Genomic DNA, 276,968 nt, shown 5'->3' on the forward strand with positions numbered 1-276,968 from the left:
GACTGACTGTCGAGCAGGGCAGTGCGCGCGACGGTAGGAGAGATGTGATTCTGTACAGCCTCTCCAAAAATGCTTGTGCAGTAACAAGCAAAATCTCTGAATCATGTCACAGCAACTTGGTACCGGCTCTCAGTATTAAGGGGGACTCTCTTAATTTACAGTATCTGATCTGCCAATATCCCCCAGTGTTTAACCTGCGACTGTTAGTCATTGGATAGAGCTGTGCTGACCAGCACAGGTGTGGACAGTATAAAGACAACACCATCATCTGGCACTGCAGGCTGTAAGACCCCCTGTACCCACAGGGGAGGTGGCACTGATTAGAAGTCATGTGGCTCCTGCCAGCTGTACCACAACTTCACAGGTGTCCCACGGGTCACAGGAGTCACTGCTGTGGAGAGAGCGAGGGCAGCCTGGCCATGCACGAGCTCAGCTACCCCAGTGGAGCTCAACCACATTTGCCCCGCTTGTCGTGCTCACGAGCCCAGACTTGAGCTGACCGTGGGCAAACTACAAGAGCAGGGCTGCCCCACCCCCAGTGCTAGGGGGACCCCTGTGTCTGCTGCTCCCGCTGAGCTCTGTGTCAAAACCTAAATCAATGAGCCTCTCTGCCCATGGGCCTGGTTTAGACTCCTAAAATAATGAATGGGATATGTAACTGGCATCTCCCTGTATCAGGTTTAAGGACTGCCTTCATTCAGGTGTGTCTGCAGAAATTACCAGCATAATGTAACCTGCAGAAGGAATAAAACACTTTGACTGTGATTCAGTTATTCCTCCTGCTTTCTGTTCACCTACAGAGAGAGTGTTCAAATTTATTTAACACACGAGTTTTTGTACAGTTCTTCTGGACTTTTACGCATGTCCCTGTTCGTGGCCCTTTCCATGATCGATTCTCCCAGGAATGGATCATACCTGCCTGCTGTTTCGTCCAGTTTAGTTTTCATATTTGCCGACTCTTCCGATCCCGGAAGCAGGCTTACCTGAGCCCACAGCTGCTCGCAGTCCAAAGCCTGCTCTCCAGCTCGGCCTGCAGGTCTGCCTGCTGCACGCTGGCACACTGCTGTGGGCTGCCAGCCCTGCACCCTGAGCATGAATCACCGATTTGACAGGGCAGACTGAGGGCAATGCCATGTGAGGTGGTTAGCATTGCTGCCTCGCAGAGCTGGGGGCCTGGGTTCAATTACAGACCTGGGGTGCTGTCTGTGTGGAGTTTGTATGTTCTCCTTGTGCTTGAATGGGTTTCCTCCAGGTGCTCCAGTTTCCTCCAATAAACCAATAATCCCATTACATACTGGTGGATTACTTGGCGTCTGGGAAAATGGGCGCTGGTGTGTGTGTGCATGTGTGCAGGACTGATGTCCTGTCCAGGGTGTAGCCTGCCTTCCATCCATTGCTTACTAGGATAGGCTCCAGCTCCCCCGAGACCCTGACTAGGATGGAGAGGTTAGAGAATGGATGGATGGATGGATGGATATTTAGAGTTCATGGTGTTCTTTTCAGGTTTGGGAAACAAGTCCCATCTATATCTGTCTCAAATTTCTGCCAGAATGGGACCTTTACAATGTAACACACTTCTCCAGCCTCCTCACCCCAAGGGAGTGGGTGTCCTGACCGGACTGGCCCAGAGCATGACAGGACGACGCGAGGAGGAGATCGTTTGAGTCGAGCCAGAGGGTCTAGCAGTACCCCAGCTCACCCATTCCTTTACGATAAGAGAGAGGGCCAGGAGTTTAACCGCATGAAACACAAAACGGTGTGACAAGTCTGAGAGAGAGACACAGGAGGCCTTCCCGACAACGCAGAAAGAGTAGTGGTAATCCCGTGAGGAACACCGCCGCGAGGCTGATGGGAACAAGCCGGTCTGTTACAGGCCTGAGAAGAGATCTGAGAAGAGAGAGGGAGGAGGAGAAAAAGGGCAGAGAACAGCCCCCTGACACACGAGCCCTCCTCCTCCTCCCCCTCTCCCTGCCGCAAAGATGAAATCATCAATTATTGATCCCGCTTCACATCCCTCTGCAGCTGCATGTCTGAGGAACAAGCCTGGCAGGAAACACGCTGGAAAGGGGACAACAGAAGCCGTGTCTTAAAGGCAAAGGCGCTCCTTTTGAAAGCAGAGATGCGCGCACAATCACTGCTCCCTCCACAGCGGAGCCCACGATCGGCGCTCACAGGAACACTCTGACAAACACGTTCAGCTCAAGCTGAAGACAGTGTCTCAGGAACCTGGCTGGCAGTGTGGGAGACGGCAGAGAGCTCCCCTGAACGCAGCACTTAAAACAGGCCACCGGCTCCACAGCTCGACGCCAAATTAGCCTGCTGGATCCAGGCAGCTTTTAGCTCATTATAGACACTTGATAACCATCATCACTGATTTACTACCATTAGAAAAAGCCTGCCGACAAATTCTAATTATTTAAAAAGTGGTGGTGGGTTCCCAATTTTGGGAAGGGTAGCACTACTGCACTACGAACCTTTGAAATCTTCTGCTACAAAGCTCCTTGACATCTTGATGCACTTTGCTTTCCTGGTGATAAAACACAAGTCCTGGTGAGGCCCTACTTTTAAACTGAAATATGATGCTAAACAAGTTAAACTGTCTAACAGACAGTTATTCTAATACACTTGCTGTAATTCAGTTGTACTTACACCACTAACATTGGTAGTCTGTCTCCCTCACCAGACTTTCTAAATATTCTCTCCTCTTTAGCTTGTTGATGCAGTTCTTCATGAAACAGAGTCCATCCAGCCCAGGCCAGGGGTATCCCTGAGGTGGGGCGTACACATATAAAATGTAATTAAAACGCATTTACCCAACTGATTTCATTAATGAGACTTAAATGCGAGGCAGTGCAAACGAGTGTGGGAAATACATTTCTTGTGGTACATTAATATGCAAACTACAGAACGATTTATGGGAAAAGGGGGAAATGAATTAGGAAGTTTGTGATCATTTTTAAAATTATCCGCAGGTCATCGCCATAGTGACAGTCAGGCTATGTCACCTCTGCCACAAAGGCCTAAGAGTGGTCATTTCAGAAATAAAAAAATCAAAAGAGAGTTGGTTGATGGGGGAGCCAAACTGACTAAAATTGAGACGTTTTTCTTGGCTGCAGCCAGGATCAAGGTTGAGCATGAAGCCAACATGAACTCAAGCTCCCTGGAGCCAACAGTAGCTTGAGTTTTGTGCCACCAGCTGCAAAGAACGTCCTCAAGATGACTGAATCACCTACCTACAGTATACAGGGCGGCTTTGATTTCATCTTCTGTCGACTGCTTGCCAAGTGGCTGCAGCTCACACGGTAGAGTTATTTTTCCCTCTTCTTCACCAGTGAAAGTGTGAGCTTTATTTGGCACAGATAAGATCAGCTTCTCTGCCCTGAGAAAGGCATTCATTTTTAACAGTTTCTTTTTGCCTCCTCATTGGAACAGAGTCGGACTCTAACAGAGGGGCTCGTGAAAGTAAAATCGTGATGTCCCCCCCAGAGCCCCCACCCATCCCTTTTCTCCCTTTTATTGAGAAAATACCCCGCCCTGCTCAGGGGGAAAAGAACAGAAGCAGACTTAATCACAGGCTTTATCTGCTCTGCCTTGGCACAGCTGAGGGGCCGACAGCAATCAGGGGCTACAGCTGCAAGAAGCTTATCTCTAAGGACGACTCACTCCATGACATACCCCATCGCCAGGAACATGTGTTAAGGACATCCCGGAAATCTAATATCGCACAGCAAATCCAGTGCAGGTTTTGAACGCGGTGGGCATTGATGTTTTTAAAACAGTATTACATATCAAGAGTAAACAGAGACCAGAATGAATGTCAACAAACAGGTGTCCTAACACATGTTTAGAACCCACATTGACAAGAATTCCCAGGAGATTTGGGTGCCTGCAGGACAGAAGCAGGGAGAGAATAGTGCCGGTGTACACTATACTGTACACTGCAGTGACATGGTAGCGCCATATTTAGAATGGGTGCCTTGCAGCACTGGTGCCCTGGCCTCAATTCCTGGGCTGCTGTCTGTGTGGAGCTTGCACATTCGCCCCATGTTCACATTGGTTTCCTTCGGGTGCTCCAGTTTACAGGTAGGTCAACTGGCATCTGGAAAATTGGCCCTGGTGTGTTGTGTGCGTGTGCGTGTCTATGTGTTCCCTATGATGGATTGGTGTCTCATCCAGTGTGTTCCCAGGATAGGCTCTGGGCCGCCGTGACCCTGAATTGGATCAACGGTCATCTCTCCCTGCTGCAGTCCAGAGACGTCCAGAGATTAATTTATTATTAAATACCATCCCGTTAGGAATCGCTAAATGTCTATGACTGCACTTATGCCTATGACCGCTCCTGTACAGTACAGCGAGAATACAGAACACAGGGGTACAGAGTACAGCGAGAGATACACCCTCCATCCCTCCAATAAGTAACAGAAATCGCTGATTTATTTAAAAATAAATTCTGTATCTGCTGTATATCTGAGCCTCTGGGAATCGGATTTTGAAATGTTCCCCAAACATAAAGGTATGAGTGGGAAACAATCAAGACTGTTGATCAAAGCTCTTGAAATTAAATAAGATTCAATAATGCTTGGTGACAACTTTTGACCCAACCGACTCAGTTTTGGGATATACTGTAACTACCGCCCGGTGCACCGCACCACGCAGGATCCAGAGTTTCTGAAAAAAAAAATTCAGATAGGACTACAAAACCACCCATCCTAAACCTGTCTTGGGCCCCAACCTCTATTGCTGAGCTTAAAAAATCGTCTAAATAGCGTGTGAATGCTAACCCTAACCCTACCTGGGGTGTCAAGTGAGCATCTCCGTGATCTATAGCTGAGCCTCTCTGGGCATCGGATTTTGACATGTATAAAAAAACCTAAAGGTATGAGTGGGAAACAATCAAGACCCTTGATCATAGGTCTTGCAATTAAATGAGATTCAATAATGCTTGGTGACAGTATTTGAATCAACCGACTCAGTTTCGGGATATAACTACCGCGCGGTGCACCGCCAGACTCAGGACCCAGAGAATTTCTGAAAAAAACAATTTCAGATAGGACTACAATTCCACCCATTCTAAACATGACTTGGACCCCAAAATCCAGCGCTGAGCTTACAAAAAAGTCTAAGTAGTGTGTGAATGCTAACCCTAACCCTACCTGGGGTTTCAAGTGAGCATTTCCAAGATCTACAGTACATTGACTGCATAATTGCAGCTATTTTTGTGTTTTTTTTCCAAAAATATTGCAGAAAGTATGTCTATGCACTTTTCTGAATTTGCCAGGGTGATCACTGCAAGTTGAACAACCTGCTCAGTAATTGCAGTAATTAATTTCTCCTAATTACACTCATTTCCCCTGCTTCTTACACAGTACACTGGGGCGCTGTATAATTGCATAATAAGCACATCTTTTTGATTGTAGCACAACCTCCTCCAAGTTACACAAACAATCGAAACAGCTTTTTTTTTCTTGCTTACTTTTAGGCATAATGATGACTGCGCATTTTACCACACTACACAAGAAAGGCCCTGTGAAGGGCTGGCATCCAGTACAGGTGTATCCTGCCTCGTACCCATCGTCTGCTCTGGCTCATTATTGAAAATGACAGAGACATAAAAAAAAACAACAAATGGCACAATCCTATCTCTCTCTGTTCAAAAGCTGTTCTCGTTCTACGTGGTCTGATGAATGATGAAGAGCGTTCTCTTCTTCTCTTATTTTATTGTAATACATTTTATTTAGACATTCTAAGGGCTTGACTTGACCAATGTTTCTGGGCGGGCTCCTGTTGCACGAGGTTTCCAAACTAAGACAGCAGCCAATCATGAGAAGAACTATAACGTTTAATAAAGTGCTGTGTTCCGAGTCCTGTTATGTCATCACCTGCTTTGGTGCAACAGAAAACACTGATATTCTGTTGCAAGAATTGGCATTAAAAATGTAAAAATCCCAAAGCCTCATATGTGACTCATGATCATTCCCACTCCCAGGGGGCTGCTATGTTGTGTCTTGGGCCCCTATGAAAGACGAGCTCCAGAAGAGGAGAAGGATGGGATGATCTGTTCTGATCAGAGCTGAGCAGGACCCTTGCTGTCAGATGATTATTTTTCACCCCACTGCTCCAATTCATCATCAAACTTTCCTCCCGGGGGTGATTACATCTGTAGCTCAGCGTGACCATATGAAAACAGGGTACATCTGCTGTTGTCACAGTGCACCGACACATACCTCCTACCAGAGGAGGTTCAGGACAAGTGCCCGGCCTTGCCAATCGCTCGTGTTGCAAGACGGAGAATTGCAAGCTGAAGCCAGCGAGAGAAAAACTGCTTTCGAATTCACGCCGGGCCGCTCCAGTCTCTGCAGTGGCTACAGTTAAAATGCAGACATCCCTCTCCCTCCCATTTCCAGCAGCTCATGAAATTCACATGAGCTGCACAGCACTTCAACTCCAGCTGTGCTGATCGGGGGGGGGAGAAGGGGGGGGATTCCTGCCAGCCCGTGTGCAGAGGAGCTAGGCGATCACTCTTTCAGCTGCAGCTTGCACTTACAGTTCACACTCCTGTAAAAACACACGCAGAACGCCAACATTACCTATGTGTTTTGTTTTACTTTCATAAACTTATGAGAAATTGTTAAAAACTGTCTTTTCTACATGTATTTCTGCATACAAGCTCAAATTAAACCCCAGACAGAATGCCTAATAAACATGTAAACACAAAGACAGAAAAGGCGCCCATACACATGTAACAGAAAGCCTAAAAGCTTCTGAATGCTGAAATTCTGCCAATTCTCTTATTTAATTGACTTCAGTGTCAAGAACACTGCTTGTTATCAATTTTGGTTCCTTAAAGGACATTTTCAAGACGGGCTGTCAGGAAACAAATGAGCTCTGCGCAATTCTGCAGAGGTGAAACGATACGAACCGTTCTGTGATTCTTTCACAGATCGCCCTGCTCTTTCTGAGCCACCGAAACCCCACAGAATATTAGCCCACTAAAAGCGTCCACTCCCACTCACACACAAGCAACAGGGCACTTACAAGCCATCCGGCTTCAACAAGACACGCACCGAAGCGCACAGTGGAGTCAGGCTCCTGAACAAGAGCACGGCTCCAGCCTGACCTTCCGAGCAAGCCGAGAAATTTAAGAGCAAAAGAGAGGAGGTCACTTAGCTCACTGAAATTCAGACTGCCATTCGGTAGCCAGCAGATAACAGATCCCAGGATCTCATCCCGCTGTTTCCTGAAAGAAACCAGGGTACGGGAATCAGCCAAGGCTTGTATTTAGGTTCGCCCAACAGAAACCTTTTTGTGCCTAAAAGTCACTGAAAACAACACCATGAGACTATTTTTCAAAACCAACAAAGTACAAAAGGAAATGACAACTCACGATCACTACATGAGTCACTACACATTGAGTAGGGATGAACTTTACTTTTCAAGGGAAAAAAAAAAGTCAGAACATGCTGTGCATCAAACACACAGCAGAGATCCAAAAAAGATGATTACTAGCAATACTATGGCCAATCAGGGAATAGGGATAACGATTCCTAATAGGTTCATCACACACCTGCTTCCCCCGTCCAGTCACCTCTAACTACATGTGGAGAAGTGCAATTAGGACCGAAATGCTTTCTCTCAACCCACCCCACATGCCACTCCCCTGCCCCATAAGCCACTCCCACCCACCCCATTGGTCACTCCCTGTCCCACAAGGCACTCCCACACCCCATAAGCCACTCCCAAACTCCATAGGCCACTCCCCTGCCCCATAAGCCACTCCCCAAACTCCATAGGCCACTCCCCACACCCCACAGGCCACTTTACCTGTGACACTGCCAGTACCTCAGCTCCTCATGGGACAGCACATCTCCCCCTGATGTTGCACTGCTCAATGAGGTGTTCAGGAGCCAAGAGCCTTTTTAAGTCCTGCCCTGTGGAGTATGGCTGGCTCGTTTTGGGCCAGGGGTAAAAAGAAGACCCCAGTAGTAACTAGAGAGAAGACGGAAAAACACACTTGGGTGTACACACTTTTTCTCTGTACTGTCTTGTAAAGACATGTTTTGAAACCTGGTCTTCTTCTACACAGTGGGACCTCCCCTTCCCACATTCATCTCTCCCCACAATCACCTCAACCCCCCCAGGCTTCTGGGATGAGTCAGCTTCGTTATTGGTATATATATTAAAATACAGGGTCATGATGACAATCCCACACAGCAGGCTAAGTTTGGGAAAACCTTCAAATTCCAATCAGACCTCAGAGCCTGAGAGGAGAGGGAGTCTTGTGTCAAGATCCCTCACTTGAGAGGGGGATGGAGGGGGTAACAGCACCCTTTTCCACGACAGACGTTCTCCAAAATCCAATTAAACCCCTCCTTAGAACGAGAGTTAGATTGTATCAGGTGCCCCCTGGGAGCAGCCCAGGTGGACCCAGGTGATCGATAGCAGGGGTAATTACAGTCTGAGTGGGCCTCAGCCTCTAGATTGACAGCAGCAATAAATAAAACGAGCGACTACATTTCCTCTTGCTCCTGTCTGAGTCACCCCTCGCTGCCCCCCCCCCACCCCCCACCTTCTCTACCCGGGCGAGGAGCGCTGCATCAGCTGTCTCCATGGCAACCAATAGCAGGAGGAAAAGCTCCCCCACCAAACCCACTCCAGAGCTCTCCCATTTTCTTCTCTGACCAGCTCCCCGCTTTCTCCTGGATGTCAAGGGCAGTTTAACTACAGTTCATTTTACAATTTGGCAACTTCCAGATGGAGGGTGAGACCCCACCGTGTGCTGTCACACTGCTGCTGGTGTCTCGTCATCCACAGCTCTGAGCACAGAACATCACAGACCGCCGGGGTCACCGAGCTACCGGCTGTCAGGCCACCTTCTCTCCTCTGTCGCCTTTCGTACGCTCCCAGGGAAGTCTAGAATGAACCGTTACGCTTTAAAGACAACAATCACAGGCTTTCAGCGTGTTGCGTCTTAAGCAAGAGAATGGTGCTGTAAACTCTCTTCACAGTAAAGCAGGGCTTATTTTTTTAATTTAGAAACACGGCCCTCTTCCGCAGCTTTCACTGACACTACCTGTGAATATCCAGCCAGGTGGGGTCACCTTTCCACAGAAACCTGCCTTCGTCTTTCTGTTTGTTTGGTCAAAAGGGGACTAAATGTAGTACACTCCAGACTTGGCCAGAACACAAACAGCATCAGATCAGTCCCCTCAAACCCCTGGTCCCCCAGTGAAAGAGCTACTGCACAGTATCCTCAGAGGTCAGTAAACTGGACAGCCCCAGGAAGGAGAGGGCAGGACACCTGATCTCCAAAAAAAACAAGTCCTCTGAGAAGAACTCTCAAGCTTCTGTGTTCCTGTAGATACCCATGCTTTACAAGGTCCTGTATAGAAGATAAAAACTCATACCATGGCTTCGTTTATGGCTGGTGGGGAAAAAAATGAAGGCTGGGAAACGGTCACGAGGAGCCTGGGTTGAGAGAGAGCAGGTCACAGGAGGCTGCGATATACAACACGAAATCAAAGTCAGCCCAGCTGACTTCTTCAGACTCAACAGCACACCACGACCCAGGGGGCACAAATGGAAACTAAAGGGAAGAGCATTTAAAACCGAGAACTGGAAGCCCTTTACACTAAGGGTGGTGGGGGTGTGCAACGAGCTGCTAACCAATGTTGTTAAAAATGATACCCTGGCTTCTTCCCAGAAGCAGCTGGATGAGATCCTGGGATCAATTAACTACTACTGACCAAACTAGCCTCCTCTCATTTGGAACTGTTCTGGTGTTCCAGGAACCAGTAGAATCAGGGCAAACACACCTGCGTCTGCGAGCCTGGCCTTTGCATGTCAAGTGAGGCCTGGTGAGACACAGACCTATCCCCATAGGGATAACCCAACACTTCTTGCTGATTTTAAATTGTCCCACGTGCATTTATCACAGGCCTGGGACTCCTCAGAGGGCTTCCTGATGATTCGTCTGGCTCACAGTAAGCCTCTCTGAAGAGGAAAAGGGGGACTGAAGGCAGGAGCAAAGCACTCGCATGGAAAAGGGAAAACATTCCCACACTCCTCCCCTCCCATGGCCTCCAGCAGAAGCCTGATGATGTGGATTTTAGCAGCAGCACACCTGGAAGAAACTAGAAGGTTACAGAGCAACCAGAAGCTTTGTATTTTGACAAACGAAGGACAGAGGGTGGCTGAAGGATTTCCGACCCTCAAACCTGTAACATGAAACAGTCTGCTTGGGTCCAGAGAACTGCACCACCCTGCAAGGGGTCCAGTTCTGTGTGTTATTTTCACCTTGTGTTAAACATTAGCGATGTTTTCCATTCAACTAATGTGGACTAGAAGCAGTTTTGGATCAGTTTTAATGCCTCTTTAATTCAGAGTTACACTCCACTCTTCGCAGGTAGAGGGGACTCCCCTCCACCACCAATGTGTAAACCCTACCTGGATGATGTCGCTGTACTGTATTCGTCTTGGTCTTTTACAAATCACGCAGCCAACAGGTCGTCACCCTACCGCACGGCTGCAGACACTCCCCATACGGATCTATCCCTCTTCCCGTCAGGTCTCCCACTCGCTGAGCACTGCCAGGTGTCGGCGCTGGACTTGCAGCAGAGAGAACCCCCGCCCGCCTGATCGGCAGGTTGTTTTTGAGTTTTTCCAATATTTCGTTTTAGAAAGAAAGTGAGACAATGCAGGTGTTTCCCCCCCCCCCACCAGCATACAATAATATTGCCTGTAACTGGAAGAAATCTGCACGTACAGGCAAAAGTGGCTTTTATTTTTCTTTAAAATAAGTTAATACCTCCATTTAGATTCTTTGTATGTTTTAGTGTTCTAGCAAGAGGTCTTATCATTAGCTGGGAATGCGTTCGATAGAGAGAGAAAAGGACACCGTCAATGCAAGCTAAGCATCGAGCTGTAAGAAAGGTCACAGGAGAAGGGTTACAGAAGACTGGAAAAATCTACCCCGCCATGTTGTCAAAGCCGATATCCTGGCTTCTTTCAAGAAGCGGATGGATGAAGTCCTCGGATCAGTTAGCTCCTAGCAACCAAACAAGCCTGATGATGGTAATGTCCAACCCTTTTGTGCTACTCTTCCTGTTTTCTGGTTGTAACAGGCGGGTCAGTTCCCTTTTGTACTCACTGCGATAATTCATCAATTTATTTCTCGCACCGACGCCTGCCAATCCAGGCGTGCCCACCCCGGGAAAGTCGCGGGTCGGCCAGCACCCGGAATCACCAAGAGTCCCAGGCACTGCGATGGTGTCTGTCCGCTTTTTTTTTAATATTGTAGAACGTGTTGAAGAGGCGAGCTCATTAAATGACTCTATCAATTGAAATAAATTGAAATGACATACGGTAGGTTTATTGCCTCTAGAAGAGGGCCAGAGATATTGTGTGCGCGGCTCAGTTTCTCCGCGGACTCCCAGGAGCCCGGAGTCTCTATTAATTGTGCCCTCTTTATCCCTGCGTTCACCTCCTCCCACTCCGCATCACTAACCCATAACGCTGCGAGAGCTACAATTACTCCTACAATAACTACTTCGCTTCCCACCGGGAGCAGCGGACAAGTGAAATCATGACAGCTTAATCCATTAGCCAGTTGTGGAAAGAGTTTTTTTTAACTGCGAGTCTCATTCACAAGACGATTGGCTTCATTATCTAAATCGTTTTTAAATAAAAAACAACAACAAATCAATACTGTAGCTGTTAATTAGGCAAAACCAAAACCACACGTGAAATTCGGGGATTACGAATTCCCTTTTAAGGGCAAAATGGAGACTTGGTGAAACAGTATATTTTAAAAACTCCAATATGTACAGTAGCCCTAAATGTGGTTTGTGTGTTTTAGATTTGGTTTTGGAAGGATCTTACTGAATAACGTTTTCACTAATTGGTCATTAAAGATCCCCTGGCACTGTTTTCAAGACTAGGGAAACGAACCACATTGTCCTCACTACACACTCTGAAATTGTGCCGTCTGGCCTTCAATGACTTCCCAATTAATCCGCCTGGAGCAGCTGTTCCTCTCTCCTCCCTCTGATCTGCTGTGCCTAGACAGGCCAGGCTAAATGTCCGTAGTTAATTAAGTGGGTTCTCTCTTTTATAAGTGCTTTTGGATCCTTAAGGATGCGATGTACTGTGTAAATGCACAACCTGCAAATCCATCAATTATGAATAAAGGGGGCTTTGGACAGGGAAGAGTACAGTAGGATCCTTAAGGATGAGATGAACTGTGTAAATGCACACTAATGTACACCTACTAAACACGTCTCTTTAAAAATGTGAGACTGTGAATGTGCCATAGTGAGATGGGTATGAGTGCTAAATTGGAAAACCACACATTTACTAGAGTGTATTTACATTGCAGAGATGTGGGCAACACAATTCTGTTTTTAAAGCTTTTTATTGGAGAATCCTGGGGTGGAGGTGAGAGTGGGGACTGAAATGTGAGAAGTCCATTGCACATTATGTTACCCCTTACAGTCTCTCTGGATGCCTCCCTCCTCCCGTGGCAGTCCAATCAGGTAACAGGGGGAGGGGCTATCAGGTGCAGTCAAAGGAGGCTAATTGGTTACAGCGAGTGTTGGAGGAGGAGTAGGGGGGTGGGGCCAGGAGAAGATAGGCGGGAGTGGGGGCGGGGTCTCTTCCCGGGGTCCTGCTGACTGACTGCTGTACCGTCACTTCTTCTTGCCGAATCTCTGCGGCACCGCCATGCTCCAGAACTGCGGCGGCATGGTCTCCCAGTCCCTGGACTGTATCCTGCCCTCGAAGCCGAGGCCTCCTCTGGTCTCCCGGCCAAACCTGGACCCAGAGAGAGGGGCGCAATCAGAACCTGCTTTTCTCCACAGAGCCAAGGCTGTACAGAACCTATAGATATTTAGTTCAGGTGGGTAGCTGCGTCAGCATGCGTAGGCTGCAAAGGAACAAGTAATAGGTTTATTCCATGCTGAAAAAAAGAAGAAAGAGAACACAACGTTTCGGCCGTGGAGCCTTCTTCAGGTGTGAGCCTTCTTCAGGTGTGAGCTCACACCTGAAGAAGGCTCCACGGCCGAAACGTTGTGTTCTCTTTCTTCTTTTTTTCAGGATGGAATAAACCTATTACTTGTTCCTATAGATATTTAGGTGACGTGGCACATTAAAACGTCTGTAGCCAGGAACTGTGCCTTGTGGAGCAATAGCATTTGATTTCTAATTATACAATTAAGAACTAATTTGGTTGACTAAATTTTTTTTAGTTCCACACAACTTTACAGTTCCATTTTTTGTTCCTGGAAAAATCCAGGTGAGGTTCCTTGCTCAGGGACAAAACAGCAGTGTCTGCCCCGGGATTTGAACTCGCAACCCCCCTGCACTCTGCACAGACCGAGAACCTGAGACCAGCTGATACTGGAGGTCTCAAGGGCAGGGGTTCCTACTCCTGGCCCTGGTGACCCCACACACCTGACGGCCTTTGTTCCAGCCAAGTTGTCAGTCACACCACGGAATTTCTAATCAACGAAATAACAGGATCAACCTGAACTGTGTGACCGTTTTAAAACTTTAAACCTATCGGAGGCGGCCTCTTGAGCAGTGCGTTTCCGAATGAAAAGCAAATCCCACGCTCTTGAGTCTGAGACGTACTTGCAAATGTTCTGATCAAGCAGCGTATTCATTCAGTTAAGGCTTCAATGAAGTAGAGAGGCTCAGCTGGAAAGGAGAAGCAAGCAGGAGTGTGGGCGTCCAGGACCACTACTGGCAACCCTAGGGGACTCCCTTGATGTTGGGGTTCACTGTGCATGGCTGCCGTCCATGAAAATGAGGAGTGAAGAACAAAAACCCAGCTTCAGAATAGGATAACAGAATTTAAATTTCCCCGGAAACATGTCCCTACCAACACAACCCTGCCAGAATTCCTCCTTTATGCAGTGGAGACCCGTGGGGGGAAGGGGGGCGGGGACTCACCTCTGGGGCTGGAAGAGGAAGGAGGGGCTCCGGCCGTACCTCTGGGAGGCGTGAAGGAGGGGGCGCAGCAGGGCGCTGAGCAGGCGCTCGTCTGTCCGGCCCCCCGCGTCCTCGCCGTCCTGGGGCGCGAGAGCAGAGCACAGCGTCAGAGAGCACGAGGCCGTAGCTCCCTGGGGAGGAGCGTCTTCTTCTCCTTCCAAATCCTCGCAACCGACCAGCTTACTGGTTCTCTTTCCCTCCTTCACTACGGCAGCCTGCTGTCTTACAGCGGATGGCGTCAAACACACACACGATGCAGGCTCCCGGAGACGAAAACCGCTCTCAAACGTTAAATCACGAGATGTGTTCGGTAAGCGAGTGAGGGGCTTGTGTTCACTGCTTAGCCCAGGACGGGACGGCGACCCTGCAGGCTTTCATTCCGAACCAGCTCAATATTGGCTCAGCTGTAGAGGTTTCCCAGCCGCTCCAAGCGTCTGGCTCGGAGCGTCCCGCAAACCCTCTGGACCGGGGTCGGACCACGCAGCCAGCAGCCGTTCGGGACACTCCTGCCCCGGTCCAGTCTGCATCCTCCCTTCTCACACGAAGCCCCGGCAGCAGGTGCCCCCTGCTTGCAGAACCCCGAGCTGCACCTGGGGGAGTCACACATGCTGCCTGCTGAGTACAGCGCAGGGCTGGGGGGGGGGGGCATTTATCGGCTCCCCTTCCATTTTGATGTGGGTGGAAGAGAGCCTGAAACACTCTTCCAGATAGAATCATGATTTCAATCACAGAGCAACTCTATTTATTAACTCAACAGCTCAACAGCGCTGGATCTCTTGCTGGCTACTGAGAGGTGTGTGAGATGCTGGGCTTGAACCTGAACTCCAGCTGTTACTATCATTGCTACTAATCAAATTGCGCAATCAAAGACTTAGGGCCAAGAGGACGCTGGATGAGATCCTCACATAAATTACCAATTAGCAAAAGGGCCAGATGAGCCACAGAGCCTGCCAACATTTGTAACCATTCTTATGTCCTCATGAGCACTGGGTTAAGTAATATATATATAGTATTTACCGGCTACGCAGGACCAGAGCTGAGAAAAGCTCAGCTAGATTTGAAAGCGATTTTCAGACACTCTCAAGAGTGAATGAATGGATCAAGAGCATCCTGTACTTCACTCAATATCCTCTTGTCCTTGATTGCTCTCACTGTAATTTACTTGAGACTCAAATAAAAGACTTTCTCATGAATGTAGTTCTCAAGCTCCCTTTAAAGTCTGTTCTCTTTTCCTGCCACCTCCTGGCTTCAAGACCACGTCACAGATGGGACCCAGAAGGAAAAGGGAGAGATGCTAACGTTCTCAAAGACAGGAGGAGAACTGGTGTCCCAGACAGGGATCCTTCAGACAAGCTGCACTGAAGGGTGAGAATCACACAGAGGAGAACAGCCAGTTTAGTGTAAAACTCATATGATTGATTCATTACACACTGGGCTTTGAGCTACAAAAAGTACAGTGGTTGTTCTAAAATGTATTCCTGTCACTTTCAGAGAAGAACAGCCTTATGAAACTGTTTAAAACCTGTGCAAGCTAAGTGCACGTTTTGCCTTTTAATGTGCCGGACGGCTGAGATGAGCCAAGAAAAAATTCAACACAGAAAAAGCACATGGATATTGGTCTGCTTAAGGACCAGGCAGTGAAGGACGGCGTTTCTCCTAAACCTGCCTTTCTAGTGTGTCGAAAGAAATTCTTTATTAAACCATAAGTTTACGTCATTCAAAGCATATTGACTCTCGTGCAATAGTAACTGCACACCTGCTGATTTGCCAAGTTCACAGTATGTCAACACTTACATCAGCCGCTCGAACTTCGTAGTTCACGTGTGATTTCATAACGAACAGCGTCTCTGGGAGGTCCAGACATCTGTAGCAATGGAACCTTGCAATGTATTCACTACAGCATGTCTACCACTTGTGATCGGACAAGTGAGCAGGCTAAATGCTTAGGCATGGTGCATTTTATAAGGCAAACTTTATCACACTTCTTAAACTTGTCAACAGTCTTGCTTAGGATTCAGGGTGGAATACCTGCATGTGCACAACCTCAGCAGTCGGAGTAAGTAGCTGTCGAAGTAAAGTTGTCACTGATCAGTCAAGTCGGTCAGTCAAGTAACTGAGGACTAAGAAATCTGTTTAAAGCAGATGACCCTTGTGTCGCTTTGGAGTCACACTGTAAGACAGGAACCTGCAGCCCTGATCCTAGAGAGCCACTGTCCAGCAGGGCTTTGAGGAAATTGTTCATTGCAATAATCAGAGACTTGGAAAACAGGCATGACTCATACAGTACGCAAGCAAATCACGGCTTCAGGTAAGTCGCTCCAAGCTCCTCTGGAAAGGCAGAGCAAGAGCCAGCCCTGGCTCTCCAGGAGCCTGATCGCAACCCAGTCACCCAGCCCCAGCACCCACCCCCCGCCCCGCCAGCGCCGATCCTTACCAAGAGCCCTGCCAGCCTCGCGGTCAGGCTCTGCCCCTCCTCGCGCTGCAGGTTTTCCGCCGACTCCAGGCCTTCCTCCTTCAGCGCGCCGCCCACGCCGGCCGCGGCCAGCACCAGCCCCAGAAGAGTCACCCAGGCTGCCGTGTCCATCCCGGAAGAACGAGCCCTGCGGATCGGTGCTGCGCGAGTGCGACGCTCTTGCCTCGTGCCGGCTGGGCTGCTCCAGTGCTCCGGCCGAGCCCACGCGCTCCTTATATACACACGCCTCTCTCGTGGGACCCCCGCGCAGGATTAGAGTGATGTTCGCCGAACAAAAAATACATTGTGAGCTCCTCTCCCCCCCCACTCCTTCCCCCATCGCACACCTCAGCTTAAGCCCTTTCAGTGGCCATTTGCTGGGGCCCGGGGGGCCGGCGTGGCCGGGGGGCAGCGTCCATCAGCCCTGACTGGGAGTCCCCAGAGCTCCCGGGAAGCGGCACTTTTAGGATTATTAAACAGATAAATCCTGCGAAATGGACTGAAAATCTTCCAGCACGCAGGCAGAAAGCCCGTCCCGGTAATTAAGTGCTGTTCGTCACTCACTTCCGACACAGGACGGCCCCCCCTCCCAGCGCGGGCACGCTCACATTCGTCACCCTCTCACCCCCCCCCAGCCACCATCCCTCACTCCGCGGAGATCAGCCTCCTCTCAGCCGAAGCTTCATCGCGCTCCGGCTCTGGCAGGTGGGAGCCAGCGCTTCTTCTGGACCTTTCCCCCTGGCTGAGAAACTCCAGACTAACCCCCCTTCTCTTTCGGGGGAGCTTTGTAGGAGTCGCGGCACCTTGGCGCCTCGGGGTGCCAGAGTGCCGACAGGCCCCGTGCTGAGCTGGACACTTAGAAACGGTCCTCCTCCGTGTCTGCGTGGAGGACGAGGCCCGGCCCTGCTCATCGGGCGCAGGATGTGGGTGCCCAGGTGGCCCCGACAGACGGAAGACTGAGCAGACTGGACCCCCTGTACCCCAGCATGACAGGAGACCCCCCCAACACGGGGCACAGTGGCTCACATGGCAGGACCTGTTGTGGGATACGGTTGGCTGGGATGTGCCAAACCCCTGTCCACCGTCACCCACCAGGCATGTGGGCGGGATTTCCAACAGAGCGAGGATGCGGGTGGGGTGCCTACGCCCAATTCAATATTGAGGCACTTTGCCACGCCAGCCTGTACAAATGAGCTCAAGCCCTTGACCTGGGTGAGCCCCCTGGAAGAGACTCCAGCTGCCGCACAGCCACATCTGAAACTGGGGAGTCTGAGCTGCTGAGAGCCATTAACCCATTAGCCTCTCCATCACAGACAGGTTCGGCCCAGGGCTCTGCAGGGGTACTGGCCCAAAGGGAGCCCTTGTGCTCATGTAGTATCAGACTCGAGTCCAGTGGATCCAGTGCTTTCATCGACAAAAAAACAACAATTCCATAAGGACAGCTACACCTGTCCCTTTAAAGATGGCACCCGGATTCCTTCAAGCTCTCCCTGTCGTGGTCACGGGCATGGCCAGCAGGCTCTGCCAGGTGACAAGTGGTGCGCATCGGGTAGAGTCAAGCGCCAGCCCTGCCGGGGTTTCTCCCAGGCGGCTGTAAAGTGCTTCGACTCCAGTCAAGGCTGCTAATGTGCTCCAGTCGTCTTAGTGGCTCTCCTCGCTCAGTCCATTACTTGCCATGGCAACTCCACACAGTGCCCTGTGACAGGGGAGGGAGACAGAAGAGACAGAGGAAGATGCTCTGCTTTGCTCCCACCCCCATTGACAGTCCAGTAGCCTTTTTTTTCCTATCAAAATAAACTTTATTTCACACAAAAAAAAACATTTCACCATAAGTCCACACTTTAACAAATGATCAAACTCGCATCAAGTAAGAGCTTTCTCAATCAGGTGACTGTCTTTTATCAATCAGTGCAAGTGGATGATGGAGCCGGATTTGCACAATGAAAGAATCATCATCCAAGCCCTACCGCTTGCTTTTGGCCATTTCCATGGCCCGGCTCTGAAGCTGTGGAGCAGGAGCTCAGGGAACAGGGAATTTCCACTTTAGTCCCTGTACAGGGCCCACAGTCCCTTCCAGCACTCCCTCACCGTTGAGAAGCCCCAACTGGCGACGTCGCACTTCATCCTCCCTCTGAGGTCCATAAGGATCCTCTCCTCCAGCTCCCTCGCTCCCCACTCTGTGCTGTGCCGGATGAGAGTGTCCCTCGTCTTCCACAGTCCTTGGTTTGTGAGGGACACCAGTAGCCGAAGCAAGTGTCCCCTTGTCCAATCCGGTTGGTGCCAGCCCCAGCAGGAGGCACCAGTATACTTTACTCCACTTGCTGGTGCATTTGGTTCTGTAGCGATGGCGATGCACCTGAGCTACCTAGCAGGCACGCAATCTGGACCGCACAGCCCGCCGCAGCCGAGCGTCCTGAACACGGCAGCGCGACGGGTTCAGGAACAGCTTCCGGACTGGTACAAGCCAGCGTGGCGCGGCGCGGCGCGGAATTGGCCACAGGTGTATTGCGGAAGCGTCGCTTTGAATGCGATCCTTCTCACTTCTTTATAAAGGCTGCGGCTTCGGAGTCCGTTTTTTTTTCTGCGGTGATTTCTTTTAAAATAAGGTCGGGGTGAATTTCACACACACACACCACATTCAGGTGAGCTTGATTACGAGCTGTGTCCCTCTAGGGCTGTCACGCCATTCAGCAGTGCCGCTGGCTTACTAGTCTTTCTGGCAGCTGAGTAACGGTGGAAAGTTAGAAGTGTTCAAGAACAGAAGAAAAGTTACGAACGAGAGGAGGCCGGTCGGTCCGTATGACCTGTGTGCTAGTTAGCAGTTAATTGATCCTGAATCTCATCCCGCCGTTTCCTGACGGAAGCCAGGGTGTCGGCTTCAACGGCAAGACAGGGTGGCATGTTGTTCCACACTCCTCAAAATTCACCTCTCAACTGTAACTAAACAGGAGAACAGTTGAGAATGTAAAACTGGTGTCGAGTATTGTGTGGGAATGTGCTATTCAACTCATTTCATAATACGTTATTCATCCCCAGGGGGGATAATTTAACGCAACTGCCCCCACCGCACTCCCAGATGGAAAAATAACAATAATTTCAACTTTCAAATTGAATGCTGCAGCTAATATTTCCGCCCGCGCCCCTCCTCAGAGCCAGACCGTTGAAGACAAGCCGATACCTCTTCAAGAGGTACGCAAGACTTAAGCCCGGCCGTTTTTCCGATAACACGTGGAAGTTTACTGTTAAATTGTATTCTTAAGGTTTATCTTACTATAATCCAAACGTTGTTTTTTTTTTTAATCGAAAGCATCGTACAATAAAAAAACGACGACACTTGAACACCCAGACGTGTTTCCGTCAGCTCATCTCCATCGATTTCTCGTGCGGAGACCAGCTCTGCGCAGCGTTACGGCTCCACCTAGCGGTGGAGGAACAGTAGGATAAGACACGGACGCATTATTCTCCGACAGCTGAAGTCTCGCCAACCACCGCTTACCGGGGCGCACACGGTAATAACACCACAAAATAAACAAACAATCCAAACACTTACATAGCGCTTCCCTGTCGCTTCTCAAAGCGCTTACAGGTAATGAAGACAGCAGCCAAAGTGCACCAATATGCTCACCAGGCCCTACGAGAGGAGGGGGAGGCAGCAGGCCCGGGCCTCACCTCAGCCCAGGGTGCATGGTCCTTCACTTACCATATACTGTGTGATTCTCGTCTAAAGCCCACAGCTGTGAAAAAACTGAATCTACCATTCTTTAGGAGTTTCAAAATGCCCGCCTTATTCTTCCCATCAGGCCATTCTTAACGTTAAAATATCTTTTACCCCTCTTCCCAAACAATGTGTTGGCCACAAAATGTGAAATGGCCCGGGCCTCATCTGAGCTCTCGGAGGGCCTGATGCTCACCACGCATAATGGACGACTAGTGCTCACGTTATAGTTTATAATGAACTGCCCTCAGGCTTCAACACGATTAATATGCAGGTCCGAACTCAAGAGGTATCCAAGTCAAACGGGGTGTAACGGCGCTTTCAAAGCGGGATAGTGCGGGACGCGTTAAACGTGGCATCATTGTGCCGCCTTGTGGCGACTTGTGAAAATGCAGCCAAACTTCAACGATACGGTGTGAGTCTGTGCGAAAGCGGTCAGCGCCGTCACCAGAGAAGCAAAGCGCGCCGACTTTTATATTTCGTCTTTAATAGTTTTTTTTTTGCTCATTCTGGATCAATTGCAGTGACCTAAAAACAGCGTAATAACCCGCGGTTAGCACGCAGCTCCGTGCTAAACTTGTGCGCTAACTTCAGAGAAATTGCAACGCACTTTTACGCTGAAATTAATCCATAGCTCCGTACTAAACCTGTTCTCAAATGCAAAAGGAGAACAGAATGATAAAGCCACACGGTTATTAGGAGGCCGTGATTAGTAAAGGCCAGGGAGGGATATTTGGCTAGGACGCCGGGGTTACACCCCTACTCTTTTCGGGAAAAGCCTTGGGGGTTTTTAATGACCACAGAGTGTCAAGACCTCGGTTTTATGTCTCATCCGAAGGACGGCGCCTTTTTACACGAAAGTGTCCCCGTCACTATCCTGGGGCATTAGGACCCACACAGACCGCAGGGTGAGCGCCCCCTGCTGGCCCCACTAACACCTCTTCCAGCAGCAACCTTAGTTTTTCCCAGGTGGTCTCCCATCCAGGTACTGACCAGGCTCACACCTGGTAAGCTTCAGTGGGCTGCCAGTCATGAGTTGCAATATGATAGAATGGCTTCTTTTACCTGTTCTTTTGTCATTTTTGAATGGATGGGGTGGATACAGTAAGAAACCTAGACGGAGTCTTTTCTGTACCTAAAGATTTGCACATTCTTGGCGTTAAAAGGCACTGTCAATGGATAAGATCTACACAGATACTCATGATTGTTCTTACATTCACACAGGCCGACACCAAGCCACGCAACCCCCTTCACACAAAAACAGCTGTGCATGCCCAGATGTGCAGACAGACATTCGCATCCTGATTCAGCAGACAAACACAAACGTTACACAGCACAGGCAAACCCACACACCAGACCCCTACCCCCCATTTGATGCAGGTCAAAAAATAAATTAGATATATTAACAGAAATATGGGATTTCTAGATTGTTTTTAATCATTAATTCGGTATAATTAAATACATTTATAAATATAAAGCACAAAATGATGTACAGTTTTAACAGTACCAGCATGACCAGTTTAAAAACAAACAATAAAATAACAAAAAAAAACAATTGAGAATTTAATTTGAAGAACATGAATGGATCTGGACACACACCTCATGTGCATCAGGCTAGTCCTGTTCCAAGTTGCTGGGCGAGCTGGAGTTGATTATGAAGGTCAACAGCATGAGTGAAAACTCTGTTGGGCCAACTTGCCCGATTAAATGAAGAAGAGGCCAGGTAGGAGGAAATGTGATACTGGGGGATCGAGACTTTTGAAGTCTGAAACAAGCTACAGTATTGACTGCAGTTAATTTGCCTCACACCTGAAGAAGGCTTCACAGCCGAAACGTTGTGTTTTCTCTCTTCTCTTTTCAGCATGGAATAAACCTATTACTTGTTCCTCTGCAGACTACGCATGCTGACGCAGCTACCCACCTGAGTTAATTTGCACTGTTTGGCTGTCAACTAGGTTTCAACCCTCATGATCATTTAATCACCCAATCAATTGAGTTAGTTACTGTATTGATCACAATTTCAGATGTATAGGTCTTTAGCCCATTGAAGATTTCAAGAACCACTTAAAAACTGGAGGATTACAAATCTCCTGGACTAGCATAAGCTCTCAATAGTCTATTAAGTGCTTTTTTGACTCACCTCCTTCAAGGGGCACAGAGTAACATGGGCAGTGGATACAATAAATCTAATTATAAGGATAACAGCATCTAAAACACACTGATTGCATTTTTAATGGATGTAATTAGTGCCTACCGTAATATCTGACCTTTTCCATTAGTAGTAGGCCCCTTCCCTGCCATTACTGAAAAGTTGAGCCCTGTACTTTCTGCCGTACGGTGCTGTCTGTGGTTGAGCACTGATCTGGCACAAGAACATGCACAACAGTCAGGGTGCACCAACACACTCACTCTCAGGCCCTTGCACTTGTTGCCTGAAGACTTTATTTTTCTCATTGTGTTTTTACAAGGGGACAGTCAGAATAAATAAAATGGTTTCAACATTACAAGCAGGTGTATAAAACCTTCATGCAACAAAGATTGTCCAGCAATACCAATGAGGATTAGACTGTGAACATGCATGTGAGTGTGTGTGTGTCCACCCACCTTCTCCCTGGTTTATTCACACATAAAAGAACACATACCCCTCCCCGCAACTCTGGACTGGCCAGGTTCAACCCTGCAAGGTCCTTACAAGTTCCTTTACACCTCAGGTCACTCGCTCACTACGGATGATGCACAAGTGCTTTTAAAGCATCTGTTTTTGCTTCCTGTGGATCCTAGTCCTGTCACGCCCAGTTCACCTAGAGGGCGCTCTGCTTCTCTCCTGTTCCTAGTTCCCTGTGATTATTCATGTCTTTCTGGTGTGTCTTGTTGTGTAGCCTATTTACTTCCTGTGTCTGCTCTGCTCCTGGCTCAATATTGAGGTTCGGATGTCCTGAGACCCGCCCAGCACCAGGTCACTCCTGTCCATGGCCTGAGGGCGCAGGTTTCTATACGGCATTTCCTGAACAGCTGAGCCCGGGCTAACGCCAGTCTCACCGCTACGCATAGGGTCTATTTTTGCTCTCCTGCCATTCCACGGTTCGTCCTTTCCGACATCCGTGACGAGTCCGGGCATTAACTGTTATTCTGTGTTACAGCTCAGGTTGTGCACTTTGTTAATTATTCTTGCAAAAACAAATGAACCTCCCCCCCCCAAAAAAAAAAACAGGTTCTCAACAAGAGCTCACAATCTGACTGTTAGAAAGTAGGGTAGACACTTCCGTTCCTTTGAAGCCAACTTCACTTCTGATTGTTCACGTGTTGTGGCCTTTTCCCTGCCTAAAACATCTTCTAGTGTAAATGACCAAACCCAGAAGAACAGAGCTGTGACTGGAGGTCAAGCGCCCCCTGTAATTTTACACAGTTTAGTGATGTGATGATGAGTCTAATCTATAGAACTCCCTGATATTGGGAAGCAGAGTGGGACCTGTTCAGCATTTTTAAAGTGGCTATAAAATAAGTAACCCTCAAGAATGTGGTCATTTTTCAAAGCTTTTAACTTCTCTCTGTCCTCATTTCAGAACCTACAAGTTGTTTATTGGGACACTTACAGTTGCAAATACTGGCACTATTAAAATTGCCTGAATGGACTTATTTTGTCAGCTATAGCTCTTAAAAAGGTTTTTAAATGCGACTAAGAGTGAATCAGTGTCCTCGAGCTTGTATACATAAGTCCGGTTCATCACAATACAAACAAAAACATGAAAAAGAAGATGTAAGAGAATGCACAATGAGCAAGGCAGAATATCAAAAGGAAATGCAAACCCTATGAACATCTTTCAGATTTAAGACAAGTAAGGAACTTGAAAGGAAGCAATTTTCAGGTGTTAAATTGGCCAGTCCAACAATAAGGCACTTATAAGTAAAAAGGAAAAAAAGAATGATGTCTTTTAAACTATGTTCCCACAATCCTGACCTCTTCTGTACTGTGAAATTACTTTCTAAATGATCAAGTATTTACAAAACCGTCACAGTGTTTCCTTCCGCCTTACCTAAAAGCTATGTGAGGAACTTGCTGATGCTATTTTAATTATCTGCTATAATACAACAGAGCCTTAGTTTTTCTTTCAAAGTAACCAGTCTGTACACCAGCATCACCCACTGCAAAACATCTAAAGATGCACTCAGACACAGATGTTTCTGAGCTCCCAAGAGTCCAGTGTAACCCATGCACAGTGTTGTACATTACTGTATAGTCTTATACTCTTGACAGCTCTCAGAGGACAGACAGAGGTTGCCACAGCAAGGCCCTAATAATGACTAAGTTCTAAAGGTAGTGAACAATTTCATTTTGACAGGTAAAGAGCTCAACAAACTGAGTAACTATATTGTACAAGTTGAAAAAGGTAGTTTTAAGAGATGGATTCCCAAACCCAGTCCTGTCTTTTCAATGAAGTATAATGTTTAACAATCTAACCAAACGAATTTTTGACTCAACTGGAACAATGCAACAGTTTTTCCACAGGGGCAATTAAAGAAGATCTAGAAAACCTGCAGGAATGCAGCCCTTCGGGACTGGAGCTGAGAGCTTTAAGATATACAGTACACAAGCTATCACATAAAAATGAATTGTTGATGGTTCCCTTAAAGCTGTCTTTCAGAACCTGTCTCTAAGCTTAATAATAGCAATCTGCTTTTAGGAGGTCAAATAAGATACACATCCAAGTTTAAACACTGGACAGGTGTTTATCCTGCTCTACATGTCTCAGAAATAACTATCCATGTCCCTCATTGAAATCTGGCAGAGTTGCTCTGGTTCACCGGAGAATTTGCACATCATGCTGAAGGTTAATATTTTCAGAGCACACGTTGTTCAGATCGAAGGTGACCAGGAGTGTTATAATAACAGGCTGAATTAAGTTTTGCACGAGCTGATTTGACTTGCTCTGTTGTGCAGAGTTTGCTAACATGCACAGGGATTCTGCTGGCATTCATGTTCTGCAGGATTCTACGTCTTAGCCACTGCCTTACAGCAGTGATCTGTGACAAGGAAGGTCTTTACTTGTATAGGTATAGGTCTAGGAGGCTGACTTAACTTGTCCTGCTATGCCTGCGTGCCGGTCCTGTGATATGGATAGACACATTCAACACCAATACAACTGATCAGTCTATCGCAAACTAAGGGCTCTGCCCCTTCAGTTCCAGCAGGGCTGACTGTAGACCTGTGTCATTCTGAAAATCAGCTATGTTGCCAGTGCAGTGAGGTTAAAAAGGAATTTCTTCATGTACAGTTCAAGCAGCTTTGCACCTCTAACTCCAGCGTGTAAGGTGTGTGTAGGTCCGAGATTGTCATGGTTTTGCCGATCACCCCAGAGCGCTGCTTGTATGGGCACTCTGATCGGACCCAGGCACCCTGGCAGGGTTTGGCTGTTCGAGACTCGGCCTCTGCAGCGCATCGGAGCTGCTTGTGTGTGTAAGCATCCTTATCGCAGGGGTTGCAGAGGGATTTTAGAAGAGTTTGCATTTCAGTCTGTTTTCTCTGTCATCGGCTCTGCGGGCGCCAGCGTTTGCAGTCTGGGTGGGCAAGGGCGAATCGGAGCGCGTGAGCGTGGCGCGTTGTAGAGGTGGCAGAGCTCTCTGTCGTCTTCTCTCCCACTCTCCGCACTGCGATAAACCCCGTGTGGCCAGTCCGTCTGAGTGTATAGTGGAGGGTGCGTGTTTGCAGGGGGTGCACGGGGGATGGGGCGGGGGGTAGTGTTGCAGTCGGGGGGGGGTTCAGGAGGTCCCGTCGCTCCAGTGTGTGGTCCACTCTTTCTTTTGCAAGGTGCCGGTCTTCTCGTCTTTGAACTGCGGCCGGTCCTCTCTCGGGATCTTCACTGCGTGGTACTGTGGCACCGTGTCTTTGTACTGAGCCCGCCTGAAGAACCCACACTGCGGAACAGAGCAGAGCACAGGGGTCACACACACATCCACAGACACATCCAAGGCCCAGACAGAGACCAGAAGCACCGAGACAGACGGTACTGGATCAGGGACACTGGGAGACCGGGAGCGGTGAGATAATAATAATTGCTTACACTTCTATAGCGCTTTTCTGGACACTCCACTCAAAGCGCTTTACAGGTAATGGGGACTCCCCTCCACCACCACCAGTGTGCAGCCCCACCTGGATGATGCGACAGCAGCCACAGTGCATCAGTGCGCTCCCCACACACCAGCTATCAGCAGGGAGGAGAACAGAGGGATGAAGCCAGTATAATGATGGGGATTATTAGGAAGCCGTGATTGGTAAAGGCCAGAGGGGAATATGGCCAGGACACAGGGAAACTCCCTTATTGTTTGAAACAGATGAAACTGGACTACCGAAACACCTCTCAATAACATTTGCACTCATCTGCTGCTTAATTTGAAACCGCTGAAGGGTGACCAGAATCATTGACACAGTTGTCATTTTCACACCTTCATCTCACAGCATATCCTTCTTTTTTTACACAAAAAGCAAATGTGTTTGAAGGACTCTGGACAAGAAGCTTCTCACTCTGCCTCTTCTCATTTTTGCACCGTAGACAGATTTCATGGAAGAAAAAGGAAAACAACCATGTTAAAAACAACTGAGAATCATGCAGTTTCCACCATCTGCTGACAGTATATAACTACAGTCTCTCTAGATGTGGTGCAGCACTGCAAACAAACACAAAAGCTTTATAAACAGCAGCTAACCAAAGCAAGACATCGCTAATCAAGCAAAAACCACCTCCCACATCATACACAACATGCAGGCTGGGAATGTCTCATATACAAAAACTCCTTTGAGCTGACCCTGAAAGACTGAGAATGAGTGGATGCCAGTCTGATCTTCTGAACCACTCTGGCCCATGTGTTTTAGCCTCACGTACTGAGGGTATCAAACCCAGAACTACAGGGAGCAGCCAGCATATTCATATGACGTGGGTCAGGACTCAATCTGCGAGTCTGCGATCTCATGGTCATGCTTTAGTGTTTGTGCTCCAGTGTCATATACTGTATGAAGGACTAAGCTACTGATGCAGCGACATGATACGGCAGTAAAAAACCTTTTACACTGATAAAAGACAGCTAAAATAAAGACAAAAGACTTAAAGTCCTTTCTTTTTCATTCAGTAGAGTTTGACAGTATAAATACATCCTCCTATTGCTTGGTATCTGCCTGTGTCTCACACAACAGGACCAAAAGCTAACTAGGCCATGACAGCATGTCTGATAAAATGTGCCGTTGGACTGTCTTGGGATGTACTTGGACCAGCATGTTTCTTATGGGGAATGAACGAGTTTTGTTCAATGGCACAGTTTTAAAAAAGTGACACACACACACAAGCCCAGCAGTGATTTCATGAAACACACACAATGTCTTCTAGAAAAGTTCACTCTGGCCAGGCTTTGTGCAGCATTTCACCCGGTATGTTCTGAAGTTGGTCAAACCTAGCCTGACGTTGCTACTCTGTTCCTGTTTGGTGCATGTGCTCAGAGACTCAGAGTGCAACTCTTCTCTCCGTCCACTCACTTGTGCAAATGGAAACTGAAGATCGGGCCGCCTCTCTGGACTTCCACTTACAGTAACTGTTTACCTCTTTGGCTGCCGATGTGACCCTGCACTCAGTATCTGACTACCAGTAACCTCTTTCAGGAAGCCTTCCTAAAGTCCAAACACTGAACCTTAGTTGATTTATTCAAACAAATACTGTACAGTACGTGGTGCAATGAAATACAGTACACAATGGTACTGCAACACAGGATTACAACAGGCACTGTGAACTGATAGATGCTAATGTTTTTAATGGTGCATTAGATCCGTGGGAATATGTCCCCCATGGTTCCATTTGTATCTTTACCAAATGTCGCTACTCCTTGGAACTCAATGTCCCCAATGAAGTGGTTTGACTAACTTAAGAGAATTGCACTGAAACCTTCTTTAACTTTCAGCAGTGTAGAGAGGACCAGCATGGCATTGGGAGATGTTCTGTATAAGGACACCTTGGTGCACTTGTGTCCAGGCCTTAAGAAAGTTATACTGGACATTGAAAGGACTTTACAGCATTGATAATTCATTTTTGATAAAATTGATAAAATCATTTTTGAGGCAAAAAAAATGTTTGAATTGCTGAAGTACTTCTCACAAGAATTTCTGAAGGCCTGTAATACTGTATATGATTGCCTGCTGAAAATTTTATGAAGGTCAGTGCACCACCATAGTGATTTCTAATGGGTTTTGGGGTTCCAGCTGTCAGTGAACAGCCTGGACTGTGTCTAATCAATTACAGCTCTTGTTCTACATGAAAAGTGGATGATTGTGCTGCAGGTCTGCGGTAACTGCACTGTACCAGGGTGAACTGTTCTAACAGAGCACGTAGCCCAGCAGATCACAGCACAACAAGCTGCCCCAGGGCATAGGCTGGATTACCGCAACGGGGAAGAGCTTGGGGGGGGTCTAGTGCAGGTCTGCCGCCTGTTTCTCTGCCTCGGAGGGCTGCACCTGCAGGTGGGCGCGGTAATACTCTGTCTCATACTGAGGGCGCCGCTCTGAGCGCTGGAAGAACCCACACTGTGGAGAGGGGGGATGGGGGGGGGGGGGGGTTAAGGAGGGGAGGTTCAGCATCAGAGATTCATCAGCAACAGGAGGAACAGCAACACAGCCACCCCAGAATGGCACAGGTCTGTCTCCTACTGGAGGGGGAAAGGATCTTGTCTTCTCTTTCCTCTGATTTCAGTCCTTACTTTTTTTCCTGCTGTGCACAGACATACACTGAGAAGTTGAAGGAACTACAGTCAATATCTTCAGTCTTGAATAAAAGAGATCGAGAGGATCCGACTATATGAAATTCCTAAGGGTACAGACAGGGTCAACTGGGAGCCAGGGTTGCAACAGGATTTAGGATGAAGGATAGAAAGTGCTTCCTTACAGAAAGAGTAGAGGTCTTCCCAACCAGGTTGTCAGGGTTGCCCAAGTTCTGGGTTCAGTTTTAGGCTTTCTAAACAACCAGAGGTGCAGGATGAACTGAAAGGCACCCTCTTGTTCGTAACCATTCTTACAGCTCACCCAAAATACTTTATAATGATTACAACCTGAAACTCTCCTCCCTAAAAAAAAACAATGGAAACATTTTGGTTTCCCATTTATACAATACATAGCTAAAAAGCATCCTTCTCCATTTGTGTTACTGTAGGTCCTGCAAAGATTCACAAGGCCCAAGCCATCAGATGCAGGGTGTGCTGGGTATTTTGATGCAGAATCAAAGTTATTTAAAAAAAAACTTCCTCAGGTAGAAGATGCATCTTGATATGGTTATCTGAAAGTGAAAGAGACTTAATTGGCTAATGATGGAATGGATGTCTTCACCATACCTGAATGCGCTCTACAGAAGATTATGTTCAAGCAGACACGCACACCTGAGCTGTGCCTTAACACTGGGGTATTCTTGATAAGATCACATGTGTGCTCCAGAGATCGCCAAGAGAAATCCGCCTCTCTCAGCTTTGTTGTTCTGCATTATTCACGTATGCCAAATTTTTCCAACTCGTTCTGCTTTAGCATGCCTACCTTCCACAGCAGACACACCAGCAGAGCCAAGACCAGGATCCCGGCCAGAACCGCTATCAGAATGATCCACCAAGGGATCCCGTACTGATCCGAAATCCCGTGCTCTGGGTAGATCCTCAATGGAATCTGTTCACAAAGGTTTTCAAAGTGAAAATGCAGAATAAAACGAAGTGATAATGTTCTGCAAACCAAGGCAATAAACAACCTGTGGAGTGACCAAATGACTTTGTTATTCAGTATACATGTAATAATTCACTATAAAATATCTCAGAGAAGGTGTAATGCTAAATTTACACATCTCCATCTTTCAATTTAAGGTCAGTTTGATTATCCTGTCTAATCTCAAAGTGCCCCAAATTAGTCAAAAGACCACCCTTCTGATCACTCAGGATTGGTTAACAGTTTAACAAGTTCCCAAAACCTAGTCAGAGAGTAAAATTCCATCCATGCATTTTCTAATCACTTCATCTAATTCAGGGTCGCGGGGAGCTGGAGCCTATCCCAGCAGGAAATGGAAATAAGGCAGGGTACGATCTGGATGGGGTGTCAGTCCATTGCAGGGCACACACACACACACACATCAGGGCCAGTTTCCCAAGAAGCCAATTAACCTACCAGCATGCCTTTAATCTGTGGGAGGAAACTGGAGCACCTGGAAGAAACCCCACTTGAACATGGGAAGAACATACAAATGTCATGGGGACAGCACCCCAGGGTCCCAGCTGTATGAGGCAGCAATGCTAATCACTGCACCACTGCGCCACCCAAGAGAAAACTTTAACTGAATTAATAAATTATTTGCACATTTTTCTGTGAGAAAAACAGCACATCAGGCTCTGAGAGGGGCACCACAGGCCTGTCCAGCAGCAGCACTGTCCTTTGCCAGGCCCGGCAGGGAGAAGGAGTGACACAGAGGGGTGAGGCCTACCTCGGAGGCAGCGTCCCTCAGCATCAGATGCTTGATGGTGGACTTGACCGTGATATTCGCTCTGACCAGCAACTCCAGATCACTGACTGAAGGGAACTCCTGACAAACAGAGGAGAAGGACAGAGAACTAGCTGGGTGACACAGGTGGCAAGTCAAAATCGGGCATAGAGACATTAAACAGGGAATATGGGAATTGTGACGACAGGAGCTTGAAAGAGGGAAGAGAAGAGAGGATTGAAAAAGATACTTTCAGTTTTCTCACTGCTGTTTCATTAAAATGCTGTTTGATTTGGAACACATACACAATACAGCCACATGACCCTCAGAAAACATTTCTGCTTAAATTAGTCTTCCAGAATTGAACAGACATAGCAATTCCTGTCAGTTAATTGCTCAGTTTGCAAATAACATCCTACGCCTTCTTCATGAGGCCTACCATGAACACAGTGTACAGAGTTGCATGGCTGTAGCAAAGTTTGCGATACAAAAGCTTATTGATTCTGTTTGTTCAATGGTTGGAGATACCACTTGCAGTTACTAGAGAAACACCTGTGTTTCTGACACACCTAAATGTATCAAATAATTTTGAATGCACAGTAAGAAATTCACTCCAAGGAAATGGTAAATCTCCAAATCGATAACTACTGTCAGTGTTTGATTTGTACTCAGATGAGATCTCTGTCAGTCTATGGCCTGGTTAATAGACAGGATGGGCACTCAATCAGGATAGGAGGGACAGTGTAAAACCCGGTACCTCTAGGAAGGTGCTGTTCCAAAGACGGGCCTGGACCTTCAATGTGGCTGAGCCAGCAAAGCTGTGCAGGGGACACTGGATGAGCATGCAGCGGGCTGAGCCTAGCAGGCAGTCCTAATGTCAGAGTAGAAGACATTGCCAGAATGTCAGAGCATTAACATTGACCGCATTGGCAAATACTGCTCCTTGACCCTTATGTGCAAGTCACTGCATTGGCCTTGATATTTTACCACAAGTGTTGTGTGTTGTCTAAAGACAATGATCAACCAGTGATCACCAGGCTGGTTGCGGGCTGTGCTATTAGCATCTTGGGCTCCTCAAGTGGCAGAGAACTAGTGGTTTGGAGGCCAAGAGTGGCCCATGGATTCGTAGTGCCATCAGTGGGAAGTGCATCCATTCTCCAGTCGGTGTTAATTCCAGGGTAAGACACAACAGAGCTCTGTGTCACACAGCTCTGATGGGCAAAGTCAGAGAGATTGAGAGGATTGGAATGGGGAGCCAAGTCCATTGCTCAATTTAAACTGGAAAAGTTTAAAAAAGATATCTGGCAATTCTGAAATAAAAAATGTTATTTTTGGATGACTAGCAACCCATGCAGGGTGTAACTTTCACGATCGTCATCCCTCCTCTAGAGGGCGCTCCTACCCTTTTGTATTTTAGTTTCGTTATTACGTGCACCTGCATGGTTTAGTTCTGGAGCATCAATGACATCATTTAACAATCAGCTATATTATTCAAACACACTATACATACTGTATGTACTCTCTATTTGAGCATAATTAACTTTGGCATTGTGGGTATGATCAATGCAGGTCAACACAGCCACTAAGACGTAGGCCCTACTGATGTGAATCGCTCACCAGCGTCAGTGACTTCTTCCTCTCTGAAGCAGCTACGGCTGGCGTTGTCCTACCCAAGATGCTCTGAGTGAGTATCCTGTCTTGCTCCTCTGGATGGGACCTCCCCTTCCTGCTGTGAGAGCTCTGTTGGGTGGGAGACATCTTCCATTTAAGAGCTACACAGCACAGAATACAAAGGTGTGTTCAACAGAGACCTGCGTATTAGCATCCAAATGTTTAAGCCTGTAATCAATGGTTATACACATTCAAGCATTTGAATTATAGTTTGTAACAATTGAGCTGCAATGTAGGCAAACACTGGCTGAAATGAAAGCCAATAAACAAATTGAGCATGAAATGAAAGTCTCATCGAAATGCACATACTGTAACTACACAAAAACATTCTTCCAAAACCACACAGCATCCAAAACAGCAACTGGCTGAATGAGAAAGAACGGTTTGCTCTCACCTCTTATTCCATGTTACTGATTTAAGGAACGAAGGAAACTGGGTGATTTAACTGTGCTAAAAGTAATTTAATACAGCATTGGTGTCCTGTGTGCAGTAACAGAGCTACAAAAATGTGGCCAATAACTGTACTACACAGATACCCTCGTCCACCCCTGCTCCAGTCTGTTCCCTGAGTGCAGGCCCTCACCGAGTGTTGTGCAGCCTGGGAGTGGGAGTTACGGTTCAGCCCCAGGACGTCAAGGGGTTCAGAGGCAGTGCAGCGAGTGTTGGGGTGTCCCTTGAACTGCATGCTAGTGGGATAGAGCAGCCACTTCCCATTGGCCAGCTCGTGAGGCCACATGACATTCAGGAAAGCAGAGCCGAGTGTCTGTAAGGACTGCCCTGGGTTGGTCACCTGAGATACAGACACGGGTCACAGACACAAGGTTCAGATAACACCATCAGGAAAAACCCAACTTTTCACCTGCAAATGAAGGTTCAATAGGCAAATCAAAACACTGAAGACAGGAATCAATATTCCATTGGTGGGACATAAAGAGTAAACATTCAGACATTTAAATTCATTAAGTATCTGGATTCATGACTGAGACATAGAAGAGAGTCTCAGAAATTAGAGATGGAAATTAGAGATGAGAAAAATTGGAAATCAGAGATGGAGGATGTTCGTACTTACTCATAAATGTTACTCTGACAACAATCCTGTGTCTAAAAACATTCCTACAGTACTGATTTATTTACTGTATATACAGTATTATACAGAAAAGTAATGATTACTTTTCAATAATCTTACTACTAGTCAGAGCTGTAATTTACATTATTTTATCTCAAAAAAGATACAGGAATCCAAATATTAACTAAAAGGAATCATATATTCAAAACACTCAGGTAATCAAATCCATGCTTCTTCCTATAAGGATCTAGGCGCGGGAGAGTTCGGAATTCAGGAGCCAGCGTGTCTGTAACTGTCTAAGAGACTCTTGACTAGCCTTTGCGATGTTTTGTGTGACAGTACGCGCTGAAGGAGTGCCGAGAAGGGAAAGACCGAGAGATAAAGACAGAGGTGTGGCTTGCTGGATGTGCATCCCTTACTCACTGTGAACTCGTACTCCACCGGACTGCCCACGTCCTCGAGTGACGTCATCGCGCTCTCACCCCTCACCGCCCCGCTGAAGAAGAGCTGGTGGGGTCGGGCCACTCTGCAGAAACACCCCCCCACTGTCAGCGCCACACAGCAACGGCATTTGGGCTTTAATCTGTGGTGCTGACGTGACTCACAAAAACTGATTTTCCTTCGTCTGTCACCAAGAATAATTCATATTAAGGGAGACACAAGTACACCATTTCTGGTGGGACTGACGGGCAACATTAATGTGAAACTCTGCTTAAACTAGTAACATAACACTAAGTTTTTTCATGCCTGGAGGGCATAAACCTAAGGAACAATTCTGTTCACTTTGCAGCAGAATAATTAAACTACTTTTGACAAAAAGACATTTATTTTGTCAATGTAAATACGAAGGCAATGCTCTGCCCTTCATTTAAAACACCCATGATAAGTAAAACCCAGGAGTCTATGGTCACAGCTGAATCATGCTCTACGTGAGAACTGCGCGCTCTATTTCTAAGGCCACAGTGCAGTGGATTAGCAAGCGAGCCCTGTGTTGCTGGGGCAGAGGGTTTATGCCTTGACAACCTGAAGAACTGCTGTGACGTCTACTGTACATTAGCCAGGGGCTTGTAGAAACAACTCACTTACCCAGTGACTGACAGGGGGAGCTCTATCACTACTTTTGCTCGGGCCTTAATGGGTTTCAAGTCAGGCTGCTCGCTTATACTGGAGGAGGAAACACAGAGTGACACACTACACAGGAGGGCACAGTCAGCACATCCCCAAAAAACACAGACTGAAGAAGACAGTAATATAATGACAATTGTACTACAATGCACACGGTAATATCCACAAGTCCTTTTGACATAGTAATTGCCACTGAGCAAACCTCTATTGGTGCAAAGTGGAAATCACACACTGAGCTACAACTACAACTAGAATTACAATACACCAAGTAACAACCAGACCATTACAGCAATATCTGTGGGCAGAAGTGATGAGTCCACTTCCAGCAAAATCAAATCCCAGTGGAATTTAAAAGCAACACGTTGACCCACACAGAGAGGACTACACGCTGAAAGAGCCTAATTTCTTTTCAGCGGCTCCCAAAACTCCAAACACAGGAGGGTTTAAAAGAGAGCTTTTGCCTCTTGTGTCATGCAGCTGAAAAGCAGCTACACTGGTCCACCCTGTGACGTAGGCGCTGCTTCTTCGGCTGTATTAAACAGCTGTTAGCAGATGGCAATGATAAACACACACATAATGGCCAACCCTGAACCCAGCTCTCTTCACTGTGCACCAGTGCAGCGGACGCACTTTGACCCAGGACTGCAGTGACACGGGCAGCAGCACTCACGTGGCCAGCTGTAGCGTGACGGACAGGTCGGTGGTTTCTATGGTGATGCCTGACGTGCTCAGGATTAGGTAGAAGGTCAGCTGGGAGGCGCAGAGAGAGATATATCAATTCTGTGTTAGGGTGTGGGAAGAGATACAGGCTTACGAAAAGGGAGAGGAAAAAAACATCAGAAGAGTCACGGTGGACAGGAGCTCGTTTTTTCTATTTCTCTCTAGTCACACACCCAAGACCAAACCTCCCACGTAATCATTCTTGTTGTCTTCATGTTGCACTACAATTAACACACAATGTGTATTGTCAGTCGGAGCTTGTCTGCACTAGAGGAATAGGTGTATATGCCAGCAGCCATATCACCCCGCAACTCACAACTGGCAGCCACACTGAAGCTCAGCAGGTGTGAGCCTGGTCAGTACCTGGATGGGAGACCTCCTGGGAAAAACTAAGGTTGCTGCTGGAAAAGGTGTTAGTGGGGCCAGCAGGGGCCGCTCACCCTGTGGTCTGTGTGGTCCTAATGCCCCAGTATAGCGACGGGGACACTATACTATAAACAGGCGCCGTCCTTCGGATGAGACATAAAACTGAGGTCCTGACTCTCTGTGGTCATTAAAACTCCCTGGGCGTTTCTCGAAAAGAGTAGGGGTGTAACCCCGGCGTCCTGGCCAAATTTCCCATTGGCCCTTACCAATCACGGCCTCCTAATAATCCCCATCTCTGAGCTGGCTTCATTACTCTGCTCTCCTCCCCACTGATAGCTGGTGTGTGGTGAGCGTTCTGGCGCACTATGGCTGCCGTCACATCATCCAGGTGGGGCTGCACACTGGGGGTGATGGTGGAGGGGAGTTACCTGTAAAGCGCTTTGAGTGGAGTGGCCAGAAAAGAGCTACATAAGTGTAAGCAATTATTAATTATTATTATTATATGTAGACTGCTAAGGCATCTTGGGAGAGCACCTGGAAAATAATGGCTAAAATCCCACAACTGTGTTTCGGTGGGGGAAAAAACCTTCTGTACACCCACAACATCTCCTCTTGCTGCATATGTTGATTGAAATTCTTTCAACCACTTTTCTGATAATCCTCCCTATTAATAAACAGACTCATAAAGCCTGGACATGATGCAGCTCTGTTCCAGAAAGCTCCTCTGGTGAGATGGTTTGGCAGTGCTGTGTCTTTCACACCGCGGGTGGCGCTGTTAGGGTGACTGGGTTACCTCCGCCCCTCTCTTCAGTGGGTTCCCCAGCTCGCACTCTGCCCGGGAGCCGTTCTGATTGGCTTGGCACACCAGCTGCTTGTCCTACACAGAGGGAAAACACAGCCGATCAAAACTACTGTGAACCGGATTTGTGTCTAACTGACGCTGTTGTCGGCAGCCGGGGAACGCATGCGTGTGACAGCGGGCACCTGGGGGCCGCGGAACCCAGAATAGGACAGGGTGTCAGGCAGCGCCACCAGCAGCTGGGCTGCGTGGGCGTCATCTCCGTCGTCCTGGGGGCGGCGGGGGTCAGAGGGCAGGTTGGTGACTTTGACTTCCAAAGCCACGGCCTTCTGGTTTGACAGTGAGAAGACTTGCATGTCGTCGTCATCCCTGCTCATATAGAAGGAGAAGCAAAGGTGAGCACCCGCCCACAAACGGCACCGAAATGCCTTGAAAATGAAAAATAATTTTTATTGAACTTGAAATTTACAATTTCAACCCCCCCCCCCCATTCAATTCCCCGCACTTAATTACCAATTATTAATCAATTCTGCTTCCCTCTGAAATTCTTTTAGGGATCAGGCCTGTGCACACTGCCTGAAAGCTGTGCACACTGCCCCACATGTATCAGATGCATGGCAAACAGAGGTTATTCCAGCTGCCCCAGGTTCACCCAGCCCTGGTGTTTTAAGCCAGGTGTGGCATCCTGGAATGACGGAGCCCAGCTGGCGATGTCTATCCTGCACGTGAATGAGCAAGCTGCAAGCCTGCAGCTGACCAGGATTTCAGCAGGGGCTTTGGCTAACTTATTTCGTCCCAGCCCTATGGGGAACCCCTGTCTAAGACACGACCCTATCACGCCCCACACTCTCCCTCACAAAGGGCGTTGCATTCCCAAAACCACAGTTTCACAATCTCATTCCTAATTGAACCCATCACATTCCCACATGCACTAGATTCCACAAATTCTCCTTTCAGTATTTAAACTTCACTCACACACCTACCCATGCTCACTATTGAGAAGCCTCCAGTAGTATTCTCTTGCGCGCGTTTCTAAGCCTTTTGACTGATCTCCTGGTACCTAATCTTTGCTCCTGCCTTTTGACCACGCCTTTTGGATTTCATTTTTGGATTGTCTTTTGGATTTCTCTCGTTGCCTCCCTAATCGACCTAGCCCCTGGATTTCGTCTTTTGGATTGTCCCTGTGCTACTCCGCATTCTGTGGGATTCACGGTTACGCATTAGGATCCTCCTGTTCTACCGGTTGGTTTCCTGACAGACCCAGGCTTAAGCGCGCCAGTGTGGTCCTGCAATCCGGGGGCGTGTCTTGACTGCAGCGATACGGCACTCACCGAGGCAGAGGGGCGAAGGCGTCCGCTGGTGCCGGCCGAGTCCCGAACCGATACGAGAGCTGCAGGTTGCTTTGGCAGATCTTGTCCTCCCCACAGCCCTCTCGCAGGAAATTCACCTGCAGCCGGAAGGAAAGAGACGCGTGGGCAGAAAGGCTGTGTTACAGACGAGGGGGAAATCTCCGGAATCTAAAGGACAGAAATTCCCTTTGGTGCTTGTTTTGCTACAAATCCTGTAACAAGGATTAGGGTTAGGGTCGGGCAAACAAGGATTTTTAATGAAACCCAAATGAAAACACAACAAAAACTGGGCAGAAACATCTACCCATCCAAGGATGAGATTGTCATCTTTTCTTGCTTCATATCTTGCAGTGTGCTCTTTATGATTTTCCATTTGTACGGTCTTCGGCTAAGGCTGTGATCCCCCGTTTTATTTAATAGTGACTAAAAAAGCACCTTAGTGCATGCTGTTCATTGTTCAATGTGAGAAAAGGAAATGGGGTCAGTATTTGGGTACGCTACAGTGAGATAAGTCTGGCACTGATGACAGAGGGAAAAGGGAAGCCCTCCTGGTGAGGCATGGAGAGAGCACTGACCTCTGTCTGCAGAGTGTTGGACGTGGCGGTACTCAGCACTGGCAGCAGTGGCCCCAGCTGGCCAGAGGGCACGTTGGAGAGCCTCGCCCGCTTGATGGAGTGAGTGACGGAAATGGAGATGGGCCGCAGCTTGTCTCGCAAGGTGTCCTGCCGGATGGGAAAAGACACAGGGTAAGAAGGGGTGGAGGGGGGCAGCGATGGCCAGTGATGGAGATTGAGAGATGTCATTTCTTTAAGGAGCTCAGGAAAAGAACATTACAGTGTATTTTAGCTAGCAGCCATATCACCTGCAACTCACAACGGGTGTGAGCCTGGTTAGTACCTGGATTAGAGACCTCCTGGGAAAAACTAAGGTTGCTGCTGGAAGAGGTGTCAGTGGGGCCAGCAGGGGGCGCTCACCCTGCAGTCTGTGTGGGTCTTAATGCCCCAGTATAGTTAAGGGGAGGCCCTATACTGTAAAAAGGCGCCGTCCTTCGGATGAGACATTAAACCAAGGAACTGACTCTCTGTGGTCATTAAAAATCCCAGGGCATTTTTCGAAAATTTCCCCCTGGCCTTTACCAATCATGGCCCCCTAATATACCCCCTTTAATGAATTGGCTTCATCACTCTGTTCTCCTTCCCACTGATAGCTGGTGTGTGGTGAGCGTACTGGTGCACTATGGCTGCCGTCACATAATCCAGGTGGGGCTGCACACTGGTGGTGGTGGAGGGGATCCCCATTACCTGTAAAGCGCTTTGAGTGGAGTGTCCAGAAAAGCACTATATAAGTGTAAGGATCATTATTATTTGTCTAAATGATATCCAGAACAGTGGACCCTGTGGCGCAGGAGTTGATTTCAGATCTTACTGGAATGCTGAGCGAGTGACACCGGTGAGTGGCAGGTGGCACAGGTGTGCCCTCCTACCTGCAGCTGGAAGGTGGCCATCTGGCAGGAGGTGCGAAGCTGCCCCCGGAGATCCACCTCCACCGAGTGCTGGTACTCGGGTTCTGCCCCCGTGCGCCCCAGGAAGTTGACGCGGTGAGGGAGTCCCAGCTTCCTGCGTTCCGTGTCTGCCTCAAACAGCACTCCCAGAGCTGAGCAGGAAGAGAGAGAGAGGGAGCATCCGAGAGTCAGGACAGGAGAGGTAGAGAGAGAGCATCCAAGAGTCAGGACAGGGAAGGAGAGAGAGCATCCGAGAGCCAGGACAGGAGAGGGACAGAGAGAGCATCCGAGAGTCAGGACAGGGAAGGGGAAAGAAAATCCGAGAGACAGGACAGGAAATGAGAGAGAGCATCTGACAATCAAGACAGGGGAGAGAGAGCATCTAACAATCAGGACAGGGAAGAGAGAGAGAGTTTCTGAGAGTCCGGACAGGGGAGAAGAGAGAGATGATGATGAAGCAAAAGGGAGAGGAGGAGAGAAAAGGAAGAAGGACAGAAACCAAGAGATAGCGTGACAGAGGAATTTAACAGAGCAGAATTGACACCTTACTCCAATAAGAACAGCACAGAACAGCTTTCTTTCCATCACACTAAAGATGTTGCAGAAAGCCCACAATCCACAGATACTTGATAATACCCAGGGGACAAACTGGAGAGGATGAGGAGGGTACTCACTGATGTGTGGACTGTATGTTTGAGGATGTGCCATATACTCAAAGCAAGCCTCTACCTCCACGCTGTGGAAACACAAGCACAACCGAAAAACAGCTCAATACAAATTCAGCAATGATACCAGTTACTCAAAGCGCTGAAGTTCTGTTAACAGACAAACGTGTTACAGAGGTGTTCCCAGCCACAAAACATTCATTTAGAATATGGCAATTCCTTCTGTGTAAGGGGATTACTGCTGTTACTTGTCATAGAGGAACATCCTTCCTTTGTTCTTAGTCCTCAATACTGCTTGAAAACCATGCACCACTACAATAAGACACTGGGAAGTTATTTATGACACTAAGAGCAGAACAGGGCTTGAAGAAACCAAGCATTCCTGCAAATACACACCTATGAGACTGTCAGCACTGAACTAGCATTGCACCTTCTCTTGCTAGAGCAAAAACGACCAGATGGTTTTAAGACATGCAAACAAACCGGAAGCTTGTTTGAATTGCTACAGTATGGGAGTCTCTCTTCTGAAACAGGCTGCAAGACAACCACTTTGCCATCAACTGGTCTGTGTGGCAAGGGCCTGCACTCACTCACCACACCCCATCTCTGCCCTTGCAGTTGCTCTGCTCCAGGTCGATGTTCTGGGGCTTGATGGTAACCTGCCGGGCCACATGGATCACGGGGCGAGACCTGGGGGTGGTAGGGATGGGTTAAAGGCTTAAAGAATGGAAATGGAAACTTGGTGGCTTCTTAGGGAGTGAGTGGGGGGCGGGGGATGAGCTCCCAATGAGACAGACCACTGAAGGGGTCTCACCTGTAGAGGACAACCTGATCCCCAAGGGAGCCCACTGCTAGGTCAGGGTAAGAGTTCCCATCAATGTCCAGACCCCCCGAAATTGAGTATCCGAAACGCCTGACCCCTACGCCCACACCGTCCAGCACCTGGGCCCAGACAGAGAGAGAGGTGTGTGAGAGAGACCGCGAATGAGGACACACAACAACCTAATTAGCAAAAACATCCATCTTTTGTGGTAGAACTGACAACTGCATCATTTAAAGCAATTAAGCAATATTTTCCTGCGGGAAAAAAGATATTCTTATATCTAAAGAAACAGCTCTCCTTTTCTGGTTGTGAATGCTGCAGGCTGAAAGTTGCTATTGCTGATCAAGGTTCTGAAAGGCGCCGCAACCGTTCTAAGTAGATCATGAGGTCACACAGTTTCAGCTCCCACTGACCTGGGCAGGTGAGGTGATGATGCCAGAGGAGCTCCCACGGTAGATGAACACTTTGCCATCGCCATCAAATGGGGCTCCAACTGCAATATCTGGATAGAGATAAAACTTTCTTTAAATGAGTTGTGCCAACAGTGATCCCTACCAGCCACATACAGCGTACCATATTGCACCTTTTAGGGGGATTCTTACTTAGAGATGTTCAGTCATGATCCCACAGATGGCAGAGTCGCTCACAGATACCACATGTCTGAAGCTGTGGCTCCTCTCTTACTGAGCAGGATCACTACTATAGGGTAAAACTAACCTGTCTCGTGGCTGTCTAAACCCAGCTCACGTTCCCTATGAAGCACCGGTGAACCATCCAACACTTCGTAGATTCGGCTGCGCAGTGAGAGGAAGATCCGACATCAAAAGATCGGAAAGCGGCGGCACTATGAACGCTTGGCCGCCACAAACTAGTTATTCCTACGGTAGTGTTTCTGACGCTGCTTACATCCCCAAAAGAAGGATCAGTGTAACCCACTGTCAAGCATAAACTGACAGCTCTTTTATAGCAGAGGGCCTCTGTCTCCACTGCAGACACAAGGAATAGTAAGACTCCCATGGCGGTCTGACCTCCATAGCCATCTTGGTCCAGATCGCCCACGCTGCTGACGGTCAGACCGAACATGGAGTTGTAGGTCCCGTTGAGCCGCGTTGGCCTGGCCCATTCCCAGCGCCCAGCAGGGTTGAGGTACACGTACACTGCACCCCCGATTTCTGCCTTCCGGTCAAAGTAGTTGGGGGCCCCCACTATCAGGTCCACCCATCTGGGGAGGAGAGAGGGAGAGGGGAAAGGGAAGGTGGCTAAGTGTGGCCAGCTGTTACCCCTGTACATAGGGGAACATCAAACTGTCACACCGATCAAAGTTTTTCAGTTATTCGAGGCGCCATCTTAGGTGGACATCCTCCATGATCAAGCTGCAGATGCCTATGACAGAATAAGGCTTTTTGTTCATGGTTGACATCTCAGCGCTACAGTCCTCTTTCCTGAAATTGTCATTACGGTTGTTTCTGATCCCAGCTTTGGATACACAAACCCTCCTTAGTTTTATTACAAGAAATGGGAAAACACCACGGAAAAGACTGATGAAGCCCAGGAGGCTTCTCTCTTACTGAGCACAATCACTACTCTTATGACCCTTACACAAGCCTCCATTATGAACTGAAGATTGTCCTTGCAGACTACCAGTGACTGAACTCGAGGCTGACAGTGCTGTGTGTGCAGGATCTTGAACAGCTGTGCTCCAAATTCCAGATATGCCAATACGGATGAAGATCAGTCTCTCAAAATGAGCTCACAATTGCAGTTAAATCACCAAAGCTCATTTCCAGTTACCGATTTTTCCTGCACTATAACATCTTCAGGAATTGTTTGTGTCTCAACCGAGAGGGATAAAACATATGTAAAGGACACTCAGCTCTTTTTACATGGCCGATCATACAAAATCATATTTTGTTCCCTGTACATCCTCTACAAACTGTCTTTGCTTTCACAATGCACTTACATGACGTTCTCATGACTGAACAAACCTCCCCAAGCCTGGACTGTGATCCTAGTGCAATGCAGAGGCACTGGTAATGATAGTTTTTGTACAAATTGAAACTCTTGGCAGCCCTGAGGGGTAGAGAGCCTCACCCGTCACTGTTCAGGTCGGCCACGGCAACAGAGTACCCGAAGGAGGACGCCAGCTCCTCGCCCCACAGGATGTGCATGGGCACGAGCCGGTAGACATTGTCCTTGAGCAGCAGCACCACGGCGCCTGTGTGGTTGGCACGGGGTGCCCCTGCCACAAAGGTCAGCTCTGACTTGCTGGTGATGCCCTTGGAGGAGTCTACTGAGAACCCTGTGGGGTGAAGGGGTGAGGTGACATCGTCAGGACCAGGAGAGGCATGTGTGCTTCACACCAGGTAACCTGGCACTGACAGGCTATTCCTACCGCTTGCTCTTCACACCTACCTTGTTCCACGGTGCCAGCTGTCTTGTGTTGCTCATGCACGTTTGTATGAGTTTATTATATAAGTATACAGACGCAGAAATAGAGAATGTGTTGCACTTATTCGTATCTCAACCAGCAGCCAGCACCATACAATGTTCTCTCTGAGCAAATCATCTGAATGACTTGTGCCACCCACAGAAAGCTTAGGGCCATCAACCTAGAGCACAGCATTGGTGACCTCAGGGTGGGAATCAGATGCTCAAAATCAAATCTGAAAATCTGAGCTAGTGTAGGTGGACTTTGAGTGCAAAATTACCTTCAGACCATATCCAGGTTTCAATTGATTCTTCACTTTGGAATACGTTATAGAATTTAGAAACTGAGGAGGATTTTCGGTATTGGTTGCCAGGGAGTTAGCCAGTGTGTGAACGAAGCGTGGAAAGGCAGTCTTTCAATGCTGTGTGCGAATTTCAGTGTGTTTTGGTACATGCACATACACTTGCAGCTATACCGCCTTGAAGCCTGACCTCGTCAAATCTCGGAGGCTTGAACAAAGCTGGGTCTCAGCAAAGGAAAGCCGGGTGTGTGTTTGAATTCGGTGGCACTAGTGACAGGGCATGGGTTAGGGCACCTTGCTGAGGATGTTTCCATTTATCAGAGGAAAGATTAAACCGAGGTCCTAGTGAGACTGAGGAATGAAAGATCCCACAGAACTGCAGAGAAAGGGGAGGGTCTTAACCTCTTTGTTACAGCCAAATATAAAGTTCACACATGGCAGACTGCAGTCACTTCCACCGAAGGAATTTTAGTCCCATTAATACCCGTCGGCCATGTGCTAATGGTACTGTATCACCACGAAAAGGGAATTCAGGCCACTTCTTATCAGCATTTGTAAGCATTTGTAAGCATTTGTAAGATTCATCCTGCTCTTTGGACAGAGTGTTATTGTAAACACAGAAGCCCTATTGTTTGCATTTCTGTTTTATCTGAGATAAAAGACTACTTCTATGCTTAGACCTCTGTGTGAAAATGCTTGCTCTCTTAAGCAAAAGGCTAAGGCTCAACAATCAGAGCTAACAATCTGAGGGATACATGATTATTTCCCTGTTTTAGCCACCAGGGGACTCCGGCTGCATGTGTCCATATGTGTGATCCTCTGAAAAGTACTGTATGTGGTTGAGGTCAGGCAAATAGCTGCTGTAAAGTTCGAGTCTGGTGACTGGATTCAGGCAGCTGTGAAAACAATGATTTATTAGTTTATTTGTTCATAATGAGCAAACCAATCATGCAAATTAAATATCCACCAAAGAACAACCAGCATGCAGGTAGATGCCAGGGCAACGGGAGAGGGAGGGCAGGCTACAGCAGCTTGAGCTGTCATGCATAAGCGACACAGGAACAGATGGACACATGGAAGAATGCATATTGGGCTGATCCAGGGTGGCAGGTGTGGGACTCAAGGCTGGATAACAGCTGTCCGCAGCAGACCTATAGAACAGTAGAAATGTCAGCCTTCGGCTTGACCTTCTGTGTCAGTCCATACTGGAATCAAGCTAGATCAAGCTAACAGCCATGGATATGTTAGGGTGTACTCTGATTTGTGCTCAGTTTTATACTGACATGATGTCAAACCTCTTCCTTTGAATTTGGAAAAGCCCTGTAATACAGTAGAATGTATAACAATAACTCCCTTTCTGAACTTAACTGATTTTGAATTGGTTTAGCGTATTTAAACATTAATTATACACGCCTTGCTGAGTTTCCGGTCATGTCACACTACACAGTCAATTAATCTCACAGCCTTCCGTAACACAGCCATTGTAAAGCACTCCTCAGGATGTTTCATCTTTAATACTGAAGTGCCCCAACCTTGACTAAAGAAACATTTTCCACCCCTGGTCCTAAATATTTGTTCTAACTGTTCTGCACAAGCTTACACCCACCTTTTCCACATTTTGAATTTTCATGTGTACACACTAACCTATTCGTCAAAGGGCAAGCTTTTATTGTGCAGAACATGTATTCGCTGTTCAAGTGTGATCTTGGTGTGTTTTGTGAGCTACTTAGTTTTCTACAACAGTTCAGCACTGCACCCTCTATTTGGTGACAATAGGACGGGGTGAACAACCACTGACTTTTAAATCAGAAGAATAAAGCGTCTTCGGTATTAAACACCCAGGACAGGGGCGGACAGTGAATTCAATGGAAATGGATCGATGCCATCACGTGAACGCATACCATATAAACTGTGCATTGGTGTCACCATCAATGGAAACATGCGAGTTAAAGAGCACTGGAGGTGAAGGCCGAGTGGCCGAATTTGGGCTAGGAAGAGCATTCCGAGAGCACATCCAAATGCAACATCTTCAGGGCTGTTAAGCTACTGCAGTGAATGATGAGGACTCGGTTATCTTATTAACAAGCCTGTTACAGCACAGGGGAGTCTACACACAACTGGGTAACTTCACTGATGCAAAGAACCTAAGACAATTTCAAGCCAGCTTTCTAAGTGTGACATGGTATATATCACTATGAGCAGCGGCAGCAAGCCTAGTGTGACTCTGGGAAAATCAGGAAGATAGGGTCACATCTGAATACACCGTCTCAAACAGAGGAAGCCGCAGCCACCCACGTAATGCAAGACGCACGTTTTTTCTTTTCATCTTTTCATCTTTCGCAAATCGAAACGGAAAGAGTAGCTTCCGCTGCCGACGGACAAGCGGAGTCGCATCCTGGCACATCCTGGCACAGACGACGGGGGAAGTTTAAGAGGATGGAGTCTGTCCCTTTCCTGCCTTTGAGGGCAGTTAGACTTGTCCCGGTAGCAAAGCCGTTCTCAGTCTTGATCCTGCCACCGAGGAACCTCCTGGCGACGCGGACACCCCGACACACACATGCAAGCCACCGACCGACAAGACGGAGACCCAGACAGACCGCCACTCTACCGCCGACTACAGCACGGATGCCCAGCTCTAACTCTCTGGCAGAGATCTCACCACCATTGCATCTCCCTGCCGGCACCGCCTTAATGCCTTGTGCTGCTCCAGGGCAGCACAACAATCACAGTACTGTTGCCTGCGAAGGTGTTAGAAACCTTGACGTTCCACTTGGAAGGCATGGCAACTCACCAGAAAGGATGGTGTTGCTGGGATACATAAGTTATCTGATAATAAATCTATTTATAGTCTTTCTAGAATCTGTTGTATCGTCCTAGATCCCTTTTCCCACCTTCTTGAATTGTGTTTAGCTTTATTTTAAGATTCTACAGTTTTATTCATGTTGGAAGACTTTCACTGGTTGTTTCAAATGTCCTTCCCCTGCTGAGAACTATAATGGAATTAAGAGTGAAATAATCTTCAACTGTTGTTAGGCAACATGCATTTCATCAAAGATAACCTGTCTCAAGTTTTAACAAAAGATTAAAATTTCGGTATACTGTGACAAATCCATGTGTCATGCAATAGAACTCTTATTGTGGGTGTTGACAAACACTGTCTCATCTTGTTTGGTTAGTTTTTGGCAAAGATGCTGTCCAGCAAAACACACTGTTCTCCCAATAAATACAATCCAGAATTACATATTCGTTTTTGCCACAGTGGGCAACAGCTCTAAGATCAGGAACTATTCTGATGGTTGTAGAAACTCCCACTGACAGTGAGTGGATTCTTTTAGTTCCCTAAGGAGACATGTGCTGCAATGGTGGTGGGCTCCTGAGAATGAGTTAGAAAGAGCTTCTGTTCTAAACAGACACTGGTAGAGCACAGGGGAGGGAGGGTGGATGGGTAGGGTAGGGGAATAGTCTAGTATAGGGGACCTGTTCTGACAAGGCCTCCTCCTCCTACAGACCTAAGTAGCTATTCTGAGCTACGTCCTCAAAGGTGGTGGCGCGCCCTGACGGCTCCAGGGTTTTGTAAACCAGCGTTTCCTCGACTGGGCTGGTCATAAACAGGAGCCCTGGGCCCCGGCGAGAGACAGCAACAGAGAGAGAGAAAGACAGAGAGAGAAAGGGAGAGGGAGAGGGGGTGCATGTGAGAAAAACTCCTCTAGGATTGTGACTTCAAGCGGGCATCAGGGTGGGTACTTACGCCAACCTCTGGGGCATCCAAGGGGGCTGAGAGCTGTCACCCGGGGTCCTGATAAGCTACTTGAACCCAAGGCCACAACATATAACTACAATACAACCTTCTGACTATATAAGGAGACAGGCCCTTGATGGCGTTTGAGTCTCCTGACTCTTTTAGGTTTTTGTTTCTGATGGATAGCCATGTTTTCTGGAACTAAGAAGGGATCCCATCCTGGAGAATATTAGGGAGTCCCGGTCACAGGTGTGAGTCCCAGAACAGCTCTCAGTCCCCTGGCTGGCCTCTCAACCGTCTGGTGCCCGGTGCCAATGGCAGGCAAGCCCGTACCCAAGTAGCTGTTATAGGGCACTGGGATCAGACTTTCGTCTTGTTTTTTCTCATCTGCCACCTCGTAAGGCCCATCGTCAAAGAAATCCAGATAGAGCATGGACTGGTTGAGGAGCTGAACCCGCAGCTCACCTGAAACACAGAGGAATGAGAAAACAGCACACAGACACCCACACTCTACACACAGCACGCACACACATTCTCTACACACAGCACGCTAACACACACTATCCTCTACACACAGCACACAGACACCCACACTCTACACACAGCACGCACACACGTTCTCTACACACAGCACGCTAACACACACTATCCTCTACACACAGCACACAGACACCCACACTCTACACACAGCACGCACACACGTTCTCTACACACAGCACGCTAACACACACTATCCTCTACACACAGCACACAGACACCCACACTCTACACACAGCACGCACACACGTTCTCTACACACAACACGCTAACACACACTATCCTCTACACACAGCACACAGACACCCACACTCTACACACAGCACGCACACACATTCTCTACACACAGCACGCTAACACACACTATCCTCTACACACAGCACGCACACACATTCTATATACACAGCACGCTAACACACAGCACTCTAACACACAGTCCTCTACATACAGCATGTTAACACACAGTCCTCTACACACAGCACACTAACACACACATTCTCTACACACAGCATGCTAACACACAGCACACTAACACACACATTCTCTACACACAGCACGCTAACACTCACATTCTCTACACACAGCATGCTAACACACAGCACACTAACACACACATTTTCTACACACAGCACGCGAACACACAGTCCTCTACACACAGCACACAGACACCCACACTCTACACACAGCACACACACACATTCTCTACACACAGCACGCTAACACACACTATCCTGCACACACACACATTCTCTACACACAGCACGCTAACACACACTATCCTCTACACACAGCACACAGACACCCACACTCTACACACAGCACGCACACACATTCTCTACACACAGCACGCTAACACACTATCCTCTACACACAGCACACAGACACCCACACTCTACACACAGCACGCACACACATTCTCTACACACAACACGCTAACACACACTATCCTCTACACACAGCACACAGACACCCACACTCTACACACAGCACGCACACACATTCTCTACACACAGCACGCTAACACACACTATCCTCTACACACAGCACACAGATACCCACACTCTACACACAGCACGCACACACGTTCTCTACACACAGCACGCCAACACACACAGTCCTCTACACACAGCACGGTAACACACAGTCCTCTACACACAGCAGGAACACACATTCTCTACACACAGCACGCACACACATTCTCTACACAGCACGCCAACACACACAGTCCTCTACAACCAGCACGCTAACATACACAGTCCTCTACACACAGCACACTAACACACACATTCTCTACACACAGCACGCTAACACACACAGTCCTCCACACACAGCAGGAACACACACAGTCCTCTACACAGAGCAGGAACACACACTCATTCAACTACACACATGGCACAGTGTTACACGTGACTCAGCCATCAAGCAGTTGAAATCACTGCAGATGGGAGAGGCTGGAGTGGCTAGTATTTTTCATTATGGGTATTTCCACACTATCCAGTGATTAACGTCTTTGTTTTGCAGCCCCTTCAGTCTCTCTCAACTGCACTTCCAATGTCCTATATGCAAACACACTAACCCACTGAAAGGAAATGGTAAAAAAAAGCCTTTTGGTTGTTCTAGTTAAGCTCTTAATTTGGACAATATTACTGCCTCAAGACAACAGAGCATTCGTGCTTGGCAGTGCCTGATGTGAAATTAAACTGTGAGGCTGATGATACAGTGAATTATGAGACCATAAATGCTTTTACTATAATGCTTTTGCCTCAGTCACGAAAGCATGCGGAGATGTGACTGGATGGCTAGGCTTGTCAAGCCCTCTAGCCTGCCACTGTCCAGCAGGTGTCCCTGTAACCCCAGAAGATCCATCTGGAAAACAGCAGATGGAACGGCTGCAGCTGCACACAACCTCAGGATGCTGCTGCTCAGGTTTGGTGCCTTAGTTTAGGATTCTGGAACCTCACCTGAAAACCTCATTAAGACAAAAAAAATCCATATTTCTCTACAGTGGCAGGTGAATGAAAAACACTACAAAGTGGGGAACAACACCTCGCATATCGGGGCCTTTCATGACTTAACGTGACCTTACAAACCTGTGCGAGTTTAAAAGTGTTTCTCTGCGATTTCTCCTTACAAGGATCAGTAAATAGACGTCTCACCCGAGCATGAAGAATTCAGAAGAGAAGCAAGTAGGACACCAGCTAGTCTGATGGTTGTGGAATTGTGCAAGCAAGCCTAAGCACGTTTATGCAAGAGCTCTGCACTTCCCAGGTCGCAGAACGGCAGTCGTGCGCCCTGCTCGCGGGCTTTACCTTTCCAGTTGTAGGTGCCCGGCGCCCCGAACAGGATGTAGTTCGTATCGGGGGTGAAGCTGGCGGACATGCCCTGCTGGCAGAAGCCGAACTGCTCGTGGCCCTGGGGCCGCCCCTCGCAGAACTTCCACTCCCCGCCGTCCAGGTCGTCCTGCTCCGTGAGGTCCTCGCTCAGCATGTAGCAGCGGCCGATGGGGTCCCGCGTCTCCTGCTGCCGCCGCACCCACTGCCGCAGCTCGTACAGGTGGGCGCAGGTCTGGCCGGGAGGAGACACCCTTTTAAATCCCGAGAATACGGTGTCGTGTGGCAACAGGGTCCTGGCTGCCCTGGGGCAAAAGGGTTCATCTCTGGAGCTGCAGGAAGGCCTCACACAAACAGGGTAAAGGAAGTGGATCTCCGCAGTGCTGCAGAGATCTGGTTCCTTTCAATAAAGGAGGCAACGAAGGTGACTGTTCAAAATCCTGGCGTTTATAAAGGCAACCCAGGGCTACTTTAGGACCAACTGCAGAATAGGACCCCAATGGCAAAGGTGGAAGCTAAGCAGAAGAACATTGAACACGGGCATCAGGAAACATGTCTTTACACAAAGGGAGGCGGATGTTGGGAGCAAGCAAGCTTGCCAAATTTTTTAAATTCCCTGGGATCCTTCACAAATTGGCTGGACAAGATCCTAGGATGGAGAAGCCACAAACAATCATAGGGACAAGGTGAGCCGAACGGCCTCTTCCCATTTGCAATCCAGGTTTTACTTTGCGATAGATGGGAATGTACGGAAGGACTGATTGAGCTCACCACCACTTTCCCGCCTATCCCCTGGCTCTTCACGGTGACGCCCAGCCACTGGTTCGCCTTGCTCTCGTGATCTGGACTCACTGGGGGCGACAGGAGCGGGTACACACGGCTCCGATTAACAAAAACAAGTATTCATCTCGCCAACTAAACAGGCCGACAAAACGTGAGGATAGTTGTGTAGATTAAAGTTGTTAACACTCGCTCCTCTCGATTCTAACTGTTCAAAAAGAGATACAGTAAAAAAGCCAGACGAGCCGCCCGACTCGTTTCATTCTAACTCGGCCTCACCTCCTTTATCGATGTCCACTCGCACGCAGTCCCACTCCTCGGCTGTGATCGGGCACTGGTAAAGTGCCCCTGTTCGAACATCATGCTGGGGCTGGAACCCACGGGCCTGTGGTGCCCCCACCAGGATCCTGGAGAAACAGCATCCACACTGGGGTTAAAGGTCAGACTCTAGGGGGGGGGGAGGTTAACTTCCTCTCTGCACACATAAACCCAGGCTCTGATTAACTGCTTGTGTATTGTTAACATTTCTTCTTATGTTGCCTGTGAGCCTTTATAAATCATCCTCTACTCAATTTCCTGCTCGACATGCTATTCCGACAAACAGCCTTTTGGCCTGGACTTCTCAGTCAGTGCCATGCTGAAACACTTCTTCCCATTTCCTCCGATTCTGCCAGATTCGCCAGCGCAGTAGGGCACGTTCTGGCTTCTGTCGAGAAGTGGCTGGATGAGATCCTTGTCAATCAATTCGTGAATAAAAATAAAACGAGCTTGGACAGTCCAAAAGGGCCTCCACTTGTTTGTGAGTGTTCTTATGTTTTTGAAACTTATAATCGGAGGAAAAGGGTTGCTCGAAATGGTTATTGGATACTTGCATCCCCATTTCCGTTTGACAAGAAACGTCTGTACAAAACTGCAGAGTCAGTCTATGTATGTCAGTAATTCATTTAGTACCCATCAGATACTCCATCAGTCAGCTGCAAGTGAACGGAACTGAGATTACATAGGCTTGAGACAAAGTGGGATAAATGGTACTCCCGGTACTGCTGATAAACAGCTTTCCATCGCTGAGACCTTTTTGGGGCAGTGTTTTGCAGAGCCCTGCAGGGGTTAAGAGCAGAGGTGCTGGGGGTTAGAGTGGATTCCACTCTGACACACACACAGCAGTCTATTGTCACCCAGAGCTGGTATTTCAGCTAGCAGCCCTGCGATCTGCCTTATTTGGACTGGCTGGCTCTTCATGGGGGCTATTTAAAACAGCAAGGAGAGCCACATTCCAGCCAGCCTTCTCAGCCATGACAGAGCCCAGGAAAAAAAAAGAGTGAGGAGGGAGGGCTGCATCTTAAAGAGGAATCCAGAGCTACCAGCTTTATCACCGTCAGCCACTTTCCTGCCCCACCCATACTGTACCTGGAGATGCTGAACTGTTTGCTTTTGTTGGAATTGATAAAGGGTGGATTTCAATAGAACTGGAAGTGTGCTGTCATTATTTTTACTCCTTGTAATGACACTTGTATTGTAGGTATTGTCAATAACTGTTAACACACAATCATTTGAACAACTTAAACACTTGAGGCCTTTTGACCTAACCAGCCCATTTGGCAGCTGGCTGTTAACTAATAAAAGGACCAACTGTAGGAGGCTAGATGGGTCAAATGGTTCCCTCTTTAACAATTCTTGTGATCATCAGCCGACTTGCCAAGAGAATGTATATTTATCACTGATGTCTTCCTTTATAAAGCTTTTTTTTGTAAAGCAGTAACTTGAAATATTTATTAAGAAAAGCTAGATTTTCCTTACTGTGTGACCCTATGAATCCTCTCCCTGGATGTCGGTCACCCTGTGTAACACTGCGTTATGTCCACCACGTCTGAGTTCTGACTGCATCATCATTATTTCTTAGTGTCTTGACGGTACAGCAGAAGTAGTGCAGCTTCATGTGCACTGATGAGCAAACCAGCAGCCCAGCAAGAAGCAAAACAATATCCCTGCCTGTTTCCTTTCCTGAATATGATCAGCAGTTTTGACAGCATAAAAAGCGAACAAAATTCTTATAGACAAGTTGTGGGATTTGTCTTTGTTCTCACAGTGGGTTTTGGTACACAAGAGGACAAGAGGAAGAGACGAGTCATTTCAAAGTCTGAAGGACCTTTCAGGCTTCACTGAGGTTATGACCCTAAATCAGTGAACAGTGTATTAATACAGAGGTCCACAATACTGAACTGAACATCACCCTCTATTTAAGTCTCACTAACAAGCTGCAAAGAGGGTGATCTGTTTGTTAAGAATATAAATAGAGGAGAAGCAAGAATGTAAAACACAAGTTCTAATGTACTGACAGAGAATGAATAACTTGGAACTATGGGCTCAGTATCAGACTATTTTTGTGATGTGTCACCAAAATTAAAATATAGCCTTATCAAGTTGGAACTTTATTGTGCAGGGATGGTTGCTACATTAAAAGCCTTAAATCTTCATTTTTTTGTTGAATTCATAATTCATTTATTGCTTTAAAACACAGCATTGGCATTAAACGTTAACACTGCATTTGACACAGCCCGTCGCTAAGTTTGAAGAGAAAAAACGAACGACAACTGCAAACCACGAGCGTTTTTCTGTGAGCCTTTGCATTTCCTAACCCCATTTCTGCGGCCTCTCTCTGCCGAAGGCTTGAAGGCCTTAAGGGACATTCGGAGATGTCGTGCAGGGAAAAGGGACGGAGAGCGTGGAGGGGAGAGCAGGCCAAAGCCCAGCTGGAAGATGGAAGGGGTTCCCAGGCGCTCGAGAAGGGCCGTGCCAGACGGCGTGTCCGGTAGGTAATCGGTGGTCTTCACCCCGACGCCCCGTTCGGACAACCTGCCCGCAGCTGCCGGCTCCTATTGTTGTAGCTGTGCGGTTTGCCAGGTTATGAGTCAGTGAAGTGGGGAACTGGTGTGGGGCTGTGGTGGGGGAGAGACAGCTGTCGACTTGCCCCCCTTTCCCCTCGCCCCATCAAAGATGAACGCCAGATCTTAACAGCTGTTCCTTTAAGAGCCTCTCTTTCCCTCTCGATCGCTGTCCTTTCCCACCTCCTCTCTCAGTGGCGTCATGCATAACCAATGTATTATTCACATGGGAACTAGCTACCGAAGCCCTGTACAATACCTCAGACTTGCTGCTCACTGTACTTTACAGAACTACAACTGACCGCGATCCATCTTGACCTGAACGGTCCTGCAACCTTTTCCAATTAAAAATGTCTCTAATGTGTTTGTGCATCATGAGTGGTGATGATAGAGAAAGCTTTGCAAAAGAGCTGTTCAGCTGGATGGACATCACAGGAGATGACAAGTGCACGCATTTAACATCAAAAGACTTCTAGGGACTGAAGTAGAAGCTCCCGTTTACCTATCCTGACATGTTAGCCAGGAGAATCAATCACTGTGGGTTTCGAGAAGATGGTGTACACAGGCTTTTAGGTGTGCAGTATTGGTGGAGAAAAATGAAAGCTCGAAGGATCTTGAGTAATCCAGTACAGGGTTTACTGACAGCTTGAGGGGGGGGTCTGGGTGGGCTCCAAGTGTGACATTAACTCACCCTGTTCTCTGCTTGATACCCCCCTCCTCCCCACACACACTAGAGGGCAGGTGGTGTGCAGCATGCGCTGGGCTGCTGAGCTGGTATGTATCAGGACTATGTGGGCATGCTGGTAGCAGGCCCACTAACCCAAATGAGTTATTCAAAACACTCATCCAGGCGTGCCTCAAAACAATTAAACAGTCTGCCCACATTCCCAAGCAATCACCTGGCCCTACAGCCCCAGGGAACCAGGGAACTTAAGTATAGCTAAACTTTACTGATACTATAGGAAGACCTGAATAAAAAGACACGATTAGTACTACTTGCTTGCTGACCATTTTTGAGCTTGGAATTTTCTGTGCTTTGATGTTGACATCACTGATTCTAATTTTCTGTTTTAAAGTGCAGTAAAGCATTCAAATGCAGTGGTTTCTTCCTAATCCCAGCCAGTAAAAGCCTCGATTAGTTATTTATTAGTTCTGATTGCAAAGAGCACAGTGAGAGAAATTGACTACTGAATCATACTTATTTCAAGGAATAATACATAAAACAGTACCTGAAGTATTAAATAAGGACCATTTCCCCTTATCTTGGCTACTGATCCCAGTGCAGTTTTAAACTTAATATCCATTAAAATATGAAAACTATGGGGAAACTGAACCTATTTAGCGTCTCAAAGCACATGCACTCTCCTTTAATGGTGAATTTTTCAGAACTGTGTCTAAGTAAGAACTCCAGCCAAGCTTCCCCCACAGTTCCAGACTGGTCAGAAAAGCCCCCCCTACTTCCACCACCACCACCCACTATGTGAGAGGCCGGAATAGTGAGACAGCCGTGCGCTGAGTGTGAGGGTGACAGGCCCCAGAGGAATGCCCAGCCCATGCCAACTGGTGGCACTCCTGCCAGCTCAGGGCAGTGCGAAGGAGTTCACACTGCAGGACAGCGAACACAGCCAGAGGACCGGCTTGCATGTCATCAGCGGAGATCACTCCCCTCCACAGGAAGTTAAGGCTGCTAAGGTTTCCTCTTTGGTTTGCTCTCAAGTTTTTCACAACTCGCGTCCTGGCCACCCAGCTAATAATTTATTTTCAACTCTCCGCTGCTCTACACTACCTCTGAAACACGCGGGACCTAAAACGACTGCGGAAATTATTTGTTGCCCACTCTCCTGCATGCCAAGAGGGTTTTATCACCTGGAATGGACTCTCACACAAGCCATGGGTATCTAAATGACACTTGGACCAAGCTAACACAAGCAGGATTGTAAAAGGTGGAATAACCTTTGGGAGAACCTAAAATATATTCATTTTCATTTCTCAGATAAAAAAAAAGAAGTAAATGAAAGATGCTATTCTAAGAATCTAATATAAGAAGCACATTGTCTTTTATTCATGAGAATGCAATCATGGCAATAGCTCAACAGATTGCCATTCCTGGTGTATACATTATATGTTCTATATCCATCCAGTGTCCCCAAAAACTTAAAAAATAAACTGGGGCTACAGAAAATAAACTGGCCTTCTGTCTCATTTACTTTGCACAGAGTCCACGTATTCCACTAATTGGGGAATCAGGGGACACAAGTCCAATCTATGTGGATGTGCATTTAAAACTAAGAAAAGGAGACACTTTACCCAAAGGTTTGTGGGAGTATGGAACAAGCTATGCAGTTGTGATATCCAAGCCAATACCCTGGCTTACATGTACTGTACATTTATTCATTTGGCAGACGACTTTACCCATTTACCCATGAAAGTGACTTACAAAACCTGACCAAGATGCAAAGGGTGCATATAACAGCAGCTGCTTTCAAGAAAGGGCTGGATGAGACAGATGGATCAATTAGCTACTGACTGCCAAAACAAGGTGTTAAAGGGGCTCCTCTCGCCAGTAACCTTTTTTAATTCTTACAACCAGATTCAACAAGGCTGTATGTAAGCATACAAATAAGACTGAGCATTTCTTTAATTTTTTCAGAATGAAAATGACAGTACTCAGCAACCCTTTATTGTATGAAGAGGTTAGAAAATGGAGGAATAGAAATCAATAGTAAAGGAAAATAGAATGTTTAGTTATTCAGTCACTCCCTCCTGCTTTGAGATACATGCTGGATTCTTAACAATACTCCGGCTTCAGGTCACCAGATAACAACCCTGAACAACCCGGCTCAGTGGAATGGTAGCAATCTGTCACCTGGGGAGAGTTAGGTCCTTCTGTCACACTTTCGCTCACCTGGTAAGACCCACATCACATGGAGACAAGGGCCTTGGGCCTCTTCGGGCAAGGTCTGGCTCAACTGGACTTGCACGCTGATCACCAAAGGTCACCCGCCCTGCCTCCGTCAAAGTGACATGTGTCTCTCCCCTAGTGCCATCCAGGCACATTTACTTTTACAGTCTCATTTACTACCATTTAGCATGTCTCTTCAAAGGACAGTGCTGTACCCATCCCCCCCCCCTCCAAGTGAGAGGGGTAGTATAAAGTAAGCGCTTTACAGGTAATGGGGACTCCCCTCCACCACCACCTATGTGCAGCCCCACCTGGATGACGTGACAGCAGCCAGAGTGCTCCAGTACTCTCACCACACACCAGCTCTCAGTGGGGAGGTGAACAAAGTGATGAAGCCAGTTCAGAGATGGGGATTCATGATGGGAGGTCATGATTGGTAAAGGTCAGGGGGAAATTTGGCCAGGACACCAGGCTAACACCCCTATCTTTTGGAGAATTCTGGGATTTTTAATGACAGTGGAGAGTCAGGACTTCAGTTGTACATCTCATCTGTAGAACAGCACCTTTTCTTTTACAGTATTTTTTCTGTCCCCATCACTATACTGGGGCATTAAGACCCACACAGACTGCAGGGTGAGTGCCCGCTACTGGTCCCACTAATTTCTTCCAGCAAAAACCTTAGCTTTTCCAGGAGGACTTCCAGCCAGATACTGACCAGGCTCACCCCTGCTGAGCTCAGTGGGCTTCCAGCTGCGAGCTGCAGGGTGACATCTGGCAGGGGTCCATTGAGAGGCTTCCACCATTATTTCCATCAACCCAAATTCTCCTTCTCATCATTCTCTTCAAGTGCCAGCTGGAGAGTTTGTTGCTGTCTCAGCATCTGTCTCAGGAGATCCTGCCCTTATCTCGCCTCTCAACCCGACGCCATTCGTGTCTTACAGAAGACATGCTTCTGGCTTAAGTTACTTCTGTTATGGCTACCGTTGGACCAATGAAATCGGATGTTTGCACTAATAGCTTTCCCCTTCATGCTATCTGTAGCTCCCCGAAACAGAAACTCCAGTAAAGCCCATAGTGACAGTTGTTTTTTTCTTTTTGTTTTCAATAGAAAGTCATGCTGCGATTGCTGCTGAAACCCTACACTGCCCACCTCCAGGGGTGGGATTTTTAATTTTAAGTGGTGACAATGGGAGAAGGAAAGTAGATATTTGAGAATATTAAAAGTATTTTTACACTGCAGTTCTAGTTAATGTGCAGTTAATTTGCAGTTCACTAACTCTACCTAAATGGGGAGCAAGCCTGAATAGGTGATACAGTATATCACATTATATTTCACCTTCAATGTTCCACAACCCTAGTTTTGCTTCCAAAAAACAGAAACCAGTTACATCAAGTAAGGAATGTATTTTTTAATCAGTCATGGATAGGGCATCTACTCCTGAAGCAATATTTCTATCTCAGTAATCTCATTTTACAAAGTTCTGCAGTGGAATGCTAATAGATGATGATAAAAATGCTTTCTCTTATCTCAATTAAGCAATTGAGTCCATTAAGCGAATGGCCTGGACTCACTTTGTGTTTCATCAAGATTAATCAGTCTGTGGCTTTACCATGAAGACAAGCAAACAAAGCCCATGTTGTACAGTCCAATGTCATTGGCAATTAGAGCATCCCCATTCAAAATTTATATTCCATTTTAAAACAACCCACCACCCCCAAAAGATATCATTCTAGCTACAGAAAATCAGACAAATAAATTGATCCGGAAAATGGGACCTTCAAACTCTACCCAGGAGGCTGTGCATGTAAAGCACAGCTAAGGCACAAAGGCAAAATGTCAGTGCTTTATTATCACTGCTGTTGGCCTTTTTCTGATCAGCAAGCATTCGTCAGATGGATTATTAATATCAAGATGCCTAAGGTAGATTAGGCGGGACTGTTTGAGGAGAACAGGCCGAAGATGTCTGGGTCAAGGGTCACAAAGGTTTGTAACTGTCCGTACGGATTCCTGAAAGCAGCTGCTACCAGATTTGTCACAACGCTTCAAATAAAAATGCGGTGAAGCGTTTCTATCTCAACCTCTAAGAAGACATACATCATGAGATGTCAAACCCTCTCTGATTCACATTAATCACAAAGAACATCACTTTCTATTTATGTAGCCATACAGGACCTTCTTCACAGACTAACCAGCCAGGCATACAAGGTGGAAATTATCTACTCCTCTTGTCTTTTGGGGGATAGAGGACCCTAGGAAAAACAGTGAAAAGGTTGTGGTGGTTTTGAGATACTCCTGTAGTAACTATTACATACAAGGAAAATAATCACAGGTGTTCTACAACAAGTAAAGGAATACTACAGAATGTCTTGTAGAAAACGTCTACAACAGCATATTATAGGAATACTGCTTCTCTTTTAAATTACTGTAGGTACAAAGTATCATAAAAACATTCTAAAATGTCCTGTGGAAACCTACTGAACTTGATATGAAAGGAACTGCTGTTCCCAAGCTAAACCCAAGTAATCACTGACTACAAGTTCCATGGCAGAAACTTATAAGTTATAAACCTGACCTACAGTAACTATAGCCTATCCTATTGTTCAATGTAATAGTAGGTATACCAGTGCCAATACGACTGTACACCTGTGGTTTTTAGGGAAAAAAACTTCCTTTCTTCTCTTTTCAGCATGGAATAAACCTTTACTTGTTTAACCCAGTGTGCCTGAATTATTACTCTTTTCAACAAAACTGTGCCAAAGAGCAAAGAACTCACAAACCATACCTACCACACTGTCATATTCTACATTAAATCTTGGGGTTATGATTATCTAATTTACATGTTTATTAATCTGCTTGGTCATTGCCTGATATTTCTCTGTTTTTGTAATCCCCTGTTTTTAATAATAGGGGATATCTGTGGCAGTACAATCCCAGGAATGATCCCCTGTTTTAATGGGGGATATTCAAGTCTGAAAATGACCTCAAAATTAATTGGGCATCATCAAGTTCTATAGTCAGGAAGCATCAGGCCTCAACAAAAAGCCTGATTTTACTTTAACATGAAATTGGAGCTGCATATTTCCTAATAAAATGGTCCCTGTAATTAAGCATATCTAGGTGGACATCAGCACGTAAGAGTGCAAGAATGAACAGCCGTGTTAAACCACCGCAGTGTTTTAAAAAGTACTAGATTATAACAAAACAGACAGTCCTATTTTGTGTGCTAAACAGGGAACACAGTGAGACCTTGATCGGAAATGCTGCTGTGGCAGCATCTGGCATGAAAATCCTCACAACAGTTTGGCAACTATCTGACAACATGTGGGATGAACTGGGCGCCTGGCCATAAATTATTCATTGTTGGATCTTTGCTTTTTATTTTAAAAAAATGTACAGTTTGGTGAAGAGGTGGTTGAATTTCCAAGCTTGTGGAAGTCAATTCGTTTTCATGTTGTGTTGCAGTCATGCTAAGAGCTATGTGTCGACACAGCCCGTTTTCGTAATGTGCGCAGAGTAGGTGCATGGTGACACCTAAACAGCATGTCTCCAGCAGACACTGTTAAAGATCCCATCACAGCTCTGCTTTGGGGTTAACGAATTTTTATTTTGACCGAGGGGCAGAGCCGGAAGGTGGAGAAAATCAGTAGCATCAGACCAAAAAAACATTAGCAGTTGCTTCCAATCTAATCTAAATTCATGAGCCGGCAGCTGTTGGAGATCAATTCTATCTGCCCCCCTGACTCCCAGCTCTTTCTCTGTCTAGCATCTCGCCCCCTCCCTTATCTCTTTCCTCCCTTGTCTGCCCTGGAGTAATGAATCTCTTCTCTTCTCTCTCACAGGGTTAACTTGTTGGTGTTGCTCCTCCATGATCCCAGGAGGGTTTGCTGTGGGCAGACTGGCTCTTATGGGAGATGTGAAGGAGTCCTGAATATTGCAGTCTGGAGGAAAACACTCATCACAGCACCCTGGGTCTGTACTGTAGCCTTCTGAAGAAAGAGCACGCAACATTGGCATCACAGAGTGAAAGTGCAGCCAAAGGCATTGACATATTTCTGCAGAAAAGGTAATATATAAAAATGGGAATTTTAAAGGTGGCCATTGAGAACGAATGAGAACTTTCAACCTATGTTAGGAGGTCTAGCTTTGTAAAAGTAATCTGTCAACATTTAAACTTCTTTGATTTGATTTAGATTTATTTATAAATAACATGAAAGTTCAGAGAGCGGAAAATGCATTCTGTTCCTTGCTACTTTATGACTTGTCATCTGATGCAGAAAGACGCTTCGCACAGTCCTGTTAGTCAGCTGGAGCACATTAAAGCCTGGGCTGGCCAGCACCAGCAGCCTCACTTGGCACCTCATCTCCAAGCCTTGCCTGAAATTCGAGTGTCACAGAAAAGCACTCGAGGTCAACAGCCAGGTCTCACAGCCAGCTTTCCTTTTAGATGATGTCCCTTTCCAAAGGCTCACTTCCCTTCTTTCCAGCACACACAGAGGAAATGTGCAGGTCTGAAACTTGTCCAAGCAATTCCGTAGCCTTTCCAAAGGCACCTCCGTCCTCTTGGGCGAGAGACACTCAAAGCAGCCTTTTTCGGTACTGTGGCCACTTGGAACAGGTCTGCAGGCAAGCGACCTCCCCAGGCTTCCTGCCTCTGTCCACGCTGAGGAGTGATAATGGAATCAGTTCTCCAGCTGACGTGCATCTTGCCTACTCCCCCTGACACTCTCTGCGCTGTGTCACAGGCCACTGATAAATACATTCGCACCAGCTAATAACTAGCACTCCCACAGCTGCTCAAATTAGCTCCGACAGAACCCCCCAAGCACACAGGCATTTTCAGTCTCTTTTTTTCAATTAGAACTACAATATGGGAATGTGACCCACTGAGAGTTACAACACAGGGCTGTGTACTGCAGATCTTCATCGTTCTCCCCAGGCAAAGTAGTCATTTAAAAAACAAAGACAGAAGAGAGTGAACTTCAAAATACCGTCAATAATAAGGAAAGGAATTAGTCTCACCTCACAGCCCATTTGAAGTTGTAGACACATTGGTAGAGACAACCACAGACTCTCTAAGCATGGTGTTACTGGAGTTTTTGAAGCAGGTGAAGGGTTTATTAAGAGTAGGCACAGCACACACTGTTCCCACCAGAAATGACCAGATAACTGAGGCCAAATGTTTAACAGTACAGACAAGGCAAAGATACGCAAGACAATCTGAAAGAAACAAGAGGAGGCATTTCGGCTCATCTGATTACCAAAAATAAGTCTGCTTAAGCTGCTCTTTTGCATCATAAGAGAAAGCCTTCTACATGTTGTTTCCAGAATTATCCTCTGTAAAGTACTGTGCAGATCTTGTACACCAGAGGTCTGAATCCCAGAGGGCCCGGTTCATTCGAGCTTTTGTTCTGGGCTCTCTGTTACAAAGTTGGTGTAATTATTTAAGAAAAATCCTATATGTGTCTCACTAAGAATATAATTAGGTTAACTGGCTAATGAGATAAAGGACACACAGTGCTCCAGTATCTGAGTTTGAGGCCCTTTAGTATACTCTTGGTAAAGGTTGTGCGGGTTTCTTTGACATGCCATTTTTGTTATGTGTTCTTCAATTAAACACAAAAGAGCAAGACAGCACAAACACGTTTTGATCCTCTGCCAGTTATTCTCTGCCTGTCTCTTCCCGTTTTCTGGTGGCTGTGAGAAGGACAGTGGATGAAACTCCTCCAAAGGAAAGAAAAATCCTCAGGCTTCGCTGCTCCATCTGTTTCAGCAGCAACTCTGTCCTGATCTGGACAGGCATGGCCATGGATGAAGAGACAGCTGCTTCCAATTTCCATGTAAAAGCTCCGTAACAGGGCTTAAGTTCATAATTGGAGCTGCTATCACATGAATGTGCAGTACAGAAAATATTTGCTTTGTCCAAGCAGTGCACTATCCATTGTGCAAGACCCTTCTTACTGGTAAGAATGACCCTGTGTATCTCCCTGGTGGTGCCTAGTCCCTAGGAGTATAGACGTCCTCTGATGCAGAGCAGAGAAGTCCTGCAGTTTTTTTTATTTCTCCTCATGTCTTTGCATTTAATTCTCAGTGTACAGAAAAATATAATTCTCGACGCCTTTAAATAAAAAGGCATGGGATCTACTAATTCCTACTCTGACCTCTGAATAAAAGACAGGCAAATACATCCGATAGCCTGTGCTGACAGCCGTGCTGCCCATGCTGTACTCATCCTCTGGATTTCCAAATGCTTGAGTTGTAGAATTGGCCTGTGGATCGGCACAGATCAGGTGTGTCAGCACCGCTTACAGCTCTCCTGCCCCGCCCCGACCATGACACAGAGCCCAGACAGGAACACCAGCAAACCTCAAATGAGTCTGGAGAAGCTCTGGGCTTTGTCTGCTCAATCTCTCCCCGATGAATTGAAAAAGCAGCACGGCTGGTATTATAACAGCTCTAGTTTGCTCAGTAAAATTGGATCCTCTCTAATTAGGCGTCAGCACACACTGGAGGCTATATGATTGTGCTTTCACATTTGGGTCATTGCTGAATACATTGATGTACAAGATGAATCCATCTGTGGCCAGTTTTCTTCCTTAACTGGCTTGTTACAGCAACGCAGGGGAAAAGGACAGTGTTGAGCAGGTTCTGATGACCAGCACTATGCTTTTAATAGTCAGCTGGGGGAAAGACTGTCCTTCCTTTCCAATAGGAATAAGATCACTGAGTCTCCTTTCGTGGTTAGCCGGCTTAAGGACATTTATGTTTGTTTAAAATGGCAGCGTTCCTCAATCATGGTCAATTTTAGACACCAAGACAGCATTTTCCCAAGATCAATACTTGCAGGCTCTTGGGACCAGGATATTAAAAGAGCAGACCCTAGTGTTTTTAATAGACATTGCCTATTAAGGAAAGATAAAATATTTATTTGCCTGTATAATTAATTCCTTACAGTTGATGTATATATATAATATACATAATGGTACAATTTGGTACCAAGGATTATATCAATTTATACACAGAGAATTAACAGAATAAATAATGGAAATGGGGGATACATCAGAAAGGCCTTTTAGTACAAATTATTCATATGCAAGCTTCATTGTTTAGTCTTCTTCAATAAGCCATAGTGTCTATATCCCCACTTTGATCACCCATTAGTGACATAATGATCTCCACGTCCGCATTTCTATATCAGATATTCTCAGTGCACAGAAACTCGGTGCCTTTAAAGAACAAAACACAGGAGCCACAAATTCCTATACCCGACCTCCAAATAAAGGACAGGAAAGTTAAGGAACAGATTTTAGTCCGGCCCAAAGTAATCAAGATAGGGAAAAGCACAGGCACTACTGCATTATGGAAACATCATAAACGCAGAGTCTGCCCACATTAGAACAAAGAGCCTAGGCACAGATGGCAAGCAACCAACTCAACAGAATGTACAAAATGGAAGATTGGTCATTCAGGCTCTGATCTTTAGACCATTTACTGTATACGGTCAGCATTTCAAAACCTACTCCTCATCAGTCACAGAAAAAGTCTGCACTTAAGCAATTTCAATCATGCCATGAATCAGAATATAACTGCAGCAAAAGAATGAAAAGACCAAAAGTGACTTGATGGATAATAAAAGTCTAGATCTTGATCGGATTTAACACAGATCTGAGAACACTGGAAAGGCATTTTCATAATGTAGACACTGAGGTGTATTCAGCTGCTTATGTACGATCTGCAGTGACTTCATCGCCCAGCTGTTAAAGTGCTGTTATGTCCAAGGCATTCCACAGGTTCCCTTAAACTGCGTGACAACTTAAAGGTTACTCAAGGCACAGAAGAGGAGCCCCAGTTTATATGTCTGACCTTAACTCTAGTCTATTCATACTCACGAACTGTATTTCGTGTATTTTTGTGTATTTTTAAACATACTGATGCACATATCCACATTTCTATTTGCTGTGTTTTCAGGCCTTCCTTAAGCCATGCAGTGTCTGAAACCACTCATTGTCTCAGTAGCAGTAAAATAATAATAGCTGCACACAAAAGCCGAACTGGGTGCCGGTGTCGTCTTCTCACCTCCCTTTTTTAAAACAAAAGGAAAGGGACACATGGGAACAGATGGTGTTGTTACCCCCCCCCACCCCCCTCCAATTAAACACATATGCCCAAACTTACACACACACACATTGACCAAAACCCTTTAGAGATAAACAGGTTTTCAAACCTATCAGCCTGCTGAGCAACCGAAAAATATATTTTCCGCGTCTTCGTTCATATTATGTGCCTGACACTGTACGGCCCCATGACGGACACACTCTCTGAGTTGCGTTTACTGATCACACTCTGCACAAGAGGCTCACCTCACACAGCTTCCAGACTATCCCACACTCACACACGTGCAGAGGTCTCTGAGGAGCAGCACATGGCTTCCTGAAATAATTGCTTTATCTGTAGCCAGCACACACACAGAGCAGTTCACCTTTCATCCCAATTACAGCAAAACTCGCCTCTCTTTTTAAAATCAGTTTAAAAATCTGATACAAAGAACACTAGGTGTTCACGTCATTTTTGCTTTGCTTTCTCCATTTTAAATTCAGCTTAGACAAAAAGAGTCCTACACTTCGATGACATTGTGAAATCAAAAGCCAAGATCAAGAGCACACAATCACATACTGTAGATTGTGTCAAGAAGGACAAGGAAAGTAATTTCACACATGACATTACACACATGACATTAGAATACACACATTTCAGTGCATGTTTGGGCCATGGAAACACTGCTCACCCTATTTAACACAGGACAGAAAGACGCCACTGTTTAGAGCTTAGTCAGAGTTAAGAGAAATTTAGAAGAGTAATGTAAGTAGTTAGAAAAGTGGTAATCAACCACACTGATATGAAGCTTTGTTGATCTGAACACCCTGAAAACCAGTATGCATTAAAAGAAGCTGAGATGGAGCAGTTCTGCAGAGACAGGGCATGTTGCACAGTGGCACAGGTGACTAATGCAGAATTTCAGAGCACCATTAAAGGACACTGCAGCAATCTCAGCAGGCGACTGAGCTGCATTTCGACAATCAGCATACTGAATACTTGAGGGTGCAAGGAGCAAGTCCACGTTTTTTATAATTTATAAGATGCGTGCGCAAAGAACCTGCCTGTGGCAAACAGCCCAATAATCCCCAAATAATTGCCTGCTCTGGCAGGTTTTCGCTCATTCCGAGAGAGAGTGATTAAATTGTCTCTTCATCAAGGCAGGGGGCCCTGCTATGTTTTATTTATTTAACAGGAGGCTGGGTGAGATATGCAGTGATTTGCACAGCGGGGTGTTAAAAGTCAGTGCAAATAGATCTGGACTCATTTCTCACATTACGTCGTACCTGAGACTTTGACTGGTGAAAGACAGCGCGCCAGATCTCATTTTGATTTCCGTGTAAATGGTCAGAATGGGCAGGCTTAGCAAAAGAGCCAAAGCAGACGTGACATCGGGCAACTAAGGGAAAGCCACAATCACAGAAGAGCCTGAGCAGACTGACACACAAACCCATGTTTGTGTGTCTACGGGTGTGTCCATGCGTGATGTTGCGCAGCTTTCTCCGCGGTTCAACGTGTCCTGCAGTTGTGGGGTGCACATGCCGGCATCAGTGTCCGTGATCTTGTGTGCAGCTCTCTCACAATCATGTGTGCATATGCCTTCTGTGTGTAGGCTATTGGCTAAATGCACATACTGTATTCTGTATGACACACATGATCTATAAAGAGGGTGACATCATTGAAACATCAGTTCAGTGCTAATCAATGCCTGCCAGCTCTCTCAACAAGACACTACTCATGTTCCAGTCAGAGGGCCGCCACCCTCCACTCTCGGCCGCGGCTTCCAGCTATGTCACATGTTTTCCTTCCTCTACATGGCAAAGGCCCAGATAATATTTCCTAGTGACTAATACCCTGTGCACACCTCCATAAATAACAGTAAGCAGACAGTTTCAGCATAGTTACACTGGCTTGGCCCTGCCACCAAAGAAGCTTTCCGAGAGATCTGCTTGTTTTCTTCTTCCAAAATGGAATGCCCCTCTTTGAGCTTTCTTTCTACTCCGCGACGCATCTTTGGACACAGGACTGACCTTCACCACACACCATGAAGGTTCCACTGTGGCTTGTCTGTGACCTTCACAGAGCCTTGCCATATTAAAATAAAAGAATCAGTTTTCCCCTCGACACTTTCACATGTCCAGTACAATACAATGTTGGTTTTCTGCTTTAGCATCTGTATAAGGCACATAGCCAATCTGTCAGACACTGTGGTGTTAGTGTTGACTCCACGTTGTGCCTGATATTGCATATTTTGTATGCAGATATTTGTCTGTGTCGAGGGGGCTCTGTAATAAACATCTTCACCAAAGGGTTGGACTCTCATTCCAAAGGCTCTTGTCTAATGCTGATATTTGGAAGAGAGAAAACAAATATGTGACACATCAAAGATGCACTTTTGGTCATCTAATGGTTAAGTGTCACAATCAAGATCAGATCCTGCATTCATTGTGTGTCTTTTAGCCCATAGTGGAGTCAATGCTGTATTAAGATGCAGTTCTTCAGCGTTTTCCTGACTTGGCATATTGTCTCTGCATTGTGGTGCAATATTAATGAGTCTCCGGGGTTCCTGCAGGGCTTTTATCAGAGAAACTGGAGAATTAAAAAAAGGCAGCTGCAGTGTGACAGTCTGCGCTGTGTGCAATTCCCTTCCGAAACGCAGCCATTAAAACGCTAAGTGGCGGACATGTACAGAGAATGAGGTTGAAAGGTGCAGCTTCCCCCCCGCCACACACATTCTCTCCACCCGTGTGATTAATGGCGAAGTTAAAAACAGCAGAAATGAGAGAAACAGCCAGTTTCACGTCTTTCATGGTGAATGTCGAGCAGGCTTCAGTGGAGACTCTGCCATTTAAATGCAAATAAGCCAAAAGAATTGCTTAACGCAACTGAAACAAGAAAAGGGCTTGTTATTCTTCTTCAGGGCAAATCCCAAACATGCATGGATATGCAGTGAGAATGACCAAACCTGAGAATATCTTATACCTGTCTGGTACAGGTATCTACAGCAAATGCCCATGCAAAGCCCATTTATATATATGATGGGTACGGTGCCTTTGAAATTCACTTTCACCGCAGAGAGGGAGTAAAAGCAACAGGCAAATGAGTGTACATGCAAACAGGCTAAGCTCGGTTTCCAAGGAGCTGAAGAATCACAGCCTGATGAGCTGCAGGCAAGCAGCCTGCGTGACAGGCACTGTTTATAAGAAAAATAAGAGGACAAATCACACCAGCATCAGGAGAATGGTCAAATATGGGCTTAATTCAGAGCAAGATGAAGTCAGCAATATAATTCTGCAGAAGCTAACACAGACTGCAAGGAAAACTGCGTGTCCTCATTCTAAGCCTCCAGAGGACAGGAAAAGCTAATCCCCCCCAGCACTTCTCTTTCCCTCTTGATTGCGTCCACTTGTCCTCACATTTTCCCTTCTGGTTGTGATTTTGTCACTAAGGAAGTGAGTAAAGGGCCTTTCAGGTGAGCTTGTAATCACAAAAGCTACCCGTTCTTGGTACGTAATGTTAACGAAAACATACATTTAAAGTGAAAATAAAACTGGGAAGAGTGGCATGTGACAGGGCAGTTAGTGCTGCTGCTTCCTGGGATTCAATTCTGGACAGGAACACCTTTGGTGTGAAGTCTGCATGTTCTGCACAGAGTCCAAGTATGTTGTCCTGCCTTGCACCCCATGCTCTCAGGAGGGGCTCCAGTTTGCCATGAGCCTCACTGGAATGAGCAGCTCCTTGACACTGGGTGGATGAACAAAAATAGAAAAATGTGTAACAAAAGGGAAATTCTGATCTCTTGATTGTTACTGTTGCAAAGCAATCCAGAATGTACACTTTGCAGTACATAAACTGGAATGAGTAAAATATTGTGAAGAAAGAGCATTGGGCCCTGATTTACAACGCTTAATTTTCCAGGACCCCTTGTCTTACAGTTCAAAGCCCCTGTAAGCTCAGTGTGTCCTTTTTCGCCAGCAATACATTAAACCAATAAAGGCATTCTGCTATCAAAACGTTGATGCTGCACTTACACTTTTAACTCAATTTACTGTCAGTCAATAACCGTCATGATACAGACACAGCAGCCCCCACACCCCTCCCCCAGACCTCTCTACCACAATCACTTAATCAGATGCCTTTATTAACATCCTAGCTCTCTGTGGGACATGCCAGCGGCGCTTGAGGAAGTTTTGCTGGACAAATTAGACAGCAAAGGAGCAGACCCTCCACCAGAGACCGTCAGGGACCTCCTCTGGATGCTCACTTCCATCGCGGGCTAAGAAGCCACTTCCAGCTCAGCTTCTTCCTGAAATTCAATTTAGCTTTTGATTGAAGTCCAGAGGACCTCATCCAACCAATATCAGGCTTTATCCATCCGCATCGCTCTTGAAATGTAGCCATCAAGATGACACAGCTCTTGTGCTCTTGAGCAGATAAAAATGCAAACAGTATATTTGGGAGAAACAACATGGGCCTGTGAGCGCCTTCAGTTGTTTGTCCTAAATATTAGGGTGCTGTGGATTTTGAAGTTTTGAATTGCATCTGCATGTCTGAACCAGATCCTAGATCCCTCTCAGAGAAACATCTCCTGTTGCTGTGAGCTGGAGCACACACGAATGCGATAAATAAATCATGTTTTGCTCAGAGGACCACAGGGACAGTTATCTTCTTGTAGCTGAACTTCCAGACACCAAGCGAGGAGACAGACTGAAATAGCCAGGCCAGTTTAAGAAAGGAAAACGAGCTCGGGGTCTAAAACTGAACCTCAGGCAACCCTATCTGCACCCCTGTGTCCTTGGAAGGGGGAGGGGATCCTTTCCGGGCTACAGAAATCGATGGAGAGTACCGCCCAAGACAGCTGCCCGACTGCGGGAAGCCAGGCCAGGGTATGTTGATAAAAAGGGTGCTATAAAGACATGGTTACCATGTAATTGATTTTTGAATAATACACACTTGAGACAAGGCTATTCTTGTGAAAAAATAACAGAACCTTCCCAAAGAGTGTTTTATTAGGCATGAGGATCATGATTATGTCCTTTGCTGGAGTTCAAAGGGACTTCAGGCAATTTGGGACTCTGCTCCAAGCTTGTGCAGGACCTGCACCGTGTACAGCGTCATGCCGAGGTGCTGTGAGAATAGCATTAAGGCACTGGTCCTCCTGAGTCTCACCTCACTGACTCATTAGGTAATCACACAGCATGGATTTCCCATTAAAGACTATGGGCTTCACTTACAAAGTATGCAATCATGAGCTGCATTAAGACACTTGCTTCATAGCCTGTCATTATTATTACCACGGGAAGTATGATATTCATCTGGGCTGCTTTTACAGAAGCCCAGAATACCATAAAATGATTGGAAAACCTAAGCTTATTAATGAGCAAGGTCCATGAAAAACATTTAGAAAATGTATTAGTCAACAGAGTTTGAATAAGGTCAGTGCTTTGTCATTCTTTATTTTACTGGTCATTTGTCTTAAACGTACATTAAACACTGGCAGCTCTTCACTACTTTATTTATTACTTCTTCACTACTTCACTACTCTATTTGGTTGTGTTGCTAGTCTGCACACAATCTGTCACAGAATTTATTGTTGGTGTTCCTTTTGACTTAGTTCCCCAAAACAGAAGCACAAAAGACAGCATGAAGTCATTTTCACTCTTAACCTCCTCTCCACAAGTCAAGACAGCTGAATTTAAGAAGTCTCTGACAGGGACACCCTGTGATTTTAGAAGACAAGACACAGGGATTAGAACGCAAGACTGATTTACAAAAGACAAGTACGCTACAGATTACAACAAGCTACATCCATTGTGTTCTTTATACAAGAAAACCCATAGAAATGTGTGTAATCCATAGACGTGTGGTAGTGAATCAGACTGATATAGTAACCAAGGTGGACCCAATTCCCACTAAAATAAATGTCTCATCTTATGCCTGAGCAGGTGATTCATGCCCCTGAGATCTTCATGAAGAGCTGTGTCTGATCCTTCAGAAGGAATTCATATGGGTCTGATTCCCTACAGGCCCATAGTGTAACTTTTTTACTTGGTCTCAGAGAACTAATGGGATTCTCATCACATACCCTGGATCAAATCATGTATTGAAATAGCAAGATGGGGACAAACCTAACAGCTCACTGGAAGTCTTACAAAAGTCCTTCACACTTAGAGGAATGCAGTCTGCTTACAGGAATACGGAAGTCAGGAATACCTGTTTTTCCATTTCACCAAGTTCTTCTGGGTCACGAACCGTATTGGCAACAAGCTATTAGGAGCTGTTGAGATTCATTCCTGTGCAAGCAGAAAAATGCATAACCTTCCACCAAACCAGAACAATCCCACTTCACAGCACTCAGAAACATCGCACTGGGTCACTGCTTTTTTCCAACAACATAATCAATACAAGCCAGTCCCCAATGTGTCTCGGAGGCCTTGTGATAATGCAGTCTCTGGGAGTGAAGCAAGGATTATATTCAGTTCAATAGTCAATGTACCTGAAAGGATCATTTTACTGCCTATTAGTCAGAGGAGAGCAATATGCCACATGAGACACTGGGCAGGGTTCACATTAAACTCTATTATAGAAGGAATAGTTGTAACCAGTGTGAGGCGCCATCAGATATATCAGTACTTGCTTAATCAGGTCTTCCCCATCTGACTGAGAGTCAAGTTTAAAAGTCTATTTATTTGAACCTTAAATTTAATAGATATTTTTAAATCAGGCCTTTTTGAATTGCTTTCAATTCTGGGGTAGTAATAGGTTTAATTCAATCTGCTCCTAAAATTACTTTTGTATAGAACAATTTCTGAGGTTTAATTAATCCAATTATCTCTCCATTGGCAGCTGAAGACCTGCCAATGGAGATGGATTCAAAACCAGTAAATATCGTGCTCATCAGCGATGCTCTCGCCAAAGTGTCTTTATCCCAGCAGGAGATGCTTTGGGATCAGAGGCACTAGAGCTGGCGTTATTCAACAGAGGCGGCAACCCCTGCTGACCTGAATGGAAGCTGACATTTGGAAAGTGATCGCACCAGGTTTATAACCTATACCACCGAGAAAACCCTACAGGCTGTGAGCTAAAGATAAATTTAAGGCATTGTAATCATCCTACGGTTGCATCACACAGAGACCTGAAACAAGGCATTTTAAGGTAACCTGCTACTAGCATGTACCTACACTAAGACACCAGTGGCGTTATTAAAATATTTTCTCATCCCACAAGGTGAAACATTCTCTCCCATACAGTATATGCAGTGCGAGTTGCACAAAGTTGCATTGGATAAAAGCTTTAGCAAAATAAATATAGCATGGTTTAGCAAAATCTAGGAAACTGTGCTAGCTGAGTAAACACTCCTATAGACAAAATACGTCAAGCTGAGCCAGATGCCACCATCAGAGATCTGCTGTTTGTGGTTACTCCACTTTGTGCTAAGTGTTTTACACATAGCACAGAACAGATGCGTTCCCTCCAAATATAAGTTGCTCAATGTAATATGGCAGAGTCTGTTGTTTAAAACTCAGAACATAAAGCTACTATATTCTTTTTGCTCATATTAGCATGTAAACATATTGTATGTATTTTCTGCATGTTATGAAATGTTCCAATCATGGTTTTTGAAGCATTACGTTGATGCTACATTAATGACATTCCAATGAACATCCTACTAGCTAGTAACCCAAACCCTGTATTTAAATATGAAAAGCACCTGCTGTTTTCACATCATTAGGGTGTAATGGTTTCAGGTTGCTCAAGGGCTCTTCTGGGCTAAAGTGCGGAGGCGTCTTGGCAGCAGTTCTGTGATAAACCTCTTTCAAGATCAAAACCACACTGTATACAATGTAGCCACACCTGCTCTTTAGTTTGCTCACCCTGCTTTCTTCACTTGATTTTCTTTTGAGGTGCAATTTTATACTGAGACTTTTGTTGGTGGTGTCTGGTCTACTGATTAGCTTCAAAACTATCAGGTGTTTCCATGAATGGGGATAATAAAAGTGAGTTATAAATGTATATATGCAGATATTTAGTTTAGAATGTTTAAGGCAGTTTGAAGGCGCAGTGGTTTGCACTGCTGCCTCGCAGCACTGGGGCCCCGGGTTCAGTTCCAGACCTGGGGTGCTGTCTGTGAGGAGTTTGTATGTTCTCCCCATGTTCATGTGGGTTTCCTCCAGGTGCACCAGTTTTCTCCCATAGTACAAAGACATACTGGTAGGTTAATTGGCTTCCAGGAACATTTGGCCCTGGCATGAGTGTGTGTGTGTCTGTGTGTGCCCTGGAATGGACTGGCATCCCATCCTGGATGTACCCTGGTTTGCCCCCGTTGCTTGCTGGGATAGGCTCCAGCTCCCCTGCCACCTTCTATCTGAAGCAATGGTTAGAAAATGGATGGATTATAAACCAGAAACAATCACTTGTAATAGGAACACCCATCTGGTCCCCTGCTGTGTGAGAGGCCACTCCCTGAGGTGCAAGGTTGAGGTGACACAGATTATGGGGAGAAGAAACAGTCAAGCCAGGGGTCTGCTGGAGGAGGGTCTGAGGGTCCACTTCAAGCAACTCCAAACCACGGGCTGATTCAGTAGCTCTCCCAGCCACACAGCAAGAACGGCTCAGCCAAGGCAGGTTTAATTTGGACAGTTACTGTGCGGCTCACTCACACTGCAGCGAAGAGACGAGCAGGCTGCAGAGCTGTAAGACGAGCTTGGACAAAGGCAACGGACTGATAAATATGGAACTCTTTAACAGGACGTACAGTAAATCATCAGCCTTTATAAAGCAATGTGCAGAGCAATGCTATACTGGAATAGACTTGCTTTCCACGGCATTAGGGCCACAAGCCCTGTGACCACTGAAAGATGTTTTCACAACAGTCTAAAATTGTGTATACTTCGCACACATTAACCAAGTGCAGTTATTAATGATTATGGTTAATTTCACAGCACAAGATAAGCGAGACAAGAACGTGCATCTTGGACTCACCTACTGTAACTGCAGAGTCACAGATCATTTAAAAAAGAAACCTCAAAACCTGCTGCTTTAAAACACTGTTTACAGGGCTAGTTTCCTATCTCCTGGACATATCTTCACAGTTAATTGGTTACTCTGAATAAGAAAAAAAACATTGCACGTGCTGTATGCACACTGTACTCCCTGGACAATATACAGCTTCACAGATGACAGAACAGAACAAGAAATAATAAATTACAAAATAAAAAAATGATCAAGTAAAGCCCCTATGATCATCGTTCATATGCATGGCTTTGAAAGTTCGAAACAGCATATGTGAAGATATGACTGCATTCCTGTGCACATAGCAAGGCTTAGCAAAGTCTCGTGGTGCAAGTATTGACAGTACCAACAGCACTCAGTCCGATTCTCTCATACAACAAATCTTACTCAACCAAAACAATTTGCATTCCAAAAAGATAACTTTTGAGCACCCTGGAAAGTAAAATAAATGATGGAGGATAAAGCATAAGGCTTGTATTGCTAGGAGATTAGGTCATTCTGTCCTAACCCAAACGTAAACAGAGTGCAGTACACTCCTAGTCTGTGAAACAGTGCCCTCACACCCACCCTGGCAGTGCCTAGGTGACTCACCAGCTCCGTGGTTCAGGTCTGAGCTGCTGATGGAGTGCCACAGAGAGCCCAAAAAAGCTGCCTGCTTCGCCCTCCTTTGTCAAGGTCTCCGTGGTGTCCAGGTTGAAAACGGAGCCCTGGCGCGGGCATGTCAGTAGCACCCCAAAGAAGAGAAGCAGACTGGCATGGGGCAAGGGCACGGCGGCACCCCCGAGGGTCCTGTAATGTGTCATGGCAAGTCCAAGATACCCCTCCAGAAGGCTTGAACTGGAGCAGACCGCAGTACACTTGGATTTGTATTCCCTCCTGTTTTCGCCGCTGTGATCCAGTCTCCAGGGGCCTGTGTGTGTTCCAGCCTGCTCTCACAATAATTCTTTTTTTCACACTTCGGCCCTCTCCCGCTCTCTTGTCCGCCCTCTCCCCCCTCTCTCCGTCTGCTGCCGCCTGTCTGAGCAGCCTGAGAAAAGCTCGCTGCTCGCAGAGCCGGCTCCTGTCTCTCGCTCTCTTTCTCACTGTGTGACTGAAAGGCATAGGACAAGTGCCTCGAATAGCCCACTCACTCCCTCCTCCCCCCTCCCCTCCCCGCTCCTCTCTCTCAGCTGACATCAACACTCAGGGGACCTCTGCCAAAATACCAGGCAACGCTGTCAAGATATTTGGAATCATCTGAAAGGAAAGAAGCAAAGGAGGAGGAGGCAGGCTACATTATCTGCTAAAGACACAGTAATTGTCTTGCCCCTCTTGGAAACAACAAGGATGTGAGTGCTAAGAGGACAGAGGGTAGGGCTTTGATTTGGTAGACCCTGCAAAGTTTTTTAGCTCTGGAAAGAACTGAGCCGGAATTCCACTGAAAAGACATTGGTGTCCTGCAATTAACCTTCGTAACAATCATAGCTCCAGCTTTTCTGGACAGAGAGAAATGGTTTGGACTGGTGCTTTAGATCCCCAAGGTACACCAGCAAAGAATTAGTGTGGAGGGGAAAAAAGAAAGATGGGGAGCAAGGGACATTTGGGAGAGGAAATGACAGTGTGCATGATCCCATTTTTAATTTCTGGCAACAGTTTAATAAAACTTCAGTTCAGCACAAAACAGCCATACCCTGTACAACAGTGAATCAAGTTTAGGGGTGTGCTGAATACAACAAACATATTAAATATATATAAATGATATACATATGAATGTTTGTGTAGATGTATTGTATGCTGGTGACCAAAAGCTGGTGACCAAAAGTGTTTTAATTGTGGAAAATAATATTGTGAGTCACACAACATACTGATCACAATACATGTCTAAAGAAGTGTTCTCTCAGAACACAGGAGAAATGAGAAGGCCTCTCTGAAAAACAGGCAGTTTTCAAAGTGTTTTATATACTGTAAAGAGATGACATCATACAATTTACAATGAAAAGCAAAAATCCCTTATATGGCACACATCTATACCCAATTTTAAATCGCCTTGTCACTTACTAAGCTACCACTCCAATGTGCTCTCAAAGAGGTCCAATGCGATCTCAAGAGCTGTGCCTCTCCATTTATAGACATTCTGGATCTCTTCATTCTGCCCAAGAGCTAAAAACAATTGGCCACTACAAACCAGAGATGATGCCTTTGTGTGTGGCTGCAGTTCTCTTTGACAAATGATTTTCCTTGTTTTCAAAAAGCACTTCCTCTCAAACTCACTTATAGATGGGCCAACAAGAGAAACTGTCTGATGCCTAATCTTAATTTAGCCTACATACAAAGACATGAAGACAAACGTCTGCAGAAACAATCCATGTTTACTTCTGCAACAGTATATATGATTTTATAAAAGCAATCTCACACCACTTTACTAACGCATCAACACATTTCCAGTCCCTCAGGTCTGTACGAGTACAAGCAGAAAGGTGCAGCTGAGCCCATAGCCTGCCCACTGCTGTTCCTCCAGCCCCTTTCTCCCCTGCTGTACTGACGGACGTCCAATGTCCTCACAGCTTTCTGGTTTCCAGCTGAGCTCTTGATGACCAAACTGAATGGATTATTTGCCTAAATGAACAAATAGAACAGATGTTCTAGGTTTGAAATCGGGTGACGATCTAAAGAGCTCTAGATTTCAAAAATAGTCACAACAGCTTCGCCCCACCGCTGTGCTCAATAAACATGACCAACCTCCGGCCAAGCACAGACTGCCCTGGTGTCACCTTCAGCTGTTGTTCCTGATCTGAGCCATGGGCACAGCTCTCTGTGAGGTCACAGAAGTCTGTCGGTCACACTGCTGTAAAGGAGGGTATTGTTATCACAAGATACTTGAATATTCCAACAGCAGACCATCAAGTTATTTCTATAGCTACATCAAATCCCACCTCTTCTCCTGAATACAAACCGCACAGTTCTATATTAGCATTACTGTTCATGGTGACAGGACACCAGGATAAGCATTCAGGGCTTCAGGTTCAATAGTTCTGTATTTCATCAAGCTGTTACAGTTTCTTAATTACACCTCAACGAACATTAACCAACAGATTTTTTAAAAGAAAGCTCAATGAAACAGAGGCATGTTTATTCTTTAGAGTTGGCAGAGTGCTGAATATATGGTAAAGTGTTTAAAAACAAGCCCACTCAGGCTCTCCCAATCTGGGCGTGCGATACTAGGATGTTGTCTTAAGGATGCCACACCTGGTCCTTGACTTTCAGCTCAGGCATCTCTGAGGAGGTGGACCCCACACAGCCCGCTGTCCAAAATCACGCAAACGTCCCAGACAAGGCGTGTCAGACACTCCTGTGTTTCTGAGTCTGTAACTCATTAACTCTGCAGTACTGACTAAAATTAGCACTGCATTTCTCTGTCCAAATCCAAACTAATAAACTGCACTGGTCTCACATGATGCAGAAACCCCCTTTTTTTACTATTGACATTAGGAAGTCCAGGTAACTAAAACTAGAGCAAAATTTTACAACTAAAAAATCCACAACTATGTATCCAAAATGAAGTCCTAAACAAAAATAAAGCCCTGACCATACACTAATTTTGGGATGTAGGAACCAAGCCTGGGGCAGATCAGATTTTTATACCTCGCTCAGGAACTTTCTGTGGCACACCAGTTAACATGCACTGCTCTTGAGATGTAAAAATAGCTGCACCTGTTTTAAAGCAGGGCTAGAGGGAAGAAGGCCACCTGCTGGTCCGCCACAATCACTTCAAGCAGCAGCCCAGTTTCCCTGCTGTCGGCACTTGGTTACGAGACTTGCAGCTGCCAGCCCAGACTTGACAATACAAACCCGGCGATTCCAAACGGGGATCGTCATTGTGCACGAAAATCATTGGAAAAACTTACGAGCCCCTTTCCTCCTCCTGTGCATCTCATTCATGCAGGCAGAAGCACTTCCCCACATTCGCAGAATGTCACACAGAGTGCCATACTTATTAGGCCTATTTTTCCGTGTTTCAGCAGGGATCAAAATGAAATCTCTGGCCTGTATTCACAGCCTCAGTGCGACTGGATTATGAACTATGAAATCGTTTGGCGTTATTGTACCGCACACACCACTGACATTAGCTTTATAGTAGGTCAGTCACCCCTGCACTGAGCCAGGGCGGTGCCTCTCCCTCTATAGATATTCCAGCTCTGTTCATTCTGCCCGAGAGCTAAAAGTTATTGGCCCTTGCTACGCAGACAGGTTGCCTTTGTGTGTGGCTTCAGGTCTTTACGGCCAGCGAGAAGATGCGGTTTTTACAGCAGCTTCACACTGGCCAAAGAACAACAAATTTGTGATTTTGCATAGTGGCAGAAAAAGGATAAACAATTTGACTCCAACCTAAAAAAAGAAGAAATGAAGGTCTTGTGATTCTCACACGGTGTGATTCTTTGTGCAGGGAGTAGAAGATATTTACTACTATGAAAAAACATACAATCATTTAAGTCCTTATATTTTATCTCTGGTTCTGGTCTTTAGATTTTCTCCCTCCTTCCTTGCTTTACAAACCTTTCCCCACCCATCTCTCATCACACAGACAGGGGAAGGAAAGACTCTGTGACTCTGATAACACAAGTGTTTCCCAGCTCCCCGGCTTCCCACTCCTCGCTGAGCCTGCCAAGACTGCAAATGCCTTCCGATCCCCGCCCCACAGCCGGCAATCTCTGCTGTTTCAGTTCTGAGTCGGCTCTTTCTTCTTCAGCGTCTTGACTTTGAGAAGAACCGCTAGCTGGAGAGCAGTTTTGTGCTTATCACTAGGGGACAATGCTTGAACTTCTGACATGGTTTCACAGCTTAGTTCATCATGTAAAGGACTTGTGACAACATGGTGCTTTCCAGGCACAAGGGTCCAGGCTCCGTGATGACCCAGTTCAAAAAAAGTTGTACAGAGTGACTAGAAAGATCCCTCCCTGTTGTTATTTTTTCCCCAGCAGTGTAATATAGCAGCTTAAGCACAGCTGATTGCTGATTGCTCCTAATCAGCAATCACAGTGATCACAGTGCCCAGAAGGTTAGACGTTTGGAGTTAGTTAGTACAGCCCTTATCGCAGGAGAAGAACAATCCCAGTGCCATGTCTTCATGAGCACGACTTCTGAACGCGCAGACAGAGTCCAGTTCCTCTATAGTCAGGTGCTTAACTGCTTGTTCCTTCACAAATTAACACACAAGGGAGATGTCAGAACTCTGGGACATGCCACAGAGCTTAGCATGGCGTGGAACTACACTGTACCCATCCTGTTTCGAGACATCAACGCGCTCAACAGATGGACCAGGGCAAGAGTAAGACACTGGCAGGATACCAGGATGAGATCTCTGTATATATTTGAACTATGAGCTGCCGTTAACCTGAAGAACAACCAAAGTGGTGCTTCTTCTTTAAAAACAGCAGCTCCATTTCACACCACTGCGCTAAATGTTGCGGGTTAACATGACAATAAAAATTGCTTTCCGATGAAAAGGAACACACACAGAACTACCCCACAATATTTTGCAGCTGGCACTCAGTGTGAGCTGAAAACCAAATCTTAAAAAATCTTTCACGACTTCCTCATTTCATGAATCTCGTCGCGGGTTTCCAGCGCTCCAACGCTGCGTGCAGCGCAGAGGCACAATAAGAAAATAACAAAGCCCATCCTTCCCCAAGAATGGAATCTGATCCTCCCAGGCACTAAAGTAAAGAAAAAACAAGGAAAGTGATGGCCCTGAAATATCTTAATGGCAGCCTGGGCACCCTGCCCAGAATCCTGAAACAAAGCCAAACGGGAGGAAACAGACAAAGGAACAGCCGAAGCTTCATCATGTTCTGCAAAGTGGTGGGGACACCACTTGCGCCAAAACACACAGCTCATTAGCAGGCAGGAAGGGTCTTCAAGGAGGAAGCGTATTTTTAGGACGCTGGCTTTTAAGACAAGGTTATCTCCTGCTCCCCCTTTTCTGTCCGCTCGAATATTGATTAGTTGATCTGATGAGCGTGAGCCTGTCTGAACAACGGTCAATCTGCACAACGTCAGCTGCCGAGGGGAGCATGTTTTTGTCGCTTTGCCTGAGAGGGAGGGGAGACTACGCTGTAGGGTTTGGCATTCCTCTAACACCTCAGGCACCGCGCTGTTAAAGTTCTCTGGTGCGGTGCGGGACGGGAAGTGGCACCGATTGGCATACTTTGCCATGGCTCTGCAAAGCACAGAGCTGTGCCCGTCCATACTCCATGAAAGGGAACCTGTCCTCGGAACAGGTTTATCTTGGTGCAAGCTTTGCATCGTTAATTGGGAAAAAGAATCGGGGATTTGCATTTAGTTGCTCAAAATGGGACTGGGCAGACAGCAGACAAGTGTTTCCACAGGGCTCTGCTGTTACAATTACAACACTGGGGTAACATTTTCGGATCCAAACCAGAGCAACAAATAACAATTGCTTTTCAAGAGTCCAGACTCCTCTTGCTCAATTTTCCATTCATGGTTAAGAAGCCTGCACGCAACGGACTAAAGGGGTCTCCAGGTGTAAATGGCCAATACAGATCAAAAGCAAAGAAAGATATGAATTTATTCTCTAAAAGCAGACACTTCAACAACCTCTCAATGTGCTGTACAACTTCTACACATTGTTTAGGATCCGTAGTTCCCCACTGGAAACAATGTTCCTTTTCTTGAGAAAGCAGATTTTGAAGTGCTTGTTTCACGCTGCACACCAATGTGTAATTTTCATTTCTGCCAGGAAAATGAGGAAGAGAGTGCTCATTTAAAATTCAACAGGGCGTTTGTCATCTAGGATGATTTCTGTCAATAGAGCAACAGGACATTTCTATTAAAAAAAGCTAAAAAGCAACTGTTTAATAAAGTCTCTCACATAATGTGCCACAGAAAGCCACTTTCTTTTTGTGTAACTGAAAACTGTAGACTTGGCCACTTCTACACTGCACAGGTCTCCTAAAAGGCGAGGAGTCAAAAAGGTCACAAACACATTTAAATTCAGCTCACCCATTTTGTTTAATGCAGTTATTTCCAGGCACTGTGCCCTCTCCAGAATGCATCATACAGCAAGCCTGATTAATGAGCATGCCAGCATCCACTTTTAATAGTCTTAGGATCAGGTCCTGGTAATTGCCAGTTTCCTTTGTGCTTCTTAAAATCAAAACCGATGGATGGATACTGATAGCTTCATAATGGTCATATTAGTGTGTACCCCCCCTCTTCCCCTAGCCAATAATATTAAAATGACATTATTTACATCTTCTTCCACATTGGCTTGTACAACCAGGCAAGACTGCTTTAACAAAATATTGTCATCTGGGCTATACTTGTGAAGGATATATGAAGAGAAGCACTGACCAGACAAACAGCAGTTTCACAGAACAGAGAAACTGATGTACAACCGTGGGGAAAGGGGGTTATTAAATCAACACAAAAGTGCTACAATTTCACTTTAGTTTAGAACAGGAAAATTGTTCATGAGGGTGGAATGGTAAATGTAAATGTCTCACAACGCCACAATGCCGCCCCATGTGATAAATCAGACAGGAGACAGGGTACAGCTAGCCATGGTCCAGTACAGCCCAGCGAGGTGGGGGTGACAGAAAGGCACTAGAATGTTAATCTCCAGACCCAAGAGGAGAGGACGAGAGCGCTCCAGGGAGAGTGATGTCATTGGCTGTGAGTAAGAGGGGATCAGAGCAAAACTGCGCTGCACAGTGAATCATGGGGTTGGGAAGGGGTGAATCACAAAAATGGGGGGTTGAGGGGGGGGGGGGGATCAGCGCTCCTGGTACAACACATTCCTCTTGTCCCAACATTCCAGCTGCCTCTGTGTGCACAGCTCACACCTGTTCCCATCCCTCCTGCAACACAATCCAGGCTAGCACCGGCTGGGTGCAGGCGGAGCACAGAGCTTCTAAACAAATGTCCCATTTAAAATCGCTCGCAAAATTTGAACAGTAGTTTTTTTTTTTTAAAGATTAAAATGATTATGTACAGTGAAACAAGCCTTCCTATTCTCATCAACCTGGCAAGCCGGGGCCTATGGACCTACTCATTACCCTGCACTTCTTCCAGGGGCTGAAGCGATGACACACCAGTTCAATACCGAGTTTGGTTGACAGTGAACAAGAATCCCAGGAAATATATGTTGACTCCAAGTCATTCCCAGCAAAAAGAATCCGTTACGGAAAAATCTGACCATTCTGTGAAATTCCAAGAGCCTAAAAAACAATGGGCCAGAATCAAAAGAATTCAATTAAAAGGCAGGTTAGTCGTCACAGATGCACAAAGCTCCCCATTGTATAAGGAACGTAGTCATGGTTGCTCCTCAGTTCTGTTCAGAGGAAATTTCAAATTGGTGTATGTTTCAATACCAGATAAATATAATGATACTACGCTTGTAAAGCCATAAACCAATCACTGGGTGAGGGCTAGCTGCACAGGTATCCTGGGACAGCAGGGTACAGGGCTCACTAGCCGCTGGGCTAGGGACATGGGTTTCACGAGGTTCTGTGGTGGAGTGCAATAATGTATTTTTAACCCCCTCACATATTAATCCTGTAACACTCCTTCATCACAAACAGCATGCTTAGTCATCTCTCTTAATATATATCGTATGCTTGAAAGAAAAAGTGCAAAAATGGGAGTGCGAATCAAAGCTGGACAAGTCTAGGATTTCGGTAAACTTGTGAACACCTGGGGGCCGCCCTGGGAAATCGGAGGTGATCAGCCGGTCTGGGTCAACACCACACATACAACGATAGGAAAGACATGAAATACAAAGACGGGTTCAGGAAAGTGTGTGTGCAGTTCCGAATGCTCAGTAGCCTTTAATTCCCTCTAGGAAAAAGAAAAGAAAAAAACGTTTTTCACCAGAGTAGAAACTTAGTGAATCTGACCTCAGGGCAACATTTTCCACTGCAGGCAAAGTGCCCATCTAATTTAATTCATTTTCTACAGAGTGAGGCTGCTCGGCCACTATTTGGCAAGGGTGCAAGGGTGGAAATACAGAGGGTTTCAATTGCATATTTTAGTCATTTTTATTTGTTTTGCTAGTAGCTCTGGTAGACAAAGACAGTTTCACACAAGAACTGCAAACCAATGTACAACTATTGTCCACATTGTTGTTCCTTTCACACGCAGCAAACAAAATGCAGAACGTACAACTTGGTAAAGATCCAAAAACTAAAAAAAAAGAAGTCATAATATGTACAACCATGTAAAACGTACAGGCATAAAAATCAATTGTTAGAAATCAGTCCACAAACATCACATCATGTCCAAGGTCAAACACCATTACACAGTGTTGGAAATGGTTAAACAGTGAGTCATTTTTTATTTAAAATGTACTTTCCAACCGTTAAATAACTCCAGAGTCCAGAGTCGGTTCAGGGGTTTATTATTTACAGACAGGCTCATTCCTGAGGGGAAAATAAATGTGGCTGTAGCCAAGCTGAAGGGTGCGACTCACCAAGGCGTCCGCCCCACACTGTGTGAAGGGAGCAAGTGTCTGTTACCGTGACAGCCGCAGTAAAACACGGCCGCAGTGGTTACTGCTAGAAACACAAAGGCCCCAACACTCAGCAATCTAAATTTCCTTTCGCAGATAGGTCACACGTCGCACCACGATGTAATACTGGACAGCAACGCTGACCTGTGAGGTAAATCAAGGTCTTTCCTAGTGTGCTCCCACCACCGCTGGGATAGAACTCAAGATAGAGATGCCAGAGGATTTATAATCTGACCAGAAGCATGCAAGGATAAAATGAAACTCTATTACTCAATTTAGAACATGTTGCATGGTCTGTCTCCTTATAAAAATGCAAGAAAGCTTAATGATAGCGTTATACTGACAATAATAACATTATTAATCTTATATATCGCCTTTAAACAGAGCAGAAGGATAGCAAATTAAAAAATAAGTACATACTGCAGAAGAAAGACAAGTGGTTAGAAGTGCAGCAGAAGAAATTTGAGCAGACACAGATGCTAATTAAGTGAAAACCTTTCCGAAAAGGAAGGTTTTGACACTAGATATCAATGCACTCAAGGCAGGCGACTGATATTTCTGATACATGTGGAGATTGATCATTGATCAAAATCAGAGCAGAAACGAACTGGGTCACGTTTGTTCTCTTCTTTTCCCACATTCCTGGGCTCCAAAAAGCTAAGGTCAAGAGCTAGCTGGTTTAAGGGAGTCACACTCAGATGACATAACTCGTAACATAACAAGACTCCCTCCACATTTTTTTATTTCTCTTCATAAATACTTCAGATATGAAGTGGAAATTTTCTAAACACAGTGTGCTCTATTTCGCCTTTCCATTGCACAGGGTAAAATGACAACCAGCGGAAGTGCCCTCCAGCTCACCCTTCTGTGCTCTTTTGAAATGCTACCATCTCCGCGGCGCTTGACAGGAGAGTCAGCACCTCCCACTGATGTCACCACAAATCGCAGGTGCTGGACATGGCACTGGAGTTGCTGTCATGCTAGAAATAGAGAAAACACGATGCTAGAGGTTCCCAGTCCTGGTCTTGGGAACCCCAACACTGCTGGTTTAGACCACAGCTGAGCTCTTTACCTAAGTCAGTCCTTAACTGAAAGAACACTTTGTTTGGTTGGAGCCTTTGCTTGTATTTTCTGCTCAAAAGTCAGAAATCTTCAGTTACTTATGAAAAATGATAGATAAAAAGCACCCTCCACCATGTTTAGGGACTGAAAACAAAGTGCAAGTTCAAGTTAATCCTAAACTCACTCAGTGCCTGACTAGCTCAGTCGGTAGAGTGTGAGATTCTTAATCTCAGGGTTGTGGGTTCAAGCCCCATGTTGGGCAATATGGGGTTTTCTTACGGGAGGTGCAGTGGCTCTGTGGATAAGGATCTATGGCTGGAAGGTTGCTGGTTCATATCCAGCAGCTGGCAGAGGAATCCTACTCCATTGGGCCCCTGAGCGAGGCCCTTAATCCCAGCCGCTCCAGGGGTGCTGTATAAATGGCTGACCCTGTGCTCTGACCCCAAGCTTCTCTCCCTGTCTGTGTCTCATGGAGAGCAAGCTGGGGTATGCAAAAAGACAAATTCCTAATACAAGAAATTGTATATGGCCAATAAAGTGATCTTATCTTATTAGGTCTATCAAGCACCTAAGTGTTCAAGTGGAGGAGCATGTGTGGGGGTCTACAGGACCAGGATTGGGGACCCCTCCACAAGGCAACTAAACCCCACCGAACAGGACTGGGGACCCTCCATGCACCAGGCCTGTATGCTAAAATTGCAGCCCTTTGGCACAACTCATAGTGTTGATTGAAGTATTGCTTTCATGCCTCCTTTCATGCCTCTACCTCCACCCTGTGATTGCTCCTCTGACACATCATTTCTCAGAACCCTCCATATGCCAGAATAGTTCCCCACCAATGTTCATATGAAAAAAAGCTGAAACACTTTATAGATCGCGAATAGCTAGGCTTCTCTGCAGCCCTACAAAGAGCCTATTTTCATGCAACAGTGGAAAAGAAGAAGTCACCTTCCAACTCAGAGTTCAAGACCGCACATCTCAATTGCTAAAGGGTTTAAATGGCATCGGAGCTTTACTTTGTTGGTTTTTAATATATATATTCATATAATATCCGCCTGTGCACACCAATACCTTCAGTGGCAGGACCAGGGCAATTGATCCCTGTTTCTACTATTTCTCCTGTGACACATTATCAAGCTAGTTAGTATCTGGCTGTGAGCCACAGGCAGTGATAATGTCTCAGGCACCAAGGCAGAAAAGTGGACTTATTTGATAACCCCTCCCCCCAGGGCCTTATTCTGAGAGGATCTGAATCACTGCCAGGCTCGCACAGTGCTCCAAGTTTAGCATTTAATGGCTAACATTCTTTTTATATATACTTCATGTGTGTATATAAAAATAAGATGGATGCGCAGCTTTGGTTTATGTTGAAGAGTCTATTGCAGAGAGGATTCAAGCCTGCTGCCTTTTTGAAAGACAAGCGGAGGACTTTTCCTTGCAAACACGTGGCCGAGACTTCAATAAACAATTTAGAGAGCAACACCACTTGGATTATATTGCCCATGGAATCCAGCTTGAGTGCTGAGGCTCCTGCGCATCCTTCATCGGCGCGTTTCAATATTAATCTTGTGAGAAAGGAAGCTCAGCTGGCTTGCCGCTCGCCTGGCTGAACCTGTGCTGGGTCAGACGTTTTCTGCGCATCTACAGTATGAAGGCAAAACACAAGAAAAGGAAACAGGTGGGAAAACTACACAAGACACACTGAAGAAGGCTGATGTTGTTCTGCTTTAAAAAAAGTGAACCGCATTCTTGTTAAGGCAGGGCGTGCAATCATGGTTTGTGTAGTTGATGCACCAGTACGCTCCCCACACACCAGCTCTCAGTGGGGAGGAGAGCAGAGTGATGAAGCCAGTTCATACATAGGGATTATTAGGAGGCCATGATTGGAAAAGGCCAGGGGGAAATTTGGCCAGGACACTGGGATAACACCCCTACTCTTTTCGAAAACCACCCTGGGATTTTTAATGACCACAGAGTCAGGTTTTACATCTCAACCAAACGACAGCACCCCCTTTTTTTTTTTTACAGCATAGTGTCCAAATCACTATACTGGGGCATTAGGACCCACACAGACCGCAGGGTGAGCGCCCCCTACTGGCCCCACTAACACCTCTTCCAGCAGCAACCTTAGTTTTTCCCAGATGGTCTCCCATCCTAATACTGACCAGGCTCACACCTGCTGAGCTTCAGTGGGCTGCCAGTTGTGAGTTGCAGGGTGATAAAACTACTGGTTTAATGGACCCACCTGCCTACAATCAGTTATTAAAATTTAGCATGATCTCTGACATTTGCAGAGAAGAACAAAAGTAGCCTATTCCTGAAACAGGACTGCCTTGCCTAGTCTTTTCTATAGCACATTTCCTTACAAACATGGTGCAACTAAAGCCCCTGAAGACACTGATGAAAACCCCACCGCAGACTACTCTGGTTTTATTAACATCCAAAGACATGCTGGCAGCTGAATTGGCTTCTGGGGAAACTGGCCCTGGTGTGAGTGTCTGTGTCCGTCGGCTCTGCCAGGCCGAATTAAAAGATGCACTTAAAACATGGACGAATGGATGGATGGACTTCCACATCCCAGTTACATATATCGGGCTTTTCAAGGTACACCACCGCACACAGATGTGTCTGTGTCTGCTCTGTTCTGTGCTGGGTGTCTTGCTGTAGTTGCACAGCTACAGGCTCCGTTTCTTTCACACAGCCCTGGGAAGGCCGGTCTGCAGCAGCTGTGTCTTCAGTGGGCTGCGTGGGAAACGCCGCCGGAGAATCACGTGGAGCGCTCCCAAAATGATTATACGGCAAATGACACACAGTAGAGGACGGGGAAGCACAGATGATCTGAGCCAGTGCCTTAAAAATCAACACCATTGGGGGAACTTGTATGTTAACAGCAGTCTAACTTCCTAGCTGCAGAAAAAGCCTAGGTCTGGAAGAGGGTGGAAAAGATGTGCCAAAAAGAAACACACATTCACACAAAAATAAAACAGAATGCTATTGAATCAGTACTCCAATTAGACATGAGAACAAGACATAGACCATTTACAACTCCCCAAAGAGGGGTTCTGGGAGGTGCAGAGAAAAATAGACGCCATGGTTCTATTCTCAAGAACTCCTTCAGGGTGTTTTGCACTGTGGCCAATCTGGAAACAGCAGGGATGTAAACGCACCAGCTGAATAATAATGATGATAAAAAAAAGAGGACTGTGGGAAAATAAACAGAAAAAAACTTTTTAACACAGCATACTGTACCTCCTCTAACTGTCCCAGATCCGTGAACTGAAGGAATTAAACAAACACCACATGTTGTATATCTAGGAAACAAAAACATAAATAAATAAATGAGTCTTGAACTTGACACTTGAATTGAATCATGGTGAATATTTGACATGCCTTCTTGAATCCGTGGAAGTCCATTCTTTGGCTGATAGCTTTATCTTTTACGTCAATATTTAAATCGGATTTTTAAAATACATGCAAAATAGAATTCGGGCTTTCATCGTCTGCGCTGTTAAAACGCGATTCCTTACTTGCATAACACATAATAAAAATACACAGTAAAAATCAGAAAACCGACATTCACACCGATACATACAATCCCGACTAATCGCGTCTCAGTTGCAGCCTTAGCGCTGTTTGGCTGGAGAATCGCTCCAGCCGCTGTGACGCGCAGGAAGCCGACTGCCAACATCTGATGCGGTTTCAGCGCACGGGAAAAATATACAAACGTGAAACCGTCAAAGAAGATATTTTGAAAAAACCTTAGACATGCTTTCTCGACTCCTAAAAGAACATCAAGCAAAGCAGAATGAGAGGAAGGAGCTACAAGGTAATTTTTTTTATGAAATAAAAACCGATTTTTAAAATTTATTTTCGACCCAGAGGCCTGCAGTTCACGGAAGAACCGGCCGCTCAAGTAGTTGAGGCCGCTGAGGAAAGGGTCTCGGACCGCCGAGGCTCACATCGAGAAGGTGCCGCGTATTGCACCACAGGGACTTCCTAATCTTCCTCCCGCCTACCTCAGTCGCGATTGGTTTCTGATTATCTAACTCGAAATGCAACTGGAAGATTGGTAGTCTATCTTGTTTTAACATTGTTGCAGGAAGTATTTTATGGCAAACAGAATCGCTTTTTAAATATTGGGCAGTTCCTGCCACGTCAGACGTTTTAAGTGTAGCAGATCTTTGCATTTTTGACCGTCCCGGTTTCCATCAAATAAACTGATTTACGTTACCGATATATTCTGCCACGATAGTTTTAATTTCGTTTGTATATATTTTATTTTTACCTGTTACGTCAACTGAGAACAAATTCTCATTTACTATTTACTGCTGTAAACACTGATACGATTTCAAGACAAATTAGTGGGTAAAGGATGCATCAGAGCTATTCATTACTAATTGTGGCTATCTGTATGTGGAGTGTAAAATGTTTGGAATCGTTCGTCGTCGTGGGCACCCGTTTGATTATTCAGTGACAGAGCCACAATGTATTATAGGTGTGTAGAACTACCTGTGAATAGCAAAATATATATATATATAGACAACTATAGTGAAAGTTAATGTTTAGGGAGAAGAAAATCGCCAAAATGGAGTTTGGAACAATACGTATTTTGAAGAAACCGTGTGTAATCCTGGGCTGGGGTCTTTATGTCTTGGTCCCTGCAAGTCCAACATACAGACACTATAGGGTCAAAGTAACGTGCCTTAGTTCAGATCATATTGGGGGGGGCTTTTTATATAGAGTGGAGTGTAACTGGATTGTCATGTCAGAGTGCAGTGTCCGAGCTGAGAGTGCTTTCCGTTGCAGAGAGGCGCAGGCGTGAAGCGATCGCAGCAGCCACCTGTTTGACCGAAGCCCTGGTAGACCACCTCAATGTGGGGTAAGCTGTGGCTGTGTGTGAGCTCCACGGGGAACCTGTCGCTGGGATTGAGTCCTAGCGACTCCTGGCCAGCACTTGATACGGTTTCCTGGGGAGAACTGTTCTGTACAAATGTTCAGCGAATAGGTATTGCCTGGCATCATTGATGATGCCACCGAAATGCAACATATCTTCTCATTCACAGCTGAATACGCACGGTTCATGTATTTTGCTTATCTACAACATCTAATTTTTTTTCTTGGAACGTTTCGAAATTGTTACATCACAAAGGCACTTCTTAGGGAAGATCTTTACACTGTGCAGAATATAAATAGTGAAGAAAGTACTCGGGGACAAGTGGTTTGTCTGCTGCCTGTCCCTGAAGCATCTCTTTACTAAGGCAGGGCATTGCAATGTGGAGGACATTAGGGACAGTAAGGAAAATAGGAACTGCTTTTCAGCTTGGATGTACATCTAGACCAGAAAAGTGGAAATCCAGTGAGAGGCCCTCCCCTTCCTCAGGCAACACTAGCAACCCACTAACCCCCTAGCCTCCAGAGGGCCCTGCCCAGCTCTGCCTGTCCAGTACAGGTCCCTGCGGGCTGGAGGCATGAGAAACAGGGGTGGGCTGTCCAGCTGTGAAGGTAGAACATTTCCTCAGCTGTTGTCCTTGCTTGATGCCCCCCCACACCCACTAACCCCTCCCCCCCAGACCCCTCCCACCTCAGAGCTCCACAACAAATTTAGCAACATGCCCGAATTAGCAGCAGCTGAGCTCTTCTGTCAACAAAGCGAGAGATGAAGGAAGCTCACATGGCGCGGAGCAGCATGAACAAGGCTTGAACTCATTTCGGATCAGTCATGAGAACATAGCAAGTTGAACAAACGAGACCTGGCCCAGTTAGCTGTTTCTTGAAAAAGCCAGGGTTTGACAGCTTGGCTGCATATCTTGCTCCCCTTTACCCTTTAATTAATCTTTGCAGACTTGCAAGAGTTTTGGACAACATTAATTTCTTATTTTTAACATCTGTTTAGCCGGTAGCACTGCTAAGTTTCAGAGCCCAGACAGCAGTGAGCTTTTTAAAGCTTTTAAGCCTTCATGTAGTTATTTGCTACATCTTCTGTAATACATAACAGTAGATGTCCAAAACAAGCTAAAGTTAAAATAAATAGGATGTATTTTTTATTTTAACAGAATCAAAAGATCTTGATATATGGACTGTATTCCTTAATGAGGATACATTCATGGCTGCAGCTAGAAGCAAGAGTTTTTCTTTATTATTGTTGGATGCGGCACTTGCAGTGGTCCCTGGGAGGAAATGCGTTTCCCACACAGCCAGCATGTCTCATGCTAAGAGATCATTCAAAGGCAGGGGGAGAAGCTGATGTACTGCATAATACATAATACAAATGCAGTACAATGGGAAACAGATGACAGGGATCTGGTAAAGACACCTCTGCCGGTGTTATTTTTACTAGTGAATGACTACAGGACATCCACATAATCCAATGATCTCGTTCTGATTGCATATATTGTGAAATGACACTCTTCTTTATTCTGGTAATTTTCCATATAGTATAGATTAGGTAGTTGATTTATATACAAGCCTTTTATCCAGCTGCATCTGGAAAGAGGCCTCAAAACATAATGCCCCCCCCCCCCTTCACAAGTCCCAGAATTCCTCATGCACAACCAGCATCCAGTTTTTCAAGATGTGCACTTCTCCATGCAGAAAGCTGTCAACTTCGAGTGTCACTGGGCAGAATTTGCAAAAACAATTGTTTTGAATCAGTATCAAATTGTTCTAAATGTCACGTAGAGCACAAACAAGCATGCTAAATTTAGAACTGATATTTTAATGGATACATTCAGCTACCAGCACTGTCAGTTGGGTAGAGGTCTCACCAGTTGTTGGTTGTAGTAGTTCAGGTGGGGAGCTGCGTCAGCATGCGTAGGCTGCAAAGGAACAAGTGATAGGTTTATTCCATGCTGAAAAAGACAGAAAACACAACGTTTCGGCCGTGGAGCCTCTCTTTCTTCTTTTCTTCAGCGTGGAATAAACCTATTACTTGTTCAGTTGTTGCTTGTGTACCTGAGGGATTCTGGGACTTCTTTAGGGGGGTGAAAATGGTGGATAAAATGCGCTTTTAAGAATGATTATGAAGCTGATCATAAAATAGCTTATGTCAAAATATGAACAGGGGTCACACTGACAAGTCCTCTGGGACTCATTTTGCTAATATGGGAGACTTAATAGGAATGTAACTGTATACCCTGGACCCACGAATTGTGATATATCATAGCCCAGAAGGACTTTATGTTGAGAGCACTAATCTCAATACATCAGTAGAAAAAAGTGTCTAGTATTTCTTCTAGACTAATAGTATTTGTTCAGGGTGGGGGGGGGGTATTGTTCCTCAATAACTCATCAGTGACGAATAGCATTTTCTCCCTGCCTCCCATAATATATTCACAATCTGACACTCATCTATTGTTAGTAGTTTTGAAAATCACACTAATTGCTTGTTATTTGAAATTAAATTGTCATGTTTTGTTGTTCCTTATGGTTCCATTCTAAATACAAAAAAACCTTACGACAATATTTATTACATCTAAGATGCAGGGAAATGCAGAACCTGAAGGGAGCACTCTATTCCTGCCCCTTTGTTTTTATCTTTCCCATTTGCCACTTATCACAGAAATACAAATGTGGGGGTGGTGTGTGTATGCAGAGGAGCAGATACGGGATTGAATTAATTAGGCCGTCCTTAACATTGCCATCAGTTCTTGGGAAACTAAATAGAAACTTTGTGTCTGGAAATCTTTGAATCTTGGACACTTGTTTTTATAGTAGATATTTTATGTCTGATAGAAAAGAAGAGGAATGTGATGCTGTACAGCTTGATCATTATGGATTCCAATAAACCAAGCTTATGCCTGTATTACTGGAAATCTTCCCGGCCCTCTGTTTAGCACAGTGATTAAATCATTAGTTTACTGTACAGCCTTAGACTGTATTGATTGTCTAATTGATTGCCGTCTCTGGAGGGAGGCTGACTTCACGCTGCAAAGTGCTGTGATTAGTACTCATCTTGTGTGAGTGATCATCAGGCACCTCCTTCCCTGTACTGCTGGACCAATCTATGTTTCTGTCACACTAATCACACAGCTGGAATTTACTAGTGATAAGAGAGAGAACCTTATCTACAGTACTGATACCAATTGCTGTAAAATTGTTTACTTTAATGATGTGTGGTTTATATACCTCCTGCACTGATGTAATAGATTTTTTAGGAAGGAATATGTACTTAGAAATATGATTATGTATTTTAAAACGTCCTAGAACTGCAGCTGAAAAGAGCATAAGTCCATCCCAGATCCACTGCAGTGTTCTTGAGCTATCTAAAATATAACTATGAATCAGTAACTTTATTATTAATTTGTCTGACATTGTTATCCAAAGAGCTTACGTTTATAACTGTTTATATAGCTGGGTATTTTATCCAGCAATCTGACTGAAGTACAGTACCTTGCTCAAGGGTATACCCCTTGGGTGCTCCACCCAAGACTCAACCATGCAACCTTCCAATTCCAAGTTCAGGACTACTACTCCAATCTGCTGCTGTTTTATTTAGTGTGTTCATATGGGATGGTCCACTAAAAGTATAGGTTAAAGGGACACCCTGAGTTAACTCGATGCATAGTTAGAAGAGTAAGAGCATCTTCTCTGATTGCTCATTTTCTTTGTATGCTTGCAGGGTGGCCCAGGCGTATGTCAACCAGCGCAAACTGGACCATGAGGTGAAGACGCTTCAAATCCAGGCCAGTCAGTTTGCCAAGCAGACAGCCCAGTGGATTAGTATGGTGGAGGGCTTCAACCAGGCCCTGAAGGTGAGAGCTTTGTGGACCTGGAGTGGGCAGAAGACAAGGGACTGAGAGAAACAGAATCTCATTGATGAATTGAGATGACAATTAGAACAATCCTCAAGATATATTGTATATCTTACCCATGTTAGACTAAATAAAAGTCACAATTTATAACAGTAGGTGAGTTCTGATGGGCTAGGCACGATGGGCTAGTCCGATGGGATAAACACACCTATTAGTTCACCTATATTAGCTGCAAACCACCTTTCCAGGCTAACACAGCCTGCTGGACTTTCTGTTCTTTTCTGTTGATTTGTGTATAGCACAGTGACTGAGAATTATACTCCTCTAAACTTTAGATGGTGAAACACAGCTTACTATCCAGATGTACTAGAAATTTGCAGTTCCAGATAATATGCATATACAAAGTGTTTTTGTTTTGACAGTATACTTTCAGTTTGGCCTCAATGAAAATTATGTGCATCTTAGGAATTTTCATTCCCAGAAGCCTGAGAACAAATTGCTTCTTTTTTAAAAAGCCCCTGGCAAACTGAGTACTGGGGAGAAATGTTACACTATATCTGAGGCTAATTCTAGATTTCCAAGTTGAAATGAATGTGTTTTTTTTTATTTCCCTTGTGTCCGTGGTTTACATTTTGAGGTGTTGGTTAACTTTTTCTTAGAAAGCTAAAAGAAACTTCCACATTTACTTTCCATATTATTCTGGGAAAATTCAGGTTTGATTTGTTGACTTTGGGTCAGAATGCTTTATATTAAGTCATATTAGACTTGTGTATACAGTGACATAACATTTTATATTATAGTTCCTTTGATGGCACATTATCTAAAAAAAAAAGCAAAAATCTGAAGGAAATGCACAATTTAATACAATAAAATACAAGTATATGCTAGCAGTCCTAGACTAATGTAGGGAGAACAACTGAGCAGAAATTGTTTCAGATAATTAAACTGCATTACTGTACATTAGTAGGCGTGGAACTAATTTGAGAACATTTTAAAATTAAGATTGAAAGTTGAGTCTACAGATTAAGATGAATTCCAAACATTTGTACGACTTATTGTACGTCATTGTAAATATGGAACAGTCTTATTTAATGCAGCCTTATAAACACATGACCGCAGTGTGTTGTAGGAACCCAATTATAGCAGAGCTGACAAGGCCCGTTGTTAACACTCTTATTAGAAGGAATGTTAGATGATTCCATTGTATAGGCTGATAATGCACAAAGAAATTAGGCTTCTTTGAAGCTGTATTGCAATGCATGCCTGTGGGTTATGTGCTACCCAAATGCATCTTGAAGGATCTTGCTTTGTAACCCAATCTCTCAATGCACTATTGTCACGCTCCACGCTGAGCCATGCAGCTACGAAATTAGATCACCTGTCCCGGACACTTCAAATGCCACCCTCTTTACTTTGTAGCCACTCTTTTCTGAATGGCAAATCCCAGTGGCATGTTTCTGGATACCAGTAAGCAGAATGCCTTACAAGCAAGATGAGGGCTGCTTCCGCAAAGTGTCAGCCACTCTTCTGGGGTGGCCAGACCCAAAAAGAAGCTGTTTTTATATTTTGATGCCTTTTCACGATAGCACCATATGAAAACATTTTGTTTTGTTGCCACTGGGAAATAGCAAAGTTGCTATTGTCAAGCTGTCTGCAAGTATGAAAAGGGCAGAGCGGTGGCACTGTGGCTAAGGATCTGCGCCTGTGTCTGGATGGTTGCTGATTCAAATCCCGCGGCCGGCAGGGGAATCCTACTCCATTAGGCCCCTGAGCAAGGCTCTTAACCCCAGCTGCTCCAGGGGCGCTGTATAAATGGCTGACCCTGCGCTCTGACCCCATGCTTCTCTCTCCCCGTCTGTGTGTCTGTGTGTCTCATGGAGAGCAAGCTAGGGTCTGCGAAAAGACACATTCCTAATGCAAGAAATTGTATATGGCCAATAAAGTGATCTTATAAAAGGAACTGAAATCACATGTGGAGCTGTCATTCCTCTCAAAATATTTAAGACCTATCACTTGCAAATTACAAAATTAAAGGCTCTCATGCTTCATACTGCTTTATTTAAGCACATTAATCTGCGCTTTGACAATTTTCAAAACCAAAACTGAATTGTTGGCAAAGAGGCAAGTAAGTGTAAAAATTAAAATTTTGACCTTTTCACATTATAATAATGAAGTGGTTTAGCATTTTCATTGTTTTTTTCTTTTTAGAACATTTATATTGAAAGGCAATAAATCTAATTCACAAGGACCAGTATGTAGCTTTTTAAAGAGGTCCTAGCAAGCTGTTCAACTTTGAATTGAACCAGACCCCTGGAGTTCATTGGTCTGCATTAGAAATCCATGACAATGCTGCCTTCTACTGTGCAAGCAAGGTAACTGCAGTGAAACATTCATAATGAGCTCTTTCCACAGTGTTAGTAGTGATGCTCCCTTAACAAATAATGCTTTTCATGTCGGTAACCCCCCTGTATTAATTTAAAATATCAAAACTGACACAACAGCAGGATGGAGTACATCAAAGTTACCCAATACCTGAAATCTGCTTCTGTGTGACAGTTACCTAATACTGTGTGTATCAGTACAGCTAAACTGATAAAGAGTATCCAGTTGTATTTTACAAACATGGTGAGGAAGTTCAGGAAGGTCTACTATCAATTATTTTAGCATGTAGAACTCCAAATATTCCTGCAGTTCTCAATGCAAAGGAGCAAGTGTAAGCTCTACTGGTAGGAGAAATTGCAGGGCATTTGTTTTGTCTTGTTGATTTTCTGGGTCTCCAGCATGTGTGATTCACACGTGTCATCTTCTGCAGGAGATTGGGGATGTGGAGAACTGGGCCCGCAGTATCGAGATGGACATGCGGACAATCGCCACGGCGCTGGAGTACGTGCACAAAGGCCACCTGCAGCCTACCTCTTAAAGACACGCGTCCACCTGGCTTTAAGGACAGAGCCAGTCCAGAGCATCAGGCCTGGTCTGCCCAGCTGCCACCAGCACTGAGGACAGCAGTGACTCAGCCATGAGTGGACAGGCTGATCTACTGAACTGCCATAAAAAACAGCCTGTTCCATAAGAGTCTACAAAGTTGGTAAATACCAGACTCCAGCTGTCGCAGCCTGGGGGCACAGAAGCCTTAAGACTCTGATGAAGTCTGAGTTTTACTTCAGTTGTTATGCAAAGTACTCACTGTACTCTGTCTTGAATTGAGGATTGATTCTGTACTAGACCATTATTATTTCAATGTTATTTAATCTTTAAAAGATGGTTGTAATGTTTAGTACACTTCTATTTGGTGAAACTATTTCTTGAGACAAGTTCACTGTAACCTGGGAGGCGACCACACAAAAAAAAAAACTCAAATCACTGGAAGGGAAAAATTGTCTTAAAACGTCAATCCAACCGCTCATCCTGACTTAAAAATTACGGCACTCCAGAAAGGGAAAGACAACAGATGCAGCGTATTTTACATCGCATCACTGAGCTGTCTCCACTCGAGCTGTACTCCAGCTGTACACTCAACTGGTGGCAAGGAGATCAGGCCAAAGGCATGACAAAGGGCCGTGGCAATAAGGCTGACAGACTAAGTTACAGTGAGGCTGCCCACTTGCAAACTACATCCTTTGGACATTGTGCCAGATGAGGTTGCATAAGAAGTGATCTTGTATTTAGTTACATAACAAAAACGCTCAAGTTCACTTAAGGCTGGTTTTGCCATCTAAATCTTGTTACAAGAGATTTACTTCATACAGTGCCTGAGAAATGAACAAGTCCAAATTATGCACATTAAAAAAACTTTTGAGACAGCACAAGTAACACATGTAGGACACATCTCTTATCCTGGGTCGCTGTGCTAGTGTATTACATGTAATCAAACTGCTGATTCAGATCGTGGTCACATGTGTTTCTTAATCTGTTCCACCTATAGCATCCAAGTCTTAGCATCATACCTCTAAGTTAGGATCTGCATCGTTGTAGTTCAGGAATTAGGTGTTAACCTAACTTAGTGGCAACAAAATATTTTTGGATTTGTTTGGATAAAACCATTTTTGCTTATGGATTACTCAACACAAATGCTGACATTTTTTCTGTTCCTGTCTTCCACCACTGAAATGATTTACAACGGCTCCTTCAGGACTCGCTCGTTAACACCGTTCAAGGCTAATGTGCCTGCCCTTTCCAAGAGGTGAGGGGTATAGCTGGTGGGAATTGCCCAAAGCTCCAGCCATGTGATGATGTTTGTAATACAAAAATCCTCTCTTTCCCAGGCATAAAAACAAAAATCAGAATGAAACTGTAGGGACGAAATTCTTCTGAGGATAAAAAAAGATTTTTAAATTGGGATTAGCACTGCTCCCTGTACAGCTTCACTGTTAGCCCCTGCCCCGGGAACAGAAGAGGCTTTGAGGAATCTGCCACTGCAGAGAAAGAGGATTTCTTGGCTAGTTATCGGTTTCTTGTTAGCCTGACTCCCTACTCCCCTAACAAAACCAGCCAGTTCCCTTTTCCTGATGCTTCAGGTTTAGGATAATCCATTTTCTGAGGATTACTGAAGCTCGCACCATCAACAGGAAAAATGCAGCTCTTCCTAATATATGATGTTTTTGTTGTCAATGACTAGTTTTTGGTCAAAGGGACAAAAATACAATGAGGTACGATGCTGTGCTACAAAAAAAAACTTTCTGCAATAGTCATGTTTCATGTAAACAGAATATAGCACAAAACAGCCTGATGGTTCTGTTTTGTTCTATAGCCTAGCTTTAAGTTTTTGTTCAATCTTTTTTCTTTATTTCAGAAATTAGAAATCATAAATGGCATTTGGGCTCAGCAGATATCAGGTACAGATTCCGATTGTATTACTCTTGTTTCTGAGGTACAGATAAGGTTTTTCAGGGTTTAAGAGTGGTGTTTTCTAAATGTGGTGCATGTGCAGTGGTCTGTTACATAACTGATTAAAGGTGGCTATTTAATTATACAGCATACCTGGTTATCATTTAGTGTGCAAGTTTTTGCTTTCTTTTTGCAAAAATCAAACTATACTTTCATCTTTAAAACATGCATGAAGAATTTGCATTTGGCGTGCTGGGCAGCTTTCTTAGATGGAGGATTTTAAGACCCTTCCCTGGCACAAGTCCATAAACACCTGGATTAGCCCCTTTCCTACACAGGATAAGGATCTGGAACCACTTAGTTGCCTCCAACTCTATTTTAGTCAAACCTGAAAAAACATGAGATGCAGAAGCAAGGAACAAAAACTTCACATGCTTTAGAAACACTCACCGTCCCATCTCTGCATTTTGAATGATTTGATGTAATTCATCTCAAAAGTAGAGGACAGTTTTGTTTGTGACCAGCTGTCTGAAATTTGAATTTGTAAAATTGACTGACAAATACAGATTTCAAAGCACGCACTTATCATACATACTGTACTATATATTACATATACCTCCGTGAGTGACACATTGGTACTTATGTTTGGACCTCCAGTGCAGCAAAGCTATATAGTTTTGGAGTATTCTCTACTCTAGACTGTAGTTGGTGGTTGCCGTCGAATCTCTCAGAGTAACAGGATTCAGTGGATTTAAGATCATTGCATAAGGTATCACAGTTGCAGAATGTTTTAGCACCCCTACACTCTTCCTTCCTCTGGCCAGTTTGCACATAGAAATCAGTGGCAAAACAATACTCCCTGAAGACATTCAGTGGTACTGATTTGAACAAGGAAGCAACTCTGACACAAGTATGAATTCGGGACTTTTAGCACCGTGCTTAAATTCTGAAGAGGCCCTTCAGAGCCCGAAATCCACTACACTACAAGTTCAGTCGGTTCAGACATGAGTATTAATACAGTACCTCTGAAAAGAGGCTTACAGTTCAGAATCATTTAATTTAAAACATAATATCAGAGAAAAATAACTAACTAATGAGACAAACAGCAAAAGATTGTCCATTTTATTGATCTAATCACAGGATAACTAAAAAGGAGGGCACAGAGGAGATTGCCATGAGAAAATAAAATGCAAATCATCATGGGACATTTTTTTTTTAAATACAGATGTTGCCTTGTGAAACAATTTTTGATTTATGTAATGTCACTGTGTGTTGCAGTGAGGATGATACAGACCATTTCACACTGAAAATGTTACACTTCTGGCAGTGCTAATGGATTATACGCAGCAGAACAGGCCTCTGGGGGATTGTTGTGATGTGACATTTGGTTAGCTGTACTCCTTCCTCCCCTCCACCAGACTGTCACATCTAAAACATGTTAAATGGTTTTGTGTTTGTGAGGTTGGATTTTCCAGCTCTGTAAATTCCAGATCTTGAGTCATCTACTAATTCTGTGCCTAACCTTCAAAGGGCTAGCTATAGATTTGCCATAGAGATGGATTAGATCAAGTTGTACAAAAGAAAACAAACACCAATACTGAATGGATTTGTATTGCACTGTAGCATGTGACCATCTACAGAGCTCATTACATTACAATAGTAAAGTGGGCCCTGGCACAGCATTCCTATTTGCAGCTTTCTTCTCTTTCCATAGGCTTGGAAACATAACATTTAAAGTAGCACTTCCATCAGCATTCTCTAATCACCTGGGCCCAAGTATAACTGCAACAGGCATGGATGCTATTATTTCCAGGACTGCAATAGAATTGGGTTTTTATCATTCAATTAAGCAATGACAGGCAGACAAACACTGGCCTTACGAGGCAGAGATAGACTGGGTTTTCAGGGACTTAACCCAGTCCTCACCCCAGCATCTTCTGGTTTTTGTTACAACTCGATGGAATCAAGGCCTTAACTGACCTTAACTGATTAAGAATTCACTTGTAAAATCCTCCATTTTACAAAAGGCTTAACCGAACAAACTGTTAATTGTCTTCTGTTAAACTCAGAAGTATCCGACACTGCTCCCATAGGGGCAAGAATGGGAAACCCTGACCGAGGCACTGATCCATAAAGCACATGCTAAACAAGCACTGGATTTACAACAGTGGGTTTCCATGCGAATTGTACCCTACACATCACAGCAGCCCGTCCATCTCAAGCCTGAACATCAATTCACAGAACAGATGTTCACAGGCACTCTTCCAGGGACTGATGTTGCACTCGTTCAAGGACAGGTGGTGTTGCACTTACGCCGTCCACCAAGAGTGATTTAAGTCCCCAGAGGCAAACCTGGGACAAATAGAGCAGAGCCAGAAAATGCAAATCTGAGTCACATCTTTCTAAAGATCCTAAAGATTAGGTGACAGAGGAGGTTTAACACTGTCCTAAGGTGGGAAGAAATAGATGTAACCCAGAGGGCTCAAGTGGAAACTACTGGGAGGTGTGCTGAAAGATGAGGACACACTTCTTTACACAAAGGGCTGTGGGAGTGTGGAATGAGCTACTGAGCCAATTTCTTAAAGCAGACAAGGAGCAGATGGATGAGATTCTTGGATCAATAAGATACTAGACACCTAAAGACAAAAATGGGCTAAATTACCCCCTCTTACATGTACCCTAACTGTCTTCTGCCTTTATATGCACTCACAGAAGCAATGCAGCATAGCGTTAAGTAAATATTAAACAAAGGTCAAAAGCTCTTAGCTATCATTTAGATTTCATCAGACTAGGCCAATAATTATTTTATATGACTTTGATCCAATCCTTCAATAAGTTACCTGACTGCTGGAAATCAATTTAATAATTCAGGAATAACTTTAACCAAGCCACACGGTTTAGAGCAGTGGAAGACTTGGAGTCACCTGCCTCACCAGCCCCCGGTACTACCTCCAGGTCAAAGGGTGTCAGTAAATGCAAGTGAACAGACTCCTGGATTAGCAACAGTGAGTCTAGAGAGACTGGTGATCACTTACTTCCTCCATTAAAAGGCATTTAAACAGATGTAGATGAACATTTGTACACCCCAAATACTCAAAACCTTTTTTTACAATCGTACGGTTACCACTTAATAGAGGAGTAGGGCTTTTGCTCAGTTCCCAAGATTTGGGAACATACAGTACATGTTTATGAGCTAAGAGCTGATGAGTAAATATTTGAATTGAATGTTATAACATTAAGCGTGAATTAGAAAGGAAAACCTAATATCCTGAAAATAGAAAATGTAGAAAGTAGCAAAAATATTTCATGCAATTCACATCACTCTTCACAGTGTCAAAAGTTCACATGACCGCTCTCAAACCAGCTGAAAAACTGAAGTATGGGTTCTGAAAGTTTATTTTTTCCATCAATAGTTCTTTTCCCACCACGTTTTGGCAAAAATATGTTATCCGTGGAAAGTAAAGCATTTTGCATAGAAAGAGCAGGAGACCATGCCTGCAAAACACCTGATCTGCTCTGATCTCTTGATGATGATATCCCTCAATTGACAGTGAATATAAGAATTCCCCCAGATCTGCAGATACACTTGCAGTTATTTTCCAGCGAGCAGAAAGGATTGTTTATTCTTCTCCCCACCCCACCCCCCTCCACAGGAACTGTCTTAAAGGATAAAGCACTTTTCCCCAAGACTCACACTGCACACTGTGGAGTGACAGAGACTGAGAGACGGAAACAGTAAGACGGGGACAGGAGGGCAAAACGAGTTGTGCCACCAGGACTTCTCTTGTACACCTCCAGGAAAAGAACAGGTAGGATCCCTCTCTTTTCTCACTTACTTGCTCATTCCCAGCCATGCATGCTCGCTTTCATAACACTAACCAAATAACACATCTGAAAAACGTTCCTGGTCACTGTATTCTTTCCTTTGGAAAATGGAGTAATTATGGAGCTGCCTGCTGTGTTGCTTTGTTACTATGTGCAATTAAAATGACACCTTCGCAGTAATCTAATTAAATACATCAAACTTCTATTCTCTGAATATTAAAAGCAAAAACAGTAATAATTTAAGTAATCCTAAATATGCCATTTAAAGTGTGACTCGGCTGTGGTAAACACCTCTTTCAAAATAAATGAAAAATTACACACCATTCCTATTATCTGCTACTAGCTTTGTTTACTTCAGGTCCAAGGGCTGGACTGACAATGTGGAAACTTTAATATTGCAGTATTGTCTCAGCAGACATGACACATTAAACTTGTTTGTGTATGCAAAAGGAAAAGTGCTTTAAATTGACACTTAATTCTTTCAGGATAACACAGCACATGAAAGAACTTTAACCTTGAAAAGAAAACCTTTTTACCTTTCTGTCTGAAAAGCTATGGTCCAAAGCGCTTTGGCAGTGTGGTGCTACGTGTGGACAGGGAGAAACACCGATACAGAAAAAGTCATGCATGCAAATTGCGTACCACAGCAGTGCCGCTGCAGGTGTTTTTGTATGTTGAAGCCCTGTGTACTTGAACAGGTGAAATGACGTTGATTACCTGGTTTGATGCCCACCTATGTGTGCTCTCAGCCCCTGTCCCTCGTTATCCCACTTGTCTTCTGCTGACTGTCTAGCTGTTCCTGCTCTTCCCTCTCCTGTCGCTTGTCTGCTTGTTCTCCTCCCTCCAGCCCCTGTGGAAGAACTACACTCCCTTCACTGAACTGCACAGTCTGACCATCACCCAGCACCTCCTCGGGACCTGTCTGTTCAGGTTGCACCACGATTTCCTGCCTTAATCGCTGCACCTCGCGTTGTCGAATTCTGTTTATACCTACCTACGCTCTGCGTCTGGCAAAATATGCAACAACGCTGTTTTGATTCTCCGGTTTCTCTTCTTGAACTCAAATGATGGCATCAGTTAAACAAATTAACAACAGGGAAACAGAGCGTGTAGGCAGAACAGCTGAAGGAGACAGGCTCATTAGGATGGATGAGAAGGCAGATTGTGAGGACAGGACACAAAACCCACGGGTAGGAGCGTCAGTACCGGTGTGATATGAGAAGGGAAGACAAAAACAGGACAGCCACTCGTGGAGAGTTTTTACCACTGTCTTGTGTAGCTCCTGTGACTCAGCACCTGTCTCAGATCTACATCTCTAATGCAGGTCACAGAAAAGTACCAACTGCCCTTATACAAAATAACATGAGTAGCAGAAAACTCAGGAGACCTGCATCATAGGCAAATTTAATTACATACATTCCAGATAATTGGCTGAGCAATGTTGTATTCATCACAGGTTGTGATATTCTGGTTTCTTAACCTGTAGGGCACTAAGCATCATGCTTTATGACAAAGTTTATCGGAGAGGAGACTGAGGATTTTTAAAACAAGTTCCCACTGATCAAAGAGAGAGGAGGCACTCCCCTTGCAGACTGCACATATGTCAGGGAGGTCACAGTTGTCACACTGTTGTCGAGAGAGCCCTAGATGACTTATGTCCATCTTAACCTCTACAGTCCTCAGTCAATCATGCTCTAGCACCTGAAGAATCAGAGTTACAGTCAGCCAGTGGCATGGCAGAGGTTCGAACCTGTGACACCTCACTCAGGCGAGCACCTTTACCGGTTAGACCACTCCTGAGGCCAACATAAAAACACAGTTAACGTTATTATTCCTAGGAACAAGTAACAGGTTTATTCCATGCTGAAAAGAGAAGAAAGAAAAAAACACAACGTTCAGCAGTGGAGCCTTCTTCATGTGTTATTATTCCTATATTTCCTCACCTAATTCAAACCAATTGTTTGAACCAGCCATAAGCCTGGTAGATGGGAAACTAAATTTTAAAGGAACGAGTATTTTTTTTATCAATTTTGACTCTTGTTGTGTATAGAGGTGTATTTTAAAACTGGCTTTTTCAAACAAGTGGCATCTATGCGCCAGACACATTCTTTTGGACAGCAACCACAGGACACCGATCTTATTCACAAATGTTATACCTGGGGGATACACTGCCCAAGAGCTTTTGAACACCAGGAGTCCAGCTGTGTGACCGCTGCTGTTTTCCATGTTCTCATCCTTGCCATTTTATCTTTTGCCCCTTAATTTGCAGTGCTGAACAACATAAAAAATTTAGAAAGTTAGTAGATTTCCTTTAGTTATGTGCAATCTAGTCTCAAAAGTCAGAGCATCCATTAATGCACCCAAATGGCACAATAATTTAAACGGAACACAGAAACAAGGCTCTAGCGCTGCCTTGGCACAACTTTTGTGTTTGTGTGGGTCCTTCTGTAAATTCATGCCTGTCCATGCGCGTTTGGGAGTGCGCGTGCGTGCACCTGTTTCTCGAGTTGTAGTCCGGGCAGAGTGTGATCTAATCTACACAGCAGTGACCAACTTTCAGACATGAGGAAATTACGGCACCTGAACAGCAGCGTGTGACTTTCACTTGCACAGCCCCCCACCACCACGTTATCTGAGAACACGTCTTTGTGCTGTAAGAGTATTAACCCAGGGATTCTCTCCTGATCTCACAGCGGAACCTAAGCCTGCTTCGTAAAGCCTTAACTCACCTCCCGATATCCCCGAAGACTGGTGCAGGCAGCAGAGACAAAAAGCTTTTGTTTGCAGGAATTAGGAAAATCGGCTCAATTTATACACTTTACGTTGCTTACAAAACTGCCCAGTCCCAAGTTCTGGGTTTAAGCAATCCGGTGATTCATGCTTTAATAAAACACAGATCTCCTGTTTTTATTCTACATAGAGATCTGAAGCTCACTCGTTAGTTCTCCACCTGATCTACTTCGGAGTTGATGAAGTGGGCCACTTTTCTAGATGTGAAGTGCTTTAGGATCCTTTGAGAGGAGTACTGTTGGATCAAAGATATATCTGCAAAAGCACAAGTAAAGTCTCTTTTGCCTATACAGTACCCAGCCGTCATTGTAGATTCACCCTCACTTTTCCCCAAGACAGCGGGCACACAGTTTGAAAATTAAACGTTTTCACAGCTAAAAAAAACACAAAAAGAACAACCTTATATTAACAAAATACCATAAAAATGCCATAACTTAATTTCCTTGGACACCAAGCATAACTTTGAATAAAACGCCAGACATTCATGACTCCTGCTACACAATTCTGGGCTCCAGGACATTTGAGGTTAGGTGACAAATCTGATATTAAACGGATTAAGCATCACTGCAGTAAAGGCTCTGTCTCCCTCCTATGGACACAAGTGGTAGTGCAGTCTGCAACTTCTGCTCAGTTCGACCACCTGTGCTCGTTTCAGGCTGTGCTGGAGCCATGATATGGCTGTACGGGCTAGCTGCGGTGATAGCGCTGTGGGTGCTGGTGTGGCTGTGGCGGGACAGCCTGGTCATCAGCGGGATACCAGAGAAGTACGTCTTCGTGACTGGCTGTGACTCGGGCTTCGGGAACCTGCTGTGCAAGAGGCTGGACCGGCGGGGCTTCCATGTGCTGGCGGGCTGCCTGACGCAGAAGGGGGCGGATGACCTGCAGCGCTGCACAGGGCCCAAACTCAAAACCATCCTCCTGGATGTCACCGACAGCGCCAGCGTACAGAGGGCCGTGGAGTGGGTGAAGGGAGAGGTCGGGGACAGAGGTGAGGTGCCTTGGGCGAAGAAGAACTTTCTTTGTCCAGGAGTGCTTTCTTATTGGTTCACACTGCTGCCCCGCGGGGGGCCCTGGGTTAAATTCCTGGGGTGTCATCCACATGGAGTTTGCATGTTCTGCCCATGTTCCCGTGGGTTTCCTCCCACTGCCCATAGACATGCTGGCAGTTTAATTGACTTCTGTAAAAATGAGCCCTGCTGTGAGTGTGTGCCCTGCAGTGGACTGGTGTCCTGTCCAGGGTGTACAGCACCCAAGTACCCTGGCTTGACCGCATTGCTTGCTGGGATGGGCTCCAGCTCCTCCGCCATCCTGAATTGGAAGAAGCAGTTAGAAAATCGATGGATGGATGAACCACACACTAGGTTAGTTCAAAGACTGCATGGGGAAGAGAAGGACAGAAAGAATGGAGAAGGACCTAAGCCAAAAGGAAAAGATAGAAAAGAAACAGGAAAGGAGCTGAAAAGAGAGGTGCAGCAAGAGAACCACAGGGCTGGAGAGGGAGAAGAGTCAGAGGGAATCCGGCAGGAGTGCTGTTTCTCTTCAGGTAGAAGGACAGAACAGGGAGAGAGGCCTGGAAACAAGGAAGATAATGGAGTGCTGTGGCTGTGGGGCCCTCTTTCCCACTAGCTTTGTTCGCTGTTTTACCTTAGCTCTTTGTCTTAGTTACAGAACTGTTTTCAGTCACTGTGGCTACTCATGGTGAATTGTATGACTCACTGTCCAGGAGCGTTGGCTAGATAGCTGATTTAGTGTCATTTCACTTCTGGTGTTACCAATGACAGAGTAGATCATAGACTATTAATGCACACACAGACACAAGGGCTAACAAGCCTGTGTCCATCTGTCTCTGACAGGATTATGGGGTCTGGTCAACAATGCAGGACGCTCAGTGCCCATGGGACCTACAGAGTGGATGAAGATGGAGGACTTCCACAGCACCCTGCGAGTCAACATGATGGGCGTCATCGAGACCACGCTGGCCTTCCTGACCCTGCTGAAGCGTGGCCGCGGGCGGGTGGTCAATGTGGCTTCGGTGCTGGGGAGAGTGGCCGCCAACGGGGGCGGCTACTGCATCTCCAAATTCGGCGTGGAATCCTTCTCTGACTGCCTCAGGTACTGGTGTCCTCCAGGACGCTGCCATCCAGCTGCACCTGCAGCAGGTGCTGTGCTTTCACAAGACATGCTGCCAGGGCACAGAAACCTCAAGGCTAACACCGAGGCCCTGTAGGAAAAGTAGACATGGTGTTCTGCCTAATTACAGCTTATAACCAGAGCTCAGATCAGATGTTGCCAACTGAGAAAACTCTCAATGACGATTCAGCTGTGACACCAAGGTATTTACCCAGGAGTGGTAACACCAAAAGGTTTCCAAGAAGAAAAGAAAATATAATTCTCTTCACTTTTCTGCAGCATGACCCATGTTCTGAACAGGTCAATGCCAGCTTACCTTGCAAAGAGAGAAAAGGCTGACACAGCTGTATCCCTCAACTCACAATACCCCTGACTGATGAAGACGAATGCTGAAAACGTTCTTATTTGAATCACACTCATTCGGTTCAATGACCGCATGGGGCTGCAGATGTTCATTGATGCTTCTAGGGCTGGGCATTTCTCACTTGCTCAAAACTTAAGCCGATCACCAGACCCTAGATACATGGAAAATATTGTTAACTGTGGTGCAAGCTGCAGATAGCATGGTGTGAAAACTTGGTACATGAAAGACCAACAGGAATACAACTTCCCCTTAGGCCTGCACCTCAATAGTGCTGGTTTACCAGAATAGTTCTGGTAATTGTAGGTTTGCACCCTGTAGAGTGCTGATGGCTTCTTAAACAAAGAGGGGACACAATTCTATACCTCCGCTTTAGGGAAAGGAGGAACAGATTTCACCCCCACAGGAAACACAGAAGTCCTGTTTTGAAATGTTTGAACTCCAGACAAATTTCTCTACATAAGTTTCCACATTCCTATAATGGTGCTGCTGCCGTATTCTAAAAAGATAGTGAGTTTCACACCCACACTACCAAATGCTCCTTGCTGTAGATGATCAGCTGTTTTAACGGGAGTCATCCAGTCCCCTTCCACAGCTTTGCCACACTGATGAAAATACCTTTTACCCAGTCAAACTCTCATGGCAATTTGGTCACGGTTAAAAACACATTCCCACAATGCCCTCTAGCTGCCGCTCCAAGCATTTGCATCCAGCTAGGCTGGCTTTTTCCCTCCTGGTCGTGGGGCCTTCCCAGCTGAAAGGGTGATGGCGGTGTGTTTGTGTGTCTGTGTCAGGAGGGATATCCATTACTTCGGGATCAAGGTGAGCATCATCGAGCCAGGCTTCTTCAAGACGCAGGTGACCAGTTTGGAGCCGATTGAGAGGGAACTGCACAGGCTGTGGAACCAGCTCAGCCCGGAGGTGCGCGACAGCTACGGAGAGAAGTACTTCGAGAAGTGTGAGTCTCAGACCTCCCCAAGACGCGGCCACAATTCCCACCCCTTAATCAATTCGACCTAAAGCCAAAATCTCAAATGATTCAAAGGGGTGTGTTGCATCGTAGACCTGCAAAGCATTAATGCACATACTGTTATCTACTGTCTGAGATGGCTTAAGAGAAACTTAGCAGAGTTCCTCAGCCACAAACTGTTCACATTCAGAGCACAACTAGTCTGCTGACATGACCATGGGCTCCATCATTAGCTACTGTAACTAGGAATGCTCCCAGACACTGCTCAAGACTGATCGAGTGGTGCAGGCAGTTGGTGAGTTTGTATCTGCTATGGAATTGTGAGTTTGCCAAAGCAGACAAGATCCCTGCAAGTTCATGTAACTGATCTGACAAAACTGCTTTAAGCGCCTTAGGTTCAAATAATGTTTACAGCATTTTACTCTGTACTGTCCCACCACAACTTGCCCTTATTAAGTGCTTTAACACAGTCGTCGCCATGATGATCTCTTCTCACCTGTCAGATATCAAGATCCAGCGTTTCATCATGAACACGTTCTGCGATCCGGACCTCAGCAAAGTAACCAAGTGCATGGAGCATGCGCTGACTGCCCGGTACCCCCGCACCCGCTACAGTGCCGGCTGGGATGCCAAGGTGGCCTGGATCCCCTTCTCCTATGCCCCCGCCTGCGTCATTGACAGCATGCTCAACATGGTGCTGCCCCGTCCCATGCACAGCGTCTCCTAGGGACTCACTGGACTAACGACACTCCACCCACGCAAGTGGAGCCTTCTTGCAAAAGACTGTTCAAGAAATAAGCCCTGAAAATTGATTCTGCCTTGACGGGACACAGGCAAGCCCCAATCATTTAAGGATATCGTTCTCTCTGCCCACACACTCAGTGCCATGCTACACAAAGGTCAGGTCCTTCTGGTGTACCAAAGAAGAAGCAACCATCTTCTTTGCTTCATATAGCACATTTTTCCTGATTTTGTTTTATTAACTAACAATCCATTCAGGGTCGGGTGCTATTTTAATTGATTGTAGTATGTGGTGAATAGCTGATTTTCCCCTTCTACTAACAAACTTGCTCTCCAGACTCTAAGCCTTATATTGAAAAAATGACCAGCATGGGAATGTCCCTCTTGGCTGGGCAGAGTGGGACGATTGCATGACTTTATATTGACGCACAATGGCCATGACAGATACAAAGAATGCATCTGACATTCCAGTGTGATGCAAGACTGTCACCTGCAAGGCTCATTATTTAAAACACTAATATTACTGTAGATGCCAAAGTAGTTAGGTGTGTTATGATGGAGATGAATCTTGGGCTGGCAATGTCATTATGCAAAAATCATCAAGTGGATGGAAGAATCCTTTTTTTGTGTCAGTTTGAAATTCTGTTTCAGGGCCACGTTCTTTGAGTCCTATCATGGCAGAACCAGAGGCCTTTCTGAGGATGTTTTTCAGGGTTAGGTGGTGCTCTTTAGGGTAAACATCACCCTAATGCAGAGAGAAGAGCATAAGAGAGGTTACAGGCCAGAGGATTCGGCCCATCTAGTCCATGTGTGAGCTAGTGGCCACAGTAATTGATCTGTGGATCTCATCCACCCATGTCTTGAAAGAAGCCAGGGAATTGGCTTTCAACATCATGGCTGGGTAACTTGTTCCAGACTCCCACAAACTTTTCCATAAATAAGAGCCTCTTGATTTCAGTAAATGCACTTCCCTGTAGTTTCCACTTGTGTCCTCTGGCTCTTGTTTCCCTGTTCATTCTGAAGAGGTCCAGTGTGCTGATTTTGTGAGTGCCTTTCAGGATATTGGATTCTGGAGTTTTTCAAGTCTACTTGTATCGTCAGTTTCCTTGTCAAACTAATTAGACCTTTAGCTAGACCAAAATTTTTACATTTGGGAAAGGGGGGGTTGAACTATGGACTCCATCCCCCCCCCCAAGACCCTACTAGCATCCCCAATTAAAAAACAGGAACAGAGAGTTAGGAGTCAAGAGGACCTTATATATTGAAGTTCACCGGGTGACCACACATGGTGAAATGATGCCCCAGCTCTGTAACTTGAATAAAATGTGCCTTACATAAGGAAGTAAGGAGATCAGGACATAGTTCAGGCAGCACGTGTCTCCCCTGGAAGCTAGCTGGCCACAATTCATGAAACCAGTGCAGGTTATTAAACTACCTGCCTCATACACTGACAGCAGCAGCACATGTTTGAACTGACAATTTTATGCATTTCGTCTGAGGTTCAGGAATGAGCTCAGAAATGCTATTTTGAGGGCCTGCTGAAACCCACTGTGACCTGTTACTCAACCAAACACATTGCGTCTTCATGTTCAATGTTTCTCATGTAGGTTCATTAGTATTGAGGAAATGTATAATAAAGTGAATGTAATTCACAAAGTCTTGTTTCATTCAATTCCCATTCCTACGTTTTCAAAACATAACTATGCTGAAAACGTGCAAGTCCCACAACATTCAAAGTCAAAGCACTTTCATTGTATTTTCTTCTGAAATAATTGTTCAAAATGTACTCAAAGGTGTAGCAACAAACTTGCCAGTTTATGCCATGACATCTGTGCTGAAAACAGTAATAAATCAATTCTGTATATGTGTATAAATAAGTACTCTCTTTGCATAAAAGCTCCAGCCAGTTAATATTGTACATTAATAATTTAATCAATGCAAATAATAACAAAGCACACAGAGCCACCGCGATACAGTACATAAGAGCATTAAAGACCGGAGAAACTAGTTCCAGACGATCACCAAAAAGAGCATTGTACTGTTGGAGAACAACTAGAATTGTCATGCCGTTATTCAAAGCGATTTGCAAGTATCAAATAATTTGGCAGCATTTTCCTGCAACAAAATGAAAAATAAAATATAAATAACTAATTATAAGACATCCTTATGATAACAACAGTTTTAAAATTTTACAATCTTAGACCTGTATCACTATTTATACGCATATACAGAACTGTTTCTGTTCATCGGTACTTTACAGAATTCTTATCAAACCACAAAGTCATTCTTGCAACATAAAATCAAACATTTAATTATGGCTCAATGAATACGCAAATAAAGAAAATAGAACCGTTCTGAAATATTAATGATTTAACAAATACACAGACTGGGATGCTTGATCTCCTTGATTCATTAACAAGAAAGGCATTTAAGATCAGTAAATTTATATACATGCTGTATGCGAATATGCAACGTGAATTCGCGTTTAGTAGGACACTGAGTTTTTACATTTTTTAACTTTTACAGCCATTAAAAAGTCTCCTTTATTAGAATTTTAATATCAAAATCACCTCCAAGTAAAAGATAACAATTTAAAAAAAGTTTTTACGTACCTGTAGTAATAGCTGCTGTTTTTCACATAACGGCACTCGTACTCGACCCGAAAACCTGTGCCCAAATTTTGGATGACGTTTACCTGCTCTTTTCCCTTTAGCGTTACGAACAATTTTGCTGATCTGGAGTGGTGTTTTTTTGTCCGAATAAGACTTGAAATACGCGAATTTATTTTATGCTTCCAACAGACCACGTATGCCACCTCACCAGCTTTTTAGGTGCGAAATACAACAAGGAATGGAAAATTGTTTTTTTTTTAATTAGGAATGGAAAACTGTTGTCTTTACAGCAGAACCGGTGAGTGTTGCTATGGCAACTGGCAGGACGACAACGTGCTGCACAGTTAAAACATTTGAGGAGTTGAAAACAAAAATGCTGCGTAACGTTTGGTGACTTGGTTGGACAAATTCACCTGTTGGCGGAACCGAGGTCTGACAGGTCCCTTGGGTTCAGTGCTGGCCCTGGGCTGCTATCTGTGTGGAGTTTGCACAGTTTCCTCCCAAACATCCGAAGCTATGCTGATAGCCATGAGCCATGCTGACTTCTGGGAAAATTGGCCCCGGTGTGAGTGTGTGCATGTCTGTGTGTGTGTTCCCCTTGTTGTCGTCCTGTCCAGGGTGTACCTTGCCTTGTGCCCGTTGCTTGGTAGGATAGGTTGCCTCACCTTTGTGACCCTGAACTGGATGAAGCAGTTAAAAAATGGTTTAGACAATACAGTGTTTAGAAAATTGGTTGGTCTACTTTAATGAGCGTTTCATAAGAGCTGTGTGCATTGTAAAGAAAGCAAAATGCGGTATAAACAAAAACAATAGGAATCATATTCCAATTACTGCTGCAATCTGGCCTTAAATCTACCAGACACTTGAAGAAAGGACAAGACTAACATAAGCTCTAAACTGAAACAAATAAACATGTAAAATAAGCAGAATCACATTGTTGTTTAATTTCCTTATTGTAAACAAAAGATTCCACTGCTGAACATTTAAATACTGTCATTGAGGAGCTGATTGTAGCAACAGTCCATAATGAAGTGGCTCAGAGGGTCCAGAAACTGAATAACAGGTTATACAGTGCTGGGCTGCATGGTAGCACAGTGGTCAGCATTGCTGCCTCTGCCTCATAATGAGTTCATCCTCATTATTGACTTCTTGCAAAGAGTCCATATAAACTAGGAAGATGTGTGAATTAAGAGGGCAACTAGCAAATTTGCAATCTGGGTAATTGCAGAATAAGAAAAATTAAATTAAGAAATAGTAATATATAAACATGCTGCAGAAGTGAGCAGGAGGCTGTTAGTTGTTCCTAAATCTCACTACTATCTAATTTACCCAGCAATAATTAAGCAGCATCTTCCATTCGGCCGACAATTACTGTTCAACTTATGTGCTTTCAGTTAGAGGCAAGGTGAAACTCCTGCCCTGCCTGAGGGGACCCAGTTGGCCACCCCGATTTTAACAGACCAGGGGTTCCCATCCTGGTCCTGGAGGCCCACACACCTGTCGGGTTTCATTTTAGCGCAGCTTAATGATCTGATTGAAGCCTTAACTGAGCTAACACGTTGCTTTATTAGAACATTTGCAAGCTTCTTTCCTACTCAAAAGTAGAACGGGCAAAGAGTTTGGATTAACTCAATTATCAGGTCAGCCAAGGGCTCAATTTTATAACTCGGCTGAAACAAAGATCCTCGGGCTTCATATCAGTAGGGCAATAGTAATGTCATCTGACCAGTCCACTGTGACTAAGGAGCACAAGTAATTCTTGATTACAACATCTAAAACAAATGCCGCTGAATAGCCATCCATTTTGTAACCAATTCTTCCAATTCAAGCTCACAGTCACAGGGCACAGTACACCCTGGACAGGACACCAGTCCCTCACAGGACAGACAGACACACTGGGGCCAATTTTCACAGGAGCCAGTTAACTTACCAAAATGGACCACACAAGCAGTACCCCAGGTCCAGAACTGGACCCAGGGTCCCAGCACTGTGAGGTACTTATGCTAACCACTAGGCCAGCATGTCACCCAACTGCTGAACAATTATCATTAGAAATTAAATTATTCTAGTTCTCAGTCCTGTTTGTGAATTTTAAACAGGCCCCAAATAGAATTTAGGGGGGTTTTAACCGCTTAACTAGCCTATGCCACCCTAAGGTAACATTTGTGGCACAGCTGCGAATAAGTTTAAATGTAGCTTTTCACCGTTGGTAGAGAAAACGCAACGAGGGCGTCTGTCGCCCGACTCGGCTTCCATGATTCCACCACAAGAGGGCGCCAGCCACTCATCATACATGATCATGACTCAAAATACATGATGCAGTGCCGGAAAACCAGACGGAATACTGCCGTTTCATCAAGTCCAGCCGGAGGCTGAGCGAACCGGCCGAGTCACGACCAATCGAAATGTCCAAAGATAATCTGCGAAACTATTTTAGGCGAAATTGTGGTTGGGAAAAAGTGTTTTTGTTTGCTTTTTAAACAAATCGTTTAACAAGACAGGCGTTCTAATTAGTCTGGCGATGGGCTCCAGGCTGCTGAGTCTCATAAGGAAAAAAACGGTTTCTGATCACGGATGGGTGGGCATCGCTAAACAGTCAACAGGCTGGTCAGCTCAGATGAATGAATTGCATGATTTAACTATTGCCTTGACAAAAGCACACACAGACATTAAATCATTGAAGTCTGTACCATGGTAATTTTATTTTAGAACTAGGAAATACCACGTTTCACCATACTAGATCTACCCACAGCAGTGTCATTGCGTACCTTACAGTAAAGCTCAATATTTTGGTATTTTTATGTTGCAAGCTATATTTAACATTTTCCCCATGATTCATTGCAGTTTTTACAACAACTACCACGTCCTTCATTTTACAGTATGTAGCTCCACTATCTCAAGATGCCTGAGCATATCCACCATATTTATTATAGGGCTTTCTCATCTGGTCGTTAATACTGATCATATTAAACAGCTCCAGTGTCAGTCTTCAATTGCAAGGGACTGGCACCGTGCTACTGCAAACCTGATTCATTGACTGCGTGCACCCGAAATGAGCACGCCCATCGCCAAGCAAAACCGGTTCCAGAACTGCGATGCGCTGTGCTGTCTGTCACCGGACACATTTTTGTCAGAACATCGGTGTTGTACACGGTATATTTATTTTAACATTTCAGACCCGAATGAGCAAGAGCTCTACATCTAGACGCTAAATCGAATCTGTTGCTAGGAGTTTAAAACGCCTGCATGTCACGGGTCTTAAAATCTTAAGCAACAACCTTCATTGTTTGCGAATACATTACCAAGCTTTTAACCGGCTACATTTAAGCCTCGCCTGGGCTCTTTCCGTTTTCGCTGGCTGCGCTTTATAAGTGCTTTTACTGGGCGTCAGTAGGGCCCTCGACAAGCCATTAACTCCCGTTAGGAAGTCGCGCAGTTCAACAAGGACATCTGTAGCCTGTTCAAGGAGAAGGCAGAGCTGAATTATCTACACCCGACGGGTCTCAACAGCCGTTTTCGACGAGACTCGTCTAACAGCCGACTTTAACTCCCCCGTAGCCTGTAAGACGTCAGCTGACACCCTCCTTCGGTCCAGGAAACCAAGAATAATTGGTTTACGCTTTAGGTAGTTCTAAATTTACGTTAAGTAATAACACCCACTGCCAACTTTTTTTAGAATTGCTCTTCAGACCTATTGTATTCCAGTATCTCGGAGCAGCTACGTACAGCGCATGTTAAGGGTTAAGAGTGTACAAATTCATACTTTATAAATAAAGACAACTTTGACATAAGTGTTGAAAAATTGAAAAACAGGCTGTCGCGCGTCGAAATCCCTGTTGTACCCTTAGACGAGGGGCAAAAGGTACTGGTTATCACATGAGGTACCAGGTTAGATCAAGGATCCGAGAAACAGGACAAACCGTGCTTTTTTCTAACCCTCTTGGCTCGGTGGATGAGTCAGTGGGTGCTGTGGCACCTTCCAGCACTCTTTCAAGCGTAAGCCGCAGGTGCCAATAAGATGTGCGTTTTTAGTTTTAAACACAGGGCATTAGTACACAGCGAAGAGTAGGGTCGAGGTCATCTGAGGTTCGTCTCCTGATCTCAGTTTGCGCCTCCGCGGTGTTGTTATGTCTGGGGATAGATAATATGTTTTTCTTATAGCTTACCCTAAAATAATTAACAATAATTAACAGTATTGCTGCTGATCGTTGTTGTTCTTGCTGACCACACACATCGAATTACCACTGCGTCGGGAAGGGCGCTTGCTGAAGCTCACAGAACATTCCTCTCGGAAAAACGTCATCCGAAACTATTACCAGTGCGCTGAATTGGAAGATGAACCTGACGGAGTAGGTGGTACATATGAGTTAGAGTGTATTAGAACCTTTCTTTTCTCTCCGTTTTAGAGATTTTGTGCTGTGACGTAGCTACAGTCGCTGTTTTTCGCGAGCCTGAGACTTTGCTCCGCTCTCGTGATCACTATCACTCCTTCTCTGGTGGGGTAAAAAAAAAAATAAAAGGCAAAATACGAATTATTATCGTAAATGATCGCTAGTCTATGTGCGCTAGGAAGTGCACAACACGCAAGACCATTGGCTAACCTGTAATTAATAAAGCCACCGCCTCCCTTCTAAGGTTTTTAACCTGTTGTTGGTGGCCGCGCCTCAGGGACAGTGGTTGCGTTAGCCCACCTCGCTCCTGGGCTCGGCTGGGCGTTTCTGAGCGACAGTTCTCGAGAGGCGCCGGGCAGCCACCTGTCGTGCGCTCGCAGCAGCTGCGCGCTCTGCTGGGCTAGATAAGCGCTCGGACACGGGCACTCCGCCGCAGTTGTTTTTATTTTTGTGTGTGTGTGTAACCCCTGGGCTCTGCCGAGCGAGAGCGAGAGCGGCGAGTCTGGAGATGCACTGTTTCAGGCTCCTCAGGGCGACCCACGCCGGAGTCAGGGACGTGCTGGTCAGGGATGTTTTTCCAAAAGGGGCCGGGGCGCCGGGGATCTGCCGCGGCCCCTCGCCCCGGCGGCGCAGACCGGGGAGGCAGTTCTGCACGGGCTCGGCGTCACACCTGCAGCAGAACGCCGTGGACCGGGACCACGCGCTCTGGCAGCGGTAAGTTCAGGCGTGGGGCTCCGGACAGCACGACGGGGAGAGGCGACTGAGCGCTGTTCCGACAAGGCTTAGGATTTTTTCATCTCTTACATTTCGTGTTCAGTACAACACATCGCTCGTGTATATCCTGTACACACATACTGTTATATGACGCAGTTCATATTGAGTAATAGGAAATGTGGATGATTACGTCTCACAATAATGCAGGTGTGCTATACGGTAAGTACCCGGCTCGGTGCCTCGTCGCGTGGGATTTTGTATATTTCCATTCCCAAAAAATAGGCGAATACGTGACGTATTAACTGTAGATACATAGTAACATGTAGACGTCTGTTCACGTTACCGGTACCTGTTCGAGTTCGGGCCAGCAGGCAGAATGTGTGCGCGCGGCTGTGCCAGAAAGTTCTGTCTGCTCAGCCGGAGGCGCGCGGGGACAGGGGATTCGTTCACTATCCCTGTACCTATATTAAACGCCTATACTGTATGTACATATATATATGTTTTATGACATATATATATGTCATAAAACTGACATATATATATGTCAGTTTTTCAGTTTAACTTTTTAGATGGAAAATATTTTTGCCCTGAACCAAGCAGAACATGACGTGCGTTGATTTTTATACCGAATAAAACTTCCGAGATCTCGATGTTCTTTATTTCGTACCACGATGTTACATTATATATGACTCTAATATATACAAATATTCAGTATTTAATTAAAGGTAACGTCGGGTGTGTTAGTGAAGATCCCGAAATAGATAGCGGAATAGTTTATATCAGACTCGACACCGGCAGGGCACGGGTGCTGTAACACGGCTGTCCAGCGTCTCCGATCTGTTTAACGTGGGGATAGATGAACGCAATTTTCACAATGCAAGCTTTGAAAATCGCAAAGGCCTCGGGACCTCGTCGGTGCTCAGAAAGTATTTTATTTCTAAAAGGTTATGAAGTAGGTTTCCCTGTCTCTCTGTAGGTCTCTAATAAGATCTAATAAGATTTCTCTCTTCCCTTCTAAATAAGCTGCGTTAATAAAGTCAGTGAACTCTCCACTGACGATCTCCGTCTTGAATCAGCTTTTGAATTTGAATTTGCGACGACGAATTATATCTTCTTTGCACTTGTATTCAAATACCTGCATTGCTGCCTGGTGATATAATCCTACCAACATATCAAAAGTGTGATTATTTGGTGATAGGCGAGTACTTTACCATTGTACCAGAGTCTGCATTATTTTGATAACTATTTTATCCTTTCATTGTATTGATTCTGTGAAAGGGTTAGTCTCCCTTGTCTGCCTGTCCATCACAGGGCAGGAACACTGACACGCACACACTCACACCAGGGTCAGTTTTCGCAGGAGCCAATTAAACTACCGGCGTGTCTCTGGACTGCGGGAGGAAGCCGGAGCACCCTGAGGAAACCCGTCCAAACACTGGAAGCACATACAAACTCCACACAGACAGCACCCCAGAACATGAACCCAGGGCCCAGCACTGCGCTACCTGGCTGCCCACATAAGTAACTTAACATCTCCAAATTACGAGTCGAAAAAAAAACACACAGAGGCTCCAATCTAGCTGTTATTTCAACTCCTAGTTCAGTTATGGATTCAATTAAGTAAAGACCTCAGCCAGCATGTCCACCAGCAGGTGTGGGGTCCCGAGTCCCAGGGTTTGGAACTGCAGTGCCATCTACATAAATAATAATAATAAGAAGAAGAATTCTAGCAGTTCAGGGTCAACATTAAGATGTGTCTGCTTCATGCTGTAAAGTAAAGTGACCTGGTTTCTTTTCACAGTGGGTCTGTGGGTTGTTTGCTGTTGCTGTCTTCAGCAATACTGACTATCCCTCCACCCATTTCCTAACCAGCCAGCTACAGGCTCAGTGGTATACACCAGTCCATCACAGAAATACCATGTATTCAGTAAATAGCAAATATACAGACAGCAACAGGTCAAAGCATTAATTTTCAACGTGTAAATGAGCAGATGCCCTACTGGTAAAAGACAAACACCTCCGGTATTTGTCTTGACGCAGGATTGCAGGATTGCAGGACTGCTGAACTGGCTGCAGCTAAGACAACAATTGCCTTATCTGGAGAACAAACAGGAGAGTGGCAGATTCTGCCTGTTCACGGCCTGTTCAGGGAAACAAGCAGCATTCTCGTAACTCAACAGACAGAAGAACCTAAGAGAGGTTGCAAACAGATACCGGTCTCAGCAGATCATATCTCCACCTGAAAGGCACAGAGAATGAATGATTGATGTCTTTAACCAAATAGATTTCCATCTGCGTACAGCTGGATTTTTTACTTGACAATTGGCATGAAGGCATTTCACATCAAATGTACAGCCATGGCAGTATCTGGGGATCTGAACTCACAGCCTTCCAGTTTCAAGCCCAGAACCTTGACCACTGCTCCACACTTGCTGCCCTGTACAGCTGCAGTCATGTGACACCAAGAGCACTAGGGAAGAACGCTGAAGTGACATCATGATACTGTGAGTATCATTCCCCGAGTGGCACGGGGAGTTTATACAAAGACCGTAGAGGAGCACCAGCTCTGTGATATCTGCAGAGCTGTACACATGAAATCCAACCACCAGCCAGAATGATCTGTGTCTGTTTGAACCCTCCAACTCTCAAAGGGAAGGCTTTGGCTGGGCTGTAGGGCAGGCAGAGCATGCAATATCTGGGGCACAGGAGTGGTTTCTATTGTTAGATACACAAGTGAAGTGGAAAGACACCAGCCAGGTGGCTTTGATATAAACCAAATGCATTCCAGTATCTCATTGTCTGTGGTCATTGATGCTGATAAGGGGCCAAGAATGCCAGTTATCTGGTTAATCCAAAATTGGCTTAGTAATTGGCTCTTACACTGACATAACCCCCTCCTTCCATTAATAATCCATCCCTCCTCTTTGTAACTGCTTCTTCCACTTCAGGGTCACAAGAGAGCTGGAGCCTATCCCATCAAGCAACGGGCAGTTTTCCCAGAAGCCAATTAACCTAACAGTATGTCTTTGGACTACAGGAGGAAACCCACACAAACATGGGGAGAGCATACAAACTCCACACAGACAGTACTCCAGGTCTGGAACCGAACCCAGACCTGCAGTGCTGAAAGGCAGCAATGCTAACCACGGCACCACCATGGCATCTCCTTCAATAATCATTCTTCGTTTTCTTATAACCCTGCTGAAAGGCAGAGTCTCTGCCTGCTCGCTGCTCTGAGCCCTGTTCCCAAACCATTCATCCTGGCTTATATGATACCAAGTGCTGCACAAATCCACATCAGCAGGATACACAGTGGCTCTTTGTTCCGGATAGGTGATCGGGAGGAAAGAGTCATTCTTGAAGTTGTATCAGTGGTCCTTTCATGGCTGTTTTCCCAGAGTTTTGTCTGTCTCATGTTTGTCTACTGAGGTCCCGTACTGAAATTGTGATACCTTACAAAAGGCACCAGGTCCGTCATCCCTTCCAGTGCTGGTACCTGAGCCAGGATGCTCTGCACCTGTGAGCACTATTAGATCCTTCTATTCTATAGAACAGAGTACAGCCATTCTGTGCAATATATGCACAATGTTAAGACTGGCACTCACAAACACATGTAATACTTTTCGACAGCAGGACACATCAGCAAGGCTCTGAGGTCTTTTAGGACATAGTGAAACCGTGACCAGAAAACAACATGGGTTTGTAAAGGAGGAGGCAGAATTGTTTAAGGTTTCTAATAACACCTTATTGTTCAAACCCGGATGTCTGTTCTTTAAAAAAGGCACTTACGATCCCTCGGTATGGTAGATGCATGACTTGAACTCACGAGTTTGCATTTTTGTTTCACTCCCAATGTGTCCGTGTGCTTAAAATAATAAAGAAACCGTAAACTGCCGGTATGTAAAATCGAGGCTGACTCAGCCACGTGTGCAGGAGTCGTGTCACGGGAAGTTCCAGTTGGTTTACTTTCCTGTGATTTTCCTAGATAGTAACTCGTTTTTCACATTGTTGTGCCCTACAGGGGTGCTTCAAAGAAGGGCCAGTTCCTGGGGCTGGAGGATCTGCTGTTCTACACCATCACGGAGGGGGAGGAGCAGATCCCGGTGGCACGCTTCATCGCCGTGAGTTCTCACGCACGGGCCCAGATCTGATTCTCTCTGCCGCGCGCACTTGCACATTCCCAGGTTCAGCAGTCGGCTTGGAAAAACACTTCCGCAAAGGGGTGGGGGGGTTGATCAGCTGGCGTCCGTCCATAAAAATCAGCAAGGCAGCAGCAGAGCAGAAAATAGGAAACGTGAACGTTTTTTTTTAAACTCCCTAGGTGTGCTGGACTGAAAACAAAAAAGCAATCAACAGGTTGTTCTGAGATGCCTGCCTGTTTAACTACGTGTGAAGCCTCTGCCAACAGGAAGTGGTGCAGCTGAGAAAGAAAGGAAATGAGAATGAGAAAAAATTGCCCTCTCCCCCATCTCAGCCCTCCTGGGGCCAGGGTTAGAGACCCCATTTTGTGAACGTTAGTCCCCCCAGCAACTTTGTAGGTGGACAGATGTCCAGCCAGCATCTCATTTGTACACAGGCCGATACTGGTGCACAAACACACTAATGCAGGAAGCACTGGTGCAGGCCCACCATGATAGAAAGACTGTCACGCGCTTGCAGACTTATCATTTTGATGTTCCCCACTGGTCCCCCATCTTTCAAATGAAAAGAGATGTGGTTACCACGTGCCAGCATCTCAGTCAGGTCTCCACGCAGCGGGGCAGGCTGAGTACCTGAAAGTGCCAGTACTCTGTCATATGAGTGAAAGACACCCCAGGTCATATCACTGGACTGTCAGGAGGTTGTACAAATACTGGTAGTATACAACAGCTCAGTGTCCCAGACCAGGCCCTAGACTTAAGTTCTCTCGGACAGAGAAGGGGTTAATCCATGCGGATCCATGGAGTTCATCCATGACACAGGCTGTGTGACAAGTTGCATCACTTAGATTTCATTGATGATGATGTAAGAACGACATTAACAACAAACAGACTGCCCCCCCCCCCCCCCCCACAGCAAGACAAGAACTTCCTCCTAGGGGTGTCACAGCCAGTCAGGGGAAGGGAGCCTCTCTGATTGGCTGGCTGAGCCGATGACTAAGCAAGCCACATGAAACACACACACACATACCCTGCACTCTATTAAAAGCAAGATCTGACATTTGCTGGGCAGTCAGCCGTCTCACTTGTGTCTAGAACCGTGTAGAACGAGTAGATTGCTTCTGCCCTTCTCAGCAGTATTGAGTTTTTATAGGCAGACAAAGTTCACAGAGGCTCATGACAAATTCCAAAGAAGGACTTGAGTTTTCTGGGAATTGTTTGGCTATCAGGGCAGTCCTTGACACGAGCTGCCAACCTTATGGCAATGCCCAGGCATGAAGGAGGACAGGTGGACCATGCTTAATGTCTGACAGTCTACAGCCACCCACCTTCTGGGTTGACACTGTCACAGGACTAGAATTATTGGATAATGTACAATTCCATCATAGTTTTTTGGAATCCAAGCAAATCGGTTCCTGTTAGTTTAAATAATGCCAGGTCAAGGTTTTAAAACCCTCTCATATTAAAATCCTTAATATCATTAGTTGCAATGGGTTTTGTCATATCTCATGTCTGTAAATTTCAGATTTAGAAATGATTCATGATCACTCTAACATATCTTAGTGGAGAATGACATTCTGAGCAGGCCAGCTCTGAAACAGCAGACTGAATGGAAAAGCTGACTAAAGGTCACTTTGATGTGAAATTCTACAAGGCAGCTGTGCCAGTGTCTGCCTGTTCTGAGTTTATGAAACCTTGGGCACTTTGCAGTTTGAGCTCCAGCTGTGTTTGATGTTTGGACAGGCGCTGAAGAGCAGGGGTCTGTGGACCTCTGACCCCCGGCTGCGGGACTGCATGGATCTCCTGCGGCAGTCTGTCCAGGACACAGTGGGGGGGGTCATGATGGACAGGGAGCTCTTCCGCAAGTGAGTCCGGGATCCACAACTCCACTGTCTGTCAGCCCAGCCCTCTCCCTCTTTCCTTTCATCCCCGCTTGTCTCCATCTCCCACGCTCTCCAACCTTTGCCGAGTTCCTGTGTTTCTCTCATTCCCCCCTCCCCAGCTCTGGCCACTTTCCTCTGGTTACCTTATTCTCCATCTTCTCATCCTCCCTCTTCCTCTCTCTCACAGTCCTGACCGACACCATTCATTCTCTCTCTTCCTCCCTGCTTTCCCCACGTCCAGTAAAGACACAGAGAGCGATGTTCTCCACTCCTCTCTGCATGACTTCAACAACACTGGACATGTACAGCTTCTCCCCGGCTCTGATCATTACGAGACGGCTGAAAACAGAACTCTCTTTGCAAGTCTTTCTAATTCGGCTTCATTTTATAATTTAGATGCCGGACCGGAGCGTTTCGGTCCATGGAAGACACCAGAAATCCGAGCTGGAATGACGCGATCCGTCCAGGAGGGGAAATGTGTTGTGGGTTATGCAACTTTAGACAGTGATGATATGTGAGATTCCTCAATGGAAGAACTATATTTAGTTTCTTGTAGTGAGGGAGGGGCGCGTGGTGGGAGGAGGAGGGCATGTTGGGTGACAGTTTCGGAGAGAGCAGTTTGACAGATAACAGCTGCAGCTTCCAGAAAGAGGCGGCTTCTTTTCTGTTTATCCACTCGTGACTCGAGGCTGTTGTGTCTTGATTTCAAGATGTGTCCTTGCTTCTGCGGTGAGTCTTAATCTTAGGAGGGCGACTTGTTGTCATATCTGTTCACAACACAAGTAGAAGGGAAGGGAACATGCTCTCCAGGCTTGATCCTGGGCATCTGCGTGGCAGTAGCTCTTAACAGTGCCCACACACTGAAGGCTAAATAAGGAGCTCTGCTCTGGGAGAGCAGTGCGAGTTATTATCCCACGTGGGTTATCATGGCATCTGGGAGTGTGTTTTGGAACATTTGCCCAGTAGTGAGAGAATGTGCATTCCTCCTGCCTGTCCACCCACTAATTATACCAGCATACATCTCCTGCACTCACTGAGTGAACATTTTCCATGTGTTTCTGAGCGTGTGTAGCATTATATCAGGAGTGTGTGTGTGTGTGTGCCAGTGAGTGCCAGCTGTGTGCTTGTGTGTCTGATGTCAAAAATCTTAAGTCTGAATGCAAGGGACCGGATTTCGCAAGTAGTAGCTCAACATGTATTATAAATGATCAAAAAAAACTACTTCATCATAAAACAGTCTCAACAGATTTCTGGTGTATCAGTGTAAAATACCCAGAGGCTTTTTTCCAAGACTTTTTCAAATTAAGAGTGTAGCACAAACGTGTGTGGAAGCTATGTAGAAGTGTATTTAATACCAATATTAGGAAACACTTCTTTACACAAAGGGTTGTGGGAGTGTGGAACAAGCTGCACAGCCATGTTGTGGAAGCCAGCATCTTGGTTTCCTTCAAGAAATGGCTGGATGAGACCCTTGGATTAACTGAATAACCTTCTCCCATTTCAAACGTTTCTAATGTCCTAATGTTCTTAAGATGAGCCATTGGAAGAATGCTGTTGTGGAAGACACCCTACATCCCTTTCACTGCATTTGCACAGTTTAGAAAGTGTTTTCAGTCACTGTATATTCTGTTGCATTTTGTTTTTTAGAGATTTAAAACTTCAGGCGGGTATATCCATCCCCACAGTGAAACTCAACACACATCATGGCTCTGTCTTACAGGTGTGTGGGCAGTAACATCGTTCTGCTGACCCAGGCCTTCAGGAATAAGTTTGTCATTCCTGACTTCGAATCCTTCACCGCCCACATCAACCAGCTCTACCGCAACGCCCAGGCACAGACCACGGGGAAGGTGTGATTCCTGTGTGTTTCCACCTCACTCTGCTTCCCAGACTGCCAAACACAAAACCCCCTCAGGCAGGCACAGACTGTCATGCCTTACAGACCCCCACAGGACCAAAGTCCATCCAGACCTGCCAGTCATCATCCACAACTTATACATGGCATCTTCTCACACCTCCACACAGAGCCCTGTCCCTTCCTCTGACCTCTGGCTCCTGGCCATAATCAGGCAGATGGGGAAGTCTGCCACACACATGCTCTCACACCAGCGCACACACGCCTGCCACTCACGTACACATAGGCCAGCACACACACTCACACGCCTGCCACACACATGCACACACAACAGTCGCACTCTCACACGTGCACATATGCCAGCCACACGCACTCACATGCCTGCCACACACATGAACACACAACAGCCGCACAAGCTCACGTACACACAAGCCAGCCCATGTGTACGCACACACTGGCCACACGCTCACACACGTGCACGCACGCCAGCCAAACAATGTCCATCACACATGCCCGCTGTCCAGCCCACGGCCCCTAGCTGCACTGCCGGCCTGTGTCCTGCCGCAGCCTCACTTCCGGCCCCCTGTACGTCTGTCCCTGCAGGTTGCCGACTACATTCCACAGCTGGCCAAGTTCAGCCCTGACCTGTGGGGGGTCTCTCTGTGCACAGTGGACGGACAGAGGTGAGAACCGGCTGTGTGTTGCGTTTGCCTGCTGCGGTTTCAAAGCGCCACCTCTTCCCTGGCTGCCCTGATTCTGGGTGCACTGTCCGTGCTGCTCTGTCCCCTAGAGCACAGCCCAGGTCAGAGCGTTTTTACTGCATTGCAGGACTGCATCTTTCACTGAAACCAGCTTCCTGGAATCCCTCAAGAAAATGCTGGATGGGAGAACAAAAGTGTAGGATGTTTCTTGCGCTTCTGAGCTTTTGTTCATTTGGAAATTGTTTCTTTACGATCTTTGGAGGATGGATGCATCTTGCTCTTATTGTACCGTTTTCTGCTCTTGCCACTTCCTGAATTTGATCTCCCCCTTCTGAGTGTTCCTCTCTCTTGTGGTCTCTCGCAGGCACTCTGTGGGCGACACCAAGGTGCCGTTCTGCCTGCAGTCCTGCGTGAAGCCCCTGGAGTACGCCATTGCGCTGCACGAGGCAGGCACGGAGCGCGTGCACAGATACGTGGGCAAGGAGCCTAGCGGGCTAAAGTTCAACAAGCTGTTCCTCAATGAGGAAGGTCAGTCTTCTCAGCCTTTTTGCTGTGGATGTTTCTAAAATCTGTGGTCCTAGAGTGGCAGTCAGGGGAACAGAACAGTGTAGCATGCTGGGTAAGTCTCTGGACCCATAATTGATAGGCTGAGGGCTTGAGCCCTTGTAGCAGACACTGCTGTTGTACCCTGAGTGAGAAACTTCACCCCAGTTGTTCCAGACCCAGTCTGTCTGGATGGGGCCCAGCGTTTGCTTGGGGTGGGCTCTGCGATGGATGTGTCCCATCCAGGGAAGAGTCATGTGCTCTTTGTCTGCACTGGATTGGTGGGCTGTCGTACTGTGAATATGAAGCTGCCTACAAAGATGGTCACATGGACACATGTTCCCACTGAAAGGTGAATGGCCACCACCTGGACATCCTATCCATCCCTCAGGATATCTTCAAGAGCTCTTAAAACAGAAGCACTATTTGCAATAATACAAATATGATGATTGCGTAAATTAATATTTTTCATGCCTCATATGGTTTTACAAGGCTTACCCAGTCAAACAGGCTTATTCATTACCACTCCCTTATTTCCTTCATACCCTGACTTGTTTGCTTCATCATTAAAGCAGAGACTTCATTTAAGTAAATTTAAAAAAAAATTAATAATTGCAAATACTAGAAACATCACAGAGGGGTCACCTAGACCTTCTCAAACGAGACCCTGAAGCAGAGAAGGCCTGGCATGTGGTCATCCACAGTATGAGCAACGCAGATGAGCAGGGTTCCTCACAACTTCTTCAACAGTCCACCCAGTTTCTCTGACATTGCGTCATTACTGAAAAAAGTACAAACATCAAACAGCAGTCATTAATTTCGTAGAGTCAGACACCCATGAAAAAATCCAGCTCATGCACCTTGCACCCCTCATTCCAGGAACTGCTTCTGTGCCCCATCACTGGCACAGCTTGGTGTGTGGGCATTCAGCATCCCTGGTGCCTATCTGCACACTGAAGGGAATGAACAAGCAGCACATCACCGCAGAGTGCTGTAACTGGGATGTGTTGGTGCACTCAAGTCAGAAGAACTGGTTCAACAAGGTGACAAGGTCTCACAACCTGTGATGAACAAAACTTGTCCTCTTCTGGGATTGCGGTCTAAGAGGCATCTCCCAACAATGGGTCGTACACCGTCCCCTCCGCACAGTTGCTAACTCCACAAGCAAACCAAGGCTGTGGAGGTTCATAGGTGATAATGTCACTGAGTGAATATATCAGGGTCAGGCTTTTCCACACAGTGTTAAGGCAGCTGTATCTAACTGTCATTTGGCCATGCTCTCCATTTTTTTCTTTCAGATAAGCCCCACAACCCAATGGTGAACGCAGGCGCCATTGTCATCAGCTCTCTTATCAAGGTAAAGATGACCCAGTGAGCGAGACAGCTTGAACTGTAGAATTGTGTGCTTACGCATGACACCTCCGTCGCATGTCAGCTGGCACTGAGCAAACAGCCGTCCCACGCTGCTGTGTGGGAGTGACAGATCCAGCCAGGTCCACAACCCTGTGGAGATAAGTGCTGCGTCACAAGCATGACGCTGCCCAGAGCAGCAGTGTTCAGCACCTCAGCCTCTCCGATCAGCAGCAAGAACTCTTCGATCAGCCAGTGCAAGCACACAGAGGAATATTTCTCTTTTGCACAAAAGTGCTAGAGGTCTGCACTCTTCCCCATTGTCAATATGTAATTGACAATGCACAAGCCCTCTGCAGCAAAAGAGCAGCCTCCTGCTGCAGGAGACTTGGACATTCTCTGGGGTCCTGGGGAGTCTCACCCCCGTGTCAGAGGGAGGGCAAGGCCTACAGCCCATAGGCCTCGGCTCTAGCTGGGGACTGTGCCACCTGGGAATCCTGCGTCAAAGCCGCCCCCTTTCATGTAAGCCAACACTGACACTGCTTGTTGTGTGGGCATTCAGCATTCATGGTGCCCATCTGCACACTGAAGGGAATAAATGAGCAGCACATTACCGTGGAGTGCTGTAACATACTGTAGCTGTCAGTGGCACAGCTCCTGGAGGTATTTCTTGGTGGGTTTTAGTTACAGGGTTAAGGGGTAGGGCTGCAATATGTACTGTGTTCAGAACACTGCAGGACTTCTATTCTGAATGACTGCAGGGGTTTATTGATACGTGCAGGCACAACTTGCATCTTCAAAGGTCTACAATTTGCAACAACTATGTCCGCCATGAGCAGGATGGTGTTGTGGCAGGAGCTGCACATGCTGGTGTCCCACTGGCTGATCAGGACCTGATCGCCCAGCCCTTGGACAGGGCCTCCCAATGAGCTGTTTTTCTGTTACAGTAACCTCTGCCACACTTCTCTTTCTGTTTTTCCCATCGACTTTTTTATTTGTTGCGCACTGACCTTGGCCTCAGCAAGGGGCAGGCATGGGGGGGGGGTGCTGGAGAGAGGGGCAGAGGCAGGGATGAAGAAAGAGTGAGAGAGGGCATGGGAGGGGTAAAACACAAGGATGAGAGAAAGAGAGCAGGAGTGGTGCAGAAATGCAGGGAGAGAGAGAAGAAGCAGCTCAGAAAAGGAGGAGGGAGAAGGCAGGAAGAGGGGGAAAGAGAGGAGAGGACAGAGCTGGCACACACATCTTTTCCTCAGACCTGTCCCATGAGTCTTAGCGGTTACAAAGCCCACGCTTGTCCGGAGCCACTAGATGCAGGAAAGCGAATCCTCCTCCCAAATCCCAGCAAGAAGCACCCATGACAAAAAGCTGTCACATCGCATAAATACCCCTACACCCCCAGGACACAGGCCTGTGCTGCTGCCGCCAGACTGCCGAGACACTCGGCCATGCTCTCCAAGGGGGGCAGGAGTGCCAGTTGGATGAGCGGAAGGACTGGTGGGCAGTGCCTGACACGATGGCAGTCTGTGCCCAGGCTTGCTGTTTGCTGATGGGCTTCATCTTTCCACACCGTTTCAGTCAGCACCTTGACCAGCTCAGGGGATAAGAGGGCGAACAGCAGAAGGGTTCCTTCTGCGCAGAACCGAAAGAGCGAAATCGCAGTGTGCTGGCTGCAAAGCCTGCTTCAGTCATGTGGCTGCTGTGTTCTTCTGACATTACACATGATCACCAGAAAGGGAAAACCCCAAAACGGCAGCGTCAAAATCTGAAATGTAATAACCCTCTTAAATCTTTTGGTTTAAAGCTGACTCGCATTTCCTAACTTCAGCTACACCATGGGCAGGGGCTTGTCCTTTAGAAAGACTTCATAGCTGGCAGAGAACTTAAGCAAGACTGATACCTTATCCATGGAATCTCCGTGCACTGAGCTCAGTGTCCCTAGTTTATTCCGGTTACTCCTTCAGCTTCCATCCAGAATTTAAGAACTGGGTTCTAATGCTTTAGCAGTTAACTCACCGATTACCCTGCTGGTGACTCTGTAATGGGGGCCATAATGCCCCCTTGTGGGCCCCCTTCACATTGCACTATTTTGAACAGTTGTATAAAAATGAAATGCTTTCTCTAGCTCAATTATAATAATAATAATTGCTTACACTTATATAGTGCTTTTCTGGACACTAGTGACTAGTGAGCAGGAAGGGCCACGTCACAATTGGTGGGAATTCTCGCTCTTGCCCGTGATGAGACTACAAGTGTATGTGACAACATGGTGACCTGCAGTACTTTCACAAAGTTCACGATGTTGTGCTTAATTAGACATTTGTAAACTTTTTTCTATACTGTCAGTGAATTTATTTTGTTACCGAGATTTAATAATCAGTTTGAGAAACTGGGATTGCGGTTTCCCTTTAAATAGTTATAAATGTGAATAGTAAGATACAAATGAGTGATTCTGTCTCTGTTCTACTTTTCCCCGCAGCCTGGCTCGAACAAGGCTGAGAAGTTTGATTGCGTGAGTAATTCCCATGCTCGTTTCAGCATTAGTATCGCAGCAGCTCAGGCTAGCTTGCTCTTGCAACTAAAGGCCTGACTGTTGTCCTCTCCCAGGTGATGGAGTTCCTCATGAAGATGGCGGGCAGAGAGTTTGTGGGCTTCAGCAATGCCACGTAAGTGCCACTTCCTGGCTGATCTAGGGGAATGGCTTTAAAATACAGCCTCCAGCAATGCCTTGTGAGGCCAGAGACAGTCCGCTATGGAGATCCCAGTGCGCAGTCCCAGTAGAACTGAGCACAATGATCGCAGGGTAGCGCAGCGGTATGGCCCTGGGTTCAGTTCCTGGAGAACTATCTGTGGGGAGTTTGCATGTTCTCCCAGTGTTCACGAGGGTTTGCTCCATGTGCTCTGCTTTCCCCTCCACAGTCAAAAGACATACTGGTAGGTTTACTGGCTTCTGGGAAAATTGGCCTGGGTACAAATGCATGCATCTGCCTTGCCGTGGACTGGCATCCTGTCCAGGGTGTCCTGTCCAGGGTGTACCCCGTCTTGCACGTGGTGCTTGCTGGGACAAGCTCCAGCTCCCATGCAACACTGTATTGCAGGTAGAAAAGGGATGGATGGTCAATGATAACTAGGATTACTGACTTATATAAATGAACTAAAATGGTTTATTGTAATTAGCCGGGGTGTTCAATTAGCTCTACCTTGTCTAAGCTGTAAAGATACAGATCGAGAGCGCACTATTTGAAAGGGAGTTTTGCATTTAGATCTGGAATGACAAGATACAGTAAAGACCTGAGGTAAAGTTAAAAAAAATTCCCCTTTGTACTATTAGTATTAAACAGTGTGTTTTCTCAGCAAAGGATTCATTGATGACTTTACCTTCTAGTTTTTCTTAACCTAAATCCTCCGTGGGAGTAGCACTCAGTTCAGACGGTTTAAAACAGTGAATAATCTTATTTCAAGGATTTTATTGACTGAAAAGCCACCAATGCATTTGGCATCCACTGGAACTAATCCAGTATCAATGAATGTGGTTTGCAGGTTCCAGTCGGAAAAGGAGACAGGCGACAGGAATTTTGCGATAGGATATTACCTCAAGGAAAAAAAAGTAAGTGTTCTGGGAAAGGACTGAGGCTTCACAGCCTTCCTGACTCACTGCTGCCATCTGCTGTTCGGGCTTAGGAGAAAGAAAGGCAAAATGTGTTCTGACCGTTAATGAGCAACCCCAGGCACACGCTGGCTCGATCTTATTGCCTTAGCATGGGATTTTGAAACAGTGGCTGCCAGGCTCTCGGGCTAACCTAATCCCATTTTTTCTGATGAAATTCCCCTCGGACCAACAAACATCCATTAATACCCGTGCTGCCACAGATTTTAGTCCAAAATATTTCACAAAAAAATCGCCAGCCTCCCTATGCCGCACTCTAACTCCTATCTCCCCCCACTCTTTGTGTAGTGCTTCCCGAGTGGAGTGGAAATGATTGCTGCGCTGGACTTCTACTTCCAGGTCAGTTTCCTGCTGCTTGTCCCTACACTCCTGTCCCTTCACATACCACACTTATGGCCCCCTGATCAGTGCATGTGAAACATGCTTTTAAAAGACTTTGCTGTCAGTGAATTATCATGCTCTTTTCAAACTTTACCCTGTTCTGCGATAGCTTAGTCTCTGTATTTGCAATTAGTTTTATCCACCATGCAATCAAGTTTCCCTGTTGCATTGCTCAAGTTAAACTGTTTGCACCTTACACAGAACTCATGGATGAATCCACTCCTCTAGTTGTCACCCGAGTGCCATTGTGCTGAATGATTCATCTTTGAGTCTAATTCATTATGTCTCCCTTCCAGCCTGGCAGTGAAATATAACAAGATCTAACATGTTGCCTCCTGCCTACAAGCCTGCAGTTTGCAAGGCTTCTACTTCTCAAACTAGTAAGACAAAAGCAACTGTAGGAGTCTGGGATCTCTCAAACAGACAGTGTTTGTCCTGTTCCTGTCTACAATTAAATATTTAAATTCTATGGGGATGTTGGTTTACTTCAAACATCAATAGGGAAGCCCTGGGATTAACTCATCTTTAAATTGCTGCACACTTGGGCTGGTAGTGTTGTGCTGGAGTGTGCATTACTAGACTGTGCAGTGCTAACTGTATGTGTAACTGTATTGGACTGTGCTGTGCTGGATTGTGCTGTACTAGACTGTACAGTGCTGTTTTGGACCGTGTAGCTCTGTGCTGGACTGTGCTGTACCAGACTGTACAGTGCTGTGCTGGACTGTGCTGTACTAGACTGTGCAGTGCTGTGCTGGACTTTGTAGCACTGTGTAGCTGGACTGTGCTGTACCAGACTGTGCAGTGCTGTGCTGGACTGCACTGTACCAGACTGTACAGTGTGGTGTTGGACTGTGTAGCTCTGTGCTGTACTATACTGTGCTGTGCTGTGCTGTACTAGACTGTAGTGTGCTGGGCTAGACTGTGTAGCTCTGTGCTGTACTAGACTGTACAGTGCTGTACCATACTGTGTAGCTCTGTGCTGGACTGTGCTGTACTAGACTGTACAGTGCTGTGCTGGACTGTGCTGTACCAGACTGTGCAGTCTAGTGAAACATGCAGCTCTTTCCCCAGCTCTGCTCCATCGAGGTGACGTGTGAGTCTGGCAGCGTGATGGCAGCCACACTGGCCAACGGAGGCATCTGTCCAATCACAGGCGAGCGGGTCCTCAGCGCAGAGGCGGTGCGCAACACTCTGAGCCTCATGCATTCCTGTGGCATGTACGACTTCTCAGGGCAGTTTGCCTTTCACGTGAGTGACCCCCATAACTACCCCCCGACCTTAACCCCCATCATCCCAATAACCAGCTCCCTGACCTTAGCCCTCATCATATCCTCTAAACTAACCCCCTGACCCTAACCCCCACCGGACCCCCAAAACTAACCGCCTGACCTTAACACCCATCAGACATTGCCCCATTAGGCACTGTAAGCACACTTGCATGTATTTGACTTTGGGTACATAGTAGTGGTTCCTGTACCAAAAAAAAACCCAGTGACGTGGTCCTGTCGTCTCTCAGGTGGGCCTTCCTGCGAAGTCGGGGGTCTCCGGGGCTGTTCTGCTGGTGGTGCCCAACGTTATGGGCCTGATGTGCTGGTCACCACCACTGGACAAGGTGGGCAACAGTGTCCGGGGAATCCACTTCTGCCAGGTAAGAACATCCCTGCTATGAGCACAGGGAATACAACCACCTGAGCGCTCCCGTCTACTGAGGTAGAAGATTCGGCACCTATCTAGAAACAAAATACTAGCCATCTCTTTTTGCATCTTAGTTTCCCTATTTGACTTCTGCAGTGGTATTTTTTTCAAAATTAAAATTATGCACACCCGCTTGTCCAGAGAATGACTTTCTGAACTGTACCTCTGCCAAGACAGAAACTGGTGTGTGATGGTATTTCTTTGGATGCCTTCATAAAATGGGTGCAACATCTGGCAACATCTGTAGAGCCTACACACATCCCTCCAGCTCAGCTGTCCACACACTACTCAGGACCTTTCAGAAACACTCCTAGTAAAAGTCAAAGTTCTGAGTGATCTCTGCCACAATGCATACTAAAGGTTGCCTCACTTATGCTGCAACACGTACTAAAGGCTGTCTAGTACATATTTCATGTACTGTACTTAAGGTTGTGTGACTTTTGCTGCAATGCAAACTAATGGTCACATGAGCTTTAGTATGTGTAATATGCACCAGACAACCAGACAGCGGTCATGTGATCTTTGCTCTCACGCGTTAAAGGTCATGTGACCTTTGCTGCAGGGTGTACTAAGGGTCATGTGATCACTGCTCTGTTCTTAAGGTCACGTGACCCTTGCAGGGCGCTGTGACGCTTGCTAAAGGTCGCATGATCTCTGCCATGTCCCGGAGGTCTCTGAAAAGGAGAATGAGTGTTGGCAAAGCTGTTCCGCTAGGAGTCGGCCACGGTGCTGTGAGAGAACACCTGACGCTCTTCCACAGTCACAGCGTTGCAGGTATCACTGCGATTCGCTGTCTCCCTTAGGAGCTGGTGTCCTTATTCAACTTCCACAACTACGACAACCTGAGACACTTCGCCAAGAAGCTGGACCCCCGGAGGGAGCCGGGAGACGTGCGGGTACGAGGGCAAGAAGGGGCTGCTAGGGAAGGGGTGTCAGACGCCGTGGTGAGGGAGATCACACGCGCACCCCAACAAAGCTACCGAACCTGGAGCTCATTTCAAATTTACAGACATCTGTTGTGTGGGACATCTCTGGAATAACTGACTGACAGGGACAGCCTCGGCAAAAAGAGCCCTTCTGGCCTGTGTAGAGGATCTGATACACATACAGTACCTTCATAGCAGACTGGAGAGGGAGCAGGGCTGCACTTAGATTCTAAAAGCACCCTGAAGGCAGAGCATTGAGGAAGATGCACTCTGGAAGATGGCCTTTTTTATAACAAATTCAAACTAATTTCACACCTTCGCTGAACTGCGCTGTGACCTCTTGCACCCCCCCCTCCCCCACCACAGCAGGTCGATCCTTTTCGGGCTTTGTGAGTTGGTGGCTGTTGAGCAAGGCGAACTCATGACGCAGGACAGAGATGAAGTTAATATTAACTCCCCGTGCCCGTCTGTACACATTCAAGGTCACAATTCTGAAAGAGGGATCTAGGGCTCTGGTGTTGGCCTGTGTGCAAGAGCCAGTAGTGTGCAAAACATAACGTGAACTTGAGAGTGTTGTAGGGAGAAACCCAGCTTTGTAAGGATTAACCAATAGAAATGAGCAGCTGTCCTTTGGCACAATACTAGATTCTGGTTTTACTGCCTTGAAAGGTCACTAACCCCACCTGTAGTGATTAGCTTTACATTTGTCAGCCCCATTTGACCTCCAACTTTAGACAACAAAAAAGATCATCTTAAAACAGAAGTGTCCCCAAATCCAAGATGCTGAATTCCACAGACGCCCACTCACAAGGCACCCTGTACCCCCCTCTCTCGCAGGTAGTGGTCGGCCAGTGCCAGATTCAGCTTCAGGCCTGGTACCATGCAGCCAAGCACAACCTGATTAGCCATTAAGGCAGGTCTAGCATAGTGCCTGACAGACGGCCCAGCAAGAGAAGGACTAGGATTTTAATCGTCTCTCAAGCTGAGTTTTTATTTCTCCTTCTCTTCAGAACAAATCAGTGGTCAACCTACTCTTTGCTGCCTACAGTGGAGATGTCTCTGCTCTAAGAAGGTAGGCAATTATTAATCATTTTATTTATTTGGCCAATGCTTTTATAGAAAGACATTTAAATTTGTACCCATTTATACAGTCGGATATTTTACTGGAGCGATTCAGGTCTAGAGAGAAGCACTCTCTCCCTTCTCCCCGGCAGGTTTGCCCTCTCCGCCACGAACATGGAGCAGAAGGACTACGACTCCCGCACAGCCCTGCACGTGGCTGCCGCTGAGGGTGAGTCTACCTGGACAGACATTTCCTTCTACACCGGCTGCCCGTCCCACAGACAGCTGGGGTCTGGGGGGGGGGATCAGGGGGGCTGGCCAACCTCTTTCCCTGCTCCACCTCCGCCCAGACGCAGGCCAGCTGCCGACCCACCGAGGCCAGGGCAGGACCTCACAGAGGAAGAGAATAACACAGACCAAGAACACATGTTAAAAACCTTGCTCGTACATGACTGAACAGCAATCAGCTGGCATGTCCCGCGTCCCCCCTCAGTTACTACCCAGCCTGTCTCTCTCCGCAGGTCATGTGGAGGTGGTGCTGTTCCTCACCGACACCTGCAAGGTCAACCCCTTCGTCAAGGACAGGTAACCACAAGGACCTCCCCTGACTCCTCCACCCCGCTGTGAGACGCGAGGAAACGCAGGCTGTCACAGGCAGTCTTGCAGTTAACATGCTCCCTTTGAGCTGAGTTCTGAGGTCCTTTAAAATAATAAGAAAAAATAATAATTCCTTACCCTTTTCTGGAGATTCTACTCAAAGTGCTTTACAGTTAATGGGGACTCCCCTCCACCACCACCACCAGTATATAGTCCCCACCTGGATGAGGCAGCCAGAGTGCGCCAGTACCCCTACCACACACCAGCTATCAGTGGGGAGGAGAACAGAGACACATGAAGCCGGTTCATAGATGGGGATTACAAGGAGGCCATAATTGTTAAAGATCAAAGAGAAATTTGTCCAGGACATCAGGGTAACTAACGCCTCTTTTAGAGAAACACCCTGAGATTTTTAATGACCACAGAGAGATGACCAGGACCTCTGTTTTACATTTCATCTGAAGGATGAAACCTTTTTAGACTATAGTGTCCCCGTCACTATACTGGGCCATTAGGGACCCGCACAGACCGCAGGGTGAGCGCCCCCTACTGGCCCCATGAACACCTCTTCCAGCAGCAATGTTAGTTTTTCCCAGGAGGTCTCCCATCCTGATCTTGACCAGGCTCACATCTGCTGAGTTTCACTCACTTAAAGCAGAGCTCAAGGCTTTTTAAAGGTCCCTTTTCCTTTTGAAAAGCTTAATAATGACCCCCTCTCTCTCCCCCCACCCCCCCTTCTCAGATGGGGCAACATCCCACTGGACGACGCAGTGCAGTTTGGGCACGAGGCCGTGGTGAAGGTGCTGAAAGAGTACCAGCAGCACTACTCCCCGCGAGAGCCCAACTCCGAAGCCGAGGACCGGGGCAAGCTGGAGACGCTGGAGGGCATGGTGTGAGCGGGCACGGGCCCGGGCAGGGCTGTGCCAGTCGTCCACCCCCCCCCACCCCAACCTCTCTTCGTTTTCTAGCTGCTGGTTCCGATCGTGCACAGCAGGTCCAATTGCACAGGCCCAAGTCAGGCGGCTGCAGCTGGAGCGGGGTACGCTGGCAGCACCGGGCCAAGACCCGAGAGGCAGAGCCAGCCGGACCAGGAATGACCCAACCCCCCCGCTCCTTTCGGAAGCACATAGAGAACTACAATCGCTAAGAGAATATAAACCGCTGGCACACTTGTACAGTTATGAAGCCTGATTTTTCTATTTATTTTTCTAAACAGAACGCTATACTATAGGTGTGATATATTCCTCGTGTATATTTATATTCATATATAAAAGATGTTGAGATATGAAAGTGCCTTGTAAATTCAGCTTAATATTCTATTCCAATTAGCACAAGCCCATTCTAGTGCACCCAGCTGTTTGAGTGTAAATATATCGTTCCTTTGATTTGCACTTAGATTGGGGCTAGATGCCCAATACCACTCTAGCTAAAGGGTTGAGGCAACACAGAAAAGTGTTCATGTAAAATGTAAGCAGCTCAGGGCAGCAGTGAGTCTAGCAGACAGGAGATTCTTCCTTCACCAACTGCCCCTTTTTCAGAAGGGATAGGAGTGTGACTGGTTGTTGCTGTATTTCTCTCGGTAGTCTGCACAATCTCCTTCAAATAAAGAGCAGGCAGAGATGTGTGTATCGCAGCTGGTCCCTAATTTACTTCTACAACTCTTCAATCCAAGACAATAGGACAATAGGAAGACAAGGTGTAGGTTCAGGTGTGGGGGGCACAGGTGTAGAAATCTATCATGTTCAAAATTCGCAATTTTCACCAAAATGTTTCACCAAAATGGAGCTGAATATTGCTTCAAAAAAAACTGCAGAAAATGCAAAATAACAGCAACATAGTGATCAATTGTGTCACCTCACACCAACTGCTTTATCAGTATCAGCACTGGTTTTTAAACATTACATGCACAAATAGGAATATTTCTCTATGGATTTCAAATTCAATGGTGAGTGTATTGTACATACTGTTCTAATATAAATAAATATGAGCAATATGAAAGCGTTTTGCATGCATTCTTCTTCCATCACAGATAAGTAAAGGGGAGTTTACAGTGGTTAAATAATAAGCATAGCATCTGCAATTTTACAGAGCTGGAATAACTGCACTGGTTTGCAGAGTATTTAAGGTGTTTTAAATAAAGGAACACTGCCCTTAGTCTTAAGATGCAGGTTTACTTTAAGACAGTAATACCCTGTCCTACAAACTGCTGTGTGTCTTGAATTTAAGTCATACAATAAGCAAATGAAGAAACTGGACAGTGGAAATGAAACACTATTCTGTGGTCTGAGGATCCAGTGATGTTAAACTATAATCCACAGTGTCCACTCAAACTAAAAAACTGGAAAAAAAAATCATTGAACAAAATGGCACAATTAAAATGATTTTTCTTCCAATTACACTCTACAAGCCTGAAATTGTCAAAATCCTGCAATTAATGAAAACCATTAATACTCAGAAGTGGTGTTCTTCTTCTTCAATGAGGAAGTAATTTAAGACTGAGAGTAGGAAGCATTTTTTACACAAACGGGGGTAGGAGTCTGGATCTAGGTGTCAATTTAAGTTGTTGAAACTGGGACACTACAAGACCCATCTGGATGAGATCTTTGGAACAATAAACAGGCCATCAAACATGCAGAGTACCCCGATGGCCTCCTCCTGCTTGTAATATTACATTTTTGTGAAAAATTATTCCTACACTGCCGATACATATCAGAGCTCAACAATAAAAGACAACTGAGGATGAATGATTCAGTATTCAAGCAGGACTTTACACAGTTGAAAGTGGGTTTAATATCAATTTCAAAACAGGAGTACAAAAAATCTCAAATACCATCCAGCTACATAGCCATTCTGTTGTAATTCATCGTAGTGTGATAACCAGTGTAACAATTTAATCTACAGACATTTTCATTTCATCTTGCTCATCTGAAAAGCACATACATCTAGTATAATAAACCATAGGTTTGTTATTGCCATGTGAGAGTGGGGGTAGTCACAGCCATGATCTCAGATTAGCATGGTCAGTCCTGATGAGAGACTTCACAATGTATCGAACTGTCTGGTTTTAGCATGATGCTGATTGAATAAGCTGGACCTTCAATGAAAGCTGTCATTTAAATAATAACGAGCTCTACATTTGCCTTTTTCCATTGCTTTGTAGTATGTCAAACTATGCGCATGATTTGCATGAATTCTATGCACTTCATAATTCTTTCCTATCCTACCAGCTTCTGCAATCAAATCAGGTGATGTTAGCACTGCACTAATATAGAGAAAAGCAATAAACTAGAAGCCCAACTATTTCTACCAAAGATAAGAATCAGGGCAAAGCACAACCATTGATGAGGGCCCTAGTGTACAAACACACCCTAGAACACCGATGTTTCTCACACAGTCCAAGTCAGATTATTCCAAGTCACATTTTTAAAGATGGGGAAAAAAAACACCCTGCGATCACAGCTTTTATTTCAGGCTTGAAGAGGGGCTCTGTAGTCTGCCTATAAGAGGTGCGAAAGCAAGCCAGACTGCACCTGGGCAGTAAGCAGCTGCAGCAGCTGCAGGCCTGCGTCTTCTCCTCCACTAACCGAAGAAACTGAACCCCGTGTGTGCAGTCATGAGCCCATTATGGTAACACGGAGTCACTAAATACAAGCACTGACATGCTCAGTGAGGAGCCCGGCAGTCATGTTCAACGCAGAGAGGAATGACAGCCATGCAGTCATTTAAGAGATCTCCTTGCATAACATATTATGATTGAAATGATCTGGAAAACAAGGCCAGCCTCACACTATCACTTAAATGCCCTTTAAATATGAGTCTAATTGTCTTTCCACACATTAATGCTGTATGTAGTATCAGAGCGCCATGACCAACGCCGATGTTGTCGCGGGTCACAGTGAGACCCGTGTGTCGGTCTCTCATTCAAATCTCCCCCTCAGCCGCCCCCAGCCTCGGTGTCAGGCCCCGGCTCTAACTCATCGCTATGGGTAGCTCGCCGGGCACCTCCAGCTCAGAGTGCGTCAGCAGCTCCCCGTCCCACAGGGCGAAGGCTGGGCACAGGGGGGTCTTGAACACGGCCCTGATGGAGTGCACGATCCGGGGCTTCTCCGTGTCCACCAGCTCCAGCCGGCCCCCCTCGTAGTCCAGAAGCAGGCCCACCCGGTCCGGCTTGCCCACCAGGCCCACGGGCACCATCTCGTTGGTGGTCATGGCGTACCACTTCCGCTGGACATAGCCGAAGACCCAGGAGCTGCTGTTGGTGCCGATGCACTCATCCCGGGACATCCCCAGGTCAGCCACCCCGATCCGGAACTCCTGGGATTTGCGGACGGTCACCTCCCAGTAATGGCGCCCCCCAGTGACAGAACAGGCCCCCAGCACCACCGCCCAGTCTCGGAAACGCTCGGGGTTGTCCAGCACCAAGGTGGGATCCAAGCCCAGGACCCGGTAGATCACCCCCGTGTCCTTCTTGAAGAGATCCAGGCTGCTGTGGGCTGTCCGCTCGTCCAGCTTGAACTTGATGTCTGCGGGCAAGGAGGAGATAAAGGGATTGTTAAATGTAGCTGCAGAGATGAAATATTTATAGATGGAGGCTATAAAGATTTCACCGGCACGTCCGAGATGATAAAACTGCTTGTAAGATTAAAGTAAAAATAAAATTAATCAATTAACTTCTTAACAAAGATTTGTAAGTGTTTATCACCATAACAAGGTTATAGTAGTTCAGGTGGGTAGCTGCATCAGCATGCGTAGGCTGCAAAGGAACAAGTAATAGGTTTATTCCATGCTGAAAAAAAGAAGAATGAAAATAATGTTTCGGCCGTGGAGCCTTCATCTGAAGAAGCCTCCACGGCCGAAACGTTGTGTTTTCTTTCTTCTTTTTTTCAGCATGGAATAAACCTATTACTTGTTCCATAACAAGGTTATGAGAGCTAACCCTCAAAATGACATGGTACTACTTTTAAAACTTCCTTCAGGGAACTGCTGGTAGATTTCAGGAGGAAAAAGGTCAAACCTACTCCTGTCTACATCCATGGGAGTGGCGTGGAGATGGTGGACTCGTACAAGTACCTGGGAGTGCACATCGACGATAGACTGGAATGGTCCAAGAACACTGAGGCCATCTACAAGAAGGGTCAGAGCTGACTTTACTTCTTGAGGAGGCTCAGGTCCTTCAATGTGTGTAGTAAGATGCTACACATGTTCTATCAGTCGGTGGTAGCGAGCGCCTTTTTCTACGCAGTGGTATGCTGGGGCCCTGGGATTAGAGCAGTGGATTCCAAAAGGCTGAACAAGCTCATCAGGAGAGCAAGCTCTGTCATTGGGTCTGACCTGGACCCCTTGGAGGTAGTGGCTGAGAGGAGAATGGTGTCCAAACTAGAGGCCATCATGGACAACATCTCCCATCCCCTCTATGACAGGCTTGTAGAAAGGAAGAGCACGTTCAGCAATAGACTGATTCATCCACGGTGCGACAGGGAGCGCTACAGGAGGTCATTCTTGCCTTCTGCCATAAGACTGTACAACGCATCCACCTTGCGTCTGGGCAGAGGCAACATTGACAGTGACCCGTTTCTGGACTAAACACATCTACACATCTACTGCTACATCTGTTCTCTTTCTTTTCACGTTCACAAACGTTTTTTGTGCAATATATGCCAGGGACCCGTGCAATACATTTATATTTATATCTATTTATATCTATATTACATCTATATTTATATTCATATGTGTGATACGATTTTTCTGCATACTGTTCTGTTCTAGTTTGTTCTTTGTGTGTCCTGGACTGTGAGTAACTCTTTTAGTGCACCCCTCACTGTACTGATTGTATTGTATGTATTGTATTATTATTATTGTATCATTCGTCACACTGTGGCTGCGTTGTCTGTGTAAAGCTGCTGTTGAACTGCAATTTCCCTCACGGGATCAATAAAGTATCTATCTATCTTCACCAGTCTCGATCTAATTAGCAAAAATAGTTCTCAACTCTTTACCTGGAGCGCTGCGGAGCGAGGCTGTGGGCGCTCTGTGCTCGTTTGGAATGAAAGACGCCATTCAAATACAACGCGCACACACACACAGCGCCTCTCCCTTTATTAATATCCTATTTATTGTGCAAATCCGGACTGTGCAGCAACAACCGCAACGAAGACTTGCTGTGTGCTGCATTGTGTTTTTGCGGTTTTGGCTCCGCCACAGTAAACGCTGCAGCCATTATCAACCGTTTCCCAAAATAAAATGACAGAATTCACTGTATCTCTACCTCTACGAACGTTTTAGCCCAGATAGCACACCACACACTTGTCCAGTCCACGACCCAGTTCAGTATTACAGCGGCAACCATACCGCCGTGCAAGAAAATTATTCTATTTAGACAGTCAGGATACTTACTGTTCCTCGGAGTGTTTGTCACATAGGGCCGAAATGGAGATAGCCCCAGCCACCGGGGGTGTCGGATCAGCCCGGCCGCAAGCACCCTGAGTCCAGCACGTCCACAGTACAGCATGCTTGTGGGCGCAGCCATCTTTGATTTCAGGGACAGCGCCAGCTAATACCTCCGTCACCTGACCAGACCTGGACACGAAGCCTAACATAGTGCCGCCATAATTGTTATCACGTGTTATGGGTGAGTTTTTAAATGTTTTATTTAATCAACCAACAAGGAAATACAATACAAACAAGAGTACATAAAACATATCAATAACATCGTCAGGGGTACATATTACTATACAAATACACTTTATGAAAAATGTTTAAACAGAGTAAATAAACATAAGGTCCACACAGCTTTCATGTTTTTACATCTCGAAATAGTCTGCAAATACGCCTTTACATCTATTTTGAACTGTTCAAACATAGGCCTCTTTCCAGAACATTTCACTTTGTGTATATAATAACAGGTGACTTTTTAAAAAACGGTTGACCGTTAAATACAGCAGAATCTATTCTCTTACAACACCTCTTTTGAGAGAGGATGGCTTCAGACTTGTGTTTAAGGTATGCGAGTAGCAAAACTATAAACACAAAAAAATTGGAAACACTGAGCTAATTGAAGCTAGTTTTACTGTAGAAATAAAAAACAAAATGTTTAGATGTTTATATAGGGTGACCATATTTTGGTTTTCAAAAAAGAGGACTGGGGATAATTGACACTCATCACATGCCTCCAAAGTAATGAATCTTTATTACATTTTCTAATAAAAAAATAAATTTAAACTCTCTAGTTTTTATTAAACTTCTTGGTAAACTTTTAAACAGTTGCAGGGTTGCTATTTCTCTTCCATAATGGCAAACAAGGAAAAAACAAAAATATAGCCCTATTTTAAACTTAGTTTTTTTTTTCATTTTAACACAACAGAAGTCTTAACATCTGATGAAAAAATAAAGACATCATAACTTAGGAGATGTCAACACTGGTTGCAAAAATGATAAATTTTATCTAAACATTCTGAAGTATAATGAAACAAGTTAAACATTGTTATTTGTCATGGCCATCAAAACAGCCCCACACACAAAAACCCTTTTCAAGCTACACTGCGTGTAAGTTCAAAACATCTAGCGGTAATACAGTACATGGAACGAACGAAAATATGTAGGCCTGTGTTTGTTTACACAGTCTGAGTAACGAGCAAAACAAAATCCAGGACGATTTTTGGAAATTTATCAATCCCTGTCGGACCGATATTTTAGGTCTCAAAAAGAGGACATGTCCTGGAAAAAGAGGACTTCTGGTCACCCTAGTTTATAGGTAAATATCTTGTAATTGACATCAGGGGATGTTATGCTATTCTTGTACACAACAAGATTTTGTATTTTGTTACAAAACACAAGAACTTGCGATGGACTTTAGGCAAAGCAAGGGAGTGTTTTCACCAGTATATATGAATGGTCAGGCTGTAGAGGTGGTGAAGAATTATAAGTTCTTGGACACCTCCATCTCCATCACTCTAACATGGGAGGTCAACACATCCAGCATGGTAAAGAAAGCTCACCAGAGGCTGATATTTCTGAGGCGATAAAAGAGGTTTGGAGTGTCACGGGAAGCAACCCTCTTTTACAGGTCAGTCATTGCGACTGTTTTTACTTTCTCCATTGCTGTGCGGTTTGGCAACACTTCTGCCCGGACAAGAAGCCGCTAGAGAGAGCAGGGTATATCACCTCCAAAGCTGGAGGACTCACCCCACCTCTCCAGACTGACACACAAAGCCCTCAAGGTCCTCCCAGACCCTTCCCAGCCTGCCCAGCCTTTGCTCACTTGCCTCCCCTCTGGTAAGAGGCTCAGCTCTATCAGGACTGGGACTACCAGGTTCCTGAACAGTGCCACCCAGAGGCTGTGATTTGCATAAACTCTGCACTTCAGTTCTGACCTTTTTGCTCTGTATTCTATCAGGCCCCACTGTGGTTTATCACTGGTGCGTGTTCAGGATGGATTGTGTGTTTATGGGATGCTGTCTACTATCGTCTTTATGTTGTACATTTGTATTGTATCTTTATTTGTATGAGCTCAACAAACCAAATTCCAAGCAGCTGGTTGTTATGGCAATAGAGTACTGAACTTGTACAATGCACTTGTAAGTGTCATGTAGAGTATTGTGTACAATTCCTGTCGCAACATTGTAGAAAAGATACTGCTGCTCTGGAATCAGGCCAGACAAAAACAACCAGATACATTCTGGGGCTGCAGGGAATTTCCTACACTGATGGGCTGAAATAACTGAACCTTTTAGTCTTGACCAGAGAAGACTTCGAGGGGACCTGATACAAGTATCCAAAGCCCTCAAAGACTCAACACAGCAGATGTCTTCAGAAGGGACAGTGAAACACAAACTAGAGGACTGAAAAACAGGAGGCACTTGTTTACGCAAAGAGTTGTGGGGGTATGAAACTACCCAGCCATGTTCTTCTTGATGGAGACCTGACTTCTTTCGAGAAATAGCTGTATGAGCGGATCAATCATAAAACAAAGGGGCTAGATGCTCCAAATTTCCTCCTCTTATATGAAATAGCACTTCTCTTAAACCCTTTGAGATCTGTCTCGTATTGCGTAACACTATCCCAGGAAATAGATCATAGTTGCATAGCACTGTAATCTATTTCAGGCTTTATAAACAATGATTTGCAAATTCTATTGATGAAACTTAAAGGCCAGTATACCTTGTTGTACAAACTGCGAACACTGAACGTAATAGTGAGATCAGTGTAAGAAACAGGGTCTGTTCCCAAACACATTCTGATAAGTGAAGCTGAAGGCACAGAAACATGTGGTTTTGATCAATCCAATTTATTTCAGTCTGTGAGGAGCAGTGCCCACCCTGCTCGGGGTCGGAAGGTATCGGAGGATCGTGGGGACCTGTGTGCCCGTCATTCTGGCGTCCCCTGGCTCCCGAAGTACAGTGGCATTCAGTTCTTGGCAATGATCTGTTAAAGGGAAGAAGAGGAGGAGTCCAGACAGATGGACAGATCAGTCTTCCTGCCAGGAAGCCGAGTTCAAAGACCCTGTGGCAGCACCGTGTTTGTGCTGGTGTCCATGTCTAAGAGACACCAGACTTTGTTCCCGCAGCAACAACCTGTACTGTTCTGCCATAAAATGTTTGATCATTGATGCTGAAGTCCACTCCAGACCTAACCAAATGACTCAGTGCGCTGCCAGACCCGCAGTATGATCACACACAAGCTGCGGTAACTACACAGGAAGCACTAGATCAGAAATAGGCAGCCTTGGCACAGTTATAGTATGTTGAGGATATAAGTGAGGGGATGGAGTGCCTGAGCTACACTTTTTAACCCCCAGCCCCCATGAGTGATCTGGCCAACAAGCAGGCATGATCCCAGCGGTCTGATATCCTTACGTCCTCCAGCCAGCCGATGTAAGCGGACACCCTGGTGAAGACAGTGGGCTTCTGGTAGTAGTTGCAGCCGTAGGACGACACGAAGCTGGTCACGCCGTGCACAGCGTAATTCCCGTTGACCTGGCAGTTCAGGGGGCCACCGGAATCACCCTGCGGGGGGGGGGGGGGGAGGGGGGGCGAGAGGGGGCGGATCAGAGCGGAGCAGGAGCGGCCCTGCCCTCGCGTGGCAATAGAGGCCAGTGGGGTCTGAGGTGACGAAGAGCTGGCTTTCACAGACTGGCTCATTCCCGAGAGGGAAGGAATTGGGTGGCCAGCGTACCCCAGAAACCCAGTGAGTCACCTTGCCAGCGCACACCACTGATCTCCCCCAATGGAGGGCCCCAGGGAGCCAGCAGTTTTCCAGCAGCTGACCAGGGAAGGCAACAAAGAAGAGCAAGAGAGGAGCAAAGCGGTAGGGCTTTCAGCGTCTGTACCTGGCAGCCGGATTTGTCGTAGCCGCCGGCACAGACCATGGTGTTCTTGACAGTGGAGCCCCACCAGGAGCTGCTGGAGCAGGTGCGGTAGTCCACCACAGGCAGGTAGGCCTGCTGGAGCACGCTGGCCAGCTGACCCCCGGCTGGACACAAAGACAACAGTGCTTTACACCGAGATCCGCCATGACTCGCGGCTCTTCAAAGGCATGGCCAAAAGCACGGAGAAAGAATGGTGAAACAGAAAACTTCCTATAGTGCACGTTCATGGTGGAATAATTTTACAGTCTTATTTGCACAGGAGCGTATGCCTCAGAGAGCATGTACTGGACAATCAGGCATCATGCATCACTCCATGTTCCCACAGCTGTTTAAGCAATGGGCATGGAACCCATTCCCTGTCACTCAGAGCAGCAGGGAGATGCCCTGTCTGCAGTCAGCCGCAGCTGCTGGAGAGACAAGAACCATGTCCACAGAGCCATGTCCTCCGCTCTGCTCTGCTCTTTGAAGACTTGCTTGTCTCTTGATTAGGACAACAGGGCAGCCCCCTGCCATTCTGACATGCAGCACGATGGCCTTAGAACTACGTTTCAAAACAGTCACAAAATGAGTTGGAACAAGTACAATCGCATTAAAAAGCAGAATTATGCTATTGTGTTATTCCTGCACTTGTATCTGGGCTGTATTCTTTCTAAGGAAGTAAGTTCCCTAGGATGCCCAGGATGTCTGCTATTTAAATACACTATAGGGGCAGCTAAGGCCCTGGTTTGAATAGAATGTAGGTGGTGTGAAGGTACATAAAGTGTGAAAAGATCATTAATATAATGGCAGCATATATGTGTATGTCACTCTTGAGTCTTGTGTACTGTAACATACTGCACTGCATTGGTATTTATATCGCACTGATTGTACACATCTTGGAAAATCCACTGGATGTTTTGCGTACTCCACACTCTGCATCACACTGTTTTGCTTGTTGTCTCAGTGAAGCCAGAGGGAGATTTCCGCTGTATGTGGACAATAAAGTAGATTCTGGTAAGACTGGGTCCACACTGTTAAGTGTTTAATTGGCTCTAAATCCCATTTGCCCCCCCCCTCCCGTCAGCTCTAGTTCTGTGCGGGACACTCACTCTGGGTCCGCCCCCAGCCGGAGATGTAGCAGGGGTTGTTGTTGGGCAGGACCTGGCCAGAGGGGGGCAGGGTGCCCAGCTGCACATAGGAGTTCAGGGTGGCGTCCTGAGATAGCTTGAGCAGGGCGATGTCGTACCTGCAACCCAGGGAGAACTTGTCGGGTTTGGACAAAGAAGCCCCAGTCCTCATCACCAATAAAGCTCTGCTGTTGCTAGACCGGTTCTGAATAAAACAGGCCCAAAATATGGCAAAACATTTTGAATACTGTGCACACTAAGCTACCAGGAACCAAGAGGAAAATCCACCCTCTGTCACTTGGATATATACTTAGGGTCTTAAGTTACTGAAATACTTGTTATTTTTTGAAGTTATTCAAAGAAATTATTCAAGAATAGCTGGGGAGCACCACCTTTAGGATAACAATTTAAAAAATCTACGTCTCCTCTTCAGTTTAGGCGAATCCGAGGCTGCGTTTGGAGTCTGCTGTCAATTGCGCTGTGTGGCGTACTTATTTGGTAGCTCTTGATCTTTGGTGCCCCCCTAAGGCCTGAGGCCAGCACTGCACGCAGGCCAGTCTGAGGCGAGGCTCACCCGCTGGCGACACTGTTGGAGTTCCAGTTGGGGTGCACGAAGATGCGCTGGACACTGATGTACTGCTCCGTGCCGTCGCTCGAGTAGAGGCTGTGGTCACCCAGCACTACGCGGAAAGTCATGGGCCTGCAGCACACAGGATAGGGGATCTTTTTATCCCAGTGAATCCCAGATTCACACAGGCAATTCACAGAAACTATCTTGCACTGTTGGGTCTGGAACTGGGGTCTGAATCAGTTTGCACAGAATATTGGTCTTAATATTTAATACTTATATAACTGTTTAGTAAACCACAGTCATGTAGGTATTATATGTTTTATATATATATAGACAAAATAAATATAAATAATAATAATTCCTTAGACCTATATAGCACTTATATAGCACTTTTCTGGACACTCCACTCAAAGAGCTTTACAGGTAATGGGGACTCCCCTCCACCACCACCAGTGTGCAGCCCCACCTGGATGATGCAACAGCAGCCAGAGTGCACCAGTACTCTCCCCACACACCAGCTATCAGTGGAGAGGAGAACAGAGTGATGAAGCCAATTCATACAGTAGATGGGGATTATTAGGAAGCCGTGATTGGTAAAGGCCAATGGGAAATTTGGCCAGGACACCAGGGTTACACCCCTACTCTTTTCGAGAAAAGCCCAGGGATTTTAATGACCATAGAGAGTCACGACATTGGTTTTATATCTCAGTGACATCAACTGTATACTGACCTGTTCTGAAGGTGATGTACTGTAGAAACTGTGAAACACCCTCTACTCCCCAGCGTATGTAGGGGCTGGCCACTCCTAACTAAACACATTAGAACTATGGCTTAAATTGCTGAAAAACTTAACATTCACAAACTGACGATGGCAGTTTTCAAATGTTATCTTGACATATTGTTGTGTTCTATGAACACAGATTGATCATACCCGGCTTTGAGTAACAGCTACTGCTATCAAAGTGAACATGGAAACCTGGGTAGCTCGTTTGGCAGAATCATGTGATCTGGGTTTGGAAGAATTTGCCAAATTGTCATGATTTGTGGTCCAATTTCTGCCAACCACAGCTCAGCAACCAACCTGGCTTTTGCCCTCCAGGATCACTGGGTATAGTTTGGTTATTTATGATCGTGCAATAATATCAACTTATGGCACGTTCAGCGCTTTCTGTTTTAGTTGAGGTTTCTGTTGTTTCAGGTGTTCTGCCAAACTGAGGGACCTGAACACTCAGCCCACACCAGACAAAGATGAGACTGAATAAAGAAACCGCCAGGCATGGTGCTGATGAGACTGGCGTTACCTGTCCACACAGTGGGCGGCGGTCATCACCCAGCGCCTCCTGATCAGAGTCCCTCCGCAGGTGTGATAGTAGCTCCCCCCAGAGAGATACTGCAGGGAGATCTGCCAAAAGGAGAGGAAGTGAGCACTGGGCAGTGAACGACTGCAGGTACACAGTTCATGTAGGGGGGGGGGGCGCTCTTTCCTCTTTCCCGGAATGTCCCTGCCAACGTCCCAGAATAGGGACTGGAGGTTGTGCTGTGGAACGTGCCATTCTTCTGCTAAAACATGAAACTGCGGTTCTGATGACTAGTCCTTTAAAGATCACAGGACACTGTTCTTAGGAGTAGGGCTCTTAACTCCATTGACCTGGCTAAATTCCATTCAGGGATGCTACAAATTGGTCTCTGTAACTTTCCCCTTCATTCAATTGATGAAGATGCTTCTCCCTCCTCCCCCAGGTCTGCTGTGTGTCACCCAGGTGTTTGCTACACTTCAATGGTGAATGCATGGAGTCTGCTCCTATATCTAAAGAGTGTTGGGATCCTTGGGATCGAAAAGCTCCATATAAATTTCAGGAATTATTAAGACAGTACTGATCCACATATTTTATCCCTGAAAGTCCCCTGGCATCAGAGCCACTCTTGTCATTATCTAGGGGGGTGCCCAGTCCCTTCCTTAAGGAATGGACACTCCTTAGTGGTTAATTAGCCCAGCGATCATCTGTGTTAAGCAGAAGGAAACCCAGGGCTCCTGGGAAAACGTCCTGTGAAAACTCCACATGGAAGAACAGCCCCAGTGGCTGTATGCCAGTGGCACTAGCCTCCATGTTGGACTCAGTATGAAGCACTGGGTCAGCAGGCTTTAGAAAAATGTGTTGCTGTCAGACTTTCCTCTAGATTTACAAGAACATGCGCAGACATTTCAGAGAGCTGCCCTCACTGAGCTTCGCACACAAAGAAAAAAAAGTGTGAAATGAGCTGCTAGTTTCTTCACACTCGCCCCAGCAGATATTAATCTGAAACAAAACAGAACTACATGGGGGCTCGTTGTCTTCTAGCAAAATACAGTTTTGCACAGTCAGCTTTCTATTTTCAGGTTTATTTTTTAATTCACATCTCTGATGGATGTAAAGCCTGTAACACAGACAGAGAGGCATCGGTCTAGTGCCTCTGTAAGCCTCTCTAATCCTGATACTCAGTTCTAAGGAGGTAGGGTGTGTGGGGGTGAGGGGGGAGTGTCCGATGCCCCTGGGGGGACTTTGGTGCCACTCACCTGCCAGGGCCAGGAGTGGGGCCTGGCGTTTTCTCCGTTCACCACACGCTCGAGGCCAACAACATCCTCCAGGTACTGCACCTCCTCTGCCCACGCTGCGGGTCGCACACCGCCACACACAGGCAGACACAGGGGAGAGCAGTTAGTATACTGTACAGCTGATGGACAACTGCACAGGTCAGGCCTTCTTCCATGCTAACCGCCATGACCTGCTGTTCTACATGCCAGCAGCTAAGAATCCTATTACATAGCAGTCCAACCCATTCCAGGTTTTACCTTCTGCAAGTTCTCGTGGCAACTTTACTGGATAGCCAGACAGGCTTGTGACGTCAAAATAACAGGAACATTGCTTGTCTAGCGTATTAGGGTAACAGATCCAATCCAGATCCAGGCCACGAGAGTTTGCTTTGCATTATATTCTTAACTTCACTCACATGGAACAAAATGGGTAGGAAAATTTGTCAAAAGCTCGCCTACTTCTCGATTTTAAATTAATATTTCCAAATAACTTCAAACTTTCAACTTCAAAAACAAATGAACACGAATGATCAATTTAATTTAAATGCATTTCTTAATTGTGCAGAGCACCCTGCGGCTGAATGGGGAGAGGAGTTCTTACCGAACACGGCGAGGGTTGTCAGGAGCAGAAGTCTCAGCATGGTGGCGCCAGGTGTCAGTGTTCACTGTACCCAACTGAATGCACTGCTGTCTTCTTATACAGTGCAATGCTCTGTCACGTGTCCCAAGGTCACAGCCAAAGTAATGTTCCTTCCTTTCCCAGCCAGTGGGAAAGGTCCAGCTGAGTCGGTAAAGTGTGTGCCCAGTCCCAGGATTATCTCAGGAGATCAAGGCCGACCCTTCCAGAGGCATCTTGTTTTCCATATCCTTGTCCATTATTGATTTTACCCCTTTGTTAATGCAAAAGAAGGGTCAGGCTCACTCCTGGGCTGCATTGCCAGAGGCAAGACTGAAGGCATCATGGAAATGATACAGTAAGGAAGGTACCACTACATACCCGAATCCGGACCTGCGGTTCTCCAAGATCCCACTGAAGAGCCCACTGGGCCTCTGGGAGCAGTAAGATCATCTTGAACAGGACATGATCATCCTTCCAGAAAACATGGAATTCTCTGCAGTCCAAGCCCATCGGCTGCACTCTAGCAGCCTGGCCTTCAGGTGAGGCTTGAAGGTACTGCATGTGAGACTGAGCTGCACACTCCTCTACCTCTACCAGTTTTCAACAGGACTGCGTTCAGGCCAGGGCTGGTGATGGCACACTGTCTGGTTTCTCCTCAAGCCATCCAAGTCATTCAGGCAGTCTACTTGGGCAGTGGGTGTAGCGTAGCTTTTAATCTGCTGTGCAAAGGACATTATTCCACTGGTGCAGAAAGTGGACACCGGGCCAGAACTGGACTTTTTAGTGAGTCACACAGGTACAGGCACCCATGTCCATGACTCCTCCAGCTCATAAAACACCCCTGGACTTCGTGAAGCTGAAAGCCAGCAGCTGCAGCCAGCGACTTGCCTGGGTCAAGCTCAGCCTGTCACAGGCCCCTGCCCTCTGTGGGAGTCAGGCAGCTGTGCCCATCCCTTGCCCACCTTGTTCCTGGAATAGAGTGCAGAACAAACAAGCCAGCAGAGATTAGCTCCCTGAAGCTCTGCATCGCACCCTTCCTGTCTCACATAGGTCCCAGCACACCCCATCAACGAAGGACTCTTAAAGGGGAACTGCAGTCCCACTTTCTCAGACCGGTTATTAAATTTCAGTAGCCAAATAAATTCATTGACGGTATGGAAAAAATGTACAAATTCCCAAATAAGCACAAAACATGAACTTTGTGAAAGTACCCTAAATCGCCAAGTTGTCTCAAACTCGCATTCGAGTTCTCACGAATTGGGAAGTGAAGTGGCCCTTCCTGCTCACTAGTCACTGTAATGACTGATGACATGTGATGTACAAGCAAATAAGTACAGATTGTGCAGCAGACATTTCACCGCAGAAATATTCCAATGTGATCTGCGTGTGGAGTTAACAAATTAGTATTTGTCGGCAAAACCGTCTGGAAGTCAAGAAAAATATATCTATTGGATTAAAATAGATGTGTTCACATGCATGTGTCATTATAATGTTGTAGGGCCGCTTCCCCTCACTGGAAACTTGGTTGTCTCCTGAATTGCAGAACATGGCTCTGTGCAAACATGGAAATTTCATCTATCTTGTGATGTAAATTAAAGTTTTTACACTTTACTGTGCACATTTTACTTTTATTATGGTTTGAAATGCACTCATCATTGCAGATACTCTCTTACCCCGAAATCTAAAACTAGCATTGCAGTCCCCTTTAAGCCATTTGCTGTCCTGCATTTAAATCCAGCGCTGCTGAAAATCATGCCACAGGATGACCTGGGCCATGACACTGCAGAGCCAGGGCTCCCCACGTTCATACCTTTCCAGCAGTGGTAGTACCGCAAAGTGAAAATTCATTTGAATGCTGCAGAATTGGTCAATAATCAGTGCTTACACAACGAATCATCCAGTGCATGGAACCTGCTTTTATTTTGTTATAAATTCATGCTCCCACATGGAAGTAAGCCAAAATCAAAAACCGAGCCAAATCTCCATCTGTCTTTATTACCGACATGCTTTAAATACGGACACACCATTGACCCCGCAGGACTGACTGGGGGCCCTGTCCTCATGTGTTCATTGTAGTGGGGTTTTAAACAATTAGAAAAAACAGTTTGGATCATCTGAAAAGTGCTACACCTTTTCTATATTAACCAACCCAGAACGGGTTCATTTTCTTCTTTATTTCCCCATTGTCTTCTTAATGGCAACATGACGCTTTGCAATGTTTCTAACTCCTTGAAGTTGTCAGCACACGTTTTTCTTGCATCGTGGTAAAGATTAGCAAGATGCTAATTGGATGACGAAACAGCAACTCAGCTAAATGCCACTGGGGGGGCACAAGGCCAGCTAAAGCACACCAGCACCATCTTCTAACAATTTGCAGCGTGTAGTGATAAGCAGTTGGGAGATTTTGGGATACCATGCATTGCAGGACACCTATAAAACAAAAAAAAAATGAAAAACAACAAGATCTGCTTCCCAAAAACCTTCCAAACAAATTGTATGAACAGCCATCTCAATGATTACCTCCAAGTACCTCCATGATCCAATGCCAAGGAATCGGACACTGGTCAGGGATCTGTCCAGACATGCTTTGTTGTGTGCCACAGGCTCAATACGATCACCCTCTTCAAGACCGCAATACAGAGCACTGTCTAAAGGCAACACACTATTGCCAGTAGGCTTCTTCAATCAGGAATCGCCACCTGACCTGTCAGTAACAGCCAACATCATGCCTCAAGATTCAATGGATGAATTGGCCGTTTTCTTATCCGAGCCTTCAACAGCCGAGACGTTAAAGAGAAGAAGATTATCTCCCGGACTGCAGATCCCATTTGGCATTGCCTGCAGGCAGCACAAACTCTCCTGTCTGGCACTGCAGAACTTTAGCAGGTGCAAGAACAGACAACTTTGACAGCGAGGACCACTTTCTCTTCATGACAGTACAGGAGTCAGTGCTGGGGAGTCTTAAACAAAGCACATTTCCAAACTAAGTGGATAATAACTCATGTAGAATTTACCCTAAATGGCATTTAAGCACCCACAATAGTGTCTTTATTAATCCAATGTTCATCCCATGAACTGAAAGTTGGCCAATACCATGTAAATCATGTGTTTAAAAAAAACAAAACAATCCGCTTTCAACCACTTTTGTAAAAACAGATTTTATTTAATTGCCAACAGTAAAATACATCAATAAAAAATTACATTTCCCCCAATATGGGGAGAGAGAAATTCCACCACAATCCAGAGTAATTTCATCAAACGCTTCAAATATTCGTGTTTGCAGATTCATATTTACAACTTAAAAATGTCTGTGGAAAAAATAGTTTAAAATAATAGAAGGACTGACCCAGTGCAACTGTGTGACAAACCTACACAGTCCTGAAGTGAAAGGCAATGCAACATAATGACCTGGAAAACTAATACAACTGTCTTTTCTCCTATTGCTCCAAGGTTCTCACCACCAAGAGGAAAAGACGATTCAAACTGAATAACTTTCAAGCATTGCATGGTTTAGTGTTGTGGTTTCTTTGGTTTTGACAGGTCTTATGCTGGTTCGTTGTGTAACGAACAAAGGCAGCTGAAAACTCAAATACCCTGCATCTGTCGCAAGATTATCCTTTTGCCCGTTATGCTGGATATACTGTTACACTAGACTGTTTTCTCAGCAACATCTTTTTAAAGATTACTGAACAATCTGACTCTAGTCAGTGATTTTCAGGAACTTACTAATTTAAGGTACAGGATGTCAGTTCTTGTGTAGATAACACATGCATATATACAAAACTGTTAAAACAGACATGTGTTTGCAACCATGCATTACAAACTATAAACTCTGGTGCCCAAGGCAGACTAAGGGCTACAATCACAGCCTTAGTAACTAGGCTAGGCCTCCATGTTGATCCAGTGACTGAGACGGCCCTATTCTCACAAGGCCTCAGGTCACAGGTCACAGCCCCTGAGAGGCCTCTGCATTGGCAGGACAGACACCCTGAGAGTTCTTATTCCATCTTTAATCAAGCTCAAGTATTGCAGTTAAATAAAATGTAGGCAAAAACCTTTTTTGGAAATGAACTGAAAATGTATGTGGATGTGTGTGGATTGAGGTGAATCACTCAAGGTCTTGTAGAAACACTCGGAGCAAGGAGGAAAAAAAAGACTGGCACATCTGGGTCAGCCCCCTCACTCTAAAATATCAAGCGTGGGAGAAACAGAAGCTATAAACATATTGCACTTACACCACTGACGTGGGGGGTTTCCCAATAACTGGACGTTTAGCCCCTCTGTCTCACTGTGACTTATCCTAACTCCTTGAGGAGCTGAGGGCTGTGCTAAAAACGAGAGCTTCTGAGGACCCTGTCACTTCCCCTCAGGAGAGCTCCCAGGAGCTCTCCCAGGAGGCTCCCAGGAGGCCAGGACACTGTCCGATCTCCTCCAGGAGGAGGGGACACCCACCCCCTCTGCCTCAGAGCTAGCGGGACAGTGGGAGAGCTAAGGGCTGACTCCTGCTGTGGGACAGGTGCGCTTTGAGAAGCAGCAGTGCAACACGTGCTGGAGGCTACGGGCGCCTGCGCTCTCAGAAAATCTGCGAAAAGCGCCGAAACTTCCGCTGTGATGAAGCTGCCAGCATGTTAACGGATGGAAAATTACACACATGTGCCTTGAAAGGTTTAGCAGCTTCAGAGTGCAGGTATTGCTGTTTTCATTACCCTGCTACTCCACCTTTGAACAATAAAGGCCAGAGCTCAGCACCGGCTACTTCAGTGGTGGTAAAGGCCAAGGGGCTTGCGAGGAATATTTGAAGGCCATGTGGGCATAACAGAAGAGTTGGAGAAAATGCACTTCGCCTAATATCGCCCCCCATCCGCCCTTGGCAACACACTGAAAACACTCGTCAAAGAGACACGGCAGTGATTGGTAAACCCTCCAGTTTTTAATTAATATTTATAAATGAGGCCCAAACCATGCGTCTTCAGTTCCTGGATGAAGCTGCACCTCTGAGTGGCCTATTCAGATTGTCTTGGTTTCTGTGGCAGTCAGTGTGGATTCAAGGAGCATGCCCCACCCTCCACCCATAACCATGCCCGGCTCCACCCCCAGCCCCGCCCACACCCAGACATACCCCACCCCCTCTAATCAACCTTAAGCCTTTCCCGAGTAGCGCCTTCAACCTTCCAGGAGCCAAACATCTCCATTCTCGCAGTGTTCACACTGAGTCTTACTACAGTAAAGATTGCAATTTTCCACAGTGAAATAACCAAGGCAAACAGGATCGAATCACTGGTTTGAAAAGTTTCAGAAAAGGGGGTGACATAACATTTCAGCATTCTTATGTAAAAGATTTGGCACAAACAGAATGATTTTCAGAAGATTGCTATTATTTTACCATTATTTTTCTAATGAACACAAACAGTGATGCTACAACAGCACAGATCTTGCGAACCTTCCAAAGTGGGCAACGTTATTTGAGATAAATATTAATCAGACCTAACCTGAATTAAGTACAGGGCGGATTAAAGATCAATAAAAACAGGACATTTGGGGGTAAAAATCACTTTGAGACCATGGAACATGCAAAACGATTGCGTGGTTGTTATGCACTGTCATAGGGAAATGCACATGAACACAATAAGCACCAAGACCAATTGCAAAAGAGACTTGGCCAGTGCACTACACCAAAGAGTCTTTGTAGTTCCAAACAGTTTGAAAACAAACTTGACCTTTCTGAGTCCCTGCAAAGAAATGATTGCCTGAAAGCGTGACTGGAGCTTGGTATCCCAGCTGCAGTGGAGAGAGGCGTCAGATGGCCCCAGTGGAGTTTTTTGGTTTCATGAAAGGCAAGATTTCCTTGCCTTTCAAGATCTATGACTTCTTGCCCACCCTGTACGGCAGCTGGGCACCCTGCCTGATCCCCTAAACTCTCCGCAATGGGGGAAAAAAAAAACAAACCAATCAGCACGCCTCATAATGTTTCCCATTCCTGCAGCGTCAAGGCGCCCTGTCGGAGGAGGGCGTGAGGATCTTCCGTCGTCGCTCCAGCACGGCCCAGATGGCTTGGTTTCACGCATTCTGCTGACAAACGGAGCCAGATGGAGGTGGTGGACGGATGGCTTGGGTTAAAAAAACAAACGAAAGGAGGAAACCGCAGAGTGCCGAACACCTGCAGAGCAGCTTCCAACACCTCCTGTTCAGCACCAGCAGATTCCAGTGGCTCGAGTGCAAAATCGATCCCCATGGTTCCAACTCTTTAATAAGTGGTGCACATATAATCTCACGACTAAAAAACGTAAATTGAGCACACAAAAAAACAGCCTCTGCCCTTCATCACTTGAAACGTAGTCTGTGCAGGATTTGGGTCTAGGCTCTACGTGACACCAGTATACAGATGTTTATTTTTCCTGGTTTTGTGATAAGATGTTCCAGGTTCAATCTCCTGTTACTTCGTGTTCATATACTCGCGTCTTGATTGCAGTTCTCGAAAAATACAACCCCAGTGTCTGTAAGCCCACTTTCTTTAAAAACTTAAGAGGGCTTCTCCAATAAAATATTGAGAAAAACACATTAAAAAGCTAAAGGCACTTATTGGATTGATCCAGGTTTTGGACTAGGTACAGCATCTGGAGAGCTCCATCCCAACGTGGAACAGGGGAAATAGCAGGAAATACTGAAGTCGGTCAGGAAACAGAAAAGGATGGTGGTCTTTGGCAGAAACAATTCTAGAAATCCCAGCCCTGGATTTCATTTAGTTTTTCTCTTGCATTAAAAACCAACCCCAGGTATTGTTTTTAGGGCAGTTTTACATGTGTAATTTTGCATCGAAAGTTAGCTTTTTGAAAAATAACACGTTGTTCCCGCTGCTGAAACGTGTTGCCGAGAGGCTCTCTGTGTGATTGATTCTAGCACCAAGAGAAATCAAACCGGACCCCCCCAGTCCCTCACACCCAGACAACAGGGCCTAGCTGGTCGTGAGCAGAGACTGCGGACAGCTGTCCCCCAGACGAGGCCGAAGGATTAGAGACAAGATGTGGGTACGAGGCACAGTGCTGGAGTTACACCTGGCCACTGCCTCCATTGTGCAGGATGGAAGACAGGAAGTTAGCCTGTTTTTCCTTTATTTCTTCCTAAAAATAACTCCTCCTAATCCTGCTAAGCCTCGTGTTTGATTAAATTAAAGTAAACATTCATTTGTGTTGTTTTCTCTCTCTTTAGTGCAACACGGTGGAGTTCCAGTGGACATCCTCCTGTGTCTAAACTAGAGACTTTGTTTTCCGTCTTTGGTTTCCATGACAATCTTGTGGGTTGCTGTTCGTTTTCAGGGGTCTTTCGGTTTTGGCGCCTGCTTCTTTTTTCTAGGCCTCGGATGCAGCCTGGGGTTTCAGTTGGGCTTTCTCCATTGCAGTGCCGTAGGGAAGAGATCGTTTGAAGAAGCCAAGCTGTTAGAGTAGAGATAAACAGAAGACGGATGTTTAATCTATAAGCTTCCTTCACACTTATACACAAATAAAACCATTAGAACAAACTTCACGTTGTCATTCTTGAACAGAATGTGGCTGCAATGTATAAAGAAGTTATTATTTGGCTGTTACTGTAAGGTGTACACTAACTACACTGGGGTTTCAGTTTCACAATATGGACAAAGCAGAACCTTTCAGGCGGTTCTGAGTACAGAAAAATGTAAGGGCAGCGATCAGATGTAACTTCATTCATCCACTAACATTTGAGAAGCCCCAGAGTTACCAAAAGAGAAGTACAAGCCTTTAGAAACAATCTCTCCTGATTACTGGCCATCAATGAGCCAATAAAATATAAGAATCTGAAAGGTTAAAAAACAGACTCACTGCCACCTTATGGGGTACAGAGCGGTACAGAGGTACCGCTGGAATACGGTACAGAGCTGGAATGAATGTGGACTGTGTCCGGGATGCTTACTTTATATAACACATAGATGAGCAGAGCTAGGAGCAGGAGACCAGCTAAAATGGCCAGGATGATGATCCAGAGGGGAACAGCGTACTGGCTGTCCGGCTTGTTCCAAATCACCTGCGTGCTGACCTGGGGGGGGGAATGGAATACAGTTTTAACAAGGAAGACGTACTGCATTCAAAACAGCATGTCGTCTTGCACAGAGGGATGGAAGTGAACCCATGCAAAACACCTACAGACATCTATTGTTGTTACGCTGCAAAGGAGAGAAAACGAGAATATTCCCCTTGTTTAATCCACCCAACGAGAGATGATTTCTTGCCCTGATCCTCTAAACTTTGGAAGGCACTGATCAGCATGTAGAACAGCGGTTCTCTAGCCCTGGTCTTGGTAAGCTCCAGCCTAGACCGTCTAGTAGGTCACACAGCAAAATCACTTTGAAATTACTGGCCAATTAAAAAGCCAGTTTGTTCTATTAAGAGAACTGTCATCTGCCTTCAGGGCTGAAGTGCATTTTGATTGTTTTTTTAAATTATCTCTAAATAGCTTAAAAGCAAAGTGCTTGTTGGATTGCTGACAATTAATTACTACACCAAATAGTCTCAGGACAGCAGGGCTAAAACAACACAAATCAAAAATTAACCAAATTACAAGAAGCCAAACAACACTACCATACCCACTGGGACACACACATACAAGCACAACGCAAACTGGTTGTGCTACAGAATCCTAAACAGACAATGCACACTATCTGAACAGCTGACCAAGGTAGGAAACAGCAAAGTGAAACCGACCCTTACAAAGTACAGGCTCAGTGACAACAATCTGGCCATAGAAACTGGGCGACTCAGGCAGACCTGGCTGCCCTCCCCCTGCCAGCGGGGAGAAACAGACGCTTTCCACTGCACTGCGAGAAATATTCTGTGATTAGACAAACATTCTTCCCCAGAAGAACAAATCCGATCCCACAGTTCCCACACCTGTCAGAATCAGAACAGCTTGCAATCCTACTGGGAGAGGGGGGAGAGATCTCAGTGGAGCTGGCAGCAAAGTACGTGATCTCCTGTCACAGCCTGAGGAACAGTGAACCTATCTCTCCATCATGTTCTACGTGTTGTATGTTGTATGTTAATATCCTTGGATAGATTTGTATTACAAATATCTGAAGATATTGTATTGGATGTATATGCAGTCAATTACAATGTAATTTACCAGTCATGCCAATAAAGCTTGATTGAGATTGAGTTTAACAGGTCTCTTGAAAGCTTGCTTTAGCCGTTACCTATACAGTTGAAAGCTTTCCTAGTCCAGGGCTGGAGACCCCTGGGGTTCAGAATAAACAGCTGATTAGCTCCACGGATTTTAACTGCTGGTCAGTGGATGGGAAGACAAAGATATGGGGTTCACAGGGCACCGTGGAGAGTGAGCACGCGAGGCGCACATATCGCACTGAGGTGGAGCCCTCTCAAAAGCTGAGCATACCTGTTTAGATCCAGTAGGCGGCTCCCTGGGCAGGATCTTGTAGGGCATTTTGAGGACGTTGTAGGCTGCGGTGCACTCCAGGACATAGGGGTACGTCCTCTGCAAAGCACAGATTTCCAGATCTGCATAAGTCACAGAACTCCGCACAAAGTCCGCTGACCTTTTCCAATCCCCAGGAAAACGCTTATGAAAAGCCCCCAAATCCACAAAACTGTGACAGTCAGGCAATAAAAAAACACTGCTACTGGCCACTGACTGACATTTTTACAGCCTCCCAGCATCCACCCCTTACATGTAAAAACAACCTCATTATAGGCGTTTAAGGCAGGCCGTGTCTCAGTATCGACACAGTGTCTCAGTTGACACCCAAAGAAGGCTCCACAGCCGAAACGTTGTGTTTCTTTTCTTCTCTTTTCAGCATGGAATAAACCTATTACTTGTTCCTTTGCAGCCTACGCATGCTGACGCAGCCGCCCACCTGAACTACACGTCTCAGTACACACACTTGCAGTCTTACTCATATCTACCCTGCTGCTCCGGTCAGTGAGGGGGCAGTCTGCGTTCCAGCAGTGCCCTTTATCGGAGTGGACTCAGCTGAGGAAAATTCCTCCCAACTCCTTGCACAATGGTGACGTTTCATTTTATTATAACTTATCAAAGTGGAGAGAAATTGCTTTGGAGAATAAAAGTGTTAGTAAAAATTATTTTTTTAACAGTTTTAAATCTCATATCTTACGTAAAAACAATTTCAAGAGGCTACTTTAGATTCATATGTATTCTAGGTGTGTTGACATAAAGCTATTATGTCGTCACCACATTTCGACTGATGAATACTTGATTTCCTACAGTGTATTTTGTACACAGAGAGACTGTTTAATAGTACAAAACTCTGAGGTATCGTCAAGTTGACCTTGTTTAGTTCAGTGTGTCCACCCTGAATCAATCCTGTTTAAAAATCAAGAAACGTGTTATGATCCTCGTACTGTCATTTTTGTACTGGTGCAGACTAAATGAAATGTATTTAATAGTACAAAGCTTTGAATAAACAGAGCAGTACTGCCAGGTTTTCCTTTACTTTGCCCGTTTTGAGTCGAGCCTGCTCAACATGAGTGAACACAGTGTGTCACTACTTGTGCGGGGACAGACGAGATGAAATTCAATTTCATCCAACCGCAAGCCGAGAATGAAAAAAGTCTTTTAAAAAAATCCCTAAGACTTGCACATGAAAACTGGAAAAGAAGCATCAACGACAGAAAGCATTCTAACCCTGGGCCGTGTACCCAGCGAGTGACGTCACGTGAAAGTGTCCCATTATAGTTTTTATAACGGTGCTCCCTCGCATGCTTGCACACTTTCAGTCCACACCTGCGCTACATCACAGAAGTGTGGACCTGCGGGGAGTGCTCAGGGCAGCATGTGGGACAGGGCCCAAGTCACTCCTTTTGTTCGCGTAACAGAATTACTCCATTACTCCAGCAGAGGGCGCGGTTGTACTGTCCGAGTTCCATTTGGGAACTAAAACGGAGGTCCTGACTCTCTGTGGTCATTAAAAATCCCAGGGCGTTTCTCCAAGACAGTAGGCGTTTTAGCCCGGCATCCTGGCCTAATTTCCCATTGGCCTTTACCAATCACGGCCTCCTAATAATCCCCATCTCTGAACTGGCTTCATCACTCTGTTCCCCTCCCCACTGATTGCTGATGCGTAGTGGTGGTGGAGAGGAGTCCCAATTAAAATGCTTTGAGAGAAGTATCCAGTAGAGTGCTGGATAAGTGTAAGGAATTAGTGCTGTGGTTCAGTATCAGTAAGTGCTGCTTAAATAGGGGTTTAGTAAATTGAGGGTGTAGTAACCTTCTGACCTATGCTTGCAGGATTGGGTGTGGACTGCTATGACCCGTACCAAGAATAAGCACCTTTCTGATAATGGATGGACACTCACTGCATAGCAATTTGAGCTACGAGTTTTTACAACCGTCTGGTGTTTCCATATAAAGTAGCACCAGGTGCTGCATATTTACGTGTTGCTTTATTTGGAATTATTTGGAATGGACAGACAGCTGCAACTGAAAATGGTATTAAATTCTGCTTTATCCATGTAAGTCATAAAAGAACAGACAGCCTGTAAATGTTACAATGGCCCAATCTCCTAAGCATCTGTCGTTTTCATTCCGTCTCCAAACGGAATTTCAAGCCATTGAAAAGGCAAAACCCAAATTCCAGCCTGGAGGCCAACAGCCACCAGGGGGCGCCGGAGTACAGCAAACAACTGCGCTGCTGGTCTGCTCTCCAGAACGAAGGCTTAGACATTCCAATCCTATGAGAACCCCAGCCCACAAGCTAATGGATTTTCAATGCACACACACAGACTCCCGGCCGTAGATGCGTGCGCGCTGCTCATTCTCCGAGCGCTCCTGTGTAGCGTGTGTACAGACTGAAACAAGTTGGCTGGCCCCGCAAAGACCCAACAGCACCGTTTTACTTTACAGTAACTGATGGGACCTCATCCTTGGAGAGCTGCTCTTTCTGGAGTTAAACACAGAGCCAGGTCCTGCTTTGTGCTAGCAGACAGACAAGGTTAGGTTACAGCACAGGAGTCTGCTGTAGTTCTCATCACAGTGGACTGTTACCACTGAGTCTACATTGGCATTACCTGCTGTGGTTTTACAGCTGGGAGACCTCCAGTCCTGTATCTAACAGCTTCCAATGCCCTCCATCTCCCTGCTAGTGCAGCACACCTCCTTTTACCCGCAACTCTAATACCATGTCACCTTCACGATGCATTATTCAGAATACTGTACTGCATTAACTTATCTTTCGAAGAAATACACGATGCCAATGGATGGAAATTCTGCAGAAACGCAGAACTGACTTGGTTTGATACCGGTGCTTGGCTTGGGGTCCGTTTTTCTTGCACTGTGCGAGTTATTACCCTGTCTAGTCATCTCCACGTTTTGCCAGTAAAACACCAACATCTAAAAGGACACTGTGGCGAAACTCCCAAATAAGAGCAAAGGGACTCAAGGAAACATTGTTGCACCAGATAACCAAAGGCATCCTCCAACAGGCACCCGCCTGCCCACCAGTCCCGGACACACGGTTTGTCAGTCTTAGCCACACCCCCCAAAAAAAGCTTCAACCACACCCCCTGGCCCTGCCCCTCGCAAGGCCCTCGCAAAAAAATCCAACCACGCCCCCATAATAAAGCTTTAACCACACACCACTGCTTTGGCCATGCCCCTCGCAAAAAGCCAGCCACGCCCCCTCACAAAGATATGACCACACCCATCACCATTCTAAGCCACGCCCACAGCACCCCAGCCCAACCCTCGCCAGCCCTGTGCCTTACCTGCGTGAAGGTCTCTGCCCAGACGCGGGAGCGGACTTTCAAGATGGCGCTGGTGCCCCTCTCCAGCCGGCCCACCTCGCAGTGCAGCCTCCAGCACTCCACCTGCGAGCAGCTCTGGAGAAGACAGGCCAGACGACAGGAGAGTAGGGTCAGAGCCGGTTCCGGGGAAAAGGAAAACGGAAACGGGCCTGCTGGGAACTTGAACTTGCACAATTTAAGCACAATAAAACACAGAACTCCCAACTGCTTTGACTTCTTACCAGTAACACACCCACCACCAGGCTCTGGAATTCCAGCAGTTTTTAATCCGTCCAGCACACAGGAGGTGCAGAACACGATACCCAGCAGTGCGCTCGTGTGGAAGACATATGGAAGCTAGTGGAAATTTACCAAAAGGTCTGGATAATGAAAGGCTCTGATACGAGGAAAAAACCCACAGGATTTTTGACGAAGAAGCTGACTGCTTGTAGATACAAACAACCACCTTTCAAAAAGCGACCCATCAGGCCTTTGGCTCCTCAATTTTGGGAGAGGTCAAAGGTCAGTGTACAAAGAATTCACCCAGCTCTTTCCTTTTCACAAGTCATGCACATAGGCACTTAGGCACTGGGGGGCACTATTTCACAGCCGGGACCAGGTTTGGGCATCACAGCCCTGTCCTTCAGTTTGGATATGGCTTGTGTGCGAGCGTGGTTAGTGAACCACCAGAAAATGTATCCTTCAAACGGAAGAGAAGCCATCACCGCAGTTCAGTGGGAAGTACAAGAAAGCTTTCTGAAGTCAGACAACGGATTTACAGGCAGTGACAGGCGATACTATATAAGGTAAGAGCAAGGCCGACATTCCAGCTCGCTACCAACGACGGCCCAAGCTGTCGCCATGGCAATGCCTGGAGACAGGGAGGCCTGCTGTGGGTCTGCAGCCTGGGGTCTGGGTTTGTTATGGTCCAGTGCCAACCATGCCCCAGACCTGGGTGACCCTGGAAGCCTCCCTCCAAGACTGGTCACTGACAGCGAGTTGGCAGGGAGGTGGGACCTGCTTAAAATTTTGGTCTTATAAGGTCAGGCAGCAAAAAACATTAAAAACGGTTTGCCACGCCATCCAGGACATTCCAAGGCCTTCCTCTGAATTTCAAAAGTTCCTAATTGCCATTTAGATTTCTGGGGTAAATGGTGCGTGGAGAGATCACTGATACCAACTTCCCTTTGAGATCAGCACCCAGCTCTCTGATCTCATAACACAAGTTTGAGAACGGCTCAAGAACACAGCCCTGAAATTGGGAGCTCACTAGGCTGGAGAGGAGATCCTGCACAGGCAGGGAGAGGGAGCTCTGTTCTCAACACAGGCCGGGGTTCAGAACTCTGGAGGTTACTCGACACACCGCAAGCACCTACTGCTGAATTTCCTCGTTTTATAACGGAGCAACTCCTGCCCCAGCCTCACTTTCAAAAGGAGTGTGATGAGAATGATAACAGTAGTACTATTTGTATCCATTTATATAGTGGTTTTCACCCCATTGTGTTTCACATGTAGGAGGGGACCCACTTCCCCTACCGCAGAAACACAGCCCCCAGTGCACAGCAGACCCAGGGGAGGAAAGAGGTATCACTCCGCCAGCTAAACTGAGAGAGGACTTCAGGAAAGCCCAAATACTTAAGCCCAGAGTGGAATTTAGCCAGGACACTGTGCTTACCCTTACTCTTACACACAGCGCCATGGAATCTTTTAATGGCCAGACAGAGCAGTCAGGACCTCGGATTTATATCTCATTTGAAGGAAATCACTTCTTTTGACAGTGACCCAGGACGCACTGTTGCAGCGGCAGGGGGTCACTGGTTTTGAAATTTGAAATTCTGATCCAGTGGGAAGCGTGCCACCAACACCACCCACTGCAGCAAGCTGGCGTTCCTTAGAGATCTCTAACCCAAGTCCCGAGCCAGGCCAAGCTTGCTGAGCTTCTGAGATCTGGCGAAAGCGGTCTAGAGAGTGGTACGAATGCTGTGGATGGCACTGTACTGACTTTCAGTAATACAGACGGAAGGCACAGAGCTGCCATGTTTGCCTCAATGTCAAACGAGACCCTTTTTTTTTTTACTAGCCCTGCAGTGTGCAAAATGGACACATGAGGGTTTAATGCAGCAGCCCAGGAAGACAAAGACTCTTTCACAGAGTCAGGTACCAGGTGCGACATCATCAATGGGGCTTCTGTCTGAGCACCAGGGGAGCTCCCATTAATTACAGCTGGATCACAGACTTCCAGCCACGGAGTGAACCAATGGGCCATTAAGTGAATGACATCAAGGCCATGTGTAATAAAGCCATCAACTGCAGTGTTAGATCCAGGTGATTGATGACACGGAGAGAGCTACCCTGAACTGTGCCCCACCAACACATTCACAAACACACCTGTACTTCTGCCAGCACCCCCTCCTTCCCCACTGCAACCCCAGACCTCCTGAATCGCCACAAGTCACGGCATTTAGCGGCCCGGTGACCTCTGGAACTGACACTTTTAATAAGCCTGCGTGCAGAGAGCCTCGCTTGCCCTTCATTTCTCTACTCGAGTTTAACGCTGGGTGCTGAAAAGCACACAGAAGCGCAGCTCCTGAGCTTTTAAAAACTGACGTCTGAATTTAAACAAAGCAGGAGCTGGACACATGGAGGAGTGGAGGCTGCCTACGAGGAAGAGGCAGATGTTTTGGCAAATCCGGACACCTGATCAGCATGGGAGTTCTATGGCGACTGACGTTACACCAGCAATGGTCTGAATCCTCGTACAGCAGTGGATGACAGAACTTCAAGCTAGCGCTCGCAGTGTTTGAAATAAGCCACAGGGCGCCTGGTTCTGCCACTGACTCACTGCGTGTTCCTGATCTCGGTACTGAATCAAACTGAACTCCACCTTTCATCTGAGACACAAATTCAAGGTGCCTGTACATACACTCCCAGACACTCTGGGTAAGTCCCTTGACAGGAAATGGTCTGTCATCGTCCCCCAGAACACGGTGCATTCAGTTACACCTTCCATCCACTAGAGGGCGTTTCGACGGGCTCGATAACTAACAAATCACCCCAGTGGTACCCCAACTTGCGCAGAGCGGTCACTCACCAACGTGCCGAGCTCGGAGAGGGGGTCTCGAGAAGCCTCTCTCTTCTGAACGCGGTGCTGATCCGGGCTGGGGGTCAGAACCAAAGGCTGCTCAGTGGGCGACTGCTGGAGCTGTGGAATCAGAACCCAGAGAAGAAATAAGAGGCGCTCGATTCAGCTCGGGCTGTCCTGAGTCAGACTTTGCAACTTTCGATTTCACTCCAGCCTTTCCATTTGAAAACCCAATTTCAATTGAATCTAGGATATGATCTGGAGAAGGCTAGGCAGGTATCAATGAAATGTAGACATGCGTGACACAACCGCAGAGTGGAAATGATCCAGAAACGTGCCAACAATCAAGAACATTCATCTCTGTTCTACAAGTTTATTGCACACAGAGCTTCCAAGAACACAATACCCAACCCTCTAACCCCTCAGGATTTAAGCTCCCCTCTGCTCTCACAACATCATGGTGTGCCAAGCAAAAACAGTGCTTCCCAGCTGCTGGTCAGGGTCCAGTCTGTGCCTGTTCCATTTTATTAAAAGCGTTCACTATGGAAAACAACGCAAAAGAACTAAGTCATTTCTAAAGGATCTGGAAATAAACTGAGACATGCATGACTTGCCCATCACAAGGGCTTGGAAGCTACACAATGATCCATCATTCCCAATATTCCTGCAGTTAAGGGTTGGGAAGGCCAAAAGGGGACAGAGGACAGGGGATTAGGGAATGAGGGGTGTCAACAAGAAAACACCTGGAACATCTGGGAACAATTTTCTTTTCCACACCCATGTAATGGAGATTGCGGAGGGCTGGTTACACTGAGAGACCAAGTGATGCTGGGGTTGAGCAGCGCCCTGACAATGTAGCTGAATAATGGAAATGGCCCAGCTGCTGCTCGGTGTAAACCAAGGCTGTAGGCAACAGTTCTGGGTAAAATTAATTTACAAATGCTCATCGCCTCGTGCTTGTTAAATACAATCAGTATCACTGTGAAATTATTAGAACTGTAAACTTATTATTGTTCTTCGCTTAAATTCAATTTATTCTACACAAGATTCTTTTAAAAAAACGGCAATAAATTGTACAGCACAATAAGGGAACAACCATGCATGTCTTCTTGTTACATAACTCTTGCTTTTAGAGATTCGGGTTGACCGATGTGATCAATCAGAATTTGTGAAAGAGGGTAAAGTAGGCAGATATGTAAAAGGTTTATTGCCGATAGGCAATGTTTTCAGGATACAGAAACTTGCTGCCCATCAGTAAAAATATTACTAAAGTCACCAAACAGAAACAGCTCTGCTCCTTGCAACTGTGGGTATCTGTCTCTCGAGGTTTATTAAGGGAGCGAGACTACTCAACAGATGTTTGAGGGGAGTGAGACTGATCGCAAGGAATGGAAAATCTCAGAACCATAAAGATACAACAGCAATTTAAAAGTTCTGCTACGCTGTAGTGCATCACAGCTGTATATTTTTCCAAGAGTTTAAAAAAAAATGGAAAATGAGCAGGCTACAGATTTCAGTCCGGTTTGTAAAAACCCAGAGAGCACCACAAAGCCAGGCTGGCTCACCCACCCCCCACCCCGCCCCCGATCGCCCAGTCCAGCCCCTAAAGGAAAAGTGAAACCTCTGGAAAGGGCAAGCACATCTGTTCACATCTGGTGCTGCTTAGAACCAATAACTCCCGTCGTCACACACGCACAGCCCCACGCCGAGCTGGAAATAAACAGCCCGAGACTGAACTTCAGTGTCATGTTGGAGGAGGGCGGGGGGGAGAGGAAGAAAATTGTTGTGCTGTGCTATGCCAAGCCTGGGATGATTAATTAAAACGTAAATGTTGGGCTATGGGCCAGGGAAAGCCTGCAAGAGAGGAGACGCTCGCCCGTGCACTAGAAGCCTCCTTCCCTCTTCAAGTGCGTGAGACGCGATCTACCGTCTCTGCGGACGGATAGCCCCAGCACCCTTCCCACGCGCAGGGCTCGGCGCTGATCAGATCAGAGCGTGCATGCTTTCTGGGGAAAGGGGAGGGCTCCTACAGTTGCATCTAGGACGCACATTTGTTTCAAGTGCACAGCAGACCCAAGGGTATTTTTTGGACGAAGCATCTTTAAAGATGACCCACAAAGTCGGAACGGGAGTCATCAAGATCCACGTGACCAATAATAATGTAACGCAACGGGGGCTCAGGCGGGCGCCCTTGCCGCATTAGGTCGGCCCCACACTGTCCGGGGCTCGAACCCGGGACTTCCGCATCTCTCTGCAGCGACCTAGCCCCGTGAGCTAAAGAGAGATCTCTCTACAGCCCAGTAGCTGTGGTCCTGCTATCACAGGGAAGGGCGGTGACGTCACCTGCTCTGGTACGCCGGCTCTTACACAGTGCCTGTCGGCCGTAAGCGTTACAATAACATCGAGAGGAGACAGAGCTTTAATGGGTGTGCATACATATCATTACAGCCATTAGTACAAACACTTCCTTCCAGATCAGGCTGTGCTTCTGTGCTGTTCTTTGCCCTTCAGAGCTCTGATTTATAGCCCAGAGCCTGAATGAATTTGTCAAAATAACCAATTTAAAAAAAAAAACTGTTCTGAACATTGCGCACCTTACAAATATGGGGGAGGGACAATTAAGCATTTGCATGAACAAAAGTTCAAGGTCCTGCTCCATCAGATGTGACTGTGCTGAGCCGTTCAGTATTTGGTAAACCTAAGCTGGACCCTTCAAGGGGGAGCCGTGCATGCTACAGAGACTGGCCCATGATCCATCCCATTAAGACACTTCAGCTCATGGAATTGGCAATTAACTATTCATTGTCAATTAACTGTTCCATTATTAAATGGTTAAATTGATAATCAGATGTTAAGTGGTTTTACAATTGCAGTGGAGGATATGTCAATGTGCAACTGTAGTGCCAACTAACAATTATTAGCATGTCCGGTATATGAACCAGGTGGATGCTGCACATTGGTGGTGGTGGAGGGGAGACCCCATTACCTGTAAAGCGCTTTGAGTGGTGTCCAGAAAAGCGCTATATAAGTGTAAGCAATTATTATTATTAGATGATACAGGGTAGAGCTGTTCCTTCCTACCTTGAGCTGCTGTGGGTTGATGGTTTTGTTAGTGGTGCAGTTCAGGGGGCCCTGGGTTATGACCTCCACAGGGTACATCAGCTGGTGGTTCTGGATTTTCATTGGACAATGCAGCTCCAGGAGGGTGTGGCTGATCAGACTAGGACCATGGTTCACCAGCTGGGAAGAAAAGAGAGACACCAGTGAGAAGACCAAGCATCAACACACCAGCAGTAGAGGCAGCAGCTCAGATGGTAGCGTCATTACAGGAGCACTGTGTTTATTACTATGGGTGGCTTTCACCAGCGCCTTAAGGTTATGTTAATCTTAATTAGTCCAGTCAAGAGGCCTTATGTGATCACGTTTGGGGGAAAAAAGGTGAGAACAGTGAAAATCTCTTTCCGTTCAAAGAGTTTTTAACTTTTGAACAAGAATCTGCCCTTGGGAGAGGTTGGTCAGTCAGGCTGATCTGCGGTTGCTCACCTCGTACACGTGGTGAACCAGGGGGCCGACATCCTGCTCTGTCACCGGTCGCTTAGTGGCCTTCCAGTTGGCCGGCGGAAAGATGACCTTGTCCGGACGAGACACCCTGCCGGCGCCAAGACAGAATCCGGTCAGCGCTCTCACTCACACGCACCCTGACAGACTGGCGTATAAACATATCCGCTCCGGAGGGCAGCAGGAGAGCACCGTGGAGCAGCAGGAACAATTCGGGACTCGTGGCCGGAAAGCTGGGGATTCTAATGCCAGCTGTTGTACCCTTGAGCAGGCTGCTTTACCTAAATTCTTCCAGTTAAAGGCCCAGCAGATAACTGCATCGGCCAAATAAATCTGGCTTGACGGGCACCTTTAAAATAACCAAGGGAAAAAAAAGTGCAACATTTTAAAAAGTACAGGGTCGTTCCCAGACCCTGCTCACACAGATGGTCTGAAGCCTGGCGTGGATTATCGTCAGGCATGAGGTGACATGATCAAGTGTGTTGTTAGATGAAAGGCAACTGCACTGTGACCCAAATGGTAATGCACTGTACACCAATGACACTGTGAGATGTCACACGGCCTGCAGGACTGTTGTCATTGTATACAGCCATACTTGTTATACTCCTTTCGGTCACATAATACCCAACATTCCCACCCATCTGGGCATCTGATGCTATTAATGCTTCCATTTCCTCACCCCTGCAAGATGACGTCCGCCAGCACTGCCACATCCAGCTTGTAGGATACCACATCGCTGCGGGAATTATTTTCATTTTTACTGGGAAGAAATAAAACAGAGGATCACTCATCTCTTACAGCTTTTAAAACAGAGCAGTGAAATAAGGGACCGGGAGCCATAAGTATAAGTTATGAATAGGACTGAAAAGAGGAATCACCTCTTCACACAAAGGGTTGTGGATGTCTGGAACAAATCACCCTGATGTGTTATTGAGGCCAGCTCCCTTAAGCAACAGTAAGATGGGATTCTGTGACTGATTATCTACCATCAACTAAACAGACCAGATGGGCCAAATAATATCCTCTCTTTGGCCAGCTGTCTTACATTTCTGACTAGTCATTAAAACAGCAGAGTGTAAAACACAGCGGTACATATCAAACTTTGGATTTGCATGTGTGACAATCCCCAGGACTGGTGGGAAGGGCGATTTTAAGATTCAAGTACTGCGTGAAACTTATTGCAGTCTCCAAATCTTTGACAGAGGATATCCACAGTCACATGCTTTAACTGTGCTTTAGGGTTTTGAACATGCAGAACAGGCTCTCCCTTTTTCTATTTTTGATGGTTTAGCAGAAAAAGATGGAACACAGAGAGGGAAAAAAGCCAAGACTATTGTGATGTTTGTCCGATGAAAACTTACCTTAAATACATGAATATCTTTGCCCGTGACTTCAGTATTTAATACATGTGCTCAGCTCCTGTGTGCAATACCCTTACTGTCCTGAACCTGAGATATTTTGTACAGCTGATCGCAGGACTCTGCAAACCCCACACACACACCCCACACACACCCCACACACACACCCCACACACACCCCACACACACCCCACACACACCCCACACCACCACACACCACCACACACACCACCACACACACCACCACACACACCACCACACACACCACCACACACACCCCCACACACACCCCCACACACACCCCCACACACACCCCCACACACACCACCACACACAATATAGACCATAGAGCTGACACACTTCCTCGTGAGAGCCCGTGCCCAAACTTCAGGGGTACAGATCTCCTCACAAAAGCTCATCAGAGTGGATTCTCCCCCCCGGTACATTCACTGCTGCCAGATTCCACTAGCAAGCGGCTCTTCCCCTTTCCCGCAGGCCCGGGATGTTGCTGGGGGACGCTGACATACCTGCGGATCTGGAAGTCGAAGTGCACGGCGCGCCGGGAGTCGTCGAGGTTGGGGACGGTGAAGCGCAGGCCACCCCAGAGCTGAAAGGAGAGGGGCAGGGCGTCAGGGCGGGGGCGCGAGGGCTGTCGGAGTCACACAGGACCCCCTCCCCGCTGGGCGGCTGCCGACTCCTGCCAGCCTTGCACAGCTGCTCCACACCTGCACGAGCCCGGGCTGAACAGATCTGCCCCCCAGCGCGGGGCGCGTGATCAGCGCATGTTTTGGGGGGGGGGGTGGGGATTCAAAGGCTGGAAAGCCGTATTCCAGGCTCTTATCTTTTTGAGGTGTAGAAATAACTAACGAAGACTCGGGGCTAATTAGAGTGTCTAATGGCACTCTGGAGGCAGGAGGGGGGTGGGGGGAAGGGATTAATTGTCAGTCCGGTCTCTCCTATAGGCCGCAGGGAGAGGACCCCCTACAAGAATGCTCAAGCTGAAGTCTCAGAGTGACACTTAAACTAAGCTGAGAATACAAATTGCTATCCAGGTGAAACTACAGTCCAATGTCCTGCACTGCTCCTGTGCCATCTGGACAGTGAGACCAGCTTCTTCGTGCATTTCTGAAATCATTAAACACTATGCGCCAGAATGCAGAACACTGGTGTCAATAACAAGCTCATTTCAGTAGCCGCCAATGAACGCAGACATGGAGCAGGTCAGGGCGTTGGCGATTTGACACAGATTTTGCTACCTCCCGATTGGCTGAGGGAACGACCGACTCGGCCCCCTCCCCTCCCCCAAGGTGGACTGAGGCAAAGAGCTGCTGCAGAAGGGGTAGGTGGACGGGCATGGTGGAAGGTCAGGCTTAAACACACGGGGACACACAAACTGCGTTTTGATGAGTGTTCCAAGGTGTCCTTCTGCCTTTTAAATAGAAGTTGTCACTGACTGACAGCACTATTAAAGTGCCCTGAGCTATACAATATCCCTGGCTGTACAGAAATGCATGATTGCACAATGCCCTAAAGAGTGATCTATAGACAACCAGGTTTTGTCATTAATGTGTTTCTAGAGACATAATGAAACTCCCTTATTAATAATAATAAAACAGTTATATAGCGCCTTTAAAAGCACTAAACATTTTGCACTCCTAAACAAAGGTCATGACAGGAAGCCCTTGTGGTGATGGCTTTAAAACCACATGGTACGCTCCTGCCCTGCGCTCCCTGCTGGGCTCTTCCTGTTTCTCTGAGGCCAGTAACCACATGGGATCAGAGTTAACTTCCTTTCGCTGGCTCTGTCCCCCAGCAGACACAAAAGCCCCACTGTTCGAGCTCCAGCCAGGCACTGAGCAAGAAAGGGCATCTTTAACGATGCACCTTCTGTGTATAAAATCTTTATTTCACCACAGCGACATGTAATACACACATGTGGACTGATCTAACAGGCAAATCCGAAGAGGGGCCTGAGGTGTTGATGGAAACGTAATAGAGTAGTTTTGAAAAACTCAGGACTGCATCAGTTGTTGTGACAAGAGGATGTGTCTACATGATAAGATTGCCTTCCCCCTTGTTTAGGGATAATGGAAAAATATGTTCTAACTGAAAACTCCAGTTAAGAACAAAAAGAAGGCATTGTATTGTTAACTGATCCATTGCCTCAAGTGGTTGGGAGGAGAATTATTTTTAAAGGCCCTTTATTGAAGAGCAAGAACCTACAGGAACATTTCTGTAAAGGCCCTGGGGAATTGCTCAAGAACAGACACTGAAATAAAGACAAAGTTTAAAAGCAGGATTCTTACGCTGGTGCCAGACTTCATAGGGTTGCCCAGATCACAGATGACAACTCGCGTCTGGTTTAGCATTTCATAGCTGCAGGTCAGCTGAGAGAGGCTCTGAAAGACATGGGGCAACGCACAGGATTAGCACAATGCATCGCCTGAGCCGAGCCCTGACCCAGGACTGCATCATCAGAACAGCGACAGTTTGGTGTGAGTACAGAATACAGTTTCATGACTTGTGAGTAACATAACTATGTATATATAGTTAACAATTAGGTGGAGCTGTATTGACGTCCGAGAAAGAAGTAACAGGCCAGGAGGACCAACCTCGTTATTGCGTACAATCCCGCTGTAATCAGCTTCGGGGGGAGGGATGACATACAGCTCCGCCTCGTACGCCCCTCCCTCTCCCTCGTTCCGCGCGTTGAAGGTGAGGGTCAGGGAGTTGTCGTCGCCCAGGTAGACCTCTTTCTTGTCGCTGCAATCGAGAAGGCCACAAGACGTCAGGCCTCCAATCCCACGCCCCTCAAAAGCATACAAGCCAGCGTTTAAGAGCCATCTGAGAGTTTTTGAACAGGACAGCGAGATCGTGATGCTATGAGCTGCCAAAGCACTGATGGGGGCTCTTCTTACTTGCAACCCTCCCCCAGTGGGGAAGGAAATCTTCCACAGGGAGTCTGACATCACTAGTTTAGTATTTTTCAATGTGGAATATGCTCTCTCTTCCCACTGCTCCCAGCTCACATTGTCCTTCCCGAAGATCACGTGCTCAGGTGAGGCTTTCCTGCGAGAACATGTGGACACGCCCACCTGCCACCGGACAGGACAGGAGGGGGCGGCTGCTCGTCTCGCCCAAGTCTCCACAGGGCGAACCCGGGCAACCCCGGCAGACCACAGGCAGCTGCGCGCCACAGCCTGGGGGAGCCCCAGCCAGCTAGCGGCGCAGGAGCGAGCCGGCCTGCCTGAGCTGAACCCACACTCATCGCCTTTACCACGCTCAGCGCACTGAGGCCCGTGGGGGTCCCCGTCACCTCACGTCCGTTCCTCCTGTCCGCAGCCAATTACCAACGAGGACGCGACCAGAACCAGAACCTGTCACGCCAGATTCACTGGTGACGCAGCACCCTGGAGGGGATGAAGTGGCTGCTATCATATTTTACATGTTTTTAACAAATCATTTAAAAAGCAGTGCATCCGGCAGGCACTTGGACCTTCTCGCTAGGGTGGAGGACAGTGCAATCAATGCCAGTCACAATCTCCCTGCTGTCTTTCACATGAATGCAGAAACCAGGCTTAGGCCTGGCCAGCAACTGGTTTTAGGCTCCTTTCTTCTGGGATTGTCAATACACCTTATAGGGAGAGCTGGGATATTACCAAAAATCACATCAGGAAGATTTGTCTCAGGAAAACCTAACCCCCCTCCCCTTCAAATTCCCTTCCATGTATTCAATGTAGCAATAATGTAGGACATGTGATAGTGCAGAGAACAGGACTGTACAGTCTCCTCCCTCCCCACGGCCCTGAATACAATAAGAGTTTCCATATGAGGGAAGCACAGCTGATTCCAATTATGTCCCAGCCCTCATAAAGTTCTGCAGAGGAAGCAGGACAATCAATATTTCAAATGCTGGAGTTTCTCTGGCGGGTGGGGAAACAGCTTCGTTCATGACGAAAAAAAGGGAAACTTTGTTTGAGTTAAATGTGCCAAGCAAGCTGCAAGGGTGTCAGAAGCAATCGCACTCTTAGCTGAGGCACTGGCGTCAAGAGCCTGGAAAAAATACGTTTCTCTCAACTAGTGCATCTGAACCTCTAAGTGTATGGATTCTCATAGGTCCTCTCAGCAAGGTCCGTCTCTGCATTGAATCAAAGCTTCTAAGCCACTCGGAATAAAGGTGACAGCACCTCAGACTGCTTTCACTTTCCAGCCAAACTAATTGAAAGCACGAAAATATCCCAGCACAATTTTGCCTTGTATACATTTACATAGTGCACATTGTTGGCAATGACTTAATTATATGTACATTTGCATCATTACAGTGTTCTGTGCATAGTTCCATTGCAAACATGCTTAATAACACTACAATTAAATGCATGTGCAAATAATCTGTATAAATTTCCATAATGCAAAGTGCTCTTCAGGGGTTATCATATTCAGGGTTGCCTTGATCTTTATTTGTGCCATGCCTTCAACACGTGCACAACAAGGGACTCTAAAACTAAAAAGAAATCATGTGCTATGCCAGCATAAAGTTCCTGAGAACTACACCACATGTGCACAGTACAGAATTCTCCAGCCTAAAAGACGAGGTGACACCACATGTTTTTAATTCCTTGATTTTCCATATCTTTTTATGGAGCGCCTGGAACACAGTACCCTAGAATATCATAACTTCTCTGTGCTTTCTCCTCAGAACCTCCCTCAAATGCGGTCTGTTTGATTTCTCCTGCCATTTCTGCTGGGTCTCTCCTCGCCGTGCTAGCTGATATCTAGACCCAGATTAATAATACCCAAGTCTGCTGCCCTCTCAGCGGGTGAACAGAAGTAAACCAAAGATTTGTACGGGTTTTTCTGAAGTGTGCTCGGGAGTATGGAAGGGACTGGGATCAATGATCAAGAACATCTGCAGGTGTGAAAGAGCAGTTAAAAACAAATTAAAAAACAATCCAAAATAAATGGAACAGCTGAGCTGTTCAGTTTTGAAGTGTACAGGCAGGTTTCTTTAATCAAAGTGCAGCAGACGTATGCAACAGCTTCAAAAGGAGCTGAAAGCTCTCCGACCTCAGCATCTTTTTTTTCTTTTGCTGAAATCAATTTCTTTCATCTTTCGGTTCCAGCCACTTCCCACCCTGTCCTCCTCCTCCCCTTCTCCAAACTGGCTGCACCTGTTAGCGCTTCTGTCCCACCCTGCACCCTGTTGGGGAGCACTGATCGTGACCTGATACACCAGCGACCCCACCGGGGCCCTGGGGCTACAAACCAGCTCCACTGGGTGAGAGAGGAACCAGGGTTTCCCAGCATCGCACCCTGCCTGGCTCAGACCTCCTGCGCGAGTTATGCTTTGGGGACACCCCTTCAGTAGTGCCACAGTCTCAATCAGGAGCTCTCTAGTAGCTATATTTCCGAAACTCTTCTGATCTGTTCTCCCCCGTTTACCTGCACTACTGACAAAGTGACCCTGTCCGCTTGTACGAGCGCAACTGGGCCATCGTAAAATCCTCAAACACTAAAACCTCATTGTTGATTTTCACCTTCCCATGAACCCTTGATTAAAAGTTTCCAAGCCTGTCCTGGAGCCCCAAAAGGTTTCTGCTGACCCGAAAATGACTTACAGCATAATATCTGTCCACCTAGGCTATAGTCCTGTTCATCCCACATATCCAGCATCTCCTACACTCCTACACCAACCACTTGTGAGGTACTGACAGGAGTGACCCAGACAGAGTGAGAGCAGCGAGGTACTGACAGGAGTGACCCACACAGAGGGCGGGAGAGAGGGGAGGAAGGAGTGATCCAGACAGAGGAGTGAGAGCAGCGAGGTACCGACAGGAGTGACCCACACAGAGGGAGGGAGAGAGGGGAGGCAGGAGTGACCCACACAGAGGGAGGGAGAGCGGCGAGGTACGGACAGGAGTGACCCAGAGAGAGAGGGAGGGAGAGCGGCGAGGTACAGACAGGAGTGACCCAGAGAGAGAGGGAGGGAGAGCGCCGAGGTACGGACAGGAGTGACCCAGAGAGAGAGGGAGGGAGAGCAGTGAGGTACGGACAGGAGTGACACACACAGAGGGAGGGAGAGTGGCGAGGTACGGACAGGAGTGACCCAGAGAGAGAGGGAGTGAGAGCGGCGAGGTACGGACAGGAGTGACCCGGAGAGAGAGGGAGGGAGAGCGGCGAGGTACGGACAGGAGTGACCCAGAGAGAGAGGGAGGGAGAGCGGCGAGGTACAGACAGGAGTGTCCCAGAGAGAGAGGGAGGGAGAACAGTGAGGTACGGACAGGAGTGACCCAGAGAGAGAGGGAGGGAGAGCGGCGAGGTACAGACAGGAGTGTCCCAGAGAGAGAGGGAGGGAGAGCAGTGAGGTACGGACAGGAGTGACCCAGAGAGAGAGGGAGGGAGAGCGGCGAGGTACGGACAGGAGTGACCCACACAGAGGGAGGGAGAGCGGCGAGGTACGGACAGGAGTGACACACACAGAGGGAGGGAGAGCGGTGAGGTACGGACAGGAGTGACCCAGACAGAGGAGTGAGAGAGGGGAGGCAGGACTGACCCACACAGAGGAGTGAGAGGAGTGAGGTACGGACAGGAGTGACCCAGACAGAGGAGGGAGAGAGGGGAGGCAGGACTGACCCACACAGAGGAGAGAGAGCAGTGAGGTACGGACAGGAGTGACCCGGAGAGAGAGGGAGGGAGAGCGGCGAGGTACGGACAGGAGTGACCCAGAGAGAGAGGGAGGGAGAGCGGCGAGGTACAGACAGGAGTGACACACACAGAGGGAGGGAGAGCGGCGAGGTACGGACAGGAGTGACCCAGAGAGAGAGGGAGTGAGAGCGGCGAGGTACGGACAGGAGTGACCCAGAGAGAGAGGGAGGGAGAGCGGCGAGGTACGGACAGGAGTGACCCAGAGAGAGAGGGAGGGAGAGCGGCGAGGTACGGACAGGAGTGACACACACAGAGGGAGGGAGAGCGGCGAGGTACGGACAGGAGTGACCCACACAGCCCCAGCAGGCCTGACTCACCCATGCACAGCCAGTTTCAAGTCTGGTACACAGATGTTGTCCTCTCCGCAGTCCAGCAGAATCTGGGCCTAAACACAAACACACACAACAAACAGACACCTGTGAAGCAGGTCTGAACAGAGGGAGACTGTGAGAGAGACTGATACACCAGCAGCCAGCCATCCAGAAACGCAATGGATTTCATGGGCATTTGCTGGTTTCTGGCAGACAAAAGATGGACAGGATTGGGTTTTACCACACTGCTGTTGCAGCTGCAGCTCTTCCCACAAGGAATAAAAGACCATATTGAAGGGGACCCCTGAAAACAGCAGCAACCAAGGTGCTTTGAAATGACAAGCCTGCAGTGTGAAAAAAAAGCCGTGCTGATATTTAAATGCCCTGATCTCTGTGGTCCTGAATAAAAATCCACGTAAACAGATGTAAAACAAACTGCCTTTGAGAGTCTAAGCTGCACAAACCATTTACAATTTGACTGCAGGAGTTTTATCATGTTATGTTTTATTGCTTGTATATAATATCCCCTTCAATCGGTAACAACCGTCCAGGCAGGAAAAAAATCGGTGCAAGTTTTCTGAGGATATTCTCCTGGCAAACAAAACAGTGATTAACTGAAAACAATTTGACTTCTCAAAACTTTATTTTAAAAACCTTTTCTGTCACAGCCAACTGGATACAGTTCTGTGACCGCCACATTCCACCAGGGAATAAGGGATACAAAATCCCATCGGCGCTCCATGAATCTTCCGAGCTCCTCCTGAAACAATCCAGCCAAGTCACACAACTGCACATCCTCTGAAGTGGGAAAGCAGTGTTATTTTTTCACTTCTAGACGCAGCCCCCAGCTCTCACCGCAATTTCAAGTAAAGTAAAACAGAATCAGGTCCTGCAGTGCTGTGTGACTAAAGGTGTGAAAAGCTCTATTTCTCGAACCCGGAGCAGAGACAACTGCAAAGAATTCATTCCTGTTCACCATCTTTACCAGGCCTGACAGGGGGAACCCACTCGCCTCAAGACCTGAGACAAATTAAAACTGAAGAATTAAACTGCATGAATATGGAGAAAGGGAAGCTTTACACAAAGAGTTGTGGGTGCCTGGGATTAAATATTTAGCCAAATTGCAAAACCTGATTCACTGGGTTATTGCAAAAAGCCGTGTGGGGGAACTCCCTGGACCAGCACACTCTCATGCGTAACCCATCCAGCAAAAACACAGGCCAAATGGCCTCCTCCACCTTGAAACCTCTCCTTGTGTTCGTAGGGTTTTCAGTTGCCAATTGAACCCGTAACTTCTTAGCCATGGCATCACTCACGAAACCGCTGGCACGCTTGATGGGGGCCACATCAGAGGAGAGCGTGGCAGCCCGCAGGCTTGCCACACGTGGCAACACCCAATATGCCACAGAGAAACCAGAGAGAGAGAGAGAGAGAGAGAGTGGAGCCTCTTATATCATGAAGGGCTACAAGCCTCGCCTTCCTAATTGCTTCCCTGTGTGTGCAGAGCTCCTGGTACACCCATATCAAAGCACAGCCACCCTTGTAATTAGAGAGCGGGCCAATTCTCATTAAGATCTGCTGCAGCCACTGGAACTGTCCTGGCCCAGGATCAGGTTTTAGAAATGGGCTGGGGGGGGGGAAAAACCAGGGAATTCGAGCTCATTTCTGAATCAGAACAGTGGAACACAGGTGACGAGCAGGTGTGGAGTGGAAGGGCACTTCGTTTCCTGCTTTGCAATGCAGGCAGAACTGCTTTGACAGCCAGTCATTTAGACATCTGGCCATGGCAGGCTGGGGGAGAAGCCCTGCATTCGTCATCTTTTCTGTTGCTGGGTGGTTGTGCGTCATATAGAGCACAATTTTCCGACTGAATTTCAGACCAAGTCATCAGCGAGTGGGTAAGATCGATGTTGTTCACCAGCTGAACAAATCCCAACAGGTCTGTCTGGGGCTTCTCCTAACACACTACGACACAGGCTTGGCTATCTAATGCATTTTCTGCCCCGAGTCTCCTCTGGTCCTCTCCATCTACAAGCTGTGTAACACTGACCAGGAGGTTGAAATGGACAGCAGTAGAATTATTCTGCTTTCACCCGGGGGGGGGGGGGGGGGGGGTGGTTAATACTCAGCTGAGGTGGGCAGGAGGAATTTTTCTTAGTACTGTAAAGTGGGCTGGGCAGATCACCTGCTTGTGGCCAGTCATGGGAAAACACAGGCAGAACCTAAGAAGGCTTATTTTGTACAGCAAGGACTGCTGTTGTAAATTACACTGCATCAACTGCTCGTAAACTCTCAGAAATCTGCACTACGCATAAGGCGGGGGTGTTCAGGGGCCAGTCCTTCAACTGCACTGCTCTTGCCAGCGACTCCGAGATTGTGCCCTCCTAACCCTCTGAAGACACACCTGCGCTCAACCCCTCAGCTCTACTGTGGGAGCAGGATGTCGCAGCGCTCACACGACCGACTGGCTCCGTCCCCCCCCACCCCATCTGGAACTCTCCCTTAACTGCAGGTGGCTTCCAAGGGCTTCTCGCCGCTAGGAATTCCTCCTTCTCCGACAAGAACAACAAGCTGTTTTGCGAAGCTGAGAATTCCCCACATGAGGGGAAAAAAAACCAAGCTGGCTGATCCGCGGAGAGAGTTTTATTCCAGGAGTTTCTGCCAACACGGTCTGAGCGCCTGTTATCGCCATTGTTATGTTAAGCTGTCACCGCGCATCTGGTGCGAATTACGCCGCGAGAGAACGCACAGGCCGCGCGCGACGCCATCGCACAGGCGCCCCGACGCGGAAGTCCCGCATCACGAGCGACTGGATCGCTGCCACGCAGGTCTCTCTCTCCCAGCCCGGTCTTTCTGTGGGCCTGTGAGGCTCCCCCAGATTCCAGTCCCAGCATGCACTACCAGCCAGCGGAGCCGGAAGAGCCAGGGAAGGAAGTGAAGCCTTTCTCCCAAAAACACAGGAGAAAAGTGTTCCTGGGGATACCTTGGCTTCTTTCAACGCACAGCTGGATGAGATCCTTGGATCAATTAGTTACTAAATTGATCCAGTACTGAATAAATACCAAACGTGCTGGATGGGCAAAAATCGCCTCCTCTGCTTTGTAACCTTTCCGCTGTTCCAAAATTAAAACCCAGACCCAGCAGCTCTGCAGACATTATTGAACTGTTAATCTACTGGGGCTCTTTCTCACTGCACACAAGGTAGGTTCTTTAAAATATGACATTGGCAAGTAAAAAAAAAAGCCATATTTCACTACATGCATTGATGAACAATGCCATTTCATATGAAGGGTGGTAATAATTTTGCCAACAGGTTGCAATTCAAAAGACAATTATTAGCAACAAAACACAGCTCTACGTTCCAGAGAAGTATGTATGATCATTCCTGTCTCAAGATATAAAAACCAAGACACAGCTTTGTCACCAATGAAGCCACCTGACGGACTATGCGGCTCTTCGCGTTTTATGAAGAAAAGCCAAAAGCCCAACTCTGCAGACTGATCCCACGAGTCTCCCCCTTGGCCCTCCCGGGATACGCCCACATGGGACACAGGCAAACAAGCAGCCAGAACCACGCCCTGGATTACCTTCTGCTCAATGAGCTCCGTGGTCTGGTAGTTGAGGATGGGCCTCAGGCCGTGCCGGTCGGCAGCCGCGCGGGGGTCCAGGCTGAAGTTGAGGGCCACGTGGATGGCAGACAGCTTGTCCCGGAACTCGTGTTCCTCCTGCGGAGCAGACACACAGGACGGGGAGGGATCACATCCGGGCTCTTTCCCCAGTGAAGCTGGTGTGGGCATGGCAGTGCGGCTGGGCTCCGGGCTCCTGACGGGGGCGCCGTGGGTTCGGCCCTCAGGTGGGCAAGCCGACTCACCCGTAAGTAGATCTTGACGTCTCTGCAGCTGCGGGCGCCGTTCCGCACGCGCACGGTCTCCTGCATGACGGGCTGCTGGGTGCTCATGAACAGAGCCCGCTTCACCGCCCCCTTCTGCTTCATCCGGTCCAGCTGCACCTCCGCCAGGAACTCTGCAGGGAGAGCGATCCCATCAGCAAAGGGGCTGTGGCCATATCAGCACTTCTGTAGCATTCCCAGGTTCACCTCCCGAACTGTTCCCTGAGGTACTTCAATCGGGTGTTTCTAACCTCCTCTAGAGTCCAGCATGTTTTCTACATTGCATTAAATGGACATTTAATAAACTTGTCTAAGTCAACCTTCATTGAACAAGCGATACTGTGTTCATCCTGGGATTATGGGCTTTGACGATTCCTGATCTAAATGAACTCAAGCACAGGCCTTCAGTAAACCCATGGGCTAGTTCAGAGCCCGGGATGTCCAACACACACCAGAGGTTAATAAGGTGCTAACCAAAGGAAGCTGATCTCACTCATCTCCATTATAATTTCTTAAACCGTATATATTGGAACTATTCAAGAACTCAGCGCATTGCAGTGGTGATCTAATCTTTGTTGAATCTTCTCAAAGCCTTGTGCAAGGATGTATGATCAGCCGGATTCAGAAGGAGATAATGTTCTTTGGCAGAGTGAGCTGGTACACTGCAGAACCAAGGAAGGTCCAATGGGCCACTGCTTAACCCAGATACAGATACGCCCTCCTGGGTCTGAAGAGCCATATGGCTTCTGTTTTTCATTTCACATGGGCCCTGTATAACTGAATTAATCTGGCAAATTATTGTAGCCTGAGGTTTTGAGCCAAAGAGTTCCTTTATCAGTGACCTGCAGGCTTTAAGGTCTTTACTGAGGAATGAGCAGTAACTTGAGAGCCTTCTTACCTATTTCATCAGGCAAATGTTTCCCATTGGCAGACAGGCAGAAACTGAGGTTGACGCTGAAAGAGAAGAGATGAGGCAGTTTTGTAACAAACACACATATTTCACTCCCAGCTGGGGGAAGGTGGAGGAGGTGGGAGAGCTGCCTGGGTTCTCTACATACCCAGACTGTGCTCTAAGCCTTAGCCCTCCAGGTGTGACATGTGTACCTGCCTAGTGAAAGAATGAGGCGTGCGGACATACTCCTAAAACATGCCAGCCAACAGAGCCAATCGCCATGTGATGCACTGTGCAGCTCCACAGCGCCTGACAGGAGAGTCAGTGCCAATTGGAGGAGCAGCGCATCTCATGCTGACATCACTAAAGCCCCCAGACACAGAAGCCCTGGCTGATTAATTCTAACACTATCTCACCAGTGCTGCTTCAAATGCACGCTGCCACTTAAAGAGCCAGATGTAGTCAATTAGTCTCATGAGAGTGACATATGGACCACAGAGCACAACCTGTGCTCTGAGAAAATGGCTTTACTGGATGAGCCACTCATGAGCCCACAGAACCATTTAAGAGTAGAGTTTACAAAGGGGAACTATTGTTCACAGCTGCTGCATGGATAGGGGTGTGGGTGTAACTGTGGGGCACACAATATGAACATACGAAAAGTTTAAGAACAAACTTCAGTAATGAAGGCACATGGATGTTATTTATGTTTAGCCAGTTAAAAAAAAGTTTTAATATCAATATTGTTTTGTCAGTACTAACTTGGACTAAAACTGTAGCTACTAAAATGTAGCTTTCTTTGATTTCAGTGTGGAGTCCACTTCTGTATATCACAGTTCTGATGACAGATTAATTGAACAAGGGGAGGAAAGAGTTCTCCAGCTCGAGAGGGAGAGAAATGCTTCGGATTTCAACATGCAGACAGTCTGTATTATTCTGTATCCTGTGACATCATCCATACCACAGTGCTCGGCCCCAGCCCCCCCTATCCTCTTATACCACAATCCCACGCTTCACTGATGGTGGGGGGGGGGGGGGGGGTGGCCTGATGTTTCCCAGCTGTGGTTCATGGCCAAACAATATCTCATTCACTGCAACAGCCACAACTCCCTGCGCCCCCCTCGTTCCCACCCCTTCTGTCACCAGGCAACTGCTTTGCCCAATCAAGGCAGTACACAGCAATGTTTCAATGCACAAATGTATTGCAGGAAACGAAAGTGGGGGTGACACAGCAAGTCCTGAACACCCCATCTCTAGTCGGATATTAACCCATCGCCAAGCAAGTTCCTAACCTGGGCGATTCCAAACACAAGCTCAATACAAATTAGATCAAGGCTGCAGCTTGTTGGCTCGGTCACAACAGCAAGTCACACCCAAGGATTTCTACACTGGCGTTGCTCTGCAACTATCACCAGCTGGTGTTTGTTTCAAAACAGATTTCTCAACCCAGCGAAATTTATTCACATGAGGAAAAGAGAATCTTTTTTGGGGGGAACAGCACACAAACAACCAAGTTTGGGAAGAGAGGATTTTTTTCCCCCAGGATCATTCCAGGATGTTTTACCAGAGAAATCAGAGTGAGGTTTCAGAAGACCGATTCACAAGAAACCAAAAAAAAAATCTAAAATCGCTACTCATTGCGAGGAAATTATCCAGGTCTCTTCTCTAAAAACAAGCCTTCGCACATAAAACATGTTTTTAATTAAGCCCGCATTTGCAAGTGATAACGCAATCCACAACAGCACAACCCTCCTGAGATATGAGCAGCTTACAAAATATTACTATTATTTACGTAGTTACAGCTTCTGCAGATTTACACTGTGACACCTAAGAAACTTGCGTATGTACTGTATTGCTGCTTTATAGAGGTCTGTATCTATTATTCAACACACTAATTTCAATCCACTTTAAATGATAACAACTAGTGTTTTGTGGTATGTCCACTTACTCTGCATGGTAATCCCAAAATGAGATTGAATCTTTTCTATACATGATGTTAACTGTATGAGCAGATTGCATATTGCCGATTCCCCAATCAGGAATAAAGACGAAAAAATGACTGGCAAATCTAAATACAACCACTGCATCACACTGCTGCTGGCACAACTTAGTTTTATATCTGACATCTTGTCACGGATAACTGTTCTTTCACAGAACATTGCCTTTTCTAAAGCACAACTAATGCCTGTTAGAACATAATCGCGCCAAGTGTAAGATGCAACATATTTGATTGGGGATCACATGTGGAACTACAACTGGAACACATCTGCTTCCATTAAAAAAAAGAAAAGAAAATGCACTTTGAACACAATTAATAGTTACTAATAATCTTGGTACCCCTCCCGTTCTATAGTCCAAAAGCAGAATAATTTTCATATGCTGACAAATGGGATTATGATATCACTGTGCTAGCTTTGCCAGTACTGGTTCTGCTCAGGAAGAGGAGGGGTATAACTAGCTGGCATGTACCAGGTTCTGCTCAGGAAGGGGGGGGGGGCATAACTAGCTGGCATGTACCAGGTTCTGCTCAGGAAGAGGGGGGGCATAACTAGCTTGCACGTACCAGGTTCTGCTCAGGAAGAGAGGGGTATAATTAGCTGGCACGTACCAAGAGACATGAGTGGATGTTCCATCTTTGTTGACCACGCAGGACTTCTCCTCTGGGTTGATCATAGTGGGAGAGATGGTCAGGGAAGCACTGGCATTGACGATCGGACGAGCCCTGCCGAGCAGGAAAACAGGTGAACGTTTACCTGTGCCAATAAGTTCACTCTCTCAGGTTGGGGAGGGGGTACAGATGAAGGATATACGTCGCAGAGGTGAGCAATGTTATCTTTGAGTTAAAAGCTTCTTGTCATCTCACAGCTGAATGGTGTCCATGTACGCAGATGTGTGTGGTATCAGAAATCAACTTGCAATTCCGTTACCTGTACAGCACTGCTTTGTCCATTCCAAATGCTCCGACGATGAGATCTGGGAAAACACAGAGGGAAACCGACAGTTTGACATAGTGCAGGAGGAGAGAGTTCAGCCCTTTTTGATTAAACGGGGGGTGATTAATGAGCTGATGTGAACAATCTTCATCAAATAACCATCTTGCCTTAGCCAGCGGCGCTGGGTTATAAAGCTGCCACTCACCTAAAACAAATCAGTATGGCATTCAAGAGACTTTACTGGCTTTTCTTTACTTTCTTCTAAAAAGTTACTATGTAAAACTCGTACTAAGCTCTCAAAGTGACACATATTTCAGTGACTGTTAAGTTATTTTCTTATTGTGAAGAGGGGTTCCCAACCCATAAACCTGCTGGGTTTTGGTCCAGCCCAGCCCTGTTCCAAAATCTGACTCTTTATTGACTTAAGTACTCTACATTAATAGATTTGAACTGTTTTCATTGTTGGTGCCACAGTGGCGTAGTGGTTTGCATTGTGGACATGCAGCACTGGGGCCCTGGGTTCAGTTCCAGAACTGGGGTGATCTCTGTGGGGAGTCTGTACTCCCGTATGGCCGTTCTCCTCGTGTGCATGTGGGTTTTACCCAGGTGCTCCAGTTTCCTCCCACAGTCAAAAACACATACTGGTAGGTTAATTGGATTCTCGGAAAATTGGCCCTGGTGTGAGGGCGAGCATGTCTTTGTATCCGTGTGTATGTGCCTGGCAATGGACTGGTGTCCCGTCCAGGGTGTACCCTGCCTTGCGCCCACTGCTTGCCAGGATAGCCTCCGGCTCCCCCACAACCATCTCCTTGATGGACAAATTAGAAAATGGATGGATTTCAGCTCTTCATCAGGATGCCTTTGAACTCTTGATAAAAAGTGGGGAAAAAAGCTCAAATGCTGGTGCACAAAAAAACTCGCACTTAAACAATTTGCCAGTTCAATTAAGGCTTGAATTAGGTCATCAAGGTGGGCTGGAAAGAAAACTAGTGGGACTCTGCACTATAGCATGATGACAGCACGGTGTGACATTGCAGGCTTTTCGAAGGGTACTGCTCTGTGGTCATCCCTGCGTACCTGGATAGCCGTTCTTGTCCAGGTCTTTGTTCCCACGGATGGCGTATCCAAAGCTGGCCGGCAGACTGCTGGAAGCCCACTGGCCTACCAGGACCTGAGAAGGAGTGTCCCTGAGGCCACCGGCCTGTCCGTTGTAGATGAGGACCAGTCCCCGCTGGTCTTCCCCTCCGAAAGGACAGCCGATTGCGACATCTGGGAAGGAGGAACAGCAGACTTACACAAAGCCAAACAGCACAGGAACAGTCCAGGTGCACAGGGAAATTCACTAAGAAACCAAAATAGTCCAAAGGGGCACCTTCACCTGCAGCAGCAGAGCAGAAGGTAGCGCTAGCACCCAAGTGAGCAATCTCTCTAGAAACCACCTGCCACTTGCTTAGAGGAATAACTCCAATAAACTTAGAAGAGCTATGATAATTTATGGATAGATCAACGCATCTAGTTCCAGGGACGGGGTTTTCTTCTGCGGCTTCACAAAAGGCGTCTGCAAAACGGGAAATGAGTCAATATCACCGCGTTTCCAATCTTAATAAAAACAAGTGTGCAGCTTTATCAGACAATGAGCGAAGAGAGACCAGATCTTCAACTACTGCAAATAAAACCAGCATACGAACCACCTGTCTGGTATGATCCAAGCTTCTTTACGCTAAAGGCGGTGGGAGTATGGAACAAGCTGCCCAGCCATGTTATTGAAGCTGGATGAGAGCTTGGATCAATTAGCTACTCACTAGCGAGTTGGCTGGATGGGCCGGCAGGTTGTATGGCCTGCTGCCTTGTTGAAACACACAGAAAAGGATCACCCCTCCTCACCATTAAACCCATCCTGGTTGAGGTCCCCCAGGGGCGCGATGGAGCTCCCAAACCGGCTGAATGCCTGGGTCCCCGTCAGCAGCTGGGGGTTGGAGCCAAAGTCCAGGGGTCCCGTCTGCAGGTAGACGTAGACGCGCCCCACTTCCTCCAGCCGTCCGTCTGACCCCCGTACCATAAACATAGGAGCTCCCACCAGCAGGTCGTCCATGCTGGTCACACATCAGGACATGGAGACACAGCCGAGCAGAGTGGTCAACACACAGGACATGACAGCAAACCTGACTTCATGCAAAACCACCAGGAACTAGTTAAAAAACTCAGATTTCTAAGACTTTTTAAAGATTCATATACTCAGTGGGTGCTGCTTAAAACTGATCAGTTTTTCCTTTTATAACTTCCACTGTTGAAGCCAGGAATGGTTATTTTGATAGATTATTTAATCTATGGATGATTGTTTTTTTATGGTATTGCAGATTACAGTGCATTCATGTGAGCTATGCAGTGCATCGAAAAGGACAAGAGAGAAACTTGCTACCAGTGAAGTAAAAAACAATAATTGCACATCCGTCTCTAGAGAAACAGTGACACAAAATTCAGCTTGCAGAACAGTGCCCCTAAGTCACGGGCTATCTGTATTGGCACAAAATCACTCCCCCTTCACACATTTCTAACAATACAGTAATTTCCCACAGTAAGAAACATGTTAAACCTGCCAGGAATAGTAAAGGACAGTAAGGAACTTGTTCAAAACATTTTAATTGGTAAGTGCGTTTTCTTGCCTTATTGATTACTTGCAAGACAACATGCTTTTTGGTAACAATGAAATTGAGTTGCAGCCAATCTTAATTAGAACACTACTTTGTGTCTTCAGCAGGCATACCCTGAGATAAGCTTTCACACAAAAGAAAATGAGCACTTTGCTAAGCACTGTATGCATGCTATAGTACCTGTCAGAGGACACAGCGGTATCAGTGAATAAAGATAAGTAGACAGATTCTTATAGCTACAGCTAAAGCTTAACATCTAACCTTGCTAGAGATCTAACAGCAAAACAGTGCTCCCTTTTGCACCCTCAGCTGCAGAAGCTTCCTACCAGCCAGCACAACTGCTCACAAGAGGGGACTGAATTTGCAGTCAAGCACAGACACACTACCGTCTGAACAGTCTGAGCCTACAGTCGGCTGAGCCACTGGTGTGCAGACTGAAGCAGCACAGCGGCTGGCTGCTCCTTTTACTGCAAGGCTGTGCCCATTTCTGCTAATGACAGGAGCTGACAGGTTTTCCACTTTCACACTCACCCATCGTTGTTGATGTCAGTGGCGGCCACTGCATAGCCAAAGTAGGAGCCCATCTGGAAGACATTAGAGCAGGAGTGTCTACTCATGCAGGCAAAAGATGATCTCTCTTCCATATGAAGGAGGGCTGGCTCAGCTCAGGAGCAAAAGCCTGTAACCTGTGACCCTCATGTACCTGAATGGTTTTATTTTATAAAACAGGCAGGTACTACTTCATTCATGGCTACAGAAAAAACTTCAGAAATTCCACCGCATTAAGTTTTCAAGTTTGTCTGTGTAGGCAAACTGACATCTCTCACAGCTCCGCCAGCTGGCATACAGAGGAAAATGTTTTTTTCGGCAAGATCACTTAAGTCCCAACCCTAAGTGGAAAAATCTGTGAACTGTGCCTAATGCAAAGTTGACTCCGCTAATAATGCAAGTTTCAGTTTTAATGTCATAAGCAATATAATGGGTGAAGTACCTCTAGACATAGACCACAGTGTTTTCAAGCACACAGCAGGGAGCTAAACTACAATGTCTTACTTGTGTTACTGGACCTTATTTGGTCCCTCACAAATTAACCTCAGTGTAGTTTCTCTTTGCTGCTCAAGATATTGAGCTTTAAAGATCCCATTTCTGAGTTCACTCTTCCACGTCCTATAAAAGCATAAAAGAATAAAAGCAAACGGAGCATTTTATTTTATTTATTCAGCTGAAGTATTCTGTGCAGTGAAAGCACACATGTTCCATCTCCTACATGACAACAAGAGCTGAATTTATTAATCCAAAAAAGAAGAAAAAACGACTGCAGGTGTAGCTCACGGGTCTTGGCTTTTTGAATGCGCACTATTCACACTTTCAGGACATGTTACTATCACAGATGTGGCATTATTTTACTAGCAGAAAGGTGCATATCGGTCACCCAGTACTGCATGTCGGTCATTTTTAGCATGGCGGTATGCTTGCTATTTTAGTGTAAAAGCATCTCAAAAACAGAACTGGCATGGCAGCTTGCTTAATGAATCCAGAACACAATGCAATATGAGCTACCCCTGGGAAAGCCTAACTCCAGGGTGCCATGGTGGTTGGTTTGTCCTACTGCCTCACAGCTCCAGAGACCCAGCTTTGATTCCTGCTTGGAGCACCAATCTAAATGGAGTGTGCATGTTCCCCTCACGTTTTCATTGGGTTTCCTTGCCTTCCTAAAGTATTCTCCTTACACTGGCTAGGGGACTACAGAATCGCAGAGCCACAGGGATGCATGAGCATAAAAGCTCTTCCCCTTTTCCGCGCAATGTATTTGCGACAAGAGAAATCGGATACCTGCTCGCCAGTGAAGTTCATCATGGATTTCAGGTCTGTCCCGTTCAATATGGAGACCTGCAGGGGGAAAGAGGGACACCTTAACAACAGTGAGGAAGGGGGAACAGAGCAGTAGGAAGGCTTTGCAGAAGACAAAGAAAAGCTTGAAGAGTATAAATAAAAAGAGGAAACCGCTTTCTTGTAATGCAACAGAACAGAAAGAATGAAAGTAGGGTGAATACGATTGCTTGCCAGTCACCAGGCACCTCGGCCTGTGAAACAAAACCTGCTCCATTCCCATGAAGCCTCATCATTGCCCCGTGAGGATAACCCTGAAGTCAGATTCAACAAGTAGTGACCGGACCCCCTAACCACCCCCCCACAAATGAGACATGGGTAGACAGCGCGCACAGCAGCGTCTATCTCTTACGTAGCCGCAGATCAAGGCTCCTTTCGGGACCCCTGCCACAAAATCTGCAAGACAAACAACAGCAGAAAGAGCATCTTAGAAACAGAAATACACACACACAAACACTGTTGGAGCTGGGGCCATGCCAGAGCCAGCTTCATTTATTCCAGCAATCGGGAACCATTTTTAAAGCTGTGCTGCTGAACGCCTCCTAGAGCGACCAACAGAAACAGAAGCTAGAAACTGAGCCGTGAGTAACTGCAGCCTGGAGCCCCGGGGCGAGAGACAAGCTCGGCAGAGTCCAGCCGACTGTAGGATTTAACCTTAAGGAAGGGGCAGCGGATCCAAGCACACAGAAAGACAGTGATCACCGAAGAGCTACAGCTTTGAGGACCATCCGGATCGGGTCCTCATCGCAACCGACGGCACGCATGCCATTATTGGCACGCAGAGGGAGTTTTAACAGCACATGCAATGAAAACAACATGTGCAACAGAGGTCTAATAAGCCATGAAGAAACTAAGATAAAAAAGAATGAAAACTATGCTTGACTGTTCTGTAACTCTCTACAACATGCTATCCAACAAAAATTCTTTGGCGTAGAAAAAGATGATTCACTTGGTGTATGCGCTACATTATTTTTAGCAGGGCTAGCCTTGATGTTTTTACAGTAAATCTCACCATCCATGCCTCCGATAATGTTTTTCACGCCTAAGTGTAAAGTTAAACATTTTCGATAAAATGGCGATAGCTAAGAAAGCAAAGTCAGATGTTCATGCATTTCAGCCCATTTGGAGAGTTGAATATGGATTTTTTTTTTTAACATAAAGACTGTGCTGTTTTTGCCCCGAGTACATGGATATAAACAATGTGCCGAGATGAGCAATTCTTGTGACTCAGATGGAATTAAAGAGTTGGAAAGAAAATGTTTTGGCTGTGGAGCCTTCTTCTGTGACACCTTCCGACACCCAAAGAAGACACCACAGCCGAAACGTTGTCTCTTCTCTTTTCAGCATGGAATAAACCTTTACTTGTTCCTTTGCAGCCTACACGTGCTGACACAGCTCCCTGCTTGAACTATTGAAGAGTTGTGCTGCCTAAAACCTACGCATGGCACAACTACAGGGGGGAAGATATAGCTAGGATGCTTATCATTTTGAGGAAGTGCGCTTTTTCGCAAGCACCAATCAACAAAAGATCTCCGCTTCCACTGAAACTCACACCTCTGCTGCGCTTCCTGACATAGCAGAGGCAGACGTTAGAAATAAAACGGCTGAAATTAGAAAGCCATCGCAAAATTTCCATCCAGCTCACCTTCATCCAGATCCCCGCTGAACTCCCCCACCGCCAGAGAATAACCTGGACACAAGAAACACCCATCACACAACGTGGCAGAGACCTCATTACTTCAGCTCATCGAATTACACAGGAGGCTAAAACAAAGACCTGGAGCCCAGCGTCAACACCGACTACTGCTCTATTCCCCACCTCTTCACCCCCGCCCCCACCCACAGATGCCTGCTGTCCCTTACAGAGAAAAACCAGAGAAAAAAATTGCTTTAGGGTAATTTCTTCCTGAAATGGGCTTCTCCTTGCATTGCATAGGACAAGAACAGCCACTTCAGCACTCCAGAAAACTTGAGGGCCGATTCTGCTTTGAAAAATAACTGCGATGGTGATTAGGATCAGGGGCTGGAGACTCCGTACAGCTGCACGAAACCGGTATTAGTCTTTCTGGAGTGGCTCTAAAAAAGAAGGCTCTAGAAAAAAAAAATCGAAAAAGAGGGAGGCTGTGTCTGCCTAGCAGCGAGGAGGTGTTCCAGTTCAGAGACCGGGAGAAAAGATGGTTTCTAATATAGCACATGCACATCTCACACCAGTCAAAACGGTTTCCTTCCACAAGTACTGTACTCCTAGGGCAGTGTCGCTCTAACACGCTATCCTGCTTATTAAACGGTGATTTCACGCAGCTCCGCGGTGTCGGCTGGGCACGAGCGGGCAATCGCCACCAGAGCGGCAGAGAGTGTTACCAAGGTAACTGTCGTCATAGGAGGGCTGCGCCTGGGCCGTCTGGACCTGCCCCCTCACGGACAGCTTGAAGTAGCCGGTGTAGTAGTCCTTCACGATGTTCTCCTTGGTGGCAGAGACCAGCTGACCTTTGTGGGGGAGACATTGTCACAGTTTACAAAGATATTCTGGACTGTGCCCCCGAGGACACACTGTTAAGTTTAACCTTCAACCTAAAATGGTCCATCTTTCCCTTAACTCTGGTCACTCGAGTACCCCCACTGCTCTCTAGTGTTCGTAGAAATCTTTATTGCCTCTTTATGGATTTTTACATCATAAAGGAAGGATGGAGCAGGAATACGACGCATACAATTAAAACAAAAATCCAAACTGAAATGAAAAGACAAGCAAAGTGCAAACATGACCACATGTATAAGTAAACATTAACCTTACATTTGGCAATCAGAATTGTAAGAGATATGCTCGTGGGGGGTTACATAGCTGCAGGAGGTGAGTTCAAAGTTCGTATGGCAGTGGGACAGAAGCTCTTCCCTAATGAGTCCCATTACTTCAACTGACCCTCTTCCTGTATGGGCCTATATGGGTTTGATGAATGGCTCTTGCTTGCTGGCATTAAAGAACAATAACATTTTAAAATCACCCACCCACACTCTAGAGCATGTTACGGCATTGGTTCTCACACTCAATGCATTCTCATTTAATAACCTTAACCTCTTCTCTTTTCAATAGGGAATAAACCTATTACTTGTTCCTTTGCAGACTACGCATGCTGACGCAGCTACCCACCTGAACTATTTTAAAATGATGTTTTTTACTTAAAAAAAATCTTAATGTCCGTTTTCCTGTATCTGTATCCAATGCCAAAAACATCTGGGCAGCATCCTAGATTGAGCAATGCCGACTCAGTCAAGTCTTCCCCACTCCACTCCGCCCCCTGCTGGTCTTCCACTGTGCATGCACATACCTTGCCAAAAGAAGCTGCCAGGTCCCCCCACAACAACTCTGCCATTCTGAAACACAAGACAGACCTGACGTTAGTATACCACAGCCTTGGCCTCCATGCCCGGACTGTGTCAACAGCTTCTGGAAGAAAGACCTACAGGAATCCAAACAAGCTGTCACTTACAGACGCACTCCCTGGGCTTTTGCTTTCAGCCAGCTTAGTCCTTTAATTTGCATTATACTGGTTCGGATGACACATCAGCATGTCAGACAATGCAGTCTGACAGCGATCCAGCTGTGAGGTCCCAGTCGCTATTGTATGGGCAAATACATTAGGTGGTACAGCTGCAAAGCCATGCTGTCAGCGAAAAATACGCCCACAAAATTCTTCAGCAACTCAATCACAGTTCATAACTACTTGACATTTTCAATAGCTAAAAGTCCAGATTAACCTGTGAGTAAACATATTCTTGATCAACTCACTTGGCCAACTTTAATTCCAATCAAATAACCAAACAGTGAGCACCCAGTGCAGTTTTATAACACGACAAAGAACAATCGCCAAAATAATCTGTCCAAGGTTTAAAAACTAAAGAACGCTAATTATATTTTTAACCTACTGAGGTTAAATATAACTCGTGTTTTAGTGCTGCGCCAGTATAACCATGCAGGTTTCAAACAGAAGATCCTCCTTCATCACTAGTTACTAGTAATCACAGTGACGAGATGGGGCCAATCGATGACCTCGCCTGCCTATTGATCTACTATACCTTGGTAAAATCAGCACTGAACCCGCCCTGGCAGTATCCTTGTCCAGAAGGGCCGTTCCTCTCTGACCAGGGAAAGAACAAAGAGATGTTATTCTTCAGCATGTGTTCGCTTACAAGTCCCAGCTCTTTAGCTCTGGTGGAAGCTACTGTTTTCTCCTACATCACATCAGTATCACATGGTATCGCATTTTAGACTCCATCTACTGTAGTTCTTCCTTACATCTTACAATATGGGACATTAAAAAAAATGCCATATAGTTTATTGCATTTCTGCAATTTTCAGAAACGCAACTTTTTCTTGTTTGCGCAAGAGGACACTTTGATAGCTGTAGCCCTCTGTAGGACTCCTGGGATAAAAGCTTCAGCCATGTGGTAATTTTTTTCCCCACACATCCTACGGACTGGCCACATTCCCCCCGCAGGCGTAGTACCTACCCGAGCGACAGGGGGCGTACTCCACAAACTTGGTGAAGTTGTTGACTGACAGGTAGCAGGTGCCCGTGGCGTCTGAGCCCGCCTCTTCGTTTGTGGTCCTCCAATAGTACCGCGGCGCGCAGGCCTGCAACACGAAGAGAGGGTCTCAGCCTGGTCACGCAGATTCATTTACCCTCCCCCCCCCCAAGGACTGAAGCTGGGAATACATGCTTCAGGTCCACCTGCATCAAGACCCCTGTCCTCCAGCCTCCAGCATCCGGCCCCTGGCCCCCTCTTCCTCCCCACTCCGATATTCTCCCAGCAAGCACACGACCCCAGAGTGACGTCCAGTGATCCAGTGACCTTACCAGGATGGTGTTCTCGTGGGAACGCACTGTCGCTCCAAACCACTGGTGGGATTTGAACTCCACTCGCTCGCTGGTGTCGTTAATGGTGTAGTAGCGGTCTCCTGCGGACAGACGGAAAGGCAGGGTTTTAACGCCAAAGGTGCCCGTTTAGCCCCTCCACTCCTAGTCCCACCTGGGAGAGTGGAAACGCACCAGAACGTGACCCTTCCTGACCCCGAATCTGTTTCGCCACCTGGCCCAGAGAAGCCAGCCCACATCTGTTTCCAGGTAACCGGATAGGAACCCAGCAGGTCACACAGGGGGCTGAACTGACCTTTCAAATTTTCCTTATCAATATCTTCAAAGCCCTATTGTATTGAAATGAGCACCCTTCCACCCCCTCTCACCAAAGAAAGAGTTAAAATCCTTTCTCTTACCAATGCTGTATACCCCACCTACTGCTCTGCTCCCATCTCCCTGCTATTGTTACTGGTCTCTCATGCAGAACGAAGGCTGATATTTGAGCATGCTCTGCATTGTATCGCACAATAATATATTTAAGACTGCACATTTCAATCTGGCAAGGCTGCGTTTCCCTTTCCTTTGCCTTCGCTCCATAGTCTGTCCTTCAGCAGCTGATGTCCTATTATTCTGGCCTAATATGATTCTCTGTTGATGATCGTTTTGTTCCTTTTCATTTCTCACACCCAATTTTGACAAAAAAAAGCTTTACGTGATGTACAAAGCTTGATCTGGACTTCTCCAGGAGCAGCAAAACAGAGGTGACAGAAAAGCCGGGAAAATCTTTCAGTGAAGGAAAGTAAAGGTGGTGTAACACTTATACATGTCCCCACAGAACTTCCTGTCACATCCTGACCTTACGCGTAGCACAGTAACTGCACCCGCCTTAGCCAAAACACAAAAAAGCTTATTAAATGCCAGCACTACAAAACCCAACATAAGAAGATACGTATCACTTTCAGGTTTGTGTAACAAAAACAAGGGGAATAATTCCAAGTATCTGTAACAGGGTTCATTCTGAGCCCTTTACAGGGTGACATAGACCTGTAGGGACCTGGATAGCGTGACATCCAGCTGCACCTTGGGAGTGGAGGCGGTGACAGACGAGCAAGCCGCCATCATCACAGACCGATTCCACACGAGCACAAGAAACAAGAGTTTTCTTTGGTGTGTAAAGTGTCACACCAAATGCCTTCTCAGCGATGAAGAAATGTCAGTAGAGTAGACAGACTATTACATCAGCCTTTCCTGATGCAGGAATAACGAGTGCAGCCTGGTCCGTTCTTTCCCAAGGAAGAGAATCGCGTTCCCAATTTTTTTTTTTAAAAAACAAAACACTGTCCAAGAAAAACACGAAGACCTGGCAAAGCTCCTGCGCAGCACCTATCAATCACTTTAACACAGCACGCTCCCAATCCATCTAGCCCTTTGATTCGGAGCAGCCTGCTAAGAGAGGAGGGGAATTAAGTCCTTTAATTACATTACAGAAGATCTATAATATCGCCCCAATCATCCCTGCCAGAGACCTCTTGAATTTATTGCTCCTGCGAGAGCTGCTCAAAGCCAATCCGCAGAGCTGTTCAGAAGCGCTCAATCGGAGCCATGCTGGTTAGACTTCGGAAAGTGTTTCTGAATGCAGCGCGACAGTTCTGGGAACTACAGTTTAGAGCAAGGACCCACACCCTGAGCAACAGCAGCCTTCAGGTCACTCGCGGCTGACAAGAACACGTCTGAGCCTGGAGCCTTCTACAGTTTGCAGAATTGCTCCGACAAAGTTCGGATTACCTTGGCCACACCAGCAGAGTGGTTTTTGGCTTGAGTCTTGACTTTTGACCCCTGAAATTTCAGGCAACCACCTGGGCCCCCTGTGGTCATTGGTGCCCTGTACACAAAGAGTGGTGGGTGCCTGGAACAAGCTGCCCAGTTATGTTTCTTCATGCTGATTCCCTGTGACCCTTACAAAACAGGACGAGATCCTTGGGCCTGTAAGGAGCAACCAAATGAACAAGATGGGCCGAATGGCGGCCTAATATTGTCCTTCTGCTCCTACTTAAACAAAAGGCCAAGGTGGGAGATAAAGGCCTTGTTTTTGCTCTGGATGTTACTTGCGTCATCTCCCTCTCACTTGCTTTTCAGAGACCCTTAATGAAGAAGGAAAACTCTTGCCTGGCAGTGGCCGACTGCTACCCTGCCTCCCTGGTGCTGCAGGCCTGGAGTGTGTCTGCAGACAATGTTCTTTGAACTACATGAAAAGAGGTCTGTTAGTTTAGGTCGGGGGTGGGGGTAACAAATGGCTAAATGCACTCATCACAAGGCTGCCCTAGGGAGACTGACCTGGGGTGAGAAGGGGCGGGATCGGAAAGGCCAGAAAGGCAGCGTTTTGTTTTAAAAAGACGGAACTCCTTTCTTCCAGTGGCATTTTATTTTGGTCGCCTTTGGATTATCTGTTCCTGCTTAATCTGATGATAGGGGAGCAGCAGGGAATCTCATCCCGCAAGCCGCCCTTGACGAGCGGCCTTAATTAAGGAGTTAATTAAAGTAGCATGATGGAGCCAAGCTCCGCAGGGGCATGCTGGATAGCCTCCCTTTGGAGCCGGGGAGGAAAAACAAAAGGCCATTTTCCAACACAAAAAGAAAAAAAAAACTGCATTGCAATCAACGCAACGGGCCAGGAAACCGCTGTCTGGCTGCCGTAGGCGTTACTGATCAGCGAATCTTTTTCTTTAAGCACAGCTGGGAGTCTGGGGGACAGTAACACCTCTTTCAGCATTTGCTGCAAACGCACACACATGCCGGGAACTGGGATTGGAAAGACAGGGGTGTTCAAAACCTTGCAGGCCATAAGGACAAAGTTGGAAAAACAAAAAAATTAAAGAATCGCGTTGGTTTAAAAGCCGATCATGAGGTTGGAGTGAGGATCTGTATCCGCGTGTGGGCTGACATCTGTCACTCATACATTCCCGGCTGCCTGTCCTCTTTCCCTTTTCAGTTCCCACCTTTCTTTCAGATCCTCTGCCTCTCTGCTTTACACACCTGAAAACATGTTTCTTCCATGTGTGATCGTCTGTTCTTCCCAGTTGTAGCTGCCAAGCAAGAATGTGCCTCCACTTTTCTTTTTTGCAAACCAGTGTAAAGCGATTGTGGCGTTTTCTCTCTTCAGCATGGAATAAACCTATAACTTGTTCCTTTGCAGCCTACATGGCGCAGCTACCCACCTAAAATCTTGGAACTTTTTCTTTTCCAGATCTCTGCTGGGATGGGACGCATGTAGTAAGTTTCAAACCATGTGGGTGTTTGGCTCTCTTCACTGTCCAGCAGAGAGGCAACGTCTTCTTGGCCTTTTCAAAACTCCTCTGTGTTGAGGGTTCAAAAGGACACGCCCCTGCTTCCCCTTTGCTTTGCAACTAAGCAGCAAAACCTGCAAGCGCCTGTCCTTAACTTCTTTCGGGTCATCATTCGACCGCCTGTCCTTAACAAAAGATGATTTTCACATCAGCCGTAAGCTTGTCACGTTTATCATGCATGCTTAGAAAAGTCACTATAGAACACGCGTGCACCAACTCCACGTGCACCATTTAAAAACTGGACTCTGGACTTTCTACGACCATAAACCGAACATAACAGGGTGAATCTTCTAATGCTCTTTGAAGACAAACCCTGTAGCCCCTCGTGAGTTTATTGCAACAGATCGCTAACACCAGTTGCAATGGGATGAGCCAGAATGTACATGTCTTGAGAAATAATGAGCTATGTTTTCTGTTTCATGCTGCAGCTATATTTGTATATTTATAAAGATAAAACAAGCCTGCATGCTGTGAGGAGGCACAGCACCCACCAGTTAACCATAAATTTCTCAACTGATAACCCCGAAGTTCACTGGTGGCCTCAAGTCTGTTAGAAGTGCGGTTGGTGAAAGACCCACGCCCACCATCCCCCACATCCTATCAGCCAGTGTCTCACAGGGCCCTCTGACCTCGGCTGACCTCTTCAATTTAGCATCCCAACCACTCTTGAGGACAGCGCAGAACGAATCAAGCCCACCCAAGAGATCTGACCCTGACCAAAACACATCGTCTCCTGGCACACAACTGCAGGTTTTGACCTACTGTCTTTCTCTTCCTGCTTATTACCAGAATATTTTCCATCATATTACCACGCAGGCAAGTGTATACAGCCAGGGATAACCATAACTCCCCCTGTGATCCTGCTCTCCCGGCCTGCACACTGACATTCCTGAGCAATCCAGCTCAAGCTTGGTTTGTGAGCTCCAGAGCATGCACCACTGTCAGCATCCAGCCCCCCAGCCTGCCCAACACCTCCTCTCACCCCAGCGCAGCCCGGGCCACTGGCGACTTCACACTCCCGACAATCATTTCCTTTCCCCCCCTCCCAGAGGCAGAAGTTTCTCCAGGAAGTTGCGGGAGCAGGAGGGAGGCAGTGGGGGGCCTGCGGCACAGCCTGGCAGGTCATTGCCCATACGGAGCCGTATCGACTGCTGGGCTTTAGGCTGGCTTCCTTGAGAGACGCAACACCTCGCTTGACTAAATGACAGAGCCACAAGCTGGCACACAAGCCACATCCTGCTCGAGTACAGCAGGCCAGCCCAGCGGACAAGTCACAGCAGGGTCCTGAAGGCCAGATGTACTTCAGAACTGGGAAAGTCAATGGCTGCTGCTCATCTTGAGCTACTGTGGCTAAAATAATTAAAATAAAATGTGTAACACATAACAGCTGAAGCCACTTCAGGCAGCAGCAGCTGCAGGTTCTCACACCAGATGAAACCCAGGGCTGGGAACATATGAGTGTGTAATCCTGACTACATTTGCACAGACAGACACATGGGGTTAAAATATGCTTTTATGCTTCATCAGTATAATCGGTACAAGAGCTGGCAGCTCATAAATTCTGAAAAGGAAGGTGTTGCAATGGGAGCGATGTTTCTCTGAAGTATTTTTTTTTAACAGAAAAGGGTGCTCCTTAAGATTTATTTGAGGCGAGCTCTTTCTGGTGTCGAATCCGATCTGTGTATGAAAGCGTTCATTTTAGATTTGCTCTTTCGGGGTAACTGTTTCAAACGTACAGGAATCTTTACAGAAGTTTTAAAGTGTATGCAAGGATCCCTCCTAGACACATTTAGAAATTTAGAAATTAGACACAGGTAGAAAAGCTGCTGGTTAATGTAAAGATGCAGAGTAATACACAAAAATGCACTTTTGCCTCTCCCTGTTTGTTCTCCAGAATTGGCCTTTTTCATAAAACTAATTTCAAACCTTTGCTGAACTGCACTGTGCAGTGCCCTTGTAACCCTAAAGTGGACACAATCCTGTCTTCAGCCTCACCTTGGGCCTAATATGTTTCACATAGTTTATAACAACTATTTAAAAATAGTCAGCTCCACAAGCTGGGCAAAGAAGGTTAACAATGTCCCACTGAGCACATGAGTAGATCAATTCTGTAATTAAGAGCTGAAAAGGGATCAGAAAACAAGTAGACCTTTCCTAGTTTAGCACTCAAAATCTGCGAGCCATGTGCCCTGTCTTATTCAACAACTGCTAGAAGATGCAAGTTCTTTCAAAGCTTACAAATATGTTCAGCAAGAAATAATGTAAAACTCAAAAATGCAAAAGGAAAACCTGATTGACAGATTGAGCAGCAATAACTAGAACTCTACCCTGCTTATCCAACTGCTTTGCAGGGGCTTATTGATTTTTGGAAATGTAACAGAAGAACGTGACATGTTGAATGGCCTCCCATTGCCATAATACTTTGCAACTGGAGAAGCTCTTAACAGCCAGCCGCCATATCACTCTGCAACTCACAACTGGCAGCCCCACTGAAGCTCAGCAGGTGTGAGCCTGGTCAGTACCTGGATGAGAGCCCTCCTGGGAAAAACTAAGGTTGCTCCTGGAAGAGGTGTTAGTGGGGCCAGTAGGGGGCGCTCACCTTGCAGTCCATGTGGTCCATGTGGGTCCTAATGTATCCGGTATAGTGACGCTATACTGTAAAAAGGCGCTGTCCTTCGGATGAGATGTAAAACTGAGGTCCCGACACTCTGTGGTCATTAAAAATCCCAGGGTGTTTCTCGAAAAGAGTAGGGGTATAACCACGGCATCAAATTCCCCATTGACCCTCACCAATCATGGCCTCCTAAAAACCCCCTCTATGAACTGACTTCACTACTCTTTATAAACCTGTCTGTGCCTCCCAAAGGAGAAGCACAATTGCAGAGCTGGGTAGACAATCACTAGTGCCTGGTCTGTATCTGGTTACCTTGTCTTGTGTGCAGAGAGACGCCCTACTGTACGGGTGTAACCCTGGCATCATGGCCAAATTTTCCAGTGGCCTTTACCAGTCATGGCCTCCTAATAATCCCCATCTATGAATTGGCTTCATTACTCTGCTCTCCTCCCCACTGATAGCTGATGTGTGGTGAGCGTTCTGGCGCACTATGGCTGCCGTCGCATTATCCAGGTGAGGCTGCACATTGGTGGTGGTGGAGGGGAGTCCCCATTACCTTTCAGGCGCTTTGAGTGAAGTGTCCAGAAAAGTGTAAGGATCATTATTAATTATTATTATTAACAGGCCCAGAGTAGCAGTTAGAGCTATCCAGGAGCGAGGTGACTTACCTTCATTGTCAAACCCAATGCTGCTACAATCCGATTGGCTCAGGCTCCACGGGCAGTAGTAAACAGCCCCGCCCTCAGTGATGTTCGGTTGGCTGGTGTTGGCTTTGGGAGCCCCAATCAGAACGCTGACACTGCAACAGAGAAATAAAATGAGGAAGTAACCTCCTGTGCTGGCTTATATGACAAATTGCATATTAAAGTGAAAAGGCTTAATATGGACATTATTCTCCCCTCATTTCCTTTTCCATGTCTATATCCCTTTATGTGAGCTCATACTGAAACATCTTTTTAAAAAGCATTCTAGTTAAAAAGAACTACTTAAAGGGATCCTTAGCTTGGAATACTAGAGGGGTATGAATTAGTGCTGAAATAAGCTGATCTTCATTTCATTTACAGCAAACCCTTTTCAGAAGCTAGTCTTACTGGAGATGTTAATGGTCAATTTATACAAGTCTAAGCGTGCCAAGAAGCTTACAGGTAAATTAAGAAATGAAAGCAAAAAAAAAAACAATAGTTTTGAGCAATGCCAAAGAGTTCAGGCTTCTTACGACCAACGTTCTACATCAGAGATAAGCATTTCAGTGTGGAGGCTCTATTAAAGCAGACTGAAAACTAAATGTTCCCAAAAACTGCAGAAAGAAAGATAACAATGCTCAGAAGTGGATTTACAGGCTCTGGTCAATGAGCTCTGGTCTTCAAATGTGCACATTCAACATTGTTTTTAAGTCTTTGGAAAAAAAAGAGAAATAGTTAATAGCCCAGTCAGGAATGTGTTTGTTTTCCTTTTGCCTTGATCAGACTGAAGTGCTCAGGTTGTTTACGGAAAGCAATCACTACGATTAACTTGGCTGGTCGGCAAAGAAAGTTAGATCACAGGAGACCGTTTGGTACAGTATTCATTTCTTGAATGCTGCCTCACTGAAATTATGGCCAATAACTCCTCAAGATGAAAAGATTCCTCTACAGTTCAGCCGGTGGAAGCTGCCCCCTTGTTTGGAGCCTCTCATTTTATGCTTCCAAACAAACCATTTCCTTTATCGCCATTTCAGACCGGATCATCACGTCCCATGATCCTCAGCCTGTGAGGACTGCTCAACAGCACCTGACTAACAGCAGCAGGGAGGAAGTCCCTGAGCAGAGGCCAGAAGTCAAGAGGAACAGAGATTACAAAGCAACAAGTACCAAAGGGGAACAGCACGTTGGTGCAGTGGTTAGCTTTGCAGCCTTACAGCTCTGGAGCCCTGGCATCAGTTCTTGGGGTGCTATCTGTGTGGAGTTTGCATGTTCTCCCCCATGTTTACGTGGGTTTCCTCCGGATGCTCTGGTTTCCTCCCACAGTGCAAAGATACACTTGCATTCACTGGCCTCTGGGAAAATTGGCCCTGGTGTGGGTGTGAGTGTGTGTGTGTGTGTGTCCCTCACACGGTTCCCGGGTGAGACTCCAGCTCCCCTGAGATCCTGAATTGGACAAGGCACTTAAAAAAAAAGGATGCCGGTACAGACAGATGGACAAGTACCAAATATTTTTGCGTTACCTTCCTTTGAGCAATTCTTTATAGACGAGATCTAATGAGCCTAAAACAGATCTGCACTTTTGCTTCACTTAGGCCGTTTGCGCATGTGCCTGCCACGCACCACACCGCGCAGCGGGGGTCTCGTGCCCTCTCCCCTGCGTCAGCTTCTTTCAATCGCCACGCTTTCAAAGGGGCCCGATGAAAGAAGAGGGCCTGAGATGGAGGACGAAGGAGATAAACGTGTTTGTCGTGATGACAAACGCTCTCGGGGGGACAGCAACCGTAGGCGCTGAAGAGCCAGGGTAAACAACGCTCCGAACACACCCAGACCCCTCCGGGACGGCTGGCGGAGATAAGGGGAGCTCGGGCCGGCCCCCGAGGGGGCCCTTTTCAAAGGGCCGCCGGGCCCCTCCGCCGGCCCCCCCTTTGATCGCTGTTCCAGCCAGCCAGCGAGAGGCCCTGTAATTTCACATCTTTAAAGAGACCGCAGGCTGAAAGCGAGTCTGCCGCAGGGGACTGGCAGAGCAGCCATGACCTCACCGTCATTAAACAATTATATATTATTATTTTTATTACCAGTCTGGGCAGGGGGGGGGGTGGGGGTGGGGCCCACCAAAAACACGGGAAACGTGCAAAAAGTGCAGATCAAGGCTGGGACGGCGCGGCTCGGAGGAGCGAGCGAGCTCCGCGATCCGCTGTCCTCCTCAGGAGCGTCAGCGGAACGGGCGCTCGGAGACAGAGATCCAGTCGCCGCTATTGCTCTTTCCTGCTGGATGGGGGGGGAGAGAGAGTCGGTGCTTTGCAGGAGCGGATGAGCGGATGAAGGGGAAGAGAAGGAGTGCTGCTCGTCTTCCTCTCTCGCCCCCCGCCAGGGCCTGACCAGTACCTGCGGACCTCAGGACAACGGCTGGGCTGAAGGCCAGTCAACTACTGTAGGTGCACAGCGTCCGACCAGTTACAGGAAGGAAACGGTAAAACTACTGGCTTCTGGAAGAGGAAAGCGCACTACAAAATCAACGTTATTCTTGTAAGATTATAGACAGCTGCTGTTTGAGGCAGCTTCAGCATTGGCAAACATGCTCTACTGACTTACAGTAACAACTCCAGTCCTGCAGGGACGCAGCCTGTGTGCGTTATCTTTCCTCCCTAGCTCTTCATGACATGTTTGAGCCGATCATTATCTTAATTGGACTAGAATTAACACTTTTCAAACGTCTTCAGCTGTTGAGGATTTAAAGAGACCTAAATAACAGCAGGATTCCGGCCCTCGAAGAAGACTAGGCCTGTGCTCCTATGCTGAAAGGATTTAAAGCCAAACTGTGCAGGAGTCGGGCCCCTGCAGCTACTAGCCCAGAGAGTGGCAACAGAGCGGCATGCTGGGAAGGGCGGGCACAGCCAGGCAGGCAGCAGAGATGGGATAGCTGGCGAGGGGCCCCTATGGGAAGGGCTGGAACACTGGGCATTAGGCACTGAGAGCCGCAGGGGAGATCAGGAGGGCAGCAGACACTGTCAACTCACGCCCAGTCCAAAAACCAGTCTGCTGCACCCCTCCGTTGAGCCATCAATTTATTTATTCAAAGGGCATTAAGAAAAACATCTGAGTGTTTACAGAGTCTGCATTTCCACATTTCTTTCAGTGGAACACCAGGGCGCAATGTCTCTAGAACTTGGGGGGCCACTAATGAAATAAGCAGAACAAGTTAGACATATTGTAAATATCTCTTCTCAAAAACCCCCCTGGGTGAGCAAAGTGAGGCAACATCTCAGATTGAGGGGTCACCTCACGCAGGGCTGCGTAAGATGAAGGGGCGCCCTGCAGCAATTGCCACCCCTCAAGTGAACCCCTGCCCTGAACGTACCCGCCGAATAGTGTCAGTACTGGGGGGTGCCAGCCTCGCGCACGTCAGTGCCCCCCCCAAACGAGAATCCGGGCCAGACTGGCGCTCCCTGGCAGTGATGCTGTGAAGAACGGAGTCTCCGATGACAAAAGGCAACAAAAGAAATGAGAAAGGCAGAGCTACTACATCACGCTTCCTTTTCAGACAGCTGAGCTAGGTCTGGGGACATCAGCATGCGGGACAAAGACACCATGGGTCCTTCTGCGCCCGAAAACGTGGGAGCTTCTGCAGTATCCTTGTTGCTTTAAATGCCAAAAATAAGTACGTTAATTCCCTGTTGCAGATAAACAGCCTATAACGCCATTCCCAGAACACCACCCCTTCTTCCCACGTTTATCAGTACCGCACATCTGAAAGCAATGGGGGCAAAATTCTAGGAATTTCAGCCTCCCTTGCCTTCCCGAACAGTCGCAGTCCTTCAGAGGGAGGAGACTTGAGGAGCCACTGCTCATGGTTTAGAGCCACTTCTCTAACACAACCAGGCCTGTGGCCCCTCCTGCCACCTCGCCACCTAAAGGCATCGGGTTGGCGTAACCGTAGACATGACAAGGGCTCAGGAGGGAGCCCTACACCTGTCCTACAAGGGCTCGGCTCGAGCTTGAAAACCTGGGGACACCTTTGGCGGCACGTTTTCACCATCCCGCCCTCCTACCGCGCAGCGCTGCAGAGCCGCTTGGCCGCGGGATTCAGGACGCAACGATAAACGCTCACGCCCCTCATCGCTCCAGAAACGGCCTCCGGCTCGGGCCCCGGGCTCGAACCTCCTCCCCCCTCGTGTCTCCTCCGTTCCCGTCTTCCCTTGCGGGGCTCGAAGACGAGACTTGGGCTCACTGGGTCTGATGCCATTTAGAAATTTCAGACACCCACATCCAACTTGCAGCAGGTCTTCTGTGTCCAGATCACAAGACAGAAACCTTGGCTTGCCCGACGTACGTTTCGGACTGGGAAATATTTAAACGGGCTCAGGAAGCCCAGGGAGAAATTTAACACATGTTGACCTAATCCAAATGCCCCTTTCTGCAGCCTGGTTTTCTACCCAGCTACCTTCCCACTGACAAAATACGGCACTGAGCTGAACCGGACCACTCTCGTCAAAATCAAAGCTTGGACAATATTATAGTCATTCCAGTCTGGCAACCTGACCTGACTCGTGAAGGAATTCTGCATTTCCCTGGGTTTCAGCCCATAACGAACGAGTGCGATCACTTCCTCGCCCTTCCACGGCGCTGGAGCCGTGAGCGAATGAGGGCGTGACAGCCGGCGCTGGGCTCCGTCTTCCTGGGCCAGCACGCCGGCTGTCAGCAAGCAGGGGCCGGCCGCCGCCTTTCATCAGCGAGAAGCCGAGGTGCTTAATGCGATTAAACACTCCACAGCCCCGATAGCGATCTGAGCACTGTCAATAAGCAACAGTTTGCATTTAATGGGTCTTTATCCAGGCCGAGAGTCTGTCTGGCACTGCTACCCCCGCCCCCCGGGGAGCTGAAAGGTATTTGCAATTAGAAGCTTCACAAAGAAACAAAAGGCCGGAGCAACAGTGCGTGATTAGAAATGCCTTCAGACAATCACCGGCCTGCCCCTCGGCCAGCAGTGTGAACTCAAGCAGAGCAGCGCACAGCGGGATTGTCTCAGCGTCAGCAAGAGCGTTTTTTGGCGTGACTGCTTTAAACAAAGAGGGGGGGGGGCCGCCTGTGTGCTCCTTAAGCCAAACGCACATCTCAATCAAGCCAACTGTAATAAGGCTTTCCTGAGCCACAGTCTCTGCAGAGCACTGCCCTGTCGAGAAAGAGATGGACGTGCTCGCAGCAGAAACACAATCCAATGGCACAGGGAACCTGTCGAAGTGCAGCAGGAACAACTCTTTACAAGACCACTGGCCCAGTGTCGGCACCAGCGCCATGCAAACTGGCTGGGCTATAATAATAATCATAACAATATCTTGCACTTAAACAGTAATAGGGACTCGGACACCACCAATGTGCAGCCTCACCTGGATGATGTGACTGCAGCCATAGTGCCAGTACTCTCCCCACATGGCAGCTCTCAGTGGGGAGGAGAACAGAGTGATGAAGCCAGTTCGGAGATGGGGATTATTAGGAGGCCATGACTGGTAAAGGCCACAGGGAGATTTGGCCAAGATGCCAGGGTTACACCCGTACGTAAGGGCGTCTCTCTGCACACAAGACAAGGTAACCAGATACAGACCAGGCACTAGTGATTGTCTACCCAGCTCTGCAATTGTGCTTCTCCTTTGGGAGGCACGGGCAGGTTTATAAAGCACCCGTTCACAGCAGCCATCACCTTGAAGGAGAGAGGGCACAACGCCTGACTGGGCTGCCTCGTGCCCAGCGACAGAGAGGAAGCGCTCACACGTTTTCTCCTGTAGATGCAGCCCCCTGTCTGCCTGCCTGCACAACGCGCTTGGGAGGGGGCCTTTGTAATTCCTGGGGGGATTCAAAGGGAAGACGCAAGCCCTGCAGTACTACAGCCCCCTCACACAGACTGCTCAAGCCCACACCAGCCACCGAGCCCAACCACACCGGCCACTTTGGCATTAATGGAGCTGCGCTAAGTGATTCGGGCTGCAGGTTTTAAAGATTATGACACATTAACAGCGGCGGTTTAGGAAATTCCAGTTAGGAGGCCTGTTAGCGCAGGGAGAGGTCTACTCTGCGGGTTCCCATCAGCAAAATCCAGCCAATAAAAAAATCAACCAGCGCGTTTTTAGGTGAAAGCTAATTAAAAATAATCCTGACACAAAACAAAAGCAGCTGCCAAGTGTTGATGCTGGAAAGCACTGCAAGGAGTAGTAAAAGGTTTGCAGTCTGTCCAAAAAAGAACAGAGGAGGACCCGAACAAGGACAGAAGAGGTAAATTGTGCAATTCCCCCCACCCCCGCAAAAATAAGTTTTATTCCTCCATTAAATCGCCTCTTACCCAGCTGCAAGGATTATTTCACTACGAAGGTATTATAATTGCTAAAGCCCACAGAAACCACGAGAGATTTTTGATAGGGAAAAACACGACAATTATGCCTACTTGCACTGCAAGCACGACACGGGCAACTACAGCACAAACGCAGACAGATGCCAGAGCTCATTAACGGAGATGACATAACTCTGCCTCAGAGCATTACGCAAATCTTTTCCTCGGAAGAAGCTGCAATCCAGGAGTCCGTGCCGACACATCTGCCTCCTCATTAATTTCCCAACCGGACAGAATGAGTGCAGTAGGGGGTTTCCACAAGATAAGTCCTCCCTGCTGCTCTTCCTAGTCTTCCTAACGCTGCCTGGAACTCATGTCTCAGCCGTCAATACTTCTCCCCCCTCTGGTCACAAGCGACTCTTTTCTTTTCTCTAAAATCTAGAGGCACATGGGCTCATAATGCGTCTCCTGTTATCCTCCAGTCTGTTCCTAATGTCATAAGATGGCACCACGGCCCCATAGTGAACTAATTCAAGCACTTGGCCTTCCTTCTCACTTCCCACAAAAAAAAGGGAATGAGAAAATCGCTCTCCCTCCAAACCAGTGCCAAACAGCCGGAAACTCATCTCTCAGCTGGGAGTCGGCTGATGCCGGAGGACTGTCCAACAACCAGCAACACAGAACCGCCTGTTGGTGATGGAGAACACCATCCTCCCTGCACCACTACATCATGATTAGGGTCTATTTACCGGTCAATGCCAACTGTCCAATAGTAAGACTGACTCTCTATTCTGGACAGGACACCGAAACTTCAACGCCTCATCAGGCTGAACGATCTGCAGGACCTCTTTCCTGCACCACCCAAAAATACACTTAATCCCCCAGGTTGCTAATGGACCATTTATACTGTTTTGTGCAATATCTCCGAGTTTATGAACGAGTGATTTGTCGACTCTATCCCCTCCCATCCAAATGATCTTGAATGGCCATCATCAAATATGCCGGATTCAAGAAAAAGATGAGGCTCCGTCACGCAAATTACAGCTTTAGGGGGGGAAGAGGAAAGCAGGGAGTGAAAGAATCTGGTATCTACATTAAGAAAAGATTTACTTCAGCTACAACACAGGCTGAAGATGACAGCAGAATGTGCATGAGGCTCACTGCAGTTCTAGTCACTGAGAATCATCATGACCCCAAGAATGATCTGAGAATTAAACACAGAAAGATTAATCTAGTCTCCTGATTTGCTGAAAACTGATTCAATGTGTAGATCAGGAGTCTCAGACTGTTCCTGGAGGGCCTGGCATCTTCTGGTTTTTGTGCCGCTCAATGTAACAAAGACAGCTCAGTCTATAATTATTTAATTAAACAATAATTACGTCCAACCAGCCTCCTGGGTGCTTCAAAGGAAACTGTAAATAAAAAAGGCAACTGCCCCTTTAAGTAAACATTTTATGCAAACAACCATAGTAAGATAAATCCTATGTGTCTAAGAAAATAATTAGGTTAATTATTTAATTGTTTAATTGACTGGGTGGGTTGAAACTAAAACAAGACGTTATTGCAGGAACTGGGTTTGAAACCCTGATGTAGATGCCAGAGATTCTAGTTTTGTTCCCTTGCCAGATGTAGCAGGTTTATTTCAGAGCTGGCTTATCAATGCAAACTCCATACAGCTGTTGTACAGCTCTCCCAGATGTGGCACATTGACAAATACACTTTGTAAGGTCACATCTGCAAAAGCAGAAACGAATATTGGATGCACCTCTGTTAAAACACTTCTACAGCTTGTCAGTAAAGCAGATAGCTGTGTATCTTTTACAAAATTGAAGAGCCAGGTTTTTGGAGAGCAGGTCAAACATTTCTGTTGTGACACATCAGCTTCCTTTGTTACTTCAGAAAAATAAGGAGGAAGTTGAAAATGAACATATCTATTAAGGTATAAATGCACCATTCCTGCCTACAAAGGCCAAAACCCAGCAGGTGTTCTAGGGTCCCATAAAACATTAATAGCTGAAGATCTTTGAAAACTGTTACCTTTGCCCAGTTAAGCTAATAATCAGCTCAATTATGTCGTTAAGAGAAGAGGTTGGATGAAAACCCACAGACACCATGGGCCTCCAGGACTGGAGGTGTGCGGTGCTGTTTTAGGGGGCTATCTGAATCTCCTCCATTAAGTTGCAATTAGCGGCGTGCAGACGGGGCTCGTTAAGTAAGAAAGCAGCGTTTCCGTGGCTCTGCCCTGGAGCTGAGCCAAGTGCAAATGCTTTCCTGGCTGGCTGTCTAGTCAGCACTGGCATTTCATTCCAGTTTACAGTTTTTTTTTCTTGATTTGTAGTTTGGGAAACAGATAATGACTGTAACAGTCCCAGCAGAGCGGACGTGCCAACTAACAGACTGTCGTAAGTGCGAGAACGTGCAAATCCTGCTCAAAAGCAAGCAGGTTGTGGGACAAAAACAAACTGTGGGGAAGTGGGAAGCAACAGTCCCAGCACAACCTGCGACGGATCTGAGCAGGTGTTCACCTGTGCTTGAGCTTGCTACAGTTAGACTGTGCTTACTGACTTTGGGATTTAGATTACTGCAGTCCTAGAGGATACGCTTGTGAACACTTAAGTTATGAGGACTCCCTCCAATCCCCTAAGATACCCCACTAGAACGGTCACCGCCTGCATTTCTGACCGATGTCAGTTTCTTTAATTAAGCCCAAATTAAATTGGCTACAACCCCCACAGACTTGTAGAGACAGTCTGTCTAAGGCAGGTTAATTGTGTCGCTCTCCTCCCTCTGCGGTTAGTTATGTTCTCAGTGTCAGTCTCAGTCAGATAGGGCTCCAGTCAGACCTAAAATAACTCCTAATTCCACGTGGCCGTCTCTATACCCAAAACCACTGTGAGATCAAACCTGCTTTGGCAGGTTTGGTTTTCCGCTCATAAAGAGAGCAAAAAGAGCTCACTTGAACAGTGCTGACTAATCCAGGCTGATTCTGAGCAACTGGGCAGCAGACAAGAGAAGGGGGGTACCTTCCCTGTACCAGAAAAAATGAACAGGAGCCTTTTCCACACAGACAGAGGGCAGTTCACTTCCAGGATCTGCAACATCGCTGGAAGACAAGTGAGCAAACAAATGAAAAAAAAACTGCCAGACTTAACGGCATTCTAGGGTCATCTCAACTTTTTCTTTTTCAACTTCAAGTAGGATATTTATCAATTTCCATGGAATTCTTCCTTCAATTTCCGGTGATCGATGATGGGATCCATGGAGTCGGAACATTTCACGCACTCCCTTTCTTCCTTTACAGAAGGACTGGAACCAGGGCAAGCTATGGTTTATGGACAGAAAAACAGAAAAATGCCCTCAAGTCATTTTAACCAATGACAGGAGACCGGGACTGTGCCATGTGCCACACAACGAGCCCGCAGCTGGCGGCTAAAACGATTTCTTATTACACAGCCACCCAAATTGGAATCAGTGATTCTATTCAGACCTGGCCCTCCAGAATCAAGCCTGCACCAACTCCAGAGAGAATCACAGGAGCTCCTCCCCGACACACAGCCGGGCTCCAGAGTGCCTGGCAGGAGAGCTGGTGCTGGCTTGGAGCAGTGGGGCTCCTCTCATTGACATCACAGCCGGCAGGAGCTGCCATCTTGCAAGAAACCCTTGGCCAGTTAACTGCAGAGGCCCCGGGTCAGTCAGGAGGAGAGACCAGCCAGGCATGAGTTCACTACGTCTGTACCCGTATTGGTACTGTACACTTTGAGCAGAATGCAATGGGGAGCTGACTGTCATCAGTACACTTTATTCAGGAGAGGTTGGGGATAACCGCTCTGGCATATATAGACCTCCATGACACTAGTGGCATTTCCAAATGCACTGGCAGGTTATCCTGTAGTCAAATCTATAAACTTACCCAGACAGCCAAGGTGATAGCACATGGACCTTTAACTAAATAAAAAAGGGATCCAGCTCACATTAAAGCCAGTGATACCAATATTGTATAAGGGACTGGCATGATCCGTTTTAGGGCGCAGCTTCATGGTCGGGTGATCAAGCCAGACATGACTATTACTGCTGTGGAAAGAGTCCGGATAACATTAACAACAGCAGACCCAACCACAGAGGGAAATCTAACTGAACCCCAAAAAAAGCAAAATGCTTTCATCAAGAAGCATGGCAAATCAAGTGGCTTTAAAGCTTTTCAACTGCCTCCCCCCTCCCCCAAAAAAAACAACAACTTCCCCAATCTTAGGAACAGCAAGCAAAATGTTTTTAGATGATTAGATTTCAATTCACTGCTCACAAACTGCTAAGGCAAGGGAAAAATGTTTAACACACATACGAAAAGAAAAAGCCCAAAGTGTACAAAATTAAAACATTTTAGTTCTCTGTTACAGTTTCCAGCCTGTACACTTGCATCACCTCCAAGCCAAATCCCCCTCACCTCCTTCCAAAACAGGCTGCATCTCCCCATTCCCTAACCCAGAGCCAGAAAACGCGCAAACTTTCTCAGGGGCAGGTGATGGGAGGACTCGCTGTCTGGCCCAGGGAGCCGAAGTATCCCTATCCCGGGTGGTCAGGCTCTCTGCCATGCCCTCCCTGCAGCTCGTCTCCCAGACCGACAGCTCCTGATGGCTCGGGAGAACGGTGCCAGCACAGACACGCTCCACGCCCAGTCGCCAGCGGGATTCTGGGACCAGGAGGCACGCCACCAGCTGCTCCCTCTGGCAGTCACTGCCAGGTTCTGCTCACTGCCATTACTCATCCCTTTCTTGACGGAGCCAGGAAAAAAAAAAAGAACAACATCACCCCGAGTCTTCCTGGCAGTTCCAGGGACATTAGACCCAGCATGCACTGCTCTTCCTTCTGAACTGACGCAGCAATCCAGTACAGCCTTTCTGTGGAACAGCAACCCACAGAAAGACCCTCAACGATCTCATTTTTATCTTACGGCACAGTCTCAGCCAAAAGGTATTTATTTGTTCAGCTGCTCTTATAGTTTCCTACGCAAAGTCCGACAGCTCTTCTTTAGTGTTTAAAAAAAAAACAAAGCTGCAGCCAGAACTCTTATTTACTTACTGAAGTCTGGTACGAAAATACGATTCCCACTGCACAGTACATGAGACCCATTTACAATTTCTCTCTCAAGCTGCAAAGCTCTTTCCCAAATGACACTTACAAAGGAACAGAAGCAAGCCTATCATGATGTCCGAGTCTCTCCATGCACATTCAAAAAAAAAATCCGGTAGCAAGCATGGAAAGTCTGGCACCCGGAGTTAGCTTTTACAAAAGACCCCTCCGGCTTTCAAACCCTACAATCAGTCAGGAGCTTATGAAGAGCGCTCTTCTGCAAATCATGTCCTTACGTAACCTGTAAGGCCAAGGCTGAGATCAATTAGAGGAAGAGCAGGCAAGGACGCCAGGAAAATTGGTCTTCATGAGAAGACCTCGAAACTGTAAGGCGTTGCCTAGAATTGAAGCCCGCTAATTTCCAAGTTGCAGGCAGTGAGGGGCAACTCTCCTGCATCTTTCTGGGCTACAGTTTGATACAGGTCACACATCCGGCTCACAAGAAAAATTCAAATTAATCTTGTGTATTTAAATGTACTGTCAAAATAACTCAGGTTTTTGATTCCACACACCGCTTTGCGAGGTCACAACTGGGCACTGGCTCTGCACGGCTGTAAAGCATGATGCAGCAGTCCGATTGCAGTTAATCCTCATTGACGCCACTTTCAGGAATGGTAACAAAACAAAACCTGTTTGGTTGTCGTGCCATCGGCAGCCACAATCACGATCTTGGCCCGATGCAATCTGACTCTCTCCCCCTTATTTCAGGAGCCAAAGTGACAAATGGAGGTCATCGCGCCTGCCCCACGCGGCTCACTCAATTCCAGCCCCTTTCACTTCAGCTATAGCCCTCAATGACCTGCTCTAATAAGGTACTCAGCCGGACAAAGGTTAAGGCAGCAGCCGTAACACCCTTAAACTGGCGACTGCAACCAGCAGCCCACTGAAGCTCAGCAGGTGTGAGCCTGGCCAGTACCTGGATGGGAGACCTCCTGGGAAAAACTAAGGTTGCTGCTGGAAGAGGTGTTAGTGGGGCCAGTAGGGGGCGCTCACCCTGTGGTCTGTGTGGGTCCTAATGCCCCAGTATAGTGACGGGGACACTATACTGTAAAAAGGCGCTGTCCTTCGGATGAGATGTAAAACCGAGGTCCTGACTTTCTATGGTCATTAAAAATCCCCGGGCGTTTCTCGAAAAGAGTAGGGGTTTAACCCCGGCGTCCTGGCCAAATTTCCTATTGGCCCTTACCAGTCATGGCCCCCTAATAATCCCCATCTATGAATTGGCTTCATCACTCCACTCTGCTCCCCTCCCCACTGAGAGCTGGTGTGCGGTGAGCATTCTGGCGCACTATGACTGCCGTCGCATCATCCAGGTGGGGCTGCACACTGGTGGTGGTGGAGGGGAGTCCCCATTACCTGTAAAGCGCTTTGAGTGGAGTGTCCAGAAAAGAGCTATATAAGTGTAAGCAATTATTATCATTATTATTATTAGCTGAGAGAGCAGGAGATCTCTCATCGAATGGAGGCAGGGACCCAGAGAGAAACATGCGATCTGTGCAGTGAAGTAATTTACCTGACACCATGTAGCACTGGCCCTGTGTTTTCCTTGGCAACCCTGCGGCATTCCTCTCCCCGAATAGCTTATCTAGAGATGCACACAGCTCTCTGCAAGCCCTTAACGTGTTCCCCAGCTTGGCACCGTGAAGAGGAGGGGCAGGTTAGACGGGCTGCGAGCTTGAAAGCGCAGAAATTAAACCGAAAATCGCAGATCAGAGAGGCCCGCGTGGGACGCGAACAGCAGCATAGCGTGGTTTGACTATCATACTTAACAACTTCTGACAGCGGTGCATTTTCCAAGTTATTATTCCCACTCCTGGAACAAGCTTCCATACTATTCGAGATACAACAGACAGACTGGCACACTGAAAGGCCAGGATTAAATGCAGTCAAGAAACAGCTGGATGAGCTCCTCGAATCAATAAGCAACAAGCTACCAGACAGGCTACAGGAGTCAAACGGCCCCCTCCCCTGTGGAACCCATGTGTTTATGTTTTAGTCTTGTATCGTCCCACCACTCTCCACGAAAGACCCTGCTGTTGCTGGTGCAAATACCTAGGTCATCTGGGGAAATACAGTATCATGAATGCCTTTTGGTTTCTCCACTGTGACCAAAAATCATCTGAATATGCTGAAGTCAATACTACAATCCATGAAAAAAACAATCGGTATTTAACAGCTCAGTGCGCTAATGCTGATGATTAATGGCTGTATTCTTTTTTTCCCTTATATATGCTTTAGTGACTAGATGACAAACAAGTCGACCGGCCTGCTCTCCTTTGTGAGTTAACCTCTCTGATCTCATCCAACAAGAAGGGTTCCAACCGAGAGCAGACCTTCCAGGAGGGAACACGTTCTAGTTCTTCCACCGTGGTGTGAAGAGAATCAAATCGCCACCCCAGCTGTTCACAGGCTCTCGCGAAAGCTGTTAGCACCAGACCTCCCTGACACCTGCCAATGAAGACGGGAGCCACTCCTCCACACAGCAGGGGGATGGCGGAGAGGAGCCAGGCCACGCGATTCTTTCCGATATCAGCACGGATCAGTCGGGATAAGAGCCTTGTCCCCCCCCCCCCCCCCATCTCACGGCTGGAAACTGGGGTCACAGGCCTTGCCTGAGAAATACCGAGTTAGTCCTTGACTCTCCAGTGCAGCGTGTGAGGTCTGGATTGAGCTGTGCTGCAATAAAACTCCCATGTTTATTGGACACACCACTACGCAATTCCACACATCTAAAAACAAACAGGCTTAAATTCTTATTTATACCGGAAGCCATAACCCTGATCAACAGATCCCCTCTTGTGCATTTATCTATGTTGTTTATGTTTTTTTCTTTATATTGTCTGCTGCTGCAAAACAAATTGCCTCTTGGGAATAATAAAGGCTCTCTCTACTCTCTACACACGGAGTTAAGAAACGAGCAAGAAATGAAATAATGGAGACGGCAGCAGAGTTACCCTGTCATATGAGCTAAGTGCTACAAGACTAGATGACTGTCTGAACCCCTTCATTAGGTCTAACTGAACTGTGCTCCTGTGTTCCAAGGGGAACAACTCAGTTCCTTTCTCCTCCTGGCTGGAATCTCAGGATCACTTGCCCCCAAGGCAGGAGGGAACAGAGCCACTTGAAAAAAGACATGACTAAATAGTCACACGGAAATTTCTGCACAAAAGAAAACCTTTTCCACTTCACAATGAACCCCGTTGTCCTGGGAGGCAGTTCAAACCACTAATCGCCGCCCAGAGTCAGAACAGCAACTCTAAGCGGAGCTAAGTCAATGTTTTAATAATAGCTCGACTCGCATTCAGCCCCGCACTGTTTTTTTTTTAAAAAAACTAATTGACAATGATTTAATTTCCTCCGTTCATCTGAGGAAAGAAAGGAGTATTTTTTTTAGCAAAAAGTAAGGCTACAAAAGCCACGCTGTTCAGTTTTGAGCGAGCTTGTATAGGAAATCGTGGACAAATATTTCTTTACAATGTAAGAGCATTAGGGAACGAAAGAAGAAAAAATATTGCCTTTTCGGAGGAACTCAGAAAGTGAGTAATGGCAGGAAACTGACCTCCCAGAGATCGGGGGGCGTGTGCTGCGTGGCCAAAATGAAGCCACTCACACTGAGCTGTCGGGTCTTCATTTTCCAGTAAGACCATGATCTCATGGCAAATGGCTGCAACATCAACAGGAAAATTGACTCTCCTCCAAAAAAAGATATAGCACTGTGTCAAATGTAATCATGTTTAAAACTCAAGCCGGGACCCGTAACTCCAGGTTTAGAGAACTGTGCTCAGTTCTGCTCAATGGTTTACAAAACCAACATGGCTGAAAATAAAGGGCTTGAAGGAGAGTTACCTACCCCACATCCTGCCTGGAGAAGAGTTCTCACGGGAACGTCCCTATGCTATGAGGTTGTCAAAATCCTTACAGTTTTTCCCCGTGATCCAGTACAGAGACTCGGGATAATTCGCAACCAGCAGCAAGCAGAATGGTCTGAACCACCTCTCATTGGTGATCTGTCTGATGTCCTCGCGTGTTTTAACTCTCAAGGTGACTGAACAATAAAACTCTACCAGAGAGCAGGTAATAATGTGCCATCCTGCAAACTTCGATCCAATTATTTCATCCTGCATCCTGATCGGTACAGATCGGAACAGCACATCCAAACACAAGAATCACCCTAGAGCCACTTCTCTTCACAGCGAGAACACATTCATCTCTTCACTTGCCGAAAAGAGAAGAAAGGGAACAACGTTTTGGCTGTGGAGATTTCTTCGGGTGTTCCCTTGCTGCTCTTTCAGCAGGGAATAACCCTTTACTTGTTCCTTTGCCGCCTACACAGGCCTACGTAGCTCCCTACTTCATTCATTAACTTGCCTATATAGACCAGAGGACAGAAATGCCCATTGAGTGACAAGGGCTGAGATTTAACTGAAACGTGTTGCTTTCTGGAGCCCACGTGTCTAAAGAACAAAGCCCTGATGTGTCTAAAGACGCCCCAAAGCCCAAAGTGGGCGGAGTGGTGGCACTGTGGCCAGCAGAGGAATCCTACTCCGTTGGGCCCCTGGGCAAGGCCCTTAACCCCAACTGCTCCAGGGGCACCATATAAATGGCTGACCCTGTGCTCTGACCCCAAGCTTCTCCCACTGTCTGTGTGTCTCATGGAGAGCAAGCTGGGATATACAAAAAGTCCTAATGCAAGAAATTGTGTATGGCTAATAAAGTGATCTTATCTTATCTTAAAGCCAAAGCATGGCTTTCTCTTCTATATTCCTTTTTGCTTTCAACTGGAAATAACCCCACGCTGCCCCCCTGCCCCCTTGCGAACAGCGTGCACACCGCCTGGCAGTCCTCACGGGCCGCAGCAGACAGCGCCTGGGGGAGGGGGCAGCCGAGCCCACCTGTGGGAGAGGAGACACATGCGCCGAGGGGGGCGTGGGAACTGAGGAGCAGCTTCCGCCAGACTCCCTGCCAGGACGTCTGGGAAGAGGCGCCCTTGAACCCGCGCCAGCGCTGCATCCACGAGCCCAGAGCGATGTCGGGGGAGTCCCAGAGCCGCTGGCAGCAGTCCACCTCTGGCAAGCGCAGCAGGCAGGAGAGGATTCCCTAGGGATTAGGAGTGCACCTACGACAGCCCACACAGCGAATTCCCTGGAGACACAAACATCCGAATCCACTGTCTGGTGCCCCCCTCGGTGATGATCACTCTGACCGCAGGCTGAGCTAAAGTCCTTCCATGTCCTCATACCAGATCACATGCCTGGGAGTTACGTGATGCTGCATCATGGAGCAATCTCAGTGTTAATAAGCAAGACAAAGGACATGGCACAAAACTTCCTTCATTTTATTGGGCAAGCAAACTCCCGAGGAGTGGTTTATAAATGTGAAGAACACCTTCCTATAAAGGAAAAGGAAACGAAACTAAGCTTATTTTGCAGGCTTTCCGTTTCCTGTATTTTTAGCTTGGTGTATGCAAGAGGCATTTTTAACATACATTCAACCGTCTGCCTGATCACACCATGAGCTTCAAACTCTCTGAATGGCACAATGCAGATAGGACCAGTTGTTGTGAAAATCACTTTGGTCACACAGCCACATCCAGAGACGCACACTTAGGCTTGAGCACTCCCACCTGCAATCCTGTAAACACACAATAGGTTTATTCCATGCTGAAAAAACGAAGAATGTTTCAGCCGTGGAGAAACGTTGCATTCTCTTTCTTCTTTTTTTCAGCGTGGAATAAACCTATTACTTGTTCCTTTGCAGCCTACGCATGCTGACGCAGCTCGCCACCTGGACCACTAGATCCTGTAAACACGTCTTGTACAATACTTTGCTGTTTAAACAATGCAGGAAACAGCAGAGGGAAGCACAGGGGCGCGACACTGTCATGCTTTACCCATGAGCGATCAAGTGTGGCAGCGCAACGCTGATCAGCGTCCTCTGTGAGGTTCCTGCCGATGAGCTCTGAAAAGACTGTTCGGAAGCTACTTTCACTGGCCTTTCCTTCCTGAAAGCCTCCATGTTATATAGTGAATAAAATGAGTTCTGATTGGCTGAGGGCTGATTGATGATGACATCATATTGAAAGTGTGGTGTGATGGTGGGCCAATGGGGAAGGGAGAACAATCAAGGGTCAGCAGTGTGGACATAACAGAAAAAACACACACAGAACACACACTGGGACGTAACAGTTGGTTATTTGAAAAAAAAATGAGATGCAACAACAGGAGGCCATTAAAACCTTCCTTGCTATTCCCTTGCTTCTCTATCCCAGACTTTCATGCAGGTCCCCGGGGAATCGGGACCAGAAACCGATAGGGTTAATAATGACAGTACATGCGAATGCAATGGAAAGACCACCCTGGGGGAAAAAAAGCACTGGAGCCCTGTATTGCTTTAGCCACTGAGCTGATGAGATTCTACTTTCTACTCTGGTTGCACCGAGTCAGCATGAGCACAACGCTGGGCCAGTTAGCACCATGCACACAAACCAGAGCAAACTCTTCTCTTTAGCAGACGGTCATCTATCCATTCAGAAAGGAAATGTACTTGCATGATTCTCACTTGATGATATATCAGTGGTGTGGTGCACCACCCCACGAGCCGCGCTCATTCCATTCATTGCTGTGCAATTCCTGGATGAAGGAAACTACGGTTTGTCCCGTGGCATCAATTTCCCCCGTGTCCAATACACGTGGTATGGTAAGTGCCCAGCCCAGTGCACTCACACAATAGACTCCTGTTCAAGCCAGCCACTTAATGGGCTGCATGGCTTTTGCATTTCAAGCTTCTCACTTCATCTGCTGTAAATCTAGCACAGACAATGACAAGATGTTTCAACGTCCTGCCTTTACGTACCATCAGCAGATCAGGATTCTGCATAGTGTCACAGGAACTGCTCCAGACAGAGACCGACCTGCTGTTTCAAGTCATCACTGAATCAGTGAGAAAGAAGCGGTAATAATGAGCAAGAAATCCCAGTATCTGACATCAGTCTTGCTTTTCCTAACTGCCTTATTAGCATGTGTGTTCCCAAATGCTGAAAGGCCAATGACTAGTTAATCGCTAATGGTTTATTGTCCCCTGTAAATTCGGCAGTGTCACTGTAACACATGGCTTTTGCAGTTTACATACCATACATAATACATGAGCCGGTGAATAATGAAAGTGCATGCCCCCCCCCCCCAAAAGCTATTTTCCGAAATGCATTTTTATCATTTCTTTGACAATTTTCCGCCAAAATGCTTTCAGAACATTCCTCATCGTCTATCAGTCAGTTTTTGCCCTGATTGAGGGGCGACTTCATTCAGCACGGCTGTTCCCGACAGGATTGGGCTGCAAACAACCCAGCATTCGCACTGGAATGAACAAGCCTCCAGCCTGGAAGACCCAGAGCAGATGAAGCTGCAACACAGCGAGATCCTCACGCACATGCATGGCGGAAGTCCATTAACAGTCCTGTTTTACAAAGCCCAGCACTGATGTGAATGAAGAAGGTCCAACTGGAGAGGAAAGTATTACAGCACATTGGTCCCCAGTGGCCAGCATTCTGAATGCATTAGCCTGAAACAACAACGAGATTCATTTCACAGCCCCTCCCATACCCCACACTCCTGTGACTTTTAACAGGCATTGCATCGCTCTTGAGGAGGGTCCACACGTAGTTAGGAGCGTCTCCAAGCTTCCAAGATCTGTCACCCTTGAAAGATGCTGAATTTTACTTTCCCCAGTCCATCTCCCAGGCTGATCATTACTCAAACTCCCGGGCCTGGCACCCACACAGAGAGGTCATTCCAGTCTCCATCTCCTCCGCGCTGCGGACTGCAGGGTGAGCAACCTCACGACTGACCCCCGGGGGAGCCGTCTGGCAGCCCCCCAGGCAGCCAGGAACACCGCAAAGGCCTTCACTGCAGTCCGCACCACAATCGGGGCTTCTGGCTTTGGGCGTTCGGTCCCCACAGCGCGACAGCCCTCAGAGCCCATCTTAAATCTGAAGGCTGCAAATCCGAACCACAGCAAAAGCAGGTTTCGAGTATTCATCCCTCGATCAGAGGAAAGTAAAGAAACTGCTTCACTAGGGGAAGAAATTGCGGGAGGGGACTCTTCCCACAACCATCTCATTCAGAGATTGAAGTATCGGTTCAGTTCTGATGCTCACCTTAATCGGTATTGATCTCCCCCGATTAAATGAGCTCAAGTAACGCCAGAAACCCTCCCCACTCGATCACCCCCCGAGCGTCCTGGAGGAAGGAATCTGAGAAGCCGCATAACCCTTCTGTGCGGCTCCACTCACAGGGCACGGTCCTCCCACCGGCCGGGAATCTGACCATCTACAGGACACGGATGATCTGGAGAGGTGCGATGAACCTCTGTTCCGCCCCGGAGTCCAGGTGCTGTATCGCCAGTCGCAAGGCCCCGTGCTCAGAAACGGCACGGCTCCAGGCCTGGGAGAACATCTGGCTTTCATTTCGTCTCAGCGGGAACAAACAATTGGTATGAACCTTCTTTTTATTCCTCCTCAAGGTCTTTACTCCTCAAAGTTTTTAAGTTGCCTTCTAAGCCTGTAGCACTGTCCGTGACCTCTGCCCCTACAAGCCTATATTTAACCACCCCCCCACCCAGAACTTACCTAGAATGGCACCGGAGACTGGCAAGTGGGGGGCGAGTGTTTCCTGTGACTTCACACTCATGGAGGAGCAAGGGAGGGGGAGGGGGTCTACAATAACAGGTCTGCGACCAGCACAGATGATCATCATGACATCACAGCCCACCAGGACCACATCCTAAATCACGCCGCTTCCCGAGCTCCCCGCCAAGAACACGACAACCAAGAGGAAAAAAGAAACTCCCCGCCTCGAAGGAGCAGGTGGGAATCCAGACACCCAGCCCACTCGGGAGCAAAGAGCACAGCTCCTCAGGAGCCGCCTGCCGGGGCTGCGCTGCGCAGGCAGCGAGGACATGGCTCGGTCCCAGCGCGGGTGGGCCACAGGGGCGAGGCGCGCTGAGGGACCGCGGGGTGACAAGGGGCTAGCCCCATGGCCCCCAGACGTCGAAACACATCCCGGGCACATCGCGCCGCAGGAGCTCTGGAAACACAGCGCAGGTGGGCAACGTCCATTTTTTGTTTTGCGGAGGTCTTGACGAACGTTCAGGAGGTGGGGACATTCTGCTTCTCCTCTGCTACTCTAAACTGCAGATCTTCTGAGGCCTACAAGATCTACAGATCCTCTGCGATGTCACTTCATGGAAAGCGCTAGTTGAGACCCCCCCCCCGCTCTCCAGGGGTCCTGACTTCCTTGTCCTCTGGCCAGGGGGCTGGGCCCTCAGCCAGGAGGGTTAAGCCCAACTCCTCTATAAACATTCCTTAACACGCCTTCTTATTGTGTGGTGTTAATCCTCACCGACCAGTAGGAAAGGCATGAAGGTATAAAGTGAGTGATACAGAAGTCTTTCCTAGAACTCTATGCCATGCACAACGAGCCCGTGACCTGGGGGTCTCCTAGTCAGGTCCTGCAGAGCCCTACTTATTCCGCTTCTAGAGGCCTTTCCTACGTGCAGCTATTAGGTCAGTATTAACGGGAGCTGAGACATAAGCCCCATAAAAGTCTTTTTCTTATTTCTTACAGTGGGTGCTACAAAACACCCACTTCTTTCCGAATGTAGTCATCAGGCACGCCTATTGTGTACACCCCTGTTCCAGTCTGTCCTCTCTCTGCTGTCCAGAGCATGATTTTACTTTAATTCCATCGATGAGCGCCATAGCTGTGACAGAGGCAGCACGAGACAGGGCAGTGTGAAGGCGGCAGGCGGCTTCAGCCCCCGTGCTGGACAGGGTGGCTGCGAAGGCAACCACTTTCTAAAGGCTTGGGGAAAAAATGGAAAATTGGGGTGTAAAATGGAAAATTTTACCTGTCATATTGAACAAGGGATCTCAGCCCTCAAGGACAAGAGATCCCTTGCTGAAGTGCTTAATAATTCACAAGCTTTCCCAACCCTTCGAGATGACTGATGCAAGGTGACCCATGTAACGTCCTGGGCAGGACTAGAACCCCAAGGAGCTCTTCCCCGCCCCACTCTCTCCAACACAGCAGCCGGTGAGACACGGCAGCAGGCAGCTCTAACCCTCGTTCGCAATGCAGGACGATTTCCTAGCGAGCGACTGTCCGAGTCAGTCTCTCCTGGTCTTTACAGGTAAGCCTTACTCGCTTCACCGTGTCGCTATGCAGGCGGATAAAAGACAACCGTGTTGCCACAACACAAACCCACCGACCAATAAGAGACACACAAGCACGAAGAGAAAGAAGAAACAAAAAAAAATCAAGAAATAAGAGTACACAGTTTTCCAAATCCCGCAGGTCAACAGCCACAGGAGCCAGTGGACTGAGATTGATTGCCTGTCGCACTTGAAAATGCCCCTCTTTTGAGACGTGTGAGCGCCGTCGCACCTACCCTTCAGCAATCAGCCCCTCTCCCCAGGGGCTTGAGCAGTTTGGTGCCCGTCCTGCTGAAGCCAAGGACCACTGAATTTCAAACCTAAAAATCCAGGCAAACAATGGAACGCGACGCGCCAGCCTCTCACGCAAAACCTTTGCTCATTCGCTTCACTCCTCGGGTGGGAAATGCGCTATCTCCCCCGTGGACACGAGCCCCCGAGGTCTCGCCGCTCTCACGTTAACAAGCTCCTCAATCAATCAAGACAAGTCCTTCCACTGAGAGGCATTTTACTGGCGTCAGGAGTGTCACTTCGATCATCCCTGAGCCTGCTAGGATAACCGTCAGCTCAGCTGAGAAGTTCCGCAGGATGGGGAGAATCCCAATGGAATTAGTTTCCACACCTTAGATTTAAATCCGGGTCTGGTTTTCCCGGAGCTCCACAAGCAGCACGGAACCGCTACAGAGATCCGTATTAAAATACGAGGTGGCAGCAAATCGTTCATCTCAGCCGCCACAGAGGCACGCCGGGGAAGCAGCGCAAAGTCCTAGGTGGACCATGTCCGCTGTGATTTTCTCCGGAAAGGACGTCTGGGCTTAGTTTTTGTCGAAGTTAGAAACCGGGCCGTTTTCCAAAGAAAGGAAATTCTCCCATTTGGGGGGGGACTAAAACGCGTTTTAACAGGACAAGGAGTCAGGAACACACCGTGACCGAGCGGGACTGCGCAGACGAACTAATGAATGAATCATTACGCTAAAACGAATCGACAAGAATAGCAGTATCGGAACTTCACAACCTTAGTACCGTACAATAAACTGTCCGAACGCACCTTATTTTCATATAATTAGTTGTGAATGTAACAAATTAAACCCAATTAACCGTCAAAAAGTGAAAACAGCGATTCAATCTACATGTTGGCGTCTTAGGTCAAATAAATACAAATTCAGAGACATTAAGTAGAGGATGGCTGTTGTAGTTGCACTGATGTGCTCACTGTGGAGAGAGATTTCTCAGCGGTTTAACGTGCCTTTTAATGCAGGGTTGTCTCATTTCAATCACCTCATGTCCAACTGACAACCGGGGTAAGCAAAGGAGGTCCGATTCCGTTTGTTCCCCAGCTTATCTATAAAGTCACACTATCACAGGTATAAAAAAAACGCTAAACACAAAGTGCTTGTTTTACAAAAAAAAAGGGGGACGACGACACTCACCTGGAAGAATTGGTCAAGTAAAATTCCACAGAGTAGCCAAAATAACTCCCGTTGGGTCCACTATAGACGCTAGGGTTCTCCGAGTCCAAGTTAAAGGCAGCGCACAGCTTCGCCAAAGCCGCAAGCGAGAGGCACAGCAGCGCTCGGCGCGGGAGGCTCGCCGGAGTTAAAAAGTCGGGAGAGTTTCCTGAGCGCTGTCTCGCCGAGCCCATGTCTGCAGTTAATCCAGGGACACGCGTGCAGGGTTGTTGTTGATGTTGTTGCCGAGCGTGTACAAAAAGCCGCACTGATCCAGGCGCAACACTTCTCCCGGTCTCGCTAAGACCTCTGCGAACCTTCACGCATCCTCGCACGAATGAAAACTCCTGAGTCTCAAAGCCCCGTACTTCTCTCTCTCGCTCGCTCAAAAGTGGAGTTGAAGGGAGGGTGTCCCCCCCCCCCCCCTCAGATGACTCACTCCTATAGAGGTGGGGCTTTTAATTCACAAAAAAAGATTTTAAAAAACGACTAGACGCCCGCCGACACCGTTTCTCTCTCGGTCATCATTCGTGTGGGGGGGTTCTGGAGCAGTTAATCACAATGTGAATCCCGCCCTGGCTATTAAATCAAACCAGGTTCTTCCCGTTTTTTTTCTAAAAAAAAAAAAGATGTAATTTCTGTGTTCCGTTGTTAGATGGCGCACTGATGAGATTTTTAATTGAAGCCATATAATTGTTTTTTCTTTCAAGAGTTACCCCCACTTTTCGACAGTAAAACAATTGTATAGTGCTTTATCCCTAAACCTGTATACATTATATTATTACTACACAGCGTCTCGGCGTGTACTGATGAAACAGAAATGCGCCACAGCTGTAATTTTATTATTATTATTATTATTATTATTATTATTATTATTATTATACCTGCCATTAAGGGTGACACATGTAGAAAACTCAGCCTTTTCGTAAATTTTCAACAATCTTGCCCTAAAATAGATGTGTCTTTTACAGATGCGGCCTGAATAAAATCAGGATATGTACCGGATTTAGTCATCGAGTTACCAGGGTGAAGGTTTGTTTTCTTCTGTCTGCAGAATGTCCACAAACCTAAACCCCTAGACCGCCTGTGTCGTGCGAGTCGGCAGGGTGACTGGTAAGAGGTTAGTAGAGGGGCTCCGGTGCACTGAAGTGTTCCAGTTGTTTCAGATAAGACTGACAAATATTAACGACCCCAGAGTTTGGGCAAACACGGCCCGGGTTTACTTTGCCTCCGGGGATAATGATGTCATGGGGTGCGTGAGCGCCCTGTCTCGGGTCGCTGGCCTTGGCATTTACAGCGATGCCCTTAATGTTTAATTCACAGACGGCATGACCGCAAGGCGCTTGTAGGAAGTGGCGTTATTAAAGCAACGATTATTAATAGACTCAAGACAAACCCCGAACCGCTATCAGAGTGGAAATCGAACAGCCCGCCCCCAGCTCTTCGGGCGTCACGCAAGCTGCGTTTTAAGAACACAGCGTCAAACTTGCGGACCCGTCTATAATTTATACCTCGTTTTTGTACATGCGCCTCTGAGGACGCAATACTCCAAGTGTGTCCCTAAGGAGAAGCCAAACCTACACACGCCTTGAAAGGCATATTCAAAATCTAGAATAAATTAAATGATATGCATGAGCAGATGAGCGACGCACTGTTTCACAAGTGTTTTAAAACAATATATTTCAGCACACAACAGATAGAATTCTCCATACAGAAACCCGTCCTTGAAATCTTTTCAGAAGCCTACTCCTCACTCGTCCGTATTTAAAAATGTGATGAATAGTTTGACTTCCGTCACCTAAGACTTCATTAATAAAAAGGCGACAGGAGTGACTGCAATATCCGCATCTCCTAGATCCTGTTTTATCAACTTTTCCGTGTGCTTCTGCTTTAAAGCTTGCCCTATTAGGAGGCAGCTCTTCGTTCGAATTGCTACACGTTTATAAAGCGTCTTGAATAAGCATGTAAAGGCACTGTTCAAAACCGGGGACAAGGACATCAGACTCAGAGCTACAAAAACCACAACAATAAAAGCTTGGTCCAAATGTATTCACATGCAAACAAATGTGTTTTTTTTTTTCTCTCGGAAATTAAAAGTACCGTTGTGTGAAACTGTCATTTAAAACACTCTCTCTAAGGGGCATGGGAAATGTGTCACCTCGAAACAGCCCGGCACTGTCTGGCTTGAGAACCAGGGACACACAAACACCAGGGAGCGTATTGTCTGCCCAGGTCACAGGCATGTGACCAGGGAAAGTCTTCAAGGAGGGATGGAGCCAGACCATTCAGTGCCTTATCAGTCACTTGTAATAAGAATGTCACAGATAAGACATCTTACAAATGAGGGAGGCCATTTGTCCCATTTGGTAGCTGGTAGTGTATGAATTATTAATCCTGGGATCTCATGCATCTCTTGAAGGGCGCCAAGATGATCAGTTTCAACCACATGGCCGGGCAGCTCGTTCCCTACTCCCCCACCCCTCGGGTTAAAGAAGTGCCTCATGTTCTTGGTTTGCTCTTGGTTATTGAAGAAGATACCCTGGGTTATTTCAAGATACAGCTGGATGAGCTCCCCGGATCACTCTAAATCCCAGACGGATTAGGATGGGATGGCCTCCTCCCGTCAGCTTATGTGCACTCAGGAAATCATGCAGAATGATTGATTCATTGTGGTATGGAGCCCAGCTGGGTGGGAAGAAAAAAGATGTGGTCATCTGAGAAATATAATAATAATAAAATTTCTCACACTTATATAGCGCTTTTCTGGCTACTTCACTCAAAGTGCTTTAAACGTAATGGAGACCTGGGTGATGATAACATAGCTTTTAGAAAAAAAAAAGTTTATAACTGTGCATTTGAGTGGTGTTTTAGCCATTTCCCCATGAATTCACCGTGCTCCTGTCATGCGTTTACAATGTTTTACACGTTTTGTGGTCCAGTCTGTCGTGCTCCTCCACCGCTGACCCGAAGTGCTTTGTCCTCTGCCCAGAGCACAACGTGGAGAACTTCGCTCAGAGGGGGCACAACGACACGAGCCGGGCCGGCTCTCCTTACCAGCGCCGGAGCTTGTGAGAGGCTCTGCCACAGCTTTCCCTCGAAGGAGACGGCGTTGCGTTCTTGGAATTCCGTGTCAGTGCGGTGGAACAGTAACGAGCCCCATGCTGGAGGGCGGACGGGCAGGATGCAGTTTCACCTACATTCCCAGCAGTGAAACTCCGTGAGGACTTTTTAAAAGCCACCCTGCTGGAATTAGTCTGTGTTGACTTAGCTGATTCACTCTTAGCTGGGGACTGGGGGGGGGGGGCGCTGAGTGCTCCCTCTGAGGCCAAATTTGGCTTTGATTACTGGGCCATTCAGTCTGCTGTGTGTGCTAAAATATATTTAGAAACTGTTGGCTTGTGCTGGGGATAGCCCTTCAGGACAGCAATGGGTTTGTTTTGTTGAGGGGGGGTTGCATTAGCAGCTGCTGAGGAACCGTGCAGGCTGTCCTCTCTAGGTTTTCCAGAGATGTGAGAAAGAGCAACCAGGAAGTGTGTTTAGTAAATGTTTCTTCTCTGAGCAGAGAACTAACCTTATATCTTGGGCCTAACAGGGCTTTTTTTGGGTTTGCGCTTAGGACTGTGTGCTGTGATATTGTCTGTCTACACAGGACTGTGCGCTGTGATATTGTCAGTCCACTCACGACTGTCTACAGTCACATCGTCAGACCACTCAGGACTGTCTACAGTCACATTGTCAGACCACTCAGGACTGTGCGCTGTGATATTGTCAGTCCACTCAGGACTGTGAGCTGTGATATTGTCTGTCTGCACAGGACTGTCTACAGTCACATTGTCAGTCCACTCAGGACTGTGCACTGTGATATTGTCAGTCCACTCACGACTGTCTACAGTCACATTGTCAGCCCTCTCAGGACTGTGCGCTGTGATATTGACAGTCCACTCAGGCCTGTGAGCTGTGATATTGTCAGTCCACTCAGGACTGTCTACAGTCACATTGTCAGCCCTCTCAGGACTGTCTACAGTCACATTGTCAGACCACTCAGGACTGTGTGCTGTGATATCGACAGTCCACTCAGGAGTGTGCACAGCCACATTGTCAGTCCACTCAGGACTGTGCACTGTGGCAATATCTGCCTCTTTTCATCCTGCGAGCCCCACATCACCTACAGTACAGGTACTGTAGAGTGGAGGGCTGCTGTAACCCTCATGTGTCTGGCAAGACACTGGGGGGCGCTGTTGAGGACAAGCTCAGCTTTACCCCTGGCCAAGTCAAACCCATTTGGAAAACCATTCCACTGCCACTGTGTGATCCAGACCTTCTGTTATATGAGTTTTGTTCTTGTTGTTGTTGGCCTTACTGTTTAAAAGATTAAATATCTTTGCAGTTCATAATAGAGCAACAAAAATATCTTATTTAAGCTATATTCTAAAAATTCCACTTTTACCTTTTTCAGGGAAGCATCCAAGGACTTGATCTACAGATCTGATGACAAACAAGCCAGCTCCATGGTCATCTGACATTCGATTTCATTTTACTGTTAGCTGGTACTGGGGGGGAAATGACCCTGCAGACTTGGAAAGGGGAAGGGACAGTCAGACTGTTTCCATGTACCTGGTAGTGTGAAACCTAAGTGCTCTGCGCTGTGGAAGCAGAGATAACAGAGTCCAGTTATTACACACAGACTTAGTGCTAGACGAGAACAAGGCCCCACTGTCTTGTACCTGAGCCATAAACGTCTGAAAGGAAAGCAGGGACTTTTGCAGTCAGACTTCACAGCACTAAAGAGCACTTTACATTGTGGGATCTAACACAGCTACACTAAGCTTCTATTTAGCAAAGAAATAAATTTCTAAAGCTGCAGCTCAATGCCCGTTACTCAAATTACACCACAGTGCAGCCTCTCAGCTCTGATCACTGTGGCTTTTTGTCATAAAGGGAGCTGGACTCCACTTGCAGTGTGAGTGTTTGCTGGGCTCCCTCCATTCTAAACAGTGGGTCTGTCTGACTCCTCCAGCACGGATGAGCTGCTTCAGGCCTTTGGCATTAACTGTTTGCATCACTGAGCAGAGAAATTGGATACACAGGCTGAAAACGGAAAGGAGTATGTTGTGATATCGTGATCTCGCAAATCAAACTTTATAGTAAAAAAAAAATGCATTTATTACTCAGCCTTCCAGGAACTGAGTTTCTAATTAAACACAAAAGAAATCAATCTGGACTCAAAACCTCAATCCCCCATCCCTTTCCACTTCTAATGTCCTTTGGGGCACAGGTTAATGACAGGCTGGGCTCCATGCGTTAAAGATGATTGAGAGTGATGAAAACAGGAAAAGGCCACGCTAACAAGGTAATTAGCAGCCACACCTTTCCTCAATGCAGTGGGAATGGAGCCCTCTGCAACCTGCAGTCTGGTTCAATCCCTTTTTTTTCCATTTGATATGTGCATACTTTTCCCTACCCAAAGGGTCATGCTCCAAGCGTATTCTGTGCATCTAGGAACCAGGTTTTTTTCCATGCACAGAGGAGCGAGCTCTGGGCTCGTACTCTTCAAATTTCAATGGGACACAGAAGAGCATAAGTCAAGGGGAGACTGGGCCATCTGGCTTGTTCGGTTGCCAGCAGCTAGTCTCTCTATGTGCGACCTCAACCTTCGCCCTCAGAGTAACCCTCACCCTCAAATTCAGCTGCTGCACACAGGCTCCCCAGGATCCCTTGCAAAGAATTCAGGAGCGCTGGGAGAATTTTTAGGCGAATGAGTCAGTAGTTTGTTTTTGATGACAGACTCATCACAAATGCTGCCAGGACTCTGGAAGAACCACAGAAACATTAAACCAGCAGTAGTGCTTTGCAAAACCTTACAATTTTGTAATAGATCTGCTGGGGTCTGTGCAATTCTTCCTTGTCCCAGTGTGTGGACTCTTTGTTCCTGTTCCCAAGCCTTTACCCAAGTAATGAACTAGAATACCTCCACCCCTGCTCTTCAGCTCACCTGCCAGTTTGAGCTCCAGAGCTCTGTCAGGGATTAATTATTGAGCGGAGCAGCTGTGGAGCTCTGACCAGCGGACTGACACGGGACTGTTTTACTCTCCCTTACCTTGCAGCCACCTCTCTTAAAGGTAAAGTCCCTCTTGAACTTCAATTGCTTAGAGGAGGGGAGTGTGAATCAATAATCCTGAGAGTGTTGTCAATTTATTGCTGGAAATTCTGAAAGCACTTGAGAAGGATTCCATACTGGAATCATGCTACATGCTGGCTACCCCATATGTTCTGCACAAACTGTGAAATTATTTTTTTCCACATCTCCTCCTATGGAGTTGCAGCCTGCTCCCTTTTGTGCTAGGTGTTGTCTGTCATATGCCTTATCTCAATGCATGGGCTGCTGATGTTATATGGTAGAGCAAGGAGTAAGTGAGCCTCTAAAAGATTATGATTAACTTTTGTTTTACTCCCTTAATTTTGCAGAAATAACAAATGCATTTCAAAACTCCAGTATACACTTAGAGATCTGACGGCGATGCAGAACCCTTTAAAAGTCTTCCCAGCTGGAATAGTCAGCAAGATTTCTACATCTGTCTTCAATGTTGGAAAACTTTGTTCCCCCAGGCGTGGTATGCAGATTTGGGCTGAACTATCTCATCACTGAAGTTGCACAGAACCATAATCCAATCATGTATCTGCATCAGAAACATTTAAACCACCCCCTGTGCCTGATTAGAACAGTGAGGGATCATGACAACATGGTCATTTATTTTAGAAAAATGTTACTCGAGCTACAGTTCTATTTTAAAATGACTCCTTTAAATGCTCAGGACCCACTCCGAGTTGGCATCCGTATCACAGTGAAATGGTTTAGATTTGACAGTCAGCTGCAACTTTGTGGGCTGCCCAGAAAATCTCCTTTGCCACTAATGAACCTCCTGGAGTCCTAACGAACTGTGATTCCCTGCAAATCATCCTTTCCCCTCTGTGAAGAAGCTGAGGAGGGGGGGACAATACGCCCTTGTAGACAGCTTCTGCCCCCTTCCCTGTTACCTCCCAGATGGGCCAGGCTGTATTCGAACCAGAGAAAAAAAAACGTTTCAAAATCAGGACAGCTCTGGTGCAGTGGTAACAGAGAGTCCCCTTGCTGTGAAAGAGGCCCATATCCACAAGGCTAGGATGCAGCCGGTTTCTGGAAGCACATTTGAAATCACTCTTTTAAACTGCGTACCTATCATGTGAGTCTCCTTTTTAATTCTGTTTTTTTTTTTTCAATCGCTGTCGACGGCCAGAGAGACGAAACGCCCTTTTTGCACATTTCATAGTCAATCACAGCCTCTTTGGCCTGCATCAATAGGAAACAAGTCAAATGGACTGTTCTAGAAATGGCCCGGCTGACTGAGAATCCATGTGCGATCTGCTGTACAGAATATAGTTCATCTGTACTGCCTCACTTACACCAAGTATTTCTGGAATTCCCTGACCTCCCAGACTGTGAGAGATTGTAGATATGTTTAGGTGCTGCTGGGGAACTGCTTGGCAGTGTCTGACGACCTGCCACACTCGTGGAGAGGGTTCAATGTCCAGAGCCAGGGCTGCAGTATGTCTTGTTGACTTAATTGCCTAACCTGATTCCTCAGAGTCAGGTTAGGCCTGAACAGCTTCTTTTGTTTTTTTTACTGGTCCTTTTCTTTGTTGCTCAATGGTTTGAGCCTTGCCTGCCAGGAAAATCAAATTCTGTGGTTCAACAACATTGCAAAACCTCGGTCTGCAAACCAAAAGCCACAAAGTGTATCTTGCTGAACATTATCGGAAACCGCCAGGCCTGAAAATGAGAGAAGATTTTCACCAAAGACAATGCCCAGAATTCTCAGACATCGATCTATCTGCTTCCCAAGCCCAAACCTCTGTAGGTTCTCCCCCTCTCCCAACATTGAAGCCTACAGACGTCTCGTCTGAGCACCTCCCCAGACCGGGACTTCAAAAGACAATTCATTTTTATCAAAAGGGAGCCTGGCAGAGCTATGAGACGAAAGGGCTTAGATTACTCATCTGATGATAAAATTAACAGCTGACGTCTGCTGCCGAGGCGGTCAGTGACTGAGATGTGCTGGAAAGGGAATTGGTGCTGGTTTGTCTGGAATCCATCCAAGACCAGTGTGAAGGAGGTAAAAACCTCATCACTATTACCTCACCTTAAAACATGAGGACACTGTTGCACAGATTCATTATTTATTACTGGTGGTACAGGAGAGCATTGCAAATGCAAGAAGAATGAAGAATTTCTGGGGTGAATTCAAGCCCATAGTGGATCCTGTATTAAGTATTCTGAGCACTAGTGTGAGGAACTGTCGAGTGGGAAACAGCAGTAGAGCACCATAGTTGTATTCCAATGGAAGGACAGGCTGGCATTGCTGCTTGGCAGCAGTAGGGCCCTTGGGTTCAATTCTGAACCTGGTGTGCTGTCTGTGTGGAGTTTGCATGTTCTCCCTGTGTTCCCATGGGTTGCCTCCTGGAGCTCCAGTTTCCTCCAGTCCAAAGACACACTGGTAAGTTAATTGACTTCTGGAAAACGTGTGTGTGTTCGTGTCTGTGTGTGTCCTGCGATGAACGGGTGTCTGTGTCTGTCCCACCTTGCACCCGTTGCTTGCCAAGATAGGCTGCACCTCCCTCGTGATCCTGAATTGCATGAAGCTGTAAGAAAATGGATGGACGGATGTCATCTGTTGATCCTTTCTTGTCTGCTCTGCCTACCTTTCTACCACTAACCTTAAAGGACGCAAAAGCACTCCTTCAAGGCACTGCTTTCATTTCCCTCAGGATGCAAGGACTAGGAGGACAGAAACCACTCACCTCCACCATGGAGAAAGGTGTACCCTGTAGGCTGGGTATGAGAGGGCCTCTCTCAATCGGAGGCTCCAGATGCCAGAGGGACATACCCCTGTATGGAATTACAGCTCCATGAGCAATGAGTTGAAAACAGATGCAGTTGGCTTTAAACTTAAAAAAATAAAAACCTGCCAAAAAGTCAACAGCAAAAATGAAAAGCTCCAGGCATGTTAATTAAACAGCTGTATCAACACATGCTATATTATCCAGAAGACCAATTTGCTCTTTATGATGGAGGCAGTCTTGCTATTACTGCACATTTCTGCTCAGAAGAAAGTTATGTCAAGTGCTGATAAGACTATCACGTTGCATTGCTAAAGCGGAGCCTGTATCGCCTGTATCGCAGAGCTCTGTCTGAGGACACAGGCCAGGTTTGAGACAATACTGGCACTAAGGTGGCGACTGGAGTGCGCTTGGCGCCAAACCCGTGGCGGCAGTGCCAGATCAGCAGAGAGGACAGCTTCCTGAGGCCTCTGTGTAGTGTGGCGGCTGTGAGCCTGGCAGTGCATCTGTGTGAGAGAGCTGGGCAGTGCTCCTTTGTTTCAGTGTGTGAGAGTTTGTATTGTCTGTATAACTGTGTCTTTATCCTTATACTGATGAGAAACAGAGAGAAACACCAAAGCACATCTTAGATATACTTTATGTATGAATTCATATGAATATCTGTATTCACCAGGATGCATTGCAGCTTTTCTACAGGGTTATTGGTTGTTCAGTGCATGTGAATCACTACTTCTTGGGTTGTCTCATTCAGAGATGTTTAAAAGACCTTAGCAGGCAAAAAAAGGGGAGTCAAACATTTGTAAAACAAATGTTCAGCTAAAATAACAGGAAAGAATTAGGTAATGCGGCAGGATTTTCATAAGAGCTTACATTCTTGCTGTTCTTTGTTGTGAGAAGGCAGCAGCTTTTCCGAACACGGTCAGCTGGCAAGAGCTGCAACAATAAAACCCAGAATCCGCCTGTAAGCCAGGTACAATAAATACAAAGACAGAGATTAAATACAAAACCCTAATTTATTATAATGAGCATCCTCAAACACCACACAGTCATCTTATTCTTCCTCTTTCAAAGTAAGCCAGTGGTTAAACAGTGTCTGTTCTCTTCACGGAGGCCCTCCGCCTGACCCTGCTGTGTGTGTGTGTCTGCTCCTTTTTGTGCTTGGTGTTTTCTCTGGCCTGAACTTTTCTCAACTGATGCTTTGTTGGTTTCAGGGTAGTGTTCATAAAAAAAATACTTTTAAATCCTAGCTGCTCAGATTTTTGTTCACACTAAGGGAACACTCCAGCCTGAGGTGGACATTTTAAGCAGGATCACTCCAGGATCTCCACGAATCCCCTACCCCCTTCAGGTACACAAAACTTCCTTCCCCTCCAGACCCACCCTTTCACACTTCTTTACATTTGCCATTGGGCAACACCACCTAAAGCATAACTTGACAAACAAAACCTGTAACATCGCAGATGTGCCAGTCAGTGACTCAGCTTCCTAATTGCAGCATGTCCAAATGACTTATTCATCCTCTTCACTTTTATTTTGCTACCTCACTTTCCAATGAAGTGTGAGAGAATGTTTTCCATCTGTACTACACCAAAACCTTTCTATTCGTCTCTCAAGCATTGGTGCAGTTCAGCTTCATACATGTAGCCAGGTTCAACATGAGAACACAAGACAGTTTATGAACTACAGGATATGGTTTGGCCTATCTTTCTCTTATGGTTGCTGGTAGATAACCTGAATAAGCATCTAAATCTCATCCAGTAATTTTTTGAAAGTTGCCAGAGTGCTAGTCTGGGGATATGTCTGGACACTCCTCTTTGTTAGAAGAGGCAGTTGAGCCTATCATGCCAGAAGCACCTTCTTCCAGAAAGTGACAAGCAGTCGAGCAGCACATCCAACCTAACCTGCACGTCTTTGAGAAGTGGGATCAAAGTGAACTACCTGACATGAATCTCACCAATCTAACACAGGGGGAATGTGCATACTCCACACAGACAGATGCCCAGAGTCTTAGTCCAACCCAGGAACCTGCAGGTGCAAGGCAGTAGAGCTCACTGCTGTCTCACCATGACTTGCCTCCAACTGTACTTCCTTCAATGCATCTTAATTTCAGCTTGTGACTCCTAGACACCTATTTCTGCGATTGCATCACATTGTTTTAGGTTCAGGGAGAAAATCTTATTTCTGAGTTCTGTACTTAAGGAGATCTGTGCAGTGATTGTTGATTACTTGCTACGCAAGGTAATCTTTACAGAGGCAATGCGGTAATGTGCACAACTATTACAGCACCCTTCTTGTTGAAATAATTTAGCAATCAAAACCACTAAGACTGACAATCCCAGAAAGCTTAACATATAGGCCAGTTATTAATTGTTTACCTTTAAGGACGACTTAGACATGCCACGTGTGCAGCTAGTTTACAAAAATAAGATAAAAGGAGTGCAGATCCATAGATGATGAAATTGCCTGGGATGCTTCCAAAATTCTGGTGGCCCACTGTCACCAAACACTTGGAACCAGTTAAGCATTAGCCTGAGACAGGGACTCTCTCTCAAGAATCACATCTGCTCATGTTTACAGGAATCCGTTTGCTTGTGGTGGTGTCTTCTCTTCTTTAGATTAGCAGTTAAAGCCCATATTTCCATTGCTCTTCTGTCAGTTTAAAGTATGACCGTGAGTGTGTTGCTTGGGGTGCAGGGCAGGAGCGTTCTTGAATAAAAGAAATGACTTGAAAAGGAGCCCTCATCGTGAAGAGTTCACAAATCCCCAGAATGAGGTGAAGGGAAATAATAGGAAAGGGCAGAAATAATGGTTCTGAGTCCACTCTTGCGTCAAGAACTTCACAATAGATATAAATAGGACTGGTTTCCACAAGAGGTAGGATCAATGAGAAGTTAGAGAATCGAGCTCCAGAGGTATCCCAAGGTCAGATCGCTGTTAGCTTTACTTTAGTTTGTTTTTGACTAGCACTCCTATGTATGTTCTGAATTTAAGTCCCCCTGCCATGCATCCCTGGAGCTCTCCACCCTTTAATAATAATAATTCATCAGCTGTCATGCAAAGGAAGGAGTCCCCAGGCTTTCATTATGACATCACTGGGGCTGTCATGGAAACCAGTTGTGATCTCCCAAACAGTGGGCTATGAGGTCACCTCAGCGGGACTCAAACAGCTGGGTGCCTGTCTAAATATAGATCACATACAAAAGAGCTCTAAGGCAACACAGAAACACAGGAAACTGTAGTAGAGTAGTAAACCTTGCAGGACAATTTTGTGTATGAAAATCTGTAAGAATTACAGCACCCAGAAAACATCAATCTGTAACTCTGAAGTATTACAGGTTAATCTTGTTGAAACTTTTAGTCAATATTATGTCTTCACTGAAATTTACGTGCCGCTAAAAAGTATTAATGTTTTGTCTGGAATGGCACAATTTTGAATGATGGGAGAGTGAAAGTGCTGGAATGAAATCGTTTCAAAAGCGCCAGGCTTGTCAGGGTTCTGATGGGCTTGATATTGCTATTTCCAGGGATGTAATGGCTGCAAGGATGTAATTGTGCTTTCAGTTATTGTGTGAGCACACCATCACAGCTGAAGGCAGCAATGGCAAATTGTAAGCTGTGCAGATTTTACAACTAAGGGTTTTTTAGAATTAAACCAAACAAAGAGACGAGTTTTGTTGAGGTGACCATTTGAAGGCTGTTGCCGACTGTGCTAACTGGGGAGCTGGCATGAGAATATCGAGGCATTCCTTTGGCTGGGCAATCAGTCAATAAGCTGCTCTGATGGCAGCCTCCAACCTTTAGCAGATGCGGTGAAGGAAGTTTAAATTTAGGTTTTGGGCTTTGCAAGCTGGCAACATGTGAGCTTTCCTCTCCTCTTTTGTGAGAGCCAGTGCAAATACAACATCGTGTCTTACAAGATGTCCACAGCCTCTGGCACAGGACATGGGCAACTGCTTGCTGGTGTAACTTAATCAAAAGACAGCTTTGGCAGCAACCCAGGGTGAAACTAGGCTGTCTTTACCATCTTTTTCACGAGCAGGAAGATATTACCTTCCTAGTTATTTGACTGATTGCTCAGCCAATAGGAATAAGACTTCCACACTCTGCTGATTTATTTGCCAATAAAGCAGTCCAAGCAAGCCAACGGCTTTAAGCTGTTTTAAGCTTTAAAAGCTTCAAGCAGATTTAAGCTTTCAGTTGTTGATTTTTAAAATGATCATGTTAGTAAAGGCAAAACAGAAGACAACTGAGAAATCTCCCACTGCGTGTTTCTGTATACTGTACAGCTTTACTTTCTTTCATAAACCACATAAGAGCAGGGAACAGGATTATCTCTAAAATAATCCCCAGTATTTTCAAAAACAGCCTTTTTTTCCATGGTTCCCTTGAGAACTAAACTTGCACAGGAAATGTTGTACTTTTTCTGCCCCTTTTCACTAAAGTTCTAATTCGGAGAACATCTCCAAAAAGAGATTGGAGAGATAAATGGCAGAATTAGCCTCCTTCCTATGGTTCAATAATAGAAATGACATTTTTCTGCTAAAAGAAATTCAAATAGCGTTAAAAATTACCCTGGAACACAAGACCATTAAAAGATCATAGAGGAAACCAAGGCAACAAACAAGCAAACTGAGACATGAGTAATGGTATCTAAAAAAGATGTATATTTTGAAATGTACTTGATGGCAGTGATAAGGCCTTCAGCATCTCTCTTTGATGTGAAAAGACAAAAACTTTGAAATTTAAGCTGTTCTCCAGAGGTCTTGCAGATATCTTGGTCAGCAATAGCTAAAAAATGTGACATCCCAAAGGACCCAGATATAGCTTCTGCCAGCTCGAAGACACCCACCCCCTCCACGGTACACCAACATTAGCACAGTCACTTCCTGCCTCAGGCCTACCCCCCAGGGGCCAGTTCTGGGCCTCGAGGTGAGCAGTAACCCCACTCTCTCTTCCACACACAGCCTCCAACTCAAACTCACACCTCCAGGGCAGGCAGGCCACTCTCTGTCTCTCCTGCTGCGATTTACATCTGTAGACAGGAAATTCCTCCAATGTAAAGGCTGTAGTCTACTTCCTGCACCACTAACTACCACACTTTTTTTTTTCTTGAACAAGAAAGGAAGGGTGGAGAGGTGTTGCTGGATTTCTCAAAAGCTGCCTTCCAGCACTGTGAACTAAATGTCTCCACAGCGAGGTTAAAAGGCACATGCATTTCACAGGGGTGGGTAGATATTGTCTTTCTTCACAGCATGCAGTGTTCCTTCCTCTAGTTATGGGGCTTTAAATCATTTAAGCTGTGGGTGTGTGGAACAAGCTGCCCAGCCATGCCACTGAGGCTGAGCCTCTGGAATCCTCCAAGAAACAACTGGACGAGATTTTGGGATCAGTAAGGTAATGCACAAGAACAGTAAAAACGTTGAATTTATAAAGTGCGTTAAAAAAACGAGAATAGGAGGGCCTTTACCCAAAGGGTAGTGGGAGTGTGGGACGAGCTACCTAGCCATGTGGTTGAAGCTATACTCCTGCTTCCTTCAAGAAACAGCTGGACGAGAACCTTTGTGTTATTAGGTATTAACTACTAAATGGCTCAGCTGGTCTGAATGGCCCCCTCTTGTTTGTAACTCGTCTATATTCTTATGAATTTGCTGTCCTTCATGGGATCTTTTTGTCTTTACCCCTCCGATTCTAAGTTAAACGTACCTCCCCTCACCTGCCAGGAGCCGTGGTAGCTCAGACGTGGGCATCCTGGGAGACTGCTGGGACCCTATTTTCACTTTAGGGTGCTGTTAATCTTTCAGGACACTGCCACAGACCTGGTGAGGCAGGGTGTGCTTCGGGGTCATGACCCTTGAGGCAGGGGCAATGCCCCCTCAGCTCTTGACCCCATAAACACAAGGGGTCAGACCAGGGCCTCTCTCTTCCGGTTCTTGTGAAGCCGGTTTCTTTATGGGCCTGCCACTAAAACACTGCAGTGGAGTTCTCAGCGCCCTGATGCCTTCCTGTGAAACAGTCCCCTGTGGTCTTTCTCATTCTGTCTGCTCTTCTGCCCTGAAGAACAGCATGCCCAGTCTCTCCCCACTCTTCCCCATCCTCTTTCGGGACGGCCCCTCACTCCCTCGACTCTGTAACCCGACAGCAGTCTGTCTGACATCAGAGCCAGCAGGTACCCCACAGTGCGGGAATTCTGACTGGGAGCCCCACTCCGACAGCATCCCAGCACTGGAACCCACATCTGTGGCCCCAGCATTGTGAGGCTCACCCTTCAATCCGAAACACAAGCTCCTGAAGGTCCTGGTGCTCAGAAGCAGCTACCTCATTCTCCAGCATCTAACAGCCAGCAGACTGCACAACATTGTAGAGCTACTACAGGAGACACATTCTCATTCAGATTCCCAATGCACGGCACTTTGATTAATATCAGATTTTACCTGCTGTTCTCACACAAAACCTGTTAGGGAAATGTGCAAAAAAATCCCCATTGTTCCCATTTGTGTGCCATAGTGATTGTGCTGGGCAGGGAAGGTGACAGAAGTCCGGTGAAAGATGAGTCTCTTGGACTCATCTTTAGACCAGCGATTTGTAATCCAGCGTGAGGTGAGAGGTGTTTTCATGTCTGTTGCATTATTTTTCGAAATGATCAAAGCAGAAAGACTATGTATTTAGAACCACATTAAAATTCCTCTTGCTGCTCTCCTGACTCATCATGAAAGTTCAAAGGCTGTGACGCTTGTTTGTATCTTTGCAGGCAAAAGAAAGATATAATAGAGAAATCATGCTGGACAGATCTGGTGATAAAACCTGAAATGGGTCAAACCGTTCTGCAATAGGAGCCGTTCCTGTTTCCCTGTAGATAATCATGATTAATAAATAGTAGTACAACTGCAACTGCAATTACTGCTGAAGTGCTTGAGCAGCAAAAAAACCCGTTAGTACAAACACTCACTTCTAGCTACAATCTCCTTGGAGAGGTAAAAGTAAATTCCAGAAAAGTCTTTCCCTCTTCCCCTCCGTGTTCTGACAACTCTGCAGACTGCTCCATTTTTTCTGGCTATGAGTTTTACAATCCCTCAGGATAGCAGCTTTGGAAAAGCTATTCCAATTCTACAGCACCGGTATAATGTACAACAGACCTCCAATTACCCCATTAAAATAGCTAGAGACACCCTGGACTTTTACTATCAGGAAAACAACAAAGCATCTATAGTAGTTTAGGCTGCTGGAGACGTAATACAGTATGGGCTACATCAGGGGTCTCCAGCCCTGGTTCTTGAGAGCCCCAGTACAGTTAGTCTTGTAGGTTAGTAATCTGTTGTTACAAACTTGGCAATACTTGGCAATACCTGTAGATATTGATGAATTGAGAAAGTCATCTGTTCAATTAAGTCATCTGAACTCTGGTTCTTGGGGGCTAAAGAGTACATAGAGTTTAGTCCTAAGTCACCTCTAAATTACTTAATTTAACAAATAACTTGTTGAACTGCTAACAGCAGAATTGGTTCCAATCTTTGGAAACTGGTGATTTAATGGTAACCTGCCAAACCTAATGGATTGGGGCTCTCCTGGGTTGGAGACCACTGTACTGACTGACTGGGCTGCACAATAAGGAGAGTCACAGTACTGGACCCTCTACACTCTACAGGCATAGTGTGGCTTTTAGGACCTAGAGGGATATAAAATGAATCATCCCAGATCTACCACTAGCAAGTTCCACAGGCTTTGGGAATTTTTCCATTAGGATTCATAAGCAGAAATCAAGTCCATATTGCATTTTATGCTGGGTTCCAATAAGATCAGATATTCAACTGGCATCCACTAGGAAGTCCTATTGAAAAGGTTCCAAAGCACTGTAGGGTTTTTATCAGATTTCCTACTGGATCGTTCCTTTTTCTATTGGGTTTCTAAGTATCCTATTTACTGGGTCCTTTGATGTGTTGTATTGACTTGAGTTCTCATTTGGACTCTGTTCCCCCTGCATCTCCCTTGGAAACTTTATTTGGGCTCGACCCCCCTCCGTCCATTCCAATGTCTTTCACTTGGACGTAGCGCAAGAGTCTTGCAGTCCATGCAGTTACATTGTACGTGGTAACTTTATATGCATCATATTTCTTAGCAGTATGACTCATACATAAACATTTTATACATTCACGAAAGGTCCAGCAGTCGGCTGGAAGCAACATGCACAAAAAAGGAAATGATTTCATTCACACAACCAGCAAATGCATGTTTAAACAGAAGGATCGTCTCTCGCAATGAAACATGGTAGCAGGCTGTTCTTGGCAATCATCTGAAAGGGAAGCATGTAGGTTTGGAGAGGAGAATATTTGCTCATTGGAACTGCAAAAAGGTTTGCAGTGTTACAGTCCCTGTTGCCTGGGGTTTTGTGACTTTCAGTACTATTGTAACGCTCATCATGAGCAGAGATGGTTGCATGGGGATTTTGAGGCAAGTAAGAAGAGATTGCTAAATTTGTCCCTCACAAACTTGCACCTTGCATCGCCCTGTCAGAGTTCCCCTGTTGAGTGTGTAGCAGTTTTTCTCATCACTGTGGTTCCATGCTGCCAGAAGGATGGATCTACTGGGTGGAAGTGAAGAGTTGCCCCAGTGACAGCGGAGATCTGGTCTCATCTCAGTTCGAGGGGAAATCCCTTTGGAAAACCAACTGATCCCTATCTGGGACCAGAGGTCACTTGATCACTACACTAACAGGGGAGCCAGCAGGGAAACCTGATCACAACGGCACTTTATCCCTTCCTGGCATTTCACTTAAAAACATGTGAATAGGAAAAACCTGCATTGTGTTTTCTGCACCTTCTTTTAACTTGCTCTGGCTTTTCTCTGTGGGCTTTTTCCCAGGTGGTCTCTCCCTTCAGCTTGGATACATACCTGTCATTCCCCATTCTCTGAAAATCAATATGAACTCCGTTTTATTGAGCTGTCGGTATCTATGGTCAGATCCAGCTCCTCTAGTGTTACACTATTTGCTCTGTAGATGGGTAAGATTGGCTTTGCATTCCCTTTGCTAGGATGATCTACCCAGAACACTCGTTCTGTCAGCTGTACCTTTCCTGTGCATGGATGGACCTGTGGTGCAGAGTTTCAAAAGTCCTTATTTGATCTCTCTCTTCCACCTTTTTCCTAGTACCAAAAAACAGTACCATTTTTAACCGTTTTATCCAATACAGGGTCATGTGATAGCTGGAGCCTTTCCAGGCACTGGACGCCAGTTCATCTCAGGGTACACCAAGACGCAGGCACACATACACGTACACTAGGGCCAGTTTTCCCAGAAGCCAATGAACCTATCAATATGGAGGAAACTGGAGCACCCGGAGGAAACCCATGCAAGCTCTGGAAGAACATACAAACTCCACACAGATAGCAGCCCAGGAAATTGTGTCCAGGGCTCCAGCGCTGCAAGGTAGGAATGCTAACCACTGCGCCACCGTGCCGCCCACCAAACATTATAGAAAAAAAAACAACAGCAGAAGAAGATCCCTTAGAAAGAAATGATGTGCCGAGGGTACAGTGAGAACAGGATGCACTTGCTGTAATCAATCACTGGAGGAGGCCCGGAGGGGGGTTTCGCTCCATCTCTCCCAAGATCCGACTGCAACTTTCCCACACTCTCTCCCCCTGGCCTTATCAGCGACAGCGTGTTTAATCCAGATCGCACACGTGTGTGAACTCCCCCGCGCAGATATCACTCATCGGGCTAAGTCACCCGCCACTCAGATCCGCTGCTAATCAACTCGGCAAGGTGGTGCGGGCTGCCTCACTCCACATCCAGGTCTGAAAAAAGTGAGACGGGCTCACTCCACAAACGCAGACGTGGGGCGCGAGCTGAGGGGAGCTCTGTGCTTGCTCAGCGAGGACTGGAAGCAGGCTTCAGCTCCTCCGTTACAAAACGGGTCTGTTTGATCTTCTTTTTTAGTTCCAGAGACAATGGAACTATTTTTTTTTTCTTATCTTGGTCACAAGGCTCTTTGTTTTGTAACAAAGGACCCCTGCAGAGCTTAGAGCGCGCTCCACATGCAATTGTTTTTGTTAGATCCGTTTGTATCAGGCGACTACAGGTGTTTAAACCTATACTCCGAAAATCCTGCATCATTCCTGCCTTTGAAGCAGATCCCCTCGAAACTGTCAATAAACCAAGTCAATCTGTAAGACAGGCTGAGTGATATCAAATTTTCATTTTCCATTTTAATAAGTGAGAAAAAAAGTTTTCATTTTGATGAGCCCCCTCTGATACCAAATTGTCTTATGTTGTGTCCTGCACGACTCCATGAGGAATCCATTGGTTTTCCTGTGAATCCTGTGAATCTATGAAATTCCTGAAGCAGCAGTGCAGAACCTTATCGGCGTGTGGCAGGCTTGCATATGAGGTGTCAGCATGTAATCTGCAGACAGAAGTAGAAACATGCCAAATGGTTAAAAGAAAAAGCTTCACAATGTGGTTTTCAGCATCGCTAATCCACATTTCTTATTTTTGTTAGCAGCTCTTCATTAATGAGAAACCACCAGCAAGTTCTGCTCCTTCATAGCAGCAGAGATAAGATGAGCACGTGTTTTAAAGGAAGAGTGAACCAAACAGGAAAGATAGATCTATTGGTCTATCAGTTTTCAAAGAATGTGACTAAAACTGCTTCTCGCCCTAGAGACTTCAGCAGTGGAGCTGTGACACAGGCACATTGCCGCTGCTTCTTCGGGAGTAAAAAGAGGCAAAGGGTGTAAGTATTCTTAAAAAACACAGTGCAACAGTTTTGCTTCATTGAAAGGGTGGTTGAAATAATTGTCAGATGTAACAAAGGGAGAGCTGCCAGCTGCTCTTTCCAGGTTAACACTGCACGTTTGCAATTCCTCCTTTCCACAGTATCGCCTCCTCCCCCTCAAAATAAAAAAAACCAATGTTGATAATACAAGCACTTAATTCTTTGTAATCTTCCAGTGGTTGATGTTAGTCATTTTTTCAATCGCTTTAATCATATAGTTTGGTTGTAATTAAATCCCCAGGGATGGCGGAGTTCTTTGCCAAGAATAGCTGGGAAAACAAGAATTTATTCCAAGCTTTTACCGGTAGGAGACCTAACATATCCAGACCGGCAGCGCAATCGGCATTACTCCAATTACTGCACCGCGTTCTTTCAATTAATGTGAACCTCACAACTGGAATTACATCACTATCTTATCCTTTGAAAAACCTTAACAGGAAGAAAGCTGGGATGCTAGGATAGGATCTGTAGTGAAAAGAATTAGAATCTGTAGATGCTGTAGAATTCGACAGAATCTTTAGAATTAGAATCTCTGTGACAATTGTACAATGGTAAGTCCTTGTTAGGAAAATTTGGTTACCTTGTGCAACAAACACATTATCACTCTGGAATCAGCTCAAAGGAAAGTTAATTCCTGCTCCTGAGGAATGTCATATGCAGGAGACAGGAGGAATTGTATCTGTTCAGTCTTGAACAAGGAAGACCGCTTCAGAAATTATGCTATCATGTCAGTGAAGCAGATTCTCTAGGAACCTTCAGGGAAATCAAGAGAAAGCTGGGCATGATACTGGGGGCAATAAGCAAGTAGTAACCAAATAAGCAAGATTATCTCAACAGCCTCCTCAGAAACCTTTCTTATATGTCTTATAAGACACATCCCAAAGTCTTGGGTAGGTGTTTGGAGGTAGGTAGGAGATTTATCTTTATCCACAAACGTTTCCTGTAGGCTAGATGGAGTGACCAAGTGGAGTACATTACTGGAAGCTGGTTTCAGGATGTTGGTTTGTAACTGTGTTTGTTCATGAATCAAGAGTCACCCTGCAGAATTCAACTTAGTATCCAGCCAGCCAGCTCTCAATCTCTGAAATTCCCAACTTTCAGGCAGCAGATATGGCCCAAGCTGTGCAAACAAAAAGGACACCCCTACCCCTCAATTCTGCTGTCTGCCCTTGGGGCAAAACTGTAAAATGTGATTGTGGTGGCATTCAGTGAAAACTGGTCACGAGTGTGTGGCTGTTATCTAGTACGGTCAGCAAGGAACTGAGTAGATGTGTCCTCAAGGAGCTCTTTAATTGCTGTGTTGTTGCCTCAGTTTGTCCCGAGGCTGTTCGGGAGTAAAGCGCTCGGCTTCTCTAAGTGTGTGGTCGCAGTGAGAAATCAGCCGTGTGATTCAGGGAGAGATCATTCTCGCCGTGTGTCAGCCTGGGGTCAGAGGTCAACACAGAACAGGCCCCCTGGACGGACGGGCTCCTGGCAGCCTCGGCGCACATTCCCTGCGATATCCTGTTTGGAGCCGCATCAGCTTGACGGCTCTCAGGATCCGCAGCGAGGTACTTATTAGGCAAGTCAGCGGGAGTAAGGGTGATGAGCTTGAAATCGCACCGCTGAATCACAGGCCACTCTTCCATTCTGGGATCTCTGCCCTTTCCCTTTGGAACAACCGCTGAGTCACCTTGTTCTCTGTAACAGACGTCACTTGCACAAACATTTCTGATGCAGGATTCAGCACCGGGGGGACTTCCTTATAAGACCGTTTCAAAGCAACATCTACTTTAGATGACAAAAAAGACACGATACCTTCTTTGGCCTTGGACTGGCGATCGGGTAATATTTATTAATTCTCAGAACAAAAGGGAGAATACTCAATCATGGAATCGATTCCAGGCACAGCTCAGTCTCTTTTAATGCTAGAGACCAGAAGCCATTTAAGGTAAGACAAAGCAACTGCAAGGTGTAGTCCCCTCCCATGCTTTGATAAGCCTGTGTCTGGTCTCCTGCCCTCAGCGCTCAGGGTCATGCTGTCGGCCTGACCTGAGCGGTTTCCCTGTGTTTGACCTTTGCTGATACACAATGACCGACAAACATCTGCAATCGGTCTCACTGAAGGTCACAATCAGACATGGAGCTGTTCAGCTCAGATCTTATGGCAACTCTTCCTTGCAACGTCATTTATGTATAGTTTAAAATAAAATAACACATTGTCATATCACAAGATTGTCATTTAGCCTGTTATTATAGCCTATGATATATTATGGTTCTCTGTCATCTGCTCGTGTCCATATTAGCTAATTCTGGGTAAGAACAACTATAAATAGTAAACCAGACTAAAACATCATGAGTACAACTATCAAAATGAAGCATCTTAATATTAACGTACAGTTATCGATATGTGTTCGTTCCTGATGTTAGACTTTACTTTCTCACTGTCTCTTAGCAGCTGAACGGACCTCTGCTGCCTGAGCTCGAGCTGCGGTGTTGTCACAGCACCGAGGCAAAATCTCGCACCCCTTCCACCCAGCTGTACAGATCCACAGCGATCTGCAGTGTATTTGCCAACACGGGCCATTCACCCGAAAACGTTGTGTTTTTTTCCTTCTCTTTTCAGCATGGAATAAACCCATACTTGTTTATTTACAACGTAGGCAACGTGTGCACAAAACACATCTAAAATGCATCGTAATTGTCTTCTATGTTTCAGTTTTTTCATTAGTGAATTTAGACAATATGGAATTTTTGGTAAGATCTCAAATGGGGTGGCAATTTTCAGCCGTATTTAGGGGTCCCACCCCTGTGACTATGCCCCTGCTGGTGGTTAGCATCCCAGCTCCGGGGTCCCGGGTTCAATTCCCGTTTGTGGCCTCTATCTGTGTGGAGATCACATGTTCTCCCCTTGTCCTTTGACATGTCTCTTCTGTCACCACCAGTACTGACACTGAAGCTGCAGGGTAACCAAACCCGACGACAGCAATGGAACTGAATAATCTCATCTGTGTCTTTCTTGATATTTCACCCTACATTCTGACAAACCACTTTCATACCCATGTTAGGGACCTTGAAGAGGAAAGCCTACATGTTATAGGTTATTGCAGTCCAAAACTGACATCCCATGGACTGACTACAGCCACTGAGTGGAACAGAAAGCACGCCTGTGAATCTGTCACTGCAAGGCGCTAAATGTGAGTGCATATCAAACAGGGAAGCTCTTACAGTATTTCAACACAGGAATGGGTCTTTGGAAAAGGCCTGTGGAAAAAGGCTTTGGGACACCAACCAAACTGTTTCAAAATCTCTGCATGGGCCAACTGCAGAAAAACCCCTGGTGTGTCACACGAGTTACGATGTGCTGGTAATTCAAGCAGTCTGTGGCAAGAAAAGAAAAGAAGTGATTTTTTTTCTTCTTTTAATAACTCGGTGAGTGCAATTCAACTCTCCCTCACTCCCTGTTCCACTTCAACCAATTGGAGCGCCTCAGATTCATGTTTGCTGTTACAGGAGGGAGTGGCTGAAGATCGCAGAGTGACCTAGGATACTGCACACCCCCCCTAAAACAGGGCTCCTTTGAAAGGAACCAAGACTTCTTCTCACTTAAATAGAAGTGGAGAAAGAGGAAGGGACTTCCAAAAACAAAAGAAAAAAAAAGTCAAATAAATTCCAACACGATTTACAAAAAAAATGGAATTGGATAAAGTTAACAGAGCACATACAGTACTGGTGCATTCTAACGGGGTCCATAGTGTCTCACTCCTCAAACACTACATGCATACAGACTGTGAAATGTAGAATACATTGCTTCATAGACTATACTACTGTCAGGGTTCTGTTTCAGCCTCAGACTCAGCCTTAGACTCAGACTCTAGCTAGTGTGGGTCCCTGTGTAAAAACCTCAGCTGGGTGAGAAATTGCAAGTAGTTCTTTCAAACAAGGGGACTCATCGAGGCTAATCCTCAAGACTCAAGTTCAGTTCTGGCAAATTCATTCTTTTATATGTCCTGCCTTTAGTAGGCAATATCTTAAAATAAAAGACCGATAACAGATGTCTGCAGCTTCTTGAAATGTCCTTTAAGGACCCATCACTAAGACAAACACCTTAATATCGTTGCTTAATCTCTAAGCACCTGGTTTTGAGACTGCAGGTATCCACCATACACAGTAGATTTTATGGGAAACACGCAAATGAATTTGCGAAAACTGCCATTAGAAACAGAACCAACAAAAAAAGACTTACAGTAATTCCCGTTCATGTGCATTTAGTCAGGCAAGAAACCACAGACAGCTGTTACCTACCTATATCTGGTGATTTTCTTTAATTATAGCTTTTCCAAGTTTTAGTTGCAGATGTTACAAGACAGGGGAAAGAATGGGAGGAATAAGTTCTACAGGATGATATCTCTGCACCCTCAGAGAAACCAGATATGCTTTTGAAAAGGGTCTGATTCTTTTTGTTTTTTTGGATGCAAGGATGGAAGAACAAAACAGCAAATCAACTTTGTTACTGTTGCGCATGATCAGATTGTCACTTCGGGTGCCCCAGAGACAAAACAGCTGTCTCGTCTGCATCCTGCAAATTGGGGACATCCTCCCAGCTACTGGTCACTATCTCTCACTGTGCTCTGTTTCTACACCAGCAGGAAAACTCACCGTGGTGAATAGTACTAAAACAGACACAGTGAACTGGAAGCGGAAGGCCAATATAAAATCAAGTCTAGAGGAAGAGCGCACATAATGTGAAGGAGGAAAGCACCAGGACGAGAGTTTGCATAAGGGAGCACCATTTTTTTTCTGCACACTCACTGAAGAGTCAAGAAACAGCTGGATGAGATCACGGCATCGATTAACTACTAAATATCGAATGGGCCAGAGGAGTCGTATGGGCTCTCGTCTGCTAGCTTTCTGATGTTCTCATGTGAGGCTCCAGCTCCTAGAAATCTAGCCATCAGGATCAAGGCCTGGGGGGACCACCAACTGCTCAATCCCGTTCAAGAAGCGGCCCCGCAGACGAGATGTTGCGTGGCGCCACCCTGCGATGGGAGTCTCGTCGGTGTCCCCCGACTCTGCACAAGGAGTAGAGAGTGGGAGGTCAACTCCGTCACGGGCCGCCTGCTTGTCCAAGAAAGATAAGGCTGTCGGCCCGGCTTGCTGGTGCTACAGCATGCCCAGACAAAAGAATTTCTCCCTCGCCCGCCCATTCCAGAGAGGGGAAATGGGATGTTATAAGTGCGTTTTGGCTCCCGTCCCTACATGCTGCTGATAGCATGAGATCGGGTCAGATGAGATTATTTCCCCAGATGCAGAATCCTGGCCTTGTTCCCCAGGAGGGGGCTTTGATGTCAGTCTTGTGGGGAGGAAGGGGGTGTGGCAGGATGACTCCACTGCACCCCCCCCACCCCTCTTCTTTCTTCTGTGCAGCATCGAACAGTCATGAAAGATGAGCTGGCCCTCACAGTTTCCTAAGATCAGGATGAACAACAGTTTCCTCCTTTGCCTTCTTAGGAAAGCTTTCCTGAAGCTCGAAGCTGAGTTTCTGAATTTTCCAAATACTTGCCCCCACTCTTTCAAAACCCAACTATGGCACACACATTTTCTACATCAGGTTAATCTTACCAAGCGTTTTAAAGAAGCTCTGGCCCAAACTCCTTTTCACTTAAAATTTTACGAGCGTGGGTTTAAAAGTTGGGTATCTGCATCTTAACCAGAATTTAAAAAAATCCCCACAATCCTTCATCAAAGGAATCAGCTCTGAGGAGTTGACTTTTAAGAGAGCTGCTGACATCCATACTTGAGTTTTTCAGCTACTTTGTAACACTGGACTACAGATTTCACTTATTTCCCCTTCATCCATAATAAAAACGTTCCATCTTGTATTTAACACTGACCTGCTCAGTCACAGCGCAGGCAGGCCTCCATCCACCGTCCACAGCTTCTAACCATGTGGCGTGGAGGGACCAATCACGTGAGCAGAGACAGGAAATTGGAAGGGGTAGGAGGGTAGACCACTGTCTGTGGCCTTCAATATTCTTCCTCAACAGGACCACCCTCACAAAATGGCCAATGGGGTTCTCTTGAGCCAGATTAGCAAAGCAAACACTTGGAGTTGATCTGAAGTTTTCACAGGGTCCTTGTAATCCTGTCCTTGGTTGGATTACTTTGGAGAGGCCACATTGATTAGCTCTGTCATAATTCACTCGGGATGGACAGATCTACACAGGGAATAATACAAAAATGGAAATTTATTGTAAAAAAAATAGATGGATGAAGTGGAAAGAAGAGTTTCCCCGTGTGGCAGGCCAGCGCTTTCCAGCAGGAACACAGCACAATGGAGAAGGCATGCCTGCACCGGAGACCCTGGCGGGCTGCAGTGTTAATGTCAGAACACAGCCAGGCTCACAATCCCACCTTCCTGCCTTTGTGTGCTGGAATGTTGTTTGTGGGTCACTCTCAGCTAAGTTAACGTATTTGACTCCTCCAGAATAACAGAGACTTCCTGGACTCGGCGCAGGCCACACAGGCCGTGTGTAAGCACCTGAGACAGACAGACAGACAGACACACACACACACACACACACACACACACACATTCACCAGCCGCATGGCAAGGCCTGGATTATCTCGGTAACTGGAAGTGCAGCCGCTGTTTGTGATAAGTGCTGCAGTGCACGGACTTCACTGCATACAGCGGGGGAGCGTTATTTTCAGCGTTTCGGATTCCTCCCGGTGTGCCAGACGATTTTTCTATTTCCACTGCTTTGCACAGCCTGTAAACACATGGAATGGGAGGCCCTACTGACCCCCTGTCACTTTCAATGTCCACCACTGGCCAGAGACTCCCCTTCAGACGGGCAGCGCCCCTGCTTTGCCCAAGGCCCAGCAGCGACTGCAAATTCGAGAGAGCCCCCTTTGCCAACCCACCCACCCGACCACGCCAGATGCCCAGTCCCAGCTGCAGCGCGCAGCGCTCGGTAGGTGTGTGCTGTGATTAGCCTGAGAACTGACCGCAGAGGACTGCTGTTCGGTGTCTGGAGGCTCCCCGCGGTTTTCTGCATCGCTGCCAGACATCTGACATCACCGGGACGAGTCTTTGCAGGATGCTTGATGCAGGTGTGAGCTTACTTCTGCCTCGGAGCAGCTGGGGAATGCAGCCATGGTGTTTACAGGAAGTGTTTGGGGGGGGGGGGGACATCATATTTATGCCAGACATACCAGTGTGTTGCACAAGAACTCAGAAATGCAGGATGGAGCCTCTCCAGTACAGAACTGGGGCTGGTGGGTGCTGAAGGTCGCTGCCAAAGCCCTTTTCCTAACCCAGGGGAAGTGCACACAGCTAATAATTATACAGTCTACCATGGACTTCAGTCCATTACCTCACATGGCCCTTGATTCCTTGATTGACAGTTAATTAGCTAAATGAACTTGGTGACTTAATTCAGCCTGTTGCTGAAGAGGCCTGATGGGAGTAACCCCCCCTGCCCTGGAATGTACTGGGCGGAGAGGTCCCAGCCATGCAAGACCAGTGGCATTTCATCACAGCCACGCGTTTTTTTTTTCCGGTAAACTTTCAGAAGCACTGTTACAAAAGCCATCTGAATTTTCTCCAGCGAAAAATAAACAGCTGAAGATGGTGACAATTTGCTCTGGAGCCGTATGATTTAGGAAATGTTCCTAACTGTCCAGCAGCAGGAATCCGGTATGCCTCCTTGCGCAGTCTCCAGGGTCTGCTCCAGCTGAGGACTGGACTCCAGATCTGTGTGGAAGACTCTATTTTTTTTCTTACGGAGGGTCTATGTCTGAAGGGCCCCGAGATGGTGCATACATGCTGAGTCACCGCGCTGGGAGCTAAGGAAACTCGGATGTGAATCAGCAGCTCCCCAGTCAGAATGCAGTCGCTCCCTATCCATCTCATTCTCTCCATTCCTGCAGTTCTGCTTTTCTTCAGCGATTTCCACCCCCTCTCGATGTCTGCATCTTCTCCTCAGTTCTAACCCAGTACCGCCCATGACATCACTGCATCTCTAGATTATCCTTCATCCCCTCACGCAGTTACAGACATAAGCAGCCGTATCCTGTACTTGAAACAGGCCGACTAATTTATTCAGTCCCATGACCGTTGCTTGTTAAACTATGTGTTGTCAGTAGCAGCCAGACTTCAGACTTCCTGCTGGACTCAGATGTGTGACTATTTTGACTTGCATCTACACAAGCTTTTCCTCTCAATTACATCTCCAATCACATACCCTCCTGTGACACTGCCCAGGCTTTGCAGTCCTCCATGTTTAACAAATCTAAAAAACCTCTTAAGTTTACTGCGGTACTGAGTACTCGCTCGGTACAAAGGCTGAGATATCACAATCTGCTAGGATTCTGCAACTGTAACTGAATCCCAAGAGTAACAGTGCTCTGTTACGGCCAGCAAAACTTTTGGAGGTGTAAATACATCCACAGATTGCCAGCCACCCTGAGACACCTTAGTAAAACTGAGAACAGGATCTTCTAACGCCAAATTAGTGGCCAAAATAATATCAAGATTTATTTTTTTTTACAGACACACTTGGAGTCTCGGCTTCAATGTGAAATTTCGGAGGAATGAGCCAGTATTGCCTCAGCCCTACCTGCTTGAAAAAGGTCTAATGCATCAATTCTTCATGTCCCCCAAGCAGAGACTTGCGATCTCTCTGTAACACGACCTCTCCTTCCTCTGCAGTCTGCAAGGCCCTGTGGCTGAGCACAGGCAGCTCTGTTCCCCCAGACAGAGAACATATGGAGAAACTCCCTGACTGCCAACATGAGGTCAGCAGAGGGGGGGGGGGCTGCATCGTTCTCCCCACACTCTCGCGCAGTGACTCAAGGAAAAAACTACATTTAGGAAACCCTACATTCAGGTTACAGCCACTCTGAGGGGAATTCACTGCTGCCATCTAGAAAGCTGAAAATATTTTCAGCTATTCTGGGTTTCCTGAGAAAGAGTGCAGGGGCGTGGGTGGGTGATTTAGAAATATATTGCAGGAGACATAAAATATTGAGAGGTTCTCAAAAGAGGTTTCTGTGAGCTAATAAGGCTGTTCCTGTTGGAACTGTTGTGAATGGAATATTTCTGCCCATAGTCTAAAAATATAGAAACCTAGAGGTTCTACAGTTTTAACTATGATAAAGTTAGAAGTCCCAGATGGCCTTAATTTTGAAGAACATAAATTCTGACAATATATTAAACTAAGTTTTCTGAATACTATAAATACTGACTGTTTCCTGTATGTTGCTATCGCTTTGTGTGTATAATGGCAGTATAATATGGGCAGAGCGAGATGTCTATATGTATTGTTGTATGTCTAAGACCATAAGGATTTATTCCATGCTGAAAAGAGAAAGGAGAAAACATGTTTTGGCTGTGAAGCCTTCTTCAGGTGTCTAAGACCATTATTAGTTTTTCATTTGTTTTTATTTTATGTTGCTTTAAATTTTTGCTTGTACGCCTATATAGCAAACCCAAGATAATTTTCAGCATTGGATGGACAAGAAACTTATATCTTTCCTGCAGTAAGAATCTGAACATCAAAGGAAGATGTTTAATTCCCTTTGGTTACTAGCTATTTTCTCATTCAGCTATGCAAAACCAGCAGGCGCTCTAGGACTTAGCAACACGAGGGGAAATGAAGGCTGGAACAGCCACAGACATCTCCACGAGAGGCTGCAAGAAGTGACTTAATGAGATTCTTGGATGATTACGGTAAAAGCAAGTACAAGCGAGCAGTATTGGCCTCCTCTTGTTTCTAGCCTGATTGAGGTTGTTCTTCTTATTCTTAGTTTCAATAATTCTTTCAAGGCTGCACCAGCTCCTGTTGTGAAACACGCAATACTCGTCGGTGGCCTTTGGAAAATGGCTCCGGGCAAATGGTGAATCTGAAGATGCCGCGTGAGGAAAGTGCTGCTAAAAATGAATGTTGAACATAAACACGCTGCTGCTGATGAGAATGGTGATAATCACAACGATACCGATGATGACTGATATTTTGATGACGCCTGATGAAGATGTTAAGATGACAAGTTGCTGCCGACAATGATGAAGGGGGCTCCGAGGCCAATTTTTGATTAAGATGATGGCAAAACCGCTGATGATGGTGAATAATTAATAATAATTGCTTACACTTATATAGCGCTTTTCTGGACACTCCACTCAAAGCGCTTTACATGTAGTGGGGGATCCCCTCCACCACCACCAGTGTGCAGCCCCACCTGGATGATGCGACGGCAGCCATAGTGCGCCAGAACGCTCACCACACACCAGCTCTCAGTGGGGAGGAGAGCAGAGTAATGAAGCCAGTTCAGAGATGGGGATTATTAGGAGGCCATGATTGGTAAGTGCCAATGGGAAATTCGGTCAGGACGCCGGGGTTACACCCCTACTCTTTTCGAGAAACACCCTGGGATTTTTAATGACCACAGAGAGTCAGGACCTCGGTTTTACGTCTCATCCGAAGGACGGGTGAAGATGTCTCTGATAAAGATGCCGAGAACGAGATTATGAGATTGTTAGACTATAAAGACAGAGAAAAAGAAACATGATCAGGAACACTAAAATGGATGGCCTTTTATCATCTGCAAATACACCTCACACTCCTGGACAAAACCATGGCTCGACTGGAACCCGTGCGTTGGAATAAGTATAATAAGTTACAGCACAGCCGTCGACATGAAGAAAGCACTTTTCTCCAGGAATGAGCGTGAAGCTCCCCCCCTCAGGGGAACTGGTCTTCTGTTAATAATTTGGCTGTGCCTGTATATTTTACTTGGATACTACAGCCGTCAAAGTGCAGCCCCCACACCCTGCCCCCCTGCTATTGCAACATCACTCCTAACCAGCCCCTCCCATCCCACCCGGGGAGAGGGTGGATACGTCTGAGCGATGCACGGTCACCAAGGGAGACCAACCAACACTGAAGGATTGTGGGTAGAACGCCGAGGGGGGCAAGTCCGCCGGTTCAGGAGTACGTCATGTTTTGGCACCGGGGCAGAACCTTTTTGGGAAAGAATTGGCGTTTCTTTATCAGACCCTCCTGTTTTACAGCCTCTGACATGATAGTTCGAGGCTAATTAAAAACACATTAAAGGCAGGAAGCGTAATTCAGCAAAGATGGTTCTCAAACTAAGATTACAGGGGCGGGGCTGTGATGGGCCAGGGGGATAGGTCACTCCAGCACACTTGGGAAAACGTACGTTAACCCGCTCCCGGAGATCTTAAGCGTTCTGAAATATTCTGGAGCTGTCGGACCACAGCAGGCACTCGGTTAAAGCTTTGTTCCATAGACGCCCCAAACCATGTTCAACTGTGTGATACTAATCACAGCAAATTGGAGCCATCATTCAGTTCCCCTCATCCTGCTGTAAAGAAAGGGGCCGCCTAGCAGGTTGGACTAGGCAAAAGACTGGCAGAGACAAAGACATTCTGCCATTTTTTATTAAAGGTTTATTTTCCTATGTTAATTAATGAAGCAAGCCCACAGATCAAACAGCCTCATCCCCAGAGCAGCACGCATGAGTGAAGAGCGCTTCACACCCTCCCTCCCTCTCTTCCCCTGAGTGAGGCTTTGTTTGTGTCTCTGACACAGTAACCAGCGCCAGCCTGCGAGAGAGGGGAGAGTGGAGGGGTTCTGGCCGCCTCTCCATCTGCCAATCCAAACACGCGCTGACTCATTCTGGCTCCCAGACGAGAGCAGAGCCCGGACCCCCGTATCAGGCCCACACAGTAACTCAAGAAAGGGCCGCGGCCTGCAGCTTCAGGAGTGCAGCAATGTTCAATTAAAGAAAAGAACAATATACCTATTATGAATAGATTGGATACGTTTTCTATCCTTCCGTTCACTTGAAAAAGAGGAAGACTCATCCAAGTTATAGAACGGTCCTTGAGGAAAAATGGGAAAATACTGTGACTCCAGTGAAAAGGTCCTAGTAAGTTCTAAGGTTAGGCCTGGTTCAAGTGTTATAATTATAATAATAATTGCTTACACTTATATAGCGCTTTTCTGGACACTCCACTCAAAGCGCTTTACAGGTAATGGGGACTCTCCTCCACCACAACCAGGTTGTAGCCTCACCTGGATGATGTGGTGATGATGATACTCACCACACACCAGCTCTCAGTGGGGAGGAGAACAGAGTGATGAAGCCAGTTCAGAGGTGAGGATTATTAGGAGGCCATGATTGGTAAAGACCAATGGGAAATTTGGCCAGGACACCGGAGAAATGCCCTGGGATTTTTAATGACCACAGAGAGTCAGGACCTCTCATCCGAAGGACGGCGCCTGTTTACAGTATAGTGTCCCCGTCGCTATACTGGGGTATTAGAACCCACATGGACCGCAGGGTGAGCACCCCCTGCTGGCCCCACTAACACCTCTTCCAGAAGCTACCTTAGTTTTTCCCAGGAGGTCTCCCATCCAGCTTAGCTTCAGTGGGTTGCCAGTTGTGAGTTGCAGGGTGATATGGCTGCTGTGTAGCAGGTAGAAACCAGGGATGGGGCGATGGGTTTAGGCCCAGTCCCAAGCCTTTCCAACACCCTTCCTCCACAGCAAAGAAAGGCTCCACTGGTGGTCCAACTCTGTCTCCAGGCCAAGCCAGGGCAGCTTAGTCTGACCGATCACCTCCTCAGCGCCCATGGAGCCAGTACTGCCTCCAGCACAGCAGGTGCAGGGGTGGAGCACACGGCTGTCCCACACGGCTCCTTCAAGCACAAACCATTCATTTTCAGGGCTCTGTCACGAGCTGCCTGTCCTCTGTCAGCACACCGTCCTGTTAACAACCATTCAATGTCAGTCTGCGAGCTGAGCCACCTAGCAGACTAAGACTATATGAGAGCTGGGCTGTGCTGATGCACAGATGGCAATAACTAGAACTAAAATACAATTTCCGAACTGAATATTAATAAACCATTTTTCTGACCACTTAACCCACATGCACAAAAAACTGACAGTCTGACAGTCCAAGTTAAGTATAGAGAATCAAAGCTGGCATCTGTGGAAGATGCATTACTTACTGACTGCATGAAGAAAAACTGCCACATGAATAGCATGTATATTAATGAGGGGCTGTAGCATGTATGGAACATGAGCTGGCATATTTTAAAGCAACTCCTTCTTGCTGGTGAGCACAGACAGAAAATATGTCCCTGTTCTTTGCAGTGTAATTGTTTCCATCTATTCCCAGGCAGGGACTGCGGTCTGAGCTGGGCTCTTTTTTCTCTATGCAACAGGGATCAAGTCACTATGGGGCTCTGCCACCCCCCCCCCACCCCCAACACAGCCCCTCACTGGTAGCACTCCAGGAACTGATTACCTTGGCACAGCAGGGGCTTCTGGGTATGAGGGGGGGGACATGAAGTTGGGGGTTCTGATTTTCAGCGTTCTTACTGTCACAGTTGGGAGTTGTTAAACTGGCAATCTACAGACCAGCATCCCTTTTCTGCTTCAGCTGATCCTTAATGATTGAAAGCCAACCCAGTCGGTGGGTTTTGACCCACTCTGACAAACACCCGGTTGCCTATTTTAAATGCTGCTCTGTTTTCTGCATGCCCATGTCCCTACAAAAGCCAAATGTTTAAAAAACAGTCTATAACATTTCAAACACCATCCGAAGGCAATACACACTTAAAGCAGAAGACGGAGTGCCAGTAGAAGGCCCTGCTTTTACTGATCCGCTCAGCAATTAGGGCCACTGAGAGGCAGGAAATGGGCATTTAAGTGAATGAGGTATTGCTGGAATCAAAAGCCTTGATGCAAAGCAGAAGAGAGGAACTGAGAAGCACAGGCACGATGCCTGTTCATAGAAATTCACCACATGTCCTCGTCCTCCCCTGCTATTACAATTCCCGCCACTCCCATTTCACCCTCCGTTTAAAGCCATTTCGTGCTTGAGGAGTGTGTGAAAGTGCTTTACGAGCATAATGAGCTCAGAGGGGCTTTGCTTACCTGGGATTCTGTGGCGCTATACCAATTGCAAGTACTGGGGTACTGGGTGAAAGCCCCAGAGACCTAGGCCCTGTCCCAGGCTGCCACCTTCTAACTTACTGTGCAAGTGTGACTCGGGGGAGACTTTCAAACTGCATTGCTTCCTGTCCTTCGGATCAGCCTTGTTCTCTCGTTTCAGGCCTGGAACAGGCAATCCAAGGGTGAAGGTGGTACCTTGGCTGCTATCCGGGTGGTGGTTAGTGGAGACCACAAGAAGGTACGCCAGTAAAAGCCTATAGGGTTTCTATCCCTAGAGCCCGGGAGGATTTTCAAACCACCCTGTGCAATGTAAGCAGATTCTGCAGCTGAGCATCACACAAGCAGGGGGGATTGCCCTGGATAAACAGCGAGATAACAGGAATGTTTACCAGTGCAAGCAACTCCCATGACTGCCCCTTCTCTGTGACCGGTAGACCTCTGACCGGTACATTAGATCTAAAACATATTGCAGAGATTTCTGGTAACGAAGCCATTTGCCTGCTAAGCGCTCAGAGAGGTCTGACAATCTGGCACAGCTTAACAGCCCAGCTCCTAGTGCCGACTCCATAAACCCAAATTGTCATTCCCATAAAACAGTAATGAGGCAGGTAATACGGAACACGTGCCCAATTCCCCGATTTCCTGCATTCCGAAATCGGATCTTCTGTAGCCGCACAGAGTGAGCAGAGGGTTTATTTTACACTCAGACCCCAACTGCTGCCAGCTTATCACCATTTTCTATTCAAACTGTGTAACTCCAAGACAGTTTGTGTTGAATGGGTGTAACATTGTGGTTTTTTGGAAAGGCCGGGACTGATCTGACAGCACTGGTCTATCACATTGCTGTCGGTTTCTCTCCGAAATGTAGTTCTGAGTTTGTATTCATACACTGCTGGAATAATTGGTTTACATTTAGAGGCTCTGGCACTCTAAAGTACACGGGGCTGACTTGAAAGAATTAAAAGCAGTATTGCTGTGTAATACCGGGCATCAGCATGCCCACCCCGCGTTTTGCAGTATTTCAGATGATCCACTGGGATTGTTCAAGATGGTCTGAATGGCGGCTGTGTCGTTTGGCCCATCTCCCTTCAGTCTTCTTTTCTGAATTACAGTTTCCTGTACAAGCTCTGGCCTCCCTGTCAATCAGCACCACGCTGTCTCGGTACAGAATATAGGGGCAAGGGGATCAGATCGGCTTTCATCTTTATGAGGTCCTCGTCCTGCTAACTCCACTAAACGCCCTGCAGCGAAACAACGGCTTTTCAGGAATGCGCAATAAGCAGTGCTTTCTCTAGACTCGGCTCCTCTTTCTTAGTGGAGGATAGGCAGCAGTGGAGGCCTGGACATGTGAAAAGAAGCAAGCCCTCTCCCCCTGCAGCCGCCTGCGTGTTGGGATAGCCGGTATCGGAAACAGATGTCCGACGAACGAGTGGCACAATCCCGTTAGTCGAACAAGTGGTCTGCGCGGCCAGCCAGGGCCAGGAGCGCTGTCAGCGCTGATGTGTCAGAGTCAGCACGTGTGTGAGAGAGCGAGGCGGCCTGTCACGACAGGGGTGAACGCTGGCGCGTGTCTCCGCAGAGCAGAGCACGAGCAGACCAGCGCGAACGGGTGAGAGCCCTTGTGACTTGTGACTGGGCACGGATGCTCCTCTCGTGCACGTCTGGATGCGTTTTGTTACAAACGCATGTGAATTTGCTGAAGCACACGTTACAAGCCCGGCCCCTCTACATCAGGGGGTGTGTTTGTCACACAGCGATGAGGCCTATCTCTATGTACGCCGCAACAGGTGTGTGGGATTCTGCAGAGAAGGCGGTTAGCATGAGCTGCTCTCTGTGGCTGGAATCCTAATGTGCTTTTCACGGGCAGCACCAACTCAAAAATACACCAAGTTCACTCTTCTGTCTTCATCCTCCAGTCAGTCTGCGCTCTCTTTCTCATTCAACCCAGTCCACCGCTACCTCACCGCTCAGGTCTTCCTGGTGCACCGCACTCTTCCAGCAGTCCACAGGCCTGTCGAGTCTGTTTAGGCCTTTGTTCCACAATCCCAATACTACCATTGGGAAATATTTAACAGAAAGTCTTTTAACTTTTAACTCCCTACCCCGCCCCCCCATCTTCGACATCACAGTTTCTGAAACATCCTTTCTTCATGCTGCTTTTCCTCGAAAGCTTGAAGCATCATCCTGCCTCTCCAAAAGCTTAAGACGAAGATCGCCAAGAAAAAACGCCAAGTCAAACCCTGGGTGCCGGATTGTGACTCCGTCCCGCGTGTCGGATTGTCGCCTCAAACTTCCGTCCGCTGGCCCGCTGCTCCCTTTGGCTGCACCGCCAACAGATCCGGACGGATTCCCCCGTAGGGAGCCGCATACACAATCGCCAGCGCCCCCTATCTTCGATTCAGCGCCAAGTCTACTCGTCTGGCAGGCACCTGTTAAAGCTTGACCACCAGCTTGAGTGTCTCTGCCGATTGGGGATAATTTCACAATCCTTACTCCACTTCAGTCAGTAAATAGCCCCCGTCAGAGATCCAGAACGCCCAAACCTCTCCTTTCGGTGGCTGCATATTGGAAACATTTGCACACTGATTTTATCCTGATGCCAGTCCACTAGGATCACACACGCAACATTCCCCACAGGAAATCTGTCAAAAAGGAAAAACAACATTAAAACTATGGGAAGTGGGAGGGTTGTGAGATCAGACCTTTTCCCTGTAAAGGAACGCAATTATTGCTCGTCTCTTTCTCCTCTTTTTGCACAGCGAAGGGGGTGTCCTGGCTTGCACACAGGAATCCGACAGGAGCCCACTCAGTGACTCGCTCTGATCCGCGGTCCAAACGCCTGACGCAATCCCCCCAAGAGCTCGCATATCCAAGCAACATGCACACGACGAGTAAACAACAGCGCAGTGTTCAGGCAACACGAGGCTCCCACTGGAGACACGCCAGACATCGAGCCAGCTGTGGCGCCTGCATCGGTGATGTGCGAGCGCCCCGCCCAAGAGCAGGGCTCTCACCTGACCTCCGTCTCTCTGCCAAGCCTCGAGCTCCGTGCCAAAGCCTAACGCACAGATCCCTGTTCCCAGAGGTGCCAAAGTCGTGAGACGCCTCAAATCATGAGAGGCTGAAAGCAAGAAGCCTCTATCCAGTTTCTCCTGTAGCTGTGCAGAATCCCTTTGTCTAAAAAAATGTTTCCTGATGTTGTTGCCTTTGTAATTTCCTTGCGTTGAGACCTGAAGAGATTCCCAAATAGCTCCTGTAACTATTCCTGTCAAGATTAGGCTATAACATCTCCAGGACCCAGTCTGTTTTGGTTTGGATGATATTGGTACAGAGTCACGCGTACCAGGATCAGCTTAGTGTGTAGGTGCTGCCCTGAAGTAGAAGGACGAGTCTAGGAAGAAAATCAATCAGGCACACTGAGTGAGGCAACTCCAGCTCTATCATCAGATTTCCAGAAAATCAAGGTACTGTACTTCCAGCCGAAGGAGAAAAGAATGTTTGGACAATGGGTTTGAGAAACACTGTCGATAATGTGATCCTGTTCTGCATTCACAGATTAGGAGGCTTTTTTACTGAAGACAGGAAGTACTTCTTTACACAATGAGTTGTGGGGGCATGGAACGAACTAAGCTGCCATGCTGTTAAAGTTGATTCATGGCAATCTTGCAAGAGACGATTGGATCCCTGGATCAGTAAGCAATTAGCAACCTTATGGGCAAAATGGGCTGAATGACTTCTCCTTTGGAATCTTTCTTAAATTTTCATTTTTTACGAGCATAGTTTGACACCCAAACCAGCAACACGGAGCACTGAAATACCCATTATTTTTTGAAGCTCTTCTTTCAGGATGCTGCAGGATGTGTGAGAAAGTCTGTCCATCTCTCCCCCTCTGGGAGACAGAAACTTACGAGCAGCAGCAGCTAGTGTCCACGGAAAGTCTTTGTCATGCAAGGTCACATGGACTAAAGCACTGTACATCCTGTCCTACAGTTACACAAAAGCTGATTAAGCTGTGCGCGTTCCCACCCTCCCTTTCAAAACTACCAGATTAGAGGTTTCAGGCTGACCTCTGTCATTCTTCCACTAATTAAAACCTCTGGCACAAGGGTATTATTACCCCCAGGCACCTCGAAGAAGAGATTTCCATTACTATCTCATCTTTTCCCCCCCTATACCAGTTCAAGAGCTCGGAGCTTCCCCTGCAGCCGGAGAGACGGTCCTCGTGCAGATTTTCCAAAAACTTGCGTTGGCAAGAAGACAGAATGATAAAAAGCAGCATTATTCTCCAGTGCGGAAACACGCTGTGACATCACACCAGAGCCCAGCTAAAGGGCACATTCCTCCTCTAACGCAGGAGAAGGCTCTGACTTCATGGAACACCTGACACAACAGGACGCTTCACAATGTCTCTTTAGTCTTACTAGAATTCCCCTCTTTGATTTCAGCTTCTGCTCCGGTCATCGGAATGTTATATTGGACAGGAGCTGGTTCATCTTCACCCCAGTTAAATGGTGACTTTTCAATTGCAAGTTTCTTGATTAGCAACTACTTAACAATATCGAGCAGCCCACTTCGGTTCTTGTTAAACTGAACACTATTACACAAATCCACTTTTTTTTAACCCACCCCCCAGGTGAAGAGATGTTGTTTTGTGCAGAAGTGTCCCCTGCTCTTTGTTGAAAGTTTACAGGGGGCACCATTTTTAATTAATGCAGCGCATCAGCACAGCAGGCCTTTATTACTGCTTCATACAGAGCGCAGAAATTAGGACGGGGCTCAAAACACAACTTTCCCCTCAGCCAGATATAATTTCCACTGGGCTCAGGTTGTGAGCTTTCGAGGGACAGATTAAAAGCAACCACCCATGCCACACCTGCCTCTCCTTGTGCCAGAGCTGCACAGGACACAAAAACTCTGCTTGTTAAGAATATTGAAACTGTTCTGAAAATAATGAAAAGGCAACATACTTCCAATTCGGATTTACCTGTCTGAACTTGGCAAGATGCTATAGTCATCTCTCATTTACAAAAAAAAACACAGCTTGATAATGACATCCCCTCCTCTGCTTTCATGCTTGACATACAGCACCTCACTCTGTCATCAATGCAACTGAAAAGCACCTCTGGGCCCATATGGTTTCTTTAATGAGCACCTCCAAGCCCTTTAATCTGCAGGAAACCCAATCTCCGCGGCATGCTGGCTCGTTCGGTGTGCGCGTGCACGCCGCTGCCCGGGGTCATCCTCTGGCTGCAGTGGCTCACTCATGTCCTGCTCTCCGGGAGGACGGGAGAGGACAGGGGTCACCAGCGCAGCCGGCCCACTTCCCCAAGACCGAAGGGGACACCCCTGCCGGCTGTCGTTTGATGAAGGGGGGGGGGGGGGGGCGGCAACATTTTTTTTTTGTCTTTTTGGCCTGCAGGAGGAGAAAAACCCAGCGCAAGCCAGCTCCGTCCCAAGGAAACTCCAATCTTGGGGGGCACGCGTTGGTTTCGGTTTCTGGGGAAGGCAGGAGAGGAAACTTTTTTTTTCTACCAGGGTTGCATTCTAAAAACAAAAAATTGAGGAATTGAGAAACGGCCGTGACCTCCACCCTCCACTCCTCCCCCGCCACACTGACACGAACCCCCCTGCCTCCTGGCTGACTCAGCTGCTGGGGAGAGGGGAGGGGAGTTCTCAGGGGGCTCTTCCCACTGCTAATCCGTGAAATATCCTTTTTTCTCATTGCGGACTGGGGGGGTGTGCATGGAGAATCAGGAATCCAACAACACTGCAACGTGAGTGAACGGACTGGGAGAGAGGCAGGAAAGTGCAACTTGATCCCAGTAAAACACAGCGCAACTCCAGGCGGGAAAAATACCTGCGGTCTGCGGAACTGTTAACAGTCACCGCGAGTCAACAGCTTCAGAATCCATATGGGGGACATTCGTCTTGCTTTGTCAGCACTCTTCCTCAATAAACTCACCAACCCTGGGAAATCTCTTCCTTTTGGGTTGGTCGCTTTCGTATCGACTTCTGCTCGTAAAAAAAACACACTTGAAAACACCTCAGGTGTTTCTTGTACGTGACACGCACGTACACACTTTTCCATATCAGGGAGTGTCAAAGCAGCAGCTCTTCCTCACATCTCCTGCCTGCCAGTGGAGCTCGGACACAGGACAGCGGACTGACGCCCTTCTTCCTGGGCAGGTTGCAGGCTGAGGAGAGCCGAGGAAACTCTGGACAAGCTGGAAGCCCCTCACATACCCACTGCTAATAGGAATTAACATTATTCCCCAAAAACACTCACAGACTTAACCTAGAGGAGGAGACCCACTTCATGCAGCACTGAAGTGCAGTCCCACTTCACAGCAGATTAAGGCACAACTTCAAGCAGTCCAGACTATAGAATCCAAGAGTGGAATTTAGCCAGGATACCAAGGTTAACACCCCAACTCTTATGACCAGTGATAAGTGCCAATCTTTAAAAGCCAAACGGTCAAGACTTCATTTTAAAGGGGAGCTGCAGTGCTATTTTTATATTTCGGGGTTAGAAAGAATCAACATTGCTGAGTGCATTTCAAACCACAATAAAAGTAAAATGTTCACAGTAACACAGTAAGCTAAACCTCCAATTTACATCACAAAATAGACAAAAGTTCCAGGTGTGCGCAGCGCCACATTCTGCGCTTCAGAATGAAGGCAACCAAACTTCTGGTGACATTATAAACCCACCAACCTTATGAATACATCTCTTTTAATCCAATAGAAATATGGCTCTTGACTTCAAGACAGCTTTGCCGACAAATACTACTTGTTAACTCTGCATGCAGATCACATTGGAACATTTCTGCAGCGAAATATCTGCTGCACAACCTGTACTTTTTCGCTCGTATGTTGCATTACATTAGTCATTATGGAGACTAGTGAGCAGGAAGGTCCACTTCATGTCGCAATTTGTCGGAACTCTCTCTCTCACCTGTGGCAACTTACAGTACTTTCACAAGGTTCATGATTTTGTGCAGAATTTAAAAATTTGTAAAAAGTTCCTCTAATGTCAATGAATTTATTGCTATGGTCAACCAACACCACTTACAGCAGCAACCTGGCTTTTCCTTCAGTCTCCCATCCTGCTCCCTAGTTCGGCACCTACTCAAACCAGAAATTCACATGCTTGGGCCCTATCTGCGTTGCAAGTCCTTTTTATAAAATATTTATAAAATAACTCGTGTGGTCAACAATAAAACAACTGTGCATCACTAATCAACACTGCAAGCAGCAGTAGCCCCTGTGATAGAGGCTAGCAGTGGCCCCATCACCACATTTCACTGCAATCTGGAGACTCAAACCTCCTCAGACAAAGGCTGAAGCTGAGCCTGATGGAAATGCTTCCCTGTGCAATTTGAGCTGCTCAAGGCGGGCTGGGATTTACAGGGCAGTGCTCCCCTCTGACAGGAGTGAGGAATGGCTGTCAGACACGAGATGAGAGTTTGCTCCGACCGTCAGTGCAGTGACATGGTAATCCCCTCTTATAAATGACAGAGAAATCAAGCAGCTCAGACAGTCAGGGACACCAGTGAGGAGTGAGGCACCATCAGACACTTCTGCATTCCATGATTGGACAAGAATAGATCCATGATCCTATAGGTAGAGATGAACCTCCCCCCCCCCTTACCATGTGGAAAAGGGGTTCACTGTGCACCCAGAGTGATCATATGACTCACCCAGTCAGTTCACCCATGCACTTTGAGATAGGATTTTAAAATTGCCCTTACATTGTAAAAATGGTTGTGTAAGCTGTGCATTTTACCTTTGTTGAGATACTGTACAGATCTGCCATTCGCTATTCCTGCTCCTGAAACAGCTGACCTGCACCAGAGCTCGCTTGGCAAAGACGCTGCAGATTAGATTGCACACACTGTACGATGAGTATGAAGAAAAGCTAAATAGTCACTATCTTACTAGAACACTCAGTAAACCCCGTCCCAAAATGTGAAGTAATAAAAATCTACAATATTTCATGATCATTTGCAGTGCAATTGTTATGTAGATCACACAACCTAATTTAGAACAGGTGTGGTGCTCAATCTAAAACTGTTATTTCATTGCAAAGAGATGTTTTAAAACCCCTTCAGTGCAGCAGAGGACAGTTTGACAAGCAGCAGACTGAAGCAGACAGGTATTTAAATCTTACAAGAAATCACAGCAAATATAAAGTGACGTTCACAATTTACACCAATTTACCTGCTATTCACTGCATTTCCACATTTTATTTACCTCACGAGAATATGATTAGACTTTTTGTAAGAGTAGTGGTTAAATTCCACTCTGGATTTATACTGTCTGGTCTCCCTAAAGTTCCCCCTAATTCTGCAGTTTCTCTCTCCTCCTGACCTCCTGTGCAGTAGGGCAGCTGTGTGGTACCCAGGTGGGGCTGAAGTGGTGGATGAAATACACCCCTTCATGTAGGTAAAGCCCTTTGGATCCTTTGGGGTGAAAGGTGCTATTTAGATCCCAGGAATCACCATAATATCATGGTCCTCCCCCAGGTTAACAGTGCAGGCTGATAAAAATCCCGTTTTTAACCATACTGACAAGTCATGCTAAGCCTTCTTGGGCCGACAGAAGAAAGAGAGCTGTGACTGAACACGCTTGCAGTGTGGCTCGTTCCCTGCGACAGCGGAAGCAGTAGCCCAAGGGGTGCAAGTGGGGGAACAAGTCAGAGTGTTTACGTGAGGGAAGACTGGTCCAATTTCCCAGTCCCGACTCCCAGCTGGGAAGCACTTCCGTCCAAATTTAAACCCACTCGTCCACCCGGCCCTGCTATAAATACTCTGAAGTGTGTTCGCTGAAGTTCAGGCTCCATGCCCTCCCTCCCGTCACCTGTCTCTCTCTCTGGGAGAGTATTTTCACAGCGGTAACTCGAGCCCCCGTCACACCATCACATTTCGGCCTGCCAGTGGGTTCCTTGAATGTTGTGAAACAAAGTCTATGGGAAGCAAAATTAGCTCCTGTCCCTCCCCCGGGACCTGAACTCCAGGTTTCACAGGCTCATACTGTAGAACTGTTTGCCAAGTGTGAGCAAGAGTCCAACAGTTTCCATCTCAGTGTCTCTCAGCTGAGGGACGTTCATCAGACCCACGGCCTACATCAGAGGTTTCCTGCAGTAGCTAGCAGCTCCTGCCCCTTGGGAGAATACTGTGCAAAGATTTCAGGACCTAGAGCAAAGCTAGGCCTGGTCAGCTCTGGGAAGGTGGACATAAGCAGGTTTGAGCCTGGCCAGTACCTGGATGGGAGACCTTCTGGAAAAAACTAAGGTTGCTGCTGAAGAGGTGTTAGTGGGGCCAGTAGGGGGCGCTCACCCTGCAGTCTGTGTGGGTCCTAATGCCCCAGTATAGTGACGGGGACACTATACTGTAAAAAGGCGCCGTCCTTCGGATGAGACGTAAAACCAAGGCCCTGACTCTCTGTGGTCATTAAAAATCCCAGGGCGTTTCTCTGAAAAAAACTCAGCATCCTGGCCAAATTTCCCATTGGCACTTACCTATCATGGCCTCCTAATAATCCCCATCTATGAACTGTTCTCCTCCCCACTGAGAGCTGGTGTGTGTTGAGCAGACTGGAGCATCATCCAGGTGGGGCTGCACACTGGTGGTGGTGAAGGGGAGTCCTCATTACCTGTAAAGCGCTTTGAGTGGAGTGTCCAGAAATGCGCTATATAAGTGTAAACAATTATTATTATAATTATTATCTGTTGGAAAGCAGATTTCTGTCAGCAGTAGGGCTGGTGGACCACTAGGGGGGCATGCTCCCCCCCGACCAGAAATTCCAAACCAGTGCAGGGATATGCTGTAAGTGACTCTGTCTTTTGCGTAATTGACTACTGTGTGCTGTTAAATATTAAGTCTATCATTGTTAGCATAGTCTGGTCTAGGAAAAAAAACTACCATCACAGGAAAGTCTGGGAAAAGTGCCTCAGAAGGAAGAAAGGAAGCCACAGGTGAAAGGTGCCGAGCCGACCACACGGAATTCTACCATAGTATGAGTCACGGCTCGGGATCGGCAGAGACAGTGGGCGAGCGGTCCTCACTGGGAGGCCTTGTTGTTCTGCCCATATCCTGCTTTCTGCCCCTCCGCACGCCCTGATGTTTCCACTGCGCTAACCTGCCCACCGACCCCGTGCCCACCCTGACCTCGCCCTCCTCAAACAGGAAGAGAGCTTCGCCTGGGCGAGGCGACAGCAGGGCAGCCACGTGCCCTTCCTCCCATCACCAGAGCAAAAAGGGAACAGCAGCAAACTGAAAAACAACTGTCCTTGGTATCGGCAGAAACTGAGGACTGAATAACGGAGTTATCCAAATACCACCATGTTAATGGGGTTCAGCTTCCCCAGTGATTCAGTCCACATTACCAGCTTCTGATCTCAGGCCTCAGTCCCCTTGCAAGAACTGTGTTGCTACCCATAAGACTTTTTGCTCATTTACCATTTGTTTTACATATCTTAATTCATTTTCTCTTGGCTCGTCTATGGGTTTGCCAAGCTGTGGCTCTCTCGCTATGCTAGACAATGCTGGGTTGGCAAGGCTGCTAGGTTAGCCATGCTAGGTTTACTGCAGAAGCACAGCAATGCACAGCCTTTATCAGCGCTTACAGTACTGTGCTAAACCTTCACCCTCCAGCTGGAAGCTCGTTAGCACCTGCAGGACAGCATGTTGAAAACCATGTGTAACAATTCCATGTAACAGAACCCTTGGTAGAAATTCTGAATGACCCAGCAAATTAGCCTTAAAATATCACAAAACATAAAGAAAGCCTACAAATCTGACTTCAGGATTATTAAGGACCCGCAGAACCCTCAATACCTCAAGTCCAGTGGCAGAACTATTCTTAAAGATCACTTTATTGGCCATATACAATTTCTTGCATTAGGAATTCATCTTTTCGCATACCCCAGCTTGCTCTCCATGAGACACACAGACAGGGAGAGAAGCTTGGGGTCAGAGCATAGGGTCAGCCATTATACAGCGCCCCTGGAGCAGTTGTAGTTAAGGGCCTTGCTCAGGGGCCCAACGGAGTAGGATTCCTCTGCCAGCCGCGGGATTTGAACCGGCAACCTTCCACCCACAGGCGTAGATCCTTAGCCACAGTGCTACCGCTCTGCCCCGAAAGTAGTGGCAGAGCTGCTCTGTGGAGTCTAGGGAAGTCCCACGGCCCAAAAGAGGAAACAAGGGCAGTTGCCCTCTTGATCTCTTGTCCTATCCTCTCTGAAAAGACCCAAACAGCTGCTCTGCCTGTGCTGTCGCAAAACCAGCCCAGAGCCACCCAAGACCAAAGCTGCCATCCCTCCTGAGAAGAGGTCCAGCTGATTTCCATCTCTGCCAGGCACAAAGGATGCCACCTTCCTCAGCCTGTATCCTGACCCTCTCCTGTCCTCCTGTCAAAACACAGGAACACAGGCCCGCGAGGAAGCAGGCACAACTTATTTATAGCCTTGAGGTTTGCATGTTTCCACTGGCATGGGAAATGAAGACTTTCAAAAGGTAGCCTTGGTGTCAAACTGCTTTCCTTCGTTCTACAATCTTTTGAAGAAAAGGGGATAAACCTCGCTGTGCCTATCACCACACTCGGCGATCTATGCTCATGGTCGGGCTCATCTCATGTGGGATCTGCACTTCTCACACAGAACAGGTCTGTTCTGCAGTTCCACTACTCTCGTCTGCTCCACTGGCTCCCCATCCCCACACACCTGCAAGTGAGGTTACTCAAATACATTTATTCAAAATTCTCAAAACCATTTGCAACCCAGCAGACCGAAAGGACACAAGTGGAAACTACAAGTGAGTGCATTTAAACCCAGAACAGGAGGGACTTTACCCTTAGGGTTGTAGGGGTGTGGAACAAGCTCCCCAGCCATGTGGGTGAAGTTGAGAGTTTGGCTTTTCAAGAAGCAGACAGGTGAGATTCATTAACCACCAAACAGGCCAACTCTGCCTAATGGCTGCCTCCAATTTGTAACCATTCTTGTGTTCTCTTGCAGCACTAGTGTTGCTCTCCTGGTCTGGGTCTTGGTTGCGTTACCCACCATACCTGCACAATTGTTTCTTGCGCTCACATTGAACTTGAACATTCCCGGAATCTCAGCAGGGCAGCTGTCTGGCTCCTGGCTCCGAGCATTCCAGAGGCAGGGAAGCCAAAACTCCCTGCTCCCAGACCCACTCTTCTGTCCTCTTTACTCTCATCAGGTTTTCCAGAAAGCCTTCAGTCACCAGGAACAAAATATTTTTGAAAAAAAATCCATCATGCAATGAATGTCTTATTTCTCCCTTTTATTTAAAACAAAATACTTTGCTCCCACACCTTAGCAGCAGCAGCTGCTGAGGCCTCCCTCCACTTGTTTCCAGCTCAGAAACATTCTTATAGCATTGGCCTCCCCCCGAAAAATGGAAATAAAAAACAGGAAATTGCTAGCATGAGAACTACATTCGAGCACAAGCGACAGAGCAGAGTTAGAGCTTCACAAATTACAACTGTGAGCTTTATTCTTTGATGGACTGGTTTTCCCTGCACACTAGACAAATGCTTCATTGATTTCTATTAATTTACAGACTTATTTGGGGAGAAAAGCTTATTGCACTTTCTGGGCCTTCCTACTAATTTCGGATCAGTACCTTTATCAAGATGGACCTCCTGGCTTTAGGCTCCAATAATTTCAAGCTGAAAGCTCCCACAGAGTGAATCTGGACTGGTCGTCATCATGCCTGAAGGTGTTTTCAGTTTTGTGGTTAAAAGTTGTTTCTACCCAACACCTGAGCTTATGAAAAGTGCCACACCGGGTAAGTATGTTATTTTATCTTGTTGTCTACGATTGTTCTTTCATTTCTTTCACTATTCCATTTGTTACAGTACTGTAAAGCCCCTGGGTCAGGTCCTCAATGGAAATGAGAAATTTGTTCTCATTTGTCAATGACTTATCTGGTTGCAGGCCCAATTTGACCCATGCCCACATGTGTCTCGTGGTCTACGGAGACAGTGGTGCACTCTGGGAAATGTGCAAGCTACTGCATGCCAAACAGGAGCGGTCCAGCTCCCAGCAGCCCACTCTGGCGTGGAAGATTGCCGACTGGGGGGGGACAAAGGAGAAGAAGAGAGTTGCCAAGGAAAACAGACACTGCAGCCTGACTCCTGGCAAAAATCGCACTAAAAAAAAACAGCTCACCCCTCGCCCTCTGACAGGGATGCCACCTTCACAAAGTGTGAGCTGATGAGACAAAGCGTCATGGCCAGCCTGAGGAAAGAATGAAGGCTGATTTCCAGATTTCTGGAGGTCTCCCTTCTTGACTAAACCCAAATTAAGTCACACTCTGTTTACAGCGTTAAGACTGAAGACTTATTGCTAGTTCATGTGGCGTTAAATGGGTCAATTTCTCACCCATAGTCAGACTCTCCTTTTACTTGTCCTGCGCTCACTGCCCACTGAACTGTTTAATCTCAAAACTCATTCACCACCCCTTGATCACACAATCCAGATTACAGACTGAAGACTGGGTCCAGACTGTATTCAAGACTGCAACAAGCCCTGCCCGGCTGAGAATTTAATGGGTGCCCATTTTGAAAACAAACACTGAAGACCCATGGCATATATTTCAAAGTGGTGGCAGGCATTTGCTATTAAGGACTGATTTATTTTGGTTTTTGTCATTGTTTTTAGGAGCACTGACGTGAATTTCACTAAAAGACTTAAACATGTTAATGACTCCTGCCACTGTTTTTTTTGAAGAGCGCGAGACAGACCATCTTATCAAAGATTAGCAACAATAACAGGAAAGGAGAAATTCCTGTGTTGCAGAACAGAACAATTATAGGCACCCATTCCGAGACGGTGACTTACAAATCCTTGGACTCAGTCTACACTAAAGCTATGGACTACTTCCTACACAGCAGGGAGTTTTCGAGAAGGTTTGTCTACCTGACTGGACCCTGGTACTGAAATACAGAGCCCTCACAGCGTGCGGTCCTGTTACCGATTTTTTGTCTCTGACTTTGCAGGCAGTGTCTTGAGATTTGCTACCAACTGCTACCCAGTTAGGGAATAATTGGCACGCAGGAAGGGAGCTGGTTTTCATGGAACGCGTGGGGGTTCTGTCTGGTGATCAGCCGTCTGAAGTGGGTTTGATATTTACGACGCCCTGACAGAGCACAAGAGAGCCCAGCAGGCTGTTTCACAGGCCTCGGTAGGGAGTAAGCTAATAACTAGAATGTCAGCATCTATTCCACACCGCCATCTGAGCACCCTGATGCTTGTATCGCTTTGATTTCCTTGGAGAACCAAATAAAACCACATCCTCGAAAGGTAGAAGCTATTTTTACGAGCTCCACTCACTTTAGAATCTCAAGAAATGAAAAGCATACTGCTGCAGGACAATGCATGGGTCATTTGGAAAGTACTGAAGGCTTCTCCATTTTAAAGAAAAATCAGATTACATCAGTGATGTTGATAAACCTACGTAGGCAACACGTCAAGAAACGTATTCTCCTAATGATGCCAAGAGAGGCTTTCTCATAGAATACTATTCCTTTTTAGTACAAAGACACATCCAGACAGTGGCTGTGTTCGTAGTTGTGAATTGGTGTTAATTGGTGCAAGTCAGCCACCATAAAATAAGTGAATGAGTAACTACTCTTGACAACATACCAGTCTTCTTTGTGTGTGCAAAGTAGTTAATGACAATCCTTGAAGTTCTCAACTGGTGGCCACTACTCCTAGCAGAGGGGACCCCTCTGCAGGACTGAACAGCTGTGTAAATACACCTGACACTCTTGCACTGGCATAGTGTTTTTGTACCAAAAAAGTTCCAAGATGCTTCATGTAAAGGAGGAAGGCCCTGATGCTTGTATAGCTTTGGATTCCTGTGCTTGAATCCTTGAAGGTTATAAGTGAGACCTACTTCTCTCTCCACTGAAGGGCAGCCCCCACCTGGGGGACACAAGGCAGACATTCTGCACCAGGCAAAAGAAGAAGTCAGAATTAACGGGAACTTAGGGAGATCCTGGCTACATAAGCCCAGTGTGAAATTTCTCCAGGACAACAGGTTTAACCCTCCCTACTCTTACGATCGATCGTCCTCATGCAACATATTTAATGACCAAGTAGTCAAGAGCTCAAACAATGGAACCACCTACAGGGCACTCTCCTGGGTCACCATACTGTAGTACTGGTTTGTAAACTTGGGACCAAAGGGAAAAGCGCCCCCTACTGGTCCAGGACAGTCAAAATCTATGCTGCGCAATCGGTTTTGCCAAAACCTTATCTGTTCTTTGTTGTTTTTTTATTTTAATTTGCTTTGCCAGATGTGGGCTGCTGAATTGTTGGGTATTTTGAAAGGTATAGGAGGGTAGACAGTTTCTCATGTCCTGGTGAGACTTAGCACGTTGTGATGGCAGCTAAATTAAAAACAAACGGCTCAATGCCTTGAGAAATAGAATCCCCCTTATGCTTTCCAAAGCAAGGCCGTGTTCTCTATATGCTGGTTGCTGACATCTCCAGCTTCAGCAAGGCCAAGAATGATAACTTCAAGAAGCAGGAGTGACGTCGCCACCTACTGTCAGCTCTCCAAGGTTAAAAAGGTGAGCTCTTTGGTCTTGAATCTGGCTTAATTATAAAACCTGCAGGCGTGCTCAGCTGCCCCACAATCAACCATACAAACTGCAATTCTGGACCAACAGTGGCCGACCGCCCAGAAAGTTCCTGTAAAAAACTGAAACCATAAAAGACACCGCTGTGAGATATTTCAGCTAAGTGGAGATGATGGCATGCTGTTTTTACACTGTGGCCCTGCTTCTGGGATCAGAGGAAAACAACAGTTTCCCCAGTGGCTGCAATACAGATTGCTCAGTACTCCTCGATAAGAAAGGGAGAACTGTAGTCAAGACATTAATCAGAACTGTGTCATGGAGCCAGACAGAGCTCAATGTGATCTTTCACCCTGCAGCCCAGTGAAGCTTAGCAGGTCAGTACCTGGATGGAAGTCCTCCTGAGAAAGCAAAGGTTGCTGCTGGAAGAGGTGTCAATAGGACCAGTAGGTGGCTCACACTGCAGTCTGTGTGGGTATTAATGCCCCTGTACAGTGATGGGAAGGCACCATCCAGCAGATGAGACGTTAAACAAGGGTCCTGACTCTCAGTGGATATTACAAATCCTAGAGTGTTTACTCAAAGAGAGCAGGGGTGTTACCCCGGCCATCCTGGCCAAATTTCCCATTGGCCCTTACCAAGCCTCCTAATTATGCCCATCTGTGAACTGGCTTCATCACTCTGTTCTCTTCCCCACTGATAGCTGGTGTTTGGTGAGTGTACTGGTGCTCTCTGGCTGCGGTTGTATCATCCAGGTGGGGCTGCACATTGGTGATGGTGGAGGGGATCCCATTACCTGTAAAGCACTTTGATTGGAGTGTCCAGAACAGTGCTGTATAAGTGTAAGGATTATTATTATGAAGAGCACCTCTTTCAGTGGATTAGATTAACAGGTATGAGGTTGCAGACTTCTGCAAACGTTAACCTCCATCTCCTAAACTAAAATTTCCACCCACATTTTTCTTTTAAATTTGTATTCCGGCATGGCCCCAGTTACAGTAGTTCCCTAAAAGATTGTGAAGGCTGCGATCACGTCTCTGCTGAGCTTTCCACAGACTAATGCTTTTATTCAGGCACGAGGGGGGCAGCCTGCAGTAATGACCCGGGCACCTGGATGGGTGACTAGAGCTGCAGGTTCACGTCCACAGGCTGGCTGTGCTGTCGCGCCTTTGAGGCTGGTACCTCCCTATTGCTCCAGGCAGCCTGGCGGCGTAAACAGTTCCCGAGTGTGTTTTGTAGAAATGGTTAATGAGTGATGGGGCAGTGCTCCACTTGAAACAAATCTTGCACTCGAACCTTAAATCCACCAACAAGAACTTGTTACGCTAAGCCCCGCAGCAAGACTGCATGACCTCCTCTGAACTTCCTATCAGGCATCACCACTGCCCTGCATTGCAGTGACCAGAATAAAATACAATATTGCACGGGAGGTCAAACCTAGCTGGGGTGCTGCTGCTTCAAGCACACCGCCGGTCAGAACCAGAAATATGAATGGAAGTTCTTTTCCTCAGGACAAACCACAGCCACTTCTGCAGTCATGTAAAGAATGAAAAATTACCCGGTGGCCCTTCACCAATAATTCTGGGATCCACAAAAGGAACAGGTCCATTAAAGCTCAGGACAAACACTAACATTATCAAAATCTGACATCCCTCTGCTTCCAGAGCAGGCCAACACTTGGTCAACCTGCCCAGCTTGGTGATAAAGACATTTGTCACACGACAGCAACGTCTGGTTCCTGTAGACTGGGGCTCCTCAAGCCTCCAGCAAGCTATACAGCTGTTCTCCAATTAACAGCAGGAGAGTTACATTAATAAAGCTGTAATTAGACTTGGGGTGTCTGGCTGTAGAGACCCAGCGTCCCGCAGGCTTTACAGATAATTTAAAATCCTCCAAGGTTAAAGATCTGGGAAAACAGGTCATTCAGACCCGTTAAATCATTAAAACCCGAAAAACAATGAAACTGAGAAGATCCCACAGTTCACCAGGATCAATAATGAGCAGCACTGCCATAAAGCATTTTTATACAGATGAGAGATTTCAAGTTCATTATTTCAGCCCATTGTGGGTACAGTCTAAAGGGATAGTCCTTTCTGATATCTACTACCTGCATCTGATGGGTTGAAGGTTCTAAAAGGTGAGGTGTTTTTGAGCTGGCTCACTCTGGGACCATGACTGATGCATATTGGGGTAAGATCAAGTAGTTAACCAGGTAAGCAATTACCCAAGACAAGATGATCCAGACTGCACGGGGTAGCCCAGGATTTATGATAATTGTGATGGTGGAATACTGGAGTGTTTTGTTTTGCACTTGTCCAATGCTAGTTTCCAGGCATTGCATTCTGCAGACACTACCAACAACACAGCCTACTGTATCCATCCTTTTTCTGCCACTTTTGAGCATGCATCTCACATTGCATACAGACAACAGTGGGCTTTGGGTGAAGGGACACAGCGTGAAGGAGGCACCTATGTGATGACCAGTAAGAATCACAACAGGCTGATGTATTTAGTCAGTTGGGTGCCTGGGCACACAGATCTTGTTTCACGGTTTCCACTTGAGAATTCTGTCGCCATCACCTCACGCGTCATGGAAGAATGAGGTTGTAGCGCTCTGTTTTTCCGAATGTCTGGAGTGTTCTATTGTTTGTCCCGGCTCCCAGTGGGGAGGATGTGAGGTTCATCTTTTGTTAACCA

The 276,968-nt window shown here is 46.6% G+C and overlaps 7 protein-coding genes across 12 annotated transcripts; 3 read left to right on the top strand and 4 right to left on the bottom strand.

Annotated features, from left to right (window-relative positions):
* Positions 1-21,567: 21,567 nt before the first annotated feature.
* Positions 21,568-74,814, bottom strand: itga7 (integrin, alpha 7). Of its 4 annotated transcripts, none has more exons than XM_088915622.1 (26): positions 74,314-74,814; positions 51,114-51,241; positions 50,826-50,905; positions 50,034-50,289; positions 46,958-47,065; positions 42,811-43,018; positions 41,748-41,941; positions 41,133-41,221; positions 40,711-40,838; positions 40,491-40,586; positions 39,906-39,967; positions 39,214-39,383; positions 38,306-38,452; positions 37,713-37,828; positions 36,567-36,750; positions 36,376-36,459; positions 35,167-35,246; positions 34,458-34,535; positions 33,795-33,897; positions 32,889-33,095; positions 32,252-32,374; positions 31,392-31,505; positions 30,638-30,736; positions 29,710-29,835; positions 28,573-28,713; positions 21,568-26,066 (listed from the first exon to the last, which is right to left on the bottom strand). In XM_088915622.1, exons 1-25 carry the CDS (start codon positions 74,523-74,525, stop codon positions 28,600-28,602), a joined length of 3,306 nt encoding a protein of 1,101 aa, XP_088771748.1. In that variant the 5' UTR covers positions 74,526-74,814; the 3' UTR covers positions 21,568-26,066; positions 28,573-28,599. The 4 variants fall into 4 exon arrangements, with proteins under 4 accessions (XP_088771748.1, XP_088771739.1, XP_088771766.1 ...); XM_088915631.1 differs by lacking the exon at positions 21,568-26,066 and adding an exon at positions 26,263-26,301; XM_088915613.1 differs by lacking the exon at positions 28,573-28,713 and having other exon boundaries at positions 22,576-26,066.
* A 13,127-nt stretch (positions 74,815-87,941) lies between these two features.
* On the top strand, positions 87,942-98,009 carry bloc1s1 (biogenesis of lysosomal organelles complex 1 subunit 1). The gene is made up of 4 exons (XM_088917771.1): positions 87,942-88,115; positions 89,096-89,168; positions 92,907-93,039; positions 95,852-98,009. The coding sequence occupies exons 1-4, from the start codon at positions 88,055-88,057 to the stop codon at positions 95,957-95,959; spliced, it is 375 nt and encodes a 124-aa protein (XP_088773897.1). The 5' UTR covers positions 87,942-88,054; the 3' UTR covers positions 95,960-98,009.
* Positions 98,010-101,560: 3,551 nt separating this feature from the next.
* rdh5 (retinol dehydrogenase 5 (11-cis/9-cis)) lies at positions 101,561-110,339 on the top strand. 2 transcript variants are annotated; one of them, XM_088914247.1, is made up of 5 exons: positions 101,561-101,675; positions 105,137-105,469; positions 106,335-106,593; positions 107,767-107,930; positions 108,446-110,339. In XM_088914247.1, the coding sequence occupies exons 2-5, from the start codon at positions 105,151-105,153 to the stop codon at positions 108,667-108,669; spliced, it is 966 nt and encodes a 321-aa protein (XP_088770373.1). In that variant the 5' UTR covers positions 101,561-101,675; positions 105,137-105,150; the 3' UTR covers positions 108,670-110,339. The 2 variants fall into 2 exon arrangements, with proteins under 2 accessions (XP_088770373.1, XP_088770379.1); XM_088914253.1 differs by lacking the exon at positions 101,561-101,675 and adding an exon at positions 102,548-102,621.
* A 4,974-nt stretch (positions 110,340-115,313) lies between these two features.
* Positions 115,314-137,194, top strand: LOC148841512 (glutaminase kidney isoform, mitochondrial-like). Of its 2 annotated transcripts, none has more exons than XM_088915706.1 (18): positions 115,314-116,400; positions 120,422-120,521; positions 122,283-122,404; positions 124,143-124,272; positions 124,881-124,960; positions 125,343-125,506; positions 126,820-126,878; positions 129,348-129,380; positions 129,476-129,534; positions 130,409-130,475; positions 130,824-130,874; positions 131,988-132,164; positions 132,433-132,564; positions 133,415-133,555; positions 134,548-134,609; positions 134,752-134,828; positions 135,121-135,184; positions 135,939-137,194. In XM_088915706.1, the coding sequence occupies exons 1-18, from the start codon at positions 116,195-116,197 to the stop codon at positions 136,090-136,092; spliced, it is 1,878 nt and encodes a 625-aa protein (XP_088771832.1). In that variant the 5' UTR covers positions 115,314-116,194; the 3' UTR covers positions 136,093-137,194. The 2 variants fall into 2 exon arrangements, with proteins under 2 accessions (XP_088771832.1, XP_088771838.1); XM_088915712.1 differs by having other exon boundaries at positions 133,415-133,507.
* A 768-nt stretch (positions 137,195-137,962) lies between these two features.
* On the bottom strand, positions 137,963-141,735 carry spryd4 (SPRY domain containing 4). The gene is made up of 2 exons (XM_088915723.1): positions 141,590-141,735; positions 137,963-139,719 (listed from the first exon to the last, which is right to left on the bottom strand). Exons 1-2 carry the CDS (start codon positions 141,720-141,722, stop codon positions 139,166-139,168), a joined length of 687 nt encoding a protein of 228 aa, XP_088771849.1. The 5' UTR covers positions 141,723-141,735; the 3' UTR covers positions 137,963-139,165.
* A 2,738-nt stretch (positions 141,736-144,473) lies between these two features.
* Positions 144,474-150,461, bottom strand: LOC148841514 (elastase-1-like). Its single transcript, XM_088915725.1, has 8 exons — positions 150,410-150,461; positions 149,791-149,885; positions 148,538-148,638; positions 147,240-147,365; positions 146,648-146,784; positions 145,521-145,663; positions 145,048-145,197; positions 144,474-144,616 (listed from the first exon to the last, which is right to left on the bottom strand). The coding sequence occupies exons 1-8, from the start codon at positions 150,447-150,449 to the stop codon at positions 144,599-144,601; spliced, it is 810 nt and encodes a 269-aa protein (XP_088771851.1). The 5' UTR covers positions 150,450-150,461; the 3' UTR covers positions 144,474-144,598.
* Positions 150,462-153,569: 3,108 nt separating this feature from the next.
* itga5 (integrin, alpha 5 (fibronectin receptor, alpha polypeptide)) lies at positions 153,570-225,397 on the bottom strand. The gene is made up of 30 exons (XM_088923974.1): positions 225,035-225,397; positions 201,937-202,067; positions 195,311-195,411; positions 194,964-195,087; positions 194,529-194,590; positions 193,781-193,826; positions 192,819-192,944; positions 192,103-192,147; positions 190,810-190,853; positions 190,401-190,457; positions 189,099-189,151; positions 187,801-188,009; positions 186,994-187,185; positions 185,911-185,956; positions 185,592-185,705; positions 182,990-183,045; positions 182,074-182,225; positions 181,790-181,927; positions 178,209-178,276; positions 173,802-173,952; positions 173,496-173,588; positions 171,717-171,796; positions 170,511-170,591; positions 169,817-169,922; positions 169,355-169,513; positions 166,283-166,393; positions 163,174-163,287; positions 159,830-159,928; positions 158,354-158,476; positions 153,570-157,857 (listed from the first exon to the last, which is right to left on the bottom strand). The coding sequence occupies exons 1-30, from the start codon at positions 225,244-225,246 to the stop codon at positions 157,774-157,776; spliced, it is 3,177 nt and encodes a 1,058-aa protein (XP_088780100.1). The 5' UTR covers positions 225,247-225,397; the 3' UTR covers positions 153,570-157,773.
* Between the last annotated feature and the right edge of the window lie 51,571 nt (positions 225,398-276,968).

This window comes from Atractosteus spatula, chromosome 1 (assembly GCF_055471065.1).
Source record: "Atractosteus spatula isolate fAtrSpa1 chromosome 1, fAtrSpa1.hap1, whole genome shotgun sequence".
Classification (NCBI taxonomy): Eukaryota; Metazoa; Chordata; class Actinopteri; order Semionotiformes; family Lepisosteidae; genus Atractosteus; species Atractosteus spatula.

Coding starts and splice junctions, on each gene's coding strand:
- itga5 (XM_088923974.1), bottom strand. CDS start 225,246: ATGGGCTCGGCGAGACAGCGCTCAGGAAACTCTCCCGACTTTTTAACT. Junction 188,010..189,098: donor ACTGACATCAACAACGATGG/GTGAGTGTGAAA, acceptor ATGTGTGACCAG/CATGGACGACCTGCTGGTGG. Junction 185,706..185,910: donor GACAAAGCAGTGCTGTACAG/GTAACGGAATTG, acceptor CCTGCTCGGCAG/GGCTCGTCCGATCGTCAATG.
- itga7 (XM_088915640.1), bottom strand. CDS start 74,525: ATGACACATTACAGGACCCTCGGGGGTGCCGCCGTGCCCTTGCCCCAT. Junction 38,453..39,213: donor TGGCCACCTTCCAGCTGCAG/GTAGGAGGGCAC, acceptor CCCATCCGGCAG/GACACCTTGCGAGACAAGCT. Junction 36,460..36,566: donor CTGGGTTCCGCGGCCCCCAG/GTGCCCGCTGTC, acceptor CCCTCTGTGTAG/GACAAGCAGCTGGTGTGCCA.
- rdh5 (XM_088914247.1), top strand. CDS start 105,151: ATGATATGGCTGTACGGGCTAGCTGCGGTGATAGCGCTGTGGGTGCTG. Junction 105,470..106,334: donor GGGAGAGGTCGGGGACAGAG/GTGAGGTGCCTT, acceptor TGTCTCTGACAG/GATTATGGGGTCTGGTCAAC. Junction 106,594..107,766: donor TCCTTCTCTGACTGCCTCAG/GTACTGGTGTCC, acceptor TGTCTGTGTCAG/GAGGGATATCCATTACTTCG.
- LOC148841514 (XM_088915725.1), bottom strand. CDS start 150,449: ATGCTGAGACTTCTGCTCCTGACAACCCTCGCCGTGTTCG. Junction 148,639..149,790: donor CCCACTCCTGGCCCTGGCAG/GTGAGTGGCACC, acceptor TCCTTTTGGCAG/ATCTCCCTGCAGTATCTCTC. Junction 146,785..147,239: donor TCCAACAGTGTCGCCAGCGG/GTGAGCCTCGCC, acceptor CCTGGGTTGCAG/GTACGACATCGCCCTGCTCA.
- spryd4 (XM_088915723.1), bottom strand. CDS start 141,722: ATGGCTGCGCCCACAAGCATGCTGTACTGTGGACGTGCTGGACTCAGG. Junction 139,720..141,589: donor GACAAACACTCCGAGGAACA/GTAAGTATCCTG, acceptor CCTTGCCCGCAG/ACATCAAGTTCAAGCTGGAC.
- LOC148841512 (XM_088915706.1), top strand. CDS start 116,195: ATGCACTGTTTCAGGCTCCTCAGGGCGACCCACGCCGGAGTCAGGGAC. Junction 124,961..125,342: donor TGCACAGTGGACGGACAGAG/GTGAGAACCGGC, acceptor GGTCTCTCGCAG/GCACTCTGTGGGCGACACCA. Junction 132,565..133,414: donor GGGGAATCCACTTCTGCCAG/GTAAGAACATCC, acceptor TGTCTCCCTTAG/GAGCTGGTGTCCTTATTCAA.
- bloc1s1 (XM_088917771.1), top strand. CDS start 88,055: ATGCTTTCTCGACTCCTAAAAGAACATCAAGCAAAGCAGAATGAGAGG. Junction 89,169..92,906: donor GTAGACCACCTCAATGTGGG/GTAAGCTGTGGC, acceptor GTATGCTTGCAG/GGTGGCCCAGGCGTATGTCA. Junction 93,040..95,851: donor GCTTCAACCAGGCCCTGAAG/GTGAGAGCTTTG, acceptor CATCTTCTGCAG/GAGATTGGGGATGTGGAGAA.